This window comes from Heptranchias perlo, chromosome 25 (genome assembly GCF_035084215.1).
Source record: "Heptranchias perlo isolate sHepPer1 chromosome 25, sHepPer1.hap1, whole genome shotgun sequence".
Lineage (NCBI taxonomy): Eukaryota > Metazoa > Chordata > Chondrichthyes > Hexanchiformes > Hexanchidae > Heptranchias > Heptranchias perlo.
In genome coordinates this window covers 40,595,631-40,805,627 of record NC_090349.1, presented here as the reverse complement: position 1 = coordinate 40,805,627, position 209,997 = coordinate 40,595,631, and the positions used below count along the sequence as shown (strand labels likewise).

At 44.0% G+C, this 209,997-nt stretch overlaps 2 protein-coding genes across 4 annotated transcripts; both read left to right on the top strand.

The window, feature by feature from the left end:
• Positions 1-48,819: 48,819 nt before the first annotated feature.
• Positions 48,820-113,220, top strand: LOC137342258 (clathrin heavy chain 1-like). Of its 3 annotated transcripts, XM_068006103.1 has the most exons (33): positions 48,822-48,990; positions 66,320-66,527; positions 71,471-71,739; positions 76,104-76,265; positions 76,617-76,730; positions 77,820-77,993; positions 78,612-78,809; positions 80,933-81,133; positions 82,190-82,342; positions 82,708-82,830; positions 84,054-84,191; positions 85,210-85,374; positions 87,276-87,456; positions 88,120-88,283; positions 90,430-90,555; positions 91,102-91,244; positions 92,978-93,212; positions 93,684-93,806; positions 94,746-94,891; positions 95,365-95,548; positions 95,795-95,987; positions 97,980-98,137; positions 98,871-99,035; positions 99,372-99,479; positions 101,752-101,919; positions 102,522-102,671; positions 102,945-103,076; positions 103,253-103,363; positions 105,015-105,185; positions 105,324-105,545; positions 107,284-107,304; positions 109,337-109,412; positions 112,018-113,220. In XM_068006103.1, exons 1-33 carry the CDS (start codon positions 48,949-48,951, stop codon positions 112,125-112,127), a joined length of 5,034 nt encoding a protein of 1,677 aa, XP_067862204.1. In that variant the 5' UTR covers positions 48,822-48,948; the 3' UTR covers positions 112,128-113,220. The 3 variants fall into 3 exon arrangements, with proteins under 3 accessions (XP_067862206.1, XP_067862204.1, XP_067862205.1); XM_068006105.1 differs by lacking the exon at positions 112,018-113,220 and having other exon boundaries at positions 48,820-48,990; positions 107,252-107,304; positions 109,337-109,414; XM_068006104.1 differs by lacking the exon at positions 107,284-107,304.
• An 11,795-nt stretch (positions 113,221-125,015) lies between these two features.
• Positions 125,016-206,478, top strand: LOC137342408 (tricarboxylate transport protein B, mitochondrial). Its single transcript, XM_068006336.1, has 9 exons — positions 125,016-125,377; positions 165,361-165,468; positions 168,608-168,707; positions 184,862-185,000; positions 193,334-193,418; positions 194,483-194,587; positions 196,414-196,529; positions 199,572-199,645; positions 205,631-206,478. The coding sequence occupies exons 1-9, from the start codon at positions 125,275-125,277 to the stop codon at positions 205,743-205,745; spliced, it is 945 nt and encodes a 314-aa protein (XP_067862437.1). The 5' UTR covers positions 125,016-125,274; the 3' UTR covers positions 205,746-206,478.
• The last annotated feature ends 3,519 nt before the right edge of the window (positions 206,479-209,997 follow it).

The following is a 209,997-nucleotide window of genomic DNA, read 5'->3' as shown; positions in this document are numbered from 1 at the left end:
AGTTCTGCTGCAGTTTTGAGCAGAATTCGGTCCTCCCTAACACCGGATAACAGGCCCTGAAATCAAACTGTGGGATACTCATCGGTTTGTCTGAAATTTCTCTCCCTGCTATTGCAGTGGAAGCATTCACCCGTTTAAAATAAAGGGGGAGAGAATTGCAGAACTAAGTGTTCACACACTAGTATCCCACTGTGACATTTCAGGTCCATTAAGTGGCCATTTATTTCATGTATTGTTTGCAGGATGTAACTGGCTTAATAACAGACCTCGAGCATCAATATTAATTTTAACCCTAAAGAGGACAGAAACAAACAGCAGAGTCACAGTTCTGATTCTCGGGGTAAAGTTTCCAATCGGGAAATTGCACCCAAAATCCGCTGGAAATTGCGTTCTTTAGGTTACACTTCAAGTTTCCCCTAAAATTCATTTGCCCAGTCACAAAACATAAAACCTTCCATGAACCGGTGCAATTGGGCAGCGTAATCGAATGTAATCATTTCTCTCTTTTTTCTTTCCATTAAAAAGTATTCCTTGATGTATTTAAGAGCAGTAACCAGGTGCAGTTTTATTAATGCAACTGAAAATGGGTTTATCACCAAAAGTAAGCATTTTTAATAAGGGCGTCCAGTCCTCCTCCTGTGAGTGACCTGATTTAAAATCACTGAAAACGACTTAAAAAAACTATCCTGAACCATTTAATAGTTTCATTGGTGCACGCTAATCGGTTTCTTAGTAAATTAAATATTTTTTGATATGATAACACTTTTAAGGCTAGTGCCTGCGCGCCTCTGAAAATGAGCTCAATTTGAAGAGCTTTCCCGAACCAGCGCATTCGGTGGACTCTCGCAATGTCGACCTGGGGGTGTGGTCAGTTTTGTGGGCGAAGCCTGATCCGGACGGATTGAATCTTGAACCAGCGGAAAAGGACGCGGAAAACGCGAGCGTAAGTGGTTTTGGCCGTAACCCGTTCACGTTTAAGATTCCGCAGCCACCCCCCTCACCCCCCACCCCCGATTTTTGGGCTGGTTTGGCCGATCCCGCCTGGATTACGCTGATATTACTGGCGGAAACAAATGGAAATTCGACTCCCTCGTTCTTCAATTTGCTTCCTTACGGGATGTTAATTCACCAGCAGCAACTGGAAAAGGTCTCTGTTTCACACTGAAGCAGATTTTAGTTCTCAGCGTTAATGAAGAAAAACAGGGAAGTGACTGAGTGATAAACAAAGGAAATGAGAGGTGAGGCGATGGGCTCGTTTCCTTGGGATGGATATTCCTTCTGTCTGCTGATTCCCCATTAGAAACCTCCAGTGGCTGTTTTGCCGCCACAGATGTGTTCGTTGGGAGCTCAGGGCTGTCTCCCTGCGGCTTTGATATGTAATTGTTCCCTGCTTCTTGTTTGTTTGTGAACAGCGGGGAGGAGGGGGAGGGTTAAGCTTCTGCCCTCCCTCCTGTCCCGGCTAATTTCTGTTCCATTAATTCTCTGGCCACCTCTTGTAATTTCAATTAATTACCGTAAAATGTGGCGCATAAGCCTCGTCCCCAAGCAGGCTTTTGTGACCTGCTGATTTGGGGTGCGATCTGTGTGCTGGTTGCAACTGGTTAAGTGATGCCTGCCTTCTCTTTATTCAAATTGTTGGACTATAACCTGGTGTTGTAAGATTCTTTACATTTGTCAACCCCAGTCCATCACCGGCATCTCCACATCATTCTCTTTATTCAACAACTTGCATTTATATAGCGCCTTTAACATTGTAAAACGTACCACGGTGCTCCACAGGAGTGATTATCAGACAAAATTTGACACCGAGCCACATAAGGAGATATTAGGACAGGTGACCAAAAGCTTGGTCAAAGAGGTAGGTTTTAAGAAGCATCTTAAAGGAGGAGAGAGAGGTAGAGAGGCGGAGAGGTTTAGGGAGGGAATCCCAGAGCTTGGGGCCTAGACAACTGAAGGCACGGCCGCCAACGGAGGGGCGATGAAAATTGGGGATGCGCAAGAGGAAAATTGGAGGAGCGCAGAGGTCTCGGAGGGTTGTGGGGCTATGAGAATCCCCACAGTGATTCTCATACTTTCTACAAGACTGGCTTTCCTTCCAACCATCCATCCTAAAGAGATTCTCCCCGGTTTCAGTTGCTTTGTGCCAGAAAAAAAAATTGATAAATCTTTCTCTGAGTTTTATGGTTTGTGAACATTTTCTCTAAATACGGTGCCGTTTAAACGCAAAAGGAAGTTTTATGAGAAAATGTACAGTATTATTTAGTTGCTGCGAGAAAGGATTTGACTGTTCTATAGACCATCAAGGAACCATAAGTGAATAGAGAGAGTTCTTGAAGACAGCTAGCACAACTAATTGAAAGAAGATTGTGTCAATCACTTTGACAGCCCATCACTCATCCTGGCACCAACAGGATCTGACATCAGTGGGGAATTAAACAAACTCACAGCTCTTTAGGGGCCAGATGATGGGCTTGCAGGAAAAACACACCTCCTGCAGGCCCCTGAGCCCTGTGGTGACTGCATCACATTGACTGGTACAAGTGTATTAACCCTTGCTTCACCAGCCTGAGCCCAGGTGGAGTTACACGTTTGTAATAGGGTGTGAAACCCCAGGCTAATGACATAATAAGACCCCCCCAGGCAGGGTGTATGTACAATAACAAGACCCCAATGGGAGCATGTAATAGAAACACAAGGTCCCAACAAGAGCGTGTAATAGAAACACAAGGTCCCAACAAGAGCGTGTAATAGAAACACAAGATCCCAACAAAAGCGTGTAATAGAAACACAAGATCCCAACAAAAGCGTATAATAGAGACACAAGATCCCAACAAAAGTGTGTAATAGAGACACAAGATCCCAACAAAAGTGTGTAATAGAAACACAAGATCCCAACAAAAGTGTGTAATAGAGACACAAGATCCCAACAAAAGTGTGTAATAGAGACACAAGATCCCAACAAAAGTGTGTAATAGAAACACAAGATCCCAACAAAAGTGTGTAATAGAAACACAAGATCCCAACAAGAGGGTGTAATAGAGACACAAGATCCCAACAAGAGGGTGTAATAGAGACACAAGATCCCAACAAAAGTGTGTAATAGAAACACAAGATCCCAACAAGAGGGTGTAATAGAGACACAAGATCCCAACAAGACTGTGTAATAGAGACACAAGATCCCAACAAGACTGTGTAATAGAGACACAAGAGTCCAACGAGAGTGTGTAATAGAGACACAAGAGTCCAACGAGAGTGTGTAATAGAGACACAAGAGTCCAACGAGAGTGTGTAATAGAGACACAAGAGTCCAACGAGAGTGTGTAATAGAGACACAAGAGTCCGAGAGTGTGTAATAGAGACACAAGAGTCCAACGAGAGTGTGTAATAGAGACACAAGAGTCCAACGAGAGTGTGTAATAGAGACACAAGAGTCCGAGAGTGTGTAATAGAAAGATAAGAGACCAACGTGCTATTGAGGGAGTGCAGCACTGTCTGAGGTGCCGACTTTCGGATGAAACATTAAACCGAGGCCCCTCAGATCCTATGGACACTTTCTTTCTTTCCATTTAAAGTATAACTGCCTCCACTCCACCTCAAACTTTCCCGGGACCTCGAATCTGTGGAACGCCTTATTTCCCACAGAACCGCCCTTCAGTCTACAGTCTTAGGCATCACCCTAACCACGAGTGCTCAACCTATCTCTCCTTCCATCTGACCAGTTTCAGTCTAGGCGATGTCCTGCACTGTGGGCATTGTCCCATTCACCAAGATTTCTTAATCAAAAATAACTTAAGATAAGACTAAGTTCTTGAAACGACTGACTGTTCAATGAAACACTTAACGGTTTTGAACTGTTTTCCTCCACTTCTCCTATAATTGTTTTAATGTAAGAAAATACAAGTGTAATTGCCCGGGTAATTATTCCGCTGTGTCGCAAAAGCACAAAAAGTCCATTGGATTAAAAAAGAATTTTAATGGCCTCGAGGGTATTTGATTCCCTTGTGTTTGGGGAGTTAACAGTATAAACCATTCAAACTGTAATTAGATTAAGTGATAACCTTTGGCCTTTAAACTGAAGGAGGTTAAAGTTAGTTGCCATTTAACCTGTGCCGTGACCTCGACTGAGCCTTTTTCCTCTTCCTGAAGTAAGGGGAGTCTGGCGTGGAGCTCAGGAGATCAAGTTGCACGGTTGTGTTGATACATGAGTCTTGTGCATTAAAGGCAAGGCACCTGAGTGCAGACAGAGACCCAGGCTTGTAGATTTAATGCATTAAATGTGGGCACCTCAGCACATTCAATAGAGTTAAAAAAAAATCTACAGGGGCGATTCTGTGATCCGGCATTCCCAGCGAGGGGTGACACCTGCAGAGAGCATGGGCCAAGGAATGGCGGTCTTGCGATTTGCCCGATTTGCGCCGAGGCACTGGGTGAAGTCCCTGCTCGTCTTCAAGTAGTCCTGTGGAGCAGTTTCAAACTCCTCAAGGGTATGAGCGGGTGACACAGTGGCCTTGGAAAACGTCCGGAGGAGAGCTACGAGAATGATTCCCAACTTAAAGAACCTCATAAGATACATAAGAAATAGGAGCAGGAGTAGGCCATTCGGCCCCTCGAGCCTGCCCCGTCATCAACTGATCTTCAACCTCAACTCCACTTTCCCGCCCGATCCACATATCCCTTGTCGGCAACTCAGATAGGCTTAAGGACCTGGGTCTACTGATTGTAGAGTAGCTTAGATGTAGAGGCAACCTGATAGAGGTCTAGAAAATAATGAAAGGGCTGGATAGCTTGCCTATTGATAGATTATTCTAGTTTAACAGATTGGGGAGAACCAGGGGAGATGAGTTTAAACTACGCAGGAGTAGGAATAAATGGTTCTTCTTTTCCCAGAGAGTAGTGAGCCTCCGAAGTGCATTGCCAGCTGGTGTGGTGGGTGCTGACTCTCTCCACGCCTTCAAGGGGGAGCTGGACCGATTCTTGACCGGGGCAGAGTTCGCATCAGTGGTCCTTGTGATCTCCTGGACTGGTTTAAATCGCCTGAGGGGGTCGGAGAGGAATTTTCCAGGGTATTTTTTCCCTTGTTGGCCCTGTGTGTTTTTCTCTTTTTTTTTTAGCCTCTCTCAGAAGATGACATAGCGGCGGGGGAGTGGGGGGAGGAGGGGAGGGGGAGGAAGTGTTTAGCCAGGATGCTCCGGCATTCATGAGTGTGGGGCAGGCTTGATGGACCAGGTGGTCTTTTCCTGCCTGCCAAATTCGTATGTTAGGCATTTTAAACTGAAAGTACGGCTGCCTTTCCCTTTAAGAGCAGTCATTATAATAACGTGTGGGGAAAAGAAATTATGTAAATATATTGGATTAAAAAAACCCAGTTGGCTAAATAGAGCACTTCCAAAGATAATAGTTGCATTCAGTGCAACACCCTGTAGGTTGTATGTGGCCTGGAATATTCAAGTTTGTGAAGGTCTTCATTATTTCTATGTTTACTTTCTATCAGCAGTGGGTATCGACTGCTTATTTGCCTTGCAAGCTGTTTACACTACTTTTTCCCAATAGATTTATTTTTACATATCTGACTACAAAAACAGCACAACACAAGTACCTGCTCCTTGCACAGTTCCTTTTTTTAAAAGTCCCAGGTTTGATGCTCACACGGTGGTGCGTTGGCTGATTTCAGTCCCGTGGGGGTGATTATGGGGTTTACTTTTTACCCACCAGATATTGAATTTATTTCACCATTTTCACCACTCAGTTGGAAATCCAAATATCTCCAAATATTGATGTCTCTCCAAGCAACATGGCTAGAAGTGTTAGGGTCATAACTCCAGCAGTATTTCTCTCACCACCGCCTGGCACACGCACGCGCGCACACATACACGCACGCATACATGCATATTCATGCACGCACACATACATCGGCACGCGCACACACATACACGCATGCGTACATACACACTTACGTGCACACACATACATGCATGTGCACACACACCTGGAGAATCCAACAGAATATTTGATGAATGATTACTTTCAATCTCTCACCTCACAAGTTTGCCTCGTTAGTTGAAGGCGCAGCAACTGCTGCAATAAAGAAAAGAAAGATCTTGCATTTATATTGCACCTTTCGCATCCTCAGGACGTCTCAAAGTGCTTTGCAGCCAATGAATTATTGTTTGAAGTGTAGTCACTGTCGTTATCTGGGTAAACATGACAACCCATTTGCACACAGCAAGGTCCCACAACAGCAATGAGATAAATGACCAGTTAATCTGTGTTGGTTGAGGGATGAATGCTGGCCAGGACCAGCAGCAGATCTCTCCCATTCCTCTACGATATAGCACCATGGGATCTTTTATGTTCACCTCAACAGGCAGACAGGGCCTCTGCTTAACGTCTCATCTGAGAGACGGCATCTCTGACAGTGCAGCACTCCGTCTGTGTTGCACTGAAGTGTCAGCCAAAATGATCTGCTCATGTCTTGCTGTGGGACTTGAACCCAAAACCTTATGACAAAAGCACTACCATTGAGCCAAGCTGGGAGTAAGGGAACTATAGAAATGACGAAAGCCTGGGATCATCTCACCTTTCCACAGGTAAGCAAGTTCGGGAAGATGAGATGTGCTTTCAAACCAAATGTCCAGCTGTAGCCCTGGCTGTGCCTAGACTCAAAATATGCAAAGGTAATAAAAGATTAGCTGTCGCATAAAAGTCCTCTTATTAAATTAAAATTTGGCAATTAATAACAGGGCATTTTAGGAAGTTCTATTATATCATAGATGGTTTACAAAGCATGAGCGGTTTTGATAGTTTCACGTTAAGTCTTTAACACTGTACGATGAACATCAGGAAAAAATACTTAGCATTCTATTTCTTTCTATTTATTCAATTATTTCCCTATTTTGTTCACCCCCCCCCCCCCCACTCCCCCAGTCTTCTGTCTTGTTTAATCACGAGAGCAGGACATACCATCTCACAAAGATCAGGGGGTGGGGGTGATGGGCACCTTAATGTACTTGATGAATTGAAGATTAAGGGGTGACCTAATTGAGGTGTTTAAGATGATTAAAGGATTTGATAGAATAGATAGGGAGAAACTATTTCCTGTGGTGGGGGGAGCCCAGAACAAGGGGGCATAACCTTAAAATTAGAGCTCGGCCGTTCAGGGGAGATGTCAGGAAGCACTTCAAAGGGCAGTGGAAACCTGGAACTCTCTCCCCACAAAAAGCTGTTGAGGCTGGGGGTCAATTGAAAATTTCAAAACTGACATTGATAGATTTCTGTTCGGTAAGGGTATCAAGGGTTACGGAACCAAGGTGGGTAGATGGAGTTAAGATACAGATCAGCCATGATCTAATTGAATGGCAGAACAGGCTCAAGGGGCTGAATGGCCTCCTCCTCTTCCTATGTTCCTATGTATGGAAGGTGGCGTCAGATTATTTTTTAACTCCCTTCCCCCCACGACTCGCTGAGACCAGCAAAGCTTCAGTGGTAGAGTAGGGTGTGCCCAAGTCCAGGGCATAGATCTTCTGCTTGGCATTAATATAATGTCAGCATCAACCTGTTTATATGGGATAATGCCAGCGTTAAAAGAATGCCAGTCACTCATTCTAGACTGAATTATTAGTCAAGACTAGAATTGTAACTTAGGACCTCTGAATGAGAACCCAACACTGTAATATTGTAACCACCAGGCCACCCTGGGCAACATTCTCATGTTTTTGCTAATGTTTGGGTGAGTGGAGATGTCGATGGTCCAAATGTGCACCCAGTACTGAAGTTCAGTCTCAGAGCTACTTCCAAATTCTCATTTTGGTTCAACTCAAGTTTAGGGTCAAAGAGCCAAGTCCATAGCTCACTCCTTCTCTGCGAAAATGTCCCGCTTGCCCATCTCTCACTGCTCCCAACCAAAGACGGCTTCATGGAGATGAGTGGCCTATAGGAGAAAATGTAACCAAAATTCAATTAATCGAGAATGAGCAAACCCATTCACTGTTGGTTTACTTGTCATCCTCCTTTTTCATCAAGTGAGCAAAATTTGGTCCACCTGCAGAATGGTATTTTCATCAATCTTTGGTTTTCTTATGAAGACCCTTCACTTGAAAGAAAGAAGACATTCAAGAAAGAAGTGCCTTATATAGCGTCTTTCATGACCTCAGGACGTCCCAAAGCACTTTACAACCAATGAAGTATTTTTGAAGTGTAGTCTCTGTTGTAATTTGGGAAATAAAGCAAATCTACAAATTTAAAAGCTAATCTACAAGGCTTTTAAAACCCAAGTTTACCATTACCTATCCACTTCTCCTCGATTCCTCTCACTTTCTCTTTTATTCAGATTTGGTGATGTTCTGAACTGTGGGCCTTCTTCAATCTTCCCCTAGGTTTCCCAATCAAATAACTCGTAATAAAAGATGTGTTAAATTCAAGTCATTTGATTCCCAAGGTGTCAGCCTTGGCTCAGTTGGTAGCAATCGTATCTCTAAGTCAGAAGGCTGTGAGGTCGGAGCCTCAATCCACAGTCTTGAGCACATAATCTAGGCCAACACTCTAGTGCAGTACCGAGGGAGTGCTGCACTGTTGGAGGTGCTGTCTTTGGGATGAGATGTTAAACTGAGGCCCCACCTTCCCTCTCAGGTGGTTGTAAAGGATCCCATGGCACTATTTCAATGACGAGCAGGTGAGTTCTCCCAGTGTCCTGGCCAATATTTATTTCTCAACCAACATCACGAAAACCGATTTGTGTGGAATCTCGCTGGTTCAAAATGGGTGCAAAATTACACTCAGAATTTTAGGCGCAGCAGGAAAGAAAGTCATTTTTCTGTTGTTTTATTGTGATTTTCTAAGTGAGTTTTTTTAAAAATTTATCCTCACTGAGACCTGCTCTATATTTTCTGTTTCTTTGAATACGCTTTTATAGCATCAAATATACGTCACATCAAAAATTGAAAAGTTTCCGCGATTGCTGCACCTGATGTGTAAATTTTCATACTTAAAAAGGAGTAAATTGTGTGAGTTTGGTGCCTCCCCCGGGGCCCTGATTGTTTACGCCGAATTTTACGTTCCGGTGCATGTTAAGGAAATTTGGGTGTAAATTGACATTGTCAAAATGGGCGCACGAATGGGCAAAATTTCAGGTGCAACTTTCCATTCCACCCCATTATCTAGTAAATTATCTCTTTGCTGTTTGTGGGACATGGCTGTGTGCAATTTGGCTGTCACGTTGTCCTACATTAGAGCAGTGACTACACCTCGACGAGCACTTCAATAGCTGTGTAGTTATTTGGGACGTCCTGAAGTCGTAAAAGGTGCTTTATCAACGCAAGTATTTTCTTTAAGGCTGAAGTCAAAAAAGGAGCTTCAAACAGAATAACAAACTCTACGACCTTTTCACTTAGTGCGAGAGAGCGGCAGAGCAGTCAAGAAAGAATGGAACAAAAAATTGCAATCTTCAAACACTTCCTTAAGTGAAGATAGTAAAAAATTACAGAGGGGAGAGAGAGAGAGAGAGAGCAAAACCTCCAGCACATTTGCAACACTTGGTGTCTGCATATTTGTTTTCAATTAACAGCTATTCAGCACCAGTTAAAGAGTATCAGCATCTATTTGTATTTGATCTAGGTTGGCTACAGAGCGCCCGAGGGGAAGCAGCCCCTCTATTTGTTCTGGACTATGAAGTGGAAATGGAGGGTTTAGGTGAAGTGCTGTCCTCACAAGAGTTCAAGCAGTGTTCAAGCAGAGGTGAAAACAAGTAACAGTATTTGAGTTGCGATTTGCTGAGATAAGGAGGCTCGCTTGATTAAAGAGAATCTAATTTTACACGAGAAGGTGGGAAGAGCGGAGTGATAAGAGGAGGCTTTGTTACTTCCTGTGAGGTGTCATGACACAATGAACTGAAGGGGTCACCGGTTGCGATTGAAATCTGAAAATCAGCACGTTGTGGGGATATTATAAGTGCTGCTTTCCAGTTTTGAGTTTCTAAAATGTAAACCAAACACTCACAAAGTATTTTCTCTTACGCCAACAACAATAATTTGCATTTATAGAGTGAATTTAGCTTGGAAAATGTTCCAGAAATGCCTCTGCAAAGGAGAAATGGGTGGCAAGAAATACTGGCATAGTTCGGAGAGGTGGCCAAATGCATCGACCAGTATGAAGGCTTTAAGAAGGCTTTTAAAGTAGGAGGAAGAATTGGGTAGATCTTGATTTTGTGCGATGGTGTAAAACGGCCGATGGCGAATCAGCAGCCCGTTTTGCATCTCTTCCGATTGACGTCAATGAAAATAAAAATGGGGAGAGATGTAAAACGGGCTGTCGATTCGCTATCACCCGTTTAACACCATCGCACAAAGTCCAAATCTAGCCCCGAGTAACGAGGAGGGATTCAGGGATTTCCAAAGAGTAGGGCCTAGATGCCAAAGACTCTTTCACCAAGGGAAGAGCGGAGGGAGGGAGGAAGAGATATGCACAGGAGGTCAAAGTTGGAGGGCTGAAGGGCATGAGATGGGACATAGGGCTGGAGGAGATGGCAAAGCAGGGGTGAGATGAGGGAATGAGGGATATGTAGATGAGGATGTAGGTGTTAAATTCGATGCACTGGGGAGGGCGAGAAACCAATGGAGGTCGATAAGGACCAGAATGATGGGCGAGGGGACCTGGTGCAGGACATGGTTCAGGCAGCGGAGTACAATAGAGCTGAGGATTTTTTTCCCACTGTCTGCATCATGCATTAAGTATTTAAGTTATTAAGTATTTAAGTTATTAAGGCTTTCAATGAGTTTTCATCAGCAGAAAAACAAACATCAGAGATCGGGCCACAATACGCTGTGCTTAATATGTCTCCTCATTCATCGATGATAGAATCCCGGAATCTTACAGAATAGACGGAGGCCATTCGGCCCATCGTGCCAATGCTGGCTCTTTGAAAGACCTATCCAATTATTCCCACTCCCCTGCTCTCCCCCCACAGCCCTGCAAATTTTTCCTTTTCAAGTATTTATCCAATTCCCCTTTGAAAGTTACTATTAAATCTGCTTCCACTGCCCTTTCAGCATATTCCAGGTCGTAACAACTCGCTGCGTAAAAAAAAATTCTCCTCATCTCACCTCTGGCTCTTTTGCCAATTATCTTAAATCTGTGTCCTCTGGTTACCGACCCATCTGCCAGTGGAAACAGTTTCTCCTTATTTACCCTATCGAAACCTTTCATTCCTGACCCCTCAATCATTGGAAATCATCTATCATCTATCTACCCTGTCCCATTCTGCTTGGCAACCACTGGCTGAGAGGTCCATGCAAGCACTACAGAACTGACCCAGCTGCTGATTCCCTCTCCCTCCCTGTAAAGAAATGAATGGTTTCCATTTTCTGGTGGCCTGACTTAGATCCTGTCACAGTTCTTTGTGTCTTTTATATGTGCCGTCCTCCTCCACGGTCAATCAGCGAGGAGAGCGTACCGGTGAGGTAGGGTTGCCAACCCTAATGATTTTTGTATCCATCTTGAAATTGTTGGGGGGGAGAGGAGTGGCGGCATTGATTGATCGATTGAGAAGAGGCTGTTTGCCCCATTGTTAAGGCAAATGACTCATTGTGGCAGTGATCTGCTGTCACTCAGATCTGCCCAGAAACCGACATTTTGACTGAAAACCTTGGGCTGCAATTCACGTTACGGTAAATGTAGAAAGTCACGGGGGTCCATGCCGTGCCGAATCAGTTGCCTTCTCCAATACTTTGGACGGTGTCGAGAATGGAAACGCCATGAGGAAATCACAATCCAAGTAGCATCTACATAAAAATCAACAGCAGACTTTGTTTGTCCGACAGCGTGTTTGAGATGATTGGCACGAACTTCCGTCAGTCCCAACGTCATCAAGTCTCACACTTTTCAAAACAGGAATTTGAGGCATGAAGACCTAAAATTTCGAATGACTTGAGGTCTTTAATATTAACAACCTGCTGAGAAATGCTTAGGGTATAAATTACGACCGTCTTAGACTTCAAGTAACGCACAGGTGTACTGATGTGAACCTCAGCCTGATACTTGTGCTGAAAGGTGATGTGTTTTAGTGTTATGGGAGCTGCTTCAGTCAGCCTACATTAGAAAGGGTGATGACAGTGTCAGCAATGTGCTACTGCCATAGGTGACTAGGTTTCACCTGAAAGAAGCCTTAATGTACTGGACACTCAAGCAAAGCAACTAGCCTTTATTAACCTTTGGCCTTGAGTTGTTCCCACACACGGTGAACTGCTAACTCCCTTGCAGGCTTGGGCAGCGAAATGCCCAATAGGTTCCAGTCAAAATGGTCAAGTAGCCCAGGCTTTCTGCAGCTTTACCCAAAACAAGACCTACAAAGTTGCCTTTGTCCAGGAATGCTTGTCATCTCTGAAACTTGAATCTGAGTGTTCTTTATTTTTGCTGGGAGCTGCAGCTCCAAACAGGTGCCTGCTTCTTGAACAGACACCAATTAACCTATCCCTCAAGGCAGTAGATCAAGTCAATATAAAGAGTCTGCAAAATAAACACAAACTTGCCTCCCTCCCCTTTACACGTTCACTGATGTGGTGAAGTGAATCCAGGCTCTTCAATAGACATCTTGGGGGTCTGGTGCTGGCAGTAGTCTTCTGAGGTGTGACTGGGTGTAATTTCATACTCATATTGACCAGGTCACCGAATAAAAGCTGGACAAATGGCCCATGGGATTTTCATTGGCCATTTCAAAGGTGCACTGCCGCTCGTTTCAGCAATTTTCAAACAGTCTTAAGTTCCTGAAACGACGAGAAACAGCCTGACTGAAAAATGATGTTTTACAGCAACATATTGGCCACTGGGAAAGGTCGTGTTCATAGTATTATAGTAAGCACAGCACAGGAGGGGGCCATTCGGCCCATCGTGCTGCCTGTGCCGGCTCTTTGAAAGAGCTAACCAATTAGTCCCAGTCCCCTGCTCTTTCCCCATAGCCCTGTAAATCTTTTCCCTTCAAGTATTTATCCAATTCCCTTTTGAACGTTAGTATTGAATCTTCTTTCACCACACTTTCAGGCAGTGTTACGACAAGAAAAAGAATTTGCATTTATATAGCACCTTTCACATCCTCACAATGCCCCAAAGTGCTTTAGAGCCAATTAAGTACTTTTTGAAGCGTAGTCACTGTTGGTATGTAGGAAACGCGGCAGCCAATTTGTGCACAGCAAGGTCCCACAACCAACAATAAGATAATTGACCAGTTAATCCATTTTGATGGAGGGGTAAATGTTGGCCAGGACACCAGAGAGAACTCCCGTGCACTTCTTCAAATATTGTTATGAGACCTTTTATGTCAACCTGAGGGGCATCTTGGTTTAATGTCTCATCCAAAAGACGGCATCTCCGATGGTGCAGCGCTGAAATGCCAGCCTACGTTATGTGCTTAAGTCTCTAGAGTGGGGTATGAGCCAACTGCCTTCTGACTCGGAGGTGAGAGTACTACCACTGAGCTAAGGCTGACACTATAAGCAGCAGTGAGTAGGTCTGAGGGTCTATCCAGTTGTGCGGATCCTCTCTGATCCTCTCCTCCCTACTGCCGGGAGATGCCACACGCTCACTTGGCGGGGCTCAGCTCAGGAGCGGAACATTGCCCATACACCGGGTGCCAGCTGTGTGGCACTGAGCACTGGTCAGCGTGCCACTGCCCCCAATTCAACCCAAATCCTATTCTGCATTTTCCATGGAATCAGACTCAGCCGCCGAATGAGATCAAAAAAGGTTTGGATGAAGAATTCCCGTTGGCCCATTTGATTTCCTTCTTCCAGAATTCCCATCCTTCCGTCTTCCCATTACAGCATCCAGCTGTTGCCTAAATGAGTCTGGCACTTTAGCCTCGAACACCCTTCCTGGGCCTTAGAGGGTTAAATTATGAGGTCAGGTTGCATAAACTTGGCTTGTATTCCCTTGAGTTTAGGAGATTGAGGGGGGATCTGATCGAGGTGCTTAAAATGTTAAAAGACTTCGATAGGGTAGATATACGGAGAAACTATTTCCTCTGCTGGGGGAATCAAGAACGAGGGAACATTCACTCCCTTCACCACCGGCGCACTGTGGCTGCAGTGTGTACCATCCACAAGATGCACTGCAGCAACTCGCCAAGGCTTCTTTGACAGCACCTCCCAAACCCGCAACCTCTACCACCTAGAAGGACAAGGGCAGCAGGTGCATGGGAACAGCACCACCTGCACGTTCCCCTTCAAGTCACACACCATCCCGACTTGGAAATATATCGGCGTTCCTTCATCGTCGCTGGGTCAAAATCCTGGAACTCCCTATCTAACAGCACTGTGGGAGAACCGTCACCACACGGACTGCAGCGGTTCAAGAAGGCGGCTCACCACCACCTTCTCGAGGGCAATTAGGGATGGGCAATAAATGTTGGCCTTGCCAGCGACGCCCACATCCCATGAACGAATAAAAAAATAAATGACCCATAAGGTTCGCTGATAAAACTGACAGAACTGCAAATGCCTACATGCTGCTGCTGCAAAAAAAGAAAATATTTGTTGGTTTTGAAACTCAGAAGATGACATTAAGACACTTTTTCAGCATCTTTTACACTCATTCCTGCTTCCACGAGTTGAATCCAGCTTCCTGAACCAATCCCTGTGCCAGTTTTGAAGATTGTTTAAAAAGCGCCCTCATTGCTACCACAGGCCTGCCAGCGAAACACTCCAATGACTTGCGTTGTTTCGTCTCCTGCTGTGAAAACCTGTAGGATCTTGTAAAAGAATATTTACAGCAATCCTGGGACTCTGTGTTGATCTAAGCCGCAGACCTTGTTAACTCGTGTCCATAAATCTGCCGCTAATGTCTGTCTCACGCAGGAATCACCTTCGGGGATAGGATTGGGCCCGGGTTAGTCAGGCACTAGAGGGGCTCTTTTTTTTTCCACAGGCTCGCAGACTTGTTTGGTTAATGGATAAAATTGCAGTGATCCCATAAGATGTTTGATGCTGCGCTATTCGTTGTTAGTGTTTCAGGGCTGGAGACATTTAGCATGCGTATAAAGACAGGACATCAACAAACTACAGAGAAGGCTGCGGCAATGGAGTGCTTCTCAAAGAATCTGGTATTTGCTTTTATTATCAAAACACAATTTCAATTAACTCTTTGTGCTGAGGTCTCTTGGAACCCGAGTGAGTAGCTTGCGACCATACAATGATGTAAAGGGGGGGGGGGTCATAGGAATATTAGGAACAGGAGTAGACCATTCAGCCCCTCGAGCCTGTTCCGTCATTCAGTCAGATCGTGGCTGCTCTGCATCTCAACTCCATTTACCTGCCTTGGCGTCATAACCCCTTGACGCCCTTGCCTAACAAAAGATCATGGTCCTTGTTTATCTTGATGTGGAGATGCCGGTGATGGACTGGGGTTGACAATTGTAAACAATTTTACAACACCAAGTTATAGTCCAGCAATTTTATTTTAAATTCACAAGCTTTCGGAGATTTTCTCCTTCCTCAGGCAAATGTTTTGCCTGAGGAAGGAGAAAATCTCCGAAAGCTTGTGAATTTAAAATAAAATTGCTGGACTATAACTTGGTGTTGTAAAATTGTTTACAACTTGTTTATCTTGGTTGGCGTGGGGATTATTTTGAGTGTTGACATAAATTATAAGCTGTGGCTCAGTTGGTAGCACTCTCACCTCTGAGTTAATTAAAGGTTTGTGAGTTCAAGTCCCACTCCAGAGACTTAAGTACAAAATCTAGGCTCACACTTCAGTGCAATACTAAGGGAGAGCTGTCTTTGGGGATGAGACATTAAACTGAGGCCCTGGTGCTATTTTGAAGAAGAGCAGAGGAGTTCTGACCAATATTTATCCTGCAATAAAACAAATTATCTAGTCATTTATCACATTGCTGTTTGTGGGATCTTGCTGTGCTCAAATTGGCACGTTTCCTACATTACAACAGTGACTACACTTCAAAAGTACTTAATTGTCTGTAAAGCGCTTTGGGACGTCCTGAGGTCATGAAAGGTGCTATAGAAATTCAAATTCTTTCTTTGCAGTAAGTTAGGATTTCATCTTTGGGGGGAGGCCTAAAGTCGGAAGGAATTTCTGGGCAATAATGTTCCGTACAGCTCGAATGTAATCTAGAGGTCAACACATTTTATTTTTAAGAGATCTTCATAGAATCATAGGATGATACAGCACAGAAAGAGACTCATCATGTCAGTGCCAGCTCTTTGAGACAGCTATCCAATTAGTCCCACTCCCCCTTGCTCTTTCCCCATGTCTATGACTCTATTAAACTTCTATGATTCTATTAAAAAGCATTTGGACAGTTACATGGGTAAGATGGGTATAGAGGGATATGGGCCAAGTGCAGGCAATTGGGACTAGCTTAGTGGTATAAACTGGGCGACATGGACATGTTGGGCCGAAGGGCCTGTTTCCATGTTGTAACTTCTATGATTCTATGATTCTATTCTATGTCAGTGCGTCTGTGTGTATCAGTGTGCCCATTTGTCCCTGTGTCTGTGTGTGTCTGTATTTGTGTCCATGTGTCTGTGTGTGTCAGTGCATCTGTGTGTGTCCCTGTGTCTGTGTGTGTCTGTATGTGTCCGTGTGTCTGTGTGTGTCTGTGTTTGCGTCCATGTGTGTGTATGTCTGTGTGTGTCTGTGTCTGTGTTTGTGTCTCTGTGTGTGTCTGTGTGCCTGTGTCAGTGTGTCAGTGCGTCTGTATGTGTCCATGTGTCTGTGTTTGTGTCTGTGTGTGTCTGTGTTTGTGTCTGTGTGTGTGTCCGTGTGCCTGTGTCAGTGTGTCAGTGCGTCTGTATGTGTCCATGTGTCCGTGTGTGTGTGTCTGTGTTTGTGTCTGTGTTTGTGTCTGTGTGGGTGTCCGTGTGCCTGTGTATCCTGGAGAGAGAGGGTGACTTACCAGACAAACAATGAGGTTTTTGAAGCCGCTGCACCTGTGAACTCCCAATAGAATGACTCTGCCCCTTTAAATGGAGTGACTCTGTGCCTTTATGAGGGCGACAAAACAATTCTTTAATGTTATCTCAGATGCAAACCGATCCTGATTTTTTAAAGATCTTTTATTAAAGGAAACACGAGTTTTGAATGCAGAAGCTTTCAAATTCATACAAATTCATTGCGATTTATCTCTCTCCAGCTGCACGGATCCCAAATAGCAGCCTGTGTTTGAACAATACTTTAACAGCGTAAATCTAAACTTGATTGATGGCTGCTTAAAGAAAGCAGATGTACAAGATAGGGGGCTGATAATTGAAGAATGGAGATTACATGAGTGCTTCCACATAGCTGTGTACTCCACTGATTGAATAGTCAGGAAATCCTTGATATCTTCCTCGCATTAATAGATAAGAATCCAATGTATAGCTAGCAGAGCAACAGGTGGGGGCTGGGGGCTGGGAGGGAGTGGGGGTGGGGGAAGACAGGGACTCTCACCTGAGTGGGCTTGCCCCCTGGGTCCTCGAGCACCCCAGGTCCAGTGGATTGTGTTTCATGCATTTGATGGCTCGTGGCCGCCTCTTACGAGTCAGTGAATCTGCAGCGGGGAGATAAGATCATAGGGCAGAGGGGACATGGCCAAGAGGGACAATGGTCTTGCTTGGGCCACGTAGTCATTCATCATGAGGGAGACAAAGCAGCTGTCAGACAGGGTGGCCGCCACCTCTGGGCACATCAGGTTTGATGACAACAGCCAGGATCAGGGGCTTCTGCTCCGGCCCTCAGTTCGCAGACTGCCGTAGGGGGCCTGTGCAGAAAATAGCGTTCTATCCATTCCTCTGTCTACGGACCTTTTTTTTTTGGTACAGCCTTAAGGTTGTTGGGTGGAACAGCAAACATATCTGGATATAAAAGCAAACATATCCTGGCTGGGCACAATTACGTTAACTGTTTTGAGTGAAGAATTGAAGCTTTCAACCAAATTTTTCTATCGCGCTGCCTTTGGGAGTTGCAGTGTGAGAGTGTTATGGCAAGTGGCAGCTTATAGACAGGAGTTCCAATTTCTCCTGGGTGCATACTATTTCCACCTAGGAAAAAAATGCCTCTACACACTGGCCGACCATTGTGCAATGGGAAGGCTTAGCATCTGGAGCGGCATCAGCCATCGCACTTTTTACGTACTGATACTCCCCCATTGCCGGGATCGAACGCAGAATCGCTGTTTAGAGGAAGTCGGCGCAGCTAAGGCTACACCAGAGAGAAAGCCAACAGTTACTTTCAAAAAATAAAAACAGGTTAACATCCAAATGGATTTAATTTCATGAAAGCTGCTCATTTTTGAGAGGCTGTAACAAATTTAATGACAACAACAGCAACGAATTGCATTTATATAGCGCCTTTAACATAGTAAAACATCCCGAGGCGCTTCGCAGGAGCGAATATCAGACAGAACCTGAGGCGTGCTCCAGATGATGGGATTTCTGCTGCAGTGTAAGGACTTATAAAGTGGTCTTCAGTCCGAATCCTTTAATTTCTCTGAAGAAAATCCCTTATTTATGGTATTGGCGGAAGATGTCTCATCAAACTGTCAGTGATGTTACTGTACATCTTGTTTACAAAGCTGATAAGATGACATGCAAAGTCAGGCTATCAGGAATAACAGTGTCCCCTTTAAGATTACTAAGCAAAGCTCCCAGTAGGCCCTGAGCCTTGAGGCATTTTACTACGTTAAAGGCACTATATATATCGGATGATACGTTAAACTGAGGCCCCGTCTGCCCTCTCAGGTGGATGTAAAAGGTTCCATGGCACTATTTCGAAGAAGAGCTGGGGGGTTCTCCCCCGTGTCCTGGCCAATGACGTTAACGGAATTGGGACCATAACTGTGGCCCAATGGGTAGCATTCTCACCTTATGAGTTTATGAAGGTTATGAGTTCAAGTGCAACTCTAGACACTTAAGCATATAACCCACGCTGATACTCCGGTGCAGTACCGAGAGAGTGCTGCGCTGTTGGAAGTGCCATCTTTTGGATGAGACATTAAACCGAGGCCCTGTCTGTCCTCGCGAAAGATCCCATGGCACTATTTCAAAGAAGAGCAGGGGAGTTCTGCCCGGTGTCCTGGCTAATATTTATCCCTCAATCAACATCACTAAAAAAAACAGATTAGCTGCACATTTTCACATTGCTGTTTTGTGGGAGCTTGCTGTGCGCAAAATTGGCTGCCGCATTTCCTACATTACATCAGTGACTACACTTCAAAAAAAAAATACTTAATTGACTGTAAAGCGCTTTGGGACGTCCTTGGGTTGTTAAAGGCGCTATATAAATGCAAAACTTTCTTTTCTTTATATAAATGCAAGTTGTTGTTGCTGTTGTTGTTGAGCCAGAAAGGTCCCAGCTTCGATCCACTGCCTATACTGATTGAGCTGATCTCCGTACTACAGAGAGAACGGTTGGCTTCAGTGCCGCTGTGCCTGAGAGGCCTGAGACAGCATTTCCTGCTGCTGATCTCTATCCAGTCACCCCTGCATGGAAAGTGGGAGCTTGTGGGGTGTCGGTAGCGGCAAAATTCGTGGCAGTGTTAAAGGATCAATTGGGTGCAACTACCGTGGGGAGATTTGAGGTTCTTTCTGGATGGATGAATTAAGATGGGCCAAATGGCCAATTCTGGTCCACTTGCAAACAGGGTTGGACTTGACCGTGGGGCCCCCCTATGGGTGATTGACGTTTGCTGTTTGGATTCATGCATGAGGAACGGCCACTCGGCTGAGGTACGGGAGGGCAATTAGGACCCGTGGACCTCGGGTTGCCAACTCTGGTTGGACATATTCCTTGAGGTGTCATCACGTGACCTCCTGCTTCCAACTGCCCGGCCCCCACACTCCCACCATTGGTCACCCGACAGGTCCACCCTCACGGAGCTCCACCTTCTCGCGGCCAATCGGAATGCGAACAGACTCTTTGTTACCCGATTGGATGATTCTTGACTGTCAGTCAGTCAAACAGCCTTTTCTCCCCACATCAAATATTTTTGTAACTAATAAACAAAAGTGTTCAATGAAAATTAAACAAAAAGCACCATTTTTTTTTAACGTGCCTATGATTTTTCTCATTGAGTTTTGCTCGCAGCAGTGTCCTGGAGATTAATCCTTAATTCCTGGAGACTCCAGGGCAATCCTGGAGGGTTGGCGACCAATATTCCCTCTAATTTTTTTCGGCCATGTGCGGAATGAATTTGGGTTTGTGCACCGATATAAAGCTGTTTTATAAACCGTAAAAAAAAAGGTCACAGCTTTGAATAGAAGATCTTTTTAGAAAACATTATTCAGTGCGTATTACAAACAGAACAACTGTACAAAATAATGGATAATTGTAACAAGGCGAGCTGTCAGGGATTTTTAATTAAACAAAACTGGTGATAGAAATTTCAGAAGCAAACACTGCCGCCAGAGGAAAGGGGACATCCTGACTGAGACCCAGAGTCTGTAGATGACAGGCCAGATGATGTAAAAGACTGACTCTGGTTCGGATGTCTCTCGCTCTCTTCCGGTGTTTATATATTTTGTCCAGGTTTACCTCTCTACCACTTGGCAGATGAGATTTGATCCACTTAAGCATATCAAGGTGATTTTCTTTCAAACCGTTTCGTGATTTCGTTTTTATTTTATTCACAGGGCTGACTAGAGCTCTGGTGAGACCACACCTATCTCTTACGTCCTTATGAACTTATGAGTCCTAAGTAATAAAACAGTATATAACTTACCGTAAATCAGTGGTCCTGATAACAAATTCCAACATTCCTATCTTCATTTAAAAATACTATTGCTGGAATCCTTAAAAAATACACTTGCTTCTTGAACGAAAAAAAGTGAAATCACTCGAGTTGTTTGACAGCTTTATAAAGGAATATTAAAAGGGGATGTTGTGCCTTTTAAAGAGAGGCGAATTTTGTTTGCAGAGATCCGCACGTGCACAGCCCTGTGAGCACTGCCCCTTTAATTAGCAGCCTTGTGGCAGCTGGAGGAGATGGGATGGGGGGGGGTTGGGGGGGGGCGGTTTTGGAGCTGGAACTAGGCCAATGAGCGCGTGCCCCGGGCTAGCGTTCTGGAGTGGAGCGCGAATGAACATGTGGATCTTTCTGCAGAAACGCAGAGCGCGGCCTCTCGCAAACAGCTGAAATTGTTTAATGTTTTATTTGATTTTTAAAAAAATCAGACGTAGAATTTTCCCATTATGTGCAGACTTGGACCTCCTGACTATTAACGCTGTTCCGCTGTGTGGCAGACGCAGTATCTACAAGTATCCAGCCCGTCCCGGGTCGCCGAGGACCTTTCGTTCAATTTACATTGATTCCAACTCAGTCTTTTTATCGGGTTCTCACCGCTGTTTGAAGCCGCCATTTTAACCTGCGTATAATTCAGTTTGTAGACAACCTCAAACCCCACTGCACGGCCCCGTCCCCCCAACACCCACCACCTACCACCCTCCGCCCCATTTCCTTCCAGCTGGGACTCCTCGGGACTGCGTGTTGAATAAAACAATATCGCGCCCCTCGGAATGGTAGAGGACGTTGCGTTTATAGAGAAAAAAAGTAAAAAGAAAAGCCGCCCCAATTAGATTGGAGAGGCTTCAGGTAAACCGTGCGTTAGGTCCTGAGGTTTAAAACGCCAGCCAAAGTCAAAAAAGATGCGTTGAGAGCAAGAACGGGACACGCAGGCGCCGGGGCAGCGCGGACGGAATGAGGAAGTGCGCGGCGCACAACAGACCGCTGCGCGGTGGCGCACGCCGCGCAGCTTAGGGGGAACAGCGTTGGCGACACTACCTGGACCTCTACCCCGGCCTGAGTCAGCACCTTCAGGAGAGAAGGGGAGAAAATTGGGGGACAAAGAAAGAAATGATCAGTGTGCGAGAGGACTTTCCACTCTCCGTACCAGCAAGACAATCTAAAAATTGCAATTTTGTTTATTTATTTTGGTGCAGCAAAGCTACCACACTCCTCAAAAAACGTTAAACATGTTAATAAATTGCTTAATTATTAGTCTCTCAGCTTTTAGCCTGAATTTATCCTGTAACATTTTATTAAAAAAAAATCATTGCACCATTCCCGACCAATTAATCAGAAGTGACATCCGTGGGTGTTCGTGGACATTAGTGTTGACGGATACCTGGGCCTAACACACTCTCGCAAGTAATGGGTATCCTGTAACCCGGGCAACCAATAAATTCGACTAGGCTCATGCTCAGAAACTACTGCCCGCACTTCCCTGTGTTTGAGGTAGTGCCAATCAACTGAAGGTTTTAAAGATCCCCAGGCAAGCTGCAGGTTGCAATTACTGCTGGAATCATTGTTAGGAATAATAATTTTCTGGGTTTTAACTTGAAATTTGTAAGGACGGGAGCCTGACCTGAAATATAGTGCAGTTCATCGTAATTCATTTCAGCCCTGAGAGCAGTAAATGGTGCACAGCCAACTTATAAATCATTCCTTTCTATCCTGAGGGCAGTAAACTTTACTCCAGTCCATTTTTCAATGTCGCTGCAGTCTGGTCTCCTTTACAGCAACTTCACCTTCAGAACAAAAAAAAGAAAAATTTTGCTTTCAACCAGACATCTGTTATTAGGTGATCCAAAAGGCTAAATTGGTCTTTAATCCAGAGTGTTTACTTTGGATAATGTTTACGGTGTCAAGCAGTTGCGAGTCCCAAGTTTTCAATACTGCAATTAGATCACGCCTTAAACTTCTACGGGGTGGTATAATCGATGAGGGGTGTGTCTGAAAGCTCTCATTAAATCTCGGCCTATACCCTGAGCACGCTCTTAATTTGCACCTTCACCGTGATGTAGAAATATTTATAAATGGAAGGGAAGGTAATTGATTTTAAGGTATGTCTGTGCGGTTTTTTTTGGAAAGTGTTGCAGCCGGCAAATTAGGCAAGGTTGTGTGTGTTGGACCTGTGCCCCCTGCAAACTTTAGTTTCTACAGGGCTCCTGTGAATACTGACAGTTAACGATGCTCCTGACATTTTCTAAATAGTTGGAGAATAATGGATACCTGGGAGTGATTTCTGGGAAATAATCTAATGGCGAGGATCATACAGGGACAATAATTTAATAGAGGGGTTTATAGAAGGACAATAATTTAATAGAGGGGTTTATAGAAGGACAATAATTTAATAGAGGGGTTTATAGAAGGACAATAATTTAATAGAGGGGTTTATAGAAGGACAATAATTTAATAGAGGGGTTTATAGAAGGACAATAATTTAATAGAGGGGTTTATAGAAGGACAATAATTTAATAGAGGGGTTTATAGGACAATAATTTAATAGAGGGGTTTATACAAGGACAATAATTTAATAGAGGGGTTTATAGAAGGACAATAATTTAATAGAGGGGTTTATAGAAGGACAATAATTTAATAGAGGGGTTTATACAGGGACAATAATTTAATAGAGGGGAAATCCCAGGGAAGAATGGGTTAGAGTAGGAAACAGTGATGAGTCCTTATGTTGATAGAAGTGTTCAAAATCATGAAGGGTTTAGATAAAGTAAATAAAGGGAAACGGTTCCCATTGGCAGAAGGGTCGAGAACCAGAGGACACAGATTTAAAATGATTGGCAATAGAACCAAAGGCGACATGAGGAAAGACTTTTTTATGCAGCGAGTGGTTATGATCTGGAATGCACTGCCTGACAGGACGGTGGAAACAGATTCAATCGTGGCTTTCAAAAAGGAATTGGATAAATGCTTGAAGGGTAAAAATTTGCAGGACTACAGGGAAAGAGCGGTGGAATGGGACTAACTGTATTGCTTTTACAAAGAGCCGGTACGGGCTCGAAGGGCCGAATGGCCTCCTTCCGTACTGTGACCATTCCATGAATCTATGATTATTTCAACAGACTGAGGAGGCATAGAAAAGGAAGAGCCCCTTGGTGGAGGATTTGGAGCTTAGTGTTAAATGGAATGCAATATGATCTGTATCAAACACTTTATGGGTCTGATTGTATTGAAACAGATAATCCGATATTAAGTGTTGCTGTTTCATATTTTTTTTATGATCAGTCGCGTGTCTGACAGATGTGGAAACCCAGCGTCATGTTCAAGAGTCTCCAAATCAAGCTCACGAGAAATCTACCCCCACCTGTTGTTTGCCCAATATGGTGGGACATCTCCCTGTAGGGACATGTCCCACCTCCATAAGCCCAGGGAACTTGGGGCAGGATGGTGGAGCTAAATCTTACGGACCTCAGATGTTTGCAGGGTTACTTCTGAAGTTCAACCAACTTCAGACTGGGCAGTTTACCAGAGCTGTTTCCCACTCTACCATTGGCTTGCAGAGTGGGGCGAGTTCCAGTCCCAGTCATGTGTTAACCCCTCCAGATTCCATTAGTCAGTCAGGCTCGCTGGTCAATCATTAACAGTGCTGTGGATCGACCTGGTTCAGCTATCAGATTACTGGATTCACCACAGACGGTCAACTGGATCCTGAACTGGTCCGTTGTCGAGTGTATCTTCTTGGACCCACAAAGACCCCACTTACTCCTTCCGCAAGGAGGGTATCAGTTGGACATCACATGGTTAAAACCGCCAAGGTGTTCACACTGTGGGTCTACATGGTGTCTGAGCGATGTGGACTCACAGTGTAACTGACCACACACCGATCGCATGTAACTGACCACTTGGGCCATGTAGACTCTACTGTGAAACTGAGTAACATGGACACAACATGGGCCCATAGTGAAACTGAATGCTTGGAAACCATGTGGGCTCTTGACTCTTCCCTCTCCTCAGGTACTGACCCCCTCCCCTTCAAATCTGCCGTCATCAACCCCTCCTCAAAAACCCACCCTTGACCCCTCATTCCTTGTAAAACGACTGCCCCATCTCCAACCTCACTTTCCCCTCCAAAGTCCTTGAACGTGTTGTCGCCTCCCAAATCCATACCCATCTTTCCCACAACTCCATGCTTGAATCCCTCCAATCAGGTTTCCGCCCCGTCATAGTTTTGAAACGGCCCTTATCAAAGTCACAAATGACATTCTCTGTGATGATGGTAAAATATCCCTCCTCATCCTTCTCGACCTGTCTGCAGCCTTTGACACAGTTGACCACACCATCCTCCTCCAAAGCCTCTCCTCCGTTGTCCAGCTGGGTGGGACTGCGCTTGTCTGGTTTCATTCTTATCTATCCCCAGTCGTAGCCAGAGAATCACCGGCAGTGGCTTCTCTTCCCACTCCCGCACTGTTATCTCTGGAGTCCCACAAGGATCTACCCTTGGCCTCCTCCTATTTCTTATCTACATGCTGCCCCTCGGCGACATCATCCAAAACACAACGTCAGATTCCACATGTACACTGACGACACCCAACTCTACCTCACCACCTCTTTTCTCAACCTCTCCACTGTCCTGTCATTTGTCACATTGCTTGTCCGACATCCAGTACTGGATGAGCGAAAATTTCCTCCAACTAAATATTGGGAAGACCAAAGCCACTGTCTTTGGTCCTCGCCGCAAACTCCGTTCCCTAACCACCGACTCCATCTCTCTCCCTGGCCACTGTCTGAGGCTGAACCAGATTGTTCGCAAATTTGGTGTCCTATTTGACCCTGAGATGAGCTTCCGACCGCATATCCGCTCCATCACCAAGACCGCCTACTTCCACCTCCGTAACATCGCCCTTCTCCGCCCCTGCCTCAGCTCATCTGCTGCTGAAACCCTCATCCATGGCTTTTGTTACCTCGAGACTCGCCTATTCCAATGCTCTCCAGGCTGGCCTCCCATCTTCCACCCTCTATAAACTTGACCTCATCCAAAACTCTGCTGCCTGTATCCTAACTTGCACCGAGTCCCATTCACCCATCACCCCTGTGCTCGCTGACCTACATTGGCTCCCGGTCCAGGAACACCTCGATTTTAAAATTCACATCCTTGTTTTCAAACCCCTCCATGGCCTCGCCCCTCCCTATCTCTGTAACCTCCTCCAGCCCTACAACCCTCCGAGATCTCTGCGCTCCTCCAATTCTCACCTCTTGCACATCCCCATTGGTGGCCGTGCCTTCAGCTGCCTAGGCCCTGAGCTCTGGAATTCCCTCCCTAAACCTCTCCGCCTCTCTCCCTCTCTCTCCTCCTTTAAGACGCTCCTTAAAACCTATCTCTGTGACCAAGCTTTTGGTCACCTGTCCTAATATCTCCTTATGTGGAACGGTGTCAAATTTTGTTTAAAAACGCTCCTGTGAAGCGTCTTGGGACGTTTTACTCCATTAAAGGCGCCATTTAAATGTGAGTTGTTGTTGTTGTAGTAGTAGTAGTAGTAGTAGTAGTAGTAGTAGTAACTGACTGCTCTTCAGATGCCAGGAGGACTCACAGAACAATTGGCTGCTCGGACTGACTGAACTTAGAGTGTCGTAAACCATGCGGATGAGATGGACGTGCTGCAATTTGTTGTTTTATTCGCCAAGTTCTCCCTCGCGTGGTTTATTGCTCGGTCCTTAGAATCCCCCCCAAAAAAAACCCTCCATATAAAACACCCCTACTGCACAAGCCTTGATTGGCTCCTGAAATCTCCCTGTATAATAACCTGCACAATCGACACCAAGTAACTGGAAACGGACTGCAGACGTGGCACCGATTATACAGCTCTGAAGGAAGAGGGCCCTGGTAGCAATACCAGCAATACCAGCCCAGGATTTCATGGAGAGTGGGTTAAACTCTGTGCCCACTGTTAACGTCACTCCTGTAGGCTGCTTAAATGAAAGTGTTTCTTTATAAGATAAAGATATCAGCAGCCCCCCCATCCTCCCCCACCCCCCCACCCAGCTTTACAAATGTTATTTATTTTTCATGCTGTCTGGTTTAGGTCATATTTCTAGATTTGTTTCAGTCGCAACCAGTTTTTCCTTCTTTACATCTTGTTTCTTTGACTCGCTGCTTATTTTTCAGATTTCAGGAGGCTGTGCAGAACGAGGAACTGCGAAGCAGGTCATATTAATCACAACTGTAAAACTTCTTGCCCTTTGGACCCGGTCTTTGTTTTGAAAGAGTTCCTGCGATCCAAGGGTCTCTGCTCCTTATATCAGCCTTTTAATTGAAGGCCTATTTGTCATAGAAACAGGCCTGTTTCTGTTGCCAGTCAAACTGCCTATAAAGTGCCATAACTGTGAAAGCTGTCTGGGCAGAAACGGCAGCTGCTTCATGTTTTCTAACAGTTGTGCGGCTGGAACAGCTCGATCCTCCAGACCCCAAGTTCATTACCAAGGTCTGGAGTTTCTCATTTTATTTAAAGTATTTTTTTAAAACAGGAGCTCCTTGGCTCCCTCCCCACTCACCTCCCCAACCCCCACACCCCAGTCTTTGGAATGGGATAGAGGAAAGGAGGATGACATTGAAAAAATGGAAGAATGGACTCAGAGGGTTTGGGTTCTCCTTTCTCACAACACCAGCACTGTTGTGGCTCAGTGGGTAGCTCTCTTGCCCCTGAGTCAGACGGTCATGGGTTCAAGCCCCACCCCAGTGACTTGAGTAAAAAGTCTAGGCTGACAGTTTAGTACAGTACAACAGTGTCTAGGGGTGCTGTCATTCAGGTGAGATGTTAAACTGAAGCCCTATCTGCCCTCTCAGGTGGATGTAAAATATCCCACAGCCACTATTTTGAAGAAGACCAGTGGTGTTATCCTGGTTAATATTTATCCCTCAACCCAACAGATGATCTGGTCATTATCACATTGCTGTTTTTAGGACCTTGCTGTGTGTAAATTGACTGCTGCGTTTCCTACATTACAACAATGACTACACTTGAGAAAAGTACTTCATTAGCTATAAAGCGCTTTGGGATGTCTTGAGATCATGAAAGTCACTGTATAAATGCACATACTATGGGGGATATAGGGTTAGATGAAGTAGGGAGGGAGGAGGCTCGTGTGGAGCATAAACACCAGCATGGACCTGTTTCTTTGCTGTACATTCTACGTAAGTCTATGAGATGTCAATGGAACTGTGATAATGAAAGGATTATCTGATTGTGTATTAGATACAATGAGAACATTTATGAGAGGTTGAAAACTGAACAATACAGCGAATGAGATAGGACTTAACTGATCAAGGAGTGAATGTATGATCTGATTTCTGAGCTCAAAAGATGAGGCTGTCCGGGAGAACCAACAAAACGATAGAAGATGTTAATAGACCAAAGTCTATGAACATGGGAAAACTGACTATTGTCAGAATTGAAGAATATTGTCCAGATGGTGAACTAGGGGACCTGGACAATCTGTCTCCAGCACAATCCAGGAAGCTGCTTCTACTGAAGATGGTCCAAATTGGGATGAAAGGCCAATTGGAATTGGTTTGGATGTCACAGTCGTGAGATCTGATTGAGTCAAATATTGCAACTAAATGCAAATACCCCATGCCAGAATTTCCAACTTAATTTAGTGCAATTGGCCCACGTTCAAACTGCTAAATCGGACACGTGACAACCAATCATTAAGTAGAAAATAAAAGAAGAAAGAAAGACTTGCATTTATATAGCGCCTTTTGTGACCTCAGGACATCCCAAAGTACTTTTGAAGTGTAATCACTGCTGTAATAGGTAGGAAACACAGCAGCTAATTTGAGCACAGCAAGGTCCCACAAACATGACCAGATCATCTGTTTCAGGTTGAGGGATAAATATCGGCCAGGACAACAGAGAGATTGTAGCCCCCTCCCCAATTCTGGCTGAGATTAACCAACTCAGCACTAGCTTGGAAAAATGAATTATAACCTGAACTACCTATACTGAAATAGGACCGATTTTCAGAGTTTACAAAAGGAGAATCAAACTGGGAGTTGGTCACAACTTGTGTATGTTGGAGGAAGGGAGAGTGGTGAGGCAGTGGAGTGTGTTGGTGCTTCATTGGGCTGAGCCATGGATTGACAAAAGGTGAGAGACTAAGAAATGTTCGTAGTCAGTGGGATTTGGGTGTCCTTGTACACGAATCACAGAAAGTTAACATGCAGGCACAGCAAGCAATTAGGAAGGAAAATGGTATGTTAGCCTTTATTGCAAGGGGGTTGGAGTATAAGAGTAAGGAGGTCTTGCTAAAATTATATAGGCCTCTGGTGAGACCACACCTGGAGTACTTTGTACAGATTTGGTCTCCTTACCTAAGGAAGGATATACTTGCCCTAGAAGGGATGCAACAAAGGTTCACTAGATTGATTCCTGGGATGAGAGGGTTGTCCAAAAGGTGTGATTGGGTAGAATGGGCCTATATTCTCTGGAGTTTAGAAGAATGGGAGGTGATTTCATTGAAACGTATAAAATTCTTAGAGGGCTTGACAGGGTAGATGCTGAGAGGCTGTTTCCTCTGGCTGGAGTGTCTAGAACTAGGGGGCATAGTCTCAGGATAATAGGTCGACCATTTAGGACCGAGATGAGGAAAAAATTTCTTCACTCAGAGGGTTGTGAATCTTTGGAATTCTCTACCCCAGAGGACTGTGGATACTCAGTAGTTGAGTATATTCAAGACTGAGATCGTATGGATATTTGGACATTAAGGGAATCAAGGGATATGGGCATTGGGCGGGAAAGTGGAGTTGAGGTAGAAGATCAGCCATGATCTTATTGAATGGTGGAGCAGGCTCGAGGGGCCGTATGGCCTACTCCTGCTCCTAGTTCTTATGGTCTAATGTCATTCACCTGGCAGTACCTAGGGTGAGTTCCAACTGGGCAGTGCCACCAGAGTAAGGTGGCAAACAGATGCCAAGCTCTTCCACACTGGAAGGGAAGGACAATCAGGGGGCAGATCCTTCTAGGGTGCTCTTGTGTATTTCACTTAACAGCACTGGGAAGAGAAAGGAAGGGAAGGAGGGAAGGAGGAAAGGAAGGACAAAACAACAACAGCTTGCATTTATATAGCGCCTATAACGTAGTAAAACATCCCAAGGCGCTTCACAGAAGCGTAATCAAACAGAAATTGACACCAAGCCAAAGATATTAGGACAGGACAGATAAGTTTGAAGTAGGGTCTTGAAGGAGGAGAGAGAGCAGGAAAGGCAGAGAGGTTTAGGGAGGGAATTCCAGAGCTTAGAGCCTAGAGGGCTGAAGGCACGGCCGCCAATGGTGGGGTGCAGGGAGCGGGGATACACAAGAGGCCAGAGTTGGATTAACGCAGGGTTCTTGGAGGGTTGTTGGGCTGGAGGAGGCTACAGAGATAGGGAGGGGCGAGGCCGTGGAGGGATTTGAACACAGGGAAGAGAATTTCAAAATTCAAGGTGTTCAGGAATCGAGAGCCAATGTAGGTCAGCGAGCACGGGGCGATGGGTGAAGGGGACTTAGTGCGAGTTAGGATACGGGCAGCAGAGTTGAAAGAAAGAAAGAAAACTAACTTGCATTTATATAGCACCTTTCCCATCTTTAGGACATCCTAAAGTGCTTCACAGCCAATGAATTATTTTTTCAAGTGTAGTCACTGGTGTCTTGTAGACAAACACGGCAGCTAGTTTGTGCACAGCAAGATCCCACAAACAGCAAATTTTCTTTGGTGGTGTTGGTTTGAGGGATAAATGTTGGCTAGGACACCAGGTGAACTCCCTCTGCTCTTTCAGATTGTGCTATGGGAGTCTTTTTATTACATACACCTCAACAGGGCCTCGCTTTAATGCCTCATCCAAATAACAGCATCTCCACCAGTGCACCAGAGTGTCAGTCTAGATTTGTGCTCAAGATTCTGGAGTAGGACTTGAACTCACGGCCTTTCTGAAGCAAGCAGGCTCCCTACTGAGCCACACAGCTGACACAGACAAGGTAAGTTATCAGATCACAGCTGTAAGTAAACAATTGCAACTGATGCCACTAGTCTAGGGAAGGGGCAAAACCAGCAGGGGTGCCTGCTCCTCGTTACTATCCAGTGGGCCCTGTTAGATGGTGTAGATGTGTGGGCAAGATCAGGCCGGACGATGACGCACCCCACAGTCGAGCGGCCTGCCAACGCTCATTGTCCGAGCTCACACAGGATGAATTGCCCACTGGGGCTAAGGTATCAGAGGGATGTGGAACTGTACCCCAGCCTGAGTCAGCACCTTCAGGAGAGGAATAAATTAGAATTTAAAAAAAAAACAGTCCCTTGATGTCATGGGGCGGTGCTTTTTGATTCTTTTCCACATTGTGAAACAGCTGCTCGCCTGTCTCCCGGACTAAGCTTAGTTCAAGAAATAAACATGCAGCTGTTGGACAGCGTCACATTGTAATATACCCAATAACTAAACCTTGACTGTAAAATCTAGACAAAGGAATGTGCGATTCGCAAAGTGTCCCTATTTCATAAACGATTTATTTCTAAATGCTGTAATTAAACCTCGTTTCGGAATAAAAATCTGAAGCAGCGGGTGACTATCTGATGTCTGGTTCACAGACTGAACGGAGAGAACCCTCTCCTGAAATCCAACCATCTCAGCACCTGTCATGGCACAACCAGACATCGCCACCTGCTGGATTGCCAGATATATTACACATTCATTCACTATTACTCACTATTAAACAATATCTCAAAGCGTAGGTTTTCAAAATGTGACAGGGTCCCCAGGGTGTCTGCAAGGTCAAATTTCTGTTTGTCATCAAATTTTTCTATTTTTCTGTATTTGTTCACTTTCCGTTGCTGTATGGTGGCTCAAACACCCAATCCCTCCACCACTTTAAACATCCGCTCCCTCCTTCACTGACGCTCTGTGGCTGCGGTGTGTACCATCCACAGGATGCACTGCAGCAACTCGCCAAGGCTTCGTCGACAGCATCTCCTGAACCCGCGACCTCCACCGCCTAGAAGGACAAGAGCAGCAGGTGCATGGGGACGCCGTCACCTCCAAATTCCCCTCTGAGTCACACAGCGTCCTGATTTGGACACATATCGCCGTTCTCTCATCGTTGCTGGGTCAAAATCCCAAGAACTCCCTACCTAACAGCACTGTGGGAGAACCCTCACCACACGGACTGCAGCGGTTCAAGAAGGCGGCTCACCACCACCTTCTCGAGGGCAATTAGGGACGGGCAATAAATGCCGGCCTAAATCACAAAATTCACATCCCAAAGAATTATAACAAAAAAATGTCTTCTGCGATGATAGCACACTGATTTCACTTGTCTTTTCGAAGTTAGGACAGGAGGACCCTGGGACTGTCTCAGTGTTTACTGAAAATCCCCCAAACAGAGAAGTTGAAAGCTACAGTTTTAAAGGGCTTTATTTTGAGGTACTGCAGGGCTGTTACTGGGCTGTGAGTTGATTCACCCACACCTTTCAGGAAGTCGCCGTTGATGATCAGGAGCAAGAACCCTGACTGAGTTTTCCTCTCCCTACCTCATGCTGAGGTTAATTGTAGTAGGACTACCGAGGTTTTGAACCTCAAAAAATGATCCCTCATGCACTAACTTACAAAAATACACCAAATTGTCCATGCTAAGAGTTACACCAGGGTTCGGGACTCAGTAATGTCTCAGGGCACGTGAGGAGAAGATGGGAGGGATCTATACCCAAGCATGATCCCATCCCAAATCCATCAAGTCTGCCTCCTACTGGATCAACCATGTAACAGCATTGTAACGGTCCACTGTGATGGCTGATGATGTTTCTCGGACTCCAGTACTCAAGCACTGTACAGTTTGATCCCAACTTCCCCTCATTTATATTCTACTGTTGACTTTGAATTCAGAAACTCAATGCAAAGTGGTCAAATTTGCAGATGATACCAAACTAAAAGGGGCAGTGGAGTTCAGAGGAAGCAGCTCAGAGATTACAGAATGAGTTTGGACAAAATACGTAAGTGGGCAGAACAAAAGCAGATGAAATTTAACGTGAGGTACTGCACACAGGAAGGAGAAATGGGCGACACACATGAATATTGTTGAAATTGCTATGGGTGAAGTTGAACGAGATCTGGGAGTCTTGGATTTGGCGCTCAATGGGGCCGATTTTGGTCTCATTATTGCCCCAATTTGTGATGGAAATAGGGCAGTAACAAGGCCCGAATCAGGGTGCGGTACTTACTGCACTGCTCCCTCTGATGTCCAGCCCACTGCAATTTTGGAATTTTTTTTATCATCCATCATTCCCATCAGGGAGTGGTCTCACAGGCAGGGGTCTCACTAATCAATGAACAACAACTTGCATTTATACAGCGTCTTTAATCTAGTAAAACGTCCCAAGACGCTTCGCAGGAGCATTTATCAAACAAAAATTTGACACCGAGCCACATGAGATATCAGGACAGGTGACCAAAAGCTTGGTCAAAGAGGTAGGTTTTAAGGAGCGTCCTCAAGGAGAGGGAGAGAGAGAGATAGAGAGGTTTAGGGAGGGGATTCCAGAGATTAGGGCCTAGACAGCTGTCCTGGTCCTGCGATGTACATTTTTCTTTATTCGTTCTTACGATGTGGGTGTTGCTGGCAAGGCCGGCATTTATTGCCCATGCCTAGATGCCTGAGAAGATGGTGACAAAACTGTGTAGCTTGCTCAGCCACATCAGGGGGCAATTAAGAGTCAACCACGTTGGTATGGAATTGGAGTCACATATAGGCCAGACCAGGTAAGGACAGCAGGTTTCCTTCCCTAGGAACATAAATAGGAGCAGGAGTAGGCCATTCGGCCCCTCGAGCCTGCTCCGCCATTCAATCAGATCATGGCTGATCTTCAACCTCAACTCCACTTTCCCGCTCGATCCCCATATCCCTTGAGTCCAAAAATCTACCAATCTCAGTCTTGAATATACTCAATGACACTAATGGACATTAGTGAACCAATTGGGATTTTCAACAATCCGACAGCTTCATGGTCACTTTTACTGATACCAGCTTTTTATTTCCAGATTTTCAAAAACTGTAATCAAATTGTCAAACTGCTATGGTGGGATTTGAACTTTAATTTGCTGGATTATTAGTCCAGGCCTCATGAAGTCCAAGTCCACTACATAACCACTACACTACCATACCTGTACCCCCTGTATGCTATGTCAAGGGAAATCGACTAGTATATCATTAAGAACATTTCCTGCCCACAAACCTTACTTCCTGTTGTCAGGATTTTTAGTCATATTTTTCTGTCAAAGTTTACCAATGCAAAATTCTTATGTCAACATTTCCCATTCAATTTTGCTATCTCACAGGCTCTGAACATTAGGTGACTCTCTAGAGCAAGTTTCTGAAATCTCTCTCCTAACTCCATCACCATTGTGTATATAAAAATGTTTCTATTCATCAACTAACCTTGGACAGTGCCAGAAGCAATTAATTAATACTACATTGAATTATATAGAATTTACAGCTCAGAAACAGGCCATTCGGCTCAACTGGTCTATGCTGGTGTTTATGCTCCACGTGAGCCTCCTCCCACCCTATCAACATATCCTTCTATTCCTTTCTCCCTCATGTACTTATCTAGCTTCCCCTTAAATGCATCTATGCCATTCACCTCAACCGCTCCATGTGGTAGCGAGTTCCACATTCTAATCACTCTATGGGTGAAGAAGCTTCTCCTGAATTCCCTATTGGAATCATTGGTGACTATCTTATATTTACGGCCCCTAGTTTTGTTCTCCCCCACAAATGGAAACATCTTCTCTACATCTACCCTATCAAACCCCTTCATAATCTTAAAGACCTCCATCAGGTCACCCCACAGCCCTCTCCTGTCTAGAGAAAAGAGCCCCAGCCTGTTCAGCCTTTCCTGATAGTTATAATCTCTCAGTTCTGGTATCATCCTTGTAAATCTTTTTTGCACCTTCTCCAGTGCCTCAATATCCCTTTTATAACATGGAGACCAGAACTGTGCACAGTACTGCAAGTGTGGTCTAACCAAGGTTACATACAAGTTTAACATAACTTCTCTACTTTTCAATTCTATTCCTCTGGAAATGAACCCCAGTGCTTTGTTTGCGTTTTTTATGGCCTTATTAACTTGCTTTGCTACTTTTAAGGGTTTGTGAATGTGTATCCCTAGATTCCTTTGCTCCTCTATCCCATTTAGACTCATATATATTAAATCGATAGAAGTCTCTTTCCTAACTCCATCACCATCGTATATATAAAAAAGGTTCTATTCGTCAACTAACCATGGACAACGCCAAGGGCAATCAATTAGTATACAATAGATGGATAGACAGTGAGGGACGTGTGTTTCCTGTGTGACATCTTGGTATTGCTAGATGTTCTCTGACCCTCAAGACTATTACCATCTTTAATTCGTTCCCATCCAGCTACTAATAAAGGGCAGGGAATCTCAGCCCCATTGAGTGTGGTATTCATCCAAAGTGCAGGCAAAGCCAAATGATGCACAAATGACGAAAGATCCAAAGAAAAATAAAGACAAGTAATTTCCCTTAGAAAAAGGTTCACAAACCATGTTAAAAAAAAAATTCAGACGCACTCACTGTGAGTAAAGTGATGTTACGGGCACCATTACATCATCTGCAGTGGTCATGGGTGTCAGTGCTAGGCATTTCAATTGGTTAGTTCAGGTCTCCTGTTTTTTGGTGACAGAGTGGTTGCCGGGGGCAATATTTGATGTTCAGCGTGCGATTTTCATGCAATGCGGATGGAGGCAAAACAGCTGTTCAGAATTTAAACATTCAGTATCTATTGCTACGCCCTTATAAGGAAAGAAAACAGTTCTCTGAACATCATCCCTGATGAGCGTTGTCTCACACACGGATCAAAGAAGCTCACAGTTTACTAATGCAGATTTAATCAGTTTGATTAAATTGGTGATTTGCCTCAATGATGCCGCTGCTGAGAGCAGATTTCAAGCCTAGTCACTGAGGCAAGTTATCTTTTTATTGAGAAAGCTTGGGGAAAGACCGAGGCCCACGGAGAAGGACGCTGCCCAGATTGAAGGAAAGAAGGACTTTCATTTATATAGCACCTTGCACAAACTCAGGACATCCCAAAGCACGTTTGAAGTGTAGTCCCAGTTTTGAAATGCAGGAAACATGGCAGCCAATGTCCCACAAACAGCAGAGATAAATGACCAGATAATTTATTTTAGTGATTTTGGTTGAGGGCCAAACATTTGGCCAGGACACTGGGGAGAACTCCACTGCTCTTTTTTCTAAATAGTGCCATGGGATCTTTTATGTCCACTTGAGTGGGCTGATGGAGCCTCAATTTAAGGTCTCGTCCAAAAGACAGCACCTCCAACAGTAAAGCACTCCCTCGGTACTGCATGGGAGGGGGTGCGGTATCAGCCTAGATTTTGTACTCAGGTCTCTGGAGTGGGATTCTGAACCCAGCTTCGAACTCGAGAGTGCTACCCACTGAGCCACAGCGAACACAAAGTGCAGTGGAGAAGATGAGATAAATCAGGAAGAAATGGTTAGATTATAACGATGAGTCTTGATTACAGAAGAGTGTACAAATCTACGGATCATGTGACTGGTGGAAGGATATTGCAAGGTTGTTTTTTGCTGTGAGATACAAGGTTATTCATTACTTTGTACATATGATATGCAGCTGGAGTCTGACACAAAGAAACATTCAAAAGCGAATCATTCAGTCACCACCAGACAGGACCCCTTTCATATTCTCAAGGTAGCAGTTCAGAATGCTTTATTTAATTTTCCCTTGTTCAATATCTTACAGTCTGTAATACCCATACATGTGTCCAGGACATTCTGTAAGTTAGTGATTTTCCAAGCCGAATAATGCTTAACTTACTGAAGTTTCCTTTGAAATGCAGGAGCCAGTCAACGTGTTCGAGCGAGGCAGGCTCAACGCGAAGTGTCTGAACAGCAGGATTCCTTCCAGAAAGTTCCTGGATCTCCTTTTTTTTTCTTATTTTGGTAAATAAAGTAGGTCACTGATTGACAGGATTCCACTGCTGATCACAGGAACTGCCAAGGCTTTTGTTTCCACAGTTGCTAAAAAGCACAAGGCAGACCCATCCTCACTCTGCTACTGAGGTGATTTGAGAGGTCACAGCATCTGACATGAAATAAAGGACATTGTTCTTTAATAAGAGTTTAAGGGTGGTGGGGGTTGAAGGGGGGTGGAGGAATAAGTGACTTTTTCTGTTGTAGGCAGAGATTAATAGCAGGAAATTGAAGTGCTGTCCTGGGAAAGGTTAATTAGCTGACAAGGTGTTGACAGGGTGGCGGGGGAGGGCTGTGGGATGGAGCAGGATAATGTACCAACGCCATCACCTGGATACTCTGTACATGAGGGCATGTCATTTACGCGAATGTTCACCCGGCCACTCTATTTTTTAGTCATTCTCGGGATGTGGGCGTCGCTGGCATGGCCCGGCATTTATTGCCCATCCCTAGTTGCCCTTGAGGAGATAGTGGTGGACCTTTGCAGCAGTTTTGATTCAACTGTGTGGCTTACTAGGCAACTTCAGGGTGCAGTTTAAAGAGTAAACCACATCGGTGGGGGGACTGTAGTCACATAGACGACAGCGGGCTAGGACATTAGTGAACCAGTTATGTTTTTACGACAACTTCATAGAATGATACAGCACCGAACGATATACCATTCGACCCATCGTGCCTGTGCTGGCTCTTTGAAAGAGCTATCCATTTAGTCCCACTCCCCTGCTCTTTCCCTGCAAATTCTTCCTTTTCAAGTATTTATCCAATTCCCTTTTGAAAGTTACCATTGAATCTGCTTCTACCGCCCTTTCGGGCAGTACATTCCAGATCATGGGCAATTTACTGCTACCAACTCTTTAAAAAAAAACTGAACTCATATCCTCGAACTGCTATGATGGGATTTAAACTCATATTCATTTGGATTATTAGTCCAAGCAGTACTCTAGATTACAAGTCTAGTGACATTATCACTACACTATCACACCATCCTAGATGCAGGCATATAGTTTACATGAATGAAGGGAGGGTTTCAAAAGGTAACAAGGTGTGGGCTTGCTTGGTGGGAGAGGGGTGTTCAAGGGAAGGGGCACAATTTTGACAATAAAAAGAACCTTGCTTTGCAAAAAGTCAAGGACAGTTAATGAAAAATGTAATGGACGTTACTTTCCCAATGTTTTGATTCCCCACCCCACTCTCTTGAAGGTGCGAACACCTGCTGGAGTACAGTTCCACAGGAATTGACAACCTTCCAGTATCCTATCCAGTATCTTCATGCACGGGGGCTTGACAGTGAGTGAATGTCGGCAAGATTATTGGCCTTGCAGGGAATCTGAACCGCGCGAGATCCTGTCCTCTCCTGACATCAACGTGTGTGGGATAACTGAACGTTAATCAGGAGCAGGAACCCCGATTCAATTTTCTTCCCCCCTCCCTAGCCCAGGGCAGTGAGGTAAATCCCAAGTGGTGCTCCAATGGACACAATGCAACTCAGCACAGGCTAGGGATCAAATCTCAGACATTCCTGGTGAGTACCACACCTCCAGGGACTTGAGCACATAATCTAGGCTGACTCCCGGCACAGTACTGAGGGAGTGCTGCACTGTCAGAGGCGCCGACTTTCAGATGAGGCATTAAACCGAGACCCCGTCTGCCCACTCAGATGGACATGAAAGATCCCACGGCACAATTCAGAGAAGAGCCGGGGAGTTCTGCCTGGTGTCCTGTGTGAATTGTATCCATATAATTTATATTAATTAGTGTTAATTGTATTCACGTGGTGCGTATCAATTGGGCACTCTCTCGTACCCATTTATAAGAGAGCTGATCTAGGGTGTGGTGTGGGTGCAATATGGATCTCTGTGAATAAAGGCTTGGAAGCAACTGAAGACCAAGCTCTAGTATTCTATCCTTTACCACCTGACTATCCAGTTTATTACATCCTGGTCAATGTTTATCTCTCAACCAACATCATTTAAAAAAAAACAGATTATCTGGGGGGTCATTATCACATTGCTGTTTGTGGGACCTTACTGTGTGCAAATTGGCTGCCGCATTTCCTACATTACAACAGCGACAGCACTTGAAAAGTAATTAATTGGCTGTAAAGTGCTTTGAGTTATCCCGAGGTCGTGTGACGTGCTTTATAAATACAAGTTCTTTCTTTCTTACTCCACCATGAATCAATGCCTTCGGTAGACTAGTGCGGGGGTGGGGGAGGGGTGAGTAAAGATAAAGCCCAGTTTGCTTCATGTTAAAATGGTCTCCTTGTCCCTTCAGTGTTTATTTCCCTCTATTTTTTATGTCCCCCTCAGCTGCACACTATTTCCCAGCAGAGAGGACGATTGGGCACTTGTTATAAAGCTAGTGGCAGTCTACCGTCTGTCACTAGGACACGCCCCATTTCACCATTTTATGTCCAAACTACACTGTGCACTCCATCTGTTTAGGCTGGAGTTGACCCCAGTAATAAAGAGTTATTCTTCTAACTTTCTGTGCCAGCCAAGAAATAAAAACTCGAGCACTATTGGTCCTACTCGCCTCTGGGTCAGAAGGTCGTGGGTTCAAGTCCCACTCTAGAGATTTGAACATATAATCTGGGCCGACACTCCACTGCAGTACTGAGGGAGTGCTACACTGCTGGAGGTGCTGTCTTTTGGATGAGATGTTAAACCGAGGCCCCTGTCTGTCCACTCAGGTGGAGGTAAAAGATCCCACAGCACTATTTGAAGAAGAGCAGGGGAGTTCTCCCCAGTGTTCTGGCCAATATTTACCCCTCAACCAACATCACTAAAAAAAACAATTCTCTGGCCATTTATCACATTACTGTTTGTGGGAGCTTGCTGTGTGCAAATTGGCCGCTGTGTTTCCTAAGTTACAACATTGACTACACTTCAAATATACTTAATTGGCTGTAAAGTGCTTTGGGATGTTGTGAATTAAAAATATAAATTTAAGTTCTTTTTTTCTTTACTCGTGCTCATTTAGTATCTGTGACCTCCCATTGGGGTAATTCTTTGGTCCAAGCCCCCGGTAAGAAGCAGCACTGACGGCGAGTGTTGGTCAGAGATATATTATAGTCCTGCTTCTCTGACCTGTGTCCACTGTGAGCACAGGTGTGCAGAGTTGCCCTATATTATCGAGCCTATTAGACGGGCTTTCTAAGGGACAATGTTTGAATGTCGGAGAAACAATAGGTTGAATAATTGCATCACACGTGCTGCCGAACATTTCTTATTCCTTATTTTCTTCAAATGAATCTGTATTACATTTTTTCTGTTTGTGTCCTTAATCCAGGGCTTCCCATACCGCCACATATCCCAGTCAAGAGGACCTTGTTGATGTCTCTCTCACTGCCACTCTGTAGCTGTCCACCAGGAGGTGTGCAAGAGGGGCTGAGGATGGTTCATTCCCTCAGTACTGCACTGGGAGCGCCAGCTTGGATTTTGTGCTTAAATTGTCAGAATGGGATTTGATCTTCTGACTCAGAGACACAGGTACTACCAGAAAAGCCAAGCTGAAGCCTGCAAGGTCTTACTGCACAGCATTGATGAATTGGCCCTGATATTTACGGGGAGGCGGGGAGGGAGCGATGGAGGAGGGAGAGGTTTGTGGGGGGGGGTGGTCATGGCTGCCAGGAAACCCAGAACTACGGGGAACGCGGAGGACCAGCCGAATTTAACGGCAGGACCTCGTTTCAATTTTTTTCCCCCTGTTTCCCGGCCGGCAGCCGGCCGGATTGAGAGGCCGTCGGGCGAGAAGGCGTGCGGTAGAAGGACGCAGCCTGGATGCGGAGAGGAGGGAGGGAGAGATCGCGGCGGAGGGGAGATCACGGGGGGGTCGTCAGAGGGAGGCCGATTGCAGCAGATTAGCTTGGAGGGGGCCGGGGAGAAGCACTCCTGCTCCTCCTGGCCCACAAGCAGTGCTGGAAAAGAATTTACCTGCTGGATCCAGCAGTTCTCAGCTCCCTTTAGCTGCCAGGTTTCCCGAGCCCTGGGAAACCCGGCTCGCAGCCGTTAAATCCAAATGGCTGCTAAAATCTGAGGCACGGAGCCTTATTAACATATTTAAATTACTGACCCGCCTCTCGAGAGCAGGTTACTCGCCCGCCCCCCCAACCTGCCCCGGTTGGGGTCAGGTTTCAGATTTTTAAGAATTTAACTCCCTCCTGCACGTCCTGGGGGGTTAAAATGAACCCCCATTGACTCCAGAAGTTCACTGCGGAGAAGCAGAGAGCAGAATGTGACGTCTTTAAGGGCACGGACTCTACTGGTAACCGGTTGGCTGTTACAATTGGCAGCAGCACTGCTGGTTGTGGGGGAAGGGCGTGGAGAATCCCCCCAGGAATCTGACTCTTGATCACAATCCTACGATCCCCGCTGGGGGTGAGTCTGTGGACTTTGAGCACAAGCGGTGATGCTCCCCTGTGGTTGAATAGCCTACCTAGGCTCAGGTATGAGTGGATTAACGGAGGGCAACCAGCACCGGGGGACCCCGAACCCCAGCAAGGAGACGAGGGGGACCACTGACCGAAATAAAAAATGTCCAGCGCGAGATTTATATTGAATTCAGATCAGCGAGATCGGGATAACGGTTAGTTTCGTGCATCTTTAAATACTGAGTGATGTGGCTTGTTACACTTCAGGGTCAAAGATCAAACCAGTGTTTAAGAGAATACAATAGGAGCATCTTATTTTAAATCATATGCGGACAGAGAGCCAGGATTTTTGTCCTGTGTGCAGTGCAGACTGGCTGTAATACATCTTGCACCCAAGAGATGGCAGGACTGTATCTTTGGTGCCAGCAACCTGGGAACAAAGGAGCAAAATAACATAGGGAAAGGCCATTCAACTCCTGGAGCCTGCTCCGCCATTCCATTAGATTATGGTTGATATGGCCCTCAATTCCCTTTACCTGCCTTTGCTCCATACGCCTTGATGACCTTACCCAACAAAGATCTACTGATCTGTCTTGAAAATTTCAATTGACCCCCAACATCCACAACCTTTTGGGGGAAGAGAGTTCCAGATTCCTTTGCAGAATTACCCCTTTCTTTGCCCCCAAGCAGGTAACTGGTGACTCTCCCAACTCTCATCAATAGACACAAGCCAAATCATTGAAATGCCACTGGACGGATATTATTGATTTCTGTTCTACTGCCGTTCTCATTATTATGAACTGATTACAGGGCAGTGTCCTAGGCCCAACCATCTTCAGCTGCTTCATCAATGACCTTCCCTCCATCATAAGGTCAGAAATGGGGATGTTCGCTGATGATTGCACAGTGTTCAGTTCCATTCGCAACCCCTCAAATAATGAAGCAGTCCAAGCCCGCATGCAGCAAGACCTGGACAACATCCAGGCTTGGGCTGATAAGTGGCAAGTAACATTCACGCCAGACAAGTGCCAGGCAATGACCATCTCCAACAAGAGAGAGTCTAACCACCTCCCCTTGACATTCAACGGCATTACATTCGCCGAATCCCCCACCATCAACATTCTGGGGGTCACCATTGACCAGAAACTTAACTGGACCAGCCATATAAATACTGTGGCTACAAGAGCAGGTCAGAGGCTGGGTATTCTGCAGCGAGTGACTCACCTCCTGAGTCCCCAAAGCCTTTCCACCATCTACAAGGCACAAGTCAGGAGTGTGATGGAATACTCTCCACTTGCCTGGATGAGTGCAGCTCCAACAACACTCAAGAAGCTCGACACCATCCAGGACAAAGCAACCCACTTGATTTGCACCCCATCCACCTCCCTAAACATTCACTCCCTTCACCACCAGCGCACTGTGGCTGCGGTGTGTACCATCCACAGGATGCACTGCAGCAACTTGCCAAGGCTTCTTCGACAGCACCTCCCAAACCTGCGACCTCTACCACTTAGAAGGACAAGAGCAGCAGGTACATGGGAACAACACCACCTGCACATTCCCCTCCAAGTCACACACCATTCCGACTTGGAAATATATCGCCGTTCCTTCATCGTCGCTGGGTCAAAATCCTGGAACTTCCTTCCTAACAGCACTGTGGGAGAACCTTCACCACACGGACTGTAGCGGTTCAAGAAGGCGGCTCACCACCACCTTCTCAAGGACATGATTCACACATTCACCTAACGAAGGAGAAAGCCTCCGAAAGCTTGTGATTTTCAAATAAAATTGTTGGACTATAACCTGGTGTTGTAAGATTCTTTACATTTCTCAAGGACAATTAGGGATGGGCAATAAATGCCGGCCTCGCCAGCGACGCCCACATCCCATGAACGAATTTTTAAAAATTACATGTTTCTTCATGAACAATAATGTTGTGAGTTAGCGCATTCTCAGAAAGCAGATTCATGTTCGGTGTGTGCAGTGAAACAGTACTGGGCATGTAGAGATTCTGCACGATATTGGGATCTTTCTTTGCAGCGCTCCAACTTTCTTGGAAACCAGTGAATGAAGCAGCAGTCAGCTGAATCATTTAACGGAGGCGTAGCAGTTTCATTTAGTTATTTCAATAACATTCAATAAATACACACCGAATAATAGTTGGTCTGTGATGCCTTACAGGATAACAGTTTAATCGAGGGCGGCTGATGACATTATAGTACAAAAGCAAAGATGACTAAACTACTCATTGGCTCCCTCCACCCCCACCCTGCGCCAAGATTAGATTATGGGCTGGAAGTAATTACAGACCTCGTATATAATGGATATGTCAGTTTATCACTGCTTGCAGCTATTTAGACCCAAACTCACTGTGGAGCCCGACATCATCTGCCACGACGGTGTCTGGACTCGGCCATGGCTCAGTGGGTAGTGCTCTTGTCTCTGAGTGGTCGTGGGTTCAAATCCCACACCAGAGACGTAAGCACATAATCCAGGCCAACACTCCCGGTGTCAGCACAGAGGGAGTGCTGCGTTGTCGGAGGTGCCGTTCTTTTGGACGCGATGTTAAACCGAGGCCCCGTCTGCCCTCTCGGGTGGATATAAAAGATCCCTAGCCACCATTTTGAAGAAGGGAAGGGGAGTTCTCCCTAGTTTCCTGGCCAATGTTTATCTCTCAACATCACTAAAACAGATGATCTGGTCATTATCATATTGCCAAATGTGGGAGCTTGTTGTGCACAAGTTGGCTTTTTTTTTATTCGTTCATGGGATGTGGGCGTCGCTGGCGAGGCCGGTATTTATTGCCCATCCCTAATTGCCCTTGAGAAGGTGGTAGTGAGCTGCCTTCTTGAACCGCTGCAGTCCGTATGGTGAAGGTTCTCCCACAGTGCACAAGTTGGCTGCCGCAATTCCTACATTACAACAGTGACTACACTTCAAAAGTGCTTCATTGACTGTAAAGCGCTTTGGGACATCCTGAGGTCATGAACGACACTGTATAACTGCATGTCTTTCTTTATTTTATTCTCTACAGCAGGGGCACTGAAATCAACTGTTGTGTGTCTATCACTGTTCCTATCTGTGATTGGCTGCTTCAGCACAGATCTGGGATTGAAACAGTACAGCTCCATTTTACACTGGCTAGTTACCAACTGGGTCATCCAGAATGCCAGGACGCAAACTTTTCAGTAATCCACACATAACCCTTTCAGAAAGGGCCGTGTCAAATAAATACAGGTTATCTCAATTAGGCCACTGGTGTTCTTTCAGATAAAGGGATAAGTGGGTGGCATATAATAAAAGTCGTAAGGCGATACCTCTTGGGAATTTGAAGTGAGATCTGTTGGAAGATCAGGTGAGATCTGTTGGAAGGTCAGGTGAGATCTGTTGGAATCAATAGATGAATCACAAGGTCAAGCTGGGATATTCACTTTGAATATGGATCTGAGAGCGGGATCATGGATAAACATATTAGGGAAAGGTCAGAATACTTGGAGCGTTGTTCTCCTGTCCCTGCATTCCTACTGCCATGCGTCCGGAGCTAACACGTTAATTGCTCCAGTGAGGAAGCAAAGGTAAGGTTGGACCTCCTGATCCCAGCAGGGAAGCCATACTCACAGAGAGTAATGATGTGGAGATCAGAGATAAAGACTTGCATTTCAATGTCATCTTTCGTGACCTCAAGACGTCCCAAAGCGCTTTACAGCCAATTATGGAACAGCAAACAAACACAAACAGCAATGTGATAATGATCAAAGCATCTGCTTTAGGTGTTGGTTGAGGGATAAATATTGGCCAGGACACCAGGGAGAAACCCCCCTGCTCTGCTTCGAAATTGTGCCGTGGGGATCTTTTATGTCCACCTGAGACAGCAGACGGGGCCTCAGTTTAACGTCTCACCCGAAAGACGGCACCTCCGACAGTGCAGCGCTCCCTCGGTACTGGCACTGGGAGCGTCAGCCTAGATTATGTGCTTAAGTCTCTGGAGTGGAACTTCAACCCACGACCTTCTGACTCAGAGGCGAGAGTGAGTTATGGCATTGTAGCCCAGACCCTCCAACCCATGCACCCTGCTAGGCAAGGTGACATTTCTTGCCCACCCCCAGTTACCTGAGGAGGTGGTGGGCCACTAGGGATGTGGCCTTGCCGGCTTCCACGTCCGAGAAAAGGGAAAATGCAGAATTGGGGCTGAGAATTGCAAGGGCAGCGCCAATGTGCCACTGCTAATCGTCGCCAGCTGTTCTATGGAGCTGACCACAAGTGGTTTTTTTAGGCAGTAATCCAATAAAGCCAATAGGGAATTCAGGAGAAACTTCTTTACCCAGAGAGTGGTTAGAATGTGGAACTCGCAACCACAAGGAGTAGTTGAGACAAATATCATAGATGCATTTAAGGGGAAGCTAGATAAACACATGAGGGAGAAAGAAATAGAAGGTTACGTTGATAGGGTGAGATGAAGAAGGGTGGAAGAACGCTCGTGTGGAGCATAAATGCCGGCATAGACCAGTTGGGCCTGTTACTGTGCAGTAAATTATATGAAATCCAATCAGAGGCCTCAGATGTTGACATACACTTCAGCTGCTAAGTTCATGCAGTTCCCACGATGAGGTCACTTTTCTCCACTTCCAGCTCTCTTGCTTCATTTTGCTGATGCATACTCTCCTGGGGGCCCTGACTCATGCTGGAATACAGATGGGCCACCCTGTTTACCTCGCCCAAGTGGTCGGCCTGTAGGGGTGAGTTTAGACGCTACCTTGTTCCCACAAGGTGGCCGGAACATCTGAATCTGATCCCGCCCTCACTCGCTGTCGTTAATGGTAGGGCGTTGGGGAGAGTTATAGAACAAAGAGATCTAGGAGTACAGATTCATAGCTCCTTGAAAGTGGAGTCACAGGTGGATAGGGTGGTGAAGAAGGCATTCGGCATGCTTGGTTTCATTGGTCAGAACATTGAATGCAGGAGTTGGGATGTCTTGTTGAAGTTGTACAGGGCATTGGTGAGGCCACACTTGGAGTACTGTGTACAGTTCTGGTCACCCTATTATAGAAAGGATATTATTAAACTAGAGAGAGTGCAGAAAAGATTTACTAGGATGCTACCGGGACTTGATGGTTTGACTTACAGGGAGAGGTTAGACAGACTGGGACTTTTTTCCCTGGAGAGTAGGAGGTTAAGGGGTGATCTTATAGAAGTCTATAAAATAATGAGGGGCATAGATAAGGTCGATAGTCATAATCTTTTCCCAAAGGTAGGGGAGTCTATAACGAGGGGGCATAGATTTAAGGTGAGAGGGGAGAGATACAAAAGGGTCCAGAGGGGCAATTTTTTCACTCAAAGGGTGGTGAGTGTCTGGAACGAGCTGCCAGAGGCAGTAGTAGAGGCGGGTACAATTTTGTCTTTTAAAAAGCATTTGGACAGTTACATGGGTAAGATGGGTATAGAGGGATATGGGCCAAGTGCAGGCAATTGGGACTAGCTTAGTGGTATAAACTGGGCGACATGGACATGTTGGGCCGAAGGGCCTGTTTCCATGTTGTAACTTCTATGATTCTATGATTCTATGATACGCACACACTTTCCAGCAGGAGATAATGCGTGGGTGATGAGGAGTGGGAACCCTGGCTGGTTCCTCCCAGGTGGGTTACAGCCAACAGTAGCACAGTTATAGCTACCCCTGCTTGAGATCAGCTAATCCAACACAGACCAGGAATTAAATCTGGGACCTTCCTGGTCTGTTCGCTCTCTAAACCCATTAACTTTTTCTTTCTACAGGAACTTCTGGTTTGCAAGCTTTGCAAGGTCACATTTTGACATGTAAATTTAACCTGGTATCGGTGCATTGTGCGTAGTGTGTTTATTACGAATTTGGTCCAGATTTTCAAAGAATCCAGACTATTAAAACAACTTGAATTTGGGTAGGTGGATCAGAGTCTCGCAGCAATTTCATCTGGGTGGATATCCACTCATTTCTAATTGTGCTGTTAATTTGATTACCTGATTTCCCAGGCCCAAGACTCGCCCCTACTATTGCACAATGTGAAAGAAGTCACCAAGCCTGCACTTCGAAGGAATAAGTGCTGCCACAGTCTATCCTGACAATTTGGTCCCTCGCAGATCTGACCTCAGAAGTCCATCGTTCTACATAATGAATCCACTCCCTTGTTTGTTTCCTAACCGCGGCTAGATGCAAATTGGTCGTGTTAAAAATGATTCTGCAACTGAGGCTGGACTTGTCACTAGCTTTTTGGACCATGGGATTTTATCGGATTGCGGATTAAGGGATGGGCGGTCTTGAAAATCCAGCTACGTTTTTGAAATAAATTGCTCAAGATTGCTTGAAGCACAATGGCCACATTACCGTCTGTCTGTGATATAGTAAGAGTCATACCTATAGTGAGCACCTCCTGTATGTGCCACACTTATTTCCTGTCACACTTTCTCCACCACATTTTTATTGTCACACTTTATTGGTACACCCCTCGCTATATGTAATATCGCATATGCTATATGTAATACACACAATGACCTTGGAATATCCTCATTAGAAGCTGTGGATTGTCACTTGCAGTAAATATACCACTGTTAACCCTGCACCTTGGATATCCTTACACACCAGGTACAAAGAGCAAACTGGCAATTGGCTTGCAGTATGACACCTGTTTCCTGCAAAACAACAAACCCAAAGCAGAGTATCAAAATATACCTCCCCTCCAAAAAGTAGTTGCACTACATAGCTAATATATATTATACACCATATATTAAAATAGTGACTACACTTCAAAAGTACTTTGTTTACTTCCCAAGCGCTTTGAGACGTCCCGAGGTTGTGAAAAGCATTATATAAATGCAACTACTTTCTTTTATTCAATTATACCATTATTGTTATGTACAAAACAGTTATTTTCATTAAAACACTTCCCTCTTGTTAATTGAAGTCATTACAAACCTGATCTAGCTTCAAAACCCTTGTGAATTTTGGGTAATTATAATCTGACAAAATTGCATTTGTCTGTCAAATGCTGTTTATGTCATAACGCCTGCCTCACTTCATATGGAAGGGATGCTGTGAGCATATGAAAAATCAGCAGCACAGACACTGCAACTTTAAGCGAAAGCCATGCTGCATCATTGCTCTCACTAGGAATGTACAGGATGCTCTGGAAAGCAGCATCAGTCACATAGTCATGATGTGGCAGCCCTCAGCCTGCAGCAGATGGAAGCACACAAACACCCATACATTTAAAATGCAAAAATAAAAGAGCTAAAACAACATGCAGAAAACAGAAACCCCCCCCCAAAAAAAAAAAATCGTGCACAAAAAGAATATCTAAAAGCTGATAGCAAAAAAAAAAATTCCCTTTCCCAATGCATAGATTAATGGTCTAGGTGGTGGGGGGGGGGGGGGACTATATGCAGCCTGCGGATGCATCAGATCCTGGGGGGGGGGGGGGGGGGGGAGCGCGCCCCGGCCATGTGATTAAAATTCCTTGCGCGTCGTCCCGCCTCCGTCGCGCGCCGATTGGTCCGCACGGGGCGGGCGAGGGGGGAGCAGGCGGAGCGGCGATTGGACGGGCCCAGCTGTCGGTCAATATAAGTGACGTGAGCGGGGACCGCTAACCAGCCCGCGTTCTGGAAGGAGGACCCGACGTGCGCACGCGCACACTGCATACTCGCTCAGCCCAAGTGCGGCGCGCCAAGGGGAGGGGCGAGCTAGTCATTCCCATTTTGACTTTTATTATTATTATTATTATAATAATATTTTTTTTCCCCCCTCTCTCTCTCTCTCGCTCTTTCTGTCCACACTGACTGCAAATGGCACAAATACTCCCCATACGCTTCCAGGAGCACCTGCAGGTAAGAAGGAGGGTGTTAAAAAAAAAATGTAATAGGTTTTAGGGAGAGGTGAGGGAATGATTTTTTTTTTAAAATGGGAGGAAAGCGGCTGAAGGGGAGAAAATCTGGTTCGGTTGTTAAGCAACCGAGGCCTAGTTGTGGTAAACCGCTGGGTTTGGGTTTGAGGTAGTTGGCGAGGGGGGGGGGGGGGGGAGGAGGAGAGAAGGAAGCTGCGGCTGTGCCGGGGAGGCTGGTGGATTCGAGTTCGGTGGTAATGTTTTTAACCCCCCCTCCCCCCTCACAATCTGGACCCCCCCTCCCCCCCCCGAGGGGGCTGCTCGACCAGGGGAGGCAGGGTTAGTTAGTAACGCCTAGTCATAGTAACCGTGTCATTCCATCATGAGGCCTAATGAGGTACCGGGCCGTGGACCCCGGACCCCCCCCCCCCCCTTCCTCCCTCCCTCCCTCACCCCGGGCTGCTGTTAAAACCGACTGAGCGAGGGCAGCCCGTTATTGTTTGTAGATGTTGGAAGCGAATAGAATTGGTGCCGGGGAGAGGGGGGTTGGTGGAAGTAATCAGCGCCGTTTCTCTTTTTCCTTTCTCCCCCCTCCTCCCCCCTCCCTCCTCCCCCCTCCCTCCTCCTCACCTTGGGGTGGGGGGGAAGCTGGTGTTTCTTTAAATCATTTTTTTTAAATGAATGATTAAAAGCAACTCGAATTGATGGTTAATTTGCAGGGATATTGGGGGGGGGGGGTGGTGGTGATGAGCTGGGGTATAGGACTACATTTTGACAGCGCTTTCCAAGAGCTGGCACAGGCACGACGGACCGAACGGCCGCCTGCTGTGCTGTATTGATTGAGTCGTTAATCCCACCCACCGATATCGCAGCATATTAGTCTAAATGCAGCGGAGGATTGAAATGGAAACCGGCTCAGTCGATGCAATAAACTTGTTTACTTGTGGCAAATAGGCACAGTCTGCTTATTGATGGACTTAAAGTAAAACAACTCTGCTTTGATCAAACCCAATGCACCTCCGTAGTATAAATATTAACCAGATTGAAGTAGAAATCGGCTCAGTAGGTGCAGTAAGGCTTATTTATATGGCGCAGATTTCCTCTCTGTTCTAAAATGTTAAAATTACTTGATAAACGTGATTAAAGTCAACTGTTTCCACGATTTAACATTGCAGCAAATAGACGGCCTTGGGATATCCCACCCCCGTGATCTGCCTTACGATGTAGTCATTTTAGGAACTTCGCTCTATTTACCGATTTTGCACTTTCATTAGTGATGGATACCTTCCTCCAATTGCGACATCCCAACAAACTCTTGGCGAAGCCGCAACATGCGGCGTTAGTGCCGAGATTGTACGAGGACACTCGAGAAGGGAGTGTGTGTGTGTGTGTGGCCCGGGGGGGGCGGTGTTTACAATCCAGTTTTACATTAAAATGTGTTTTTTTTGCTTAAGGTTTAAATTCGAGCTTCAGGAGTTCGTCGTGTCGTGACCACTTCTGAAATCAGTTTGTAACCTTTAAATCTAAGGGAGAGTCGCTGTGTGCTGACACTGTTGTGTTCTCTCTTAAAGCAGGGGTTTCAATAATTCTCCCAGCCGTAGTATTCTTAACAGTATTTGAGATGTTTTTGCGTTCTTCCCCCTCCCCATCGAATTTACAATACGAGAAATTGGGCAATCACACATTTTAATTGTATTGGAGTTCGCCAAGTAGTGTTAGTTTTCCGACTTCCCTTTCACTCTTATCTCTTCTCCCCCCCTCCCCCCCTCCTCCCCGTGTAGGACCACATTTGTCGCAGTGGTTATTGATCGATGGCTTGATGTTACGAACTTTTAAATGATGGTTTGTCAGAATCGATGGCTGTTCAGTGAAGTGAATCAAATTGTTATTGCGCAGCTTGAAGTTGATATAAAGTTTATTTTTTTAAAAAAAAAACCTTTTCAGTTTGAAGTTGCTCATGGTGCTCAAGTATAAGCAATTTTGCCTTCCTGTGATTATTATCAAATGAACAAATTCTCTTTATGGCTCATCTGTACCACTTCTCACTGTATCTGACTCTGATGTCTTGTGACCTTAACCAACTTTCAAATTGATAACTTGCTTTTTTTTCTATTACTGAAGGTTATCAGCTATTCCTGTTGCAAAATCACAAAGGGAAACCTCATACAGGTGTATGGGGGCAATAAGAGCAAAGTTCAGTACTTCCACATGCAACCAAGTAACATTATACATTCTAAATTTCAACTGCCACAAAATGCATTTTATTGTAATGCTATAATCTGAACAGTGATTCCCTGGTACTAGGAATGCATAGTCATGTTGTCCAAAAAGGGAGAGCGGCTTAGACCAAGTAATTACAAGCCAGTCTAACCTCGGTGGGCAAATTATTGGGATCAATTGAAGCACGGGATAAACCGTCTTTTAGAAAGGCATTGACTTATCAAGGACAGTCAGCATGGATTTGATAAGGGAAGGTGGTGTCTGACTAACTTGATTGAAATTTTTTGAAGTAACAAGGAGGGTTGATGAGGGCAGTGCGTTTGATGTAGTCTGCATGGCTTTTAGCAAGGCTTTTGACAGGGTACCACATGGCAGACTTATCAAAAAGGTACAAGCCCAAGGGAAAGTGGCAAGTTGGATCCAAAATTGGCTATGGCAGGAAGCAAAGGGTAATGGTCGGGTGTTCTTGTGATTGGAAGGTTATTTCCAGTGAGGTTTCGCAAGGCTGTTTCTAGGTTCCTTGCTTTGTGGTATATTAATAATTTGGATTTAAATGTAGGGGGCATGATGAAGTTTGCAGATGATACAAAAATTGCCTGTGTAGTTGATAGGAGGAAAGCTGTAGACTGCAGGAAGATATAAATAGACTGCTCAGATGGGCAGAGAAGTGGTAAATGGACTTCAATCTAGAGAAGTGAGGTAATGCATTTGGGGAGGGCAAACAAGGCAGGGAATACACAATAAATGGGAGCCTTAGAGGAAGTGAGGGACCTTGGACTGCATGTTCACAGATCCCTGAAGGTTGCAGGACAGGTAGATAAGGTGGTTTAAAAAGTCATAGAATATAAGATCAGGGAGGTTATGCTAGAACTGCATAAAACTAGGCCACAGCTAGAGTACTGTGTACAGTTCTTGTCACCGCATTACAGGAACGATGTAATTGCACTAGAGGGGGTATGGAGAAGATTTACGAGTTTGTTGTCCGAACATAATAGGAGTAGGCCATACAGCCCCTCGAGCCTGCTCTGCCATTCAATCAGATTGTGGCAGATCTATGACCTCAACTCCACTTGCCTGATCCCCATATCCCTTGATTCCCTTAGATTCCAAAATCTATCCATCTCAGCCTTGAGTATATTCATTTCAATATATTCTCTGGGACTGGAGAATATATTAGAAAGATTGGATAGGCTGGGGTGGTTTTCTTTGGAGCTGAGGAAATTTAATTGAGGTGTTCAAAATTTGGAGGAGTCTAGATGAGGTGGATAGGAAGGACCTAGTTCCCTTAGCAGAGAGGTCAATAACCAGGGGCATAGATTTAAAGCAATTGGTAGAAGGATTAGAGGGAAGCTGAGAATTTTTTTTTTAACCAGAGGCTGTTGGGAGTCTGGAACTCACTGCCTGAAAGGGTGATAGAGGCAGAAACCCTCATCACATTTTAAAAAGTACTCAGCTATGCAATTTAAGTGTCATAACCTACAAGGCTACGGACTAAGTGCTGGAAAGTGGGATTAGGCTGGGTGGTTCATTTTTGGCTGGTGTGGACACGATAGGTGGAATGACCTCCTTTGGGCTGTAAATTTTCTGATTCTAGTTGCTCAATCTGGGCTAAGATCACTCATTATAGTATTGAGTTTGTGTTGGTTTTCAAATAGGATTTTTTTAGTACAGTGTAATAAGTAAGCTTGGGTAGAATTGATGTAGGATAGATTCTGCAAAAGCAATAATCTCATTTGGGATTCTGGTCTTGAATAATAAGCAATGCTCAGTAGTTCAGATAGTTACCGAAGACCAAAATGCAACTGTAGCCTTAATTACTCAGTATATTAGACTCTGAGGATTACATACTAATGCATTGTCAAAAATAAATGTAATTGCTGTGCATTGGTATTTTCTTGCTAGTGTACTAGATATCCCTATATCTGGATAATGCTGTGAATGTTATGACAGATGCAGTAACTTAATGGATCGGGATGGGGAAGGTTCTACTAAATTAAAATATAAAATTTTCAAGGGAGATGTCTACACGCTTTCCTATGTCTTGGGACTATTTTTAATTCATTTAATGAATGAAGTAATGGAGTAGGTTGATGTGTATATGAACTTTCAAAGGGTGTTTGATAAGGACCCACATAATAGACTTGTTAACAAAATTGAAGCCCCTGGCATTAAAGGGGCAATGGCTGCTTGGCAATGTAATTGGCTAAGGGACTGTACCCAGAGTAGTTGAGTGGTTGCTTTTCAGACCAGAGGGAAGTATACAGTGGTGTTCCCCAGGGGTTGGTGTTGGGCCACTGCTCTTTTTGATCTATATTAATGACCTGGATGGGTATACAGGGCATAATTTCAAGTTTGCAAATGACATGAAACGTGGAAATATAGCAAACGGTGAGGAGGATAGTAACAGACTCCTGGAGTATATATGGCAGATGAAATTTACTGCAGAGGAGTGCAAAGTGATTCATTTTGGTGAGGAGAGGTAATATAAACTAAATGGCACAATTATTTTAAAGGAGGTGAAGGAACATAGACCTGGGAGTGTATGTACACAAGTTTTTAAAGGTGGTAGGACAAGTTGAGAAGGCTGTTAAAATTCTTTAGGAAGGATGTCAAGGCCTTAGTGAGGGTTCAGAGGAGATTTGCTAGAATGGTACCAGGGATGGAAAACTGGGTGTTCTCCTTAGAGCAGATTTAGGGGCAATTTGATTGATTGAAGTGCCCAAAATCATGAACGGTTTTGGGAAAGAGTAAATAGAGAAACTGTTTCCAGTGGCAGAAGGGTCAGTAACCAGAGGACACAGATTTAAGGTAATTTGTAAAGAACAAGAAGCAACATGAGGGAAAACATTTACTCTAGTTATGATCTGGAATGCACTGCCTGAGGGTGGTGGAAGCAGATTCAATAATTTTCAAAAGGGAATTGGATAAATACTTGGTGGAAAATTTTCAGGGCTATGAGGAAAGAGCAGGCATGTGTGACTAATTGTGCTTGCTCTTTGAAAGAGCTATCCAATGGACTGAATGACATCCTTCTGTGCTCCATGATTTAACTCTGGGCATGGAGAGTCTGAGTCATTAGAAAGTCCCTCAGTGACATCTTGAATTTGAAAGAGTGTTGTAGATGGCTACCTGCTCCTTTTTTTGCAGGAGTCTAAATGAAAATAGTTTGGAAATGTAAACAGTGAGCAGACTGGCTTTTTGCAACATAAAATTATTTGCCATATACAGTGTCTTTAGTTGTGACTAGTAAGCTTTTTTTTGTTTAGCCATAACTTCTGATTGTCTGAGGCTCTGACTTAATACATTGTCTCTGCCCAGTGATGAATCAATACTTGTGGAACTTTTCTACCCAACTTGTGGATTAATTTATGGGTAAGTCATTGAAGTGAATTGTATAAATGTTTTGTGACAATTGGATGTGTTCTGGAGAAGGTTGGGTGGACAGGTGGTATTAACACTTTTTTTTGAGCTACTACAATCTTGCATTCTAATAGGTGCACAACTTGCTTGTCTTAAAGCAGACCCTGTGCATTTTTTACCCTCATCAATTTTGTCAATTCAGGCATTTAACTTTCTTGCTGGATACAGTTTGTCAATTCTTGGTACTGCAGCAGTTGCCACTTGAACCTTGATGGTGATGCCAATAGGCTATGGTGGGGAGGCAAAAATAATCTGAACTGAGGCTGCTCCTATCCTCTGCTGACATCCACGAGTATACTTTCAGCAGCAATGGTTATCAAGTAGAATCCCTAGCCATTTCCTTCTCTTCCCATCCAAGGGTGCTGAAACAAATTGTGCCCTACCATAGTCTTGGCTGAGATCAACTGATGAAGGCATTGAATCTGGGTCTTTGCTGGTCTCTCTACGCTGGCCAAACTTAAGATAATGGAGGAGCCTTTTTTGTACAATGAACATCTGGGTTTTCAAGTTTTGGGCTGCTGGTCAGGGTAATCTCTAATTACATGTAGTATGTGATAGACCTTTTGGACACTGAACTGATTTGGTAAAATGTCAGCCTCTCTCTAGTAATCTTTAACTGCAGTTGTGTTCTGACACTTCACACCACTGTAGAAATGAATGCCTTGGATTAACAGCTGTTAGTATGAGGGTGCCAACTGTCATTTTTTTAGAAGGAAATTATGGCATCTCTCAACCATTTTAACAGCAAAAGCCTACACAAGATTTGAGGTGCACAAGCACTTGGTGTTGTATGTAGAACAGAAATAGAAAATTCTCTGCATTCAAATAGAGAATTTGAAAAGATATTAACTTTACCCCTTCTAGCAGCACCGTGGTTTTGGTACTGACTAATTTACTGGGGAGTGACAATGGGATTTTTCATTTTGATTCTAAAATGTTGTCTTCAGTGACTTGCCAGTGTTCAGTTTTTTGACAAGGGCCACAGTCCCAAGGTTATCTTGCTGAGTGACCACTTATGGTAGTGCTGAAATATGCTGCATCATTGAGGTGAGAACTGGGTTTGCACCCATCATCCAAAGTACGATTGAATTATTTCATTGTCACTGAGCAGTTGCCAAGTATAGGCTGGCTATTTCCCTGTTAGTTGACATAGCTTGCCTTCCTGCAGGAGAGCAAGAAATGGAGAACAGCTCTGAAGCACTGCCCTGTTAACTTCCCATACCCAGGCAAGCTGTGAGTTAACGCTAGTACAGTTTTAAGAGCATCTTAATGGTTGAAGAGCAGTTCCCATAAGATGGGCTTTTCCTACAATCTAGAAGTTGTATCCTTTTTTATATTGTAATGTTTAGTATGCCATTAACTTTTTAAAATCATGGATATTGCCACAGACTAAAACAACAAATTTCATTTACTAATAGCAGTCAGTATGTATGTTTTTTAAAAACTGTAGGAAATCTTGCCCCTTCATAGCATCTAATTTGAGTCCCTGTAAATTCATTAAGCAAAGTTGTTTGGTGAATGCTGCCTGTTTCATCCTTTTTTATAGGCCTTTATGGAGCTGCTGAAGGAAGAGAGAAATGAGGGGAAAGGAAGATACTGAGCCTTTTGTTCTCGTGTTTGATTTTGAAATAATGCCTATATTTTAAAATTCCTTACTTTTTAACCCCTTGATGTAGAGGGTCCCAGATAAATGAAACACTACTTCAGACATATAAATCCAGTTAATGAACAGTTAACTGAAATAACTGAATATCTAGGCTCTCATAGGAGATATGAGCATTTTACACATCTACTGAACAAATAAACCTTAATAATGGAACAAACTACTGCTTCAATCAACTGCACAATGCTGATAATTAAATGAAATTTATCTTTCAATCAAATATACAGACTGATCATCTTGTAAATGAGACCAGGACATCAAATTCTGCTACAGAAGTGCATGGGGCAATTGTAGTATTGCTGCAGCTGTCCAGCTGAGATCTGATAACTTATCTTGGGTTAGATTCTTTTCAGTTTGCTCTGCATGGATCAGATACTTGTCAAATAAGCCCAGTGAACTGTAAATGCAGGTCTATGTTAACTTACAAATAAAAATCATTCCAGTTGGCTTTGTGGCTGGCATGTCTTGTTTGTGAAGGCCTGGGAGGCTGGATGAGTCCAATGTCATATTAGTTGTACTTAACCATCAAGATGATTGCCAAATCACAAGCTCCTCTGCTGAAGTCATATTCTTTGTATAGCTGATAAAGGGTGACACCTTCTGGAGAGCATTATCTTCAAAACTCTGCTAAAATGCTGAGGGTTGGTTTCTGCCTTGATTTAGATTGCAGACACAAGTAGTTGCTGACACTATTTCCAACTGTTCATGGGTATCACAAAGTATCCCATTGATGTGAAGAGGATGCTGTCCATGCATGCACTTACTCACTTTTATGGTGTTGTGTGACTCACCATGCCACTGGTGTTCCTGGTACCTATCAACTTGGGGTGTTGTCTAATGATCAGCTTTTTTTTGGGGTGTGGGGGATGATGTGATGTGAGGAGGGGGTCCTTGGTGTCAAATTAGCTCCAAGCTGAGATACCTGGCAATTCTTAGTCTGGTACTGTAGTACTGCATAGAAATATCAGCCCATCAGTCTTGTTGATGGGACCTGGAAGGGTACACCTTTCTGGAGACTAGTACTGCCCCAGATAAGCTTGCAAACAACTTCTAATAGGGTAGTTGTAGCTTGGAGAAGCTACTAGTGCACTGCTAGAAAACTGGTTTAGCCAATTAAATTGAAGTGATACCCTCAAGATCCCATCTTGTCAACCTGTGCCTAATTTCTTTGGCCATGGTTTAAATCAATGTTGTCAATAGAAATTGCTGACTAGCCACTTGTGGCCATGGTTTCATTGTTTTAGCCACATGCATTAACTTTAGAGGAAAATGCCTTGCATACACCATGTACGTCACATGTATATTTATTAAACACATCCACCACCAAGGAAATAAAGCACTCAATGATCAAAAAAACCTCTACATACTGCTTTTCAGCTTGCTATTTTACTGACAAATGCACAAAAAATTATAAAGTGTAAATGAATATTGAAATCATATACCTGTTACTCATTTACTAATCACAAATGCAATTCAGATTTGATTTAGAGACTTGTATGAGATGACTCATTTGCATACCAGTGGACAATATGCTTAGTCATGTGATTTTTAAAAAAAATTATAAATCTGGGAGTGCTGTTGCCTATGATTATGTAATAGGCAGATTCATCACATGAAAGTATATGCCTAGTATCCTGTTTCATGGATAGCAAATATTGGGTTAATGAGTGCAAATATTTTGTACTTGTGTGAAATGTAGCTGGTGCACTTTGAGATGAACTTGGGTCAGTCTTGCACCTTTGTCTAAACTGTCGGTGTTCAAGTTGTGGTCCACAGGCTGGATCTGGCCTACAAACTTTTATTAGACCTAGAAAGAATCACACACCGATAGCTGTGTGGAATTCAAACTTGTTGCTTCTGTTAGCTTTTTAAACGTGCTGACCTTGCAGGGTTGGAAAAGCTGTTCCCTGATTGGATTTGGTCAATGAGAGGATTTTTTTCTACAAGCTGGGAGCAGTATTTACCAATCATCCAGGCTTGAAGTTAGAAGTAAAGCTAAATCTTCAGTGTTGAAACTTCAAGTGGCAGTGGAAATGCAGACAATGACACAGCTGCAAGGAAGTTTTGTGTTGTATGGGATAAGCTTAGAATTTTAGGGTGTGGAGAGGTGGGCTTGTATTTATGTACAAGGCTGCTTGTTTCGGCTCCTGGATCTGTATTTTGATCCAAGACTGGTTTGAGGTAGAGCGCTGGTTATTTGCAACTAATTTGTCACAACTTTAGGCAGGTGAGTAAACTGTGTCCAACAAAATCTGGAATCTAATCTAAATTTGATTTTCATCTGGAAAATGTTTCCTTTAAATATCCAAAAATGGGTCTATAATAATAGTGAGGCTACTCTAGTTTTTGGGTTCAGTTTCCAGACTTATCTTGTAGATAAGCCCTTGCCCCCTATATGCTAGAGTGCTTGCAGTTGTCCAGTTAGCTAAGTAGATTTGTAACTTTCCCAGGAACTGAATGAAGAACCCTCCATTTTGTTTGGTTTTAATGCATGCCCTTGCATCCTTGACTTCAGAAGGCAGAGTAACATTACACTAGACTGACTTGGGCTTGAACTGCCAAAAAGAAATTAACAGCAAAGAACAAGTGACCAGTAGTTATGCTGTAGATTTTATAGCAGTAAATCAAGCAGAACATAAGTTGATCTGACTGTATAATGTACATAGTCATGCATTTATCCCCTCTTGCCATACACTGATGTTTTCTGACCTAGCTATCTCTCAAGGCTTCAGACAGACTCTTCTAAAATTTGGAATCACAGGCTGAGAAATGCTCTTTAGAACATGACCAGGGTCAAGTAGATTTAAATAACTTGAGCAGTTGATCATATGGGATTGTAGACAGACAAAAGATGATTGTGGTTGAGTTGTATGGCTTGGCCCCCTTAGTTTAAAATACAAAAGTTTTGAGAACTCAACTTTGCACTTTTGTGTTAAGCTAATCTAGGCATGTTTTTAACCCTGTATGTACTGTGACAATCTAAGCTTAATACATTTTTTAAAGTTATAAAAAGCAAAGCTGAATTTGACAAAATGCTAGATACACCATTGTTGATTCAAGGTACCTTTTGAAAGGTGTAGTTCACTGGGGCCAAGATTGAAGCTGCTGGGTAAAGTAGCTAAGTAGTTGCAGTGGCCCTTTTGAGGGGTAAATGAAGTATGTGGCATTCCTTGTGTTGTGATCCACAAACAAGTCGGTAACTTTAGTTTTGCACATTCAATTAACACTGCAAATCATCTCCATGCTAGTAATCTGACTATGTATTCCTGCAGCTAAAATAGAACTCTAAATTGAGTTAAGATTACATCTTTGTTAGATTGAGCAACTCCCTTTTTATACAGTAGATGAATTTTGGAAGGAAGAATGAGGAACAGCAATATAAACTTAATAGTGCACTTTAAAGGGTGCAGGAACCTGGGGTTCACATACACAAATCTTCGAAGGTGGCAAGACAGATTGATAAAGCAGTTTTTTTTAAAAAAGCATAGTCTCCTTGGCTTTATAAAGAGGCATAAGGAAATTATGCTAAACCTTTATAAATAATTTGATATTACCTTGAATGCAGAATTCACCAAAAAAGAATCTGACTCTTGTAGAAGGGAGTGATTTCTTATCTTAGTTTGGCTGACACTAGGTAAACCCATACCTGATGGAAGAGTTGAGTTCCAATGTACTAGCCACATTGTTTTCTGTTCTATACAATTAATTATTGCAGTTATGATCTGGAATGCACTGCCTGAAAGTGGTGGAAGTAGATTCAGTAGTCTCTTTCAAAAGAGAATTGGATATATACTTGAAAATGAAAAACTTGCAGGGCTATGGGGAAAGAGCAAGGGAATGGGACTAATTGGATAGCTTTCAAAAAGCCAGCACAAGTATAGTGGGCTGAATGGCCTCCTGTGCTATAATCTTATGATTCAAATAAACTCTCTTCAGAAATGTAGACTGATGCTTGTTCAGCCCAAGCCCAGTTCAATGGAAATAAAGGGAGGACATTGGTTGACTCTAAAGCTGTGTAAGGTATTCCAAGTCAGTAGTATGCTTAAATTGAAAGTCTTCACTAGTTCAAGACATTGCCTGTTTCCCATTTTTGCCTAATGTCCTTCAAGCTCCACAAAAATTAGCTAAAACTAACCAGTGATCAAATATCTGGTGTGAAACATTTCATTCAGGATCCTATAAACTGCAAAAAGGTCTGCACTCTGTTTTGTGTATGTAACTGGTAACATAATTGCCAACAGGATTGGGGGAGGGGATTAATCAGACATGATTCAATTTTTTTAATTAACATTTTTGTTCCTGACTACAATACATAAGCTAAAGACAGCATTTGAACACTGAATTTTCCATGTGAAAGCCTGATCCTGGATTCTTTCAGCCCTCTAACTTATGCCCACAATAGCACATTGAATGTTCTATTTTAGAACTTTTGAATAACAACTGTGGAATTTTGTTCCCTCATTCTGTGACTTTATAAAGATTGGAAAATGGAACAGGATCACTAGAATTTGCATGAAATTATCCATTTTTTTAACATTGTTTATGATTTTAATGCTGAGGGTTGGTCTTGAAGGATATTAGTCCTTTAAAAATTACAAGTTTTCCTAAATGAATATATTTCATGACTACTGAGCCTCTTTAATCAAGAGGCAGGGATAATATGGATCTACAAGCAATTCCTGCTGAGTGGTGGATTTACCAAAAATTGAGTTCCTAATTTCTGCAATTGAATTTTAAAGTAGCAGCCTCCTTTTGATAGAGGAGGCTGATACAGTAAGCACCCTGTCCTTGCATCTCAAGGGATGGCCTGGACTGGATTTGAACCCAAATCCTCTAGGTGAAAGGTTAGTGTCTAACCACTGCACAACCTTTTCCCCCACTGTCGAAAGCACCTTGAGCTTCATTGCACCTCTTATTCTTGTTAAACCAAATATAATGAGACTATTTTACCTCAACATGCAACAGTAAAAGAAACATGAGCAGGGGGGCCAACTTTAGTTTGCCTCTTAGGTTTTTGTATCTTTGAACAGCAAGATGAAAAACAAGAGACTGAGTAAAACCCAGCTAATTGGCCTCAGCCTTGTTGATTGGGTTTATTAGATTTAAAAATGGTCAAATGTGATTTCTGATAAGTGATAACTGCTAGCCTGAATTTTAGAAGCCAGTACATCGGCAACAAACTATATTTTAATACATACTCATTGCTTCATCTGCATGCAGAGCTATTTTTAAAAAAAATGAACATTAGTACATTAATTAATTTTGCAGTTGTGGATATTTGTTCTTCTGTCAGTCGTTGGTCTTCAGTTTCTGAAGCACCTTTTTTATATTGGGTTAGAACTGCTTATCGTTCCTTACTAAGTGGTTACTTTTTTGAAGATTTTTAGTTTGTGCTTTTTTTGCCATGCACTATTTTCTAGCCCTTCCATTCACCTTCATAAACAAGGCTGCTAGAGTTTTTGCTGATTTCACAAGAAAATGGAAGGAATTGTGGAATGCAATCCCTAAAAGCAGAATTTGGTTTCAGTCTCCATAAATAAATGGCTGTAGTTCTAAATGGATAGAATCACACTAGAATCCCCAAATGCTAAGAATCTACTGTTTACAGAGACAGTCATATTCAGTTTTTAAAGTAGCAGTTCTTGGACTCTATCATTGTTGTGACTGTTCTTGGCAATGTCTCTGGGCTTGAATGCCTGCCTGGTCTCTGACTGACTGGAATGACTCTGCACTAAAGTATGATCTGACCAGAGCCTTGTACAATTTGAGCATGGCTTCCCTCAACTTGTACAACTGTATAGTTAATAATTCTATTTGCTCTTCGGCAGTGATCAGATATGTTGAGCAATAAGTCTTAATACCCCAATAATGCCTTCATTCCTTTTTGGATAAAAAGCTCATTTGATCGTGTTCCAGGATACTGACTTTTTTTGCATCTGTTAAACCTGGGTGTCTACTCATGCAACTACTTTGCTTCCATAATTTTTGCTGATCTGTGGCATAGTGTTGGTCTAGATTTAGATGGCATTCTTGCTGGTTTTGGGAGTTCAACACTAATTGAGACATATGATATCAAAGGGAATGTAGCTACATGGATAGAAATGTGAGTAAGTATGATAAATGTGAAGAAAGTAAGTATGATAAATGGATGTTTGAGTTGGTTGGCTTTGCATAATGTGTCCCAGGGATATTTATATCCCCGCCCAAAAAAAAAGCATGGGAAACTGAAATGCAAGCAGTGGAGTGGACTGATGGTGATAGGTGCAGATAAATTTTGGGGGTGGAAAGAGAAAGTGAAATGTACCCTATAGATTCTTAACCAGATAGAAAAGGCAAGTAAATTTGTGTGATGTATTGTAATATTCTTGTGGGCCCCAATATAGGAGCTGTGGAAAAATTACTTTGATGGTAAATGGTTTTTAAAAAAAAATCACTGCCAAATTGGTAGTTAAGGGGCATAAACTCAATTCAGAAAGTGAATGGAAGGTTGGCAGATGCTTTACCATAAGTAGTTATTGAAGCAGAGACTAACATTTAAAAGGGAAACAGTCAAGTAGTTGAAGAGATTATCATTAGCTGAGGAATGGGGTTTGAGTAGATGGCTCCAGGTGAAGATCTAACTCAAGTATTATGGGTTTGAATGTGTAATTTCTGACTTTAAAACTGAACTCTTGAGCCATTTTGACCATGTATTGGATGTCTGGAGTCCCCAACTAGAAATTTGAAGCTTTGCTACTGGCTTTCTATAGACTTGGATTGATGTAGAACAGGAATATTGTCACAGCTGTTCGGTGTGCAAAATTAACATGGAGTCCAACTGAAGCATTAACAGTTCATGTGCTGCTTCATAGTCACACCAGTGGGACTTTAGCATGTTGGTAATGAATCATGGTGCACTGTCCAGTGAACATTGTACTATCTTTCAGGAGCAAGAAAAGTTTGTCCAGTTCCAAGCAAGGCTACAGTATTCAATCACTAGCTGCATATAACTTTTTGTAGTGATTGGAATCCTTAATAGGGTCAAGCTTTGAGCATTCCCACTAACTGCTTTTCTACTTGTCTTTACTTGCTCCCTCCTGCCCCATTCTTGACCAGAGTGCAACCGTAATTGTACATCACATCTCTCAAAAGCTAGTGCTTGATGTGCAATTAATCACTGTTCCCATGTAATTATGTAGGAAAATGAGAGCCACTTTGCGCAGCAAGATAAATGATCAATTAATCTGTAGTGATTGCAGGGGAACTCCTGGTCAGAACACCTGGATAATGTCCTACTTTGAATAGTACCATGAGATCTTTAACACCTATCAGTTCAGCCAGGCAGGCTTTGATTTTAATATTTAATGAATGGCATCTGACAACAAGGCACTACCTCAGTATAGCACTTGTCAGCCTAATTTAGTAATTGCTAAACCAAGCCAAGAAAGTTGAGCTGGGAGCAGTATTGAGGCCTTTTATGTGCAGTGAGTTGAGGTTGGGAAACTTTTTTTTAAAACAACTAACACTTTGAAAGGACAGTACTGAGATTTACTTCTTGGAGGATGGATGGGCCACACAAGGAACAGACTGCTACAGTTGTATTTCTTGTGCTTACTGCAGTTTTTCTGCAGCATTAGAGGTACTAATTCACCTTTTCTAGTCATTTTTCACATTACCACAAATTCAACAATGATTGCATTGGCCTGCTTGCAGCTTTTCATTTACACTAAATCAGAATAACTGGTTCCTCAGCAGGGAATTCCCACCCTCAACCCCTCTGCCTCTCAACCTCTCCTCCTTTTAAGACGCTCCTTTTTTAAAATCTACCTAACCCAAATTTTAGTCACCTAATATCTCTTGTGGTTCATGTCACATTTTGTTAATGCTCCTGTGAAGCCCCTTGGGATATTTTACTACGTTAAAGGTGCGATATAAGAACATAAATAGGAAAATGCAAATTGTGCAATAAGGAAATTTCAACAATATTTAAGGCTTTTTTGAAGTTGATGACTTAAAGTTGCTGGAGTTGAGTCCTGGTGCTTTTTTGAGAAGGAAGCCTTTTATATTTCACTGCTAAAAAGAAGGCTTTTCTGTTTAAATTTCTGAAGAAGTATAATTACTGTTTCATTCAGAAGTGTCTGAAGGGACATGTATGATCTTGCAGACAGGGTAAAAGGAAACATTCTTTAGTACTGACCTGCTCTGGGGTATCATTCCATGGGCATTACTTGAGGCCTTGTCTTGTAAAAATCCAACATCCATCAACTTTGGAGATTGGATATTGAAGGTGAGTAGGAAGCCTGGCTATTCCCAACCCTCACCCTCTAAACATTCCAGGCAAATCCAGTTCTAGTAATGCTACCCTGGTTGAGATTTGTTAAATTGCACAGACTGGGATTGAACCTGGAACCTTCAGCTGTTTACCTGGTTCTAAACTGAATACAGTTCTGTTGGCAAATATTCATGTTGGTGTCCTTGTGCAGCATTGGTGAGAATCCTGAAATTTTTCAGCACCTGGCAAAAAAACCTGTGAAATTGAAATGATTTTGGCCTACTATAGTAAAGCTATTGCTATAGTTGTCAAGACTGGGATTTAATCTGGTCGCCATGATGGTTCCAATTCGTACAACTTAACACTTGAGCTCCTTTTTTCAGATCAAAGACTTTTACACTGGGGTTCACGAGTGGGTCTTGAGTAGAGCCTAAGTTGTAGCATTGCTATCTGTTTGCCTGTAATTCTGATCTAGCATTCTGGGCACAGCCTGTCCAAGCTTTGATCATGCAAATGCAACTTTTTTTACAATGAAAATTGCTAGAGGCATCAAGCTGTCCATTGTGTAGCATCAGTGTGTTTGTCCAGTTGAGGTTTATTTTTGCTGGCAGGCTTTCTTATTTCAGATGTGTATAATGGCTTATTTAAAATGTGTGCGTGACAACGGCAAACACCAATGTCCTCTGAATAAATTGCCACCAAGAATGTTTATGCTGTATGAGTAACATGACTTTCAGTTTTGTTGCCTATCTTGACAGTGATATCATTTGTCTAGTATGAGCTACCTGCAGTCTGAGTGTCTACTTTTTTAGGTCCTTTTTGACACTTTCAGAAGTCTTGGAAAGAGTTTTATAAAAGTTATTTTATGCCCACCCACACCATGTTGTAGGAACAATGTTGTGTGGATGTTGGAGCTAGACTATGTTGCATTCATGTGACTAACCTTGTTGGAGATGCAAGAATGAACACCTTATTAAACTGAACATTAAATCAAGACTTGTGAAAAGCAACAACTCTAAGTATTTAAGAATATAATGGTAGCTTATCCCGTAGTGTTGGAATTGCAAGTAGCATTTCCGTCCTCAGTGGCTAACCTGATGGATGTTTTGCTGGGTTGCTAGATAAGGCAACTCAGTGAAGCATCCAGTTTCAGTTGGGAAATTTTTCCTTCTCTAGTCAGAAGCAGATATTAACCCATTTTACTATGAAAGTTTCTATCTAGACACCTGTCCATTTCTTCTGAAAGAAGTATGGAAACCTACAGTGAAATGGGTTAAAACAAATTATCTGACAGCTTTGAAAGGCTATTGATTTCCCCAATATAGAGTAAGGTGTTTTTGAGCATAAACGCATCTCTTGTTCAGGAGTTCAAATGAAGCAATTCAAATAAAATGGCACTGGTGTTTTCAGTTCAAATTAAGAAACTTCACCTGAAGAGTAGCCTGTATCCCCAGCTAGCAGAGTTGGCCTAAATAGTCATTTGTCTGTTGCAAACTGTCTACTGTTTCCATTGCTTAATTTGAATTACTAGCTAACTTGTATTTTATATCTGCCATTTTAATTAGCTGCTTAATTTCAATTACTGGATAATTCAAATAATATTGGGACAAATAACTCCATTAATAGTCTGTAGATGGCATTTTTAAACTTCATATTCATTGAAGCCTAATTTTAGGAAAACTGGACACTCTCTTTTGGCATGAGATTGGTAACTTTTTCCTTTTTTGGGACAAGGGATATTTGGCTGGGATCAAAACTTGCATTTTTTTTTCCCCTCAGCTCCAAAGCCAAGGGGTGAATCCTGCCAACATTGGGTTCAGTACCCTTACCATGGAATCGGACAAGTTCATCTGCATCAGGGAGAAGGTGGGAGAACAGGCACAAGTTGTAGTAATTGATCTGAATGATCCAACAAATCCAATCAGACGTCCAATATCTGCTGACAGTGTCATCATGAATCCAGCGAGCAAAGTGATTGCTCTGAAAGGTATTTCTCTCCCAAGTATAACAACCGTGTTGCTGAAGTGGCACAGCTTTGCTAATCACAAATTAGTAACATTTTTATACTCTTGGCATTAGGCACAAATTATTATTGCATCCACTTTTTTTGTTACTGATTATACACTTTCCTTCCTGCATTCTTGTCTCAATTCAGATGGTGAGTTCTTTCTGTGTTCTGTGGCAGTTCTGTCTCTGTAGTAAGTGGGTCTTTTCATTATAATCAAACCACATCAACTTTCTTAATGTATGCACTTTTAAAAGTGTGCATTTAATAACTTGCTGTGCACAATACCTAAATTTCTGTCCAGATAGTTGGCAGAGAATCCAAATTTCAAGCTATTTATACAGAATGCTAATTGGACAGGCAAGTAGCCCTAAAGTTTGGCTAAGATAATTGGCTAATACCTACACTGCACATTCAGTTCAGTGATCTTTTGCACCACACTTGGGAAAAATGAGATGACTGGTACTTATTTCTCAGATTGGCAGTTTCAGTCGTGAGACCACTTGATCAAGGTGGTTAGAAGACCCATTTTCTTTTCAAAACTGAGTAGCTGTGTAATATGGCTGTTAATGTTTTAAGCCTTTAGACCAGGGGTGTTGAATGTATGCTCCATCCAGCCTGTGAAAGTTAAATCTGGCCCATAGGAGGATGTTCAGAAACAAGGATGAGCTGGTAAAATCTGAATCTGACAGCTGATCAGCTCCTTCACTGTTTTTATTTATTTCTATTTTAATAACTGGCTGAATGTGCCAAGCTATCTGATCAGTACCACCATATAAAATAATTGACACCCCTGCTTTGGACAGTCAAGAGATTAGTTTTTTTAGCTTGCAGTAATGCTGCACTAAAAGCTATTCAAATGTCAGCTTTATTTTCATTGTTTCTTCATTATGGTAAGACATTGAGGTAAATTTAAAACCTCTTTTGCATCAACTTTCCCTCTTCAAATTTCTCAATCTAATTTATGCATTAGGTTGAATTAGAAAGAAGCAGCCAATTAAAGTGAGAACAGCTTAATTTAAGTGTAAATAGGTCAGTAGAAGCATTTCAGTAAAATGTAATTGTCTGAGTCTGCATATGGGTGTACTTTTTGTTCATTCTGTCCATTTTGTGCTAATGGACAGAATTTATCAATACATGGCAGTTATGAAGCAATTTCATGCCATGTGATAGAACAGTTTCACTCTTGCTAATCAATATGGGTAAATGCTGTCTTTAGTATAAGGAATGCATGTAATCCACGTGTGGTGGTATCCACCTAGTTTTGGTGGCCAATGCATTTAATGAGTTTGCTGACAGTGAGAAGTGTAAGTCTTGCACTGAGACAGTAATACCCTACTTTCAATCTGTTCTAATGTAGCTGTTATGGTGGCACCAAAATATAGCTTTTGGTGCCAAATCCTTGGCAACATAGCAGTAAAATATACCATAGTGACTGGAACAAATGCACAGGCTTGCATATGAGCAGCTGCTGGAGAAGTTGTCCTGCAGTATAAATGGGTGGCTTCTAAGTGGGACTGGGAGCTTTCATTGACTAATTGCTTCAGCCAAGCCAGGTCAACATAAATGACAATTCACTTTAGACATGTTGAAAAGGGTGAGTGGCTTAGACAACAGTACTGACAAATGAAGTACTTATAACTGTCATTGTGGGTGTTCCAAATTTATCAGATAATTTTAAATGTAGTATTGCTGATAGTGGTTTGCTGTCAGAGAATGACCCTTTAATTCATGCATGTTTTGTGCTTTGTTAGTGTGTGTGTGTGTGCTTTCCAATCTAGTCTTCCATTTCCAAATGAAGTTGTGGATGTAGTGAAGATGAAACTTTGTAAACAGCTTGCATTTCTCTTCTGGAGTGGCTCACTTTGGCAGTGTCCAGAAGCAGTTTGCCTGAATGGGTGACATTTCACTTGTACTGTTGCTCAAATGTTGTACTGTAAAGCTTACATGTAGGATTTATTAGCATGCATTGTTTTGATCGAAGTGATGCATATGCTGTTTGCATCCCACTGATAACTATGAATTTTTTTTAAAAGTACAGCTGACAGGGAATTTTCATATTGTAGGAAACTCTTGAAATGAGTTTTGTGGAGTGTCTCTGGCTGGCCATTCCTTGACTCCTAAACTCATTAGGAACGTGAGGTGCTCTAGCTAACTGCATCACAACAACTGATGTATTGCAGCACAAATGCACCATGATAGCCTGATTCTAAATGCATCAGTTTTATTAGTGCTGCGTGCCATTCTAACAGCACTACTTCCTCAGTTTGAGCAGTAAGGTAATTGGCAGACAATGAGGGAGTTTTGCAGTGGCACGTAGGCACCTGTACAAGGCAACTACCATTTGCATACAGTTTTGTGCTGCAAGGAGGTGAGACTTGCTGGGTGGTAATTATGGATTAGACCACAATTTCAAGTTGGGGATCCATGGTGTCTACAAGGTTATCAGATTTCTGTAGTTGCATCAGCCTTTGCCTCCTTTGATTTCTTAGTGTTGCTGTTGCGCTTGGATAACTGACACTGGAGATTAGAACAGGAGTTTCTTTGCACAAGAGGTTTGAAAAGAACTTTTTAGTTTCATTTTGGGTATGAAAATATATGTAGTGTAACTGGCCATGCTCAGTCCTGAAATTAAGTGTTGAAGCAGCTACAAATCTTTGAAGCTGTTGGCCTTACTGCAGCAATGTTAACTAACATTGCTATTGTGGGTGGAAAACTAAAATCTCTGTTGTAGAAGTGACATGGAACTGCATTTTCTATCCTAAGAACATGAGAAATAGGAGCAGGAGTAGGCCAATCAGCCCCTTGAGCCTGCTCTGCCGTTCAATAAGATCATGGCTGATCTGATCCTAATCTAAATTCATGTCCAATTTCCTGCCTGCTCCCCGTAACCCCTAATTCCCTTTACTTCTAGGAAACTGTAGATTTCTGTTTTAAATTTATTTAATGATGTAGCTTCCTAGGGCAGCAAATTCCACAGACCTACTACCCTCTGAGTGAAGAAGTTTCTCCTCATCTCAGTTTTGAAAGAGCAGCCCCTTATTCTAAGATTATGCCCCCTAGTTCTAGTTTCACCCATCCTTGGGAACATCCTTACCGCATCCACCCAATCAAGCCCCTTCACAATCTTATATGTTTCAATAAGATCGCCTCTCATTCTTCTGAACTCCAATGAGTAGAGTCCCAATCTACTCAACCTCTCATATGTCCGCCCCCTCATCCCCGGGATTAACCGAGTGAACCTTCTTTGTACTGCCTCGAGAGCAAGTATGTCTTTTAAATATGGAGACCAAAACTGTATGCAGTATTCCAGATGCGGTCTCACCAATACCTTATATAACTGCAGCAATACCGTCCTGTTTTTATATCCTATCCCCGAGCAATAAAAGCCAACATTCCGTTGGCCTTCTTGATCACCTGCATACTAACTTTTTGATTTTCTTGCACTAGGACCCCCAGATCCTTTTGTACTGCAGTACTTTCCAGTTTCTCGCCATAAAGATAATAACGTGCTCTCTGATTTTTTTCCTGCCAAAGTGCATAACCTCACATTTTCCAATATTGTATTGCATCTGCCAAATCTCTGCCCACTCACCCAGCCTGTCTATATCCCCTTGTAGGTTTTTTATGTCCTCCTCACTCTACTTTCCCTCCCATCTTTGCATCATCTGCAAACTTTGATGTTACACTCGGTCCCCTCCTCCAAATCGTTAATATAGATTGTAAAGAGTTGGGGACCCAGCACCGACCCCTGTGGAACACCACTGGCTACTGGTTGCCAGTCAGAGAATGAACCATTTATCCCAACTCTCTGCTTCCTGTTAGATAACTAATCCTCCACCCATGCCAGAATATTACCCCCAATCCAGTGATTCTTTATCTTGAGCAATAATCTTTTATGTATCATTTGAGGTGGTTCTCTATTACTGTAGGCTCCTGTTTATTGGATTGATTCATTGCACTGCAATTAACTGTATGCAAAATCTTGTTTGAAAATGAAGTTTATACATTGGGTCAGAAAAATATTTTGCTGGCCTACACATGAGCTGAAAGCCCAGGCAATCTGTGGCCAGGAAATATGGTGCTTGAGCTGATGTGTGTTTATGTTGCTGCATCTGGTGTTAAAAGAACACTAACTAGGTCTGCATCTCTGGAGATAAGTGTCAGCTCACTTTTTAGAGTAGTTGCTAAACTTGGAAATGCAGTACTATTAAAATAAATGTAGAGTTCTATAAATTAAACATTACATTGGATGTGTAAAATAAAACAAACCTCTGTTTTTGAGGGAGGCAGTAAGTGCATCTCCAATAATTCATAATGCTAGCTTTTCAGTAAAGAATTATTATTTCCTTTGTTTCTATTTAAACCATTCTGCAGTTTCCAATTCAGATAAAACTGATGCTTTTACTATATTTGGCTAGAATCTATACCATAATTGGCTGAAACTGAAAACCAAATCTCAAGCTTGTTACTGCTTTCACAATTGAGTTTAAAGAAGATTCCTTTTCTCACCTCAACAGTAACTTCCAGATTGTCTTGTCAGATTCAATGCCACTGTTAGTCACTCAGTCATATCACTGGTGCTGGAGATTTTACTATTGTGGGGCATGGTTTTGATTTGTAATAGGCAACTTGTCAGATTAAGATGATAAATGTGTGGAAAAGCAGTAATGCAAGGGAAAGTTATGAAGGGGATAGTTTGACTAGTTACAATGCTAGAATGTTATCTCTTTCCCCTCCATCCTCACCAACAATTAAGGCACTTGCATACTCAACTTTGATACTGGCCCCAAGGACTTGGAAGACTAAATGGCAATTTACTAAACTCGTAACTCTTTGGAACATTGCTTTATCCATACTTTTGAGGGAAAGTCTGGGCCAAATGGTATGATACTTTAACTTTTATTTTTATTCACAAATAATAGCTGGAAAAACCCTTCAGATATTTAACATTGAAATGAAGAGCAAAGTGAAAGCCCATACTATGATTGAAGAAGTGACATTCTGGAAATGGATCTCTTTGAACACTGTTGCCCTAGTAACTGAGACTGCAGTATTCCATTGGAGCATGGAAGGTGACTCCCAACCACAGAAGATGTTTGACAGACATGCAAGCTTGGCAGGCTGTCAGATCATTAACTACAGGACAGACCTTCAACAGAAGTGGCTGCTTCTAATTGGAATTTCTGCACAGGTAGATTACTGTAGTAAGTTTTTGTTCTGTTTGGTTTTATTTTTTAAAGCCAGATCTCCTTGGCTCATTTGTTGTGATATTGATCTCTTCCATTGAAGACTAAAGTCTTCATAACTTTATCAGCCATGATGCAGTAGTAGCACACTTGCCTGAGTCAGGTTATGGATTCAAGCCCCACTCCAGTGACTTGAGCACAAAATCCATGTGCAGTACTGAAGGACTGTTGCAGGTGCTGTCTTTTGGATGAGACATTAAAACAATCTGCCCACTGAAGTGGACATGTAAGATCCCATGGTACTTTTGAAGAGCAGTGGTGCCCTGGCCAATATTTATCCCTCAACCAACATCACAAACAGATTACCTGGTCATTATCTCATTGCTGTTTGAGACACCTTACTGTGCTCAAATTGGCTGCCACATTTCCTACATTACCAGTGACTACACTTTAAAAGTACTTAGTTGGCTATAAAATGGTTTGGGAAATCTGAGGTCATGAAAGGTGCTTTTTTTTGGTGACTAGCTTTCTTTTCTCCCCAGTGTCAGGGTCTTAAGTTTTTATGTAGCTTGGTATTTACATGGAGTTTGAAGGGACAGGAAAGTGTGGAGGCATTTAGCAGTGGATTCCAGTTTTTAACAATCACTTGTGGTCAGATTGATATAATGCTCAAATCACACTTGCCAAAACCTTTGTGCTGATCATTTTTTTGCTGAAATTCCTATTATGCCTTCAAGACTGGCACTCTGAGCCACTTACTCAATGCCATTAGAGTGCTGTGTAACATGTGCTAGTTTTTGACTTGATGTGGGGGGTGGGAAAGCATGGAAAGTGTTGGTGTTAATATGAACTCCACATGCAGGTGAGCTGTGTGCTGAGCAGCAGCAAAGCATACTGGTAAGTGAGGAGACTTTGGCCAAATTTGCTCACTTGATAGATTCCCCTGTACTGTCCCTTCTCCCTTTTGCACCCCTTCCCAAAACCTATAGAAAATGTTCTTTTTAAAACCAGTTTTAATGGCAACTTGGAGATGTCAGGGAGACTGACCCAGCCCAAAACATCAGTAACCACATGATCCTGCAGTTCATTACAAACAGTGGGGGAAATCTGACTCGCGACCAGCCTGAGGGTTGTGCTGGATCTACCCAACACTGGGGGAAAATATATGCAAACCCCTAGCCTGCTACTCCCTGGCCATGCATTGCTGGCAAATACTGCAGTGCCTTAATGTAGGATTGATGTGGAGATGCTGGTGATGGACTGGGGTTGACCAATGTAAGGAATCTTACAACACCAGGTTATAGTCCAACTGTTTTATTTGAAAATCACAAGCTTTCGGAGGCTTTCTCCATCAGGTGAGCTCACCTGACTAAGGAGAAAGCCTCCGAAAGCTTGTGATTTTCAAATAAAACAGTTGGACTATAACCTGGTGTTGTAAGATTCCTTACATTAATGTAGGATTGTATTCCCAGTCTGTAGCATGGTTCTTCAGAGCAGCCCTACACCAATCTGAAGGTGCATACCCCAACTGCCCCTTGATTGCAAAGGTGCTACTCTAAAACAATCAGAATGGGCCTGCAGGGAAGGAGACCCTACTAGTGTCTGTATGAAGTTGACACTTTTTTTAAACAAAATAAAATCTTTATCTACAATTACTTTCCCTTCAACCTTGATTTCTTGGTTACTGGAATGTTCTGTAGAGCAGTTGAAGGAAGAGAAGGGGTGACTTCATTGTGTTAAGGGGAGAAAAGTAAATAGGTGGACATCAAACCCCAAGTTCAACTTCCCTCATTTTGTATACATTAAAAGATTTGGGTAGAGTTGTGTTCAAAAAAATTAAGGATTTTAAAAAATGAAGCTTACTGAGCTTTGCTTTGTAAAATGAACTTTTTGCGAAATATAATTTTGCACATATAAAATGATCTCCTTCAAATGAGTCCCTTTTTTCAAAAGCCCATGCTATCCCTCCATTTTTTTTAAAATCTGGAACTCAAGGGCCACTGGAAAATTGCACCTGCACACTTTTCCCACTGAATTGATCACTCCTAACTTCTTGCAGCAGTGTTAAATTATACAAGCAAAGCAGCAGGGTGTGGATGGGAATTTCTAATCAGTTTTGATATTGCAGATTCCTACCCATAGCTTGCAAAATTAGAGGATTCCCAAGTAAAGCAACAGGTAGAAGTTGGGGGGAAAAGGAGTGCCTCAAACATAGTGAGGAAGTATTAGGGGTTTGGCATCTTTGAAAGATAAATCGCCAGGCCCAGATGAAATGTATCCCAGGCTGCTAAGAGAAGCAAGGGAGGAAATAGCAGAGGCTCTGGCCATCATTTTCCAATCCTCCCTGGCTACAGGTGTGGTGCCATAGGATTGGAGGACTGTTAGCATTGTACCATTGTTTAAAAAGGGATAGACTGAGTAATTATAGGCTGGCCAGTCAGTCTAATCTCTGAGCAAATTATTGGAATCAATTCTGAGGGACAGCATAAATTTCCATTTTTAAAAAGGCACAGTTAATCGAGGACAGTCAGCATGGAGTTGTTAAGGAAAGGTTGTGACTGACTAACCTGAATTTTTTTGAGGGAGTAACTAGGAGGGTTGATGAGGGTAACATGTTTGATGTTCTGTATGTGGATTTTTAGCAAGGCTTTTGGCAAGGTCCCACATGGCACTGGTCAAAAAAGTAAAAGCCCATGGGATCCAAGGGAAAGTGGCAAATTGGATCTAAAATTGGCTCTGGCAGGAAGCAAAGGATAATGGTTGATGGGTGTTTGTGACCGGAAGGCTGTTTCCAGTGGGGTCCTGCAAGGCTCAGGACAAGGTCCCTTGCTTTTTGTAGTATATTAATGATTTGGGCTTTAATGTGAGGTCTTGATCAAGAAGTTTGCAGATGATACAAAAGTTGGCTGTGATTGATAGTGAGGAGGAAAGCTGTAGACTGCAGGAAGATATCAATGGACAGGTCAGGTGGGCAGAAAAGTGGCAAATGGAATTCAATCTGGAGAAGTGTGAGGTAATGCATTTGGGGAGGGTAAACCAGGCAAGGGAGGATACTGAGGTGTAGAGGAACAAAGGGACCTTGGAGTGCATGTCCACAGATCCCTGAAGGTAGCAGGAAAGGTAAATGAGGTGGTTAAAAAGGCATACAGGATACTTTTAGCTGAGGCATAGAATATAAGAGCAGGGAGGTTATGCTAGAACTGTATAAAACATTGGTTAGGCCACAGCTTGAGTACTGCATACAGTTCTGGTTATCACATTACAGGAAAGATGTGATTACCCTAGAAGGTACAGAGGAGATTTACGAGGATGTTGCCAGGGCTGGAGAATTTTAGCTGAGAAGATTGGATAGGCTGGGGTTGTTTTCTTTGGAACAAAGGAGGCTGAGGAGATTTAATTGATGTATACAAAATTATGATGGGACTAGATATTCCCTTAGCAGAGGAGTCAGTGACCAGGGGTCATAGATTTAAAGTAATTGGTAGAAGGATTAGATGGGAGCTGAGGAGAATCTTTTTTCACCCAGAGGGTGGTGGGGGTCTGGAACTCACTACCTGAATGGGTTTCTGCCTCCACCACCCTAACTTTTATTTCAAAAGTACTTGGATGTGCACTTGAAATGCTGTAACCTACAGGGCTGAGGACCAAGTGCTGGAAAGTGGGATTAAGCTGGATAGCTGTTTTGGCCAGCATGGACACAATGGGCTGAATGGACTCCTCCTGTGCTGTAACTTTCTATGATGGTTGAAGGAAGGTACAGTCACACAGAATTTTAAAATGAGGGGAAATTATTAAGTTTGTGTGCTTATTGTGACAGATAATGCCTGGAATCAAACTTTCAATTGTCAAGTAATCTGCCCAAACAATGTGACTCTTTAATCCTGTGAGCACACCCTACTGCAATATTCTGCAGTTTTTCTACTTTCCACACCAGACATCCTGTGATTTAAGTGAGATTGCCAATTAGGGACAGTTCTGTGCCAGAGGAACTAGATTGAAACTGCCCAAGCTCATTTACATGGAATCCTTACTACCAGCAGACAAGCCATCTGAGCTGGGTTTGAATTGGATCCTAGGTTGAAATGTCAAACTTAGTTACCCAAGTAGGAAATTTTATGCAAAATGACCACTTGTCAGATGATTTGGCAGCACAATACTGTTCAGGCCCACAATAGTCTAAACGTCTCTGTGCAGGGTGTGCAATCATCTGCAGTTTTCTAATGGCACTGCTAATCAGGTGTGGGTTGTAGATGTGCATAGTGCCTTAATTACTTTGTCCATTTCAGGGCTGATGTAAACAGTGACAATAAATGAACATGCTGAACTATCTGCTCCTTTCAACTTTAAAAAAATTTTCTCCCTCATTTAGCAAAACAGAGTAGTTGGTGCAATGCAGCTGTACTCTGTAGACAGAAAAGTATCCCAGCCAATTGAGGGACATGCTGCAGCTTTTGCTGACTTCAAATTGGAAGAGAATCCTATACCGTCAACCCTCTTTTGCTTTGCAGTTCGCAGCCAGGCTGGAGGGAAGGTAAGTTGTGTAGTCAGCATTTAATACATCTTCAAAACTGCTTAATGGACCCTTCCTGTGGCAGTACATTTTCAATCTTTCATTTCATTCTGCAAATACTAAATTTTAAATCTACCTGAGCCAATGTTTTGCTTTCAAGAATTGTATTGATTTAAGCTACTGTGTAGAAAAAAGCATTGCCACAAGGTGTTATCTAGTAAATGGTCTCTTATGTGATGTATCACACTGCATGACCGTTATATCAGAACTCAACTGGGAATTGGCAATTAAAAACTTAGTGGCTATGCATCTGTATTGTGGCAGGGATGCATGCCTTGGCTATTGGAAACTGACTTGTAAAATATCTTGCAGTTGCATATAATAGAAGTAGGTCAACCACCTGCTGGAAATCAGCCTTTCACAAAGAGAGCAGTGGATGTATTTTTCCCTCCTGAAGCCCAAACTGACTTTCCAGTAGCAATGCAGGTAAGCAGTCAACTTTACATTTTAAACTTTGTTTGAGATCAGCCAGTGTGCATGTTCATGGTTTTTTGAGAAGTGCATTTGCCTATCCATGAAGTTTCTATTTATACCATTGGCTTTTCCTAAAGCAGAAGCTGTCTGATGTCTTTTGAATTATTTATGGATTGTTTGGAACAGTTCAGTGCAATAATGTTTGCAGTTATCTGCATTTTTTTTGATAAGGCTTCATGAAAGATAAAGTAGACTTTGCTAACCAATTCATTATATGGAGATAGTGTAAGATAAGCAAGTTCAGCAATTATATGCTCTACAGAAAGACTGATGCAAAACTGCCAAACGCAGTCTATCTGGAGTAGTGTAAGTATCCTCTCAATCACATTCAGCACATGTCTTCAAAGACAGGTGTTAATACTAGAAAAATGTTTTCCTTTTGAAAAGTAGAAGGCCTAATGTAACTGTTTAAAGGCAAAATTCCTCCCCCTCCCTTCCTTTGTGTCTCTGCAGTAAGCACGATCAATGACTGAAGGCAGGGCCCTCAAGGTTGTTGTAAGATTTGTAACTGAGATGCACAACAGCAGTCCAAGGTCACCCTTGTGCTTCCTTTTATTGTAAAATACTTGGGCCTTAATTGACTTTTGCCTATACCAACTGGGGTGACAGAAGGAACTGCATAAGGGAAGGATTTTGGGGGCGAGCCTATGACCTGCTCCACAGTACAGGGCACTGAGCTTTGTGTGTGCCTTGCCCATCTAACAATCCTAAATTGATCAAGAGCACTAGCTGTCTGCCATGGTGACCACTTGGCAAAAGCCTGAAACTGAAGCCTCTGGCGTGATCAAAAACAACCTGGAGGTGAGTGGCAATCTTTGGGCTCAGTGTTTTAATGGACCACGCAGCAGTGCCAGCTAAATTGTTCTCTTTACCCCCCCCTGCCCCCAAGTGCACATGGTATAAAATTGTTGACAATCCTTGTAATTGGTATCTTGAGGTAATAATTCAAATTTCTATACGTGAAGTATGGTGACCAGTGACTGGAGTGGGAAAGCTTGATCTAATGTTTTTAATTGCAACATATGCTTTCTTGTGCTATAGATTGGAACAAAATATGGGGTTGTCTATCTAATTACCAAATATGGCTATATCCACTTATATGACTTGGAGTCTGGTGCTTGTATCTATATGAACCGCATTAGTGCAGAGACCATTTTTGTGACTGCTCCCCACGAACCGACCTCTGGCATTATTGGAGTCAATAAAAAAGGACAGGTATGTTATCTGTGTTTGTAGTTAAAGGTTTTCACTGAATACTTTTGCACCTCCCGTATAAAATGAGGAAGCTAGTATCCGTTTCATGCTTTTGAAGAGTAACTGTTGCATAGTGATTGTTCCTGTAAAATGCTTAGCTTTCCAGAGCGTATAATTAAGTGCTTGCTGTACTGTCCCTGAACCCCACAAAATAGAACATGGCCAAACAAGCCAAGGTCCAGAAATGCTAAATGAGAACTTTACAAGAGATTTTTCACTACAAAAGTCATTCTTTCTCCTTTTTTTTACAAAGGAAATAAGTTCCTTGGTGTATAGTGTGGTGCTAATTCACAAGTGAGCCTTGACTTGATTATCAGCTGGATATTTAACCCTGGGATCTTGACCTGTGTGTATGCATATACAGTCCAGCACCTTGTCTAACCTAGGGAAGCAAAAGGCCAATTGTAGAACACGTTCCTGCTCTGTACACCTAAAACTTGCTGAGCCATTGAGATTTCTTGGATTTGACTGTAAATGATTTGGGTGCAAATTGCATTCTAAAACTGTGCATGTGACTGAATTGTCAACTGTGTGCAGAGGTCTGATCGTTTGTCTTAACTATGCAATTTTTACTTGCAGGTACTATCTGTCTGTGTGGAAGAAGAAAACATTGTTAATTATGCCACCAATGTGCTCCAAAACCCAGACTTGGCTCTGCGTATGGCTGTAAGAAGCAACCTTGCTGGTGCTGAGGAACTATTTGCACGAAAGTTTAATACCTTGTTTGCACAAGGAAACTATGCTGAAGCTGCTAAAGTAGCTGCATCTGCACCAAAGGTGTGCATTTAATGCATCTGGGTTCCTTAAACATGCTGCCTACCTGTGAAGGTGGACTTTTTATTCTTGGAACTTCAGATTTGTAAAGACACAATTTTGTTCTTTTGCATCTGAACAATTTAGTTTAAATGAGGTCACTAAGATTCACTCAACTTGCTGGATTTGTATTTTGGGTGTTGATTCCCCCTCAATTGGCCTGTTTTCAAAATGAGGGCGGGCAGGCCTTTTAGCAGTTTTGAACTTAAAATGGCTACTATAATGTGGCTATTCACATTGCATCTTTCCCACTCTCTCCAAATATCTGCCATGCTTATAGCTTTAATTCTCTTTGCATTTCTGTGCATATTTTGACTGCCACTCCAGACAGGAGCCATTACTTCCTTGTCTGTCTCCTTTCCTGTCACCCAGTCATGCCATCTTTTCATTTTTCTCCTTGGGCTTTTTCCACCCATCTACTCCTCTGCCTTTTCACTCTTGCTGTCCCAGGCTGGAATCCTCCTTTGATATGCCCACAGCTACCTTGTGTGCCTCATCTCATTCTCCAAAGGGGCAATCAAGACACCTGTTGCTGCCTGCTTATGAACAACAAGCATAAACTCCGTATCCTCGCTGCCAATTCCGTCCCCCACCCCAGCCATTGTCTTGGATTGAACCAAACTTTCCCAACTTCAGCCCCATATCCTCCATCTCAAAAGACCACCTACTTCATCCTCTAACATTCCTTACCTGCTGTGAGACTCTTGTCCATACTCTGGCACCTGCCAGGCTTGACTCTTCCAATGCTCATCAGGCCAGACTCTCATCCTTTGTGTTCTGTAAACTTCAGTTTGTCCAAAACTGCCTGTATCTTCTGCTCCCCAATTCCTGATTTAAAATTCTCATCCTTGTGTTCTAATCCCATCGTAGAATCGTACAGCACAGGAGGCCAATCAGCCCATCGTGCCTGTGCTGCCTCTTTGGAAAAAGCTATTCAATTAGTCCCACTCTCCTGCTCTTGCCCCTAGTCCTACAAATGTTTTCCCCTTCAAGTATTTATCCAATTCTCTTTTGAAAATTATTTAATCTGCTTCTGCCACCCTTTCAAGCTGTCCATTTTTCTACATAACTGGAGAGCCCTTAATAAATAATTAACATTTACCTTTGTTTTATAACTCACTTGAGCATGGATTTTTGGTGGTCTTTTGGCCCCACTCCCTTTATCCAATTACCCTGCTGCGGTTTCTTTATTGCCACACTTCCCACTTTCCCTGCTAACTTCCTTTTTGGGGGAGCCCCCCCCCCCCCTCGGGGGGGGGCAAGGTTGGGTTCGGGGTCACAGCTCTGTTGCCGTACTCCTCACCAGCACTGTTCTCACTCTGAGCTGCCATTCTGTTTACTGAAGGAGAACACAGGGCACATCTGGTATATGACAAAATCACACTGCCTTTCCTATCTCATCTCCTGCAGCCCTACAAACTCCCAGAACACTCTTCCTCTGGTCTTGTGAATTCTCTCCCTAAACCCTCCTGCCTCTGCACCCCCCCCTCCCTCCTTTAAGACTCTCCTTAAAACCCAGCTTTTGGTCACCCCTCCTAATCTCTCCCCTTGACTCTGTATCCATTTATTTCTGATTACGCCTCTGAGAAGCACCTTGGGATGTTTTTCTATGTTAAAAGGCTCCCGTATAGATAATAGATCTATATATATCTTGTGGTCTTCCTGGATTCTAGCTAGAACTTATTTTACCCTGTGTAAAATGGCCAGCAGAAGCTTTGTTCCACCACAGCTGGGGTCGTGTGGCGTAACAATTTGGAACCAGTAAAGCTATAGTTAATAAAATCTTGTACATTCTGCACTTTAAATCATCTGTTATATTTCATAGCTGAGCACCCAGTGTGATAACAAAATTGAGACATCCAATACTTTGAACAACTTTTGAGCATAGTCATAACTAGTATGTGTATAATTTCACATTGTGCACACATGCAGGGTTGTACACTGGTTCCACAAGGAACAAATCCTAAAATGTGTGGTGGGTAAATAGTTTATACTAAATATACACAGTATTTTGTGTGAAATTGGGAGCTGTGATAGTAAATAGCTTATTGTATGCTGCTGCAGTTACTACTGTCTTCAATTATCAGGGTATTCTGCGGACTCCAGACACTATTAGAAAATTCCAGACTGTCCCAGCCCAGCCAGGGCAAGCTTCACCTCTTCTGCAGTATTTTGGAATCCTCCTTGATCAGGGACAGCTGAATAAATATGAATCACTGGAGCTTTGCCGGCCTGTCTTACAACAAGGCCGCAAGCAGCTGCTGGAAAAATGGCTAAAGGAAGACAAGGTAACCAGTTTAACTTGGGTCTAAACTAAAAGGGCATAGGAACAAGAGTAGGCCATTTACCCCCTCGGTCTTTCTGCCGTTCAGTGAGATCATGGCTGATCTGTGACCTAACTCAATAACCTTTAATACCTTTTGCTTAACAAAAATCTATCAATCTCAGATTTAAAATTAACAATTGTTAGCATGAGTTCCAAACTTCTACCACCCTTTGTGTAGAAGTTAGGTAACACTTCACTCCTGAAAGACCTGGCTCTAATTTTTAGGCTATGACCCCCTTGTCCTAGACTCTCCAACCAGTGGAAATAGTTTCTCCGTTCCCCTTAATATCTTAAACTTCGATCAAATCCCCCCTTAATCTTCTAAATTCCAGGGATTACAACCCTAGTTTGTGTAATCTCCTTGTAATTAACGCTTGGTGTCCAGGTATCATTCTAGTAAATCTATGCTGCACTCCTCCAAAGCCAATATATCCTTCCTAAAGTGCAGTGCCCAGAACTGAACACAGTACTCCAGGTGTGGCCTAACCAGGGCTTTGTATAGCTGTGGCATAACTTCTACCCCTTTGTAATCTAGTCCTCTAGATATAAAAGCCAGCCTTTTTCAATGATTTTCTGTACCTGTCCATGACATTTTAATCTATGTACATGGACCCCCAAGTCTTTGGACCTCGACTGTTTCAAGCTTTTTACCATTTTAGAAAGTATTGATCTATCCATTCTAGGTCCAAAGTGGATAACCTCACTTGCCTACTTTGAAATCTATTTGCCACCATCTTGCCCATTTACTTAATCTGTTAATATCTCCTGTAATCTTGTGCTTCCACCGACAGTTTACAATGATACCTAGCTTTGTGTCGTCAGCAAACTTGTGTATCTCTATCCCGTCATCTAAGTCATTAATAAATAAGGGCAGATTGACTATCCTATCTATAGTCCAGACTCAAGTGTTATAAATGCAATAAAAATTTGGCTTTAGGCATTTCTATGCAATGCATCTACTTTAAAATGAATCTGCTGATAAACACTTCATATTGCCTTACTGTTTTAACTCTTGTAGCTGGAGTGTTCTGAGGAGCTGGGGGATTTGGTGAAGGCAGCTGATCCCACACTAGCTTTAAGTGTCTATCTGCGAGCCAATGTGCCAAATAAAGTTATACAGTGTTTTGCGGAGACTGGACAATTCCAAAAAATTGTTCTTTATGCGAAAAAGGTATTTTCTTCCTTCTAACCTAAATTATTGACTTAAACTGCTGCTTTGGCGATGTTGCCCATTATATAATAATTCTATAATAGAAAATGCTTGAGTTTAATTTCCACATCTATATAAAGACTCGAAAACAGGAAATGTGAATTGGTAGAGCCATTTTGTAAATCTTCCTGTACTTGAACTCACTTGATCTGTTGTGCCACCTTGTATTTTGGGCTAGAGTATATTGGCAAAAAAATTCAATGGCCCCAAGAACATTTGAATTTAATTGTTCAAGATATAATTACTCCATGTCTCCAATGTGCAAAGGTTACTTCATTTTTTAGTGTTGACCTTACAAGTCATAACTTGTACCAATTTTTTGACAGGTTGGTTACACTCCAGACTGGGTCTTCCTGCTGAGAAATGTTATGCGGGTGAGCCCAGACCAGGGACTTCAGTTTGCTCAGATGCTCGTCCAGGATGATGAACCTCTTGCTAATATCAATCAGGTCAGTTATAGAACATAGCCAAGCTTCACTTTTTAAAAAAAAAACTTCAGATCTATTTAGCTGGTGCACCTTGAACTGAGATTTCAGTATCATCTGAGGATGAGTAGCAATGCTGAGAAACTTGGGTCATTAGTCACTTGCTACTGCTAGCCTCTTGTGGGTTGAGCTGTTTCTAGGAGTTGGTGTGGATTTGGTTAGTGGAAAGTTACATTTTTTTCACTTTTTCCCAATCTCTCTAAATGGCCAATGAGCCTAACACTCAACCCATAAGCTCTTCATTTGATGAGGGTGTTTCAAATTAAGTGTGCAATTTCTCTGAAGATTCCTTAGCTGAAAATCTAAACTTGATCAGTGTAACCTCAGGAAGTTCCCTTTGTGCAGTTATGCTTCTATGTATGATCTTTAAATGCAAGTGCCATTTTCACCAGCTTAATCTAATTGAGGGTCATTCATTGGTGTAGGCACATACTGACCTGTAGGCAGGTTTATAATCCTAGTAGTATTTGCACTCCTGTTGGGCTCACTGTAAAGCCCAGGTGCAAGTGGAAATGGCTAAGGAATGGAGTGAGTAACTTGTAGCTTTTTCAAATTGCATGAACTGCACCACCCTGTTGTATGCTGGGCTATAGAAGGCTTGAGGCTCAAGTATTGGCCTTTTTAATTATAAAATGGAGATAAAACCTAAATAATTAGTTTTGCCAAGTAGCTTTTAGAAAACACATTTTGCGCACTGCCATTGAGCAATTTTAGAGGAATTGATCTTGTCTCCAGCAACATCTACAGATGGTGTTGAAACAAATGTGGTTTGGCCTTCATGGAAATAAGTGACAATGAGCTGTACATTGAAGTTTGGCTAATATTGTGATCCTCCCTTTGAATCTCAATTATATAAAGAGAAACATTATATTACCCTCTCCTAAAACTAGTGCCTCTTGTCAAATGGCATTCTTCAGATTAGTCTAGACTGTTAATGTCAGCGGGCTATTTGATTGTGGAGGACATCACAGCAGAACCTAATTGTTTTTTGCCAGTTGGGATTAGCTGAGTGGCTACCATGCGCAGGGAGCCTTGGCTGCCTGACCCAACTGTTGCCCTGGTTGAGATCTAACTCAACAGGCCAAAAATCAAATCTGTTGGTTTTTCTGGTCTGTATGGATGAATGCTGATAATTGTAATCGGGAGCTGTGCAAGTTCCAGAAGGTTAATGCTCTGCTTTCTCACAGATTGTAGATGTGTTTATGGAGAATAACCTGATCCAGCAGTGTACTTCTTTCCTATTGGATGCTCTGAAGAATAATAGACCTTCTGAGGGTCACTTACAGACTCGCCTACTTGAAATGAATCTGATCCATGCACCACAGGTGGGAGTGTACACGTACTAATTGACTTCAGTTTTATTGTGCTGCAACATGTCTTCTGGTATTGTTTCTAACTTGTATGAAGGTTTAGTGGATGAGAATTGGCATTTTGGGTTATTTCTTGGTGTTTGAGAACAAAATAAAACCCCTGCCCTTCAACACTTTGATACTGTTTGCATTTCAATATTTCTGGTCAGATAAGGTGGAAACATTGTTTTCCAAGATTCTGTAGCTGTCCTTGTTTAAGTCTAATAACTTTGGTACATTGTAGTATGGGAATGGCCTTGGGTTTAGTGAGTATAAATGAAGAACCATTTTTGTAAAAATTGGGAGCAATATTGTGTGCTTTAATGCAAATTTAATGGCTTTCAATTCTAATAATCTCCAGCTAATATGGGATATGGTAGGTTAAGGCAGTGCCACTTGGTTAGGATGTGGAGATCACTAGTCTCTAATAGAGATTGTAAGTGCTTTTTGAAAGCTTAGCATTGCAATTTTACTGTCATGGTCTATCACAGTGCCACCTACAGTTGTCACAGGTACTGTCTGGAATTCTATGACCCACCTATACTGTTTGTTTCTGATTTCAAGTTGCATAAATGTTTTCCTGCAAACCAGGGAATCTACTACAGAGTGGTGTTTAACAAATCTGGTGGGGTCATCCCTGTTTTAATTGTTAACGAACTTTAAGATTGAGGCTTAAATTTACTAAACAACCAATGTTATAGACCATTCTATCAGTTTATAGAGGGATGTCCTTGCTAGCTGAACATTATCAGCCAACACGCAAGCTAATCAAAAGCTAAATGTACTTCAATATTTTAGTGCTAGTTCAGCATCTTTCTGAAGAACGTGAGCAGACCTTCTGTATCTTATACAAAATTTGCTGACTCTCGAGCATTTGACCTCACTATCACTGCATTGTTAATCTAACCAATTGTAGCAGCTGGTTATTGCAGTTTATGGGAGTTATTTTATGTAAATGTCTAATGTGCTTACTAATAGGACTTTGTTTTCTCAGGTTGCTGATGCAATCCTTGGAAACCAGATGTTCACTCACTATGATAGAGCCCATATTGCCCAGCTGTGTGAAAAGGCAGGCTTGCTGCAGAGGGCTTTGGAGCACTACACAGATCTGTATGATATTAAACGAGCTGTTGTTCACACTCACCTTTTAAACCCGGAGGTATGAGTTTGAAGTACACTAAATTTGATTTTAATCTAAATATTTTGGCAAATGTGGAGGATTCCCAGTGACATGCAGCTATTGACATAGGTCAGTCTCTAGTGAGTGTATTTTAAATAACTGAATAGTGACCAGCCTTTTTTGTCTTCTACAACCCTGTCACCACACTGGTATCATCTTGGTAGACCCTCCAGCTCCAATTCCTCATTTCTAATTCTGCATTTGGTTGTTATTCAGACAATTGCTGTCTCCAGTGACTTCTGAATGTAGGAGACCTGTTGGAGATGAGAAACTAAGTCAATCCCTGTCTTGCTGATGTGCTAGCTTCTAATTGACTTCATTCCCTGCTGCAACTTTTTTTATGTAAAGCAAAGAGTCAGTAATGATGCTAACCTATTAACTTGGAAGTGACTGACATGAAAAATGTATGTAGCTCCTAATATACTATTCAGATACATAAACTTAAATATGCATTGAGTCTCCAGTCACTTAACATGTAATGGCAAGAACACATCTACCAGACACCACTAAAATGGAATCTGCTGAATAGAATGTGTACATGACTCGGTCGATCATGAAAGTAATCCTCACCAGAAAGATAAGTGACTGCATATTGGGATAGCTGCACTGAATCGGCTTTTTCAGTAAAGCGGATAATAAATTAAAACCAGCTAAATTCTCAGGCTCAATCAGATAGGCTTGTGTGACTGGAAGAAGTCAGCCAGCATGACCAATGTTTTAGAAACCAAATTGGCAATTCTTTGAATTGATGGTCTCATGAGTACCAACTTCCTGTAGGACATGTATACCTACTGATTTGCAGAGACTTGCCCCTTCCATGGGACAGGAAGTCCTTCCTGGATGCTTTTGCATTTAGCAAGATGACACTCAGCACCTGCCACCCCCCTTCTCAAACAAGCTTCAAGTGAGCATTCCTGGAAGCATGCTGTGATGAGACCTGGGAAAGAGAACTGCTCCATCTTTGCCCTCAAATGGAGCTATGGGTCTAGTCATTTAGTTACCAATTGCAAATTTTAACATTGCATTAGACTAATCTCTTGAAAATTGAAGTAGTGTTCAATGCCATTGAAGAGTTTCAGAAAAGTGATTCTGGATGGTTTTGTACTGAACCATAAATACCAGAAGAGTCCCAAGTTGCTTATTTAACTGATCTCCAGTTAAGGTAGCAGAGGGAGTTACAATGGTCTCTCCTCATAGGGAGGGGAAAAAATCAACCAGACTGGGGTCTCTGCTTTTGATTGTTATCCAGTGATCCTTGCTGAAAAGTGCAGGGATAAGGTCAGGGTCTAGCTCAGGGATAATACACTCCCTCCCCCTCTCTCAATAGGCAACATTTGCCATCTTGGTTATTTCAGAGGGTACAATAGACCTGGTAGAATTCAGGCATGTCCCAGAATGAATCTGCCTTCAAGAGGGAGAAAACCAAAAGTGAATAACAGTGTTGGTGTGGATCCTGCACAGAACCATCACTTGTATAGCTGCATCTGTTCTAGATGTACTAATGAGACTAAGTTATAACATTAAACCAAGGCAGAGTCTGACTGTTAAGGTGGCTGTTGAAGATTCCATATAAAGATCCTATGGCATTTGGAGCAGGGAGTTCTCCTGGTGTCCTGGCCAACTTTCTTCAACAAAACCCAAAACATAACTAATTTGTCTCATTGCTGTATCACTCATTCCTCTTTGTTGGATCTAGCTTTAAACAAATTGTCTGCCGTTTTTGCCTTCATTTCAAAATTTGTGTTAAGCTGCTTTTGATGTTCAGATAAAAATGCAATCTCCTGCCAACAATCTAAAACGTTTCTTTTATTATACTTGGTTCATATATAGTGAACCACTTTCAGGCAGCTAGGGTTTAAATGTTTTCTCCCCTCCTTTAGTGGCTTGTGAACTTCTTTGGTGCACTCTCAGTAGAAGATTCTCTTGAGTGCTTGCGCGCCATGTTGTCCGCTAACATCCGCCAGAATCTGCAGCTTTGTGTGCAAGTAGCATCCAAGTACCACGAGCAACTTAGCACACAGTCATTGGTAGAGCTTTTTGAATCCTTCAAGAGTTATGAAGGTAAGAATCTGTTTGAGCAGAGAAGTGACTTGCATAAAAGCGTAGGAAAATTGTTCATATTTTTGAAGCATTACGCAATGATATTAAATGCCCATGATTAACTCTTAGCTGGCTTGGTTTTCTTTTTTAAACTTCCCTTTTTAATTTTGCAGGATTGTCTCATGCCTGGACTGTAAAGTGTCAAGTACTCTATTGTTTGTGCAATTTTATTTTAATTGGTGTAAAAATGACAGCACTTGAAACCTTGTTGCAGAATATATACAATAAACAGTTCAATCTTTCCAATATGACAAGAACAGCAACGTCACATTCTTTTTATTGATCTACAGTCATGTCAATTGTTTTTCTTTCCATCTCCCCTCAGCACACTTACCTTTCTAAAATCTGCCCTATTCTAATTCAGTGACCTTTTTGTACTTTCTATTTGGACGTTAAACCTGCTAACAGTGCCACTCCCTTTTGCTCATAAATTGCTGCAAGGCCACCAACTGCATTAAGAATGATGGAAGAAGTTTCTGGCTTGGACTTGGCGTAGTCTGTCGAGTACAATGCTATAACCCCAGATGGACACATGCTACCATTCTACTTTAGCTGTAAATGTACTTTTTTTTAGTGCTATTGAGTCTTTACCTGTATCTCATTATGTGTTCTCTTGTCAATTAGGATTATTTTATTTCCTTGGATCCATTGTAAATTTCAGCCAGGAGCCAGATGTTCACTTCAAGTACATTCAGGCAGCCTGTAAGACTGGGCAAATTAAAGAAGTTGAACGTATATGTCGTGAGAGCAACTGCTATGATTCAGAACGTGTGAAGAACTTCCTGAAGGTACTTGCAAAATATTCTGCTTACTCCTTCTTTGCCTCTTTCAGTTGAGGGTCTGAGCAGCACATTGCTCAATTGGTCACATTCTTGCCTGCTGAAAAAGGTTGTTGGCTTGTGCCCCACTGAGGGAGTGCTGTATTGTTGGAGGTGGCATCCTTTTGGCTGAGATGCTAAGTGAGGTCCTGCCTAACCTGTTCTGGCAAAGGCCCCTTACCACTATTCAAAGAGCAGGGGCGGTTCATTCTTCAACTATACCATTTAAAACAGTGGTCATTCAGCTCATTCAAGTTAGCCAGCGCACATCTGCCACTTATGCCTAAATAACAACCAAGCTTAAAGTATAAAAAGCCCTATATAAAAGTATAATTTTTTATAGCTACAATCCTAATCAAACATGGATGTCTTTTTTTAAATTTCTAACTTGACCCTGACTGCCTATTGTCATATTTGGCTAAAAACCACTATCTTGCCCTGGTGTCCAGTTATCATATCAAGTGTTGGATAGTGTCTGTTGAAGAATCGCTTAATTTCAGCAAAATGAATTACTTGTAAAGTGCAGTTAATGAAACCTGAGCTTGCAGTCAATAGCTGTTATTGGACTTGTAAGTCATCTCAGTAAATAAGCTGAATTTGTGTGGGTAGCTAACAAATGTCTACCTGTAACCAGAAGGTGGTTTAAATGCTCCACTGTCTTTCTGTACTTTGCAGAACTAACATTTGAATCTTGAATTAATACTGTCTACTCTGCTGCAAATCAGACCTAGTCATTGGGCATTCCCACAGAGGTGACCAGATAGTCTGCTCCTGGGTTTCTGTCTAAAGCTCCAGTGATTCCTTGCATGAACTCCCTTTTTGAGGGAAATTTCCACTTGGCACTACTGGATATTCTAAGTTGGACATGTTTGGGTTCATTCATCCATCTGTTTATAATTGAAATTTCCTTTAACACTGCAGATGTTAAATCAGTTGTCCAATTTAGTAGCATGAAGTTTTTTCTTTTAAAATGGTATAGTAGATGTTTACCTACAAAGGCTCCAACATGGCAGACCTCCCAGTTTTATTGAATCTGCAATACCACTGTACTAACCCTGTGAGAGATTAACTTTTTTAAATTCAGAAATTCCACTTTTATCTTCAAAGAATATTGTGAAATAAAGAAGATACTCGCTTGAATGTTAAATTGGGTCTTGATCTGGAGTTCTATGACAGTACTGTTTCAATTTTGCAAAGATATAACATAATGAAATGATCTGACTTTTGGCATGTTGTGTCAAAGCTATCTAGTTACAGCTACTACTAAATTGAGTACAATGGTGTTAGTAAGTAACCTGTGGTATGTGGATCAGCATGTTCTGTATTCTCAGGTTAAAACTGAGGCTAAATGGAGACACCTATAAAGGATTCCATTCAGTCACCTTGATAATTTGAACAAAAAATGTGCTCACTGACTGTATACAGAAATAGGTGCTTTGACTATAGTCTTGAGCTACTTCACTTGTCTGCTCTTGTGCCCAGTTGCTTCTTTCCTACCTTTTTGCTACGCAGTGATGTTTATCAAAGGGAACCAAAGAAATAGGTTCTGAATTTTCTTTTGCAAGAGTCTGATTTTACTGTGGATTGGAGGGGGGAGGAAGAAAGATCAAGGTGAACAAAATGTGTTTGAAACTAGGCTTGTAAAGCTCACTGAACAATTTGGTTATAGTATATTAAATGATCAGTCTTTCATATTTACTGTCCCAGTTGGTTACATTGGCATCTAGAGCCTTTTTTGCACTTCCCATATCAGAATTTTAATCAAGATGACACTTAAATGTTGCTTTTGAATAAGCCAGGTAGTACTCCAAAAACCAGAAGGTTAAATATTTGTATACTTGTAAAGTGTTTTATTTCATATTTTAAACTCCAATTCTGTAGCACTGGTCATAAAAATGACCAATTTTGGTGCCAAGAACTGTTCAGAAGTTCAGGTAGGACCTGTTTGTCAGCAGTATGAGATTAGTTGGAAAGGTTTATGGTGCTTGAAAGTGCTAACAGATTATGTAGCTGTTAACACCTCTAGCTGAAAAGTTACTAGAACCATTGCAGCCTGAAGATTGAAGGTGCCTATTGCCAGTTTCTTGTGCCAGACAGTAATTTTTTTTTCTTCTAGGAAGCCAAGTTGACAGATCAGCTCCCACTGATCATTGTGTGTGACCGGTTTGATTTTGTTCACGACCTGGTTCTGTACCTGTATCGCAACAACCTGCAGAAGTACATTGAGATCTATGTCCAGAAGGTGAGTGGAAATAACTAAAATTGCTAAAAATGATTTAAATAGCTGTTCTTGGGACTGCCACTGCTTTTTGGGAATTAAAACTTTTTCAAATCTAGACTTGACAAATTGACTTTTGGCTTTTTAAAGGGGAATTGGATAAATACTTGAAGGGGGAGAAAAAAATTCCTGCTATAGGGAAAGAGCAGGGATGTGGGACTCATTGGATAGCTCTTTCAAAGAACCAGCATGATTGGCCAAATGTGCTGTGAGATTCTATCAATGACATTATCTGAATTATACAGAAGTGTTGCATTATAAATTACAAACCATAACATTGGGGTGACATTTCAACACTGATCTTTAGCTTTATAAACTTGAATAACAGGTATAAAACCACAAAACATCCTGGAAATAATTTGTCTTGTATGCTTTTAGGCAGCAAAAGTAACAGGCTGGGATGTAAGGGTGAATTCATAAAGTAGAAAACTGTAATAGGTAATTCACTTCATCTTTCTTTGTGGCTGTCACAAAAAAGTCACCAACTCTGTAATGTCTCATTGTGCGCAGGTGAACCCAAGCAGGCTTCCTGTGGTGGTGGGTGGACTGTTGGATGTGGATTGCTCAGAAGAAGTTATTAAAAATCTCATCACTATAGTCCGTGGACAGTTTTCGACTGATGAGCTTGTGGGCGAAGTGGAGAAAAGGAACAGGTCAGTAACTGAAGTGGCTGATTTTTCTTTTTTGTATGCTTGGCCTCCTTTGGAGGTAATTGAATTAAGTTCCCCTGCTGATTTTGGTGATGCTGCTACTTCTGTCACCTGCAGGACGAGGTTGTTTGCCTTTTCCCTCCCCTCCCCAAAAACTCTGAAAAGCATGTGCAAAAGGCTGGAGTGTTCAGATAAAAAGCTCAGTATAGAGTAGACTCTTGGTGTCTTATCCAGCCATAGCGCATGTACATATTGGAGTTTGGTTAGTATTGCAACAGATATTGGCAAGAAGTGGAATATTAAGATTGAGGAAAACTGTAAATTCTGGAAACTAAATGCTGGGAATGCAGAGCAGCTCAGTCAATATCTGAGTTAGTGTGTACTTCTAGTCTTTGGAATGTAAACTCAAATACTGCAGTTCTTTAAATTTCCTAACTTCCCTTAACCTTTTGGATGATCAAGGTTAGATACTCAAACTAGCAATGATGACTAGGTGGCAGGCAACGAGCAGCATGCTTCTAGCAAGTAAAGCTGGCAGTTTACAGCTTAGTTGGAGTATTCTGGTTCAGGGGTATTCATGTGCTCCCCAACCTCTTTATTGAAGTAGGATCCATGTGCCATTGAGCCTCTCGTACCTCACTTTTGCTGTTCACTTTATGGACTGGTCCAATCATTCATGTGCAGGCAGCAAGCAATCAACAAAAGTAATTTTTTTTGCATTATAGTTCCATGTTAGAGGAAGTCATGCTGTAACTTAAGTGCTCTGACTACACCAAGTGCTGTCCATTTCTGGTCACCAAGCATTGGAGCCAGTTAAGAAAACACTACAAGGCTCATCCCTAGTGTTATGAAAAATAAGAAATTTGAGTATCAGACTTGGGTGATTTTGGAGGCATAAGCAACTGTTGTAGGAAAGGTAAATCTGGAAAATTGGTAATGGGACACTTTGTTCAAACTAGTAAATGGCAAATTTAGGAAATTTGCCAACACTTATCAATACAAGGAATGATTTGCAGGGTAGAGTAGTGGATGTGAGCCTGGCCCTTAATATACATTGACCTACTATGAAATGGAACCCTGAAATTAGGGAATTACAGGATGCTAGAATGGATGAACTAGGGTGGGCTGAATGGCCTTTGTTTGTATCTTGTGATCTCATCCACTGCTGCTTGAGAAACTTTAGCTTCTGATCCAGGCCCAGGACTTTTAGGGGGCAACCTTTTTTAAACTTCCAGGCCTAGAAAGTTTAGAGTGGAGGCTGAAAGTTGCCATTGTGCACAAGTATGCAAAGAAAGGAACTACATGCTGAATTTGGGACTGGGTTGGAACACCCATGCTCTATTGAGCACTCCATGGACAGTGCAGCTTGCAGTTTTTAATTAAGCAATCTTGATTGAAGCTAGTGTGTTTTGCAAAGCCTGTGCTCTAGTTACACCCCATTTACTGTAGTGTTTTGTTATGAAGGTTTGTGCCTTGGGCCTCTTTCCCAATGTGTATGCTTTGATACTGGCAGCCTACAAATTACCCATGACCAGGAGGTATGAAATGGCCTAGAGTATCTTGCCAGCTTGGTTATTTTCAAGAAGTTGTGCAGCTCCCCTGTAATGGCTTAGCTGAGATATGCATGCTCAGAATTGTGGACATGACAATTTGGCACCACCCTATTAATCCAATATCTCCAGACTGCTTGTTTTGGTCAAACATTGCTCATGTAGCATTCTGCCTTTTTATTGCAGGTTAAAACTGCTGCTTCCATGGCTGGAGGCTAGAATTCATGAAGGTTGTGAGGAACCTGCTACCCATAATGCTTTGGCTAAGATCTATATTGATAGCAATAACAATCCTGAGCGTTTCCTGCGTGAAAACCCTTTCTATGACAGTTCTGTGGTTGGCAAATACTGTGAAAAGAGGGATCCACACTTGGCTTGTGTTGCCTATGAAAGGGGTCAGTGTGATCTGGAGCTCATCAAGGTTAGTGTTTTAATTTATTGATCTACAGCATAGATTTATCAATTTTGAATTGAGATGCATATTGTCTAGATGAAAGCTGGCCTAATTCGTTATACCAGGGCATGGGGTTGAGGTACAAGGCAGCATCGATTTTTTTAATGGTCTGAACTGCAAGTGCAGGCAACTTCTATGAACTGTTGCTGAGTGGTAGCCTGTAAAGCACTTATGGCATAAAATGCAGTTGTTTGACTTCTATTTCAGAATGCTGCTTTCAGTTGCTACCAACAGGATTGCTTCAGTAAAGCCATGAAGCTCTATTCCCTCAACTATAAATCTTCATTTACCTAAAATGTAGCCAATTTGGCCCAGCAGTAATTGCAGTCCTTCAATCCAGAATCAAATCGAGGGAGTAGTACCTGTCTTCAAGCTAAGATGTCATTTCATCCTTCTCTTGTTCGTGTATAATTTAACTAATTTTCCGATCTAATTTAGGTTTGCAATGAAAACTCTCTGTTCAAGAGTGAGGCTCGCTATCTTGTACGCAGAAAAGACCCTGAGCTTTGGGCCAGTGTCCTCGAAGAAAATAATCCCTTTAGGCGCCAACTGATTGACCAGGTATACTTTTGTTTTTTTTTCCTTTTTAAGCCTTCAAATTGCATTCATGCTCAATGGATAAATGCATCATTTAGTGCACCACTGGGCTGAAAGATACCATGTTTGCTCCCTTGTGCATGTGGAGCGTTTTAATTGGGACAACACTGGAGACAGAACCCAAGGTACAACTGTTTGTTCTTGCTAAATGAACATGCATGGACTTCAGCTGAGGAAGGGATCAAACTTGGTGATGCCAATTTTACAAAGGGCTTGGTATAACCATTGAAAAAGAAGGTGGACTTGGGGTGGAAGATCAAAATTTAAATTGTGGCTAATGGATACTCCATGTAGCATTCCTTGTATCCCAGTTGACATGGACACTTTATTTGCTGTACTTTGTCTATATCAGTACCTCGCGTCTAAATCTACTGAGAGCTCTACCTAATGGGAACAACTCAATGAGATGCCAGATTAAATTTCTCGTACCAATCTTTAGATGAAAAGAAATGTGAATATTCTGTAACTTTTTATTAACAGATCACAAATCAGTAGGTGTTATATTTTAAGCTTGGTGATATCTGAAATTCTCAAGTTCAAAATTGTTCTATTTTACTATCAGGACTTCAAAACCTTACTGCTGGCCATTTAACAGGACTACAATGAAAAGGTTTTTAGTTCAAATTTCCATTCACTTGTCACCACGTGATTTTTGAATGTTAAGTCCTGTTCCCAAACATCTTATTGTTTATACTCCTAGATGTGGGAGAACTATGATTCTTCATTCATTTCCCCCCCACCCCAAAAAAACAAACACTTTTTTACTGAATGCCACCCTTTGGCCCAGCTAAGATATTGAGCTTAGCTGACAAATTTTAGTTAGAACAACTTGCTGTTTGTTTTAAAATTAGCATTTAAACTCCTGAACTGCTTCCAAAGTGGAAATAATGACTTTGTTATCAGGTTGTACAAACAGCCCTGTCTGAAACTCAGGATCCAGAGGAAGTATCTGTTACTGTGAAGGCCTTTATGACTGCTGACCTTCCCAATGAGCTGATTGAACTGCTGGAGAAAATAGTTTTGGATAACAATGTCTTTAGTGAACACCGGTAGGTCAAACAGCTTTTTAAAAAAATTCTTCTATGCAATTTAAATTTATATGAAGATTTTGCAAACATTAGGTGAAATGTGCATGCTATAATCGAGCAAGAACTAATTGTAAGGCTTAGCCTCTTGTCAGTGGATGGCTGTTTAGCATTAAATCTCCCATGGGTAGGAGCTGGTGCTTTTGAATTCATCTTTTACGTATTGTAATGATCCTACTACAATCTGAAAGGTGATGGAAATAGATTGGATTAGGAGGCTCAGCTTTTATAGGTTGATACTGCTGTCAGCTGTGGATGTCCTTTTGAACAAAAAATTTTGTCCAGCTGCAAAATTTCTTTCAGTAACTGCTCATGCATGGAATAAGTTTAAAAATCTTGGCCATCTGTACTTAATTGCATTGGCAGTAGAATATGCCATTTTTAGGATTGATCTCAAAGGGGTACATTTTTGATGCAATCCCTATATTCTTGTACAGGAATCTACAGAACCTACTGATTCTCACTGCTATTAAAGCAGATCGCACACGTGTTATGGAGTACATCAATCGTCTGGACAACTATGATGCTCCTGATATTGCCAACATTGCCATCAGCAATGAACTTTTTGAAGAGGCCTTTGCAATCTTTCGAAAATTTGACGTGAACACTTCTGCAGTGCAGGCAAGACCTTTCACATTTTCTTGTTGACTTATTCTAAGGGATTGAACTATCAATGTATAAAATGGGTAAAAGTAAATTAGCAGATTATATTTCCTGTCTTAGAACCATGGTCATAGAGCTGTTTTTATAGGAAAACCACTTCTGGGAAATGGCAAGGCTTTTGCTGAATTTCTACTTGTCTCCCAAGTATAATTGATGTGGAAGTTTACAATGTTTTAATTTTTAAACTTTTGTTTACCTCCTTAGGTTCTGATTGAGCACATTGGAAATCTTGATCGTGCTTATGAGTTTGCAGAGCGTTGCAATGAGCCAGCTGTATGGAGTCAGCTGGCAAGAGCGCAGTTGCAGAAGGATTTGGTTAAAGAAGCCATTGACTCCTATATCAAGGCTGATGATCCATCTGCCTACATGGAGGTCGTGAAAGCAGCCAACAGGAACAGTGAGTAATGCAAATCAAAACTTTGAACTCAAGCCTTTGAGACTAAGAGTGAGGCCATCCATTCAGCTACCTCTACTGCGTCCCTCCCTTTCACTAAACCTCCAAGCCATTAGACTCGGTCTTTTGGTTCTCCCATTTCCCTTCATGCCCTCTGAGCTCATAGTCACTGAGACCCCGCTCTCTACTGTGTACCCACTAAACTTTTTTTCTATTCATTCATGGGATTGGGCATCACTGGCAAGGCCAGCATTTATTGCCCCTGAAGGTGATGAGCTGCCACCTTGAACTGCTGCAGTCCGTATGGTGAAGGTTCTCTGCAGTGCTGTTAGGTAGGGAGTTCCAGGATTTTAACCCAGTGACTGTGAAGGAACAGTGATATATTGTCAAGTGACTTGGAGGGGAATGTGCAGGTGGTGTTCCCATGTGCATGCTGCCCTTGACCTCCACCACCTAGAAGGACGTGGGTTTGGGAGGTGCGTCGAAGAAGCCTTGGTGAGTTGCTGCAGTGTACCCTGTAAATGGTACGCATTACAGCTGCGGTGTGAAGGGAGTGAATGTTCAGGGTGGTGGATGGGGTGCCAATCAAGCAGGCTGCTTTGTCCTGGAAGGTTGAGTTTCTTGAGCGTTGTTTGAGCTGCTCTCATCCAGGCAAGTGGGGAGTATTACATCACACTCCTGACCTGTGCCTTGTAGATGGTGGAAAGGCTCTGAGGGAACAGGAGGTGAGTCACTTGCTGCAGAATACCCAGCCTCTGACCTCCTCCTCTTGTAGCCACAGTATTTGTGGCTGGGCCAGTTAAATTTCTGGTCAATGGTGACCCCCAGGATGTTGGTGCAGGATTTGGCAATGGTAATGTCATAGGGAGGTGGTTAGACTCTCTCTTGTTGGAGATGGTCATTGCCTGGCACTTGTCTGACACAAATGTTACTTGCCACTTGTTGACCACCCAACTTTCCTTCCTGGCCTCCATGCTAGCTGGTATTGTGAACAGTTCCCTCTCCTTCAAATCTGCTGTAATTTTTCCCTTCCTTCTTTCTCTCCTCCCCACTCCAAAAAAAACCACTGTCCAACTGCCACATCTCCAACCTCCCTCCCCTCAAGTCCTTGAATGTGTTGCTGGCATGGATTTGGGAGCCAGTCTTTCCTGCAACTGTATTTGAAGCTCTCCAGTTAGGTTTCTGCCCCTTGCCACAGCACTGAAACAGCTTTAACCAAAGTCACAAGTAACATCTATGATTGTGACTATGGTAAACTATCCCTCCTCCCTGTCTGCAGCCTTTGGCTTCTTGTCACCTGTCCTAATGTTTCCTTGGTCTCTGTAAATTGTTGCCTGATTACGCTCCTGTGAAGTGTTTTGGGACATTTTACTACGTTATATAAATGCAAGTTGTACCTTCTGCACTTGAAAATCCACTTTGCTTAAACTGGTGAAACAAACCACCAAATAAGTGATGCACGTTGAATGGGTCAGCAGAAATTCTGCTTTTTGACAGCCATAGCAAATCGTGCAGCCCAGAAGTAACCTATCCTACAGTAATGACAATAGGCACATTATTGCAGCTGTCACACCAGCTGACCTGGAGTGAAGTAGGACCAGCTGTGTTAAGGTGGCTGGGATGATGTGAAAACAATAACCAAAATGCCTTTTGGAGTTGCTGAGTAGGTTTCCTTCAATTGGAACAAAAGCTTTTTTTGACATGGTCTTTTGGAGATGTGTTTTTAAATTTTGCAACTATTCTGTGCTGATTGACATCCTTGTATACAATTATATTCTCTCCCATCACACTGCTATCTGATGCAGTTCTGTGAACTTGCTTAAAATACTAAATTATCCTTTTCCACCCTCTCCTCCCTAGTAAAAGTCAGTGACCTAAACTCTGTTCTGAAAGTTCTTCAGTTAAGTAAAGATTTTATTGAGTACTTTGCTCAATTGTCATGTGGGTTTTTAATGGAAATGGTGAACATTGTAATCTACATTTCTGACCTTCTAGATAACTGGGAAGACCTAGTGAAATTTCTGCAAATGGCTAGAAAGAAAGCCAAGGAGTCCTATGTAGAGACTGAGTTGATATTTGCTCTGGCAAAGACTAACCGTCTGTCAGAATTGGAGGAGTTTGTTAATGGACCTAACAATGCCCACATTCAGCAAGTAAGTAATACCAAGAGCTCATTATCATAAGCTTGTCAAATTATCTTAATTAAAACTTGCCATGCTATTGTCTTAATTGAAGCATGAGACTTCAAAAATTGCTACACTTAATTTAATGCAGAGCTAAGATAGATTAACTATTGCTGGAATTCTTTAACAAGACTAGTGTGCTGAACCATAAATAGTTAGCAACTTAATTCAGTCTTAGCTTTATTTGCATTCAAAACCTTTCTAAATTTTAAAAAGTGGTCTAAATGCTTATCATTTTAAAATGCTTGACCTGTAAAAAGGGTGATCCCATTCACGTGAGTCCTGGGCTTAAAGCTGAAAATGCAATAAAATAACTTGAATCTGTACAAGAGAATTTCAATATGCTGTTCATTAAATGGAGAAAACATTGGAAAGATGAAATTAACTTCCCAGAGCCTACTATCTCAATCCTGTGGACTCCAAACAAACATCATCTTGTGGGAGGTGTATCAGATGGAGCCATTGTTAATGGTCAGACCAGTTTAATTTCCAGATAATCTGTTGTGCTTCACTAGTTACTCTGCTGCAGTGTTTGGGTTATCTGTAGATATTGCTTATAAAGGTAGCCTTTTATAAAGAGCCATTAGACAAGGAATTGACTTCCATGATAGATGGGAGTTGTGAATTAGTTTTAGGTGCTAGAAATTTCTAACCTCTAATCAATATATTGAATGAAGGTTAATTTATAACATTTCTGAAATAGGTTGGTGATCGCTGCTATGACGATGGCATGTATGATGCAGCAAAGTTACTTTACAACAACGTGTCCAACTTTGCCCGCTTGGCTTCCACTCTGGTACATCTAGGAGAGTATCAAGCTGCTGTGGACAGTGCCCGCAAAGCTAACAGCACCAGGACTTGGAAAGAGGTATGAGCCACACAACTATCATCCAGGGTAAATGTTTATTGCCACCGAAGCTGTTGCTCTGTCACAAGCTGTAACCAGCTGTCTAAAATTAGTTGTCTTGCTGAAGATGAGCCTGTATTAAACCACCTGTTTCAACTAACTGAAATCACTCAAGACTATAGGTGGACATGGCTGTGAACAATTTTTGAAGTTTATACTAAATAGCCACTGGAATTTCACCTAAACTTCCCCCTTGATGTGTAAATCTAATTAGCAGCTAACCCTGGACAGTGTCCAGATTTCAACATGACAGTTTGATTTGAATAATCTTGTTTGACTTTATTCTCCCCTCTTCAGGTTTGTTTTGCCTGTGTTGATGGCCAAGAGTTCCGTCTGGCCCAGATATGTGGGCTACACATCGTCATCCATGCAGATGAGCTTGAGGAGCTGATCAGTTACTACCAGGTAACTCCAGTTCTATAATGTGGTCTGTAGTTTTCCCCCTCAGCAGTAGGTGTGTGGTCTACTAAACAGTCAAGAACTTCATAACATAAATATTTGAATTCAATTTTTTTTGGGATGGAAGAAAGTCTCTAGTGCTGCTGAATGTGGCTAGGATAGAAATTTTGCTTCAACACTGTTCATTTGTAACCAGTGCTGTAAGGTATTTCTACCCCTTTCCCAATGATCAACATGACTCCAATATGGTACAATGGTGTTTTATTAAGCCTTACACAAGGATCTGTACTTTACACACTTAAGTAGTTATCAGTACAGAGCAAGAGTCACATCACCCGTTCTATGTTGGGTCGAAATCATGCCCACTTCACACAGGAGTCTTGACAGTTCACCCCATCTGGGGTCTCCTCTGTCCCTTTGTCGTAGGCCCCTAGCCTTATCCCACCTGGGGTTTCCTGTTCGTAGGCCCCTGGCCTGTTCAGATCCAGATCCTCCAAGGCTGTCTGGTTTTGTTCCAGGGTCAGCCCTTACTCCTGTCCTGGTTCTCTACAGCCTAAGTCTTGTAATGGGTCTCTTTATGCCACCTGAGGGGGTGCACGGGCTAGTACTGACACAGGTGTTTACCTAATCTGACTTTCCGAAGGATGAGGTGATCATTAAGATGTCGTGTATCTTCCTAACAAAGGGAGAAGAGCCAGCCTACTCCTTATCTCTACCTTTTGTGGGCAGAAGATGATTGCGTGGCCCTCAAGATGCTATACCTGTTGACCAATCAGCCTTCAATGCTAAAAAGGGCTGTTTCCCTACCTTTTAGCTTCTTTCAAGGCTGAGGTCAGCAATTTTGGGCCTGTTATCTCATTTTATGTCTGTTCTCAGGCCCCATTGTCATGTTTAAGGTTGACTTGACTGGTCAGCTGTCTCATCTGATGGCTACGACTGAATAACTTGGTGTGCTTATAGTTCTGCCATGAAAGCAATATTTGAGGACAAAATGCTTTTTCTTTGTTGCACTCATGTCTTTGTAAAGCTTGACAGATTCTAGGTTATTTGGTGCTAGACACCTTTAGTTACTGTATACAGTTTAATACAAAAAGGTGAACACAAAGACAGTAAGTTACATATCAAATACATGTGGTACAATGAGCCAAGGTATAGGTGAGATTACCTGTTTAATCAAACATACCTGACTTAATAAAAGGGTGACTACACAAAATGCACATCATAGGTTTGACATGTGGCCGTGTAGTCTGTGCCAAAACTGGGAAATGTAGGCTTGGTTAGTGCTGCAGATAATATAGCTGCTTTCAGTATTAACATACAAAGCCATGGGGTAAGCTGAAGCACAGTACAGATTGTAACTTTAAAAAAAAAAATTCAAATAGGATTTAAATTAACTTCTGGCTACCTCAATACTTAAACTAAGATCACCTCTTGGAATCGGCTCCAGGCTTCCAAAGCCACTAATATTTTAATGAACATAACACTGTTGTAGAAACACTAGCAGGGAAGTTATATTGTAGCACTGGCGGCTGAATTGGGTGGGAAACAAAATGGTGAGTGGACTAGAGTGACTTGTGCCAGTGCTCCTAGTAGGAGACTTGCAGCTAGTATGACAGCAAACGTTGTGGATTTTACCATTATATAGACATAAAAGGTGTCACTGACTTATCTGGACAGGAAATGCCTGCTGTACCCATAAATGTATTGCTGGGTCTGTAGAACTTTCTGTACTGACCAAGTGCAATGAATCCTCCTGCCCAATGAAGAGAATACAGACTTGCATTTGTAGTAATGAATAACAAGCCACAGCTGGATTAGCAACTTAGTTACACTGGTTAAATGCCAGTTTAGTTGCTTAAGCATAAAGAAAGCACCAATAGTACTTGCCTGCCAATTGGTCTTCCTGCATCAAGGATATTTACTCCTGCTATTTACTTTTGCAATGTTCAAACAATTACAATAGAAGCAATTATTCCGAAAGGAAGATTTGGCTGCTAGTAACTTGTATGTGCACAAAAAATCTGGTGTAGTTTAAGTGCCATTTCAGCCAAATATCAGGTTTTGTGATGACATCCTATTGATCTTCAGAAACATTTTTGATCATGTCATGAATAGAAAGTGGGTCCTAACAGGAAAGAATGATGGCTGCAGCACTGGTGTCTTTCCCATTGAGTCATTTGAGATTTCTAGTTATACTTCATACATTTTGTAAATATTTGCTTCCTGATATAAAGTGCTATTGCATAACCCTTGTATTAACAACTTTATTTTATACTAGGATCGGGGATATTTTGAGGAACTAATCTCCCTCTTGGAAGCGGCGTTGGGTTTGGAACGGGCTCATATGGGGATGTTTACAGAGCTGGCAATCCTGTACTCCAAATTTAAGCCTCAGAAGATGCGAGAACATTTGGAACTCTTCTGGTCCAGAGTTAATATTCCAAAGGTATTTGCACAGTTGCTTACACTTTAAATACAATCCATTTTTATAATGAACTAGTGCTGTTATTTCATCCAGACTTGAACAGCCACACATACACTTGTGGCACTGTTATCACAAGATCAGCAATTAAATGCATTTTTGCAAAACCATTCCAAGTGGCTTGCAATGGCACACTGCAGTGTTCTGTCCTATCTTGAAGACTTTGAGCTGCTTGTATCTTTCTGGTGGAATGGACTTGGCAACATGGATTTCCTCATTTTGGTATTCTGACACTTATCAAGCTAATCTTGAAGTTTTTTTTAAACACAGCTGGAAGTGTATTCAGGATAGCTTGATGTGCACTTCAAAACTGCCACTTAACACCAAATGAGCACTAGTTCATTTACTGCAAATTGTAAATCATTTTAAACAGTGGCTCTGTATGTTTTGCCTGTAGAACGAGCAAGATCTAAAGCAATCCAGGCCAAATGTATTGAATTTGCTTTAAATAAATCTAGAATTTCCTTTTGAAAATGTGTAATTGGAATATATTCTGTTATCCTAGATGAATTGCTCCCATTTAAACTGAACTGGTACTTTTTTGATCATTCTGCCTCGCTTTCTAGGTCCTTCGTGCTGCAGAACAGGCCCATCTTTGGGCTGAGCTGGTCTTTCTGTATGATAAATATGAAGAGTATGACAATGCAGTAATTACCATGATGAGTCACCCAACAGATGCTTGGAAGGAGGGACAATACAAAGACATTATTGCAAAGGTACCATTTATAAGCAACATTCGGAAGTGCAGTATGCTGTCACACCTAGTGTGATGTGTTCTTTTACAGAACCACTTCTGACTGGGTAGTCACTTTTTTTGTGTATATATCACTGTTCCTTCATCACTGGGTCAAAATCCTGGAACTCCCTACCTAATGTTAGCATTTTCACTTCATGGGCAGATTTTTTTGTAACAATTGTTTTCCTCTGTCCAACAAAAGTATTTGGCAGGTGACTTGAACAAGATGGTAATTCTCCAATTTTACTTGCAGGTTGCCAATGTAGAATTATATTACAAGGCCCTGCAGTTCTATTTAGACTTCAAACCACTGTTGATCAACGATCTCTTAATGGTGTTGTCACCACGTCTAGACCATACCAGGGCTGTCACCTTTTTCAGTAAGGTGAGCAATGATTTCTAATGAAATGCATATCAAAACCAATTAGTGACTCTTTTACCCTGTGGTACTGTAGTTGCATTTCTTAAGGCTAACTTTAGTGAATGGGTTAATGCCACAGTGACTTGATCTATTTTGCTGTTGAGGAAATGTTTTCTTGATGTATATTCTCTGATTTGCAGGTAGACCAGTTGCAGCTAATTAAGCCATACTTGCGCTCTGTTCAGAATCACAATAACAAATCTGTGAATGAAGCTCTGAACAACCTGCTTACTGAAGAGGAGGATTATCAGGTATAGTGCAATGCTGGTTGTATAAATCAAACTATTTTTAAACATTTTGGAAAACTGTTTTGTGCACATGCTTTTTAGTTTAACAGGGCAACTAACTGCTTATGAATTCTCAAGCTTAATCCAAGTTCTTCTCCTTTTAAAGGTGAGAATTTGGGTGAATTAGAGAGCTACTTTTTCCATATCTTAGCTAGGTGGTATTGTCCTGGGTACCTGACCTGCCCATCCTACTCAGAATATCCTGTTGTGGGATCTGAGTAAAGAAAGTGGTGTTTAACCATGATCCTTTTGGAATTGCAGTAGAAGTGACTGACCTGATCGAGGGTATTATTTCCATTGCAATATTAAATGTATGGCTCATCACTCGTGAGCTTCCTGCTGTCTATGGGTTGGCACAATTTGGTTTTAAGTGGCCACCTATATATTCACTTTACTGGGAATAAGAGCATTCCAGTAAACTGGGAAGGTTTGTATCCAATGTTATCTCAGCTGACTTGAGAATTGGCTCATTGTTCATTGTTGTCAGGCTTCTAAATGAGGCCATTGTTGTACCACTAGAGATATTGGCTACCCCATTGGAGAAGTATGTTCAGCCCTTAAAATCCCTGTGGATAAAAATGCTCTTTGCCCTTCAGTGGGAAATGCTGTATCTCCTTGCATGGATCCAAAGCCCCAAGTTATTTTTTTTCTAATGAGCTTTTTGCCTATCAACCCTAAAATATATTCCTAGCTAATCTTGAGCTTGGTAAGTGTAAACACATGCATTTTTTTTGTGCTTTAACTTTAATTTGCAGCTTTTAGGTTTAGTACTTTGGATACATGGCAGATGAAATTTAATGCTGAGAAGTGATTCATTTTTGGTAGGAAGAAGGAGAAGCAATATAAACTAAAAGGTACAATTTTAAAGGGGGTATAGGAACAGAGACCTCCAGGTGTATGTACACAAGTCTTTGAAGGTGGCAGGACAAGTTGAGAAAGATATTAAAAAGGCATATGGGATCCTTGCCTTCATAATGAAGGCATAGAGTACAAAAGCAAGGAAGTTGAACTAAACCTTCACAAAACACTGGTTAGGTCCCAGCTGAAGTATTGTGGCCAAATTCTGGGCACCGCACTTTAGGAAGGATGTCAAGGCCTTTGAGACCATGCAGAAGAGATTTACTAGAATGGTACCAGGGATGAGGCACTTCAGTTATGTGGAGAGACTAGAGAAACTGGGGTTCTCCTTGGAGCAGAGATGGCTATGGGGAGATTCAAAATCATGAAGGGTTTTGATAGAGTAAATAAGAAACAACTGTTTCCAGTGGCAAAAGGGTCTGTAACCAGAGGACACAAATTTAAGGTAATTGGCAAAAAAAGGGTTTTTTAACAGTGATTTTTCATCTGGCGTGCATTGCCTGACAGGGTGGTGGAAGCAGGTGCAATAATTTTTCAAAGGGGACTTGGATAAATACTTTAGTGGGGGGGGAATTACAGGGCTTTAGGGGAAGAGCAGGGGTGTGGGACTAGATAACCTTTTTCAAAGAGCCAGCACAGGCATCAAGGGCCAAATGGCCTCCCGTGTTGATCATTCTATGATTCTGTAAAGTTCAGTCAGTGACTTGTTTAAAAATATGGTATGACCATCTTAGATGTTTTTATTTCACTTTTACAGGGCTTGCGTACATCTATTGATGCATATGATAACTTTGACAACATTAGCCTCGCTCAGCGCCTTGAAAAGCATGAATTAATTGAATTTAGGCGCATTGCTGCTTATCTCTACAAAGGTAACAATCGCTGGAAACAAAGTGTGGAACTCTGTAAAAAAGACCGTTTGTACAAGGTAAGCATGTCTGAATACTTCACACCTAGTTCTACAGAAACTGGAACAATTGAGTGGCTGAAAAATTTGATTCTGAATTCTTTTTATCTTGACACGCAATCAAGGTTAAGATTTAAGTAATTGACTTACATTTTGCAGGATGCAATGCAATATGCAGCAGAATCCAAGGATACTGAGCTCTCTGAGAAACTGTTGCAGTGGTTCCTGGAAGAGGGCAAGCAAGAATGTTTTGCATCCTGCCTATTCACATGCTATGATTTATTACGGCCAGATGTGGTTCTCGAGCTATCGTGGCGGCATAACATCATGGACTTTGCAATGCCGTACTTTATTCAAGTTATGAGAGAATATCTGAGCAAAGTAAGTGAACTTTTTTTTTTTTTAAATCATTCCAGTAATAGTTTGAGGAGCCTTTTATATCTGTTTTCAATTGGCACATGTAGCTTGGGGTGGCAACAGGAATAGAATTAACATTTTAAAAACAAAGCTTATTGTGATTGCATCCGATGCAAACCAGATATTGAACCTTTTTGGAAAGTTTGCAAGAAGGATTTAGCATTCAAATTGTGCTAACTTTCTAGTTTTGACAATTAGTTCTAGAGAGTTGGCCTAGAATGATGGAACACTGTCCCTTTTTTATCCAGGCTCTCAACTGTTATGCTTAATACAGGTAAAGGTTCTGAATGGATATTCTTGTACAACTCATCGAGTTGGTGTGCATAGCATTGGTAACAGGCATAATGTGCACTTAATATTTGTGTTCAGTTTAGCACTCTGCTAGTCCTGACTCATGTGCAGCCAGTGCAACATCTTGCATTTATATAGTGCCTTTAACATATTAAAATATACTAAGGTGCTTCATAGGAGCATTTATCAAACCAAATTTGACAGCCAACTAATAGGATGTGACCGTTTGGTTAAAGTATGTTTACGGCATATTTTCAGAGGTAGGTTTAAGGAGCGTCTTAAAGCTGGAGAGGCTTAGGGAGGGAATTAGAGATTAGGGTCTAGAACTGAAGGCACAGCTGCCAATGGTGGAGTGATTTTAAAATCTGATTCACAGGAGGCCTGAAATGGAGGAGCGCAGAGATCTGAGGGCTGGAGGAGGTTAGAGATTGGGGAAGACGAGGCAACTGCATAAGCTTTCCAGATTACCAGTTTGAGACTGCTTAAAAGCAGGCCTACCTGGCCACTGACTATGCTAGACCTGCACATTGGGAGTCAGTGGAACTAAGCAGCTTCAGTGACTTGAATTGGAAGCTGGATACAGTATTGGAGAGTGCATTAGCCAACTGACAGTAAAAGATTTTACCCCTCCCAAATTGAACACAAGTGAAAGCTTTGCTCTAGCATGGATTTTTTTTTTAGCTATTGGATGTAATTCAAACATAACTGGAAGGTTGCCCCTTGTGTTCTAGGTGTAGCAATTTTTCAACCTGTGTAAAAGAACAAGTTTACAATTTTACTTCAGTGCACAGATGACATTCTCTCTATTTTCTAAAGGCCAGACTTTAGCTACAGCTATTGAAATTGGCTGAATGTAGGTAGTAGACTGGGATGGACACTATAGCAGGTTTGGCAAATTGTTAAATGTACATGAAACATTGTCTTGGATTTGCTGTTGGCAAGTGCTTGAGCAGACATTTGATTTAGTTTCTTTTTTCCTACTGAACTTGCAGTTGTTTGTCTATTCTATGGACTCTACACTTTGCATATCAATGTTTCAAATTTTAGAAAGCACAAGTTCCATTTTGGTGAGCACTCGGATCAGGATTGCAATTGCATGAAAGTTTGGGATGGTGTCTTAAATGTGTACAAAATGGCTTAACGTGTAGAAATGTAAGCTTAATTCCATAGTTCATGACATTCAACAGGTGACTGTTTCCTGTGGCAGTATTAGCCAGTTGTAGACTTGAAGAGTGATGAAGGTGCTTGAGTTTTTTTCTTTCAAACTGGTGCAAGAAATTGAAGCCTACCCTGGTTTAAATAGTGCAATCTTTCTGCATGGATCACAACTTTGCTTCTTGATTTTTTTTCCTGTGATTGAATCTGTGCTTTTACTCTAGGTCTCAAGTTTCACCTCTGAATTTTCTTGCAGGTTGATGAATTAATGGAAAAGGTGACCATCTGCTTTTTCTCTAACATAGTTGGACTCCCTCTCTAGTAAACATTTGTAGCTGCTAAGGGTTTTTTGGCTTGGTGCAGAGGGAGATGCTTAACCTGACCATAATTTTGAGTGCCTGTAATTGTAGTGTAGCTGTTGGCTAATCCATAGACATAATTGGCATCTCAATTTCTGGCAGTTTTGCAAAACTCCAATTAACTGCTTGCTGTCTTTGCTAACTGCAAAATTTAGTTTGGCTTAACAATATCGTACTTTCTATCTCGAGGCTCTTGATTGCAAAACATGTTGTTTTCACCTCATTGTCATTCTCCTGATTTTTACAGATGTTTTTGCATCTGGTGTGCCTTAGTTAAAACCCTACTGGATGTTTTCACTGCTTGCCAACAAGGTGTTCACTTTCTTTTGAACCTTACCATGCTCATGTTCAGTCAAGTCATTCTATGGGAATGAGTTGAGGTGACAAACTAAACACTTGCCTTTTAATGTGCTGTCTGATGAAATGCACTTTTTTTTGTCTTCCCATCGGAATGGGAGATGTGACATTTTTAAGCTTAGTCCACAATTTCCAATTGCATATTTTGGAGGTTCTTAGTCATTTGATGCCATCAACTGTTCAGCGTAGCTCAAATATCCCTGCAGTGCTTCATTACAGTCTTTCTTTAATCAGGGGGAAACACACATTTTGAGTGGCTGTTTTAGTATCAGCTATTTGCAGAATTTAATATTTTAAACATAGATACAGCCTAGATTTTTTTTCCAACTCAGTTGATTTCAAGTCAACTGCTGAACAGTTGATTAAAGCCAAAGCAATATAGTAAAAGCTGGCTGGCATTTGGTACAATAGACTGCTGATATGTGCAAAGAAATGGACATTATTTACTGGCTCCACTAAAGTTACTGATCCTAGTGTAGTCTACATACAGAAACACTTGCAGATAACTTGCTGCATTGTTATTGCATCTGATGTATGTGCTCTCAACACTACACAAACCTGGCCCAATCAAATGAGAAGATCTGGGTTGTTTATAATGGACTGTAAATTCTATCGGAGCATCTGCTGATCATTGTCCTTTCACCTTGCCCCTTCCTCCTTTTCCACCATGTTTGCTACAGCAAATATACTTTTTTTTTCCTGTTATGGATGTTTCCTGCTAGGGATACTGGCTGTCGTCTATTTCTGGAAACTGACCCTTGTTCCATTTTTTAAAAAAAAATTTGAAATGGTTCTGTTAACTCTGAAGTTTAGGGTAAATGTACTGTTTATGGTGCTATATTTTACAAAGGTCCCATGTTTCAGTCCACTGGCTGATTTTGATTGATCTTGACAACAGTAGAGGCTAAATCATTCTCTCCTGAGAGTAGCAGAGGGTCAGAAACAGCTATTGTTCTTGTTTCAGATACCTCCCCAGTGATGCCCACTAGAGGGATATGGGTACAGGTGTAGGTTTTAAAATTTTTGCTTTCTAGACTTACGTACTGTCCCCACTTGGGTGAGGTAATAAGGGCTGCTGTTTGTGTGTAGAACTGTATCCTGTCACAAATTGCATCCCAGAACACAGAAAATCAGAAGAACAACTAGGTATTACAATATTCTGCAAAAATTACTTCTCCATAGTCTCTTGCAATCTTGTGTTAATGTACTTTAACATTTGAGTTCTTGCATTAAGATTAAAATACATGATTACTTTTTAAGCACTTAATGCTATACTGCCTCTAGTGTCTTGTCACTTGTACAGTCTATCCATGGTAGATGAATTGAACCTAAATGTATTGTGTAGATTTAACCAAGCAACCCATTTACTGTAGACAAAGTTCGATGTGAGTAATATAGTGCCTTTTTGTGGCTCTTGATGTAGATACTCAAACCTAGGTAAGCATCCTGGCTGTGAACTGTACTTCTAGATGTTTCTTTGCAGTGCAACAAATTATTGGATTATGACTGTTTGCAGTGAGCGGCTTATTATTGCCTTACTTTCAGATGAACTTGTAATGTCTTTAATATTTTTTTAAATCTTCAAATCGATAGGTGGATAAACTTGATGCTTCAGAGAACCTAAGAAAAGTTGAAGATCAAGTGACTGAACCAGCTCCACTAGTATTTGGTAGGTTTGCTTTGTTTAGCTGCAATATATAAGGTAGCCTAGTGGTTCTGGTTCATATCCCACCATGATGAGCTATGAAATTGAATCAGTAAGTCTGGTAACTTAATGGGCAAGGTATGAAATTGGCTAGATAATTGTTTAAAAAAAAATAACCCAACTGGTTCACTAGTCTGACCCACATGTGACTCCTCCAGGCCCATTGTAGTTAACTCTTAATGTGCTCTTCACACCCTAGCAAGTTGCACAGTTGTTAACATCCACTACAAAACAGATGCATCTACATTGAATTAGGACAAGACTTGGGAGGTCCAAACCCAGTTGAGTCCTCGTTACCAACATCTGGGGATTGATGCCCAAGTTCAACGGCCCCATACTGAGTTGTAACAGCTGACATCCCAGATTCTCCATCCATGGATATGTCCTGTCTCATCAATGGGATAGATTTACCAGAGGTTTGGGGCACAATGATGAGCAGTCAGGTGAGAATGGCCCTGGCACTCTTAAAACATTGACTCTGGACCTGTGAAGTCTCATGGCTTCAAGTCAAACCAGGGCAAGTAATCAGCAGGAAGTTTACTGTACATGTTAGCTCCTTACTGCCCTCTCGACTGACAAATTGATGGTACTCCCATGTTGAACACCACTGGAAGAAGCACTAAGGAAATCAGTGGTGCAGAATGTATTCTAGGTGAAGGGCCTCAGTATGCATCACTGAGTTATGGTAGTATCACTGCTGACTGAGCTGGCAGGCCCACTCTGGCAGTTATATCCTTCAGGACTTATCAGGTAGAAAGAATCTGTATCTGGGAGTAACCCACCTGTCACATTGTAATCCCTACCAATGCTGTAGTGGACATACAATCAGTCTTGCCTCCACAATAAGGACACTCATGTAGAATGATTACTACTGTACTATGTGGGGCAAACTCAGCACAGATCTAACACCCAAACTGGAGGTTCATAAGGTACTGTGGGCAATCAGCACAATTGCATACCACCATAATCTACCTTATCACCTGGTGCACCTCCTAACTCTTCCATTGCTATTAACCTGAAAACCAACCCTGGCTCAAGTGTAATGTAGGTATGCTAGGAGCAGCACCAAGCATACCTTCATCATTCAGAGCTACAATACAGGTTTATCTACATGTCAAACACCAAAAGCAGTAGCTGATAGTGCTATCACCAACTGATCAGAACAAAGTGATAGTATTGAACAAGTGCCCTGTGTACAGTACCTGCTGGAACTCTGATTCTACTGCCCAGGAAGGAGAGTTCTTCACATCTCTGGTTACATAGAAAGATCCACTTGCTGCTGTTAAATTTAAAACTTGAACATGCAAGTGATCTTATGGCTTTATCTGCAATAAATTTATGTATGTGCCCCTAGGCACCTTGATGGTCCCATCTTTTCATTATCTTTCAATAATGTTCATCCCATTCCTCTTGGTCCCAAAATGTAATGCCTTGTATTGGTAAATTGCATCTGCCCATTCTGCCACTCTATGCCTTCTGAGGACTTACAGTTCTCCTTGGTATTTTACAATTGATATCTTGCTCCCCTGTGCCCAGGTACAGATCTGGTGCCCAGCTCCTATATCTCTTGTACCCTATACCTAAACTTGTGTAATGACCATTCTCATACCTTCTACAAATGCATATACACTAAATCTGTTCTATTCATCTACACAATCGAGCATTTCTTTTGAAAGGGTATTTTTAATTTGTCAAACTCGTCAGACATGACTTGCATTTAAATCCATGCTGGCTTTAATTATATTGTCTCAATGCACCCTAATTTGATCTCAAGTTATGGGTTGGTTTCTCAAGTTCAACTAACTAACTGGTCTGTAGTTTACCCAGTTTATTCTCTCCCTAAACAGTTGCATATGTTCTAACAGTAGAACATGTTGAACATCCTGCTGGAATTTAGTCTACATGCATACATTCCTGCAGCATCATGCTGTCATTCTTATTTTGGGCTATAAAATACTGAAAACTTCTGCCTTTATAGAATGAAAAGCATAACACTTGCCCATAACTGAAACCTGTGCAGTTTTGATATTTCCCCTTTCTGACTGCCCTGGATGGGTGATCTGCACTAACAAATCTTTGAGCTGCAGACTTTGCAAACTGCCAAATTCAGTTCTGATCTTAATTGGTCTAAAGCAGAGTAGGGACATCAAAGTTGGTTTGTTTTTGGGCAGAGGGGGGGGGTGGGGAGGTGGAATAAGGCTTTCAGTAATTGTTGTCCAATGATCTTTACTGGAAACTGTATATTATGGATGAAGCTGTGTTTATTGCGACTCCTGGGTCTATGTGAGCCCTCAAATGGGGTGGAAGAAATAAACATTTGAGAACTGCTTGTTTTTGAGCATTATACATCTGGTAGCTCGAGGCACTAATGAATCGTCATCTTTATAAACCAGATTTGCTTGGGGATTTTCATTTATCGGTTACGTACTGAAGTCTCGGACAGAAGTCAGTTGCGTCAGAATTTAAATTTGTTCTGTTAAACCACTGGCAGATGACAATTGCAGACCTATATATGATGTGACTATGTCCTGAAATTTGATAACCAAGTTTTTGTGTTCTCATTTTATAGGTCAGCAGTTGATGTTGACGGCAGGCCCTACGGCAGTCCCCCCCCAGCCTGGCTATGCCTATGGTTATCCAGCTGGCTACACTCAGCCTGCTTATGGCTTCAACATGTAGATGTCATCAGTTGTCAGCTTCACCATTGCTACCCAAAATCTTCATGAAAACATATGACTTCCATAGAGCACAGATTTATGGCTGAACACTTCCTCTGCAGCATGAAGATTTATAAAGGACTCCTGTTACTGTTATTTATTACATATTTCAACTTTAAAGTGTAGCTTTTTTTAATTGTATTTAGAAAATACAACCTGTTGAGAGGCACTGATTAGAAATGAGATTAAGGCAAGTATTAACTAGTTTACTGAATCTAGTAATGACTATTTCCAGTAGATCAGCTACCTTTTTTATAAAGCTGGTGGCTTAGTGCAATGTGAACTGTCTTCACCCATGTACAGCTTGCCCTCGTGATGAGGAATAATGGTACAGAAGGTAGCGTTTAAATATTCCCATGGCGTTTAAGCTTAAAGAGGCGTTACTTTGTTGCTGGTATCTGCATGTGTTGCCAAATATTTATTGTGATGCTGAAGGTGAGGTTATAAAGTGAGTGCAAACTTTGCATTCTTGGTATGGTACTGGATTCATGTTTGGTCTCCTCGCACAAAAGGGTTCTGGTTCTATGGATGGAGCACTCAGTTCTGCATCAGTTGGAGCCTCCATGCCAAAAAGATGTGTGCCACTGTTAAATTTAATAACATTTTGTGCCTAATGTGAAATTTATGGTAAGGAGCCTTGTTGCTAATCATGAATATTAGGTTCCATAGAAGGTAAACCCAAGGGTTAAGTCAGCAATGTTTGGTTGAAGTCTCTAATTTTTGGGGGGGGAATCTTTAGCGAGGCACATCTCTGGCAAATAGTCTTTATTGAACAGCAGTTAGTTGGGGACCATGTGATAAATGAGAAGAACAAGAATCTGATTCAGCCTGGTATAAAATGCTGGTTATAGTGGTGACTTATGCATTTAAAATGGGGGAAATTGTGCTGTTTGTTAAAGCTTCAACATCAAAGGTATTGTGAATATTTACTTTGTGCATCTGTACAAACTTATTGGTTAGCAAGTTAAGAAATGGATGTGCATTTGACTTCCCCTCCTGCTGCCCTCATGTCATGCCATCAGAGGGATAAATAAAGTTTACACATATAATTCTCATTACTCTGCTGTGTGTTCACTAATTCATTGCCTCATGTATTTACTTAATGTGCAAAAATATTAACTTGCAATTATGTAGTGCCTTTAACATGGGAAATGTGGAGTTAATTATCGCTAACTATGTATGGGTTCGTTAGAGACGCTTTAACCCTAATACATGTTGATGTATTTGGTAGATAATGGGATGTTCTACCTTGGTTTTAATTAGATTCCAAAAAATCCATTAAAATATTGCTGTTAAAACCAGACAAATTATGGCCATACATTTTAGTCAACTAAGACTTGCCTTTTATAGTAAGGTAATTTTTAATAACCTTCATGTGCATAACTAATGTAAGCTGAAAACTAACTTTATTGTAGAGAACATGAAGTAGTTGAAATGCCAGAAAGCGCACATGTTGGGAATTGCAACCTGTTTAGGAATAGAGCAGAAGTTGCATCTACTGCACACTAGCAAGGCAGTGTGACTGCAGTGGTCCAGGAAGGGGAAAGTGTCCAAGAAATCCTCTGATTCAGCTGAAGTACATGATCTTGACTGGGACAACTTCTGGATCCATTAGGTATTCTGATTTGTCAAATCTTTACATCTATGATAATTGGGAGGGGGAAAGTGTATAAACTCCATCAGTCCCCACTAACTATGTAGTAGCTGAACTGAAGCTGACTTCAGTGATTTCAAGGCTGTAGTTCTAATTGTGTCCTGGGAGATTCACAAGTAGCTTTTTGATTTCTTGATAGTGGTTGTCCAGCTGCTAGCTGTTGGTACGCTGCCATTTATGTATCGGTGCCCTTGATAAACTTGGCACTAAGCTTGACAGTGGTTGAATACCAGGAATTGTGTCACACAACTAGTACCAGCATGTCCCTCATTTATATACTGTTGTAGAAACATTGGTTCGCTGTAAGCCTTTGCAAGGGCAAGACGGTTGATTCAAGAAATTAAAGATTGAGCCAAATTAATCTGTTTTAAGACAAATCTGCTTACTCTGCCCAAAGGTGATCTCTGCTGGGGTTTGGTTCTAGAGACACCCTACTAGACACTACCTCCTAAATGACCTGCTTCTAGATGTGGTACCAAATTAGGGGTGGTTTCAATGTCTAGCATGCACTAACTAGTAACTTTTAGCAGTGATGAGCAGGAACCCTAATTTTCCTTTCACCTTTCGAAAAGTTGGCCATGAGACCAACTGTGAGCCCCCACTAACCTGGCTGAAATCAGAACACCCTAGGGATTAAACTTGGAACCTTTGTGGTTTGAGTGCAGTGCCTACTACTGAATTGTTGGTGACCACCATATGTAAACCTTTCTACTTCACTGTGTTGAACTTGATGCTTATTGGGGGCAGAAAACCTGGTTAATTGACTTGATGGAGGAAATGGAAACTGCCTGAGGATGTTACTCTTAACTCCTGAGTGCAGTGCCAAGTTAACTCAGTCTAGTATCTAAAATGAACAGTTTCCTTCGAATTAATTGTATTCTGAATTTTTGGGGTTTTTTGTAACTTGTAGAAATGCCAATTAGCATAAAAACAGGCAGGAAAAGACCATCTGGTCAATCAAACCTGTCCCCACAGTTGTGATGTGTGAAACATCATAAGACTGACTCCTACTCAGGCAGCAATGCAGTCTCCAGGGAGAAGCTAAAAGCCCACAGCCAGTTGGGGGGAAAAATCTGAAATTCTTCCCTTGGGCTGATCAGACTAGTCTAGGAGACCACATTAGCCATGCTTACATTGCTTGGTATTTCATTATCTTTTTATAAGACATGATTTCTGCCCCAGCTTGGAACTGGTCCAGCTCTCTTGCAAAAGTTTGCAGAGTCAGGTGGTACAAGTTGGTTAGGTACCTGGAATGCAATTGTTAATTTGAGCTGCTAAATCTTAAGGTTCATTGCCCAGAGCCCCTTAAACATGCAACTTGTAATGCTGGCAACAGAAAGCATTAGATCTAGTATTCTGCTTGATATGTGGAACATTGGGATTAATGAAAGAATCAAAGACTTGGGCAGTGGAGCATGTGCCCACTAAGCCATCAAGGTCTGAATCTGTTTTTAATTAAAACAGCTTGATGCTGTTACCCTATTACTACTTCCCCAAAAAACAAAAATGCAATAAATACCTGATCAGTTTTGTGGTTATTCAAAGCTAGTTTTTGTAGATAACATTCACACTTGGCCCAAAGCAGAGTTACCAATTTAGAGCTGTTTTATAGAACATTTTTAAAGTTAAGCTTCTAGGTTAAAGCCCTAAATCAATCTAGGATTATCCACTGAAGTGGCATCAACAAATTAAATATGGGTATGCAGTGTTATGATCACCTCTCTCAATCCAAATGCTAGTTAAATTTTCTTTTTAAAGAATGCTAATGAAATGTGTACAATCTTCATTGGGATTATGCAGCAGTGACTTCCTGAGGGTGAAGTGCTGGTGTTTGCAAGAAAACAACCAAAAAACAATTGGTACAAACTGGTCAACCTTTTGGTAAGTGACATTGTAGATTTCTGAACATGTACTGTGACTTGGTTATGACTGCCATGATAGGTGTGCTGGAAATAGTCCAACTACTTTCTAACCACACAGCAACGCAAGCCCTTCTGAAAGCATTTTTAAAAACATTATGTAACACCCATGTTTCTAATTTATAATTGGACCATATTTGCCATCAAGTAACTTGTTAACAATGAGTTGTAGACTAGTGGTTTCCTGTTGCAGCTACTTAGTGTTCCTGTATCATTTACAGAAATGTGATTCCATGGTGCCAAATATAATTTCTCCTGGGGAACCTCATTGCCAACTTCTGAATTTTAGCAGGGTTTTCTTTTAGTCGCTATCATTGCAGAAAACGTTTTGTTTTAGAACTAGTATACAGCAGTGATTACCTAACCACATCGACAGGTAAACTAAGCAGGAAGAACTTGCATTATATAGCACCTTTCACAACCTTGGGACATCCCAAAAGGCTTCACAGCCAATGAAGCACTTTTGAAGCATATTCACTGTTTAAATGTGGCAGCCAATTTGCACATAGCAAGCTCCCAAATGGTGCAGATAATCTGTTGGTGATGGAGGGATAAATATTGGTCAGGGTACAGGAGAACTCCTGCTCCTCTTCAACTAGTGTCATGGGATTTTTAAATCCACCAGAGGGGGCAGACAGGGCCTCTGTTTGACAGTACCTCTGACAGTGCAGCACTCCCTCAGTACTGCACTGGAGTGTCAGCCTGGATTATGTGCTCAAGCCCATAGAAAATAATTTCTTTGCACACTCAGTGATAAACCTGGGTCAGTGCTTGTTGCCGATGTTTCCACTGTTTGGAATTAATCGTTCACTATTAACACCTTGTAAGTTTTTTCCCAAATTATGTCATCCTTAACCACCTCCATTCCAATGAGCCCCAATTTTTCAAACTTATGTTCACTATAACTGCTCATTCGTGCTCTCGCTCTATTTGACAGAGCTTCCAGGTGCGCACTTCCATCAGAAGAGGGAAGCCTTGCAATCATCCCCCTCCCTAACCATGTGTGCTGAGCCCAACTGTAGCATCTCACTGCCATGGCTGAGGGGTGCTCTCTGCTCAGATCTGGAATCTTCCTGCCCAATGAGCCATGAGGACCTGCCGATTCCACTTTGCTTCAGAGCCTTTACAGCACCAGGTGGCAGTATTTTCCACTATTTTCTGCTTGAAGTCTTTACCCTGTTTATACTAGCACCAAAATCAAATCTCATTCAGTTCACCAAGTTGGCCCAAACTACAGGCCATCTCCCAGAATTTATACTGTGATGCCCCTGAACATTAAATCACTGGCAAACCATGTGCTAGTCCACTTCCTTGGCTAAATTCAGTTTCACATACGATCCAGTGAAATTTTCTGGCTATTGGGTCACAGAACATGTGGGGAACAATTTTCCTTCCCTCCATGCCCTGCAAAACCCACCTTAGCTCAAGTTGGGCACTGCCTACCTAAACACCTGAGCTCACCTGTATTTTGTGGGTTCAGGTCATTGCTAAGGCCCTGGTATTCACACCCCCAGAAGGGCCTTGCACCCAAAAGCAGGGGAGGAACATGCTTTGGTGCTGCAGGCCGGAGAGGCCCACTGCTGCACTAATGGCGTATTGGTAGGCGTCCCAAAAATAGCAGCCAGAAAGTTTCAAGCCCCAGCAATCCTCCCTGCGAAAAAATACATGACCTTATTTTGGAGGTTAGGGGGAATTTGCTGGCAGCCCCTTCCCGGATCCTCCAGTCTGAAGGGGCTGGAGGATAGTGAAGACTCGCTTAAAGTGGCTGCTGCTGGGCCTCCACCAAGCTAGAAAGTGAGGCTGGAGATATGTTACCATCATAGTTCTGGTTGAAAGTGCTCTGCTGCCACTTGAACTGGGGTGGAAACCCCCACAGGCACACAAGGGGGCGCAGGCCTGGCGTAATGGGCTTCAGCCTGTTTTTTTCCTCCCTTTTTGATTTATGCCAGGAAATAGAATTATATAGAATGTATAGCACAAACAAACCATTTGGCCCAACTGGTCTTTACCAGTGTTTATGCTCCACACTAACCACCTCCCTCCCTACTTCATCTAGCCCTATCAGCATAATCGTCTATTCTCCCTTGTTTACCTAGCTTCCCATCAAATGCATCTTTGCTATTCACCTCAACTACTCCTTGTGGTAGTGAGTTCCACATTGTAAACAAGTTTTTCCTGAATTCCTTATTGAATTAGTGACTATCCCATATTTATGACCTTTAGTTTTGGACTCCCACAATAGGTGCATCTACAGCAGAAAGCAGAAGGAAATCTGCCCCCTTACAAAAATCAGCACAGATCTCATCTCAAAGCTATATTAAAGGGGAGGCTAATGCATGGTCCACTGATTTTTATTTTTCTCTTCCAATAATCTTCCTCTGCCCCACCCCCCCTCAAAGGCTTTGTCTGCTTGCTCGGTGTCATTGCACAGGCATCAGCACCAGTACTTCACCCAACTTGCTCTTATTCCCTTGATGGTGAGCGGCAGCAGGCTGTTCAATCACATCTGAGCACCACACGACCCTCACTCGACTTCAAGAGTGTTATCAGGCGAAAACTGACACCGACCCAAGGAAGGAGACGTTAGGACAGGTAACCAAATGCTTGGTCAGTGGTTTTGAATCTTGGAGAGGCTGAGATTTAGGGAGGAAATTCCAAGAGGAGAAAGGTAGCAGCAGAGGTTTAGGGAGGGAATTCCAGAGCCTGGTGCCAAGACGGCTGAACGCACGACCGCCAATGGGGGGGTGGGGAGGGCGTGAAGGAAATGGGGGATGCACAAGAGGCCAGAGTTGGAGGAACAGTGTTCTGTGTTGGGCTGGAGGAGGTTAGAGGTAGGGAGGGACGAGGCCATGGAAGGATGTGAACACAAATGAGCATTTTAAAATCGAGGCATTGGTGGACTGGGAGCCAATGTAGATCAGCGAGCCCGGGTGATGGGAGAAAAGTTCTTTGCGTTAGGACACCTGTGGTCACTAGACTGTAATTAGGAATAGGAACTGATTTTTTTTTTCTCCCCCAGTCTTCTGGATCCCAGGGGCATGGAGTTCAATTGTTGTATCCCTACTGCCCCAAATGACAATACCAAACTCAGCACAGAATGCCATGCTTATACTGTAAACAATTTTACAACACCAAGTTATAGTCCAGCAATTTTATTTGGACTATAACTTGGTGTTGTAAAATTGTTTACAATTGTCAACCCCAGTCCATCACCGGCATCTCCACATCATGCTTATACTGGGCAGTAGATGGCAGCACCATAGCAAAGCAAGTCTTAAACAATTTTTCTGTCTCTCCACCTCTTTAAGATGCTCCTTTAAAACCTACCTTCTTAACCAATCCCTGTCCTAATATCTCCTTATGTGGCTTGGTGTGAAATTTTGTTTGAAGACGATCCTGTGAAGCGCCTTGAGATGCTTATTACATTAAAGGTGCTGTATAAATGCAAGTTGTTGGTGCATAGAGCTGGAATAAACAGCAAGGTTCTTTGAATTATAAAGTACATCCCGCAATGTACAGCACTTGCTCCATGGCTGAATTTCTTATCCCTCAGGTCGAGGGTACTTTTTTTGTATTGCTCCACAAGTACGAAGGCGGTAAGGAATTTTGAGGTCTCTGTACATGAAAGGTACAAACAAGAGAACAAAAAATCTAAGGGGGTAGCAAAACAATTGAGGTTTTGAGGAAGATTTTGCAAGTGGGTTGGGAATGCCAGAGCAGGAGTATTGTGATCAGAGCAGGTACTGATGTGTGGAATTGAATTTTGCCACCCTTACTATGGTGGAATTTGAACTTCTGATGTCTGGGTTTATAGTCCAATACCTTAATCACCACACTCATACCCTACAGGCTACAAAGATCTCTAGTTCAATTCCTGGTTTGTACTGCATTTGGTGATCACGACCTGAACCACAGGAGAGGTGACCCTGGGCCAGGGAGGTGAAAAATCAGCTAGGATTCCAACTCCTGATTGTTTCTCAAACAGGGATCATTCCATTCATGTAGGGATGGTGAGTGAGCACAGGGTCAGGCTTGACCTTCACTTCCCTCAGAGTTGAATAGCCTACTAATAACCTATACAGGGAGTAGTGTATAAAGTACAGGGGAGCTGCTGGTACCAATGGGGCTGTGCCTCAATACAAGTTACTACCTACATGAAAGGGGAAAAAAAACTAGGGTGAAAAGTAAAATCCAACTGCATGTATTCTTAAGGATCCCTCCCTGGCCCTAATGTGCTTGTGTTTAGTCTGTTTCCCAAATATTTATTCTCAGTCCACTCCGGATCAGCCTGGAATCAGACACATGTCAAGCTGGGTGATCTATTTGCTTGGCATGAATGAGTCACAGGAAAGGTGAATATATCCAAAATAGGGGAGTTGGGAGTATTTTTTAAAAATCAGTGACTTGAAGCTCATGGGCACACCATGCAGACACAAATGTACGAAATTGAGAAGGGAAAGACCAGCTGGTCCATCAAGCCTGCCCCACACACCACGATGGCAGGAGCATCCTGAGTAGACGCTCCCACCACCACCCCGCAGCCATATAATCTGGGAGAGGCAAGAAAAGACGGCCATAGTGAGCACACTACTGCATGCTTTATAAGTGTGGAATAAAATCAATTGGACTACTTATAAACTGGGGAGGAGAAAGACTGAAGTGAAGGTAAGGGACAAAAATCATGGGGATAAGACCAGTGTTAAAATACATGTATTGTAATGCACAGAGTGGGAAATAAACTGGGGGCACTGCAAGCAATTATTTCACAGGAATGTCTAGACTAACAAACTCAGCTGTCAACTGGACACAGATGGAATATAAACAGATCGGGATATAATATATTTAGGAATAGAAAAGATAGGAGGTGGTGACAATATTGGTAAGAGGGAATTCATGCTGTAGAGAGGGTTGATGTTCCCAAGGAAGGGGAGGGACAGTGTTAATATGGTTGGAGCTCAGTGTTAAAAAGGACATGTTACATTTGTAACAAGTATTGCAGATCTCAATTGTGGGAAGGAGATAGAAGAAATCTGCAATCAGCTTAGAGATGAGTAGAAATGGCAATTATTCTGAGATGGAGAGGGAGGAACAAGGGATGGAATTCCTAAAATGTGTACAAGACGTCTTCCTCAGGCAGGATGTTAGGCCTATAAGGACAGAGGCATTTCTGGATCTGTTGATCGAGACGTCTTCAATAAGTACTTTAGTAAAGAAAAGGATATTGAAGCTGAATCCTGAAATGGTTGAGTGAGATGATATAGATTTTATCCTTCAGAAGTTTTTTTTTTTAGTTAGGCTAAAGCCAGGCCTCACAGGATACATCCTAGGATCCTGAGGGAGGAATTTGTCAAGGGCCTAGAAGTTATATTTTGGACTCTTTGTGTGAGTGTGTGCCAGAAGGCTGGGGAGGGCCAATGTAGTCTTTTTTTTTAAAAAGAGACTGTTAATTTGGGTAATTATAGGCCAGTTAGCTTTACATCTGTGGTAGGGAACATTTTGAAGTCTCTAAAATTACCACATCTCTGGATAAAGAGAAAATAATTAGAAGTAGCCAGCATTGATTTCAAAAAGGGCGATTGAGTTTGACAAACCATATAGAATTCTTGAGGTAACAGACATGGCAATGGGGGAAGTGCAGTGGATGTAGCGTACATGGATTTTAGGAAAGCCTTTGACAAGGTACTGCCTGGGAGATTATTAGAAGATTAAAGGGGCGGATCGCACCAGAGCCAGATTAATTTGTCCTAAGGCACCATCAGAAATGGCGAAGGAGGTGTGTGAGTCCCTCGTCAATATTTTCAATAGTTTGTTGAAAACAGGGGAAGTGCCTGGTGATTGGAGGAATGGGTTAGAATTACAACCTGGAAACTATGGACTTGTGAATTTAACCTCAGTAATGGGGATATTGGCAGAAAGCATCTTTAGGGAAGCTGTTATCTGAAACATTTAAGTTTGATAGTGGGCACTCAACACAGCTGCAGAAAACAGAAGTCATATTTTGGTGAGCTTCATCCAGTTTTTTTCAAAGAATTTACTACAATGGTGGATCGGGGAGATCCAGTAGACAATGTTTACTTGGATTTCCAAAAGGCCTTTGATAAAGTGCCTCATGAGGGACTATGTGCTAAAATTACTTCCCACACTAAGAAGGGTGGTTCAGTGAGATGGATTTGTAAATTGGCTGAAGGACCATAGCGCAAGGTCCTCTCAAATGGAGCTGCTGGTCTGTCACTAGGGGGTGTCCCAAGGTTTGGTTTGTTAATGACCTGGAGCAGGGCATAGGTGGTCAAGTAAGTAAACTTGCAGCTGTCACTAACTTGTGTGTGTTAAAGTCAGGATTTTAGAAGGAAATCAATTACAACTGAATTCAGATACCCTGGGAAAGCAGACCCAAGACTTTTGGGATGGGGGACAGGGGCGGGAGGAGGATGAAAGAGGAGGAATGGCTTAATTACTTAAATTATTACAGGTATCGATAACACGTGGATAGATTGTTTTGAGGTGATGGAGTTGGGTAGAACTAGGGAGAACCACTCATTTAACTTGAAAGTGAGCTTGGATGTGCAGAAGTTTTATTTTTCTCAGGTGATTGGACTTAATCCTTGCAGTCCTTTTGAGAAAGAAAGACTTGCATCTATAAAGTGCCTTTCAGGATGTCCCAAGTGCTTTTGAGGTGTAGTCACTTATGTTTTTGGGGAACGGATTGTGGTGGAGGGAAGGGAAGATTTCAGGTAATGACTTAATGGGTTGGGGTCTCCTCAGCCTTGCCTGCTCACCTTTTTGAGGGGTTGGAGAGGAATTTTTAACACACATTTATGAATTGGCTGTGTGTTTTGTCTGCCTCTCCCAGGAGGTGGGAGGAGAGAGACAGTGGATATAGGCCCAACAAAGAAGTGAGTAATTGTAGCCTGATGGACTTTCAGCGCCCTTTGTCATGGGGACTAGAAGTTAGCTGATCTCGGCTAGGCCAGCACGAGGAGCACCACAATTGCTATGGGAAGCTGAAACATCGGCTAGGGTTCGCTGTCCAATGATTCTGCCGGATGTGAGTTGTTGGATGAGGGAATGGTTGGGTTTGGCTGGGATACCATCAATCCGCTGACTCTCAAGCCTGAGTTTCCAAGTGGGTTTTATTTTATTTTAACCCCAGCAGTGAAGTGAGGCCGATTGGAATGTCTCGGCTTTACCGTCTAGGCTTGCATGTGAAAAATGGGCACTTGGGTGAGGTACTGGAGTGTGACTGTGGAACTACATCACATTGTGGCCCTGTCTGCTTGTTCACGTGGATGTAAAGATCCCATGAACTGCTTTTTGAAGCTGTGTTTCTCCTGGTGTCCTGGCTAACATTAATCACTCAATCATAGGAACAGGAGTAGGCCATTCAGCCCCTCGTGCCTGCTCCGCCATTTGATAAGATCATGGCTGATCTATGATCTAACTCCATATACCTGCCTGTGGCCCATATCCCTTAATACCTTTTTGAGCAAGTATCAATTGCCGTTTGCGGAAGAGAGTTCCAAACTTCTACAACCCTTTGTGTGTAGAAAAGGCTGATCTGTGATTAACTCCATATAAGTGCCTTTGGCCTCTATCCCTTACTACCTTTTGATTGCCAAAGACTGATTAACTGCTCTTTCATCTCAACTTGCTGTTTGTGGGACCTTGCTGTGTGTAAATTGTTTGCCGACATAAAAAAAAACACACTTCAAAAAGCAGTTTGGGGCGTGCTCAAGTTATTAAAGGTGCGATATAAAAGCAACTTTTGTCTCCTGAACTTCAATTGCACCCTTTTTTTTTTCTGTTCCTTCCTCACTTCTTTGTTCAATTCTGCAGGGGTTGATCTTTCACTTAAGTTTCTCAATGATTTTTTTTTTTAAAAAGTGGCACACTTGTTTGTGTGGGGGGGGGGGGGGAGAGTCTCCCTGTGCCTTTAAGTAAGTCTGCCCCCCCCTCCCCTGTGCCTTTAAGTAAGTCTGCCCCCCCCTCCCCTGTGCCTTTAAGTAAGTCTGCCCCCCCCTCCCCTGTGCCTTTAAGTAAGTCTGCCCCCCTCCCTGTGCCTTTAAGTAAGTCTGCCCCCCTCCCTGTGCCTTTAAGTAAGTCTGCCCCCCTCCCTGTGCCTTTAAGTAAGTCTGCCCCCCTCCCTGTGCCTTTAAGTAAGTCTGCCCCCCTCCCTGTGCCTTTAAGTAAGTCTGCCCCCCTCCCTGTGCCTTTAAGTAAGTCTGCCCCCCTCCCTGTGCCTTTAAGTAAGTCTGCCCCCCCCCCCTGTGCCTTTAAGTAAGTCTGCCCCCCCCCCTGTGCCTTTAAGTAAGTCTGCCCCCCCCCCTGTGCCTTTAAGTAAGTCTGCCCCCCTCCCTGTGCCTTTAAGTAAGTCTGCCCCCCTCCCTGTGCCTTTAAGTAAGTCTGCCCCCCTCCCTGTGCCTTTAAGTAAGTCTGCCCCCCCCCTGTGCCTTTAAGTAAGTCTGCCCCCCTCCCTGTGCCTTTAAGTAAGTCTGCCCCCCTCCCTGTGCCTTTAAGTAAGTCTGCCCCCCTCCCTGTGCCTTTAAGTAAGTCTGCCCCCCTCCCTGTGCCTTTAAGTAAGTCTGCCCCCCTCCCTGTGCCTTTAAGTAAGTCTGCCCCCCCCCCTGTGCCTTTAAGTAAGTCTGCCCCCCTCCCTGTGCCTTTAAGTAAGTCTGCCCCCCTCCCTGTGCCTTTAAGTAAGTCTGCCCCCCTCCCTGTGCCTTTAAGTAAGTCTGCCCCCCTCCCTGTGCCTTTAAGTAAGTCTGCCCCCCCCTGTGCCTTTAAGTAAGTCTGCCCCCCTCCCTGTGCCTTTAAGTAAGTCTGCCCCCCTCCCTGTGCCTTTAAGTAAGTCTGCCCCCCTCCCTGTGCCTTTAAGTAAGTCTGCCCCCCTCCCTGTGCCTTTAAGTAAGTCTGCCCCCCCCTGTGCCTTTAAGTAAGTCTGCCCCCCTCCCTGTGCCTTTAAGTAAGTCTGCCCCCCCCCCCCTGTGCCTTTAAGTAAGTCTGCCCCCCTCCCTGTGCCTTTAAGTAAGTCTGCCCCCCCCCCCCCTGTGCCTTTAAGTAAGTCTGCCCCCCCCCCCCCTGTGCCTTTAAGTAAGTCTGCCCCCCTCCCTGTGCCTTTAAGTAAGTCTGCCCCTGGGGTTTGTAGAGGAGGTTCCTCCTTTGATGTGCTTTATGGAGGGGTTTCGGTGCGGGGAGGAGGAGCGTTGCGCCGCTGCGTTGCCTGCGGCTCTGGACTCTGGCACCGGGCCGATGCTGAGGATGTGACGCCGGATGAGGCGGTGAAGTCTCCGCCCTGCGCAGGGTGGACACACACACCCCCCCTCTCTCTCTCTCTCTCTCTATTACAGGGGAGAGAAGCCACCAGGAAACAGTTTGCGAGTTGGAGCCTCTCCTCCTCCTCCCTTCCCATTCAAGCCCCCACAGAAGCAGCCTTAACGCAAGGTCACACTCTCCACTCTGCATCCCTGCTATTCAACCAGGAAGTGCAGCAGCCCCCAGTCTCCACTTCCACCACCTCCCACCTCCCAAAGCAACGAGCGATGTCTGAACCCAGCCCGTTCCACACACCCCGCTGCCTGGCAGCAGCCGCCTCTCCAGCTGGCAAAGCCAAGCTCACCCATCCTGGGAAGGCGATTTTGGCAGGTGAGTTACATCGGGGTTATGTAGACTGGGTGAATGCAAAAATTTTTATATATATATATATAATCGGTGTAATTTACTGTACTGTAAATTGCATTTTCTGTGTCTGTGTGGAGAGATGATGTGGAGATGCCGGTGATGGACTGGGGTTGACAATTGTAAACAATTTTACAACACCAAGTTATAGTCCAGCAATTTTATTTTAAATTCACAAGCTTTCGGAGATTTTCTCCTTCCTCAGGTAAATGTTTTTACCTGAGGAAGGAGAAACATTTACCTGAGGAAGGAGAAAATCTCCGAAAGCTTGTGAATTTAAAATAAAATTGCTGGACTATAACTTGGTGTTGTAAAATTGTTTACAATTGTGTGGAGAGAGAGAGAGAATATGCAACGTGAGTTAAATATTGATGCTAAACTGGTGCTGTGTATTTAAATAAACTTCAGTCTGTGGATAGAGTTCATCACCATCACAAAGGGACAAAGTCCAGGGGATAAAAGAATTTCTCAGCTAATAATCATCATTTTTATATATATTTTTGTGTGTCTGTGCGCGCGCCAGATCATTGAAGTGAAATAGAATTCTCCCCCACCCCCGCACATTTTTGTGTTATGTTATTTAATTATAGTCATTAGTTTTTTAAAAAAAAAATCATGATGTTCAGATGTTGGGATTCTCTCAGTGCAGCTGGCATTCACAGTCTGGGTTTTGTGTTGTTGCTGTTTGACTTTTTGGCCCTGTTTTAAACTGTTGATCAGGACCTGTTCCAGTTTCCAAGAGGGAAAGGATTTTTGTGAAAGGTGCCACTTGCAATGGGGAGTGGGTTGAGAATTCCCTGGGGGAGGGGGGAGTAACTTTATCTGTGTGTCTCTGTGCGAGCCTTTATTCAGCGATACTTTCATCCTTATCCTCTTTCTCTCTTTCCCCCCCCCCCCCCCCCAATTTTCTTCCCTCTTTTCTCCATGACATTGAGTTTTGCGGAGCTACAATTCCACTCACTTATGCCACCCTCTGCTTATCTTGTCCGTTGTAAACAATTTTACAACGCCAAGTTATAGTCCAACGATTTTATTTTTAATCCCACAAGCTTTCGGGGGCTTTCCCCTTCCTCAGGCGGTGTGGAAAGGGAAAGGTGAGGAAGGGGAAAGCCCCCGAAAGCTTGTGGGATTAAAAATAAAATCGTTGGACTATAACTTGGTGTTGTAAAATTGTTTACAATTGTTAACCCCAATCCATCACCGGCATCTCCACATCATATCTTATCCGTGACCAGTGTGGCTTTAGTAAACAATTTTACAACACCAAGTTATAGTCCAGCAATTTTATTTTAAATTCACAAGCTTTCGGAGGCTACCTCCTTCCTCAGGTGAAGGAGGTAGCCTCCGAAAGCTTGTGAATTTAAAATAAAATTGCTGGACTATAACTTGGTGTTGTAAAATTGTTTACAATTGTCAACCCCAGTCCATCACCGGCATCTCCACAGTGTGGCTTTAGACAGTGAGTCTCCCGCTCCAGCAACGCCTCTGATTTAAAAGTCTCATCCTTGTGTTCAAATCCCTCCATACCCTCACCCATCCCTGTTTCTGTAACCTCCTCTAGCCCTACAACCCTCAGATCTCTGCATTCCTCCAATTCTGGCCTCTTGCGCATTCGTTATCTCCTTCGCTCCATCATTGGCGGCCGTGCCTTCAGCCTTCTACCCCCTAAGCTCTCAAATTCTCTCCCTAAACCTCTTTCCCCCCCCCCCCTCTCTATCTCCTTTTTAAGATGCCTTAAAACTCAACTTTGACCAAACTTTTGGTCACTTGACCTTATATCTCCTTATGTGTCAAATTTTGTCTGATAACACTCCTGTAAAGCGCGTTGGCACGTTTTACTACGTTAAGGGTGCTATATAACTGTAAGTTGTTATGGGTGTCAAGGGCAGTTTGACCATGATCTTAACCCCACTTGACACCCACAAGAATCCAGAGTCACTGGACAGTGATCAGGAACAGGAATCCCATCTGATTTGCACCCCCATCTAGCCCAGGGGTGCTGAGGCCACTTGTGACATTCTCCCCCGCCCCAGTTGAAATCAGTTAACTCAGCACAGACCAGAGGATAGTTGAAAAATATCATGCCTTTCAAAATATACTAGCTGTCAGTTTATTTGAGACCAGCATTGAAGGCCAGAGCCCAGACTAAGCTGAAGGAGGAGAGTGAAGAGCTGCCCTGAGCTGAACTGTCTCAGTGGAGACATTCTTTGAGTTCAGAGTCTACCAACATTAATAAAACAGATTGTCTGTCTGGTCATTATCACATTGCTGTTTGTGGGATCTTGCTGTGTGCAAATTGGCTGCCACATTTCCTACATTACAACAGTGACTACACTTCAAAAGTACTTCACTGGCTGAAAAGCGTTTTGGGATGACCTGGGGTTGTGAAAGGTGCTATATAAATGCAATTGTTTCTTTATATACTGTGATGATTCCTGGCTTATAAAAGGCTGTACCACACTCCAGTGAGGGAATGTACATTAACAGTTTCTATGAACCACCTTTGCAAAGTCCTAATTCTGAGATATCATTGCATTTATATTAATTACAGATCATTGTTTCAAGATGAGGGAATTGAAAAGTGAAGTGTTCCCACTGATGGGTTTGACTTGTATTCATATGTTGGGACTACTCCAGTTTCCAGTAAATTGGTTATTTATGACCGATCCTAGTGACCGGAGTGTACAGTTGGTGGCCACATTCGTGAAGGATTCCTTCCTCACTCGCTCCCCTTTAACCCTGAAGCCGTTCAATACCAATTACATGACATAGAATTTACAGCACAGAAACAGGCCATTCAGCCCAACTGCTCCATGTCGGTGTTTATGCTCCACATGAGCTTCCTCCCACCCCTCTTCATCTAACCCTATCAACATAACCTTCTATTCCTTTCTCCCTCATGTGTTGATCTAGCTTCCCCTTAAATGCATGTTATTTGCCTCAACTACTCCTTGTGGTAGCAAGTTCCACATTCTAACCACTCTCTGGGTAAAGAAGTTTCTCCTGAATTCCCTAGTGGATTTATTAATGACCATTGTATATTTATGGCCCCTAGTTTTGGTCTCCCCCCATAAGTGGAAACATCTTATCTACCTCTACCCTATCAAACCCTTTCATAATCTTAGTCCTCTATCAGATCAGCCTTCTCTTTTCTAGAGAGAAGAGCCTCAGCCTGTTCAATCTTTCCTAATAGATATCACCTCTCAGTTCTGGTATCATCCTTGTGAATCTTTTTTGCACCTTCTCCAGTTCCTCAATATCCTTTTTATAATATAGAGACCAGAAACGTGTACAATTGTGTTTGACCAATTGTACTTCTCCAGTGGCCGTGAGATGAGGTGCCTGGTGTGTGTTGTACTTTTATATTCAGACCCGTGTATTCACTGAGCAGAGCGCTGGAGGAGCCAGAACACAGGGTTTGCTGAATTATGTCATGATGCAAATTAGCATTCATTCTTAAAGAAACTGCAGTGGTTGGCAGGCCAGCTGTATGGTATTGGTGCCTTGCTATCCAGGAGTTTATATTGACCTAATAATAAACCGTAGCCTGTTATCATTACCGGTAACAATCTTTTATTTTGTTCATCTCCTCACCCCCTCCAATCCTCTCCCCTCTCCTGGAGGTGTTGCCAGGTGCTGGGGCTGCAGTTCCACTGGCAGCTTTCTGGTGCGCTTTCCCGAGTTGCCATTCTCCGCGTGAGTGTCTAGACAGTGAACATCAGCAAGTGACCTGACCTATTGGGAGCGTCACCTGATCCTGTACTCAACTGACGCCTAGGCAGATGTCCTTCCAACAGGCGAGGGGTCATCGGACGATTATCGGGAGCAGGAGCTCTAGCTGATTTAACGAAAGAAAAAAGAAAGGACTTGCATTTATATAGCGCCTTTCACGACCTCGGGATGTCCCAAAGCACTTTACAGCCAATGAAGTACTTTTCTGAAGTGTAGTCACTGTTGTAATGGAAACATGGCAGCCAATTTACACACAGCAAGATCCCACAAACCGCAATAAGATAATGACCAGGGAATTTGTTTGTGATGTTGGTTGAGGGATAATTATTGGCCAGGACGCTGGGAGAACTCCCCTGCTCTTCTTTGAATAGTGCCATGGGATCTTTTACATCCACCTGAGCGGGCAGACCAGGCCTCGGTTCAAAGTCTCATCCAAAAGTCGGCACCTCCGACAGTGCGGCACTCCCTCAGTGCTGTACTGAAGTACCAACCTAGATTATGTGCTTCAGTCTCTCGAGTGGGGCTTGAACCCATGATCTTCTGACTCTGAGGCGAGAGTGCTGCCCACTGAGTCAGGGCTAATGCCTCCAGGAGAGGAGGCCAGAAAAATTAAAGGGGGAAAAATTGTTTCTCCACTCTGCCTAATAAAAAGCACGGACAACAACAAAATATGATGAATAAATGAGGGAAGTGTCTTAAAACAAAAAAAAAGGCTGTTAAACTGCCCAATATTGGTGTTTACTTACCATATGCAGTTTTGACAAAGATTTACCTGTTTATAGTCAGCTTGGCTCAGTTGGTAGCACTCTCGCCTCTTGAGTTAGATGGCAGTGGGCTCAAGACCCACTCGAGCACAAAATATACTGACGCTCCAGTGCAGTACCGAGGAAGTGCTGCACTGTCGGAGGTGCCGTCTTTTAGATCGGGCGTTAAGCCGAAACCCATTCTCTCTGTTCAGGTGGATGTAAAAAAAAAAATCCCATGGCACTGCTCAAAGAAGAGCGGAGAGTTCTACGATATACCAGCTAACGTTCTTTATTTGATCTGTTAGTGGCTATTTTGTACCGACGCTCCTTTCACGGCTCACCCACAAGTGGAAACAGTCTCTCCACATCCATGAATCCCTTTCATAATTTCGAAGTCCTCGATCACGTCTCCTCTTAGTCTTCTTTCCAGAGAAAAGACCCCATCGTGCTCAATCTTACCGGAATTGAGAGGATGCAACTATCAGGAAACATCCTTGTTAATATTTACTGCACTTTCTCCAGTGCTTCAATATTTTTTTTTTGTAGTATGGAGACCAGAACTGTACACAGTTCTCCCGATATGGCCTAACCAAGTTCTATATAAATTTAACATTACCTTCCTGCTTCCTCTAGAAATGAATCCCAATCCCACAAACAGCAATGAAATAAATGACCAGATAATGTTTTTCATTGATGTTAGTTGAGGGTATAAATATTGGCCCAGGATACCGGGAGAAAGAACTTGCATTTATATAGCACCTTGCACATCCTCAGGACGCACCAAAGCATTTTATAGCCAATGAAGTACTTTTGAAGTGTAGTCACTGTTGTAGGAAATACAGGAGCTAATTTGTGCACAGCAAGCTCCCACAAACAGCAATGAGATCATGACCTCAGTCTGTTTTAGTGAATGTTGGTTGAGGGATAAATATTGGCCCAGGACACCTGGGAGAACTCCTCTGCTCTTCTTCAAAATATTGCAGTGGGATCTTTTACATCCACCTGAGAGGGCAGATGGGGCCTCGGTTTAGCGTCTCACCTGAAAGACGGCACCTCCGACAGTGTAGCACTCTCTCAGTACTGCACTGGAGTGTCAACCTGGATTACGTGCTCAAGTCTCTGGAGTGGGACTTGAAGCCACGACCTTCTGCCTCAGAGGTAAGAGTGCTACCAGCTAAGCCACATCTGACGCCTTTGCCCTTCTTCAAAAACTGCTATAGGATCTTTTACGTTCAGCGGAGAGGGCAGGCGGGGCCTCAGTTTAACAACTCATCTCCAAGACGGCGCCTCCGACAATCCAGCAAGTGTTTGTCCACTAATCACAGTGTGTTTCAAGGCCTCGGTGTTTGAGTTATCACAGTGGCCATGCCTTCCTCCAATGCCGCTGTGATCTCGACTGAGCTTCTGGAGTGCGAGCACCATGTCAGCATTGGGGTGATGTTGGATCGTTCCAGCCTGTGCTCAACAGCCCATTCTCGTTCTGTCGACGAAAATGAGAGAAAGGCAGGAACAGGGGATTGGGGGTTGGGCTGGAGAAGGCACTTCTGCGTCACTATAGAGTGATCATAATTAGCCAGGTGATCGCGGAGATTTGTGTGCAGCAAAGAGCTTCTGCCAAAAAGCTAAAACTCAAACCTAACCAGATATGTCACAGTGCAGGAAGGTGATGTTCTGACCAGATCAGTCCGTTATTGTGTTTGACACAGGATCCCAAAGGTGCAAGTTTCGGACTAAAATGTTTCAGCTTTTTCAAACTTAATGTTGAAGATACAGCGGGGTAGAGTTTCCACTTTGGGCCCAATCGGGGAAATCGCACCCAAAATGCACTTGAAATTGCTCTCATTAGGTTACACTTCAAGTTTCCGCTAAAATTCATTTGTCTAATCACAAGTAAAACCTTCCATGGACCAGCGCAATCGGGCAGCGTAATCGAACGTAATCTTTTTCTTTCCATTAAAAAAGTATTGAGTGGTAAACCTGGTGCAGTTTTGTTAATACAGCTGCAGATGGGTTTATCGCCAAAAATAAGCATTTTTAATAAGGGTGTCCAGTCCTCCTCCAGTGTATAACATGATTTAAACTCACTGAAAACAACTTAAATGGTTTAGTATAGTTTTTTTTAATAGTTTCAATGGTGTACACCAATCAGTTTCTTAGTAAATTAAATATTTTGATATGAAGAAACTTTTAGTGCCTGCGCGCCTCTGAAAATGAGTTCAATTTGAAGAGCTTTCCTGAACCAGCGCAATCGGTGGACTCTCGCAACGTCGACCTGGTCAGTTTCGGGCGGATTGAATCTTGAACCAGCGGAAAAGATCGCGGAAAACACGAGCGTAAGTGGTTTCGGGCGTAACTCACTCACGTTTAAAATTCCCCCTCGATCTTTGCTCTGGTTCGGCCGATCCCGCTCGGTTTACACTGGTGTTACTGGCGGAAACTCAACCCCGGTGCCCGCAACTTGGGCTTGTCTTGTCAGGCTGTCGATCTCTCAACAAGAGTTGCCGGATGTTAAACGGGATTTACGGAACTGTTGAGGGAGGATAATCAGTAATCAAAACTCCTGTGCAATTTAATGTTAATAACAGGTGTGACACAGGTAGATCTAATGGACGCTGCCCTGTTCCCATTCATTTCATTTCACTGCTTCTTGGTGTTCACTCGCCAATTAAAAGAATGTAGAAAAGGAATTTCTGCATTTATATAGAGCTAATTCACACCATCAACAAGGGAAGGAATGAAAGGACAAAACAACAACTTGCATTTATATAGTGCTTTTTAACATAGTAAAACGTCCCAAAGTGCTCCACAGGAGTAATCAGACAAAAATTGACGCTGAGCCAAAGGAGGAGACATTAGGACAGGTGACCAAAGAGGTAGGTTTTAAGCAGGGCCTTAAAGAAGGAGAGACAAGTGGAGAGGGGGCAGAGGCTTGGAGATGGAATTCCAGAGCTTAGGGCCTAGACGGCTGAAGGCACGGCCGCCATTGGTGAGGCAAAGGAGATCGGAGATGCACAAGAGGCCAGAATTGGAGGAAAGCGCAGACATCTTGGAGGGTTGTAGGGCTGGAGGAGGTTAGAGACAGAGGGAGGGGCGAGGTCATGGAGGGATGTGAAAACAAGGATGAGAATTTTAAAATCGAGGCGTTGGTGGACCGGGAGCCAGTGTAGGTCAGCGAGCCCGGGTGATGGGTGAATGGGACTTGGTGCGAGTTAGGATACAAACCACCTTAAAGTATCTGTCAAAATAAATGATACAGCAACTGAATCGGGAAAAGCAACGTCATGGGAAATGGTGATAGGATCAGAACCACTCTGCAGTCTGCGAGAAGATATATTTCTGTTGCTGTTGATGTAATTTCAGATAAGCTATGGACAATCCAGCCACCGTAATATCACAGTGTTCTCTACAGTTCGTTATTGCAAAGAACTGATATTCCTGTCAAACATGTGCAGGGGATGATTGTGATAATCTTGAATGACTGAATCTTTCCCTCATACTCTAATACAGTGATGGTCATAATCTGCCTGGGGCCTGTAGACAGCCTGCGCCTCTCCTTCTCGTAAATCTGCTGCTCCGTGTATGTTTGAGCCTCCATTCGTGGCCTGACTGGCTTGTATATGTTGATTTGAGCTGTGATTCAGTGCTGTTCTTACTCCCTTTTTCCGCATGTTCAGCGACAGAAGACAAGGGAATGCTATTAGGAGATAGGGTTGTCCTAGCTTTTGTACGGCTAGTGGAAGGGGCCTGTAATCAGTAGAACAGTTTCAAAGAACTATCAGTTCTGTAGTTTTCTTGATCCTATATGCTGATGGGGTTAGATGAATAGGAGTGGGAGGAGACCATTTATGTGCAGCATAAATGCCGGCATTGACCTGTTGGGCCGAATGGCCTGTTTCTCTGCTGCAGACTATTATGTCATTCTATAGTTTCATTGACTCGGCAACTGCCCAAATGAGATGATTCAAACCAGGAGTTCACTGGGTGAGGAATTCCAGGTGAAGGTGAAATTCCCATCACTCTGTGAGGCAGTGTGTTCCACCATTCCTGAGAGCAGCCATCAAGCAAGGTAATGAGAGGTACATGGACCTAGATTTTAAAAACATTTCTTTGACTAGAGCACAGCTGTTCAACTTGTATCGCATTGGTAGACACAGTGCAGGTGAACAGTTCAAGTCAATTTTTTTTTTGAGTTGTGTTTCTGAATGTGAAGAAAATCATTGAAGGTGGAGATCACACGAGGCTCGCCAACAATATCACGAGGGTTCCCTTTTCCAGCTGACATTATTATCAAAGTACAATTACTGAAACAACGAACTTCCATTTTATATAACTTCTCCGGAGGTCCCAAAGCACTTCACAGCCAACAAAGTATTTTTCCAAGCCAAGCCAAGGAAGGAGACATTAGGAGTTGAAAGCTTGCAAAGAGGGGTTTTTTTTTGAGGTGTGGGGAGGGGCTTGGGAAGGAATTCCAGACCGTCGGGCCTAGACGGCTGTAAACGGTGGGGGAAGGGAGTAGGGGATGCGTAAGCGGCCAGAGTTGGAGGAACATGGAGTTCTTGGAGGCTCGTAGGGCTGGAGGACGTTACAGAGATCGGGAGGGGTGAGGCCATGGAGGGGTTTAAACATGAGGATGGGAATTTTAAATTTGAGGTGATGGGGAATTGGGAGCCAATATAGGTCAGTGAGCAACGGGGTGATGAGTGAGCGAGACTTGGTGTGAGTTTTGGGGGAGCTGAAGCTTATGGAGGGTGGAAGATGGGAGGCTGGCCAGGAGAGCATTGAAATAGTTGAGCCTGGAGGTAACAGAAGCATAGATGAGAGTTTCAGCAGCAGGCGGGTTGGAAGGACTTGCTCCCAGAATCTCTACAGCCTGTGTGTTTGTTTAATTACAGTTGTTCAACAGAAGACCTGATACACTGAGCAGCAGTCTTGGTTTAATTAACAGAGTTAACAGATTGTGCTACAGGTCAGATAATACATTCTTGACTCAGCATGAGGCCCAATCCAGCAGGATGAGCCTGCATTGTTACTGTAAAACTCTGCTGCCCGCATCCTAACTCTCACCAAGTCCTGTTCACCCATCACCCCTGTGCTCACTGACCTACATTGGTTCCCGGTCCGGGAATGCCTCGAATTTAAAATCCTCATCCTTGTTTTCAAATCCGTCCATAGCCTCGCCCCTCCCTAACCCTGTAACCTCCTACAACCCTCCGAGAACTCTGTGCTTCTCCGATTCTGGCCTCTTGCGCATCTTCGATTTTCATCGCTCCACCATCGGTGGCCGTGCCTTCAGCTGTCCAGGTCCTAAGCTCTGGAATTCCATCCCTAAACTCTCCGCGCCTCGACCTCTCTCTCCTCCTTTAATACGTAGGAAGATAGGAATAGGAGTCAGCCATTCAGCCCATCGAGCCTGTTCCATCATTCAGTTATAAACAATTTTACAACACCAAGTTATAGTCCAGCAATTTTATTTTAAATTCACAAGCTTTCGGAGATTTTCTCCTTCCTCAGGCAAATGTTGGAAGGAGAAAATCTCCGAAAGCTTGTGAATTTAAAATAAAATTGCTGGACTATAACTTGGTGTTGTAAAATTGTTTACAATTGTCAACCCCAGTCCATCACCGGCATCTCCACATCATCATTCAGTTAGACCATAGCTGATCTGTAAGTTAACTCCATCTACCCTCTTTGGTTCCGTAACCTTTAATACCCTTACCTAACAAAAATCTATGAATTTCTGTTTTGAAATTTTCAATTGACCCCCTAGGTTCAACAGCTTTTTGACCAAACTTTTGGTCACCGGATCTAATACCTCTTTATATGGCTCGGAGTCAACTTTTGTTTGATAATCGCTTCTGTGAAGCTCCTTGGGACATTTTACTATGTTAAAGGTGCTGTATAAAATGCACATTGTTGTTATCACAGCTAGTTAAAGGGGGATTGAAGGTCCTGTTTAGCAAGACCAGTTAATTATTAACCTTTTTTACTTCCAAATTGAACAGTAGCTTTAAGTGATTAGCAGTGACAGCAATGTCTCACCTATAGTTTGTTTGTTATATTTATTCTCAGGATGTGGCAATAACCTATTTACAATCCTTATTCACTGTGTGACAGTAATATGAAGCACAACAATTAGCTAATACTATATTATGTCAAATATAGTTTATATAAATATAATGGGTCAATTCCTCTTTGTAAGAATGTCTCCAGATTGCATTTTGGAGTCTCTGTAGATTCGAGGAACGGTGGCACCGTGAATTAATTTGGTTTTCTTAGAAAACTTAATGTAACGGATTTTATCCATCAAACTGGGAACGAAACAGAACCTTTCATTCTGAGACGGGAAACAAAACATTGTGTCTTTAGATTGTGTTTTTTCAGTGAACACACATGGTTGAAAGGGCGATTAGAATACAATGGAAGAAAGAGATTCTGATATCAGCGCTGATGTTGGGGAGAAAGTTGACAGCAAGGTCCTGCATCTCCCGACCATGCGAGCTGAGGACAAGCCACTGGCAGCAATGAGGTGCCTGCATTTAGTTAGGTAGGGAGCAGAAGCAGGAGCGTGTCACAGAGGTGCCCAGCAAAGGAGAGATGTTAAGAGGAGGGTGGAATAGTTGACTGTTGAAGGTGGCAAAGACAAAACAAAGAACGAACTTGCATTTCTATAGCGCCTTTCACAACCTCAGGATGTCCCAAAGCGCTTTACAGCCAATGAAATACTTTTGAAGTACAGTCACTGTTGTAATGTAGGAAACACGGCAGCCAATTTGTGTACCGCAAGATCCCACAAACAGTAATGTGATAATGACCAGATCATAATGATGTTGGTTGGGGGATAAATATCGGCCAGGACAACTCTTCCCTCCTCTGCTTTGAAATATTATTATGGGGTCTTTTACGCCCGCCTGAGAGGGCAGCCGGGGCCTCGGTTTAACGTCTCATCCGATAGACGGCACCTCTGACAGTGCAGCACTCCCTCAGTACTGCACTGGGAGCACCAGCTTACATTTTATGCTCAAAGTCTCTGGAGTAGGGATTGAACCCACAACCTTCTGGTTTAGGGGCGAGAGTGCTACCCACTGAGCCACGGCTGACACAGGATGTAGGTGGGGACAGGAAGCCACAGTCGCACAGTATGTCGTTTGTGACTTTGCGGTCTCGGCACAGTGGGCGACGCAGAAGCCCGATTGCAGGGGATGGAGGAGGGGAATGATAATTGTAGTTTTGAATTAAGCGAGGCCAGAAAAAGACAGATAGTTGATGTCGGTGGGCATGGGGGGAGAAGGCGAAGTGGGGTAGTCAGAAGTTGGGAGGGGAGGGAATCAAGGTTTTCATGGATGAGATGAGTGAGCTGAGGAATTAGGGAGAGAGGTGGGGGAGAAGAATAGGAAGGATGAAGGCATGTTTCTGCAACTAATCTGTGACTACCTACAGTTGGAGTCTCACATTCTTATTCACTTTCCCTCATTTTCTTCCGCCCTTTCCTGAATGGGATGCTGTCCCATTGGCAATGACCTGCTATTGGTACTTCACTCAAGGAGCCAGCCTTCACATGAACCTGAAAGTTATTACGAGGCTGGTTCTTCACAAGCCCATTGAACCTAAACTCTTTCTGCTCGGTTGTGAGTTCTTGATTCGATCACAATCCATGTTTTCCCTTCTGATCATTTGCATTCTGTTAAATATTTTTAAAAAAAGAGTAGTGATGTCGACATTTTCATTTTCACCCTCGTTTACAAATCCTCCCCTCCCGCTCCCACCCCTGGCCTCGCCCAACCCTACCCAAGGGAAAGGAAAAGAAATTACACAGCAAAGAACAGCAACAAGAGGCTGCAATGATGCATTTAAATATTTCCATATAAAGCTGAATTTCCATTCTAGATCCATGTTCACTTAAAGGACCCCTGCTGAAAACGGAATGGATGTGGGTTTGGCTGCAGTGCACTCTGGGATGAATAGCCTGACGACAACAACAACTTGCATTTATATGGCGCCATGTAAAACGTCCCAAGGTGCTTCACAATCACCATCTAGACTCCCAGATGAGACACGGCCACTTGGCCCAGGTTATCGGAGGCCTACCAGCCCTTGTTGGACCCCAGCTTTGCAGCAGTGCCTGTAGGACGGGAAAGAACATTTAAGAAATTTGTTTGGGCCTTGTGGGGGGGGGGGGGGGGGAAGAGAGAGGTGAGCTGGCTCACCTAACTGGGTCAAACGAAAGATTGCGGAAATGAAACCATGCTCCTGCTTCCTACGATTGGCAGTGACCCAAGTTGAAAGAACACACACGTCGGGTGAATAATCCTACCAAACCTGCATTTCTGGAAAGTTCATTGGTTGCAAGTGTTGGTATTCACCGCCTTTCAGAGAAGGCAGGAGAACGTGGTGAGCAACTTCCATCATCCCTGCCCATCGTTACAATATATGGGGTGATTCTCACTCCTGGACATGCTGACTTAAAACCTACCTCTTTGACCAAGCTTTTGGTCACCTGTCCTAATGTCGCCTTATGTGGCTCAGTGTCACATTTTGTCTGATTACGCTCCTGTGAAGCACCTCGGGATGTTATACTACATTAAAGGCGTTATATAAATGTAAGTTGTTGTTATCTCAGACATGCGCAGGTACATGACGCAGGTTTGGGTTCATGAGAGACCCCATCAATTGGTTTATGGATCTCACCCTTTCTTCAGAAGAAAGCCTGAACTGTAACAGTTTAATTAAAATTGTCCCAACAAAGATTTTGCAACTCAGCCAATCTTCATATGGAGAGGTTAAAATGCTTAGAGGGCTTGACAGGGTAGATGCTGAGACGCTGTTTCCTCTGGCTGGAGAGTCTAGAACTAGGGGTCATAGTCTCAAGATAAGGGGTTGGCCATTTAGGACGGCGATGAGGAGAGATTTCTTCACTCAGAGGGTTGTGAATCTTTGGAATTCTTTACCCCAGCGGGCTGTGGATGCTCAGTCATTGAATATATTCGAGAGATTTTTGGACTCTAAGAATCTAGGTCAGGAAAGTGGAGTTGAGGTAGAAGATCAGCCATGACCTCATTGATGGCGGAGCAGGCTCGAGTGGCTGTATGCCTACGCCTGCTATTTCTTATGTTCTTATGATTGAGATATATATATACACACACAATGACATTCTTTAAAAATACAAGATACTTACGCACACTGGAATGAATGTGCCCGTAGCCAACTTGACAACTGTTCAACTCACAAGTAAGATCTACACAGACAATGACTCATAGCCCACGGTTGAAGGATAGATTCAATGACTTGATGTCGAGGGTCCTCTTATATACCTGATTACATTAACAAGCTTTCGTGCATTGAGCTTTTGCATAACCACATAATCCTGCAGTCTACTGTTAATGGATTAGATGCTGCAAGGCACACTCCATTAGAAGGTGACCCGAGTGTGCAGTTTGCAGCCAGATATCGAGGATTTCCTCTAGAACCTGTGCTGAAAGTTTGAAGCTGGCAGGGCGATGACTGAATTGATTTCTTCCACTGCGGTTGAGCTGTTTGGTGATGAAAGCTGATGTCTGATGGATTTTTAAAAAAGGAACAGAAAGCCAGCCCTGTGGAGTGATGTAGAAGAAGAGGTGCTCAGCAACTTTTGCTGCTGTTTAGCTCGTCCTGGTGTGTTGGGCTGACTGAGATTGGGAGATTGTTACACAAGCACACTGGGACACCGAGACATGCCGTCATGGACCGGTGCCTGAGTTTTGAACGGTAACAAACTGGACGCGTCATCTGGTTGTGACACTGGCGGTGACTCCTTTAAATTCAGATACGCACGAGTAACCAGACAGAGGGAGTGGCGACTTTTACTTTCTTTCCTCCCCGGTGTCCTTGCCAACATTTATTTCTCAACCAACATCACCAAAAAACAGATTATCTGGTCATTTAACTCACTGCAGTGCGCAGATTGGCTGCCGTGTTCCTCTACATTACAATAGTGGCTACACTTCAGAAGGACTTCATTGGCTGTAAAGCGCTTTGTGACGTCCTGAGGTTGTGAAAGGCGCTATAGAAATGCAAGTTGCTTCTTTCCCTGTAGTCCAAGGGTTCTGGTATATTGTGGTGCTCCATCGCTACCAACTCAGTGCAGATCAGGGCTCGCAGATGGGATCCTCCCAAGCCTGTACGACTCAGTACCACACCACTGGTCCAGGCGGCATTGGAAACCCACATTGCCATCGGTCCTATCATTGCATTCTGTGTCTCCTGTACCTTCCCTGTGAGCACGGCGAGCCTGTGCATGTCATGACATCACTCTCCCCGGTTAATGCATGACTAAAAGTAGCGACACAGGTTAATTGGCCATTAAAAAAAAGGCCAATCAAGCACTAGGGTTCAGTTCTTGAGGGATAGAATTGAAAAGCAAAGAAGTTACGTATAGAACCTTGGTTAGACCACACTTGGAGTATTGTGCACCGTTCTGGTCTCCATTATTATAGAAAGGATATAGAGGCATTGGAGAGGGTGTAAAAAGATTCACAAAGATGATACCAGAACTGAGAGGATATCCTTATCAAGAAAAGCTGAGCAGTCTGAGACTCTTTTCTCTACAAAAGAGAAGGCAGCGGGGTGACCTGATAGAGGTCTTTAAGATAATGAAAAGGTTTGATAGGGTAGATGTAGAGAAAATGTTTCCACTTGTGGGGAAGTCCAAAACTAGAGTTCATAAATATAAAATAGTCACTAATAAATCCAATAGGGAATTCAGGAGAAACTTCTTCACCCAGAGAGTGTTGAGAATGTGGAACTCACTACCACAAGGAGTAGTTGAGGTGAATACCATAAATGCATTTAAGGGGAAACTAGATGAGCACAGGAGGGAGAAAGGAATAGAAGGATATGCTGATAGGGTTCGATGAAGTAGGGAGGGAGGAGAATTGTGTGGAGCATAAACGCCAGCATAGACCAGCTGGGCCGAATGGCCAGTTTCGCTGCTGTAGTTTCGATGTAACTCATTATGTCGTGCTCCTCAGTTTGCACGTGTGCAATCCAAAGCCTGGATTTTCCTTTCCAAACGACGTCCGTTTAGAGCAACAGCCGATCAGAACTTGAATAGGAGACATGGTGCATCGAGATCTCCATTTGACTGCCACTCTTCCCAGACTAAACAGTTATCCAGAACAGTGATGTATAATATGTTAGCCACTAGCCACATGTGGATTATTGGGAATCCAGATGTGGCTAATTGCATTTTTGATTAGTAGATTTAAAAAGTGAGTAATAGTCACCGTCGTTGGGCGTATGATCTTGGTACCTGTACTCACACGGCATATGCTTGTGAACTTTAACCTGTTTGTGCGTTTGTTGGCAAAATGGTTTGGTGAAAAGCAGAGTTTGAGTTTTTTGGATGAATGCTTTACTTGCTTGGCTCCTGAATGGTGGTAGATGTTTAAGTAAACATACACTTGTGAAATCTGTTTACCTGTATTGTGTGGGTGTGTGTAAGGGCGTTTTCTGTTAACATCAGCGCATGTGGCTAAAATGATGTTATCGTAGTCACAGTCAGCGATTTTATGTTGGACATCACTGATGTTTTGAACTTGTTTTTATCCTCACCGGCCTGCCTTTCCACACAGCTCCCTCAAACCCCCTTCGAGAGACTGCTTAAAGGGGTTGCTGTCGTGCTCCTGAAAGAGCGTGCACTTGATCCAAGCACACTCCACAGTTACTGGAACAAGGCAACTATCATAGAATCATAGAAATTCACAGCACAGGAGGAGGCCATTCGGCCCTTCGTGTCTGTGCCGGACGAAAAAGAGTTATCCAGCCTAATCCCACTTTCCAGCTCTTGGTCCGTAGCCTTGTAGGTTACGGCACCTCAAGTGCACACCCAAGTACCCTTTAAATGTGATGAGGGTTTCTGCCTCTACCACCCTCTCAGGCAGTGATTTCCAGACCCCCAACACCCTCTGGATGAAATATTTTCTCCTCAACTCCCTTCTATTCCTTCTACCAATCACTTTAAATCTATTCCCCTTTGTTATTGTCCTCTTTCTACTAAGGGAAATAAGGTCCTCCCTGTCCACTGTATCCAGGCCCCTCATAATTTTATACACAACTAACATGTATTGTGGCTTTTGTGAGGAATGTTTACCTCTTCGTGTAAAAAGAACTTTTTGTTTCTGTGAAGTAAACAGATGATGGGCTGAAGTTCCCACCCTTCTCTAATCTGGGTGAGATGACTTGTCATTCAGTTATCCAGGAGGACAGTGCCCCTTTAAATCCCAAACCCTTAAAGGTGCTGTAATGGGCAATTAGTGCCAGCTGTGCTCTCAGCCGGGGAAATCTGGGAGCCAAGCCGGGAACAACTTCCGTCGAGGGAAAACAAAACAAAAAAAAAATCCTTCATTAAATGTGACTTGAATGTGAAGTGACAATTTATATTTGTGAGTGCAAAAAAGGTTCAGCCGGTCCTTGGTGTTTGCCGTGCCTGTTACACAAGCGTTCGAGCGTTAAACTTGGTCATTCATTTTCTCAAAGTGACGTGCTTCTGATTGCATTCGTACTCCCAGCCCCTCCCTCCCTCCCTCCCTCCCTCCCTGCTGATCGCACTGAAGGAAATCAATACTGCTCTTTCCTCATTCCTCGCACCAGGAGTGTGCTGGGAAGGTGGGTGACGGTGCAGAAAAAGGAGTTCAGACGGATTGTGTGTTTGTCGAAACACAGCCTTTATTACGCAGGAGAAGAATTGCAAAACACCTAAGATTAGACTGTCTGCAGAGACGTTGCAGTAGGGAATGTGTAGGAGGATTGCACAGTGCATACAGTGCACTGTGATTTTTTTTTTGTCTTAGCCTTTCATAAGCTTATATTTAAATTATCTTGCCCCACCTCTTTTTCCTTCTCTCCTCTCCCTTTTTTCTTAATTTGTTCTGGGGGCTGTGGGCAACACTGGCAGGGCAATACTAGTTGCTCTGAGGGGCATTGGGTCAATCACAGTGTGGGACTGGAATCATATGTGGGCCAGACCGGGTAAGAAGAAAGAAAGAATTTGCATTTATTTAGGGCCCTTCACAACCTCAGCACATCCCAAAGCACTTTACAGCCAAAGAAGTACTTTTGAAGTGTAGTCACTGTTGTAATATGGCGAAACACAGCATACAATTTACAACATGGCAGCAAGGTCCCAAAATGAGGTAATGGCCAGATCATTTTTTTTTTAGTGGTGTTGATTGAGGGATAAATATTGTTCAGAACACCGGGGAGCCCTCTCCTGTTTTTCTTCGAAATAGTGCCATGGGATCTTTTACATCCACCTGAGAGGACAGACGGGGCCTCGGTTTAACGTCTCGTCCGAAAGACGGCACCTCTGACAGTGCAGCACTCCCTCAGTACCTGCGCTGGGACTGTTAGCCTGGATTAGGTGCTCAAGTCTCTGGAGTAGGACTCGAACCCACAACCTCCTGACTCAGAGGCAAGAGTGCTACTCACTGAGCCACGAATAACTGGTGACAAGCTGTCGCCTCTGTAAAACATTTCCGGATGGATGTAGCATGAAAGGCACTGGGGCATCTCATTGACCTCTACCCCCTCCCCCCCATTAAAGGCAGTCCAATTATAGCGCTGTCCGATCACGTCACTGAGTCAGTGATATAGTGTGAACACCTGACACAACGCCAGATTCCACATGTACACTGACGACACCCAGCTCTACCTCACCACCACCTCTCTCAATCCCCCCACTGTCTCTGATTTGTTCCTCCAACTAAATATTGGGAAGACCGAAGCCATTGTCTTCGGTCTCCGTCACAAACTCTGTCCCTAGCCACCGACACCATCCCTCTCCCTGGCCACTGTCTGAGGCTGAACCAAACCGTTAGCAACCTTGGCATCCTACTTGACCCTGAGATGAGCTTCTGACCCCATGTACGCTCCATCACCAAGACCGCCTACTTCCACCTCCGTAATATCCCCCGTCTCCGCCCTTGCCTCAGCTCATCTGCTGCTGAAACCTTCATCCATGCCTTTGATACCTCTAGACTTGACTATTCCAATGCTCTCCTGGCCGGCCTCCCATCGTCCACCTTCCATAAACTTGAGCTCATCCAAAACTTTGCTGCCTGTATCCTAACTTGCACCAAGCCCCTTCTCCCATCACTCCTGTGCTGGTTGACCTACATTGGCTCCCGGTCCAGGAACGCCTCGATTTTAAAATTCTCATCCATGTTTTCAAATCCTCCATGGCCTCGCCCCTCCATATCTCCATAACCTCTTCCAGCCCTACAACTCTCCAAGATCTCTGCGCTCCTCCAATTTTGGCCTCTTGCGCATCCTCGATTTCCATCGCTCCACCATTGGCGGCCATGCCTTCAGCTGCCTCGGCCCCAAGCTCTGGAATTCCCTCCCTAAACCTCTCTACCTCTCTCTCATAGAAAATAGCAGGAGTAGGAGTAGGCCATTCGGCCCTTCGAGCCTGCTCCGCCATTCAATATAATCATGGCTGATCCTCTCTCCTCCTTTAAGGCGCTCCTTAAATCCTACCTCTTTGACCAAGCTTTTGGTCACCTGTCCTAATATCTCCTTATGTGGCTTAGTTTCAAATTTTGTCTGATAATCGCTCCTGTGAAGCGCCTTGGGACGTTTTATTACGTTAAAGGCGCTATATAAATACAAGATGTCATTGTTTGTGACACGAAAGCGTTCAAAGAAAATTTGGGAAAAAAAACACATTAATGCCCCTATGAGTTGCTTGAAGCAGTGACAAGGAGATTAACCTTTAAAGCTAGGACAGTCCTGTTGCAGTGTCCTGGCGATTCAAGCAGAGAAACTAGGGTGTGGCCCAGTAGGTATCTGTAGAATCCTTCAGGTCAGCGAGGAATGAGTAAACGTGTTCACAGCGTCCGAGTAGAGAATTAGTGAGTAAGACACACGGCAAATTATGTGTAATAATTATAATATCTGAGGAGATTAGGTCTCCAATCTGGCTGATGGGTTTAAATTAGATAATGAAATGTGGTAATTAGAATGACTGTCTACGCGAGACCATATTCCACCCGAACAAGGGATGAGCGGAAACGCTGTTCTACTTTGCCGACATGAAGCCCTTATTGCTGGACTGAATTCATGGTGACCGCAGCCTGGGGCAATTATCAAATACAATGAACGAACATGCCTACGAGGCAAGTGTCAGGAACGAACGTGCATGTAGGATCCCCAGTTATATAAATTAGGGGGTTGAGAAGAAGGCTCGGAATCTCCCGGGAGCTGCAAGGGTTTCTCTTTTGCCCGTTCCTTCCCTTCTGAAGGCAGTGATTCACACTGAGGTACAGTTCCATGGGCACTAGCCTCCTCTGAAACCTCATCCTAGTGGCCGATCTTTCATGTTAGAAATTAAGTGTCAGCCGTGGCTCGATGGCTAGCACTCTCGCCTCTGAGTCCGAAGTTCATGGGTTCATAGTCCCACTCCAGAGACTTGAGCCCTATATTGCAGGCTGACACTCCAGTGCACTACTGAGGGAGTGCTGCACTGTCAGAGGTACTGTCTTTCGGATGAGATGTTAAACCGAGGCTCCGTTTCCCCTCTCAGGTGGATGTAAAAGATCCCATGGCACTATTTTGAAGGAGTTCTCCCTGGTGTCCTGGCCAATATTTATCCCTCAACCAACATCACTAGAACATGTGAGCAGGTCATTATCACATTGCTGTTTGTGGGATCTTGCTGTGTGAAAATTAGCCGCTGTATTTCCCTACACTACAACAGTGACTACTCTTCAAAACTACTTAATTGGCTGTAAAGTGCTTTGGGACGTCCTGAGATTGTGAAAGGCGCTATATAAATGCAATTTGTGATTGTCAGCTTGCTATTCAAACTGTGGGGGACATCACAGCCAAGCCCAGCCCTGCCTTCACCTGACATCCACACACATGTACATTCCAGCAGCAGCCCTTGGTTAGCAGTCAGACACAGAACCTGGCCCTCCCCAGGGCAATAAGGCCAATTGTAGCACCGTTTGGCCACCTCAGTTGAGATGACCAGCTTTAACTGGGAACTTGACCTGGGACCTCCCGGTGTGTCTGGGGGAGTTACTCACTGCCTTTACTAACTGAGCCACAGGGGCACGGGCCGGCGCGGACACGATGGGCCGAATGGCCCCCTTCTGTGCTGTATCTTTTCCATGGTTCTATGGCAGCCCAACATTATTTTTCTGAAGCAGATATGGGATCTTTTCTACCTCGTACTCTCATCCAGAAAATGGATGGAGCTGTTGAAATAAGCTTGTTTTAGGAATATAGGAACAGGAGGAGGCCATTCAGCCCCTCGAGCCTGTTCCGCCATTCAATTAGATATTGGCTGATCTGCATCTTAACTCCATCTACCCGCCTTGGTTCCGTAACCCTTAATACCCTTACCTAACAAAACTATCGATCTCAGTCTGGAAAGCTCCAATTGACCCCCAGCCTCAACAGCTTTTTGGGGGAGAGAGCTCCAGATTTCTACTCCCCTTTGTGTGAAGAAGCACTTCCTGACATCACCTCTGAACGGCCCAGCTCTAATTTTAAGGTTCTGCCCCCTCGTTCTGGACTCCCCCCACCGGAGGAAATAGTTTCTTTCTATCTACCCTATCATATACTTTAATCATCTTAAACACCTCAATTAGATCACCCCTTAATGCTCAATACTCAAAGGAAACAGTTTCCAGGGAACTCTTCAACTTTGTGACTAAACATGGTTGCCTCTAATGGCTCCCTTGCACTGAGCCCTGAAGTGTGAATGAAACCCTGGTCTCAGTTTTCCCATCAAGAACAGTTTCCTTCCCCCCCTCCCCTCTCCCCCCCCGCCCCCCCCCCCAATGACTTAGTGGCTCCCCCATTGCCCACTGTGGGATCCTACTGACCGGGATGCGTCAGGACGTTCCAAAGCTCTTTACAGCCAGTGTCGTACTTTTGAAGTGGTCACTGGTGCAATCTATCCATGAACCAGGTCTGTGCAGATTTGGGCATTGCAATTTGCCTCTGTGTACTTTGCAACTTTATATCGACGGGGACAGAGCCTGCTTTTGTAAAGAGTAATTGTCTCCATTCAGTAATCTCCAGTAATATGTTGAGCAAACTAGCCTAGAAGAGTTTAGGAACAGGAGGAGGCCATTCAGCCCCTCGAGCCTGTTCCGCCATTCAGCCCCTCGAGCCTGTTCCGCCGTTCAATTAGATCATTGCTGATCTGTATCGTAACTTCATCTACCCGCCATAGAATTATACAGCACAGAAGGAGGCCATTCGGTCCATCGTGCCTGTACTGGCTCTTTGAAAGAGCTATCCAATTAGTCCCACCCCCCTGCCCTTTCCTCACAGCCCTGCAAATTTTTCCCCTTCAAGTATTTATCCAATTCCCTTTTGAAAGTTATTATTGAATCTGCTTTCACCGCCCTTTCAGGCAGTGCATTCCAGATCGTAACAACTCGCTGCGTAAAAAAATGTCTCCTCATCTCGCCTCTGGTTCTTTTGCCAATTCCCTTAAACCTGTGTCCTCTGGTTACCGACCCTCCTGCCACTGTAAACAGCCTTGGTTCCACAACCCTTAATAACCTTGTAAGGAATCTTACAACACCAGGTTATAGTCCAACAATTTTATTTTAAAATCACAAGCTTTCGGAGGTTATCCCCTTCGTCAGGTGAGTGAATCGCCTTAGGCGATTTGAGAACCTCTTATTCATTCACTCACCTGACGAAGGGGATAACCTCCGAAAGCTTGTGATTTTAAAATAAAATTGTTGGACTATAACCTGGTGTTGTAAGATTCCTTACATTTGTCCACCCCAGTCCATCACCGGCATCTCCACATCATGGCCTTAATAACCTTGCCGAACAAAAATTTATCAATCTTAGATTTTGAAATTTTCTCTTGACCCCCCTCCCACCAGCCTCAACAACTTTTTGGGGGCTGTATGTCGCCATGGTATCACGGAGAAGCAAGACGAGTAACTTAATTCCAACAAGGATCATGGCGTTGTGATCTCATTGGGTCATCAAAAGCAATAATCTTTTCCTAAAACTTTTATCTTTTTGGCTCGCAACACAAAGAAATATCGAGCAGACGTTGTGGGTGATACATGGGGCTTTAAAAATTAATTCACGAGCCCTCGCTTCCTTCACTGGCGCTCCATCTTTGAGAGGCAATACGTGGAAAGATGTTTAAATGAGTCAGAGCAAGACAGCACAACCTCATCTAATTGCGGAGAAGAAGGGCTTCCTGGCCGGTTGACAAGCTAGGCTGTGTTGGCGTTGCTGTGCGGTGACAGCTGAATAAATTGGTCCATCAAATTAAACGATGCTGGCTTTGTTTTCCAAAGGTGGTAATTGAAGGAGGTGCATAATCGAATGGATTTAAAGCTAGACTGTCACGTTTTAAACGGGCTGCTTGTGTTTTCGGTTTAAAGGGGTAGAGCTGAGAGACAGCCTGTTTTTTTTTTGTTGTTGTTTAAACCTGTGTGCGGTCATTAACGCGGTACGGGTCAGTTCTGGACAATAAGACCGTTCCCACTTTGTATGCGGCAGAGTGATATCTTAACTCAGTGCAGCTGCTAATGTAGTTTATCATTACTATGAATATTCTTCTGGAGAATCCCACACCAGGAGAAAAGGGCAAAGTAGTTGGAGATATTACGTATTTGTGACATAAACACACAGTGGAGGCTGGAGTTTCAATGACCAGAGCGGAGATCGGACATTCAGACTCTGAGACCTCCTGTTACTTTATGGCAATTGGTGGGGTTGAAAGTTAATATTCTGGACAGTGGGCGTCCACCATTGTACCACTTTAGTTTCACTGAAGTTTGCAAGCAAATAATGCACCTTATATAATATATAAAATGAGTGCCCGTCTTTTCCCTATTTTCCTCCCCTCTGATAGGTGTTCTTGCTGGGGTGCAGTTCCAGGGGAGCTGACTGCCTTCTATTACCTCACCCCAGAGTAGCCACTCTTCCATCTGTCAGACAGTGAGTGGTGCTAGTTGTTCAACTGTGGGGGCATCGCAGCTGAGCTCAACCCTGTCCTCACTCAGTGTCCACACCTGCAGGGGTCCTTGGATCAAGAATGGGAACCCTGCCTGATTTTTTTTTGTTGTTGTCTTCTCTCCCTTCTCCCCACCCCACCCCTTAACCCACAGAAGCTGAGACCAATTACAGAACTTCTTGAGTTCTGCCTGACTGAGTACAGACCAAGGAAATGAACCTCAGTTTTTACCACACCAGGCTGTGCGTTTACCTACCAAGCCAATGGTTGTGGCCCGACCTTCCATCCAGCAAAATTGGGACCTTTCCATTCGCAAAGCAGCTGGGGGTGGATTTACTTAACGTTTGCTGAAAAATCAAATTTGAAGGCTAGGCCGCCTCCCTTTAATATTCAGAACAAGATTGCTTTCCAAGACATCGGTGATGGATAATTATTCGGGCGCAGTTTGATGTCCAGGTTTTAATTTACCAGGACAGTTGGACTGTTTAAATTTGCTGTCGTCTGATAAATGAGATTGCATAAATCAGACTCGCCAGCCTTAATTCGGTGGAGCTATTAAGTGCGGCGTTTCTGATTCGTTCATCCGAGTAGCTCGATTTGATTTATTATCGCCTTGTAACAGTTCAGTAGGAAAACATGACCTTCATTCAAGGTCAGACGTAGACCCTTCATCAGGTTCTGAGAATCAAACCTTAGAATCCCTGTCAAATTTATTGACGCTTCTCCCCCAGGGGATTGCACAAGTGTCCTGTCTTCTCGTCTGAATTGAAAAAGCAAATAATTTCTCAATGGGACGTGAGACTGGAATGTGCTGCCTGTAGAGAGTTTACTGGGTTCAGAAATAATAGATCAGCGGACGCCCATGGTACTCATTTAGTTAGGAGGCTCGACATTTTGAACATAAATGAGCCAGCGTCAGCATTTCTACTCGAGTTCTCTTCCTCCTGTAATCAAGGTGCAAACTTGCGCTGGGATTCAGTGGTCAGGCATTGAGTGCCCATCGAAAACGGTCATTCTTCGTGTGGGAACTTAGACACTGGCAAAAGAACCAGAGGGGAGAAGAGGAGAATTTTTTTTTTAATGCAGCGAGTTGTTATGATCTGGAATGCACTGCCTGAAAGGGAGGAAGCAGATTCAATAGGAACTTTCAAAAGGGAATCGGACAAATACTTTGAAAAGGAAAAATTGCAGGGCTGTGAGGAAAGAGCAGGGGAGTGGGACTAATTCGATAGCTCTTTCAAAGAGCCGGCACAGGCATGATGGGCCGAATAGCCTCCTTCCGTGCTGTATAATTCTAACATTACTTCAAGGTAAACCAGGACAAGGGGACAAAGGCTCAAACTGGTGGACAAAGGCGATATTTGAGCCCTATCTCACAGAACGCTGGTCCAGTTATCTGCTAAACACTGAGCCTCTAGTAAACCAATAATGCAGTTGCTGAATGGCTGCTTTTACATCAGACTCTCTGGAACATTCTCACTGGACATAACGTTCCATATGAGAGGAGACACTGGGGTATAATTGCTACAATATGCTTGTTCCCATCAGGTGGCTTTCTAGTGTTCAATTAACAATATGTAGGTGCAGCACACATCAAGGTGACATCTTCACACAGCAGGTTGTTGGAACGCAGGGTCACCAACTCTGGTTGGAGGCATTCCTGGAAGTTTGATCACATGATGATCTGACCACGATCATGTGACACCCAATCACATGACCTCCACAAATGTTATTGCGTTTACCTTAAAGGTTGGGTCACCTGTGGTTGAGTGTTTTTGCTCGTGGTTTTGTGTCAGCAGCAAGAACCAGGTGGCCTCCCGTGAGCGGGAGAGGAGGAGGGGGGAAACCGAGGAGGGGAGGGCGGGGGAAGAGGGGGGAAACCGAGGGTGGGGGAGCGATTTGCAGAGGGGAAACCAGAGATGGGAGGAACTTTGATTCCACCAGTATCTAATGGTACTTCACTGAAATTGTATGATAATTAATAGTAATGCTGATAACATCAGATTCCCTTCATAACCAACAGTAATACAATAACTCACTGATAATCTATATGTAACTGGTAGTAATAGTTTTAATGCTCCGATATCCTGTCCGTAACTAGTAGTAATCCTGATATTCACCCTGAAACCATAGCCAGAAATCCCCTACACTGCGCAAGGTGCGGTCAGGCTCTCCAGTCAATGCCACTTTTAATAGGCCCCATCCCTCTCCCTATCTTCTTGCACTCTGGTTCCGTGTGAAGGTGACAAATCTGAACCAGGAACCGAGAGCAAGAGGGTTGGGAATCCGATTGGAGCATGGAATGGAGTGGTTAACTACGAGGACATTGCATCTTTTATGGGAAGGTTGTACAGCTATTTGAAGCAGAGGAAGATGCAGGGTTTTTGGGGAGAGAATGGAGCAGTAAGATTAGTTGGGATTGCTCTAGCAAAGAGCTGCAGGCACAATGGGCCAAATGGCCTCTTTCTGTAACTCTCTATGGTTCTTGAACTTTAGTCATCCATTCAACCAGCTCCTGATTTAACTTGTGTTCCCATCCAGGATTCTCATTGAGAGAAAAAAAAATTGCTGGAGTCACATGATGTGGTGTCATTGCCATTCAGATCACCTGATGGCACTTGTGTGCAGCCAGGAAACTTGCTGCTTAATCTCACTATTGATTTTGGTAAAATCCTACCTATTAATGTTCCATAGGATAACGTAATAGCCGGGATCCCAGAGGTCTGCACTCACGGTTTATGACACCACGTGTGTTCCAAGTATGATGCCATGTTGTGCCATCTCTGTAAACATGTGTGGCTTCAGTCACTGCGCCTGAGCACTGCAGACCTGGATTTGCAGGTTACACATTAACCCACTGGCATGAACTTCGCCCAAATGAAGTTAATATTCTATGACCTACTCTTGAACCCCAACCCCCTGCCCTGTCCCGTGCTAATTGACAACTAATTATTGCTCAAAGATATACTAACAGTCATGACAAACAGTGACACAGCCCTGTAAAATGTACAGTGCAAGTAAAAGAAAGAAGTCCTCTCTGCTCAAGCCTTCCAATACGATTTATGATGTCTTCAGTGACAATCACTGCATGTCCTACACTTTGGAGCATCCATTATACAACTAGAAAGGAAAGAAAGACTTGCATTTATGCAGCACCTTTCAGGACCTCGGGACGTCCCAAAGCGCTTTTCAGCCAATGAAGTACTTTTGAAGTGTAGCAGCCAAATTTGCACACAGCAAGATCCCACTAGCAGCAACGTGGTGATAACCAGATTATCTGTTTTAGTGATGTTGGTTAAGGGATATTGGAGAACTCCCCTGCTCTTCATCAAAATAGTGCCATGCAATCTTTTTACGTCCACTTGAGAGGGGACGGGCCCTCGGTTTAACGTCTCATCAGAGAGAGGCAGCACCTCTGACAGTGTAACACTCCTTCAGTGCTGCACTGAGAGTGTCAGCCTGGATTTTGTGCACAGGTTTCTGGAGTGGGACTAGGAACTCTGGCTCGGGACGAGAGTGCTACCAACTAAGCCACCAATGTAGAGATTAACGCTATCCTCAAGAGGCTGTAGGGCAGAAGCCTCCTCCGTACTGAACTGTTATAACCATTTACAAAAGTCTATGACTGATGCCACGTGTGAACTGCAGAGGTACCTGTGGCACCAACTTGTGGGCACACTGGCATTCTGCAGCATTCACTAACGCCTGAATTGTCTGCTTTTTGCATCATAGTCTTTTTTTTGGAGTTGGGGGGCGGTGTCCTACGCTTTTCTATGTTGGTATCCAGGCTCGGTTGACGCTGTAGTTTGATCATGTCTTTGTGCCTTTCTATTGCTGACATGTCAGAAAGTGCAGTGGGTGACGTTGTGCCTTTATAGCCCGCGGTCCAGTCACAACAACAACAACAACAACAACCTGCATTTATATAGCGCCTTTAACATTGCAAAACGTCCCAAGGCGCTTCACAGGAGGTTATCAAACAAATCTGACACCGAGCCACATAAGGAGATATTAGGACAGGTAAGCAAAAGCTTGGTAGAAGAGATAGGTTTACGGGGGAGGGAGAGGCGGAAAGGTTTAGGGAGGGAATTCCGGAGCATTCGGCCCAGGCAGCTGAAGGCACGTCCGCCAATGGTGGAGCGATTAAAATCGGGGGTGCACAAGAGGCAAGAATTGGAGGAGCGCAGAGATCTCGGGGAGTTGTGGGGCTGAGTTGTGGAGGTTACAGAGATAGGGAGGGGGCGAGGCCCATGGAGGGATTTGAAAACAAGGATGAGAATTTTAAAATCGAGGAGCTCCCGGTTGAATTGGGAACTACAAAGGTTGCAGTGTTCGATTCGCTGCCCAACATTGCAGCAGACAACAGGGAGGGGTGTGGACTGTGGCTGAAGGGAGGAGATGTTAGGGAGACATCAGCGAAAGGTGTTTAGGTCATGCTACGCCTCTTATCTTGGCTGGCAGGCAAGGGGGTTTGCACAGCGGAGAGAGATGTACAGATCAGGCTGCCTCTCCTTCTTAATTAGTTGGGGAGGGTTGACAGAGCAGTGAGATGTACAGATCAGGCTTTTCTGAATGAGCAGTGGTATCAATGAAAGGCCTGGGGAGGGGGGGAGGGGAAAAAGCAGAATACATTTTACAATGAGATTCACGTGATGGTAATGGGAAAGAAATGACTCCATTCCTGTCTGGTTTCTATGGGAATCCAGCTCAACCACACTGCCTGTTTGATGTCTTCAAGGGGGATCGAAGCCATATTCCGTAGACAGGACCCTCCTCACAATTGCTAGCATTCAAAATACAAACAGCGGGTTAGAATCAATACACTTTCAGGCCAGTTGTACTGCACGTCTTTTGTCAGCTTTGCATGTTGCGCCATCTTCCGCATTGCTTGGGCCACCGACCTGGCGGTGCTTCACGGTTTAGCAAGTGATCCAATCCCACCTCCCGCTGCCTTGTGAAGCAGAATCCCCTGAACGATCGAACGGGGAACGTTTTACATTAATCACTCTTGAACTTTTTGCTAATGTTAAATACCCAGCTGGTACTGGACTTGGACGGCTGTGTACACGGATGTGCGGATGAGTTTCCACTTCCTCAGGATAGACAGCAACACGGGACAGATAGTATAACTCAGATCTGCTGGCTCCATATTGCTCTAAGTGGGTACCGGTTTCAATTCGGTGTCTTTTTTTAAAAATTCATTCGCGGGATGTGGGCGTCGCTGGCGAGGCCGGCATTTATTGCCCATCCCTAATTGCCCTTGAGAAGGTGGTGGTGAGCCGCCTTCTTGAATCGCTGCAGTCCATGTGGTGAAGGTTCTCCCACAGTGCTGTGAGGTAGGGAGTTCCAGGATTCTGACCCAGTGATGATGAAGGAACGGCGATAAATGTCCAAGGCGGGATGATGTGGAACTTGGAGGTGATGGAGTTCACATACACCTGTTGCCCTTGTCCTTCTAGATGGTGGAGGTCGTGGGTTTGGGAGGTGCTGTCGAAGAAGCCTTGGCGAGTTGCTGCAGTGCATCCTGTGGATGGTACACACTGCAGCCACTGTGCGCCGGTGGTGAAGGGAGTGAATGTTTAGGGTGGTGGATGGGGTGCCAATCAAGCGGGCTGCCTTATCTTGGATGGTGTCGAGCTTCTTGAGTGTTGTTGGAGCTGCACTCATCCAGGCAAGTGGAGAGTATTCCATCACACTCCTGACTTGAACCTTATAGGGGGTGGAAAGGCTTTTAAGGGAGTCAGGAGGTGAGCCACTCGCCAACAGAATACCCAGCCTCTGTAATATAACTGTGCCAACAGTGTGGGTGTGTGAATAATTGTAACATGGTAAACTTGGCATTACCTGGGCTTGTCCCTTTTACAATGCTTATTAAATCCTCTCACCTCAACTGAATGAAGTTAGGCGCGCCTTATATTATTGCACTGACATTAAGCCTCTTCCAAGCTTTGAGTCTAAGTTCTGTAGAAAGCTGGAAGCTACTGAACGTGACTGACTTGCTGATATTTGTTGTGTGTTGAAGGTTGTTTGCGCTTTGGACCCATTTATTTCCAGCGCTGTTTCTCTCAATGTTGTCACTCTGGCGTTGCCCCAGGGTGCTGGCTGAGCGAGCGAGCGTTAACTGTATAACCAGGCTGTTTTGACAGGCTCTGGAAGCCACTGGAGATCTCCTACCAAGAGCAGGGATTTGCCCAGCAGATTTGACAACAACACAAAAACATGATGAATTCACAGCTGAAGCCAGCATGAAACGTTTGCTGGTGAAATAATTGGGAAGGTGAATGATGACTAGAGTTACCAGTATTGGGGAAATGTTGGGGAACTGAGATTTCTAATCAGCAAAGAGTGAGATAGATTGCAAATCTATTTAAATATCCTGAATCACATAGCACAGAAGGAGGCCATTCGGCCCATTGTGCCTGTGACAGCTCTTTGAAAGAGCTATCCAATTAGTCCCACTCTGCCCTGCTCTTTCCCCATAGCCCTGCAAATTTTTCCTTTTCAAGTATTTATCCAGTTCCCTTTTGAAAATTATTATTGAATCTGCTTCCAACGACCTTTCAGGCAGCGCATTCCAGATCATAACGACTGGATGCGTAAAAAAATTTCTCTCCTCATCTCCCCTCTGGTTCTTCTGCCAGTTATCTTATATGTGGAGATGCCGGTGATGGACTGGGGTTGACAATTGTAAACAATTTTACAACACCAAGTTATAGTCCAACAATTTTATTTGAAAATCACAAGCTTTTGGAGGCTTCCTCCTTCCTCAGGTGAATGTCAAGAAATCCTCGAAAGGTTCGAGGATTTCTTGACATTCACCTGAGGAAGGAGGAAGCCTCCGAAAGCTTGTGATTTTCAAATAAAATTGTTGGACTATAACTTGGTGTTGTAAAATTGTTTACAGTTATCTTATAGGATTAGAATTTGATGGTGTATATAAACTGGAGAGACCATTCTAAGTGTTACAGACCAGTGGAGGCAACACACCGATAGCCACAGAAAGAAAGAAAGAAAGAAAGAAAGAAAGACAGATTTACATTTCTATAGCGTCTTTCACATCCCAAAGTGCTTCACAGCCAAAGAAGTACTTTTGAAGTGTAGTCACTGTTGTAATGTAGGAAACGTGGCAGCCAATTTGCACACAGCAAGATCCCACAAACAGCAATGTGATAAATGACCAGATAATCTGTTTTAGTGATGTTGAGGGATAAATATTGTCCAGGTCACCGGGGAGAACTGCCCTGCTTCAAAATAGTGCCATGGGGATCTTCTACGTTCACCTGAGAGGGCAGACAGGGCCTCGGTTTAAGGTCTCATCCAAAAGACAGCACCTCTGACAGTGTAGTACTCCCTCGAGTGTCAGCTTCGACCATGTACCCAAGTCTCTGGGGTGAAGCTTGAACCTACAACCTTTGGACTCAGAGGCGAGAGTGCTGCCAACTGAATCATGGCTGACACAGTTTGTAAGATAATGAAACACCAGGCTGTAGTGATCACAACAGAGAACAGCCTCCCGCTGTGCAGAGCAAGGCTCCTACACCATCGAGTGGCGTTGCTGTGGATCAGTATTACACCATCACAGTAACTGCTGACTCGACAGTAATGCTGTTACTATGAGACACAGATAAACCGAAGGGTGGGGGGAAGGGTTACATTCACTTCACACTTGGCGACAGCTTGTGAACGTTCCAAGGCCTTCTAACAAAAGTCTGCTTCATAAAACTGACTTCAGTCCCACGCTCCTGATCTTTGGCCACCCGGTGCGGGGAGGAGGAGGAGGAGGGGGAGGGGAGGGGGGCAAGTCGGAGGACCTGCTCGTGGCTCTGCTCCTGGCCAAGGTGGCCGTCCACAGGTCCAGGACGGACGCGGCCGATGGGGGCGATCGCTCCGGCTGCCTGCCTCTCTTCCGCAGTCTTATCCGTGCCCAGGTGGACACCTCAGGGACTAGGGTGCACAGTGGACATCAGTCACAAAATTATTATTTAAGTTTATAAGTTTCCTTTGTTTTTATGGTTTAAGTTCATTATTAGTTGTGCTCCTATTAAAAAGGGGGGCACTTTTGTTTAGTCTTTGGTTGATGACACTGGGACAACCTTATTTGTTATTTTAGAAAAGTTATGCCATTGACTTCAAGTTGTCAATGGACCTCCTCCCTCGTAGAGGGTGCCTCTTTAACCAGTGGCTGTGATGTGTATTTTTGAATCAGCTTCACAGGCAAGGGGCTGCTAACTTGTTTACTGGGGGCTGCCAGCCGAAGCACGTGGTTTGGCCAAAGCGACTGGTGGAACTAATTTATCAAGTGTCTGTGCCACTCTCCTCCCCCACACAACTGACTCTGCCGACGGGTCCTTGGAGCTGAGCAGAAAGGCAGCGATTGTTTGTGTTGTTGAATTCCACGTCCAAGGTGCAGAATTCGTGTTAGCCGTGAACCTGGGTGAACATGTTTACAGGCACCAGTACTGCCGATGAATGACATGAAAGGAGTGCATTGTGCAGTTAAACTGTTGGCCTGTAACCTCCGCACCTCGTCTGAAACTGTGGCGTTCAAGAGAACTGGGCTAGAAAAGCAGAACGGAGTTTTAAAAGCACAAGTTCTCGCTGCTTTGCAAGGCATGGCAGTGTCTTTATACCATCCGATCCCACATATTGTGTTCCTGTGGGGTTTTCCTCCTAATTTCCTTACTTTCCGCTCTCTCAAGGTACTCAGGAATGGCTCAGAGTGTGTGTGTGTGTGGTGTGTGTGTGTGTGTGGTGTGTGTGTGTGTTCCCACAGCTTCCTGGTATTGCAAGCCAGAGGGAGAGAGTCAGCAGGCTAGTCGACTGTAGCAGGCATCACAGATGAGCTCAATCCTGCTCTCACCTGAGATCCACACAGAGCACTCCTGGAATCAGTAGCCCAACACCTTTGGGAGATGGGTAGGGGTGGGTAGATGGGTAGGTGGGCAGAGGTGGAGGTTGGGCAGGAGGGTGGGTAGATGGGCAGGTGGAGGTGGAGGTTGGGCAGATGGGCGGGTGGGGGTGGAGGTTGGGCAGATGGGCGGGTGGGGGTGGAGGTTGGGCAGATGGGCGGGTGGGGGTGGAGGTTGGGCAGATGGGCGGGTGGGGGTGGAGGTTGGGCAGATGGGCGGGTGGGGGTGGAGGTTGGGCAGATGGGCGGGTGGGGGTGGAGGTTGGGCAGATGGGCGGGTGGGGGTGGAGGTTGGGCAGATGGGCGGGTGGGGGTGGAGGTCGGGCAGATGGGCGGGTGGGGGTGGAGGTCGGGCAGATGGGCGGGTGGGGGTGGAGGTTGGGCAGATGGGCGGGTGGGGGTGGAGGTTGGGCAGATGGGTGGGTGGGGTTGGGGACCTTAGGGAGATGAGTGTAGGTGGGTTAGGGGGTAAAATCAGTTTGCGTAGTTGGGAAGAGGAGAGATTTTTCTCCCACTCTCAATCTAAAGCTGCTTTTATTTTGACACCACTTGAATTCAGATTCTGGGAGACCAGTCAGTGTCTATGAGAGACTTCCAGCTTTTACACTGAGAAATCCGCCTCTCTCTCTCTCTCATCCTAGTTTTTCCTTGTGTCTCTGAGTTTGGCGCCGGGATGAGGGAACTGGGTTTAAGCAGTGGGATGCCGGGCCTCCCACAGTCCACATTAAACGACACCGATACAAAATAAGGTAAAATTGGGTTCTCAGCACCTCACCATCGGCGCAGGGCAAGAGTCATTGGCCCAGACGGTCTTGTATCAAAGTGGCGTTTGTCTACGTGCGATTTTCCGTTCCCAACACTCAGGAGACCCACAGGTGGATCCTGAAATCTCCTCTCCAAGATCTCCACTTGCCCCTTAAAGTGGAAAGATTTCCTTCAAGAGGCAGGAGGACACAGCCAGGCGGGGTGGGGCGGGGTGGGGTGGGGTGGGGGCCGCATTGAAAGGTCACGTCTAAATTGGAGTCTCCCATCATATTCTTATAAATCCATGGAGGAGGTGCTGGATACAGCCCTGGGGATAATGGACTATCCCTGCAGGATACACCTTTTCCCCCAGAGTGTGGGCTGGAACAACACCACAGCTTAATGAGTAATTAGGGAACTGACCTGAAATTGATTGATTTAAGAGAGGACTGGAAAAGGATTGGACAGTGGACCTGGTCCTCTGCTCCCCTGTTCGAGCGACTGGTCAGTGCAGCGTTTAGCATTTCTAACTGGACTCTTCAGGGGTGCTCCTGTGTTTTTAACTTGACAAAACACCAAACGTGTCATTGAAATTTGATAGCTCGGTCCACGTGTTTACTGGGCTGTGTTTAAGGGGCGTTGCCCTGGGAGCCAATTGAAGTTAGACTTTCTTTAGGTTCATTGCTGACTCGTGCATTTCAATGATTGTTTTGTATCTGCTTTTTAAATGGTTACTGCACTCTGATGTAAATGTGAATTCTGTTCCAAAGGCTGTTACAACCCTTGTAAGATCTGAGAGTGCGAGTGACAGCTGGGGGGGAAAAACAGCATTTAAAAATAAATAAATAACTAAATAAACCGATTTGCTCTGTTTTTTTCTCATGGTCTGATTTATCATGGATGGTGGGAAGTAATTGTTATCCTGGGTGGGGGTTTTAACCCCTCTGTAGATGCGGCCATTTCCCTCTCAAAGCCCCTGGGTGCCTCAGACCCAGAGATAGATGGGTGTGAGACACAAAGAGTCAGTTTACTTTGTCTGTCATTCTGCCTGTTCCCGGTTAACCATCTCAAGATCACAAGATAATTAACCATGAGGAAGGTCATTAGGCCCATCTTAATTCATCCATCCAGTGAGATCCTAACACCACGCGCCCCACTCTCCATTGCTAACTCTGGTCAGATGTATTCCCGGTCTCCCGTCTTCCACCCTCCATAAACTTGAGCTCATCCAGAACTCTGCTGCCCATATCCTAACTCGCACCAAGTCCCGTTCACCCATCACCCCTGTGCCCCCTGACCTACATCGGCTCCCGGTCCAGGAACGCCTCAATTTTAAAATTCTCATCCTTGTTTTCAAACCCCTCCACAGCCTCGCCCCTCACCTCCTCCAGCCCTACAACCCTCAGAGATCTCTGCGCTCCTCCAATTCTTGCCTATTGCGCATCCCCGATTTTAATCGCTCCACCATTGGCGGCCGTGCCTTCAGCTGCCTGGGCCCTAAGCTCTGGAATTCCCTCCCTAAACCTCTCCACCTCTCCACCTCACTCTCCTTTAAAACGCTCCTTAAAACCTGTCACCTCTCCTAATATCTCCTTATGTGGCTTGGTGTCAAATTTTGTTTGATAATCGTTCCTGTGAAGCACTTTGGGACTATATTATTACGTTAAAGGCGCTATATAAATGCAAGTTGTTGTTGTTGTTCCTGATTAACTGTCTCAAGATCACAAGGGGTTGGTCGTCTTCCTGGCGGTTAATCGCATGATCTCCTGCCTCGCCCAGTCGAAGAGCATTTCCCCCCCATCTCCAATATTTGTATAACTAATAAACAAAAGCGTTCAAAGAAAACACACAATATTTTTATGCCGCTATGATTTTTCTGCTGGGTTGCTTGCAGCAGTGTCCAGGAGATTAATCTTTAACTCCCATTGTAAATCCAATTGTTTCTCAAATAATTCCAGGAGTTTTCCCTCCACTACTCTGGAAGTTTATTCCCTCCCTTCCACCCCTATGCAGTACAGTGACACCAGTCTCCATCCTGTAATAAGCATTGCTGGTGATTCCCAAAGGAGTGTTGATTTTTTTTTAATAGAAGGTGCTAAACTTTTTAAAAAGAATGAATCTTTGGTCCCCGCATTGTATCGTTTCAGGTTAAATCTGTTCGGTTGTTATCGATGCAGAGTTGTTTGCAGTCCCCGCCCCCGTTTCCTCATAATCCTGGTTTTAAAAACTTTTGAGTGCTTTGTTTGTTAAGGAGTGAGATGGGAGCATACAACGAGTGAACCATTGTTTACTCCTTTCTCTCCTCTCCTGAAGGTGCTGCCTCCAGCTCGTTAGGGTTTCTTCCTAAGCCCTACAGCAATGGCAGCTCTCCAATACGTCATACGTATCAGTGACTCATAGAATCATACAGCACAGAAGGAGGCCGTTCGGCCCATCGTGTCCGTGCCGACTCTTTGAAAGAGAGTAGTCCCACTCCCCCTGCTCTTCCCCCATAGTACTGCAGCTTTCTCCTTTTCAAGTATTTATCAAATTCCCTTTTGAAAGTTACTATTGAATCTGCTTCCACCGCCCTTTCAGGCAGCGCATTCCAGATCATAACAACCTGCTGCATTGTTTTAAAAAAAGTTCTCCTCGTCTCCCCTTTTGCCAATTATCTTAAAATTGTTGGAAGACTATTCAACCACTTGGGGAATCACAGCTGAGCCTGCTCCCTGATCTCAGTATCAGGGGTCTTGAGGCCAATGATAGGAGCCCATGTAGTAGCCTGGCTGAGAGCAGTAAGATCAGCACTGGTCAGGGATTGAATTTGACGTCTCTGATCTGTAAGACTCACTGGGTCAGAGTCACAATCACATACAAGGAGTTGGAGATGTAGGTGGTGAGTGGCAGGAGAGGGGAGGATAATTCCAGGCATTCGAATTCGGGTATGAAGGGAGTCATAACACATGCCAAAAAAAGTTGAGGAAGAGAGAGACTACATTACCTCATTTACCAGCTGCGTCATCGAGTGAGCCTGGGATATAAGCTCTAAATATCACTGTACGTGTGGGGTAATTTCCTTTCTGCTCAAGCCTTTTAATAAAAAAGAAAGACTTGCATTTATATAGCGCCTTGCACGACCACAGGACGTCCCAAAGCATTTTACACCCAATGAAGCAATCTTGAAGTGTAGTCACTGTTGTAATGTAGGAAACACGGCAGCCAATTTGGGCACAGCAAGATCCCACAAACGGCAGTGTGATAATGACCAGATAATCTGCTTTAGTGATGTTGGATGAGGGATAATTATTGGTCAGGAGAACTCAGTGCAGCAGGATCTTTTACATCCACCTGGGAGAGGGGAAACAGGGCCTCGGTTTGACGTCTCATCCGAAAGACGGCACCTCCGACAGTGCAGTACTCCCTCAGTACTGCACTGGAGCGTCAGCCTAGATTATGGGCTTAAATCTCTGGAATGGGACTTGAACCCATGACCTTCTGATTCAGAGGCGAGAGTAAACCCACGACTGACACTTGTGATGTCTCTAGTTTCTAGTCCTACATTTTGGAACACCCATTGTATAACTGTAAGGAAATCCATTGCCTTTTGTTTAATGTAGGATAACAAATGAGCTGGCGATGACTTTGAAACTGTGGTTTGATCCTGGGATTATGGTGTTGTCATTGGAACCCTTTCAAATAAATCCTAGGCATGTGCTTCCCTGCCAGCATCCTATTGTCCTGTATGTAGTGCACGGTGTGATTTAGAATGGGTTTGCAGGAGTCCCCTGAGGGGAGCAGAAGCAAATGTGTGAGCTGCAGAGTTTGCAGTGAGGGCTAGTGTGCTTTGCATGTGAATGTTGAAGATTCCACAGTGCTATTCTGGGAATTCCTCCCGGTATTCCCGGCCAACATTCCTTCCACCCTCAACCAATACCAAAAATGAAAAATAGATTCCTGGAGACCTGCAATTCGTGCCTTAGAGGTTCACTAGATTGATTCCTGGGATGAGAGGGTTGTCCTATAAAGAAAGATTGAGTAGAATGGGCCTACACTCTCTGGAGTTTAGAAGAATGAGAGGTGATCTCATTGAAACATATAAGATTCTGAGAGGGCCTGACAGGGTAGATGCTGAGAGGCTGTTTCCTCTGGCTGGAGAGTCTAGAACTAGGGGGCATAGTCTCAAGATAAGGGGTCGGACATTTAGGACTGAGATGAGGAGAAATTTCTTCACTCAGAGGGTTGTGAATCTTTGGAATTCTCTACCCCAGAGGGCTGTGGATGCTTAGTTGTTGAGTTTATTCAAGTATATTGAGATAGACAGATTTTGGACTCTAGGGGAATCAAGGGAGATGGGGATCGGGCGGGAAAGTGAAATTGAGGTCGAAGATCAGCCATGATCTGATTGAATGGCGGAGCAGGCTCGGGGCGTCATATGGCCTACTCCTGATCCTATTTCTTATGTTCTTATGTGAGACACTCCCCGCAATTCCACCGTGAAATCTGTCTTTTTTTTATCCCAGCGACAAACTCATACACCCAGTTTTTCATGGGTCTCCGAGCCTGCCGTTGGGAGCAACCTAAATGCTCGTGGAAAATGGGTCTCGCAGAATCTAAATTAAACGACACCAATAATAACGCAGTCCATGGCCGAGGTGGGAGGGTGGATCTCCGCATCCCACCAGTGGCGTTGCGGTGGTCGCTCGCACAGACGGCGATATATAAATGCAAGTCACGGAAGGCGATATATAAATGCAAGTTTTTTCTTTCTTTCTAACCAGCTGACATGGGGGTTTAATTTCCTCTGTCCCTGTTTTTAGCGATCACAGGATGAACCCAAAGGAAAATTGAAATTCTCAGGATTACACCACAAGTTCAGTAATAGTGCAAAGCCATTCCCATTTCACAGCAGCACGGAAGCTGTTGTGTAAATCTGGAGACCCCGGGACTTGCATCGTCTCTGGAGGGAAACGGAGTGGGGCTCCCTGGAGGGAGCAGTTTCTCACTGCTTCTGTTTGACACTACATGGAAAGTAACTGCAGGAGGGGCCCTTTGGCACACTCTTAAACCCATCAGCAATTAGTTTAAATGTTTAGACAATTCCAACATTCCTACTCGCACTCTCTGAACATTTAAGAGTTCTTGTTCTGGCCAATATTTATCCCTCAACCAACATCACTTAAGAAAACAGATTATCTGGTCATTATCACATTGCTGTTTGTGGGATCTTGCTGTGCGCATATTGGCTGCTGTGTTTCCTACATTACAACAGTGACTACACTTCAGAAGTACTTAGTTGGCTGTAATGCACTTTGGGACATCCTGAGGTCGTAAAAGGTGCTATATAAATGCAAGTTATTTCTTTCTTTTACGCTGCTCTGATCGTCATTTAGAAAGGCACAGATTAATCAAGGACAGTCAGCATGGATTTGTTAAGGGAAGGTTGTGTCTGACCAACTTGATTGAATTTTTTGAGGTGGTAACAAGGAGGGTCGATGAGGGTAACACGTTTGATGTAGTGTACGTGGATTTTAGCAAGGCTTTTGACAAGGTCACACACGGCAGACTGGTCACGAAAGTAAAAGCCCTTGGGATCAAAGGGAAAGTGGCTAGTTGGATCCAAAATTGGCTCAGTGGCAGGAAGCAAAGGGTAATGGTCGACGGGTGTTTTTGTGACTGGAAGGTTGTTTCCAGTGGGGTTCCGGGCTCAGTACTGGGTCCCTTGCTTTTTGTGAAATATATTAATGATTTAGACTTAAATGTAGGGGGCATGACTAAGAAGTTTGGAGATGATTCAAAAATTGACCATGTGGTCAATGATAGTGAGGAGGAAAGCTGTAGACTGCAGGAAGATATCAATGGACTGGTCAGGTGGGCAGAAAAGTGGCAAATGGAATTCAGTCTGGAGAAGTGTGAGGTAATGCATTTGGGGAGGGCAAACAAGGAAAGGGAGTACACAATAAATGGGAGGATACTGAGGGGTGTAGAGGAACAGAGGGACCTTGGAGTGCATGTCCACAAATCCCTGAAGGTAACAGGACAGGTAGATAAGGTGGTTAAAAAGGCATACGGAATACTTTCCTTTATTAGCCGAGGCATAGAATATAAGAGCAGGGTGATTATGCTAGAACTGTATAAAACACGAGTTAGGCCACAGCTGGAGTACTGCTTACAGTTCTGGTCACCACATTACAGGAAAGATGTAATTGCACTAGAGAAGGTACAGAGGAGAATTATGAAGATCTGGCCAGGACTGAAGAATTTTAGCTATGAGGAAAGATTAGATAGGCTGGGGTTGTTTTCTTTGGAACAGAGGAGGCTGAGGGGTGATTTAATTGAGGTGTATAAAATTATGAGAGGTCTAGATAGAATGAATAGGAAGGACCTATTTCCCTTAGCAGAGAGGTCAATAACCATGGGGCATAGATTTAAAGTAATTGGTAGAAGGATTAGAAGGGAGCTGAGGAGAAATTTTTTCACCGATGGTGGTGGGGGTCTGGAACTCACTGTCTGAAAGGGTGGGAGAGGCAGAAACCCTCATCGCATTTAAAAAGCATTTGCATATGCACTTGAAGTGCTGTAATCTACAAGGCTACGGACCAAGTGCTGGAAAGTGGGATTAGGCTTGATAGCTCTTTTTCGGCCAGCACAGACACGATGGGCCGAACGGCCTCCTTCTGTGCCGTAAATTTCTATGATTCTAAATCTAATAGACCCAGCTCTCTAAGCCGCTCTGAGTAACTAAGGTTCCTTAAGCTGGGAATCATTCTTGTGGCTCTCCTCTGAACCTTTTCCAAGGGTCATTATATCACCATGTCGTGTTGTTATCTGGGATTTAATTGTGGTTATTTTCCTTGTGTAGGTGGGATTGCGGGAGGAATTGAAATCTGCATCACCTTCCCAACCGAGTATGTGAAGACCCAGCTGCAGTTGGATGAGAAAGCAAACCCGCCGAGGTATAAGGGCATCGGTAAGGGATTCTGGAGTCATGGCTTCACTGATGGCCCATCTTGCCTCCCGCTTTGTTCTATGGCAAATTTAAAATAAAAGAAATTTTAGCTGGATTTAAATGCTTCTCATTTTTAGTTTTGATTTTTCCGGAGTTTTATTTTTGCTCCTTTTCAATCGGAATCTGCACTTTGCAATCCGTGCCTAACAGATCTCCACTGTCCCAGAGTGAGAGCAGGAGCAGCTAGTTGGCTGTCGGGCCTCTGTCAATCAATGGATCTTTAGGGAGACTGTCCGGGATCAATGGGAGACTCTCTGGGATCGGTGGGTGACTCTCTGGGATCGCGGTGAGGCTGTCTGGGATCAATGAGAGTCTGTCTGGGATCAGTGGGAGGCTCCCTGGGATCGGTGGGAGACTCTGGGATCGCGGTGAGGCTGTCTGGGATCAATGAGAGTCTGTCTGGGATCGGTGGGAGACTCTGGGATCGCGGTGAGGCTGTCTGGGATCAATGAGAGTCTGTCTGGGATCGGTGGGAGACTGCCTGGGATTGCGGTGAGTCTGTCTGGGATCAATGAGAGTCTGTCTGGGATCAATGAGAGTCTGTCTGGGATCATTGGGAGGCTGTCTGGGATCAATGAGAGGCTGTCTGGGATCGGTGGGAGACTGTCTGGGATCGCTGGGAGGTGGGGATGCACAAGGCGCAAGAATTGGAGGAGCGCGGAGATCTTGGTGGGTTGTAGGGCTGGTGGAGGTTACAGAGATAGAGAGGGGTGAGGCCAGGGAGAGATTTGAAAACAAGGATGAGAATTTTAAAATCGAGGCGTTCCTGGACCGGGACCCAATGTAGGTCAGCGAGCACAGGGGTGATGGGAGAACGGGACTTGGTGCGAGTTAGGATACAGGCAGCAGAGTTTTGGATGAGCTCAAGTTTATGGAGGGTGGAAGATGGGAAGCGGGCCAGGAGAGCATTGGAATAGTCCAGTCTGGAGTGTAAAGGCATGGATGAAGGTTTTAGCAGCAGATGGCGAGGCGGAGACGGGCAATGTTACGGAGATAGAAGTTGGCGGTCTTGGTGATGTAGCGGATATGTGCTCAGAAGCTCACCTCAAGGTCAGATAGGACGCTAAGGTTGCGAACGGTCTGGTTCAGCCTCAGACAGTGGCCGGGGAGAGGGATGGAATCGGTGGCTAGGGAATGGAGTTTGCGGCGGGGACCAAAAACACTGGCTTCGGTCTTCCCAATATTTAGTTGGAAGAAATTTTTGCTCATCCAGTACTGGATGTCAGAGAAGCAGTGTGACAAATGAGAGACAGCGGAGGGGTCGAGGAAGGTGGTGGTGAGGTAGAGCCAAGTGTCGCCAGCGTAAATGTGGAACCTGATGTGTTTTCGGATGATGTCACCGAGGGGCAGCATGTAGATGAGAAATAGGAGGGGGCCATGGATAGATCCTCGGGGGACTCCAGGGGTAACGGTGCGGGAGTGGGAAGAGAAGGCATTGCAGGTGATTCTCTGGCTACGACTGGATAGATAAGAATGGGACCAGGTGAGAGCAGTCCCACCCAGCTACACTTCAAAACGTACTTCATTAACTGTAAAGCACTTTTTGGAGTGTCTTGTGGACGTACACATATCATTAAGTGCACAGGTATAAAATATAATTAAAAAGGCTAATAGAATGTTGGCCTTTATCTCAAGGGGGCTGGAGTACAAAAATGAGGAAGTTATGCTTCAGTTAAACAGACCCTTGGTCAAGTCCCATCTGGAGATACTGCGTTCAGTTCTGGGCACCGCACCTCAGGAAGGATCTATTGGCCTTGGAGGGGGTGCAGCGCAGATTCACCAAAATGATACTGGGGCTAAAAGGGTTAAATTAAGAGTACAGGTTGGATAAACCTGGCTTATATTTCCTTGAGTTTAGAAGATTGAGGGGTGATCTAATCGAGGTGTTTAAAATGACTAAGGGATTCGATAAGATAGATACAGAGAAACTATTTCCTCTGGTGGGGGAATCCAGAACAGGGGGGCACAATCTTAAAATGAGAGCAGGGCCATTTAGGAGTGAAATCAGGAAACATTTTTTCACACAAAGGGTAGTGGAAATATGGAATTCTCTCCCCCAAAAGGCTGTGGGTGTTGGGAAAATTGAAACTTTCCAGGCTGAGATCGGTAGGGTAAGTGTACCCAGCGATATGGGTCAAAGGCGGGTAAATGGGTCAGATTCCTGGAACTCCCTACTTAACCGTACTGTGGGAGAACCTTCACCACACGGACTGCAGCGGCTCACCACCACCTTCTCAGGACAACTAGGGATGGGCAATAAATGCCGGCCTCGCCAGCGACTCCCACATCCCGAGAATGATTTCTTTTAAATGTCTTTTTTAAATGGAGTGAAGGTTCAGATCAGCCATGATCGAACTGAAAGGAGAAAGAAAGACTTGCATTTATATAGCGCCTTTCACAACTGCAGGACGTCACAAAGCGCTTTACAACTAATATGAAGTACTTTTGAAGTGCAGTCACTGTTGTAATGCGGGAAACCCAGCAACCAATTTGCGCACAGCAAGATCCCACAAACAGCAATGTGATGATGACCAGATAATCTCTTTTTTTTATTCGTTCATGGGATGTGGGCGTCGCTGGCGAGGCCGGCATTTATTGTCCATCCCTAATTGCCCTTGAGAAGGTGGTGGTGAGCCGCCTTCTTGAACCGCTGCAGTCCGTGTGGTGACGGTTCTCCCACGGTGCATCTGTTTTTAGTGATGTTGGACAAGGGATAAATATTAGCCCCAGGACACTGGGGAGAACTCCCCTGCTCTTCTTCGAAAAGCACGGTGGGATCTTTTATGTCCAGTTGAGAGGGCAGATGGGGCCTCGGTTTAACATCTCATCCGAGAGACGCCACCTCCGACAGTGCAGGACTCCCTTAGGTCTGCGCTGGGAGTGTCAGCCTGGGTTATGGGGCTCAAGTCTCTGGAGTGAGACTTGAAGCCACGACCTTCTGACTCAGAAGCGAGAGTGCTACCCACTGAGCCACGGCTGACACCCCATGGCGGAACAAGCTCGAGGGGCTGAATGGCCCACTCCTGTTCCTATGTAAAAGGCGATAAATAAGGGCGAGTTCTGTTTAAGTGGAGTAGCCTGTATTTGTTTTGTTTCCTAGGTGACTGTGTGAAGCAGACGGTGGTGGGCCATGGGGTGAAGGGGCTGTATCGAGGTCTCAGCTCGCTACTCTACGGCTCTATCCCCAAGGCAGCTGTCAGGTAACGCTCCAGGGTTCTCTATTACCGGGCGTGTTTTGGAGTTAATTGCCGGGTTGGGACTTTCAGAAGTGAAAGGGTTTTTGTGCACTTTTTCCCCCTCCAGTTATTTGAGGAGATTAATTTCTTCTTTCCCGACTTTAGTTTCTTCCCCCTTGCCCCTTGTCTTCTGAAGGTGCTAATTGATATTATGGGATGATTCCACAGGCAGCAACGACCCCCTCCCACTCCCCCCAATCACCTTGCCTAAGTGCCTGGTCTTCACGTATGACAGCGACAGACGTTTGCCTATTCCACACTGGGAGACCTCACCATTCCAATCCTTGCCCATTGTGCATTTCCAGCAGAAGTTCAGTGACGAGCAGTCATAAATGGGAACACTGGCTGGTTTAATTCCCCACACTCCCAAGCCCAGGAATGCAGAGGCCAAACCGCCACCGAGCGAAAATCTCCGTGCGTAGACCAGGATTGAACTGGAGAGCTTTCTGGCCAGTGCGGCACAAATTAGACCAGATCGAGCCAACGGATGGGAGCTGAACGTTATCAATTTATCGGTGTCTTCCAAAAATATTTATATGTTTTCTTTGCTTTTGCCCTCTGGCGACATTAGATGGGTTTTGTCATCTTTCAACTAGTTAGCTGAATGAAGTCACTTTGTGGAGGCGTAGCAATGGGAGAATAATTAGATCATCAGTCTCGACCAAGAGAGTATATGTGTTGTTAGGTGAAGGATGAATGCTTTCAGCTGCATCATCCAGTATGCAGCGCAAGTGAAGGGCTATTTGTTGGGGAGAGGGGGAGAGTAACCTTAAACATTTTCCTTCCCTTCCCTCTCCTTCCCCTCTCTTCCCTCTCCTTCCCCTCTCCTCTCCTTCCCCTCCCTTCCCTCTCCTTCCCCTCCCTTCCCTCTCCTTCCCCTCCCTTCCCTCTCCATCCCCTCCCTTCCCTCTCCACCCCCTCCCTTCCCTCTCCATCCCCTCCCTTCCCTCTCCACCCCGTCCCTTCCCTCTCCACCCCCTTCCATCTCGTACCCCTCTCCTTCCCCTCCCATCCCTCTCCTCCCCCCTTCCCTTTCGTACCCCTCCCTCCCCTCTCCTTCCCCTCTCTTCCCTCTCCTTCCCCTCCCTCTCGTTTCCCTCCCTTCCCTCTTGTACCCCTCCCCTCTCCTTCCCCTCCCTTCCCTTCCCTCTCGTACCCCTCCCTTCCTTCTCCTTCTTCCCTTCCCTTCCCTCTCGTTCCCCTCCCTTCGCCTCCCCATCTAAACTAATCAAAGACAAATCTAGGACTGATGTCAGGAAGTTCTTCACACACTGGGTGATAGACGGGTGGAATGGACTGTTGGGTTGGGTAGTGGAGGTCAGGAATCATGTAAGCATCAGTTGGACTCTGTGCTGAGGGGACAGTAGGTTCGTTCTGAATCAATGAGCTAAGATGGGTTGAACATTGTTCCTCATCTGTATCCATCTTCTGATCTATTTTTATGAAGCTTGAAGGATCGCCCGAGGAGAGGAATGAGGAGGCAGATGTAACATTTCCGTTCTTCAAACTAAGCACTGAAATGGAGAGATTAAATTAAGGGTAATCTGATGTAGTGGACTGAAAGGATTTAAATTAAGAATAAAGTAACTGCTTTCAGCTGTGGCCTCTCGGATCGGTCTCGGCCTTTCAGTCTCCAGTTCTTTGTCCTTATTTTGAGCTTCGGTTTTTAAAGAGGTAAAACAGAACCTGGCTTCAGGGGCCTGGTGCCAGAGCTCATTGGTGAGTTAAGGGGAGCAGCTGTAGAGCTTTTAACACCAAACACCCAAGGGCTCAGGCTTTTAATGTGCTCTGTATCTTACTCCACACAGAGCATTACTGCCGACTCTCCTCGATGGGCTCGGGATAAATTTTAAAGAGACTAAATGGCCCATTAATAAGTTGTCGAGATGCAAATCTCGTTTCATCAGTGGGATCCTTTGATAAGGTGAACACGTCAGGCGTGTACGAGGCATCTGGTGTCTTCCTGAGAGAAATGAAGTGTTTTCTCTGTTTGAAATTTACCATGATGTGGAGATGCCGGTGATGGACTGGGGTTGACAATTGTAAACAACTTTACAACACCAAGTTATAGTCCAGCAATTTTATTTTAAATTCACAAGCTTTCGGAGGCTTCCTCCTTCGTCAGGTGAACGATGTGTTCACCTGACGAAGGAGGAAGCCTCCGAAAGCTTGTGAATTTAAAATAAAATTGCTGGACTATAACTTGGTGTTGTAAAATTGTTTACAATTGAAATTTACCAGGAAGACGGCAGGTTCGATACTGTGTCTGTGCTGAACTGGCTGATCTCTGTTGAATTTCAGTGAGTGTGTGGTCACCCTGTGGAACAGGCTCCCCAGGGAGATGGTGGAAGGAGTTAGTGTTGATTCATTCAAATGCAAATTGGATAAAATTTCTTTCAGAAAATAACATTTTGGGATACAGTACATGGGTAATTTGAGACATGACGTGTGGTGAGTGTGACAGGCTCGGGAGGAACAGGTGACTTTGGACCTGCGGTTCCCCAAAGCTCTCCACCACTGGGGGGGATCTCCTCGCCTTATGTCTGGGTCTGTTGTAGACTCATTGACAGAGATTGATTGCTATGATTAGTCAACAACTCCATTATTGTATCATGCGACTACCAGGATGGTAGAAGGCGAACTAGATGGACCTTGGTCTTTTATCGTCTAGTAATTCACATGTTCCTTTGATTAGTGTACAGTTGCTGCAACTGAGGTATAGAATACAGAAGCAGGAAGGTAATGCTGACATTGTATAAGACCTCAGGCCGCAGTTGGAGCATTGTGTCAAGTTTTATAAAAGCAAAGGGAAAGGTGCAGCATAGCTTGCTCACAACACACCAACCTACACTTCAAAGGTAATTATTTGGCTGCGGAGCGTTCTAGGACGTCGTGAGGACATGAATTGCAAGTTCTGTCTTTCTAGATTGACTAAGATATCACAAGGGATGAGGCGGTTACAGCTATGGATAGAGAATGATGAAGTTAGGGCTTTTTTCACTGGAGCTGAGAAGGTTAAGAGGTGACCTGATACAGGTCTGTTAGACTAGGAAGCCTAATGATAAGGTAAATAGTGATCGATCGTTTCCATTGGTCAGTGAATTTATGATAATTATAAAAAGAATTAATGGAGAAGTTAGAGAATTAGATGGCTGCTTGAAAAAGCACTTTACAGCCAATGACATACTTTGGCAGTGTAGTCACTGATTGTAATGTAGGAAATGCAGCAGTCAATTTGCAGACAGCAAGGTCCCACAAACAGCAATAATGACCAGATAATCTGTTTTAAGTGATGTTGGTTGAGGGATAAACATTGGCCAGGACACCGGGGAGAACTCCCCTTCTCTTCTTCAAAATAGTGCCATGGGATCTTTTACGTCCACCTGAGAGGGCGGACAGGGCTTCGGTTTAACATCTCATCCAGAAGACGGCACCTCCGACAGTGCAGCACTCCCTCAGTACTGTACTGGAGCGTCGGCCTAAATTACGTGCTCAAGTTTGTGGAGTGGGATTTGAACCGACAACCTCCATGACTCGGGAGACGAGAGTGCTACCCACCGAGCCAGCGCTGAAACCGTAAGATCACACTCGCGTGCAGTTTTGGGCTTCACGCTATGGGAAGGGTGTTAAGGCAATAGGGGGGGGGTACAGTGCGGATTCACGAGGATGCTGCCCGATATGAGGAAAGACAAATGATGTAAGACTCGAAAAACGGGAACTGTTTCCATTTGGACAGAGGGAAGTTACGGTGTGGTTTGATCGAGCTGTTTAACATTATGAAGGGATGGGACATGATAGATAGAAACAGACTGTTTCCAGTGATTGAGGGATCCAGAGATGTAGATATAAGATTAATTGTAAATGATTTCGAAACGGAGAGCAAGAGAAATTTTTCACACCGAGGGTTGAGGGGCTGTGGAATGCACTACTGGAGTTGGGAATTGAAGCAGAGACCATGTCAACATTTAAGAATAGGTTAGATAGGTAGTTGAAGGAAAGGAGGATAAAGGGATATGGAAACAGGATGGGTACTTGGGATTAGGACCACTGCTTATGTAGTGAATAGACACTAACGTTGACAGGTTGGGACGATGGGTGTTTCTGGGTTGTAATTTCTATCTTATTCTGGGGGCAGTGGAGACCTACTTTATTGTGGGCTACATTCAAGGCTCCATCTAAAAGTAGGAACGTGCTTTCGGATCCCTGTAGCAAGGGTGGACGTAAAAGATCCCACGGCCCTCAGGCCAGTGCCACTGGTGATTTGGGCGACAGCCGCAACCTACAGCAAAGGCCACATGGGAACCAGTTGTTGGCAGGGGGGAGGGGCCGTGCTCCGTACACCAATCAGTGGGAGGGACTGAGTGCAGGGGTCAGGGGGCACTCTTCACACTAAGGGGTTATAAGGGTAAAGAACAGTCAGTGGAAAATGTGTGCAAGACAGAACGTGAATGAAACCCAGAGAGGTTATTAATAAGTTACAGAAATAGAAAGCCAGATAAGAGGATGTACAGTCAGTGAGAGAAGGTTCAAAGGAAGTGAAGACAGAAGAGTAATAGAAACATAGGAACAGGAGTGGGCCATTCAGCCCCTCGAGCCTGTTCCCTCATTCTATTAGATCATGGCTGATCTGTAACTCAGCTCCATTTACCTGCCTTTGCTCCATATCCCTCGATACCCTTACCAACAAAAATCTATCCATCTCAGTCTTGAAAATTTCAATTGACCCCCAGCATCCCCAGCCTTTTGGGGGCGAGATTTCCAGATTTCTTCTACCCTTTGTGCGAAAAAGTGCCTCCCGATTTCACTCTTATCCGGCCCTGCTCTAATTTTAAGGTTCTGCCCCCTTTGTTCTGAATTCCCCCACCACAGGAAATAGCTTCTCTGTATCTACCCTACCCTTAATCATTTTAAATACCTCGATCTTCCAAAACCTTCCAAGCCAAGTTTACGCAACCCTTACTTATAATTTAACCCTTTCAGCTCTGGTATCACCCTGGTGAATCTGCGCTGTATCCCTCACAAGCTAAATATATCCTTCCTGAGGTTTGATGCCCAAGACTTAACACAGTACTCCAGATGGGACCTGACCAAGGCTCTACAACTGAAGAATCACTTTCTCACTTTTAAATTCCAGTCACCTTGAGATGAAGGTCAACATCCTATTGGCCTTTCAGATTACCTCCAATTCCATGTACACTCATTTTTGCTACTAATCTCGTGCGGAACCGTCTCCGATATCTTCTGGAAGTCCATATAGGCAATATCCAGTGACACTCCCCTGTCCACCATGTTAGTAACCGCCTCAAAAATTTCAGCCAGGTTAGTCAGACAAGACCTACCCTTCACAAATCCATGCTGACTCTCTCCGATCAACTAATACCTGTCCGAGTCTCTCTGTCTCTGATGATAGATTCCAGAATCTTCCCCACAATTGATGTTAAACTGACAGGTCTGTAGTTACCTGGTTTCTCCCCCCCCCCCCCCTCCCCCACTTCCCTTCTTAAATAATGGAATGAAATTTGCAATTTTCCGATCCAAAAGCACAATTCCTGAATTATGCATCTACAATTTCCACACCTGTTTCTTTTAATATCCTGGGATGGAGACTATCAGGTCCTGGAGACTTGTCTATCTTAAGTCCCATTATTTTCTCCATTATCAGTTCCTGATTTATATGAAATTCAATAAGTTCCTCCCCTTAACATATTTTTTGGTTCCCTTGTACCGCTGGTATTTTGTCCTCTTAGTCCATTGTGAAAAACGGATCATTTAACAAGTCTGCCATTACCTTTTATCCATTATAGTCTCGCCTGTGTCAGTCTTTATAGGGCCCACGTTCCCCTTTACCACGTTCTTTCTCTTAAAATATTTATAACAATTTTTGCTGTTAGCTTTGACGTCCCTTGCGAGATTTTCTTTCATATTCCAATTTTACATGCGTGGCTTCTCAGTCTTGCCACCGATGCATCCCCGCATTTCATGACATTACCATGGTTACCAGTTAATCACCATAGTCTACCATCACTTGAGCGTATAATCCGGGCTGACATTTCACTGCAGTACTGAGGGAGCGCTGCACTGTCGGAGGTGCCGCCGTTCAGATGAGACGTTAAACCAAGACCCCGTCTGCCCCCTCAGGTGGACGTAAAAGATCCCATGCCCACTATTTCAAAGAAGAGTAGGGGAGGTCTCCCTGATGTCCTCGGCCAATATTTATCCCTCAGCCAACATCACTAAAATGGATTATCTGGTCATTATCACATTGCTGTTTGTGGGACCTTGCTGTGCATAAATTGACTGCCGCATTTCCTACATAACAACAGTGACTACACTTCAAAAGTACTTCATTGGTTGTGAAGTGCCTTGGGACGTCCTGAGATTGTGAAAGACGCTGTATAAGTGCAAGTCTTCCATATAATTTAACCAAGAGCCACCCTTGCAACATCATCATTACCTCTCCACCATTCCCAGGAAGAGGAATGCATTCACTTTGAAACTATTCTTTCCGGCCGAGATAAAATAATTCAAATGGGTTTGTACAAGGATGTGGATAATGAAAGGACTGTTTAGTGACTTAAGTACAGAGTGCCTGGAGCCTGTAATGGAATGTACAACAGGGGGCTCATACATTGCTTCCAAAGAATTCCTGAATGAAAGAGGAATGAAAGAACATTCAATAGCTGCTTTTTTATTGGCATGTTACATAGGATCATAGGAATTACTGGACCGAAAAAGACCAAGCTCCATCTTGTTCACCTTCTCCCATCCCGGTAGTCGCAAGATACAACGGTAATGGAGTTGTTGACTAATCACAGCAATCAATCTCTGTCAACTCCCGACCTGACAGCACTGTGGGAGAACCTTCACCACACGGACTGCACATGGCGGCTCACCACCACCTTCTCAAGGGCCATTAGGGATGGGCAATAAATGCTGGCCTCGCCAGCGACGCCCACACCCCATGAACGAATTTTTAAAAAACTTGCCCAAATGCCCATTCTGCAGTTGTGAGGCTGGACCTTACAGGAAAAAGACTGGCATTTTATCTGTTGCTTTTCTCATGTCCCTCGGGAAATTGTCTTAAAGCATTTCAGACAAACAGCAGCCAATTTGCACCTGGCACGATCCCCATAAACACCGATGAGCAGAATGACGACTAGTCCTGTTTCTCGTTGTGTAGGTATTGATACTCGGCACACTCTCAATACTGCACTGAAGTGCCAGCCTGGATTACATGCCTGGAATGGGGCCTGGCATCCACAGCTTTCTGACACAAAACTGGGTCAGAGTGGCAGTCCGAATGTGAATTGTTGGCAGCTATTCGACCATGAGAGGATGCCAGAGCCCAAGACCGAGCCAGATGCACCAGTAGAGGCCGCGGTAGTGAACCGTGGAGACCCCCTATTGCTGAGACTAACTAACCCAGCACAGACGAAGGATCGAAATTTGGACTTTTCCCCCTCTGCGTGAATCAGCTAACCTACCGGGCAGCGCAGTTACTTTATCTCCGAGAGAGCCAAACATTATCTTTGTAAATCCCTCCTGCCTTTTATTAATATTTTAATTCGTTCGCGGGATGTGGGCGTCCTGGGCAAGGCCGGCATTTATTGCCCATCCCTAGTTGCCCTTGAGAAGGTGGTGATGAGCCATCTTCTTGAACCACTTCAGTCCGTGTGGTGAAGATACTCCACAGTGCTGTTAGATAGGGAGTTCCAGGATTTTGACCCAGCAACGATGAAGGAACGGCCGATATATGTGCAAGTTAGGATGGTGCGCGAGTTGGAGGAGAACATGGAGGTGTTGGAAACGTCCAATTTACTGGATGTTAAAAAACCCAAAGGGCCTCCCTTCTGTTTCCACTTATGGGGAGTTCAAAACTAGGGGCCATAAATACAAGATGGTTACTAATCAATCCAATAAGCAATTCAGGAGAAACTTCTTTATAACTTAAGAACATAAGTAAGAACACAAGAAATAGGAGCAGGAGTAGGCCATACGGCCCCTCGAGTCTGCTCCGCCATTCAATAAGATCACAGCTGATCTTCAACCTCAACTCCACTTTCCTGCCCGATCCCCATATCCCTTGATTCCCTTAGAGTCTAATAATCTATCTGTCTCAGCCTTGAATATACTCGTAAGGAATCTTACAACACCAGGTTATAGTCCAACAGTTTTATTTGAAAATCACAAGCTCTCAGAGCTTCCCTCCTTCCTCACTCCCCTGACGAAGGAGGTAAGCTCCGAAAGCTTGTGATTTTCAAATAAAACTGTTCGACTATAACCTGGTGTTGCAAGATTCCTTACATTTGTCCACCCCAGTCCATCACCGGCATCTCCACATCTTGAATATACTCAACAACTGAGCATCCACAGCCCTCTGGGGTAGAGAATTCCAAAGATTCACAACCTTCTGAGGGAAGAAATTCCTCCTCATCTCAGTCTTAAATGGCCAACCTCTTATCCTGCAACTATGCCCCTTAGTTCTATGCTCTCCAGTCAGGGGAAACAGCCTCTCAGCATCTACCCTGTCAAGCCCCTTCAGAATCTTATATGTTTCAATGAGATTACTGCTCATTCTTCTAAACTCCAGAGAGTATAGGCCCATTCTACTCAACCACTCCTCATAAGACAACCCTCTCATCCCAGGAGTTAATCTAGTGAACCTTCATTGCACTGCCTCTAAGGCAAGTATATTCTTCCTTAGATAAGACGACCAAAACTGGACCCAGTACTCCAGGTGAGGTCTCACCAAAGCTCTGTACAATTGTAGTAAAATTTCCTTACTCTTGTACTCCAACCCCCTTGCAATAAAGGCCAACATGCCATTTGCTTCCCTAATTGCTTGCTGTACCTGCATGCTAACTTTTTGTGTTTCTTGTACGAGGACACCCAAATCTCTCTGAACACCAACATTTACTAGTTTCTCACCGTTTAAAAAATATTCTGTTTTTCTATTCTTCCTACCAAAGTGAATAACTTCACGTTCCCCCACATTATATTCCATCTGCCACCTTCTTGCCCACTCATTTAACCTGTCTGTATTCTTTTGCAGACTCTTTGTGTCTTCCTCTCAGCTTACTTTCCCACCTAGCTTTGTATCGTCAGCAAACTTGGATACATTACACTCAGTCCCTTCATCCAAGTCATTAATATAGATTGTAAATAGCTGAGGCCCAAGCACCGATCCTTGCAGCACCCGACTAGTTACAGCCTGCCAACCTGAAAATGACCCATTTATCCCCACTCTCTGTTTTCTGTCCATTAACCAATCCTCTATCCATGTTGATATATTACCCCCAATCCCATGAGCCCTTATCTTGTGTATCAGCCTTTTATGTGGCACCTTATCGAATGCCTTTTGAAAATCCAAATATACTACATCCACTGGTTCGCCTTTATCTACCCTGCTTGTTACTTCCTTATATAAATTTGTCAAATATGATTTCCCTTTCATAAAACCATGTTGACTCTGCCTAATCATATTATGATTTTCTAAGTGCCTTGTTCCCACTTCCTTAATAATGGATTCCAGCATTTTCCCTACTACTGATGTCAGGCTAACTGGCCTGTAGTTCCCTGTTTTCTCTCTCCCTCCTTTCTTGAATAGCGGGATTACATTTGCTACCTTCCAAACCACTGGGACTGTTCTAGAATCTAGAGAATTTTGGAAGATCACAACCAATTTACTCAGAGAGTGGTGAGAATGTGGAACTTGCTACCACAAGGAGCAGTGAGGTGAATAGCACAGATCATAGAATCATAGAAAAGTTACGGCACAGAAGGAGGCCATTCGGCCCATCGTGTCCGTGCCGGCTGCGAAACGAGCCATCCAGCCTAATCCCACTTTCCCACATTTGGTCCGTAGCCCTGCAGGTCACGGCTCTTCAGTTGCACACCCAGGTATTTTTTAAATGAGTTGAGGGTTTCTGCCTCTACCACCCTCTCAGGCAGTGAGTTCCAGACCCCCACCACCCTCTGGGTGAAAAATCTTTTCCTCATTTCAGCTCTAATCCTTCTACCAATCACTTTAAATCTATGCCCCCTGGTTATTGACCCTTCCGCTAAGGGAAATAGGTCCTTCCTATCCACTCTATCTAGGCCCCTCGTAATTTTGTACACCTCAATCAAATCACCCCTCAGCCTCCTCTGTTCCAAGGAAAACAACCCCAGCCTACCCAATCTGTCATCATGGCTAAAATTCTCCAGTCCTGGCGACATCCTCGTAAATCTCCTCTGTACCCTCTCTAGTGCAATCACATCCTTCCTGTAATGTGGTGACCAGAACTGTGCGCGGTACTCAAGCTGTGGCCTAACTAGTGTTTTATAGATGCATTTAAGGGGAAGCTAGATAAGTACATGAGGGAGAAAGGAATAGAAGGATATGTTGATAGAGTGAGATGAAGTCGGGTGGGAGGAGGCTCGTGTGGAGCATAAATGCCGGCATAGACCAGTTGGGCCGAATGGCCTGTGTCTGTGTTGTAAAATTCTATCTAATTCTATGTAAAAAGTACATGATGTGGAGATGCCGGTGATGGACTGGGGTTGACAATTGTAAACAATTTTACAACACCAAGTTATAGTCCAGCAATTTTATTTTAAATTCACAAGCTTTCGGAGGCTTCCTCCTTCCTCAGGTGAACGATGTGAAAAAGTACAGACAGAGAGTTCCGTTTGACTGGCCGAGGTCCATAAGATATTAGGACAGGTGACCAAAAGCTTGGTCAAAGAGGTGGGTTTTAAGGAGCGTCTTTAAAGGAGGAGAGAGAGTTTAAAGAATCATAGAATCTTACAATCTTACAGCACAGAAGGAGGCCATTCGGCCCGTCGTGCCTGTGCTGGCTCTTTGAAAGAGCTGTCCAATTTAGTCCCACACCCCAGCTTTTTCCCCGTAACCCTGCAAATGCGTCCTCTTTAAATACACGTCCAATTGCCTCTTGAAAGTTCCAGTGGAATCTGCTTCCACCCCCCTCTCAGGAAGTGCTTTCCAGATCTTTCGGGAGGGAATTCCAGAGCTTAGGATCCCGGGCTTGCGATTTTTCACCGGAGCTGCGAGGGAACGGAGCCAAGCGAACAAACAGAACGAAAAGTTACTTCCATTCGGTGCCACTTTAATCGGGATTCTGGCTGACTGCACTTTGAGACGGCTCCCCACTGGTTACACTGTGAAATCCACCTCCCTCATCCCAGCTGTAAACTCCCAGGCCCACAAGGGAAATCAGGTCTGCTGCGGAGACGGGTGAGCGGGGGGGGGAGGGGCTGCAAGAAGGTTTACCAGAATAACGAGCACTCCAAGCTTTCTTTTCATTCATTCTCGGGATCTGGACGTCGATGGCAAGGCCGGCATTTATTGCCCGTTCTCAGTTGCCCTGAGAAGGTGGTGGTGAACCAGAGAGTGAAAGAGAGACAGAGACAAAGAGAGAGAGAGAGAGATACAGGGACAAAGAGAGAGAGAGAAAGAGATACAGGGACAAAGAGAGAGAGAGAGAGAGATACAGGGACAAAGAGAGAGAGAGAGAGAGATACAGGGACAGAGAGAGAGAGAGAGAGAGAGATACAGGGACAAAGAGAGAGAGAGAGAGAGAGATACAGGGACAAATGAAAGAGAGACAGAGACAAAGAGAGAGAGAGAGATACAGGGACAAAGAGAGAGAGAGAGATACAGGGACAAAGAGAGAGAGAGAGAGATACAGGGACAAAGAGAGAGTCAGATACAGAGAGAGTGTGTGAAAGAGAGACAGGGACAAAGAGAGATAGAGAAAGAGATACAGGGACAAAGAGAGAGAGAGATATACAGGGACAAAGAGAGAGCAGATACAGAGAGAGTGTGTGAAAGAGAGACAGGGACAAAGAGAGAGAGAGAAAGAGATACAGGGACAAAGAGAGAGAGAGAGAGAGAAAAAAAGAGATACAGGGACAAAGAGAGAGCCAGATACAGAGAGAGAGAGAGAGAGAGTGAGAGACAGGGACAAAGAGAGAGAGAAAGAGAGACAGGGACAAAGAGAGAGAGAGAGAGAAAGAGATACAGGGACAAAGAGAGAGAGAGAGAGAAAGAGAGACAGGGACAAAGAGAGAGAGAGAGAGAAAGAGATACAGGGACAAAGAGAGAGCCAGATTCAGAGAGAGAGAGTGTGTGAAAGAGAGACAGGGACAAAGAGAGAGAGAGAAAGAGATACAGGGACAAAGAGAGAGAGAGAGACAGGGACAAAGAGAGACAGAGAGAGTGAGAGACAGGGACAAAGAGAGAAAGTGAAAGAGATACAGGGTCAAAGGGAGAGAGAGAGAGAGAGAGAGAGTGAGAGACAGGGACAAAGAGAGAGAGAGAAAGAGATACAGGGACAAAGAGAGAGAGAGACAGGGACAAAGAGAGAAAGTGAAAGAGATACAGGGACAAAGGGGGAGAGAGAGAGAGAGAGAGAGAGAGACAGGGACAAAGAGAGAGAGAGACAGGGACAAAGAGAGAAAGTGAAAGAGATACAGGGTCAAAGGGAGAGAGAGAGAGAGTGAGAGACAGGGATAAAGAGAGAGAAAGAGAGAGAGAAAGAGAGACAGGAACAGAGAGAGAGAGAGAGAGAGACATGGAGAGAGAGAGGATATGACACGTGACTGGAGATTGGCTGACACACTGCATGTCTGCACCAATCATTGCTGGCCAATCTGCCACCCCCTACTGCCATTGGCAGGGGTTTAAAACACATGCACTGACTGTGACCAATGCTGCCCCCTGCCAGCAGTTCAGAAGTTGCTCTCCGAGGGGGGAGAATGCTGCTCCCAGGTACTTTTCACAGGGGCTGTTTCTCTATTTTAAGATGTGGAGATGCCGGTGATGGACTGGGGTTGACAATTGTAAACAATTTTACAACACCAAGTTATAGTCCAGCAATTTTATTTTAAATTCACAAGCTTTCGGAGACTTCCTCCTTCCTCAGGTAAATGTTCAGGATCTCCTTGAAGCCTACGCATTTATACATATAGAACAATACATGGTGTTTACAGACTGCCCCTGCAACTGCCCGTTGCCAAGGCAATCACCGTGTTCAGACAGAGAGGTGTCACCTGCAGAACCCCCGAATACACATTCAACAAAAAAACAAACAGGGAAAAAAAACAGAGAAGAAAAACAGAGAGAGGCAGAAACATCCGGAAGGCAGAGAGAGCCAGCAAATGACCCATTATATTAAAAACAGATAACATTTGTTCGCTGGTGGGGTAACGTGTAGCGTGACATGAACCCAAGATCCCGGTTGAGGCCGTCCTCATGGGTGCGGAACTTGGCTATCAATTTCTGCTCGACGATTTTGCGTTGTCGTGTGTCTCGAAGGCCGCCTTGGAGTACGCTTACCCGAAGGTCGGTGGATGAATGTCCATGACTGCTGAAGTGTTCCCCGACTGGGAGGGAACCCTCCTGTTTGGCGATTGTTGCGCGGTGTCCGTTCATCCGTTGTCGCAGCGTCTGCATGGTCTCGCCAATGTACCATGCTCTGGGGCATCCTTTCCTGCAACGTATGAGGTAGACAACGTTGGCCGAGTCACAGGAGTATGAACCATGCACCTGGTGCGTGGTGTCCTCTCGTGTGATGGTGGTATCTGTGTCGATGATCTGGCATGTCTTGCAGAGGTTACCGTGGCAGGGTTGTGTGGCGTCGTGGACGCTGTTCTCTTGAAAGCTAGGTAATTTGCTGCGAACGATGGTCTGTTTGAGGTTGGGTGGCTGTTTGAAGGCGAGTAGTGGAGGTGTGGGGATGGCCATAGCGAGGTGTTTGTCCTCATTGATGACATGTTGAAGGCTGCGGAGAACATGGCGTAGTTTCTCCGCTCCGGGAAAGTACTGGACGACAAAGGGTACTCTGTTGGTTGCGTCCCGTGTTAGTCTCCTGAGGAGGTCTATGCGATTTTTTGCTGTGGCCCGTCGGAACTGTCGATCGATGAGTCGAGCGTCATATCCCGTTCTTACTAGGGCGTCTTTCAGCGTCTGTAGGTGTCCATCGCGTTCCTCCTCGTCTGAGCAGACCCTGTGTATTCGCAGGGCCTGTCCATAGGGGATGGCCTCTTTGACGTGGTTAGGGTGGAAGCTGGAAAAGTGGAGCATCGTGAGGTTGTCCGTGGGCTTGCGGTAGAGTGGAGCATCGTGAGGTTGTCCGTGGGCTCTACCGCAAGCCCACGGACAACCTCACGATGCTCCACTTTTCCAGCTTCCACCCTAACCACGTCAAAGAGGCCATCCCCTATGGACAGGCCCTGCGAATACACAGGGTCTGCTCAGACGAGGAGGAACGCGATGGACACCTACAGACGCTGAAAGACGCCCTAGTAAGAACGGGATATGACGCTCGACTCATCGATCGACAGTTCCGACGGGCCACAGCAAAAAATCGCATAGACCTCCTCAGGAGACTAACACGGGACGCAACCAACAGAGTACCCTTTGTCGTCCAGTACTTCCCCGGAGCGGAGAAACTACGCCATGTTCTCCGCAGCCTTCAACATGTCATCAATGAGGACAAACACCTCGCTATGGCCATCCCCACACCTCCACTACTCGCCTTTAAACAGCCACCCAACCTCAAACAGACCATCGTTCGCAGCAAATTACCTAGCTTTCAAGAGAACAGCGTCCACGACGCCACACAACCCTGCCACGGTAACCTCTGCAAGACATGCCAGATCATCGACACAGATACCACCATCACACGAGAGGACACCACCCACCAGGTGCATGGTTCTTACTCCTGTGACTCGGCCAACGTTGTCTACCTCATACGTTGCAGGAAAGGATGCCCCAGAGCATGGTACATTGGCGAGACCATGCAGACGCTGCGACAACGGATGAACGGACACCGCGCAACAATCGCCAAACAGGAGGGTTCCCTCCCAGTCGGGGAACACTTCAGCAGTCATGGACATTCATCCACCGACCTTCGGGTAAGCATACTCCAAGGCGGCCTTCGAGACACACGACAACGCAAAATTGTCGAGCAGAAATTGATAGCCAAGTTCCGCACCCATGAGGACGGCCTCAACCGGGATCTTGGGTTCATGTCACGCTACACGTTACCCCACCAGCGAACAAATGTTATCTGTTTTTAATATAATGGGTCATTTGCTGGCTCTCTCTGCCTTCCGGATGTTTCTGCCTCTCTCTGTTTTTCTTCTCTGTTTTTTTTCCCTGTTTGTTTTTTTGTTGAATGTGTATTCGGGGGTTCTGCAGGTGACACCTCTCTGTCTGAACACGGTGATTGCCTTGGCAACGGGCAGTTGCAGGGGCAGTCTGTAAACACCATGTATTGTTCTATATGTATAAATGCGTAGGCTTCAAGGAGATCCTGAACATTTACCTGAGGAAGGAGGAAGTCTCCGAAAGCTTGTGAATTTAAAATAAAATTGCTGGACTATAACTTGGTGTTGTAAAATTGTTTACAATTCTCTATTTTAAAAGGATGCAAAATTGTGGGCAGTTTGTGCCCGATTTTACAATAACTCTTCCTGGCCCAGCGCCAAATAGGAGATTCCAGCTCACAATTTCACCTGATCACACCTTTTATTTTGGTTAAGAGCCTTGGGACAGCCAGTTAGTTATTTTTGAAATCACTGTTGTAATGTCGGAAACGCAGCAGCCAATTTGCGCACAGCAAGATCCCACAAACATCAATGTGATAATAACCAGATAATCTGTATTTGGGTGTTGGTTGAGGGATAAATATTGGCCAGAACACCAGGGAGAACTCCCCTGCTCTTCTTCAAATATCATCATGGGACTCTTTTACATCCACCTGAGAGGGTAGACGGGGCCTCAGTTTAACATCTCATCCAAAAGGCAGTACCTCTAACAGTGCGGCACTCCCTCAGTACTGTACTGGAAGAAGTCAGCCTGGATTATGTGTTTAAGTTCTATGGAGCGAGGGCTTGAACCCACAACCTTTGTGACTCATAGAGGTAAGAGTGCTACTCGCTGAGCCACAGCACTGACGCACCAACTTCTTTCCGGTTCTTTCTTTGGTCCATTGGTGTAACCTGAAAATCACCCCCCCCCCCTGTGATCTTGACTGCCCCCTCAGAGGCCTACTGGTGTAACCGGCAAACCGGTCCCCTACCATCTGACCTGTGGCTGTTCTCTCACTCAGGTTCGGGACCTTTGAGTTCCTGAGTAACCAAATACGTGATGAACACGGATCATTGAGCAGCCGGCAGGGTCTCCTGTGCGGCCTGGGAGCCGGCGTTTTCGAGGCTGTGATAGTCGTGTGTCCGATGGAGACCGTTAAGGTAATTCAGTTTTACTTCACTCGCTTACATTGCAAAAAAATAAAACCGCTTTTCTCTTTCTACGGGGGGGGGGAGAAAAGAAACAAAACGTGCGTTAAATTTCATTTAAGATCAGCCATGATCTTATCGAACGGCGGAGCAGGCTCGAGGGGCCGAATGGCCTACTCCTGCTTCTTACTTTCCTTTCAATGCAATTTTCTCCTGAAGCTGCTGATTCCTTCACGGCTCACACCACAAGTCTCCGGAGCGTAAGTGTGAACCCAGCCAGGGACATTTATTATTCACTCTCAGGACTAGGGCATTGTTGGCAAGGACCTGTATTTTATTGCCTGTCCTTAGTTACAATGAATGGGCTCGTTAGGTCACTTTCAGAGTCAACCACATCATTGTGAGACTCAGAGTCACAAATAGGCCAGACCAGGTCAGGACAGCAGGTTTCCTTCCCGTAAAGGCATTAGTGAGACCAGTTGGGTTTTTAACAACACTCCCAACACCTACATGGTCACCTTTACTGAGATTTTATTTTTATTTTATTAGCTGAATTCAAATTCTCAAACTGCCCATGGTGGGATTTGAACTCATGTTCTGATACTGGATCATTAGTCCGGGCCTAACTGGATTACTAGTCCCGGTAACATAACCACTACGCCATTGTACCCGTACCGTGTCTCGTTGACCTCACGGTAGGCCTCGCAGCTGAACCCAGTACTGTCCACAAACACACACATTCCAGCCAGGAGTCGCTGGAGGGCGAACAGGAATGAACTCTTGTTTGACGATGGCCTCCCTCGCCCAGACAGCCCCAGGCTCATCATAGCCCCTGACCCGATGGCGTGGCAGAGATCGGCCAACAGCACAAGCCGAGGATCGGCGACACAGGAACAGGAGTAGGCCATTCGGCCCCTCGAGCCTGCTCCGCCACTTAATTAGATCATGGCTGATCTGTATCTTAACTCCATCCCTTTTAAGGGGAAGCTGGATAAACACATGAGGGAGAAAGGAACGGAAGGTTATGCTGATAGGGGTAGGTGAAGTAGGGTGGGAGGAGGTTCGTGTGGAGCATAAACACCGGCATAGGCCAGTTGGGCCGAATGGCCTGTTTCTGTGCTGTAAATTCTATGAATTCAGAAATTCAGTACAAATTGGTCAGATTTGCAGATTACGCAGAATGTACAGCACAGAAACAGGCCATTTGGCCCAACTAGTCCATGCTGGTGTTTATGCTCCGCAAGAGCCTCCTCCCACCCCTCTTCATCTAACCCTATCACCATATCCTTCTATTCCTTTCTCCTTCATGTGTTTATCTAGCTTCCCCTTAAATGCATCGATGCTATTCACCTCAACTACTCCATGTGGTAGCGAGTTCCACATTCTCACCACTCTCTGAGTAAAGAAGTTTCTCCTGAATTCTCTATTGCATTTATTAGTGAATATCTTATATTTATGGCCCATAGTTTTGGTAGAGGTCTTTAAGATTATGAAGGGGTTTGATAGGGTAGACGTAGAGAAGATGTTTTCACTTGTGGGCGAGACCAGAACTAGGGGCCATAAATATAAGATAGTCACTATCAGGTCACCCCTCAGTCTTCTCTTTTCTAGAGAAAAGAGCCCCAGCCTGTTCAGTCTTTGCTGATAGGTATAACCTCTCAGTTCTGTTGTCATCCTTGTAAATCTTTTTTGCACCTTCTCCAGTGCCTCTATATCCGTTTTATAATATGGAGACCAGATGATACCAAATTAGATAGGGCAGTTGACTATTGAGAAGCAGAACTATTGGGAATGAATGGGACAAAATACAGCAGTGGGCAGAACAATGGCAGACGGAACTTAATACCGCTTAGCATGAGCTACCACACATAGGAACAAAAAATGGGCACCACACGTACTCTGTGAAGGGGCGTCGAAATTTAGGTCTGCGTTTCCGATTGTTGTCTGCGATCACCAAGGCAAATAGATGGTGAATCATACGGCCCAATCAGCAGGGTACGTGTCAGAGGACGTCACGTCCGCACTGCACGGTGCTGTGCTCAAGCACTGGAGGCAGTGCAGAGGGCAGCAACGAGGCTGGTGGTCCTTTAAGGTCGGAGGTTGATTCACGAGGGGAGGCTGGAGAAATTCATGCTTTTCAGCCTCGAAACGAGGAGAACGAGCGGGGCGTCTTTATAGAGCGTACAAGGTAGTGAAGGGTGTTGGAAAAGGACAATGGAGAATGTAACTGTAAATTAAACTGCGAGGTTAGAACGAGGGTTCAAACCAGTGAAAGGGCACTTGTCGGGCTGATAGCGGGAAGTTCGTCACTCAAAGCAATCGACATTGGGAGCGGGCTTCAGAAGAGACAAAATCACTGGAACAATCGGGTGCTGTAATAAGGGGGACAGCAAGGTGTTGCTGGATAGATGAACTAAGGTGGAACAAATGGCCTTCGCCATCTGTACATCTCGTGACAAGAGCAAAATGCTGCGGATGCTGGAAATCTGAAATAAAAGCAGGAAATGCTGGAAAACACGCAGCAGGTCAGGCAGCATCTGTGGAGAGGGAGAGAAACAGAGTTAAGGTTTCAGGTCGACCTGTCTCTCTCTACAGGTACTGCCTGATCTGCTGAGTGTTTTCCAGCATTTTCTGTGCACACCTTGTGATCTGGTTTTAAGATGGTGCGGAATTGCTGTAATAATTCTTTCCGCCACTGGAGGGCGTACAGACCACATACAGGACACGGAAATCATTGGAGCAGGACCTGATTACCAATCTATCTGTGAATTATTAATAATTGTTAATAATACCCGATTACCAATCTATCTGTGAATTATTAATAATTGTTAATAATACCCGATTACCAATCTATCTGTGAATTATTAATAATTGTTAATAACACCCGATTACCAATCTATCTGTGAATTATTAATAATTGTTAATAATACCCGATTACCAATCTATCTGTGAATTATTAATAATTGTTAATAATACCCGATTACCAATCTATCTGTGAATTATTAATAATTGTTAATAATACCCGATTACCAATCTATCTGTGAATTATTAATAATTGTTAATAACACCCGATTACCAATCTATCTGTGAATTATTAATAATTGTTAATAACACCCGATTACCAATCTATCTGTGAATTATTAATAATTGTTAATAATACCCGATTACCAATCTATCTGTGAATGATTAATAATTGTTAATAATACCCGGTTACCAATCTATCTGTGAATTATTAATAATTGTTAATAACACCCGATTACCAATCTATCTGTGAATTATTAATAATTGTTAATAATACCCGATTACCAATCTATCTGTGAATTATTAATAATTGTTAATAACACCCGATTACCAATCTATCTGTGAATTATTAATAATTGTTAATAACACCCGGTTACCAATCTATCTGTGAATTATTAATAATTGTTAATAACACCCGATTACCAATCTATCTGTGAATTATTAATAATTGTTAATAATACCCGATTACCAATCTATCTGTGAATTATTAATAATTGTTAATAACACCCGGTTACCAATCTATCTGTGAATTATTAATAATTGTTAATAACACCCGATTACCAATCTATCTGTGAATTATTAATAATTGTTAATAATACCCGATTACCAATCTATCTGTGAATTATTAATAATTGTTAATAACACCCGATTACCAATCTATCTGTGAATTATTAATAATTGTTAATAACACCCGATTACCAATCTATCTGTGAATTATTAATAATTGTTAATAACACCCGGTTACCAATCTATCTGTGAATTATTAATAATTGTTAATAATACCCGATTACCAATCTATCTGTGAATTATTAATAATTGTTAATAATACCCGATTACCAATCTATCTGTGAATTATTAATAATTGTTAATAACACCCGATTACCAATCTATCTGTGAATTATTAATAATTGTTAATAATACCCGATTACCAATCTATCTGTGAATTATTAATAATTGTTAATAACACCCGGTTACCAATCTATCTGTGAATTATTAATAATTGTTAATAATACCCGATTACCAATCTATCTGTGAATTATTAATAATTGTTAATAATACCCGATTACCAATCTATCTGTGAATTATTAATAATTGTTAATAACACCCGATTACCAATCTATCTGTGAATTATTAATAATTGTTAAAGTACCCGATTACCAATCTATCTGTGAATTATTAATAATTGTTAATAACACCCGATTACCAATCTATCTGTGAATTATTAATAATTGTTAATAATACCCGATTACCAATCTATCTGTGAATTATTAATAATTGTTAATAACACCCGATTACCAATCTATCTGTGAATTATTAATAATTGTTAATAATACCCGATTACCAATCTATCTGTGAATTATTAATAATTGTTAATAATACCCGATTACCAATCTATCTGTGAATTATTAATAATTGTTAATAACACCCGATTACCAATCTATCTGTGAATTATTAATAATTGTTAATAATACCCGATTACCAATCTATCTGTGAATTATTAATAATTGTTAATAACACCCGATTACCAATCTATCTGTGAATTATTAATAATTGTTAATAACACCCGATTACCAATCTATCTGTTAATTATTAATAATTGTTAAAGTACCCGATTACCAATCTATCTGTGAATTATTAATAATTGTTAATAACACCCGATTACCAATCTATCTGTGAATTATTAATAATTGTTAATAATACCCGATTACCAATCTATCTGTGAATTATTAATAATTGTTAATAACACCCGATTACCAATCTATCTGTGAATTATTAATAATTGTTAATAATACCCGATTACCAATCTATCTGTGAATTATTAATAATTGTTAATAACACCCGATTACCAATCTATCTGTGAATTATTAATAATTGTTAATAACACCCGATTACCAATCTATCTGTGAATTATTAATAACTGTTAATAATACCCGATTACCAATCTATCTGTGAATTATTAATAATTGTTAATAACACCCGATTACCAATCTATCTGTGAATTATTAATAATTGTTAATAATACCCGGTTACCAATCTATCTGTGAATTATTAATAATTGTTAATAATACCCGGTTACCAATCTATCTGTGAATTATTAATAATTGTTAATAATACCCGGTTACCAATCTATCTGTGAATTATTAATAACTGTTAATAATACCCGGTTACCAATCTATCTGTGAATTATTAATAATTGTTAATAATACCCGGTTACCAATCTATCTGTGAATTATTAATAATTGTTAATAATACCCGGTTACCAATCTATCTGTGAATTATTAATAATTGTTAATAATACCCGATTACCAATCTATCTGTGAATTATTAATAATTGTTAATAATACCCGATTACCAATCTATCTGTGAATTATTAATAATTGTTAATAATACCCGATTACCAATCTATCTGTGAATTATTAATAATTGTTAATAACACCCGATTACCAATCTATCTGTGAATTATTAATAATTGTTAATAACACCCGATTACCAATCTATCTGTGAATTATTAATAACTGTTAATAATACCCGATTACCAATCTATCTGTGAATTATTAATAATTGTTAATAACACCCGATTACCAATCTATCTGTGAATTATTAATAATTGTTAATAATACCCGGTTACCAATCTATCTGTGAATTATTAATAATTGTTAATAATACCCGGTTACCAATCTATCTGTGAATTATTAATAATTGTTAATAATACCCGGTTACCAATCTATCTGTGAATTATTAATAACTGTTAATAATACCCGGTTACCAATCTATCTGTGAATTATTAATAATTGTTAATAATACCCGGTTACCAATCTATCTGTGAATTATTAATAATTGTTAATAATACCCGGTTACCAATCTATCTGTGAATTATTAATAATTGTTAATAATACCCGATTACCAATCTATCTGTGAATTATTAATAATTGTTAATAATACCCGATTACCAATCTATCTGTGAATTATTAATAATTGTTAATAATACCCGATTACCAATCTATCTGTGAATTATTAATAATTGTTAATGATACCCGGTTACCAATCTATCTGTGAATTATTAATAACTGTTAATGATACCCGGTTACCAATCTATCTGTGAATTATTAATAATTGTTAAAGTACCCGATTACCAATCTATCTGTGAATTATTAATAATTGTTAATGATACCCGGTTACCAATCTATCTGTGAATTATTAATAATTGTTAAAGTACCCGATTACCAATCTATCTGTGAATTATTAATAATTGTTAATAACACCCGATTACCAATCTATCTGTGAATTATTAATAATTGTTAATAACACCCGATTACCAATCTATCTGTGAATTATTAATAATTGTTAAAGTACCCGATTACCAATCTATCTGTGAATTATTAATAATTGTTAATAACACCCGATTACCAATCTATCTGTGAATTATTAATAATTGTTAAAGTACCCGATTACCAATCTATCTGTGAATTATTAATAATTGTTAATAACACCCGATTACCAATCTATCTGTGAATTATTAATAATTGTTAATGATACCCAATTACCAATCTATCTGTGAATTATTAATAATTGTTAATAACACCCGATTACCAATCTATCTGTGAATTATTAATAATTGTTAATGATACCCAATTACCAATCTATCTGTGAATTATTAATAATTGTTAATAATACCCGATTACCAATCCATCTGTGAACTGTTAATAGAATCATTCAGTGCAGGAGGCCATTTGGCCCATCGTGCTGTGCTCTCCTTCTGTGCTGTATGATTCTATGATATATTCTATAATATCACAAAATGTTGTATTTCTTGTAATACCGTTTCCTGACAGACACTGGGGAAGTTCTATCGAGAGAAAGCACTTCCACTCGTCAGGACTTTCAAACCCTAGGCTCCTGTGCAACTCGAATCCCAAATCCAATCCAGGAATTGCTTTGACTCTGTGATAGAAAGCAAGAAATACATCCTGGGTGTGAATTTTTGATACTGAGAATCCTTAGTGTATTTCTGTGCCTCCCCCCGCCCCTCCCAGTGTTGTGGAATCAAGATGTACTGGGACTTTTTACATTGTATTTCATTCATTCTGGGGATGCGGGTGTCGCTGGCGAGGCCGGCATTTATTGCCCATCCCTAATTGCCCTTGAGAAGGTGGTGGTGAGCCGCCTTCTTGAACCGCTGCAGTCCGTGTGGTGAAGGTTCTCCCACAGTGCTGTTAGGTAGGGAGTTCCAGGATTTTGACCCAGCGACGATGAAGGAACAGCGATATATTTCCAAGTCGGGATGGTGTGTGTGTCTTGGAGGGGACGGCACCCGCTGCCCTCAGTGCGATTGTAAACTTTTCAATCTTACAATTTTAAAGACGACCCCCCCCCTGTTTTTTCTTTACGATTGTGTGTGTGTGTGTGGGCGGGGGGATCGTGTTTCATTCACCAGTTCCCCTCTCCACCCCCGCCAACCCAGGGCTGCGTCGGGCCCAATTGCACCAACCCGATTGCAGCCTAGGCCGTGAACCGCTGGCTGGGCGCGCGGATTGCCGATGGAAACCGGTGCATTCAGTCCTGCTCGCCTCAGGATCCTCGGCACCAGACGCATTTTCAGCTGCACCGCTGGCGAAGGTGCCGTTCCACAACTGTACCTTGGGGGGGGGGTCATGGGTCATGAGTCCTAATCTCCGAGACCCAAAGGACCAATCGCAGGCGGTTGATGGCAAGACTACCACCTACAACAACTTGCATTTATATAGCGCCTTTAACGTAGTGAAACGTCCCAAGGCGCTTCACAGGAACGATTATCGAACAAAATTTGACACCGAGCCACATGAGATATTAGGACAGGTGACCAAAAGCTTGATTTTAAGGAGCGTCTTAAAAGGAGGGGGGGGGGGGGAGAGAGATAGAGAGGTTTAGAAAGGGAATTCCAGAGCTCAGAGCCTGGCCGACCAAAGGCACGGCCGCCAATGGCGGAGGTTACAGAGATAGGGAGGGGCGAGGCCATGGAGGGATTTGAACACGAGGATGAGAACCTTAAAACGGAGGCGTTGCCAGATCGAAGCTGCTGACTCGAAAAACAAATTCGAAAGCGATCCCCCAAGTCAGCGCAAAGTCGGAGTGCGGAAGAGAAGGGATCGCCACTGCGGATCCTGAGGGAAAATCTAAAGAGCGGGAGGGGGGCCGCGGGGGCTGAAAATGTTCTTTTAGTTTCCGACGAGCTCTTACCTTAAGTTTTGCTGCACGTCTGTTTTCAAAAGGTCCGTCGGTCGCACTGAGCAGTCGCTCCACCTGAGGCCGCCCATAACGGGAAGTGTCCTTTCTTTTACTTCCAGGTAAAGTTCATCCACGACCAGTGCTCTGCAAAACCGAAGTACCGGGGATTCTTCCACGGGGTCCGAGAGATAGTCCGTGAGCAAGGTAAGGACCCCCGGAGTGACTCTCCCCTCTGTACATCCTGTCCCTCCCTCAAAAGGTTTCCAGTTAGACTTTCCATCAAAACAAAACTGCTAATTGGGTGGGGAGGAGGGGGAATTGATAGACTCAAATTCTCTTTTATTTCTTGCTAACTATCATCACAAAGCTCTGCCTGGACTGAAGGCAATGCAAAGTGGCGAGGGTCCTTGTGGAGACTTTAAGCGTTTGCTGCTCAAGCCCACCTCCTGTGGATTAGTGGGCTATAAACAGCCAGTGGGACGCCGACGGTCTCTGTTCAGTCCTGCATCAAGCGCGCTGGCGAGTCCGCTGACCTTAACCGCCATCTTGTAATCCTTTGTGACGTCCGATCGGTTAAAAGCACTTACTTCAGAGCCGAATTTCCTGCACGTGGTCCGGGCGCCCCCTGGTGCCGCAAAGAATTATTGAAGCAACTCTGCATAACTTGCACGCACTCACTTTAGACGCTCAGCTGCCGCAGGAGGCCATTCAGCCCATTGTGTCTGCGCCAGCTCTTTGCTGGAGCAATTCAGAACAAATCCCACTGCCTCCGTTGCTCTCTCCCCATTGCCCTGAACCTTCCTCCGCTTCGGATGTTTATCCACATTTCCCTTAAAAAGGCGCGCTGGTCTCTGCTGAAACCACCCTCTGCATGAAGCCATTTCTCCTCGTTCTCTTAGAGACCCATTTTATATTGATGACCCCTCGTTATTAACCCTCCAACCAGCGGGAAATGTCTTCCCCTGTTTACTCCACCGGGCTTGAGCTCGTAATCTAAACAATTCTGAGGGAGGTATTGTCAGCCATGTCATCCTCTGGGTGTGATGTTAAGCTGAGATTACAACAGCCTATTCAGGTCAATGTTAAAGGCCCTGCTGTATTATTCGACGAAGAGCAGTGAGTTCTCCCAGTGTCCTGACCAACACTCCTCCCTCAACCAACACCTATTATATATTAAAAAGAACAGATTAACTAGTCATTCGTGTTGCCTGTTGGTGACTGTGACCTTTGTAAATCCCTTTCTCCTTGTGCTCTCTGTACTATCACAGGTCTGAAAGGAACATATCAGGGATTGACGGCAACTGTCCTGAAGCAGGGATCGAATCAGGCCATCCGATTCTTCGTCATGACCTCAATGAAGAACTGGTACAAAGGTACTGTTCGTCAGCACTCAGTTTGTGGTGCGGGGAGTTTGAACACAGCGAAGGCTGGGGTTACATTATTAATATTTATACTGCCGATGATTTAAATGGCAATCAGAAGTGACCCTGGTGACTTCACACAGCCAATAAATCCAATCGGGAATTCAGGAGAAACTTCTTTACCCAGAGAGTGGTGAGAATGTGGAACTCGCTACCACAAGGAGCAGTTGAGGTGAATAGCATCGATGCGTTTAAGGGGAAGCTGGATAAACACATGAGGGAGAAAGGAATAGAAGGATATGGTGATAGGGTGAGATGAAGAGGGGTGGGAGGAGGCCCACGTGGAGCATAAACACCAGCATGGACCAGTTGGGCCGAATGGCCTGTTTCTGTGCGGTAAATTCTGTGTGATGTAATACATTCCTTCCCGTCACTCGGTGTGGGGTGCTGACCAATAGAATCACCCGGAACTCAATGACCATACGCTGTCACTCTAATGCTTCTTACTGCAGGCTCCGCCCATTCTGCAAAGCTTTATTAATGGACGGTGCACGGACCAGTAAATGCAGTGGGAACGACCACAACCAATATTTTCAGTACGAAATTAATTGAGATTAAGATTCTGCCCCCTCCCCACTTCTATATTAGAACAACCCAGCAGCTGCGTGGCTGATACACTCAGGGTCAGTGATAACCATGAAACGTCCAAGCCCCCTTGTAAATATAACAGCGTGTAATCTATTAGGGAAATGACTGCACTAATGATATTTTGTAACCCGTGTAAGTTTTGTTCTTCCCTTCGTGGTTAGGGTTGCTAACTCTGGTTGGACGTATTCCTGGAGGTTTGGGGAGGACTTGAACCCACAACCATCTGACTCAGAGGTGAAGAGAGAGAGCTACTAACTGTACCACGTGATAAGATGCATTGGGTCGCTCTTGGTGACTTTGGGGCAGTGATCCAAATCCTCAAGACCACCCGTTTCTAATCAGCTGTGGAGACATCCCACCCGAAGACTGTGTCGGATTCTCGCTTGTGCAGAGAGGGTTCTGTTTTAGAGCTGAACGTCGAACGATCGATCCCCTTAACATCATCTGCAAGTGTGCTCATGGGTTGGCCAATCGGCTCAGCACCCTGCAGCCCTGCGGCAGGACTCTTGACGTTTGATATTGAATGTTGGCTGTTGTTTCACATGGCTGTTGCCAGCCGTGGCTCAGTGGGTAGAGCACTCTCACCTCTGAGCCTAGAAGGTTGTGGGTACATTAGTCCCACTCCAGGGACTTGAGCGTAAAAGCTAGGCCGATACTCCCAGTGCAGTACTGAGAGAGTGCCGCACTGTCAGAGGTGCTGTCTTTCAGATGAGAGGTTAATAAGGAACACAATCTCCCTTGTGTTGGGGCATAATCGAGATCTGCATCGCAGTGCCCAGTTTGCACCACTAAGAGGGGACATTGTTCTATAAACACCAACCCTCCCCTGTCTCTCTCCCCCCTCGACACACACAATCCGTGATGATGTGGCGATGCCGGTGATGGACTGGGGTGGACAAATGTAAGGAATTTTACAACACCAGGTTATAGTCCAACTGTTTTATTTGAAAATCACAAGCTTTCGGAGGCTTTCTCCTTCGTCAGGTGACCTAACGAAGGAGAAAGCCTCCGAAAGCTTGTGATTTTCAAATAAAACAGTTGGACTATAACCTGGTGTTGTAAGATTCCTTACATTTGACAATCCGTGATGGGGAGGAACAGGCAGGAATATCACTTAGTTTTATTTTGCGAAATTTTAACGCCAGTATATTTGCTGGATAATTGTAACTTTTCTTTATTTTCTCCATTAGGGAACAATCCCGGCAAGGAGATGAACCCTCTTATCACTGGCTTGTTCGGGGCGACAGCTGGGGCAGCCAGTGTATTTGGCAACACGCCCCTCGATGTGATAAAGACCAGAATGCAGGTACGAGGGGTTCGGAGCTGCCTGACCCTGACTGAAACTCCCCCGCGATAAGGGAGCGATTTCGTTCTAGATAAGCCGGGAGAAAAGAGAATGGGCGGATAGGGAAGAGTGTTAATCGGGACCAACTGCACACTGCTACACTATCTAAAGATAAACTGGGGAATGTAGGAAAGGTTGCATGGAGAAGAGACTGGAGAAGCTGAGGCTGTTCTCCTTAGAGCAGAGAAGGTTAAGGGATTTAATACTGGCGTTCAAAATTACAAAACAGTTGCGGTAGATTATTAAATAAGGAGAAACTGTTTCCAGTGGCAGGAGGGTCGGTAACCAGAGGACACAGATTTAAGATAATTGGCGAAAGAACCGGAGGGGAGATGAGGTGAATTGTTTTTTAACGCAGCGAGTTGTGATGATCAGGAATGCGCTGCCTGAAAGGGCGGTGGAAGCAGGTTCAATAATAACTTTCAAAAGGGAATTGGATAAATACTTAAAAAGGAATAAATTTGCAGCACTGTGGGGCAAGGGAGGAGTGGGACTAATTGGACAGCTCTTTCAAAGAGCCGGCACGGGCACGATGGGCCGAATGGCCTCCTTGTATGCTGGGAGGCGCTATGGCTCAGTGGGCCAATTCACCGTCGTCGGCACTGGCTCGATCCCTGGTATCAGCTGGGGCCGCTACGATTGGAACCCAAGAGCGAGGGAAGGGAAATGAGCCGGGGTCTCCCCGTTCCCCGTTCCCCGTCAGGGATCGTAAATCCCACTGAAGACCGCGTGCACGCTGCGGGATCCGCTGCAAAAATCACTGAGCCTGGGATCTGATGCCGCCCACAGTTGAACAACCAGCAAAGGGTGGGGGAGAGGCAGCAACATATAGAAGGGGTGATTTGAGTGAGGTTTTTAATGGGACTAAATGGGACCAAAAGCCAATAAATCCCCTGGACCAGATGGTCTACATCCTAGGGTTCTAAAAGAGGTGGCTGCAGAGACAGCGGATGCATTGGTTGTGATCGTCCAAAATTCCCTAGATTCTAGAACGGTCCCAGCGGATTGGAAGGTAGCAAATGTGTTCCCGCTATTCAAGAAAGGAGGGAGAGAGAAAACAGGGAACGACAGGCCAGTTAACCTGACATTGGTCGTCGAATAAATGCTGGAACCCATTATTAAGGAAGTGGTAACAGGGCACTTAGAAAATCATAATATGACTAGGCAGAGTCAACATGGTTTTATGAAAGGGAAATCATGTTTGACAAATCTATTAGAGTTTTTTGAGGATGTAACTAGCAGGGTAGCTAAAGGGGAACCAGTGGATGTCGTATATTTGGATTTTCAAAAAGCATTTGATAAGGTGCCACAAAAAAGGTTGTTTGAGGGTAATATATTAGCATGGATAGAGGATTGGTTAACGAACAGAAAACAGAGAGTAGGGATAAATGGGTCATTTTCAGGCTGGCAGGCTGTAACTAGTGGGGTGCCACAAGGATCGGTGCTTGGGCCTCAGCTATTTACAATCTACATTAATGATTTAGATGAAGGGACCGAGTGTAATGTATCCAAGTTTGCTGATGATACAAAGCTAGGTGGGAAAGTAAGCTGTGAGGAGGACACAGAGAGTCTGCAAAGGGATGTAGACAGGTTAAGTGAGTGGGCAAGGAGGTGACAGATGGAGTATAATGTGGGGAAATGTGAGGTTATTCACTTTAGTAGGAAGAATAGAAAAATAGAATATTTTTTAAATGGTGAGAAACTATTAAATGTTGGTGTTCAGAGAGATTTGGGTGTCCTCGTACAAGAAACGTAAAAAGTTAGTATGCAGATAAGCAAGCAATTAGGAAGACAAATGGTATGTTGGCCTTTATTGTAAGGGGGTTGGAGTACAAGAGTAAGGAAGTCTTGCAGCAATTGTACAGGGTTTTAGTAAGACCTCACCTGGAGAACTGTGTACAGTTTTGGTCTCCCTAAGGAAGGATATACTTGCCTTAGAGGCAGTGCAATGAAGGTTCACTAGATTAATTCCTGGGATGAGAGGGTTGTCCTATGAAGAGTGATTGAGTAGAATGGGCCTATACTCTCTGGAGTTTAGAATATTGAGAGGTGATCTCATTCAAACATATAAGATTCTTAGAGGGCCTGACAGGGTAGATGCTGAGAGGTTATTTCCCCTGGCTGGAGAGTCTAGAACTAGGGGGCATAGTTGCAGGATAAGGGGCCGGCCATTTTGGACTGAGATGAGGAGGAATTTCTTCACTCAGAGGGTTGTGAACCTTTGGAATTCTCTACCCCAGAGGGCTGTGGATACTCAGCTGTTGAGTACATTCAAGGCAGAGATGGATAGATTTTTGGACTCTAGGGGAATCAAGGGATATAGGGATCGGGCAAGAAAGTGGAGTTGAGGTTGAAGATCAGTCGTGATCTGATTGAATGGCGGAGCAGGCTCGAGGGGCCGTATGGCCTACTCCTGCTCCTATTTCTTACGTTCCTGCGCTTTAAGATTTTGAAAGGGAATTGATAGGGTAGATGGAGAGAAACTTTTTCCGCTGGTGGGGGAGTCTAGGACAAGGGGACATAACCTTAAAATCAGAGCCAGGCCATTCAGGAGTGAATTTAGGAAAGACGCCTTCACGCAAGTGCTCCCACGAAAAGCAGTAGATGCTAGCTCAATTAAAACTTTCAATCCTGAGATCGCTAGAGTTTTGCTAGCCAAGGGTGTTAAGGGATATGGAGCCAAGGCGGGTAAATGGAGTTAGGATACAGATCAGCCATGATCTCATTGAATGGCGGAACAGGCTCGAGGGGCTGAATGGCCCACTCCTGTTCCGATGTTCCTATCAGATGGAGCTGTGCACTGCTGGTTGAGCAGGGAAGCTGCAGTGCCTGGTGGGGACCCAGTGCTTTTACACCGGGGTGGGGGGGTTCCTGCAGGACCTGAACCCCTCACCACAAAATCCCCCACTGACTGTGTCAAACCTGCACTGCATGAATTGAGAGTATGACTGGATAGTTAAGGAGTTTTGTTCCGCTCTGTAAAACTCGTCTTAATTGTCTTAGGGTTTGGAATCTCACAAATACAAGAGTACCTGGGACTGTGCTTTCAAGATAATGAAGTACGAAGGCCCCTTGGCGTAAGTAAAATGATTTAACTTCTATATTAAGCTGTCAACCGTGTGGCTCAGTGGGCCGCACTCTCGCCTCCAAGGTCGAAGGTCATGGGTTCAAGTCAACAGCTCCAGAGACAAAATCTAAGCTTGACGCTCCCACGGCAGCGCTGAGGGAGTGCTGCACTGTCGGAGGTGCTGTGTTTCGGTTAAACCAAGACCCCTGTCTGACCCCTCAGGTGGGTGTAAAAGATCCCATGGCGTTATTTCAAAGAAGAGCAGGGGAGTTCGTCCTGGGGCCAATATTTCTCCCCCAACCAACATCACTGAAAAAAACCAGATAATCTGGTTATTATCACATCGCTGTTTGTGGGATCTTGCTGTGTGCAAATTGGCTGCTGGGTTTCCTGCATCACAACAGTGAATCTATTGAGAGGAGATAACTGTTAAGTATCATCTTTACACCAGCTCCCCTATGGCTGGACTGATGGAGACAGCCTATAGTTGAACAGTTTGATTCCTGGTCAGTGCTGAGTTAACTAATCTCACTAGAATGTGTTCTGCGATCGACCCACTTGGGGATCCAGATCAGTTCCTTCTCTCACCGTGACACCTGCTGAAGGCCTGCGTCCACGTTACAGATTTGTAACCGTTAATCCAACTCCTACCCTTTTCCCATCTCCATCTCTTCTGATGACGCCTCGCTCATGACTCTGCAGGTACCAACCTCCCGGCCCCCCCTCGCTCGTTCGGTCTGCGAGAGCCTTCATGGCGAGCTATTGGACTGCAGCGTGCGTCACAGCAGAGCCCAGTCCTATCCTCATTGACAGACGCGCGTGGAAACCTTCCCTTTCCGCAGCCTCACTCCAGCAACTGTTTTTTTTAATGCCATTCGAGTTTCTCAAACATTCACTTCTGTCCTCGGCCTCTGATTGACAACAACAGCTTGCATTTATATCGCGCCTTTAACGTAGTAAAACGTCCCAAGGTGCTTCACAGGAACGATTATCAAACAAAATTTGACACCGAGCCACATATGGAGATATTAGGACAGGTGACCAAAAGCTCGGTCAAAGAGTTGGGTTTTAAGGAGCGTCTTAAAGAAGGAGAGGTAGAGAGGCGGAGAGGTTTAGGGAGGGAATTCCAGAGCTTAGGGCCTAGGCAGCTGAAGGCACGGCCGCCAATGGTGGAGCGATTAAAATCGGGGATGCGCAAGAGGCCAGAAATGGAGGAGCGCAGAGATCTCGGAGGGTTGTAGGGCTGGAGGAGGTTACAGAGATAGGGAGGGGGCGAGGCCAGGGAGGGATTTGAAAACAAGGATGAGAATTTTAAGATCAAAGTGCTGCCGGACCGGGAGTCGATGTGGGTCAGCGAGCACAGGGGCGATGGGTGAATGGGACTTGGTGCGAGTTAGGATACGGGCAGCAGATCTATAAATCAAATCTATACATATATATATATATATATACATCCCCAATTAGCGTTGTGTTTTTTAAAATGTTGCTGCCAGATGTTTTTTGATAGCTGCGTCCCAGATGTTGCCGTCGAGGGTTCTGGTCCTCGAGGTCCGAGGCTGGGATAATCGGACTGAACGTACGGAACGCTGGCTGGGGAATGGCCGGTGTTTTGGAAACGACTAAATCCCCCTCCCCACTCCCTCAGAGATGGGGGACGGTGGGGAGGTGGGCGGGTATGAAAGCCAGGGGAGAAGATGATTTTGGGAGAGGGAATGAAATCAGAGGCTTTTGATAAATCAGTTTAGACTGACCTGACACATCAAAAAAACAACCCCCTTTATTACAACCAGGCGACGCATCTGGCAGGAGCCTGTGAATGTACTGGGGTCGGCTATAAATTGACGACAACACAATGCAGGCCACAGGCGAGCAGGCAGCTTGTGGGGATTTAAAAAGCGAATAAATGGTGCAGTGGATGAAAGCAGATTGTAACCCACTGACAGGGTGTGAGATTTCGCACTCAGTAAGGGGATCGCCAACCCTCCAGGATTGTCCTGGAGTCTCCAGGAATTAATCTCCAGGACGCTGCTGGGAGCAAACAAAGGAGGCATTAAAAAAAATGGTCTTCAACAGTTTTGTTATAAAATTGTTGGGAGTTGGGAAAGAAAAGGCTGTTTGGCTGACAGTCAAGAATCATCTAATCGTAGGTAACAAAGAGTGTTCGCTTTCCAACCGATAAAACCTCCAGGAATACGCCCAACCAGAGTTGGCAACCCCTAACACGCAAATGTTCAGCTGGCGGAATATTACAGCCCCAATTTCAGTGGCAGCCGTTCACCGTCCCTGCGGGCAACACCTGACCTCAGTTTGTCACGAGCGTGAAGCGTTCTTCTTATTCACAAGGCAGCCCGAGGCCCAGTTGCGGCCCACCTCCCCCTCGGTAAGCCTGATGTGCAGTCTGTGTCACTGGGTTCGCTGGGCCCCAGATGATGTCAGCCATGTAGCTCAGTGGGTAGCACTCTTTGCCTCTGAATCAGAAGGGTAGTGGGTTCAAATCCCACTCCAGAGGCTTTGAGTCTATAATCCAGGCTAGACACCACAGTGCAGTACTGAGGGAGTGCTGCACTGTCGGAGGTGCCACCTTTAGGATGAGATGTTAAACTGACACCCTGTTTGCCCTCTCAAGTGGATGTAAAAGATCCTCAAATACTGTTCTGAAGAAGAGTAGGGGAGTTCTCCCTGGGCTAATATTTATTGTTCAACCAACATCACTAAAACAGATAATCTGGTTATTATCACATTGCTGTTTGTGGGATCTTGCTGTGTGCAACTTGGCTGCTGTATTTTACAACAGTGACAACACTTGAAAAGTACTTAATTTGGCTTGAAGCACTTTGGGACATCCTGAGGTGGTGAAAGGCGCTATATAAATGCAAGTCTTTTCTCCCCAATACAAAAAAAGGCGAGGGAATTAGGAGGCAGGGTTATCTCAGGGCCCTTGAATGGACGTGGAGCTTTTTTTTATTCTCTCTCCTGTGGGCAATGTCTGGCTTCCACTTGGCAACAGTAGGGTGAGTGAAATGAGGAGCTCAGTGTGTGGGGAAAATCACATGTGGAGACCCTGACCCGTCGGCCCATGGTGTAACGTTCCCGTGACTGCCCCCTACCCCTCCCTCTGATCAAGTGTTAGTGACACTGATTTAGATGAAAATGACAGGGAGGTAACACACGCACTGGGAGATCAGAAGGGAGCTGGTAAAGGCATCAGAGAGGAGCTGTTTGAAATCCTACTCTCTTCCCTCCCTCCCTCCTCCCCTTCCCACACACACTCAATTAAAATCAAATCAGTGTCTCCGTTGACAGATTCCGCAGTGTGTTTTACAAGGTCTTTGTTCCAAAGTCTGTTTCCTGCTGCCGTATAACCTTTATCTCCCTTGATCTCCCTCCCTCCCTTGCTGCCTGCTGCTCGCTCCCTCTATCTGTCTCACCTTCTGTCACTCTCGCCGCCTCGCTCTCCGATTTTGAATGCAGATTGGGTATCAGATTCCTGCAAGCAGCCTCTATCCCTCCCCAGCTTAATCTCCTTAGGAAACTTCTGCATAAATACTCCCTTTTGTTTACTCATTCTTGGGATGTTGGCGTCGCTGGCAAGACCAACATTTATTGCCCGTCCCTAATTGCCCTCGAGAAGGTGGTGGTGAGCCGCCGCCTTGAACCGCTGCAGTCCGTGTGGTGACGGTTCTCCCACAGTGCTGTTAGGAAGGGAGTTCCAGGATTTTGACCCAGCGACGATGAAGGAACGGCGATATATTTCCAATTCGGGATGGTGTGTGACTTGGAGGGGAACGTGCAGGTGGTGTTGTTCCCATGCGCCTGCTGCTCTTGTCCTTCTAGGTGGTAGAGGTCACGGGTTTGGGAGGTGCTGTCGAAGAAGCCTTGGCGAGTGCATCCTGTGGATGGTACACACTGCAGCCGCAGTGCGCCGGTGGTGGAGGGAGTGAATGTTTAGGGTGGTGGATGGGCTGCCGATCATGCGGACTCCCTGATCCACAAAAGCAATCAAGGAAAAGGTTCGTCCACCTCACCCCTTGTACTGATATACTGTCAGCCACAGACTCTCCCCTCACCTTTCTCTTGTCCCCAGTTTCCAGTCCTACCAATGCAGGAACTATCATGTATATTATCTGAAGTATTTGGTTCTGTCAGTCCATAACTTACTTAACAGAAAGAAAACACTTGCCTTTATTAGTGTCTTATTATTTCTCACAGTATGCCCCAAAGGACTTCACATGCAATGAATTACTTTTGATGTGTTGTCACTGTTGTTATGTAGGCAAACATGGCAGCCATTTTGCGCACAGCAAGGTCCCACAGACAGCAATGAGCTGAATAACCTTTTTTTTTAGGTTGTGTTGGTTGAGGGAGGTCGGGACATCGGGAGAACTCCCAGCTTTTCTCAAATAGTGCCGTGGGATCGCTCACGTTTACCTGAACAGGCAGACAGGACCTCAGGTTAACATGTCATCTAAAAGTCAGCACCTCAGACAATGCTGCACTCCCTCAGTACTGCACCAAAGTTTCAGCTCAAGTCCTGCATTGAGGATTCCAATTCTGTTTGCAACCAGACATTTATTCAGTGCTGCTTTAAGTGCAGTTAGTTGACACAACCTCATTCACTCCTGGTATGGGTTTGTTCCACACATCGACTGGTTTTAACTGATGCCCAAAGGGGAGGCAAAATAGCTTGGAGTACGATTGAGTGAGGGACCAATCAGCACTGTGCCGCTCTCTGATTTACATACAGGTAGAATTTCCCATTTAGTAGGATCACCACCAGTCAGAAACTGGACGGGGGACAGGGGCACGGAACAGGGGAGCGGGGGTCTTGAACGAGGCGGAGCATTTTTTGATAGTACCTTGCTGTGCACAGTGTGCAGGGTTTACCTCTTTATCTTCAGTGGGCTCGAAAGGTAAGAATCAACCGAGATTCTTTAATCGGTTTTAAGACACGACTGGTTTCCAGGCGAAGATGCCATAAAACCTTATCCGGGGATAGAACCCAGAAGGATGGGTGATCAAGTCCTCTACTGGGAAATTGTGAGGTTAATCCTTCATTGACAGCATCTTCTTTGACTGCCTCTTGTGGTCTCTCGCTAACTCCAAAGTCCTTCTTTTTATACTTTTAGTGCCAGCTTCAGTTATTTCCAAATAAGGAAAATGTTATTTGCTACCAGATGAGTTTTTTTTTCTCCACTCTGCTCCCGTGACCGCCCTTGAGATTAAGGCTTATCTCCGCGTTCCTGCGGTATCTTACGTTGTCTTAACACTGCCAGCAGTTCTACCGTTTAGTTGTAACGTTGTTAAAGGTGCTAGCCGTAGCTCAGTTGGTCGCACTCTCGCCTCTTAGCTAGAATGGTTGTAGGTTCAAGCTCCCACTCCAGAGACTTTGAGCGCACAATCTAGGCCGTCGCTCCCGGTGCAGTACTGAGGGAGTGCTGCACTGTCGGAGGTCCCGCCTTTTGGACGAGACGTAAAACCGAGGCCCCGTCTGCCCTCTCAGGTGGACGTAAAAGATCCCATAGCGCTATTTCAAGGAAGAGCAGGGGAGTTCTCCCCGGTATCGTGGGCCAATATTTATCCCTCAACCAACATCACTAAAACAGATTATCTGGTCATTATCACGTTGCTGTTTGTGGGACCTTGCTGTGCGTAAATTATCTGCCGCGTTTCCTGCATTACGACAGTGAATACAATTTAAAAGTACTTCATTGGCTGTAAAACGCTTTGGAATGTCCTGAAACCGCGAAAGGCGCTATATAAATGCAATTTCTTTCCTTTTTCTTATCGTGACGTATCATTTTTTATTACAGTTTCAGCAGTTATGTTTACGCATGTCACACAATTTTTTTTAAAAACGCCCCTATGATTTTTTCTCCCGGATTTTGTTCGCGGCAGTGGCCTGGAGATTCATCTTTAATTCCTGGAGAGTCCAGGGAAATCCTGGAGAGTTGGAAACCCTAATTAAATATATTTTGTTCCTCCCCCCCCCCCCCAGGTTTTACAAAGGAACCGTTCCGCGCCTAGGCCGGGTTTGCCTGGACGTCGCCATAGTTTTTATCATCTATGACGAGGTGGTGAAGATACTAAACAAGGTTTGGAAAACAGACTGAAGCCGTCGGGGGGGTGGGGAACCTCCATTGCCGTGGTGACCAAGAGGGGTGGGGTGGGGTGGGGGAGGGAAGGGAAAACAATAGAAGAAGGAAACCACGAGATGAATAACTGGACCCTGACAGCAAGAGGAGCGATGTAGACGTTTTTAGAATCGGCCAACTCTGGAGGAAGAACCCTTTGATTTTAGACTGTGAGGAAATCACGTCTGGTAACCGAGAAAGAGTTAAATTATTAATGTAGCTGGGTGACCTGTGGCCTTGGTGATGTATTACGTGCCAATAGATGGTGATGCCTGTTTTTTGAATTATTTTTTATTTCTAATTGTGCCAAAGTGAATGTCGTCTTTTTAATGTCCTTTTTATTATATTGTGGGTTGGCGGAAGGGGTGGGTAGAAGAGAAATAACGAATCATTTTAAGTGTCACCGCAGTGCCTACGGACTGTGAACCGTAAATTGTCGGAGTGAAATGGACCCTTCCCGGTAACGAGGCCTCGATGGCAGGGGGAGGTGGGTCATGCGACCAGGTTGCCGTCGACCGTCGGTCATTTTTCGAGAAGCCTTGGGTGTCCGAGCCGTGCCCGCAAGCCCTCGCCGCCCTGCGAAGGTGCAGTGTCCGTTTTGAGCTCGTCACTCTCTTACTCTGCCGTCGTCGTTAATTCATGATGTGGAGATGCCGGTGATGGACTGGGGTGGACGAATGTAAGGAATCGCACAACACCAGGTTATAGTCCCAACAGTTTTATTTGAAAATCACAAGCTTTCGGAGGCTTACCTCCTTCGTCAGGTGAGTGACACTCACTCACTCACCTGACGAAGGAGGTAAGCCTCCGAAAGCTTGTGATTTTCAAATAAAACTGTTGGGACTATAACCTGGTGTTGTGCGATTCCTTACAGTTGTTAATTCAAACAGTAAATTTGTCTTAGTTTGACGGAGTGGCTCCCAGTGAAGGTAAATTCGTTTTTAATTTAGCACTGGGGGCAAGGGGGGAAGGGGCAGTGTTTCGTATTGTAATTGTCCTGTGTGCCCCAGGGCAGACAATTAAGTCTGGCACCCCTACTCTCAAACTTACTGTCGGCCACGTAGACCCAAAGTGTGCACCCTAACATTAGCAAAACTCAAACTTGGTGTCACCTCACCGTTTTTCAATTAACCCCATCTAATTTTCCCCTTGATCTTTCCTACCTCGATGTGCTGTGGGCCTGGACTGAGTTTCTCAATTTAAAAAAAAGTTCAGGGGTGGTTTATCAAAATATAACACCCTTCCTGTTGTAAACAGACACAACCCCAAGTTTTATTCTTTTTTTGACTTTGGGCTCCCTGCGAAACATTGCTTTTTTGGGTTTTTTTTCTGTGGAGGGTTGATGGGAGTTATTTGCACAGTCCCTCTAGATCGGGGGTCACCACGGTGATCAGAGCAGCATCCCATAGTGGTATATTGTGTGACATGTGCCAATTGATGCTGGAATGCCCCTCTTCCCCCTTTACAAAACAATGCCCCCCAGTCAAGGGAAAAATTTGCTATGGGGAGTGGGATTAATTGGATAGCTCTTTCAAAGGGCTGGCACAGGCACGATGGGCCAAATGGCCTCCTCCTGTACTATATCAATTCTAAGGCTTTTTGTGACTTCAGCTGTGGCTCGCAGCTTTATGAAGGAGTGGGGGACTGCACTGCTGCTGGTGTAATATTCTTCCAAGATTTTTTACTCATCTTTTATCACCATGGCCGTTCTGGACCGGGCACTCGGCACTCATAACATCCATGACCCGACAGAACCCAAATCTGCCTCCCGTTTGACCGATGAACATTAACAACTCCCAGGGTGCTTTCTTGGTGGCCTGGTGGGTAAAGGCATCGCTTAGTGTGGCAGTGAAGCTCTTCAGAGCAGAAGGAGCCAGGTTCGATTCCCAATCTCTCATCTTAAGCTGGGGTGGCAGTGGGGGGGGAAGCTAAGGCCAGCCTCTGTGCCCTTGGTTGGGGGGGAAATTGGTTAGGATTCTTCCCCTCTTCTGATCAATATCCAGGGACTCCTGCTGTGAAATTGCGCAAGTACGGCCGTCAGGTGAGAACAGGATCGGGCTTGAATGTGATGCCCCACGCAGTTGAATAGCCTTCCATCCCGTTGTCCAAGCTCACGCCCGAATGGCTAGCTTTCTTCTGAAAGGCCTGAAAGCACCCTGGTATTAAATCAACACCTTTGGTGGGAGAAGAGGAGGGAGTGACAAAAACAAACAAGGAATTACCAGTGTAAAAACAGCCTGCGGTTTGACCCTTTCAATATAAGAAGTGGAGAGGGGACTATTCGAACCCCGTGGCTCTTCAAATAAGGTGTGTGGCAGAAGTTCAGTCGCAATTCTGTCAGATAATAATTCCTTAGAAACCGCCTGCACTTGGTGCCACCGTTGGCTTCCGTTACTAAAGATGAATTAGCCACGATTCGAAGCAGTGCCCGCTCCCTGTGGCTGGGGTCTTGGTACCTGCCAAGGGATCGGTACCAAAGAAACACCGAAACACCAAAATGCTTGTGTGTCACAAACTGGCAGAGCCAGCGGCGATGTGAACTATACCCCACCCCCTCCTCCTGCCAGTGTTGTGTGATCTGTTCAAGCCGTGACCATTTATCACTGTAATTACTGTATTATATTGTCCTCTCCCTCAGTTTGGGCAATGTTTACAAATGATGTTGTTATAATAATAATATTAATAATAATAAATTAACTGTGCATCGACCACTGAGATTCTGTTCTTATTTAGCAGTGAAGATTTATTTAAACTCGGCTCTTGTGTATTTATACTCAGCTATTGTGTGTGTGTGTCAGTGACACCGACCGGGCTGCCCTATACTGCGCTGTCAGATGCCATTTATACTTGGCATTACATCTGTTGGTCTCGCCTACCCTTCTTTTATCAGCTCCGGTATCTAGATCACCGCTGGCCTTACTATCCAGGGAAAACATTCACTGCTGTGCCCAGATCGATAAGGAAGACTTGCATTTATATAGCGCCTTTCACGACCACAGGATGTCCCAAAGCGTTTTACAGCCAATTAAGTACTTTTTGAAGTGTAGTCACTGTTAATGTGGGAAACACAGCAACCAATTTGCACGCAGCAAGGTCCCACAAACAGCAATGAGATAATGACCAGATCATCTGTTTTTGGTGATGTCGATTAAGGGATAAATATTGACCAGGACACCAAGGTGAACTCCACTGCTCTTTTTCGAAATAATGCCATGGGATCTTTTACATCCACCTGACAGGGCAAACGGAGCCTCGGTTTAACGTCTCATCGGAAAGACAGCACCTCTGACAGTGCAGCACTCCCTCAGCACTGCGCTGGAGCATCGGCCCAGATTTTGTGCTCACATCTCTGGAGTGGGACTTGAACCCACAACCTATAGCTATAGATAACAAATAAATCATATTAATATATAAATTATATTCCAATTTCTGGTGTCAGCCATAGCTCAGTGCTAGTACTCTGGCCCCTGAGTCAGAAAGCTGTGGGTTCATGTCCTACTCCAGGGACTTGAGGTCCATAATCTAGGCTGACGCTTCAGTGCAGCACTGAGGGAGTGCTACACTGTCGGAGGTGCCGTTTTTCAGATGAGACCCATATGAGGCCTGAGCGGTGGATGTAAAAGATCCCACAGCATTATTCAAAGAAGAGCTGGGGAGCCCTGGCCAACATTTATCCCTCATTCAACACCTCCAAAAACAAATGGTCTGATCATTTATCTCATTGCTGTTTGTGGGTGCAAATTGGCTGCTGTGTTTGCCTGCATTACAACAGTGACTACACGTCAAAAGTAATTCATTGGCTGCGAAGCACTTTGAGACGTCCCGAGGACATGAAAGTGGTTATAGAAATGTTCTTTCTTAGGGACACAAGTGTGAATGTTTAAAATTTCCTGCATCGGCCCACTGTGGTTCCTGTCAAACTGGCGATTTAGGGAGTGGGTTTTCACTCCAAATTTACCCCCACCCCCAGAAATGCATTGAAACATCCCAAACACACAACTCTATACAGCAGACAGCAAGAGACTTTCATCCTATCAAGTTGGCCTTTATTGCAAGGGGGTTGGAGTACAAGAGTAAGGAAGTCTTGCTGCAATTGTACAGGGCTTTGGTGAGACCTCACCTTTGAGTACTGTGTGCAATTTTGGTCTCCTTACCTAAGGAAGGATATACTTGCCTTAGAGGCAGTGCAGTGAAGGTTCACTAGATTGATTCCTGGGATGAGAGGGTTGTC

Coding starts and splice junctions, on each gene's coding strand:
- LOC137342258 (XM_068006103.1), top strand. CDS start 48,949: ATGGCACAAATACTCCCCATACGCTTCCAGGAGCACCTGCAG. Junction 76,266..76,616: donor GCAGCCAGGCTGGAGGGAAG/GTAAGTTGTGTA, acceptor AATATCTTGCAG/TTGCATATAATAGAAGTAGG. Junction 98,138..98,870: donor ACAATGCCCACATTCAGCAA/GTAAGTAATACC, acceptor TTTCTGAAATAG/GTTGGTGATCGCTGCTATGA.
- LOC137342408 (XM_068006336.1), top strand. CDS start 125,275: ATGTCTGAACCCAGCCCGTTCCACACACCCCGCTGCCTGGCAGCAGCC. Junction 185,001..193,333: donor GTCCGATGGAGACCGTTAAG/GTAATTCAGTTT, acceptor TTTTACTTCCAG/GTAAAGTTCATCCACGACCA. Junction 196,530..199,571: donor TGATAAAGACCAGAATGCAG/GTACGAGGGGTT, acceptor TAATTGTCTTAG/GGTTTGGAATCTCACAAATA.